We start from the raw sequence: 230,524 nt of genomic DNA, 5'->3' as shown, positions 1-230,524 counted from the left end.
TGCAGTGTAGATGGGAGTAGGTAAAAAGAATATCTGTTTTGCAGAATAGGGCCAGAAAAGACGGCATTCTTGGAGAAAAATTGTGTTTGGGGATTTTGGTTTGGTAAATTTGTTCATTTGTCATGCTATATTAACTCCATGACAATTGCTGTAATTAGTATTTACTTGCCCAGCAGTAATGATACCAGAATATAAACTGGGAGAAGACTGTAACTTATAAACAATTTTATATTTTTTTCTTGATGGAGGGAGGCACTGGGCAGCCTAGGTTTCTGTCAGGAAATGAGATAAGCAAGCAACACTGTTTTTCTCTGGGAGTCTGAAGGCAGATGTGAGACAATATTATTTCAGGTACAGGTACTTTAGCCACTATGGGTTCTGGTAAACCTCTCTAGCTATATCTAAACTGAGGTCTGTTTCAACACAATCACCCATTCTGAGAGGAAATTTGGCTGGCATGCACTGAAATTTCTCCCCAGATATGTACCAAAGTTTTCCTTTGTCTTACAAGAATCAAAATGGTTTGGAAAAGAATTGTCACATACTGATGTAAGGGTGGCTGGGGTTTAGGATGGACACAGAAGACTTGTTCCACAGGCTTAGATGGAGTCTTTGAGCTTTTATTTCTCACCTGTGATGCAGTAATTACATTGCTTTCCTACCTTCTGGGAGAGTTGTATTAATTGATTACTAGGCACATTCTGTAATTATATGCCAGGGTGTGGAATGCTTGCATGCTGACTGCAGGCCTCTCATAACATTAGGTAAATTGTTTTCCCTTGCACAGGTGGGAGCAAAACTGTATGTATTTCCTGCCATTTGTTAGGCCTGCCTACTACTCTTTTTGTTTTACATGTCATAAAAATTCATTGACACCATAGAAATTAATTCCTCCCATTACTTCCTCCATTCCTTCTACTTTTTTTTTTTTTTTTTTTTTTTTTTTTTTTTTACAAGCAAGTCAAGACAGATATTCTGGTTTTGGTTGGGATAGAGTTATCATATCTAGTAAGTGAGCTATTACTAAGTGTACTACTAGTAGTAAACTGAATACAAGTTCTTCGGGGTACTTGAGTTTTATATCAACAGTGCAAAAGAAGCCTGTCCTTTAATTTTATTCTTCACATACTTATTTGGAATGATTAGAGCCAATATTTAAACCAAAGAAGTCAATAAAAGTCATCAGCTGTTCACAGAGGCATCTGTATAAAAAAGCAAGGACAAAATGTGACTGATAATTTGCCATGATTAATAGTTTAATCAGTACTAATTACATTACATAATGCCAAACATATAGCAGTAGATCTTGCCTGAACTAATAATTTGCCTTAATTTCGTTAATATTTTCATCAAGCTGGCTGATACCTGTGTGAAACAGCTTGGAAAAATTCAGTCATTTGTAGTCCTGTGTCTCTGGAGCAGTGCAATCAATCATGCATGAGGTTATAGAATAAAATACAATCAACACCCACCTAATCTTCATATTGTGAGTGTAATTTCTGTGTCATTTGGTCTTTTACATGTAATTCTATTTTTTAACTGACTTCTCTTTGTCACTTGAATGTCAACAAAAACACTCTGTTGAACAAGGGCTATTGACATTATGGTACAGTAATTGGGATAAAAACATAGTATTTTACCTTCAGTTGCCTGCACTGAGAGACAAGGAAAGGGTTGTTTTTGGCCATATTACCTAGCTTATCTGGTTGGTTGCCTTTAAATAAGATGTGTGCTTCATCTTTCAAATAAAAAATAAAAGCTGTTTGGTTTTGGTGGGTTTTGTTTTTTCTTTCTCCTTTCTCTGCACTGGAGGTCTCAGGAATGAGGAAGAGAAATGTGTATCTTACAAAACAGGCTTTTACTACTCTCTCATCCTAAAGGCTGAAGTTTGGTCTGAATTTTTTTTTTTTTTTTTTTACCATTGCTGTTTGTTGCAACCAGTGGCTGCCCAGCCACTGGGTTCCTTTGCTAAATTATGTTTATCCACATGTCAGAACACTGGCTTCCAACAGCAGCTGGATTTAAGGAACTGGCTGGACACTGGAAATGCTACAGAAATTTTAATAGCCTCGTGATTTACACGAACTGGTGAAGTAGTTTAGCTTGTAAGACAACATTTCAGCTGCCTTTTTTTCTGATCCGTAATGGCTTTTGTATCTCTCTTCCTTCTAGACTGTTTCTTCTAATCTTTCCCATGTTAATCTCTCCTCTACTTCCTCTACACACCATTTTGCCTTATCTCCCTTCTATTTTCTTCATACCAGCTGTAATTCTTGTAATTCTTTAACAACTTTTCTTTTTGCCCTCTTTTTCTTTGTTTTTTTTTTTTTTGTTTTGTTTTGTTTTTTGTTTGTTTGTTTGTTTGTTTGTTTGGGGTTTTTTTCCTCCTGTATTTTTATTTTCTTTTCTTATGAATGTTATTTTTCTCCTGACCTCAGTTTAGGCCTTTCACTTTTTACCTTTTTTTAATATGATTTCTTTCCTTCATACTCACTTTCCTATTCTTCTGAGCTTTTTTCTCTCTGAAGTGAATGAGAGATTTTTCATGTTTCTACTTGTCAGCCAGTGGTGAGAAAGGGACCAGCAGCAGGTTCAGCCAGTTAGACCAGGGAAAGCTGCACATTCTTGCCTGAAGCAGAGGGATACTTTTAACTTACTCCATAGATACATTAGAAGTCAAATTCATAGCTGAAGGGATGGTCTGGGTGGCTGGAAAAGTGGATGTACGACACATGGACAATTTCCCTGTGCATATGAGGATGCAGAGCTGCTTGGAGACTGTGACTGAGCAGGTTTGCACACCGTGTTATCGATGTGCTTTCTTGATCTGGTGGGGGATGCACAGAGCACTTCCTCTGCTCCATGTAGTGTTTCCCAGAAGTCAAGGGGAAAATAAATCCCCATTGTACACAAATACCATGATCACAGCCAGAGCGTTGTGCTGGAGCAGCACAGGTGACTGAATGCTTTCATTTAACAGTGGGGTTTGAGGGAAATATCCCAAAGTACTGTGATAGTAACATACAAACAGTAGAGACCAAGGCAGGAATGGAAGGCTGGGGATATTTTGGAAAAGTGGTTCTATGGTCAAGTAAAACACTGGACAACAAAACATATACGCAAAAGCACGGAATTAATATTAATTGAAAGTTAGGTATGAGTTTACAGTCTACAAATGCATGCCTAGTTTTTGCCCACTGTGTGCCATTAGCTGTATGAGAGCACCATGAACAAAAGCTGAGATTATGTGATAGTATTAAGCCTGCCTGGGGCTTTGCTTCCTGCCAGGCATGATGACACACTCTTGTCTCCTGACCACAATTTTAACTGAGTGATACAGGCTTGAACTTGTAAAACATTCTCAGCATATAGGAGAGTTCTACTTGTACTCAAATGATGTAGCTGGAGAAATACATGTACTGTTGTAAAATATATCTCAGATACATGTATGCAAAACTATTAGTAGACAACCATAAATATACATTGGAAAATCCAGAAAAATAAACACTTATTTTTATTTAAGGCCAGTAAAACAATGGTGCAAAAAGTGAAGTAATGGAAGGATCCTTCTGTCCAGAAGACTGAGAGAAACCAGCCATGAAGAGGTCATGTCAAACAGTGACATTTGCTGGCAAACTCCTGGAGAGAGTCCCTGATGATTACAGGCAGAATTCTCCTTAACGAGGCCTGATGGTTTTGCACAGAGGATGGGATAGTCTTTCTCACCTGTAGTCTATGCAAGTAAATGATGGACTTGGAATACCATTTTCACATGGCTATCAGGTTACTTGTTCCCTACTTGCAGGCTTCTTGTTACCCATATTCTGGGCTATATCCATTTTATCTTTACTTCTGTCCTTTTGAAAAGTCTTTTGTGCTTTTCCGTTGTCAGGAAGTGGAGGGATACCATACTGTTAAGGCACTGAGTGACTGAGAGACTCTCTCATCATCTGCCTGTGACTGCAACACATAAAGCAGGAGCAAGCTGTAGTGAAAGTGCTACAGGTCTGCTGATTCCTTCCCTGACTTCTTTTGGTAAATCTCCATCTGCATAGACATCAGACTGAGAGAAATAGCTTTTCAATTGTCTCCCCTGCAAATATTTATTTTTTTCATCATTACATATGAGAATGGTAAATTCTTTGCCTTCATTTTGAGCACTCTGAAGAAGAGAGTTCAATACTCTAGTATTGAACCAGTGCAATGAGCACCCAGTGTGCTGTTGGCCAGCAAATTTGTGGCAAAAATAGGTAAATACTTACACAGCATCATTGCAAGTGTGAAGAGTAAGGCCAGGAGGAAGGACAGCCATTGACTGGGATTCAGATAAGCAAGATGGAATAGTTATTGAAATACTGGGGGGTTTATTATGATAAGGTTTCTTTCTTTGCTAGCTGTTTGCTCTTGCTTGTGTGTGGACATTTATTCCCCCAACACCTTTTCCCACATTCAGTAGCCGTGCCCTCCATTCTTCTCAGTACTCCCAAGCCATGTGCTAGGGAGGAAGCAGAAGTTCTTCCATGCAAGACCCTTACTTTCCATCCACAGAGACTCCACCTGATCTTTTCCATAAAGTCAGGGTCATTTTGATCTCTCATCAGCATAGAAAATGAGGCAATTATCTGTGTGGTGGTGATTAACTCTTACCATCTGCAGCACAACGTAGAGGCTGTGAGCATTTGAAGGAGGGGAGAGATGAGAGGATTTACTCAATCCACAGCAAACTGTTGCATCTCCAGCTGGGCATGGGTGGACTCTGCAGTAGGCACCACCCAGACATAAGCTGCACTAGGAAAGCATTTTTTTGTGTGTTTTAAATGGTTCTAAGACTGAAGTAGTGAAAGGCACTAGAAATTCCTAATTGTGTTTATGCTGATAACATATTGTTTTGTGTCAGTCTTAACTAAAAATCCTTATCATTCTTAGCTTATCTTGGTTAAAAAATGTACTTTTCCTGTACCACACTGAATAATATCTGCAGCTACAGAAATGTGACTGAAGATATGACTTGGAAACATAGATACCAAATTACATAGATGCTTAGAGTGATGAGTGACAATCAGACACTATTGTTAATAAACCCATGTTGATTGACACATTTAATTTTAAATAATTAAAATCTATTTAATTTGTATCAACCCTTTAAAGCAACAGCATTTATTGCATCTTCCATGGGGAGCAAAGTAGGAAAACTGAAACAAAAAGCATTCTATGACCTTTTGTAAACTGTTGCAGTAAATGCCCATTCTGCTCACACTCTTAAACAAGATAAATTCAGTCATCATGACTCATCCCATCCTCTGCACCTTCTAGAGTTCACTCCTGTGCATGAACTTCATCACATGCAGCCAGCTTCTTATTTTTGTGATGAGACATAGAATGGAAAAGACAACTATTACAGCAGACCTGGAAACACAGCTAATATGCATGTAGACTTAAATATACATCATGCTTATTCACTCATTACATGTTCAGCTGAAAATATTGATGTTTTCCACTGCCTTATTTGCTGCACAATTTCACAGCAATGACAGAAGACATGGCAATGCCCTTTTCTCTCTCTCTTCACATTCAAAAGGGCAAGCTTCTCTAGCAAAATAATGTAACCATACTTATGTATTTTTTGTTGACCTCAGTGCTGCTGTGTGGATTAAACATGAGGCCTTGTAATGGAGCAAGCTGTATTATGATCAAAGTATGTAACAGTTTCAGTCTCATTTATGTGCAGATTGTGTTGGAATTTATGTTGCAACTGAGTGTCTTTCTTACAAATGGCTTTAACTATGAATTGCAAAAATTAATGTTTGAACTGAGCTGTCCAAAACCTGGCCACTTTGATGGGGTTTTTTACAGATACATGAAGTTTGATACATGCTACCCTTTGTCAGTTTTCAAGATCCTACTACCAAGGACAGGAGTTCAAACCTTTCCAGTCTAGAGGCTTTGGATCTTTGATTTGGGACAGTTATTTCCCCCCTCCTGCCACCCCCCCCAACCCCCCCACCCCAATTAGTTTATTATTGAGAAATTGTTGAACAGGTCTTGTTGGCAGATTTTAGAGCTTTTGAACCTGAGGCAGACACCTGACATGGATAAGGTTTGCTTAGGTTTCAAGCAGGCTAAAGAACAATAATGGAGATTCCCAGTCTTCATTAGTGAGAAAGCTAGTAGCTCCTTCTGCAATACTGTATTTTCTTATCCTCGTTGCTCCTCTTTTCATGGTATTTGGACCATGGTTATAGCCCTGCTCTCAACCATACAAAAACCCAAACAAAACAAAACAAATAAACAAATAAAAAACCCCAAGCCAAACAAAATCAAAACCAAACCAAACCAACCAACCAACAAACAAACAAACAAAAAACCACACCAAAAAAAAAACAACAAAACCAAACCAAACCAACCAAAAAACAAACAAACAACCACACCAAAAAAAAAACAACAAAACCAAACCAAACCAACCAAAAAACAAACAAACAACCACACCAAAAAAAAAACAACAAAACCAAACCAAACCAACCAAAAAACAAACAAACAACCACACCAAAAAAAAAACAACAAAACCAAACCAAACCACCCAACCAACAAACAAACAAACAAAAAAACAAAAAAACCCCCCACAAACAAAAAAAAATCTGTCAGGCTCAATCTGTATCAAATTGTATTTGATATATAATAAATGAGAATGTTTTTGGCTAAACAAAACAGTGGGTTTTTTTCAGTCATCATTTCATAAGGAAAAATGTGGAAATAACATATTTGGAAGACAGTGTGTGGCTACTATGACTGTGTGAGAATGAAGCTGGGTTTAATGCCCAATCACTTTACCTGTATTTCAGACAAAAAGAATCTTTAGATTAATAATTTACTGAGTAAAACACTGGGGTTTTTACCGCTTTTTATTTTTGAATTGATTTGTAAGTAGGATTAGAATGCCATTGAAGCCATTTTCTTTCTTGAGTGTGTATTCCATCACGGTGTTCCAGTTCGTAACTTGCCCCTGGCTGTATGTGCCTTTTTTGCTGGATCCTTCCTGAGGAGCAGCACCACTCTGTCCACAAAGAGCTGGCAGTCAGGGAGTGGGGTCTGAGCACTTTTGCCAGCTGGCTGATCAGCTGAGGGACAAAGACAATAGCTTATCTATTCTTGCTCTGGTCAGCTCCCAAGACATTCTTGTCCTTCAGACTGGCATGACTCCTGGCTCAGTGCCAGTTTGCATCATTGTACTGCTGTTCTGCATACACACAGCTTCGTTTTGCTAGTTATTTATCATTTTTGCATAATTTTACTTTTTTTTTTTTTTTTGTGGTGGCCATCTAAAGAACTGCTGCCTGTTTTCTGCATTGTTAGCAACAGTCGTAAGCTGCTGTCAGTTGGATCTTGTTAAACAGCAGCTTTATTCCATCAGCCTCTATTCTATGAAGCCTACACACATCTAAACTGCCTGAACATAAAAGGAAATAAAGACCTCACTCCAGGCATAAATCCCAGCAGCTGAGCATCTGTGTTTAATGCTTTTGAAATGCTCTTCTAAAAGGTAGCTGCAGGTGGTTTTGTCAGTAAATAATTTTGCATTTGTCCATATGTTTCACTGGTTTTTGCATGGTTTTTTTAAATCCATTAGGCTCCATAGCTAGTTAGAGAGGTGAACTTATTAAAGAAAATAATGGGCCATACCCATATCAGATCAAGATATCTGGAAATTTTTTTGCAAGCTGAATAACAATCAAGCTGAAAATTAGAATGTAAATGTTGCTAATTCCAGGAGCAAGGAAAGGGGCATCTGGTTTAATGTCTGCTATCAAGATTATTATTAGATAGTTTTCAAAGTACTGCCAAAAGAGTATGTAAAACTGCCACTGAGTTGCATATTTAGGTTCAGTATTGTTCTTCCAACTGGAGTACTTGGAGCACAGTTACAACACTTTTTTCGCTTTCAATCTCATCATGGTAACATGAGTTATGTACCAAATATTTCTACTTCCAAGTACCTTATTTTGTGATCAGCCTGTTTATGTCAGAGATAATATTTTCAGGCTGTACTTTATATCATTCACAAGCAACTAATTCAGCACAGACATCTCGCAGTCCACCCATGATGAAAATTGTTGTAGCCTAAAATGAAGTGCTGATTTTCTATCAGTACCTATTTTTGTTTCTTTAATGTATCTTTTTTATTTTTTTTTCTCCTACTTTCTCCTTGTAAGACATTCTACTGAAGAAATGTAACTTCTCTAAACAACTTTTTAAGATACGCTTTAAGTTTACCAACAAGACACTATTTGTTAGTTTGTAATTTAATTTATAGAAACAAAAAGTCCCTAAATATTTCAGAAATTATGCAGTCTGCAGTTTGTTCCCTTGTTTGTTTAATCTAATCCTGTAATTAATGGTGATGATCTCAACAAATTTAAGGGTGTCTATTTGCTTTTGTCATAGAGATAGTTCTCAAATATTAACCCTGCCTCAATCATCCACACAGAAAATTCAGTGGGATGAAGTATGGTGGACCACAAAAGCAAAGCCACTCCTTTGCAAAGCTGTTGCCGCTCTGAGTCAGTGATTTTGTCTCTGTGAAAGACTTACTAAGTTCTTCATACATAACTTCCAGATGAAGGACATTTTCTTCCTAACCACAAGCTGGTTGGTCATAGAGCTCAGAACTCATCTCTTCTGAGCTACTTTTGCAGTTTCTTGCTGTCCTAGATGCAAAACACCAAAGAATCCAGTTCTCGTCAGAAGGAAAATCACTTACAGAACAGAGAGTTACAGATTGCATATACAGAAGTTCAATTTAGAACTGAAGGTGTTTATTTAAAATGTCCCAAAGCTACAGTTGACATTACTTCCTTTTGCTGGGCCTAGCAAACACTTTCTGTCTTGCATGTGATTGTATGTGTGCTAGAGATCAGAGAGCTTTTTTATCAAAATTGGTTCTCAGATGCATATAAACTTTTAACAACCATAAGCAGTCTTTTCAAAAAGCAGCTTGTCTCATGACATATGTGGATACCAACCAAGTTTTCTTTCTTTTTGTTCTTTTTCTCCTAAATGAAAAAATTTCTTCTGACAGCCTCCTATGAAATACTTCAAAGAAGTCTCAAGTCCTTTTTTTCCCCCCAGATGACCTACTATTCTGTGTCTTCTCAGAAAATGAGTCAAGATTTTTGAAATTTGAGGAGTGTGCAAAACAACAAATTTCATTTTTTTTTTAAACCAATAATGTATTTCAAGAGTCCTGATTTTATTTTAAATGTTTTTTAGTTTATATCTCTCAATTACAGTGAAGACATATCTATAAAGGGGTATGGCCTGCAGAAAATTCACTAGTTTTGGAAAACTACAAGGCTGACAAAAACCAGTCTCAATCCAACACAGTACTTCAGTTATGCTTAGTGTCAAATATATGAGTTAGTGTAGGAAAGCTGAGATTCATGCCTCAGAGCTAACATGTTCCGTGCTCTCAAATGACTGCTGAGAGCAAAGATTACAGGTTACCTGCACAGATTTGGCACATCCAGCAGTGGGAGTTTCTTCCATGCCCCTCCTTTGCTGGATTTAAACACACATCAGCCAGTCTCTTAACCTCTTTGTTTAATATGCCAGAAACCGCTGCCCATTCTAGATAGCGTGAATTCTAACCACGTGCTGTCACTTTGGTGGGTATTTTTCAGTGGACTTTTTTTGGACAGTACAAGTGACTGAAACCGTGTTTTTGCTTAGTTAGAAAATAAGTTCTACTTGAAAAGCCAAGCATTCAAAATTATGAAATTTCAGAAATGAGGCTGTCCATAGAACTTTAATTTGGCACCATATAAGTGCCAGTCCTTAATGGCACCACTATATTCTTTCCCTGTTTCTGGCTCCATTCATTGTAGTGCAGTATGCTTAGAGAATCCAACATCTGTTCACTATTTTTATCCTTGTTGCTTATCTGGTGGCCACACCTTGGAATGAGTACAGAATTATTTCTTTCCTTATGATCCTTTCCAGAGCATACTAGAGTGCAATGGTGTCCAAATGAATCATGAACTTTAATGATCATATGGCTGCTACGAGATGAAATGAATCATTTTCTCCATTTGATGTCCGTGAAAGTGGAACAAAATCCTCTCTGGAGGCCACACAGGGAGTCGATGGCAGAACTGGAATTTGGGACCCAATCCAGTGCTCATTCTCCTGGATGAAACCATTTTCCTCCGGGAAGTGCTGAGCAGCCTTGGTTCTCATTGACTTTGCAGTTTTGAGCATTCATCATGCCTGTTCACCATCACAGCACTGGTAATCTTAAAAAGCTCAACCAGAAGATAAAAGCCCAAATACATACAATGGCTCTATGCCTGAAGCAACAAATCCAAATGCCTTATTTAAAGAGGCTTTTCAGTGGAATGATGAAATGGAATGAAATTGCATATTTCTATTTTACTAATGTTTCCTTTTCCTCACTTTGAGACCCACATTTCTTCCTTGTGACTTCTTCAGTGTACTCACTGGGGAAAATACCACTCGTGCTAGGGATGGCACAGAGCTACACTCGGGACTGTCGTGCCAGAGCTGGTGTGACCACTCATGAACTGGAACACTGCTGCCCAGCTGAATGTGGGATGGACCCTTCCAAACGATTCCTGTGGTGGGGTTTGGGCATGTAGCATAAATCTGGTTCCTTACTTCTCTGAAAGTTATTAGGACTTAATTAAGGCTCAAAGCCTCCTACATATGACTGACATGAATGAACTTGTTCAATGCCAGGTATTTGAAGGATGGATGGGCAGATGAGCATGCAGTCCTTGTAAACACATAGACTATCCTTGGCAAATCACGAGCAATTTCTATTTCCTACAAAAGAAAAAACAATGCTCAACAAGAGACATGTTTCTAGTTCTGGGAAGGCAGAACAACTCACAGATATATATATATATATATATGAGGTTTTGCACTTCCAGTCTCTTTTAGATGAAGGCTGCTCAGATATTTGGAGGGATAATAGCAGGACAAAATGTTTGGATAGGTAAATCAAAATAATTTTCTTTCAACTGTCATATTCTTAAACTAGAAAATAGAGTCCTAATATATTTCAGACACAAAAAATTACATAAATTGGTTTGAAAAATCTGGAAACTAAAAGCTTTCATACCAGTGCCTGAGGTCGTTCAATTTCTTTAGATTTTCTGACAAAATATGCCTCTTGGATAATATAATTTAGCTCAGTTATACTTGTAAAAGAATAAAGGTAGTATATACTATGATAATTGTTGTATGAATGGATGCTGATTGTCCATTCTTTTGCTAAAATACCCTACTCAGTATGTTGTGGAGGGCATACTTTTTTAAGGAATTTCAGAAAATAGACCCATTTTCTGGGCTTGTCTAGAATGTGCAATTATCGCTAATTACCCAAACCTTCATCTTTTTGGAAGCAGTTAATTGGTCTTGATGTGGTATATGCCTCATAGAATTTTCAGATGAGTTTTAAAACTAGATCCTACAAGCTTTGATCTGTGGGCATTTTGGGTAATGTGGTTGCATGCAGAGAAATGGCATTTGGTGGAGGTTGGCAAACACAAGAACAAGTCCTTGTGAAACACTTGCAGTGAAGTCTGGTGGATCTCCTCCCACTTCAGCACTGACTAGCATGTGCATTTGCTGTCTGTCTCTATGTTCACTTCAAATAGTTCATGATGATCAAAACACACCACCAAATTATCCAGAGAATTTGGTGTTTTTTGTGCCATTTGAGACTGCTCAAAGTTTGGATGACAGCTCACCTTCTCTGCATGCCCTAAGTTATCACTGTATTACATCAGGGTTTTCCGTTTTGCATCCTCACTCCATGAGAACTCTGAACAGCTGTGAGAACGATCATCTGGGAGCTTCTGGTAACTGGTACAGTATTTTAAGGAGTCCCAAAATTAAATACTAAATAGCTGGATTTTAAGCTATTCATGCAGCCCATGTATAATGACTGAAAGCAGAGATGTTAGCATACGTGTGGCATATGATTAAACCTCTTTAATGACACCCACAGAGTTCACAGAGTGGAGAAGCACCTCACAGCAGTGGAAATATTTGCAGTTACAAGTGGAAATTACTGTAATTGTAAGCCCCAAGAACTTGCAGCCTACTTGCACATAGAGAAGACACCAAGGAAGGCAATTCTCCTATGCTATGAACTTCACAACATAAACAAGGCTAATGGGAAAGTTGAGCAGAATTATAAAATTATTCTAACCTGAAGAACATTGTCTATTAATCTGTTGTTTTGGTTTGTATTTCACAAATTAATAAAACCTCGCTTCCTTGAGTGAATTGGGCTCATGGATACATTAACAAGGCAAAAGACAAAATGTTCCCAAATAATATAAGGAGCATATTGTTTCAAGAAAAATCATGCAATAGGCATGGAAGCACTTGAGAACATTTCCACACAGCATGACATGCTCCTAGGTTGTTCCAGAGCAGCTCTCCCTATTTGCAGTGAAACAAATCCATTCTACAGATGATGAACAGGACGTGGCTGTCCTTTCTTTTTTGCTGCCCATTCTGCTAGGAAGGACAAGCATGACTAGGAATGACTTCTCTTGTTGAGCTGCAAACATTGCTTAATGTATTCTTAGCTGCTTGACAATCAGTTGAATTGTAGGGTTGCTGTGAAATGTAATGAGCAGACTGTGCAGATAAGGAACTTCACACCAGTGGATCTGGTTTCATTATGTAATCATTCATTTCTACTCTGCAAGCTCTTGCTTGTACACCATGTTCCTCAGCTTCGACACCCTTAAATTAAAAACAGGCCTGAAAGGACCTACTTATATTTAATAATGATCCCAATAAGATGAGTCTTATAAGGCACAAGAAGTATATAGAAGTGTAAATTTTTTTCTCACATTCCAATTCTTTGTAAACCAATCACACTTGCTCATTTAACTTGTTAGAATGTGTAGTTATTTGAAGGAATCAATTACTCTCTTAAATCCAAAGAGTGATAATCCTTATTATTAATTTAAAACTGCGTATCCTACAATTTTCACCAAGCATAAGGATACCATACCTAATTGCAGAGGCATCAATCATTAATTTTATGGCTCAAGGCCCCTATTCTCCAGGGGTTTTTTTCACCCTTTTTGAAGTTCACTGTAAGGCTATGGGTCATGGTATGTTTTCATTCACAATGTCACATTTCTTTCCAGTAATCTGACATCTTCTCACTATGACCTGACTCACAGAAGACTGAAGCACCAATGCCATACCTAATTATCATTTACATTATCACAGCACGTTGTCACTTCATTACTTGTGTTCTAAGTTTATGTGCACATGTCTAGCTGTTGAACTGTAGTCAAGAGACAGACGAGAAGAGCCATAATATTGTTAATTAGTTTTAATGTTAGAAATGTCAGGCAGTGATAATTTTTCAAAATTCTGAAAGAGGTGAAAGCAAACTTGTGCCTAAGAATTATGAAATGTAGGAAATTAGCTAGTATTTTGTAAACCTCTTATTCCTGTGATTTTTTCTTTTCCCAAAGAGGAAAATGATGTCACATAAAAAGAAATTGTAACTGTAATCACACTCCAGTTGTCTCCCATCTTTCCCATCCTTTCTCCTGAAAGTATTATGACAGTTTTATCTTTTTTAGACAATTCTGAGATATTTTAAGTACAAAGTTCAGATACTTTTCCCGATTTACTGACAATTTAGACAAAGAGATATCTCCACCCACACTAAAAAAGACTCAAGATCTCCAGAGAGGAAGAAGATTCTGCTTTTATGAACAACTGTAGCAAAACCAAATCATTAGCAAAACCAACACATTTATAATTTCCTATTGTACACGTTGGATAAAAAGTGTTTCTTGTCCTGTGTTTTCTTCCTATCACTATTTTGACTCTGTTTGCACAGCAGTTTTTCTGAGAAAGGGAAGACACCAACACTTCTGTTTGATTAATGCAGATCTTTCCTATTATTGTGCCTCCCTGACATTCTTGTCATTGACTAAAATGGGACAAGGATCTTCTGTTGATGCAATGTCAGCCTCCGCTGGGCTAAACAGCAACAGCTTCTCAGGTGGAAGTGCCTGAGCAGAGCATTTGAACAAACATTTGACTTCTTAAGGGATAAGACCTAATTTCACAGCTGTCGGGACAAATACTTCACAATTATTCTGAGAATGACTGATCAACTATGTTTGCTGTTTTTACAGGCTGACTTAACTTTTATAGTGCACTACTAAGGTTAAAGCTGGATCTGAATCCTGAGGATGTGTCCAGACTGAACACTGCTTCTTTGTGGGGTAGGTGTAGTGTGAGCTGAGCAGGGCAGCAGTGTCAGCTGGTGCTGCAGAGCTGTGTCACCTTACTGGGTAATGCTGTGCAACCAGGCTCCCTTGGCAGATGTAACTGTACAGAAGGAAGGCAGCTTTTGTCAGCTACACTTATTTGTGCAGCTGACACAACCAGACCCACAGAGAAGCTGTTCATATACGCTAAGTTTCCATTCAGGAACTTTGCAGAAAAAGCCTTGTTCACAATTCAAAAATTTTGGTATCGCTTCTGCCATCAAAATCTGGGGCTGTGAAACAATAAGGATTGTCACGTCCAATCATGTGTTCACAAAGTATTTTTGGTATGTATCCAGCCATCTGTTCTGATAAGCTTTTTCTCACCTGTTTGTCAATTCTGAGCAAAGCACTGTGATCATTCTTATTTATAATATTGCCCAGTTCTCCCTAGCCGGCTGACATCTACAATGTAAATTAGTTACAGCAGTAGAGTCTCCATAGTTAATGCAGGAGATTTTTGCCCCACCACTCCCAAAGGATAAGGGGTGTGCAAGAGCAGCTCAGCTGCCTGTGCCCTGCACACCTGGGGGGGATCTCTGAGGAGCTGAAGCAGTGGGAATGAGGCAGGAGCTGGAGTGAGTGCAGCAGGGAGCTCAGAACCTCAGGAAGGCATTTCTCCAGTGGGGCCGTGCCACACAAGATGAGAATCAGAGAGCTATATTGGACCACTCATTGCCTTTGGTTTCAACTCTAGGATTACTTCAACTTTTTGAATAAAATTGCATAATACTTACAGTGGGAATAAATATTTAGGCCTTTTTTAATTTTAAAATATCTCCTGGACTTGGAAAACACAAGAAGAACATTTTATTAAGAGAATAAGGAGACAACATGCCACAGGCACTTCAAAGCAAAAGGGGAGCTAAGATATGACAAGAAACAAGTGTCAGATAAATGAAGCTGAGATTGTCTGAAAGAGGGGAATGGCTGAAAGGATTTAATGGAGATGCAGACTATAATCTAAATCCTATGTAGACAGTATTTGCACTGAGCACTGAGCTAAATAAGCTTTGGATCATCACCAAAGACAAATTGTGTACCATGTAACCCTCATCAAAATTTTTACACAGGCATTTTGATCGACTTAATGATTAAGGTCACCCAGGAACATCCCTTCTATTTTTGGAGTTTATTTTGCAACATATTTATATGCATATCTTACTGAGAACTCACAAAATGCATTTTAGTCTAAAAATTATCAGGAAATTGCCATGAACATCTTGAAGAGCTGGAATTCAGAAATAGTCAACAAATAAAGCACTTACAGCTGAGATGTTATCAGTCTGACCCTTTCACGTAGAATGGATGAGTTTTCGAAAAGCTACAGTGATGTAACAAAGTTTGCAGTGCAGGTCTGAAGAAAATTTAGGAGCAGGACACAGCCATATGTTGTAGCCATGGGATGATCACAATGTTCAAGGTTAGGCAGCTCTCATGAATCTTCAGGTGAGTACCATGTATAAATGCATTCTGGTGCTTTTGGAATGTTGTCTTTATTTTTAAGAAGCTGAATGCTAAATCTTGCAGGCATGAATGATACTAAGAAACTGGATTTTTTTTTTTTTAATCACTGGAAAGAATCTTAAAATTATTAAATAATACAGCTCTGAGCAAAAAGAAGTCAGTTCAATATGGAAATATTTGCATGCCGTTTCATTCCTCTCTCCTAACCTAAGGGAATCACAGTTTAATAAAGTGAAGACTTAATTCAGTTTAATGAAAGTGAATATGACAAAACCTTAATGTAATTATGAAAATAAGGTCAAAATAAAGTAGTTTTAATCTAGAATGAGCCTCATAAGAGCAAAATGAAAGCTAGACTCAGTTTTAAACATATTGAGAAATGCTCTGATAATAATTGATCATGTATGTGAATATTAGGCAAGAGAAAGACTGTTTAGTTCCACCTCAGTGTTATTAAATTTATTATTAAGTCAAACAGCACTTGGAGGATGGACATTCCATGAGATCCCTGAGCACAGTGGAGTCTCTCCACCCAAGAGACAGAAAGAGAAATGGGATTATGAAGGATTCCTCTTCTCATTTGATAGAAGATAAACTGAACACCAGGTGATATTACTTGCACAAAGTCGGTTATCAACAGAGTAAGCAGTACTAAACTGGATTTTCAGTTCATTTCAGGTTGGATAAATTGAATTTTTTTTTCTGGAAAAATACTAATATAAAGAAAGATTCTAAAAATCCCATTTTGAGGGTTCGGAGTACTTAGAAAACTAAGTAGAAGGAAATTTAGGTAAAAGATCTTTTCATCAGGAAGTCAAACCATTTAACCATCAGAATGTTTAAAAATGTACTAGCACTCAGAGGATTAGGAGTTTCTGAAAAAGATAAAATGCTTTGGGGTTGGTTTGTTTGGGATCTTTTTCCCCTAAGTATTTCTTTTAGCTTTTCTTTCTTGGAACAAAAAGCAAAATAATTAAACCTGTATATGTGTATAACATGGATATGAACTCCAATCAAATATATTTGAAGAAAAGGCATGCTTTTTGTGAAGAGGATATAAACTTCAGAGCTAGGAGCTAAATGTAGTACCAGTTCCATACGGACCCTGGGCTCCTGGTTTTCCTGCAAATTTTAAGGCTTATACATGCATTATCTGAAACTTGGTAATATTAATTTTTATATAGGAATGACTGAGAAAGTATTTTAATTTTGGTTAGAAACAAACAAGTTAAAACTCTAAGGAATCAATATTTCTGTTTTGATGAAAATTTCATGAGAAAGTAGTAGCACCTACAATGTTTTTTCTGTTCATAATCAGTATAATACAATAATACTAATTGTCAGGCAGCATAAGTATAGGCAATATAATAGAATGGAGAACCTCTTGAATCAGAACAGCACCTTAAATGAAGGTTTTTTGTATTATTTTGTATTGGAAGATGAATCACAGCCAAGGACTCATCAGGAGACTAGTATTTTGTATTAAATAAACCGCAAATATTCACTTGCTAAGTGACTACAGTTAAGAAATAGAGAGATTTGTCTACCTATTGTTATTGAACTGGTCCTGCACTGAATCACATAGCCTGGTGCATCATATGGCTCAGAAGGAAGGAGGTAGCCAGACTTATGCAGTGGGTGCCACATTTTTCACCCACATACCTCATGAAGTTCATTCATGAAAACCTCTCTGGCAATGCTTTCTGTGAGCAGCTCCTAACACCCACTGAAGAGGAAGTCTTGAACACCCTGCAGTGTCTGCTTGCGTTTGGTCCTCTCCTTTTGGAAAAGTAATAGAGCACTCTGGAAAGTAGTACTAGTAGTTATTCTGTGGAAAGTAAAAACATTGCTGGCAGTGATCCTTCTAGCTGAAGATTCACAGCTACTTATGTAGAAGGGTATAAAAATCTCCAGTCTACCCCCTAGCCTCACCTGCTCACGGGAACAGGGCAGGGTGTGGATGGCAGTGCTTCCCAGGAAGGCAAAACACATTCCAATCCAATTCTTGATAATGCTGCCGTGTACCTGCCTCCAAGTGCAATCACAGGCATGGGCTAAAGTCTCACCATCACACCCAGCACAGAAGGTGGCTGTGATTTTGTGTGCAGACTGAAAACTACATCGTGCTGGTAGGAATCCTGGGGAGTTAAAGGGCAGGGGTGTAGATTCTTTTCTTCTTTCTTGCCAAGGTCAGAATTAAATGCATGAGATGATATTTCTTTTTTGGAGTCAGATGTTTATTAGTTCTTATCTATATTACAGGCTCACAAACCATGACTTCTACAGCACGTCACTCTAACAAACTAAAAATGGAGCTGTATCTCTCTCTCTACAAGGCCTTTTAAGGATAAACTGTCCAATTAAGAAATGACACCTAAATTATTTTTACTTTTAATCCAATAACCCATGGACTGCAATGCACACTTTTTTATCCAATTACACGATACCACCCAAAGCCATGAAGAAGGTGAAGAAGGACTAGCCACCACACTAAAACCTCCATCATGCTATATAAATATTACTATATTCCAAAACCTTAAACTCTAAGTTTTCCACAATGTGATAATACACACGTCTATACAAACTACACACCCATAATCCCAGTTCTGTCATTCCATTTTGGAAGCCTTCTCCACGGCCTCAGCTTAAAAGCAGTGTTCTCTTGGGGGTCAGCGCCCGACAGCACAGAAAGTCTAAAGTTCTCAGTAACCAGGGTTCCAGCACAGGGAGAAAACAGACAGAGAAGACTTGTTTTCTGCACAAACCCTAAGGAGGGCCATGATGAGCATTTCCACTAAGCCCAAGGGAAATAATGAATTTCTGAAAGCTGTTTTTCCTCGACAGCAGGTTGATGCAGGCTGGCCTGTGCATAGCCCATCCACAGCTGCTGGGTGCTGCTGCTCTCTTGGCACTGCCATTTTCTGTCCCTGCCACATGTGATGGATAATCTGTCATGCCAAGCTTTGCTTCCTGCACCTGCCTCCCTCTTTAATATCCAATGTCTCTTGAGTCCAGGAGCTTCGTATCAAACTGATCGCAATTTCCAGGACTTCAACCTCTTGGCAGACTTTGAATTCCTGTAGTGTCAACAAAAATAAATCAACATAATAGGCTCCATAAATAAAAATATTTTCATACTTTTCAGTGTAGAAGAGTGTATCTGATGAACAAGACTGGTCGTGTGTAGTGCAGGTCACAGCACCCATTGAGTACCAAGATCAGTAAACCAGTTCCTCCAGACTGAGAAAGTAATCAGCTTTGCTCTTGCCAACAGTGGTTTCAGAAGCATGGAAGTGCACTGAAATATATACCTCCTCTGGGGAGAGAAGAGAGTTTTAAACTGGAGAGGACTGGAAATCTGGAGCTTGAGTAAGCATAATCTATAGCACTTCCAGATTCTGTCTGTATTTTTCTCCAGATGTCTGCCACTATCCAGGTCATTCTGGCACCTTTGAGCTTGAAAATATTGTGAAATTTAAAGACTATTGTTTAAAATTAAAATGATGCAAATGAGATAAGGCATGGATAGTGCCTGAAACTAGGGCCAGTGCCTGGAAAGAGCAGGCACTGGGAAAACCACCATCTGCACAGCCTGAAGAATAATAACACTGAAATGCTGATTTATGGATTGGTGTTTCTATCTGCTGTGGCTTCCAGCAAGCTTTCATTGAATTTTTCACTGCAGCTGATACCTATTGTCCTGTGTGCTCTAAAAAAATGCCAGTGACTGAGCAGAATAAATTTTTGTTTTGTGCATGGCACTAAAATACACAGAAAATTAAAGAGAATCATGCTCCCACCACCATTCAAGCGCAGTTCTGTGTTTCTCTAGCATATAAATTTTTGCATTTCTTAAGTCTGTCAATTTCAAACTGACCAATTTCAAGAACTAAGGAACTTCATATCTGTTCATATCTTTTCTTGTAAAAGCAAAATTAAGGAAGATGCTATCTTTTTTGTTTTTTGGTATATGCCTCTGAGGAGCTCCCCAACCACGGTGACCTCAGTGTTGGTCAAATACCATCATGGGACAGGAGCTATCTCAAATGTAATCCAAGTATGACAAGCCTGTGTTGGAGAATAAGGAATTTTAACTGCAGATGTTTGAGCTGTGCTGTTCCAGTATGATTGCCTTTCAAAGAATACCATTAATGATACCATTAATAAAAATGGCAGTTCAAATGTCACTGTAATTGTATGCTTTGATTTGTGACCTTTGCTTATTAATACTGCAGTCTGCTGAGCTGACATCAGAAGGACAAAAGCTTTTGACAGCTTCTTTTTCAGCTTAGATTTAAATGATATTGTTCTTTATAAACAACCCAGTGAGATCTCTGCCTTTGTCCATCCTCCTGTGAAGAATTGTCTATCTAACAGAAGATAATTTCGTTTTTGTTTGTTTTGTCTTGTGGTTTTTCAGTTGTTTTGCTGAGGGGGTTTTTTTTCTTGTTTTAATCTAAACCAATTTAGAGGGGTGGCTGAATTAAAAACTGAATGATTTAATTGTGGTCCAAATTACAGCACATAATTAAAGCACACTTGCCTTCACTTATTCTAGCATTAAAATATATAGTGGTAATATTTTTTTTCTTTTGATAAAAATGTTTCTGAATTATTTAATCCAAATGACATAAATAATTTTAAAGTTCACTTTTTACTCTAAAAAGAGAATGAAAGTTTATTTCTTTCTATTGTGCAACCTTTAGGCACAATATCTCACCATCAGGTTCACACAGAATTTGGAAATACAATGAGCAGTAGCTGGGTGTTTCAGCAGTTCTAAGCTAATCTCCAAAAGCAGTAACATCTTCTCTCAATTTTGCAATACCCTTCTTTTCAGGGTAGGCTAGCCATTTGTCTTGTTCTCAACAGGTGTTTTAGATAATACCCTGTAAATCGTGTCAGTATAAATCCCAATTGCCAAATGTTTGCACAAAGATTATAAATATCCTACAGTTTCTCATGTCTCATAGTTTTTACTGGAATGTTTCCTGTGCAAAACCCACACCCTGACCTCAGCACCAGCAGTGCAATCATAAATGTATGAATTGCAAACTACTGCTGCAGATGGTGAGAGAGGTACATCAGATGCTGCCTTTGCTCTGACTGAAATGTGGAGGAAGGAAACCATGGCATAGTGGGAAGATACAGGGCTTGGTACAAGGCTTTCCCTACAGATGATAAAGGAAACTCAAAGCTTTCAAACTACAGCTTTCATCAGGCAGAGGCAGATGCAGATTAGCAGCCAAACCACTCTAAAATAAAACACTCCTGTGGTTTCTTCATGCAAAATTGTGGTAGCTCCCTCAGTACTGAGGAATAGTCCATATGGACAATTTAAAATGTGCTGAATGTTCATCTGCCTCAGATTAAGCAAGATGCACAGTTCTGAGCAGTTTTACCTGGAGAAACAAGGCTATGCACCTTTAGATTCTGGATAAATGTATGAAGCTTCACAATTAGACACTTTAATGGAGCAGCCAGTGCTCTACTTGGCCTGAAGGCATGGAGAATTCTCTAGCTTAGTTATCCTCTCATGTAGTTTTTTAAGTTATGATGTTTCCTGTGATATAAAAAAGTGGTGATGTATGTCTCTATGCAAGACACTTAACTAGTTATTACAGAAGTCCTCCCTATCTCATCCTGAATTACAACTGGCTGGCTGGCATGGAGCTTTTAATGAAATATTTATTCAGAAGAAAAACATATTGCTTTGTCAGTTCCAGTTCCCACCTACCTTCATTAAACCCCTGTTCTTGCTCCTAGGTTCAGAAGAGAGATATTTAATAAGCACTAAGGAGGTGTGAAGTTTATGGTCATGACCACGAGGCCACTTGCAAAACTCCTGGGCTTGTTGCATGTTGCTGCCAAAGACTGATTTTATTAGTTCCCACATTTACAGTCACACTTGCTATTTAGCTTCTTGTTTACCAAATGAAGAAACATTAGAACCATTTTCTAATTGATGGTGTCTTTAGAACTTTAGGGCTGTGCCTTTGGACAGTATTCTTTTGCTGGAAATTGATGGTATTCATTTCCTTTTTGGGAAAAGGGGGTTTTTCAGTGTTGTCATAGTAGAGTAGAATGGTACTGGAAACAGGGCAGTGGTAAAAGCAACAGTTGCCTTCAGGAAAAACTTAGCTAATAAATATTAATTAATACATGAACTCACAGCAAGTTTCCAGAATTATTAGTTTTTAATAATAGCTGAAAAACATGATCACCTGTGTTTGCAGTCTCCCTATTAGTGTGGGAGGCAATGTGTTGCATGGTACATTGTGCCCTAAATTTGGAAAGAAGCTGCAAGCCTTTTTGGAAGAGATGCCTCCTGTGCTGTGGCAGTAAGGCAGGAGATGTGCTTGGAGCTTGGATTTTTTATAGAATTTCTTTCTGGCAAATCTTCTGTGGACAAGGCAACAGTTACTGAAGGGATTGCCGTATTCTTAGCAGGCTTCTTCCTTGTACCAGTGTGAGTCATTTAATATTATTTGAATAGGTCTTTAGATCCATATTGAACGTGTTGTGTGTGTGTGTGTGTGTGTGTGTATGAGCAGATATTTTTCTCTTACTGGAGATTTAATACTTTGGCAGTCAGCTCTCAAGTGCTTGGAAGCAGAGCCAAGATAATGCTTTCTGAAGTCTTTTTGAAGTTTTTCTTGTTTGAACTGTGAAAATGTATCATTTTTATTTTTTTTTTCACCTCAGACTTTTTAAGAGGATACTGCCAGCTTTGTCAGCCTCGCATTGTGTATCACCAACCACACTTTGTGAATAACCCCAGATGAAAAGAGGTCTGGCATTCTACTGCATGTGTACCTTGGCATCCTATGGAAAGAATGTGCTCAAGGACTCCCTGTGGATGTCTGGAGTCTCACTGCATCACTAAAGAATAATAAAAACCTTCCTTCTTCATGATGTTATGAGACCACAGTGTCTGATCTATGACCTTCTATGAATTCCACTGACTATGAGTGATTTACCTGTATATCCCACTGACTCTGTAGGTGAGATACACCAGTCAAAATGGATTGATACAAAAGAATCTGGTTTTCTATCTTCCAATAACAGAAACCTTATTTATTCAGAAATAATGAGCTCTGCATTAATGGAATCAAAAAATGTGCCAGGTTCCCCATCTATAGAATAAAATTTGCAATTCAGAGAGAATCACAAAATGAGAGCAAAAGGGAAGATGTGTCCAAGCAAATAGATAAAACCATGTAGATAAAGCCACTGTTTCTTTCTGATAACCCCCAGTACCACTTGCTGTGTACTTGGGAATCACATAACATGCCATTTTATTTATTTATCTATTTATTTAACTTTCCTATTGGCTGATATATACATACCTTTTAAGTTCAGGTGAGTGAAAGGGTGAAGAGATGGACTCTTTTTAAACAGAAAATTGATTGAATGTTTAATTAAAATTTTAAAATTCCTGAGCTTTTTGTCCCTTACTTCTTACATGTTGTTAAAGCTATCAGGAAATTGCCTAACTAACCAGAGTTTATGTCATTTTCTCTTTTTTCTCTCACTGTTTTTCTTCACTGAGATGCTTGTCTGTCTTAATGAACATGGGATGTCTTCTATTCCATTTTGGACACACAGTAGTATTTGAATTTTCTTTCTTTTCAGATTACAGATTGGAAGGTTTTTTCCTTGCCATAGAGGAGTTCACTGACTTTTATTTTAGATGTAAGAAAAGAAGAAGCTGGCAAAACCAATTATTTTTTATTTGTAAATGATCCATTAGAGACTATTATATCATGTTACATCTACCTGCACTAGGCAAGTAACATTCTTACCAATACTGTAGATTATGAAGTAAAATGTTAGAACTTTTTGATGTTCTCATATATCTGTCATTTATTTCAACAAAACAGAGACACCAGAGACGTTATGACCCCTCTCTGGCTTCTTACATCATTCCCCAGCAGCTCATGCTCCCTTCCACTGAAAGTGTCTGATGAAATACCAGGGCCCCAGTGCACATACACAGAACTAAACCAAAGGGAAATGGGTGGGAATGCCATCAGGTGGAACAGGCTGGATGTGCCTGTGTCTGCACATGTAACTAGCTATGGGAAAAAAAGGAGCTTTATCAGTCTTTGTAGCATATTTTACCTCCTTCATTTTATGTCTTGTTCATTAAGCCTGAGCATGTGACACTATTAAAAGCTACTGCAGAATCCTTCTTGCTAAATTGATAAAAACTGGCTTCATAATGTCTTAGCAAAGGAAGTTACCAGATTTCTTAAATGAACTATAGAATTTTAAAAAAAAAAAAAAAAAAAAAAAAAAAAAAAAAAAAAAAAAAAAAAAAAAAAAAAAGCAAACTGATTGCCTCTCATTTGATTAATTGTAGTGGCAACAAAAGCTCAAAATAGCACCATTTATATTGTCAAGTGATTCCCAGATGAATAACTTTTCTTTCATCTTAATAGCACACTGTCACAATAAAAGTCAGGGGATAATGGATGCATCTAGATTTTCAACCAGAAAGACTGCTTGACAGTAGTTTGGGACTGACAAAAATATGTCACTGAACAGGAATTACAGCAGGAAAAGTGCTTTCCTTTACTTCTGAATTTGGCTGATGGTCTACTCTAACTTGTGCTTCTGAGGAATGCTATTTGGCATTACCTTAAAGCTTTAGAGCATCTCCTGCTGTAAGATTTTTCTTGAAGCTGCTCAAAACATTGTTAAATTATTTGGGCTGTGATTTTCCCAGAGTTCAACCAATCTCAAATTTTAAATGTTCAAATAAAATACTTCCTTTTGTCATTCTAAAAATGAAATAATACATCCAATATTTCTTTAACAAGCACTGAAATTCAGTCTGAATTTACTATGGGGATTAGGCCTGTGCTGTGTCTGCCAGAGGGATATGAGGTACTTGGCATGGAGACTAGGACCTTCTTGCTGGAGCAGAGAAGTTCTAAGAGATCAGTGGGGAAGCAGACACACCTGACACAAAGATCACTTCTCCCAGGGTGAGCCAGAGGTCCCAGTGCATGCTGTAAGCCCCCACCATCCTGTAAGACTGGGCTGTGGTGGGGGTGAGGATCCCTTGTCACCAGTCAGGTGCGGCAAGGACTGAGGAATGAATGAACACAGCCCAAACCATGAGCAGCAGCCGTGAGGCTGGAGCTGCTCTGCTGCTGAGTGCAAACCCAGGCCATGTCACAGCTTGAAAAATATGGTCAGTTCTCCCCATGTGAATAGTACCAACATGCTTAAAAAGCATAACCTTTTTTTGTTCCTTTTGTATAGACAAGTGAAGACAGCTTTTAGAGATGGGAGTAAACTCCATTTTCCTATGGGCTATTTTTCTATTCACTAACAGGATGAACTTGTTTTAGGAATGAATCAGGTTCATGTAGTAAATGAAAATTATGTGGTAAGTGAAAATCATGCAGTAAATGAAGAGGGGAATTGAAGGACATCAGACAACTGTCTTTCATCAAGTTAAAATGTTAAGCTTTATTTCCATCTCTGGGCAGCCATATGTGGTACCAAAGTAGCAAAGCTGTGATCTTATTCATGACTTCCTTATAATATTATAATATTATGTAAATTGCAGCAGCTTGGCCAAAATGAGGGCCCACAGTTAATGGTGTGACCCTTCTCTCTCTGTCTCAGTTTTATATGCATCTTTGTGTGACTAAGCCCCATGTCTCACGGGAGAGTTATAGCATAAAATTAGATTGATTAATTTGAAAGAATTTGAATAAAGAAAGCTTGCTCACCTTCTCATTGGTGGAAACCAAGAAAGCATTGGGAAGCTGATTGCTATCTGAGCACATTCCCTGCACTGCAAGAGAGGGAGAGTTCCTGTAATGTGGTGACAAAATTGAAGTCCTTGACCTGAGGAATGCCAAAAAAGAAATCTGAACTGCAGATGAATAATCAGTCTTACTTTGGGCATGCCTTATTTCAGAATTCTAGGTCTGGGGCTAGATCATACTAAGGGACATTATTGTAGGTTTTGGTGTTCAAGATGAGTACCGATAAATAATTATAGGGCTCAGTGCCACCAGCCCTCATTTGTGCTACAGGATCCTTGCCTTGGAGCAATTGTTTGAAACATTTTTGCAGAAGAGTACATAAAACCATTAGAAGTGAGATCAATAGCTCACATTTTATATATATATGTGCTTAATATCTGTAGCTGCCATTAATTTCAGGAGAAGACAAGAACTGAAACAGGCTATTTTTTTTTTTTAATGTCAAAAAAAGAACTTAGTGTTTAGCTTCAGGAAAATATTTGCAAATGTTGGTGTTAGTATACGATGTGTCAGCCTCCTCACCTGCCAAATGGGGAGGACAGTGCTGCATCCCACACAAACACGCTACATTACAGACAGGCTGAATCCATAACTATTTTTGCTCTGTAAAGCTCTAGGAAAGGAGTGCTCATAGCCTTCCAGATGCCTTTGAAGAGTTGGAGTGTCTTGTACTGGGATGACTAAAGACATGAATATCAAAGGCAGAAAGGACCTGGGGGGAAGCTGCTCAAGTGTAAAGACATATTCTGTAAGATGCCATGCCAACAGTTTAAAAAATCTCAGAGGCAATTGTGACAGAAAATGCAAAGGTTCATGAGGCTTAAATCTCTCTTGACTAACTTCAGTGTTTCAGTAGGCATGAGAAGGTAAATTTGTTTAGTCCCTGTGTTCCAATTAAAGTTCTGTTTATCAGCAATGGAAAGGTGGACTCATGTCTCTTAATTATTGGATTAAAACCAGTAAGTACCTTTTCACCATGGCTTGATGTGATTGTCAATGATGAAGACGAATGTAGTTCAGTTATTTTGCAAAGATATGGTGCAAAGTGTAACTTTTTTACGGTTTTATGCAGGGCTTTCCTCTCAAAATAAAGGAAGGCCCCAGCCTTCTGTTGAAGACTCTTTTTCTTTGTCTTAACCTTGATAACTGCATGTTAGCCACTCATGGCAGGTGTGAGTTCCCTGAGAGAACTCACAGAGTGAGAGAGAGAGAGAGAGCGCTTTTGGAATAGTTAGCAAAACTGGCCTGACTGGATGACTAAGCATCAGGCTTTAGCTGAACACATCATGTGTTAGGCAGCATGGAAAGCCTGCATACTGAATCTTTACATGTAGAGAAGAAAACATGACCAAGTGTGTTTGGAAAAATACTCCTCATTGGAGAATCCTCTCCCTTTTCTTCTTTAGAACAGGTAGGACATAACGTGCCCTGCAACTGTGAGGCAATTTCTATATATACTCAGTGGTTTGCAGGAGCTTATCTTTTGCACCATGGTAAACTAAATAATAAAATTAATATTTCATTGATTGAATGAACCTTTACTGGTAGGAAATAATACAAGTTTCCTTTGAATTATTCTACAGATGCAGTTATACTTTCAAATACGGATTAAAGAAGAAAAAATCTTTTTATCACTATATCCTGCAACTTTTATATTAGGAGCTGGATCCTTATTCCTCTGGCTTGGTCATTTGACATTAACCATCCTTGTGAAACTTGGATGTTAGAGTACCACTTAAATTTTTTTTTTAAAGGATTCAGATTTTCTCAGAAAAGCAGAAGATGGAGAAATTCTTATCATGGTGTTACTACAAGTACAAGTCTTTTCATTTCTTGATATTCTGCTAAGAATTACTCCTAGCCTTTGGCTGGACTGAGCCTAGCACAGTAGTAGAAGAATAACTTGTAATATCTCAGTTATGAAGTCCAGTAGCTCTTTTAAGAATTAGAACTTCTTGCTGACAGATGCACTTGTTGTCTAATTGCGCTCCTGTCCTTCTGTTGTCTTTGCCACTGTGACAATGAGTACAAACTCAGAGAGAATCCCCAGCTGACAGGGATGTCTGAGCTTGGGCCATAAGGAGCAAGACATAAAGGTCTAATGGACAGCATGCACCACTTCTCTCATCCAGCCCAGTCAGAACTCTGGATTTTCATGATTTGGCCAGGATTTCATGGACAAGAGAGTGAAACAACTGACAGAGGCCTTTCATGCAGTTCCTCTCCCTTTGTTTCTTTCATGTTCTGTGTGTGCAATACCTACATGGTTGGCTATTGGCACCATTGCTCTCGCTTCCCAGCCAGGACAGGGACAGCAGACCACCCTCTGCCTCCTGTGCCCACAGGGACAAACACTGGTTCCCATTTCAGCTTGCACTTTGCTTAGAAGCCAAGTGAAAATGCATCAGCAGAGACCTCTGGAGCAAGCAAACAAAACAGCCAGAGTCATGCAGTTCCCTGCAGGCATGTTCCCCTGTGGAAGGAGAATAACAAGTGTGAAGAGCCAGGGCTGGAGCTCAGCAAGGTCTGAAGCTGAAGAGACACTTGACTTCATGGTCTGAGCCTTGGTGGACTGTAGACTTTCCCAGATACAGCAGGAAGAAGTCCTACACTCATACAGACCCTATGACCTGAGTCTCATGGAGGAGGATGTCAAGGGGAAACTTCCCATCCTTACCCTTTTCAAAGCTCTCTGTCCCAAACTGGTCACACATAGATGTTGATTGTCTTGGTGAACAGCACTTGTGAACAGCACCTGAGAGGGCTCCATCTGCCCTGTCTCTCATCCTCAGCCAGTGTGACAATGTGGGCATCTTGTCTCCTGTGCACGTAGGGGACTCTCCCGTGGGATATGTCTAAATCAGTGTTCCCTACCTATATCACCAAGAGGCCTTTGCACGGAAAATGTTTGTCTCCCCTGTTTCTTCAGTCAGGCTTGCTCCTTTGTGTCACAGGTGACAAGCTGTTTGTGACAGGAAGATGGAGCACATAGGTAAGGGATAGTCCTAGCAACTGAGCAAGTAAATACTGCTTGCTGTGCTGTTTTTGCCAGATATGTGTTGTTCACGCTGCTAGGAGCAGAGGTGCTGAGGCTCAGAGAGCTCTAAATGCAGAAGGGAAACACAAACAACACAAATGTCTAAAAGCAGAACTCTGTGCAAGAAAGCTTTTGCTACCGGGGTCCTGATCCTGCTCCAGCACTGCCCCATGCCCAGCCTGCCATGGGCAGGGTATGCCTCACATTGAAGCTGATGATGCTTATCTTAAAAACAGCATTAAGGAGAGAAAGGTTTGGGATGTTTTATAAGTGCTGGGGAAAGGTCTGTGCACAGCAACCACTGAAGATGGTTATATATCTATCTTATCTATCTATCTTAAACAAACAACCAACCCAGCACTAAGGAAAAGGCTCGGAGTGTTTTGCAAATGGTGATATTGCAATCTGACAGCACAGCGTTATTCTGGAGCTGAGACTCAAAGCCTGGGTCTTGCTGGGAAAATTAGTTCTCCTTAGACCTTCCAGCATTTCTGTCCTCCTGAGGGTTAACTGTGTTGTGAACTCTGGTCTCATTTGATAATTTTTATGGCTGCAGCATCTAAGCTTGCCCCAGCTGATGTTGCTGTTGTGCCTTCTCATTGTGTGCTCTTTTTTATTCCATGAGCTTCCACAGACATCACAAATCTTCCTTTAACACTGATCATGAGGTAACTGTAAATAAGGAAAATGATGAAAGACAAAATTATTGAACTGTATGGTGCCACTTTCACAGCTATGCCATATATGCTATAAAAAGAGGCTGAGTAAGAATGAGCAGGAGTAAACTGGCATTGAGATCAAGGTGAGAAAGAGAGTAAAAGGCCTGTGAAAATTTTCTTTTATTTATACACCCTTGTCCTGTGTCCAGGCCTGAGTTGAAAGGAAAGACCAGCTCAGTTTTTAAACATATCTAAAGGATTTCTAAAGGATTTCTATGCCCAGTTTTCACTTGTGTCCATTGTAAATTGGAGTCCAGTTCCCTTACGCAGCTGTGAAATACCCTTGGGTAAATGAACATCCTGAAGTCATTGAAAGAATCAAGAGCTGAACTGGGATCAGAGCTGAGGGCCAGGCTGTGATGCACCAAGTTCATGCCCAACAGCATTTGTGCCAGATTGCCCCAGAAGAGCACTGGATAGACACATCTGGGTAAATCCTGATGTCAGGGACAACAGGAGGGCAAAACTTTCTCATTTTCTTGTTTTTAAAGTCCACAACCATATTAGCCAAGCACAAAAAGCACATTGAAGGGCATGCAGCATAGCCACTTCTCAAAAAGGGAAATAGAACTGAGAAGGAAAATCTCTTGGCACTGTTGGGGAGCTGCAGCCTCATGGGGTAATCCCCCTGTAATTGTGCCAAGGCTGGTTCAAAGGCATCACATCAAATGATAAGAACAATGAGCAACAGCAGCTTCAAAAATAGAGATAAGAACATCTTCACAATTGCAGAATGGAGCTTGGGGTGGGAAATGAATGTTGAAGAAACTCAAAAGTTAACAGCACAGGTACTCCGCCAGCTTCTCAAGGAAAATGACATAATTCAGGACTTAACGCTGATTCACACACATTGAGGATCTTGGCACTTAGAGGCTTCATTTTCTAAATTAGCATCACACAGATGCCCATGAAAATCCTGGCACAGTTAATAACCTTGCTAAGTATTCTAGGCATTATTTTTAAGCAGAAAAGAAAAAAAACCATCAATCCAACTCCTCCCCACCCAAAAAAAAAAAAACAAAAAAAAGAAAACCAAACCAACAAACCAGCAAAAAATCAGAATAATTACCAAGGCGCTTGCCAAATTAAAATACAGTTGAATTGTTCTGTTTAAGTGTTCAAACAAAACATGTGCAACACATCCCAGGAAAACACAATCATTCTTGCCTCCCTCCCCAAATAAAATGACATTGATTTGTCAGTGCATTTTCAAGTCTAAAAGATATATAAAAAACTCCTATACCATACATTTTTGAAAACATTGCTCAGATTCAGTTTCCATGAGAGACATTGCTCCCAGTCGTGGTATTTAAGCATTTTGTCTTGATAATTTTGCAGTTTGTCTATTGAAGTGTTACCTAACAAGACTAGCTAAAGAATGAAGAGCCAACTCATGTCTGTTGAGATGCAAATCACAGGAGCTGTCAGGACCTTGTCAGAAGCCATAAGGGACACACTGCTGGCTCCACGGCACAGTCCTGCCTGCCTTTCTTGCGGGAAAGATTAAGGCAAGTTGTTGCCTTTTTTTTGCTCCATCTCTTTCCCTGTGTCATTGAGAACAGTGAAGGTCACAGTGGGCCCTCAGTGCCACTCAGACCTCTGAGTGCCAGCAGCTCAGGAGCAACAGCGTGAAGCTCCCACCAAGCACCTGCTCGGGGCTGTACCTGCACGACTGATGTTGGGCAGCATGGGCTGCTGGCACCTGGAGAGTGATGGACCCTGACAGCCTGGATTATGGATGTATTTAGCTGTGGGAGACACCTCACCACGGGCTGTTGGAGGGCAGATTGGGAAACAGCAGACTATTGACTTATTTTTGAGGTATTCCAAGGCACTGAAATTCCCTGTCTCTAGGTGACGCTTGCAAGGAAAACACACTCAGTGCATTGCAAAGACACCCTGTGTTAGGAAAGCAGGGAGCTGACAAGACACTGGCCTGCCCTGAGCCAGTCCTCCAGGAACACCATCTTTCCAGGAGGGAGGTCTTGCAGATCTGTTCCTGGTTCAGCCTCAGAGCAGCACGGAGAGGTAGGAGTCCCACACACCATACCGCGGAGTAGGTGGGGGAATGGATCTCATGCCACCTACACATTGCACGGTGTGCAATAAATAAAGTGGGTGGATTAAATGTCATAGATACATACCACTCCTAAACTCTTATCTGTCTGCACTGGTATCTGTGCCAGCTGCTTCTCCACCTACCTAGAGGCCTTTTGGTTATGGAAACCCACAACTCACAATGAGATTTTACTTTTGTAGAGATACATTGCTTACGCCCACAGTGAAACCAAGCAGAAAACAAATGCTCTTACTTGGTACCAAAGAGTGACCTGCACTCTTGGGGGAGCAGTGCCATTTTGTGTGATCTGGAGGCTGAATTAAAGGCAAAGAATAGTCTGCTTTTTTTTTTTTTTTTTTTTTTTTTTAGTAGGATACAATTAACTGTAGCACGGGAAAGGACAACCAGTCACTCCTGCTCTCTTCTACCTGCTTGGGAGCTTGCAGGGTTTGCCAAAATTTGAGTCCAGATCTAGATATGGGGCCTGTGTTAGTACCATGCACTTGGCAGTGTGGCATTCCTTATCTTCTTTTTTTGCTAATATCCCTTTGGGAATCTTACACAGATAAAAATAGGCTACAGTGTCTGCTTCTCCTTCCCAATGATTTGCAGACAGATACTTGCCAAGTGTCTAGTGACTCATTTATTTGGGAATAAAACCACCACAACAATGCAATCTGCAAACCCACACTTTTCCCACTCCCATATAAGAAGCATTTTTAAGTCACTCAGACCTTGTGTAGAGCAGATATTAGCAAGCTGCTCCCCTTTTTTTGTCTAAAGAGTGATGAATACAAGCCCAGGGGCCAAATTTCCTTTTTCTGCCTTGTTTTTGGTAGCCACTTACTCCATGCAAAGTGTACCTGACACCAGTCTGGAGACCCAAGTTATTGAGCAGAGCTTGGGTGGAGAGGCATGGGATGGGCTGGTGGAGCTGCCAACACTCTGACAGAAGGATGGAGACTAAATGTCAAATGTGCTTTGCTGCTCTGTGGTTCTGGTCCAGCCATCCATTTAGCCAGTGAAAAATTGCTTTAGATGTTTTTGGGTTTTTTTCGGCAGCTTGTGCAACATTGCACTGGGTGATCTGGGGGTGAGTATTGTGTTTCTCTGAGGATGTTGTTGCAATTGAATACACTTGGTCAGCAGAACTTTTAGTAAGACATAGACAAAAAAAGATTTTGAAAACAAAAATAAAAAGGGATAAGGAAAAAGAAAAGCTCTATGAACAAAGAAACCAAACTTTTGATACTTACCACAGAATGAAATATCACTGTCTGTACTCCTGCATTGCAGTAGTTGTAGGTGGACTGGCTCCTCAGACATGGGTTCTTGCAAGGCCAGATCCAAACAAAGGAGCCACAAGCCTATTCACAAGTGTAAAGACAAAATTATCTAGATTTTCTATGTTTAGTGCCACTTGTTTCTAAAAATCCCAGCAGCACTCCAAAAAAGTGTCTTGCTGAGGTACAGAGCAGTTCAGGAGACACCAAAAAGCCACAGTGTTTGTGAGTTGCAGAGCAGGAGTCAGGAGTCCCAGTACTTTGCTGTATCCAGAAGCAGTAAAGGTAGGGCACAAAATGCCAGGGTGGGTCAATGCCTATCATTTACAGCTGTCAAGAAAGCACATTGCAATTTCCCTGATGGGAGAAGCAGACATCTCAAAGACAATTTTCAGAGAAGGGCTGGTGTTTTCCCATGTCCTTGGGAAGCAAAATTTCCTGTCATTTCCCATTGAATTCTACAACTTGTGTGCCTGAATGCATAGTTACAGTGCTTCTGAATTTTATTAGGAAGCCAAGAATCTGGTGGTTTTTACCTAAGAAAAATCCTCCAACCCTCCACCATTTCACTTTCATGACACAATTTAATCAATACCTACCTCCATTTAAATATCCCACCATCTCATATTCATGATGCTGGAAAGGCCTGGAACAGTTAATATACATGACTATTTTCTACACAAGAAACCAAAAATTAAAAATTGTGGCATTCTATTTTTAAATAATAAATAGAAAATATTTATTTTACAGCATTTTCAAGATCATTTTGACAAAAAGGCAGTTTTCATCAAGCATTTGACAGACCAAAAGAAAGAACTTCTACAGAAAGCTTTGTAGCTCATACAGCTGCATACACAAGGTGAGTTCTTGCTCTTTAGATATATTTATGCATGTGTATGTTTCCAGTTTTAACAATTACAAACTAAAAGCTAATATACTGAATTTCAAGAAAACTCCTACTCATGATATAATTACATTGCAGTAATAAAATCAGTGCTTAATATGTTCAAAACAGACAGATATGAAAACAGTATAGTACCTTGCCACATTGCCATCTCCTCGTCTATACAAATCTGCTGTATTTCTTTTTCTTATCTCTCTCACATCTTCAAAAACTGGCTTCTTAGTATCAGCTCTGTGCTACTGACAACGTATGTTTTTGGAAACAGCATAGCAGATCTTATACTACAATTATTAGAAGATAGAATTCATTGCCAGTGCAGTGATCAGCAAAGAAGATACGACATTTTTCTTGCTGCTTTAAGGAGTAATCAGCATTTTAAATAAAAGAAACAGCAACTGAAAATATGCCCCTAAAAGCCCCAAGCAGAACAAAAAATCAACCAACTAACCCTCAGGTGTCTTCAATTCATTATAGAGACATCAATATACTGACAAAAACTTGTCTTTGGGCAAAGTAATTTCATGCTTTCCACATCAGGACGATGATAGCAATTGCCCACAAATGATATTGAAAGGAGCAAACATTACGAAAAGAGGATGAGAAGAAAAGACTCTCTCTGGTTTTGAATATGAGCCAAACATTCCAAAACCAGTACTGCATAATTAGGGAAAAACTATGAGATTTGTATCTTCAGAGATGAATTGATAACAAGCAGGACTTCTTAAAATTCAAGTGAAAAGAAAAAAAAAATACTAGAATTATGATTAATTCAGAAAAAAATCTGGTAGAATATTCAAAAGAAGCATGGTAAAATCAAGGTTTGCAACTATATTAACAGGAAGACATTCCTTTAAAATATTTTTTGAAATAAAGTGTGGAACTGTGGGACAGATTGTTGTCCTCAGTTGAATTCAGCAGCACAAGCAAAGATAATAGCAGCTAAAATCCTGATCTGTGTATGTATAACAAGCACATTTATAAATAGGGTAATCATCACTATAATGAAGTTCAGGCCACAGCAATTTCACCTGGACTTTTATCACGCCAGTCATTAGGGAGCTTTGGATTAGGCCCATCTCTGGGAAACACATGAAAGATAGAGGAGGAAGAGGAATAAATGACAGAACTACAGCTGCCTGGAAGTGACCTTTAAGCTGTATTGTATATTAAACGCAAGAAGTGAAAGCATAAGGAAAGGACATGCAACTAAACATCATAGAGGGTTTAAAAGCACTGTCAATAACAAAACCTGCGAATTTATGCACACATTAAGCACTGATGAAATTTCCTGTCCTGACACGATTTTATTTTAAATTATCTGAAGCAGTGAAATAGTTGGATTACTTTTCCTGTCTCTCACCTGCAAGAGATCTAAAACAGACTTTTTTTTTTCTTTTTTTTTTTTTTTTCTGGTTAGCCACGCTTGCTGCAAAACATGTAAAATAGCAAGTTCTCAATGCACTAGTTATTAATATCATATGTCTACTTCATAAAATATCTGCAAAACAAAGCACCCTATTATAAGGGTAATGACTGTCTCAGCTTGTATATGAAAAAAAGGATGGGTCAGCACGGCATACAAACCTTCAAAGATCTATCGAATATTTGTACCAAGGCGATATAAAAACATGATTTAAACATAAAAATATTCATAGTATATAAGACAATCTTCCAGTGGTAGTTATTGGACATTACTCTTCACACACACCATACCCATGCATACAGATACACAAACGTACGCTCACTCTCTTGCCTGGAGGCTCCGTAACCCCCAGTGTGGAATTGCCCTTCTTCCAGACTAACAGTTGTTGCTCTAAGTAAACAGCTATTTCTCAATGCATTTGATTCCAAAGTAATACAAAGGAATGATGCAATGGCATGGCAAAATACGTTGTTTTATGAAAAGATAGTCAATAAATATTGTTCTGCTACAGGAAATGTTGTGTAACAGTTTAGCCACATGGTTTGCAACCTTATACAAAAGGGCAGTTTTTCTAAGTCCTTATCATATTACAAGTACTATGGCAAGGCTTTCTTCAGAAACCTCTTGAGTCTTAACTTGATCATATTTCTTGTTCTGTTCACAATCAGCATTGAAAGAAGCCCAAATCCCCCAAAAAGCAGTCTAGCATGAAGAATAAATCATTCAGATAGGAGTCAGTAAGAGCCATGTGCTTTCACATTATCTCATCTCCTCTCCCCAAAATAAAGTTCCACAGTTATACAACCTGTATAAAGTTCCACAGTTATACTACCTGTAGAAACCAGGAAAAAAATATTTATGCATATACGTCTCATATACAAGTAGCTTTGTTGCCCTGCACCACACTCTGCCCTTCCAGCTCCTAGGTGTGTTACTTCCATAGCAGACAGACAGCAGTCATGAGGTGTGCTAATGACTTCTCCAGGTCGCACTTCCCAGAGTCCTTTTCAAGCATTGCCAAGAAAGGGTGTGACTAAGTGTGATTATTTTTTTTTCCTGCATGTTTATTCTTTTATTTTTTATTTTTTGCTATAGAAGTTGTTCCTTTAGTTTGTGCTTTGTTATGGTTTCCTAACATTTTCCCAAAGTACTTTTATTTTTAACAGATAGAGAATCTTGAGCCCTCAGAATGGATTTTTATTTTCTTTTTGTTTGATTTTAGTTATTTAAGTGCAGGATGAAATTTTCGCCCTGTCATTTGTCACTTTGTTCTCTGCTCTCTCTCCCGCAGCCCTGGGAGTCTTGTCTCCACAAGTCCTCCCAATGGGCAGCTGCCAAAGTCCTTCCCATCTTGTCTCTTGCAGCATCTACAGGGTGGATGAGCTTTGCTTATAATCCCTCAGGATGACAGAGGCGTAGGTCACATCTGGGGGTGTGCAGAGCACAGACTCCGACACAGGGGAGCTGGGCACGGAGCTGCCCGAAGCCACCGAATCCCGGAAAGGGGACGGGGGTGTAAGCGCCGGTGAGTCTTCTAGAGTCAGTTTGCTGGTTGCCGGCTCCTCGTCCTCCTCCTCCTCTGTGTTCTTTTCATACACGTATCCCTGAATGAGCTTCACCTTCTCACTCTCGGCTTCCTCAGCCGGGGGAGACAGGGGCTCCTGGCTGAAGGCAGCCGCCTGGAAAGGCTGCAGGGGCAGCTGCTGCGGTGGCGGGGGTGGGCAGGGGGGCCGCATGCCATTCCCTGAGCCGGGAGGGGGAAGGACAGTGTTGAAGTCGGGGATGCCAGCCGCAAACTTGTTGACCACTCCTTGCAGCTGGTCCATGAGAGACTGTGGCTGCAGGGGCAAGGTCTTGGGGGACTGCTCAGGCAAGAAGAGTTGGGTTTCCTCCGCCGTGGCCTGCAGCGGGGGCGTCGTTGCCACCCGCCTGTGCACCACCATGGAAGGACTGCTGGACTGGTTGAGGTGAACGGGCTCTCTATCTTCTTCCTCCACATTGTACAGAGTCTTAGTGCTGATGTCAGTAAAAGTCAGACTTTGGCTGTGGTAGTCTTTAGTGAGGGGCTTGATCACCGCTGTTTGATTGCACCCTGTCTCCTGGTTCTTCACATGCACTGAGAGTCTGTGCCACATATGTTCCCCCTTTGGATCTTGTCTTCCACCTGGTTCAGACCATGACACAGACTTTCCATTAGAACTATGAATAAAATAAAGATGGTTTATTTGCATTTACATTACAAAGACACAGGCAGTATAACAAACAAGACTACAAAAATACTGATTGTTTGCCTCATTAGTAAGCCTCCCCCCTCCAGTTTTTCATGTCCTCCCAGAAATACTACATGAGAAAACGACACTATGATTTTCATGGAAAAGTGAGGTTGGTTATCCATCCTACAGCCAACCTGGAAAGGCTAGCCTGCGGGAAGGGCTCTGGGTGAGCCATCTGTGGTTTCAGGACTTGAGCTGTCATTTGGTATCTAGGTTTGCTCACCATTTGCAGGGGGAAAGAAAAAAAAAAACACAGGAAAAAAGTCACAGAAAAACATTTAATTAAGCCTGATTTGCAGCCTATAGGAAATATTTTCACGCTGTTGGAAGAAAACCAATCCACAGTCATAGCCTTTGGCAAACTGGGTACAGAGATAAATTGTTGCTAACCCCACCTTTCCCTTCTATTCCGTCTTTCCCTTAGAAACAGATTAGCTAACAGAGAAATAAAGGACTCCCAGGGCCTCTATCAGGTGGGAGGTAAACACACTTCTTCCCGGGTGACTGTTATTTACAAACCAGGCTAAAATTCTAGGACTGAAAACAGTTGGCTTGTGTGGGAGGAGGAACAAGCAGCAGCATGACCATGGTGCGTCAAACCCTCTGACTCCTCATACAGGCTGGGTCCCACCAAAACACTGGGCGGTTTGGCTGAGTGAGGATCTCAGGGTCTGGTCTGCTGAGGAGCTGTAGAGTTTTGCATTTCCCTGTACCCTTGAAGGGAGCAGCACTCAAAGCTGAGTGGCAGCTTGTGAGCAGCTGGTGGGACAGGGAGCTGAGCAGTGCTTTAGAGGACCAAGCAACTGTTTAATTGCAGGTCAGGCAGTAGGGATGGTTCACAAATTCTAAAATACATCATCTGGGTGGAAACCAGAGACAGAGAGAAATTCTGAGATTATTTATTCGAAGAAGCCTTATCTCAGTGTTTCATCCCTCAGGGACCAGAAGCAAACAAAGAATTACTTTTCAGACCTTGAGACTGCCATGCAGATGGGAGACAAAGGGAGGAGGAGGCTGGCACAGCAGCCTCACCTCCTGCTACTGCACACACCAGAGGAGATCGCTTCCCCTACAGTATTGCAGTATTGTTCTAAGCATTTTGCTTTCCTTGCTCAGACTCTCATGGTTCTCTTTTTTAAGAAGTATATAATTGCCACTTGAATTTTATAAAAAAACCCATATTGACTGACTTTGTCATAGCTGGAAGAGACTGGTACAAGACATATAGTGTTGTAAATCTGTCAAAACAGAAAAGAAATATACAATGAAAATGACAATGTGTCATTTTTCTGTCGAGCAGTAAGTACTCCTGGAGAAAAAAAAAAAGGATTTTAGGTGGATCCAAGCTGGGAAGCTCATCTCCAACTCCAGACTCCAAATGCTGGACCTGTGACACACCACCTCTGTGGGAACTGGGGCATATGAAAGGGCCAACCTAAAAAATTCATAACTCCCCAAAGCATATAGTTGGTAGGACCTGGAGCTGTTTTGATTTATAGCTTTAACCTAAGAGATAAGAAAGCCACATTCCCAACTGAAGAAGGAAATGTCTATATGTCTGTATTATAGTGATCAATGAAAATATAAGAATGAAGGTTTAGAACCATTCCTGTTTTGATCAAACAAGCTATGGTATGACTTTTTTTTTTTTTTTTTTTTTTTTGTGCTGTTAAGATAAGCAAATGAGTGTAACTCTTAGGTGTGAAAGTTTTTTAAAGTAATGTTTAACATGCCAAGAACTACAAACTCTTCACACAGAAACACATTTGGTCTACTTTAACTTCAAAACAAGTATATTCTTGTAGAGAGGAAAATAAGTCAAGTGCTCTTGTATTTTGCTGATGCTGTAGCTTACAGTTGCTGCAAAGGGCTTTTCTAAAAAGATGTTATGATTATCTCCTGCCTGTTGTGCTACGTCCACTTCTGCATCATTTATTTCTTCATATCTAGTTCTGGTGCATCACCTCACTTTTGAATCCCTCCTTACACCATCTGTTTCTTCTCTATCTCATTTTATTTCCAAGATTTTGTATTTTACATCAAAGGCAAGCACAGCTATTTTAAGGAGCTCACTAGCTCTGTTTTCAAGTCTTGCTCCTATTTAGTTCATTTCCCTCTCCCTCACTCTCAAATTCTGCTCTTACTTCTTTCTTCTGTAGCACTCTCAATAGTCTCAAGTCAATGGCCACAATTAAACTGTCATGGGACTGCAATGTCCAAATGTGAGCAAATTCTTTCATCTAGATTTGTCTGGTAGCAACTTGCTCCTCGGGAAGAGCTGGTCCTGCTTGCCTCAGCTTGCCAGACCTTACTGCTCATGGCTCAAATGGCCTCATGATAAAAAGCTTTAGGGCTGCAGTGGCTGTCTGTGGAATCCATTTAACAAGATCCATGGATTATTTGCCTCAGATTATTGTTCTAGCTCTTTCCCTCTACTTGCTGTTCTTGCTATGTCCAGGCACTGCTAGCCTGTTAATGAGTCACATTTTGAGATGGAGTCCCAAGGCTGCCATAGAAATACCTGGGCTCTGTCTTGCTGGATGACTGGCAGAGTGTCACACTGAGTTTGACACATTCAGGAAGAATTAATAATTAAAATGCAAGAAGAGCTGGAATAAAGAGCAGCCATCTTGAATATCATTAATTAACATTTAGACAAAAACAAATATGGGTCTGGAAAAGCTCAGACCTGAACTGAGTCTCAGTGAGAGAAGGAGTTGTCTCACTTGTGCAAAGCAACAATGACAATCCTGACTGCATGCTCACAGCTTGCTAAGTGATTGCCATTTCTCTTTTGAAGGAAACGTCCATTGGAGAAGGTCAAGATCAAAATAATCTAATTATTTTGGGATAATGGGAGAAGGGATGGTTTTCCACACAAAGGCAAGAGAGGGTACCAAGCCAGGTCACAGTTGCGGTTTTGAAAACCTGATGTTCAATTGCACAGTGACGAGATGGCACCAAGTGGTGGTTCTTCATTTCATCAGTAGGATGATTACCCAGTTCATGTCCACCATGTGTTTATTTATCTTTCCTAACTCTGTTCTTTCTCCTGTCAGTTTCTTACAGGGCTTCACACTTTCTGCACAGAAGAGAATTTCTTGGAGTCTCAAGGGATCTTAAGGTTTGTACTTGCGTATATCCAGTGCAACACTCCACTTACTATTTCTCCAAATCCTCCCATCTAGTCTACATATTCAGATTCCTGGATATCCTATCAGCACATAGGGTGGGTTTGTTTTTGTTTATGGGTAAGAACATACTTTGAATTTAGATGCTTTTTCTCAATTTTCACCACAGCTTTATCTATGTGTTTTGTATTTCAGGTGAAATGGAAGTAAATATATTTTTGGTGTGAGTTTTTATTAGTTTCATGAGCAGAGCTTTTACTATTTTTGGTAATTCAAAATTTTGCTTCTAATACATGCATTGATATTTGTAACATACTCTCTGCATGACTTTGGGGCACTTTCAGCTTTATTTCTTTATTATAGACACTAAAAAAGATAGAAAACAACTTCAGATCCTAATAGTTATTTCCTGAAATTCTTAAAAAGAACTGATGCACCCAAGTCTAAGACTATGGTTCCAGTTCAAAATGGTTCAAAATGCCTGCCCAACAGTAGGACATGCCTATAACTTGTTAGCTCACTGTTCATTGTTAAGTATCTCCATGTTACCAAAACTGTGTCCCTCCTTGTGACAGGAGTTCCCTGGACCCAAGTCCGGTTTCAGGTCAAGAACAGAGTCCTGCTCTTGCCATTTCCTGGAGGATCTGACTTCCTTGGAGCAGTGTCAAGTCTGAGTACTCCACAACAGTTGGCTTCTCTCCATACTTCAGGATTCTGAAGATGACTTATGTTTGATGTTGGATAGAAAATATTTCTTTACATCTCAGAGGCTGAATGCTTCTGAGGTGAAAAATTATTGTCATATTGCTGTAAGGTGAGTTAGACTGTGCAACTCTCTGATCCTTTTACCAGCAAAGTTATAACCTGAGATCAAGAGCATAGAGAATTAAATCTCCTTTGAGTCCTGTGGGCCTGAAACTTTGTCTCTTTTGTTGTTTGTTTGGGTTTTTTTTAGCCTTGAGTGTATTATGCATAACAATCCCTAACTGATAGCACATGAAATAGTTAAGCAGAGTATTATGTGCTCTATGAGGTTAACTCCAGGAACCCACAGATTGGAAAATGGCTTCAGATGCAGTCAGGCAAAATGCTTGAGAAAGAGCCCTTTCTGTTAAAACAGATCTGTTAAGAGTGCATCCCATTTTGTCCTTTCAGGATGCCAGAGTGGTGGAATGCTATCTTCTCCAAGTGGCCATGAGCTGAGGAGGAATATTAATTGATTAAGATTCTTAAACTTGCTGAGATGAGTCATGCAGTCATTTGAACCAGCTTGGTGGTGTTAGACAAGACACAGAGCACAGATTTAATATATAACGCTGTTTGTGGTTTTTTTAAGCAAAAATGGTAATTAACCAGAGGAAGAGGTTATGGAAGAAATAATAAGTAATACCTGTCTTTCATTGCCAGCCCAATGCTTTGGCCCAACCTACCTCCTTGTAGTCACTGTAGTAACTGAAATCCCACAGCCAGCAGGAAGCACTGGGATAACCTGGCAGTCCCTCTTATGACAATAAAATTTTAGGAATGAACATAAAATGTGAACTGAGCAGTCTATCAACTTTGTCAGGAAAAATTAAGTCTGAAACAAACCCTGAACTCTCTTACCAGCAGCCAGAAGAGGTCAGTGTCAGGCTCTGCCCAGTGACCAAATGCTGCTCCTCCCTTCAGAGACCCCAGTTACAGCCTTTGACAGCTGGCTCTGGAGCGTAGCACATGCAGAGCTGTCCCTGAGCACTGACACAGAGGTGACCAGCATTTGGGGCAGTGACATAGAGGAAAGGAAGTGCCCTGTTCAAAAGCTGTGCATTGGACAAAACTTTCTCATCCCCACACAGCACTTGCTGATGGATGCCATCCTAGGGAAGCCAGTGGAGGAATTTCTGCCCTGCCCACAGAGAGGTAGTCAGTAAACTACAAACTTCTCCAACCCTGCAGTCACGTAAGTGGTAATGAGCCTGCCTAAAGCTGTGTCCCGCTGCTGCCTCACGGTTCCCAGGGCCTAAGCTAACAAGCTGAAAATTTAAGGCTAATACCTGCACTGCAGCACACTGCAGGTGCTTTGTTGGTATCCCCAAAGTCTTTTCCTTTATTGTCTCCATTTCAGTAAGGCCACTGGGGCACGAAATGTGATTAAGGGAGTGAGTAGATTTTAATCCAGGGTAGTGATACCTCCCTGCACTGAGCAGCCGCTCCTCTCAGAGCTGCCACAGCCAGCCCTGGCACTCATTAGCAAAGCAAGCCATGCTGGTCTGTGTGTTCCTGCAAGCCTAACTTCTACAACACTGGTTCTAGGGACTAGTCATCGACCACAGTCCCTATCTGGTGTATGCTCAGGATTTTTGCCTCATAAAATCACCTAAATGAAAAAGGAATCACAAACTGATTTCAGCCTTAGCTCGTTTACACTATAATCTCTATCTTGGTGACATGAGGAACTTAAAACTGTTCTCACAGCATGGCTCCAATGCTTTTGTTAGTGCTGTAAATTAGTGCAATGTTTAACCTCCCACTTGTGTTTCTGGAAATTTAAACTACTTTAACTTTTCCTTGTTGCTCCCCTCCTCCCTTCCCCCCCCCCCCCCCCCTCTTTTTATAAAATTGCCTCGGGCATTGGATAAAATATTCTAAGTGAATTAGAGCACTGCTTTAAATGTATGATGCAAACTGCTACAAAAATTATAGGAAAACATAATGGTGTCATACTGTCTTGCCAGAGCAGAACCTGATGATACTCAGAGGTGTTGTGAGTGAGCTCAACTCCGGAGCTGCCTTTCCAACTCTCTGTCTGGCCACTGGTTTATGTAAAATAATTGTAACATAACAATTTCCTTCGTAAGCTACTCAAATGCAGAAGTTAAGCATTACTTTATCTGAGTTACAGATAGGATTTCTAATGTATATTGACCCTATTTATAATTGGGGTATTTTTCTCTCATTTTTAAGTTGAAATCTTAATATTATACAGTCTGTAATGTGGATGCAGTACCTATGATTAGGCTGAGTACCCTGTGATGAGATCCTGTTTTCCATCCACAGGGTCTCCAGGTTGGGATGAGACCCTTGGGCAGGATCAGAGATTGGCAAGCCCCCCTGACCTCTCTGCTCTGGTCACCCAGATGGGGCAAGCTGGAACCAGGGCTGGGGTCACTCACTTTGCATTTGTGCCTCCATAGAAACAGGTTGCTGCTAGGCTCATATCTGGCCCTAGGGTCAGGGAATTAGTTCCAAATACAACAGCTCCGCTATAGACAAGTGTCCCAAAATAAGCAGATTTATTCACTTTGAGACATAACAATAATTTTTATGTACATAAGTGCTTTTGTACAGCTGTGAATTTGGGGAGAGTGGGAGGTGGTGAGAGAAATGGTCAGTGCATTGCCTTAGTGTAGCTGAAGCCCCACAACTTCAAAATGTATCACAAATCTAACCTACCAAGCTCAACAGAGGTGTGAGAATACTACACTGATAATGTGTATGAAGGTCTGACTACTCATGATAATTACTACTAGAAATTTGTAGTCTCATCTGAAATACAGAAGCTGTGTCATATTTCAGTCATCCAATATTAGTGAAAAAATTTGCTTCACCTGTGTGTTCATTAGGTGTTTTGAAAAAATAACAAATAACTACTAAAGTGTTGCTTTGAGAAAACAATCTAATAGATAATACAAAGTTCAGGATAATAAACAATTTGTCAGAAACAGCAAGAAAATTCATCCAGTGCTCAAGAAATGAAGATGGGAAACCTGCAAATCAAAGTGAAATTAAAAAGTGCTCTTAGTAGTGAATAGCTTTTGAATCTGCTTATTTCATTCTTATTATCAAGTAAAGCCCGCTGAATATTCAGAATGAATTAATCCTACTGAATCATTTTGGTAATTTTTTTAAGGATAATAAAGTCAATGCATGGGAAAACATGGTGTAAATCATCACAGGTCCTCTGGTATCAATGGAGAAGCTCATTTGTGTTATCTGAAGGTGTGTTTCATGCTGCAAATTCAAATAAATGCTTATGACAGTGCAGCCAATCCCAATGCCTGAGCTGAAGCATTTATTCTTACTGGCTCAGAGGGGAGCACAGTTGATAGAACCTGAAAACTGAAAAGTACAATGTTTTGAGCAAAGGAACCTAGAAAGCTTAGGAACATACAAAGAAAACACTAGAATTAAGTTCATTTACAAAAAATGTAGGTGGGTGCAACTAAGGCAAAATAGTCTGTAGGACTGGGAGGCTGTGAAGATCAACAACCTTCAAAAAGCATTACATCAAAAGAAATGCCATGGAGCTGCTGTTGAATAAGAAATATTAATTAATGAACTTTGAATAGAATAAAACCACAAAGATTGCCCGTGAATTCTGTATTCCCCACTCAAAAGCACCGCAATATGGTGCAGAGATCAGTAGGTCTTTCCTATGAACACAGTTTAATAGTAATTAGGACAGTTAGAGGTTTTTCCTTGCTTTCTGTAATCCTCTGTGGTTCTGATGGAAAATTATTTTAGGCCACAATGTTTTTTTACCAAAAAGATATTGGCAAGCTGAAAGCTGTATAGTGAACAGCAATAATAAAACACTGGGGACATAGGACAGAATGCATGAGAAAACTAAAATATCCGAATATATTCTGTTTTTTTTCAAATATCTCAAAGGCATTAGCACCAAGGCTGAAAAGTATTTCACACGACATAGAGATGTCCAACTGAGACCTCTAAATGAAGCTAAAAAAGGGCCAAATTATATTGTATGGCCAGAATATTTCCTAATCAATAGCTGTATCACAAAAGGAGCAATTCCTTGTGAACAGAAAAGCCTGTTGTCCTCGGTATTTCCTGCCAAAAAGTGCACAACCCTTGCAGGGGTAGTGGTCAATGAGGTCGTTCTTCCACAATAACTTGTCAAATAACTTGAGAATATAATAAATTCCCAACAGTTTAAATGGGCTTAAAGAGCCATCAGACTTGCCTTAACATGCCAGCATTTTGAGTGCTTAACTCTGTGGCAAACTTAGTCAAGTTGCCACAGGAAGCTTAGTCATGAGGCCCCTTGTTTGTAATGTACAGCTCTCCCTAATATGCTGCGGTAGATAAAGCAGCCTGGAAAGGCTGTGGGTTTTTTGGGTGTATCTGAAAGTTGCCATGGTAACGAATGTGCAGCTTCAGAAGAAAAGAGCCCTGAAACTCCAAGCTGATGCTTCTGGGGTTTTTTTTTAAATATCATAATAAAATATTATGATTATATATTTTGATGATTCTGCATTTCTAACCATCTCCAGCATTGTACAGAGAATGGAGATGAAGATCATTGAAACAAATGGTGCTAGGTGTTATATGCATCAAAACACAAGACAGTTTCAAGGTTTACATCTACTTGCTTGTAGGTGGGAGCTGAGGGAAACCATAGCATGTGTGGTGATTTCTAGCATGTTGGGGTGATGAAGCAGGGCCTCCTAAGGAAATTCTGGACTTACAGACTGCTGGAGTTCTGGTGAATTAGACTGAGGCTTGAGACCAGATGGTGGTGATGGGCAGCTGGTGATATGAGGGACAACTGTCTACTGCTCAAGCTGTGTGACCACAGGGAGCTCAGGCTGCAGATGGAGGATGTGCCCTTTCCTGAGCCACAGTGCAGCTCTGCCAGGCCTCTGAACACATCAGCCCTGGCTGGCAGGAGAGGGAAGCCTGAGGGGCAGAGACAGGCAGAGAAGCCAAAATAGCAAGCTTCATGCGCAGCAGATCTGAAAAACTGCCCTGCTTCTTGAAGCTGTTCTTATCTGGACAACTACCACAAGCATTTGCAGACCCATTGACAGGTTGGAATCCCACCAGAAGTGTTTCTCAGGAGTTCAGGCGGATAAGGATTTTTTTTCAAAACTGAAAAAAAATATCCCAAGCGTGGTCATGCAAAAAGCAGGAGGTTCAGCTTTCCCTGTGCTCAGGAGTTTCACAGCTTGTGCTTGTGCTTTTTTGAATAGAATTTGTTGTTGCATTTGCTTTTGCCTCCTAATAGTATGCCTCTTTGGACTCCCATTTGAATTTCCAGACAGACAATTGGTGATCTGTACCCTGAGAATCTGCAGCACTTGTTCCAGTTCAGAAAAAAGAGGCATATTGTTCTAACTAGAATATAGAAACAAATAGTTTGTACTGCTCCTTTCACTGCCTGTGTATAGTTTGCCTTTCAGGGTGCCAAATCTGTTTGCTGCACAAGCCCCATAAAGCCATCACAACTGCTCTAAATGTATGATGCATTTTGTGGATTTCTTCTGATCTGCAAATCACAGAGGCAGGTTGGATTGAATTAACATCATTGCTACATGCCCACAAATTGCATAGACTGTCAGAGACATACACAGAGCTAGAATGCTTTGCACTACTCAGAGCAGTGCAACAGCATCTCTGGTTGCAGCGAGCACCACTGCCCAAAATGCTGTGTCAGTGGATCACAGGCATCTTTCCACCGAGTCACTGCACAATCTTCCCTGGGGCAGGGAGCAAGACTGTTACGCATCTGCTGCTTATCAGATGGAAATGAACACAGACCTGGAAGAAATGAGGCGAAGTCTTTCTGTTTTTGCAACAGCTTGCTTGTTTTCTGCACCGTGTTTGTGTTTGCTCAGAGAGGGCAGTATTTGCACTTCTTGCTGCTGAAGAGCTGAACTTCGCTATTGTTTGCTGAATGCAGAACTATGCAGAATCTGAACATCTTTCAGAAATTACAAAGAAAAAAGATTCACTGCTGTTATTTTGAGATGATGTTTGTTCTTACACCAAATCCTGCTGGTTTTATTTACACGTGCCTTTTTGTGATTTTCCTGTTTTCTGAAAATCCCACCAAATAAATATATTCTGTGCTCCTTAGCTGGATCTGCAGCTGCAGTTTGCTAACAAGCAAGAGCTGTGCACAGCAGAGGTGTCTTGCCACGTAAAGCACACAAGATAATGTCATCTCTATGCAAAACTACAAAAAGGAGAAAAATTTTGGCTGAATGGAAAAAGAAGATAAAATTAGTACAAGAAAGAGGACATATTTGCAAAGTTGTAAGCATTTAGAAATAAAAGAGTAAAAGCTTCAAAAAAATTATTCAGTGTCCTCTTCATCACATCTGGACAATGTTTAAAGTATTGTGTAAAACAAGGGGACATAAGCAAATTTCCCATCTTTAATGGCATGCACCACATTTGTCCCATCATTAGACATGATAAACCAATGAGAAAAAGAAAGCAAGGGGTAAAACCACTCTTTGTCATGCAGCTTCTCTTACACATTCACTGCAGGGATTTTTCAAAGCTGCACATGTGCCGACGGACACTGGCTGGTGGGCGAGAACTCTGGCTGCCTCTTCCTGAAGATTGAAAAGAAAAAGACACCCAGTGAGTGGCTATACACCTGTGCACACATGGTGGCTATACCACTCAATAGGTGCCTGTCCCTGACCTATGTCTATGGGCTTTCCTGTCTTTCATCCTCTTTTCACCTCAACTTCCACACAGATTTCTCCTTGGCTCCAGCACAATACTGGTTAAAATAGATTTTCATGATGTTCATTCTGCTTCCTGTGCTGAGCCTTGATGCACTTTACATACCAGATGGCAAGGGCTGCTGTGCATCTAGCTGTCAGAGGAACTTCGCCCCTGGTATTCTCAACATAGGATGAAATGATGAAAAAAGGAGCATCTGCCCCTCACATTTTATTTACAAAAGCCTCACCAGAAGTTTTTGCTGGTGGAGTTTTTTAATATATACTCAGCTGCTGCTTTTTCCTTTGTCTCTCCTCCCCTAATATGTTTGTCTAAATTTCTTTTACTTTTGGAGCTCTGGCTGAATAGTTACTAGCTTTCATTAGATGTGATTTCACTGCTGTTCTTCTTTTTTTAAAGGAATAATTGGATTTATTGAGGTAGACACAAAATGAATAGTCTCCTAAGCACTCTATCTGCAATGGTAATTCAATACAGAATTGCAGATTGCAGTTTGGGCTGTTAATATAGGATTATTTCCATTTCATTTTTCCTTTTCTTCCTTACCCTGTCAAGGAGATGCAAATTCTCATTTGTCTTTCCCAATATCAATAAAAATAATATACACACAAGCACGTGCTTTGACAAAAAATCTCGGGTATTTTTGCACATGGAATGTATCACTGAATTTCTGAAAAAAATTAAAATAAAATCATCATTGTATTGCAAATAAAATGCAAATAGAAATTCAGCATTTCTCCCCATCAAACAGTCATAGTGCATGCTTGCCAGACTTCTGTGTACCTCCAAATGACAGATTCATGGATGGTGTGTGCATGTACTACATACTCAGCACGTGAGCCAAACAAGCCATTCCTCTTACCATGTGCTAAAGCACAGGAGCACAGCATGATGTACACAGAACACATGCATACCCATTTGGGAGCAGTAGATTCCTTGAGATGACTTCTGAACTATTATGAATAAAACACAAATAAGACATTCTGCTGAGCAATTTTGCCAACCTGATAACTTTGAAGACTCTAGAAAAATTTAATTCCTTACCAGGTGTAACGGGATTGCTGAGATTTGAAAATTTAAAGTGATTATGACTAGGAACGTATCTAGCATGTTCTCTCCTCCACCCTATTAAAGTTACAGGGATTATTAGGCTTCTGATTAGACAGAATATTCTGCATTTCTACAGTCTTCCATTTTTCTTTATCAATTGAGAGAATATGAGCTTTTTACTTCCTGTGCTTTTTGTTCAGTCACAGGAGCTAATTTTACAAAACAAGTAGTGATGCACAGTTGATTTTCTGTGAGAAAATGTATTTCTGTGAGCTAAATGTATTTCACACACATGTATTTCTGTACACTCAGCGGAGGGCACACAGCCACAGACTGCCCTGCTTAGGACCATGGAAGAGGTAGAAGATGGCTTCAGAAGATGGCTTGGAATTTGGATCTTTCTGAGTCAACAGGCTTTGGCAGCCGTCATTCCTCAGCTGCTGCCATTTGCTGTCACTTATGGGTTACTTAGCTGCACCCCCTTTGTGTTTCTTCTTACTCATATGTATCCCTGTAGTGAGCTCAGAGCAGTTTGCTCTCCAAGCTTGGGGCATTTGTAGGTCTTGTCATGAAACTCTCCTAAGTGAAAGGAAGAAAGAAACCTGCTTCCTCAAGCAGCTCAAAATGCCTCAAAACATGTTCAAAATACAGCAAACTCCTCTTTTACTGTGATTCCAGTTGTGCTCCTCAGCCAAAATCAGACACAGAATTTGCATCTAATAGAGTATGCAACCCCCAAATGCCTAGCCAGGTTTGCATTGTGGAATTTGGTTTGCATTGTTGTTAAAATGCTGCCAAGCTCCATCAGAGCAGTGGTCTACCTTTTGATCAAGGTCAAGGGTGATCCCCACATGGTGATGCACAGCATATACCTAGCAGAAATCACCTAAATCTCAGGGTTCACGCTTCAGTAGAATTTGAATTTATAATGAAATTTAGATTTATAGTATGGGAAATGTGGTACATGTGTTGACAGTATTTCAGTGAATTATTTTCCAATTATCAAATCAATGTCAACTGTGTAAATAATAAACTTTTTTGATGCATTGAATATGAAGTATCCTTATAGGCTTTCTTTTGTCTTCCTAATAGTGTGTGCTAATCCTGCAGAGCTGTGGTTCAGAATTAATGCCCAGATGTCTGTACCTTTTTTTTTTTTCTTTTATTTTTTAATGATGGCAATGTATCCCTGCTTCTTTCTCCTAGCCTTGCGGGCAGTAAGAGCACTTCACATGCATCTGGTTATAAAAAATTAGATACTCTGCCTATCTTTACAATATGAGGATTAATGAGTCATTTTGGAGGCAGTCTTCTCAAGGGTAATTCCTGCCTAGTAGCTATTTGTATCCTGAGCCCAGAGGCAGGATGGATCTTCTGTGCATTGGAGCAAGGAGCTGGCATACCATCATGAAAGTGTCTGAGTCGCTTTATAAGGAACCCCTGGGTGCAATAACAGGGAGTCTGGCAGAGGAAGCAGGGTGGCAGTGTAGAGGGTTCCTGAAAGAAGTGGCTTAATTGCTTTACTTTATGTTCTTTGAAGCAGAAAAATGCTTCTGGCTAGTCATTCAGAACAGAGTAGGTAACAAGCCTGTTGAAATCTGCAGTGAGGAATATAAAGCATCAGAGGGAAGAGTCACTCTTGCTACTATTTTTCCTCTTAAGTGTAAATGAATCATCCCATGAGGCAAACAGCTGTGTCAGGATTATAGGAAGTGTAAATTCCTATCTGCAATGTTTTATATCTGCACAGCTGTGAAACTAGAAACATTCACCTTCTGCTCTGGAATTATTCTCTCTGCTCAATCACACCCTCAAAACAGAATGAATCTATCTGGTGCCCAAGAAAACTGAGATGCAGTACAAAGTGCTATTTATCATTTGAAGTCATGGTCAGAGATCCTCCTCCCTAGATGTACTCCAAGCTGTAAAAAATCTTTCTCATTCCCCAGGTGAAAAAAAGTACAGAATAGCACATCACCAGAATTTGTACAATCTCATTTGAAACAACTGACCATCAACAACATTAGAAAGAAAGTGGAGAGGATATTCAAGGAAAGTTAAGTGATAGCCCTGAATAAACTCCTCATTTTTAAGAACTTCTATATGACCCCTAGGTTTAGTACAGGAAAGGAGAAGCCTTGTACCATGTACCCTTGGCACGCTGCCTCACATTCAAGAGCAGTTCCTGCTCCAACACTGAGGCTGGCTGCCCTCTGCACTCCCAAGGAATATCTCAGCAACACCAGAAACGTTCTGGCCTGCATTTCACCTCCTCAGTGCTCCAGTGGTCTGCAAGGTGACTGGGAGGGTAAGCAAACCTCATGTGAAGAACCAGACAACTAAAGTGTTCAACTAAACTCATCCCAGAGCCTCATGCCTCTCCAGTTCTAGCATCTTCCTAGGAAGAAGCATGTTCCTCTTCAGGTGTTTGTGTCTTTGAAAGGTCAGGTTTTATGTACATTTGTCATGGCTGGATCAAAAGATATCTACATAAAAAGAAGCAAGGCCATGTCCTTTTCCTGTAGGATGGGAAGCTGAATTTTCAATACCTTTTATATGAGCTAGGACCTGATAAAAGATTTCTAAGGCAATAGATGAAGTTGGGAAGATGGACAGATTCTTGGTAAAATTTAATTTTTTTAACACAAGTCCTGAATTCCAGTCTAAGTGATGTCTGTAAATAATTGCTCTGAGTTTTAAATTAATTATGGTAATCAATGGCACAGCAACAAGTTTTGGAGAAAAATTAAGAGCTGTGGTGCAAAGAACAGTACAAGTCTATAGGGTTATTCACCCTCAGCCAGCAGAGTGAGGCATATGGGTAATTATCACCCACAGAGGACTGAGAAGCAGGAGGGATTTCATGGCACATGATGTCTGTTGAGGTGTGGACATCTGCTGAAGAGGTCAAGTTGACCAAGGAGAACATAATCCCAGAAGGATACCCAGAAAGACCTGACACTGAGCTGGATAGTGAAGATGGAGCAAAGGCTGTGTGTACTTTGGGTCACTCCAGGGCAGCAGGAGCCAGCTGTTCCCTGCTCCCTTCTGCTTCTTCACCTTCTCCCCTGTGTCAGCACAACTCTTGGTGCAATTATTCAATCATCTGGCAGGGAATGACAGGGACAACTAATCTGGGTCACAATAATGCCAGAAAAAGAAAGGAGAAAAAAACCCCTCTTATTTCCCAATTTAAGTTCACAGCATGGCTGTCTAGATTCTTGTCCCTGCATAGGCAAAGTGATGGCATGGGATAAAGGAAGGCTTTGAGTGTCAGTTCTGGCTTAGGGCAGCTTAAAGCATTTGAGGATTTACAGGCTATGATAGCCCAAAGTAGCTGGAAGAAAATCTCTTGGTTGTCTGGGACGGCAGCAGGAGAGATTTTTGAGATAACTTATATAACACTAAGGATTAAGAAATGTATACAGCCTTATGTTTCAGAGGATATGGGAAAGTAAAAGGGAAAGGACTGCTCACTGGCTGGGGAGCACAGAGATGCCTGGGGCCACACTTTGTGCTCCACCAGAACCTGCAGTGCCCAGGCACACGAGCTGTGGCCGCACACCCACGCAGTCCCTGCTGAGCCCACGCAGGAAGCTGCCAGCTGGGCACAAGAGCCCGCGGCTCAGCGGGACTGGTGCCACCCACACGCCTCGTCTGCTCGCTGGGCACTTGCTGCAGGTGGCTGCACTTTCAGGTGTAGCTCCCTGCCAGTCACTGTCAGTCTGCTCGAGGTAGATAATCCGTCTGTGGGGATTTCTACAGACTGTGGGATTTGCTTTCTTTGGTTTGATTGGTTGTTTGCTGGGTGTGTTGGCTATCTGGTTAGTCAGCTTGTCTGGGAGGCTTTGAGAGACAAAAACATGAGAAATGTGAAATAAATCCCAATTTCCAGACAATCATTTCTCTGGGAATGCAGGGCTTGCAAGCCAGTCAACGCAGGCTGAATGGAGCCATCTGAAGATTTGGGTTGTGCCAGGAAAATAAATTGCCAGAAGATAACATTTAAAAAAAAAGTCCATTCAAGTAGAAGGGAAGACTAACAAGAACTCTAAGTAAGAAAGTGTGAAGATTCCTGGCTTTAATACACCAAGGATGAGGAAAGATCAATAGTGTTGGGTAAAGAGAAGGAGGATCTACTAACTAGAAGGTGGCTTGTAGATGGTTATTTAAACTGAACCTGTGATTCTCTGGGGCTGATCAGACTGAAATTGCAAACAGCAGCAAACATTTCACGAGTGAGGAGTTGCTATAATCAGATCAAGGGGCACTTGTTTCGGTACAGTTTATGATCAGCTTTGACATCTCTGGCTGTGCTGCTGCACCGCAGCTGTGCTAAACTAATAGTTTGCCGCTGAAGGGGACAACTCTAACGCCTTTTCCCCAAACCATGGGCACTGGGGACAGTTTCTCTGGTGCTGACATTAGTGTTTATCTGACCTTGAAATCTGGCTCAAGGAAGCCAGCAGACAGTAATTAATTTTCTTTTCTTTTTTTCCTTTTATTAGGATAGTTTTATAGGGTGAAAGAAAGCCACATCCTGCACACCACAAAAGAAGAACCATAGAGAGCAGAGAAGGGAAAAGAGCTTAAGAAGAGATAAACTGAAGCAGTAAGCTAGAAATGGTGAATTATCTATAATGAACTAACAAGAAACCTGGAGTTTTTAGTTGTCAAGTGGGCTTGAAAGTGACAAATTGTGTGATTGCTTTCAGCCTGCACAATAGTTTGCTGTTTACAGTGATAATGACTTTTAACCTGTGTTGTCAGGTGTGGGAGGCTGAATGCCAGAGCGCATATTTGCTCTGAAGAATTAGTTGACTTGTTATTTCAAAATTAAATAGTCTCTTAACAACTTTAGTGTGGAGGCAGATGTTATATTGATACAATATACTTTCAACCCACACTGAAAGTGGTTTCTTAGAGTCCTTTGGCACAGGAGAGAACCTAGCTTCTCATGCTGGCCATGTTCATTAGTGACTCTTTGACAGTGTATGTCTTCTGTGTGGTGGAGTGTGTTCTACAGATACATCTTGGTCTGAAAACCCTAAAAGAGATCAGACAATAAAGAATTTACCCATTTAGAGTCCTTGAGGCACAGAGGTAAGAACACAGAGAACAGGGGAATGTGGTCATCTGCTCTGGGTGTTGAGTAGTTTTCAGTGTGTTTGGGACAGAGGAAAGACAGAATCAGAAGACAAGTAAAAAAAACTATCACTCCATACTAGCTAAAAAAACCCCAAGAAACAAAAACAAAAAAGAACTCGAGCAGAACCCCAAGAAAGAGATTTTTAAATTTGTCACTCTTCCCTTTACAAACTCTTAAAATGCCAAGAACAAAAATATAAGAAAGCAAGTTGCCCATTACACATGTCTGAGGGACAGACATTTAGCAATGTCTGTCCCTCAGACATCCAGATTTTGGACTGAGTAGTGCACCAGAAGTTAGCCTTTGCTTTGCATCATATCCAGATACAGGTATTTGTAAATGAACATGTCTGAATCTGCAGATTTTATTTCTATGAGGGTGTAGAGCCATACCCACCTACATTCCCTTAACAGAGACAGACCACCTTCTCTCTCTGGGGACAGGATTCATTTGTGAATTAGAGTCTGGCTAAAAAACAGATGCTTTGTCATCATGTGATCATAACATCTGCAGTTTGTCTTGTGGTGTTTGCTTTGTCAGGCATCTGAACTAAGGGGAGAGCTCATCACAAGAAGGGATAAACTCGGTGGACGAGCCAGAATGCAAAATGCCTTTCACATCAGTGAAAGAGAAGACATGAAAATGTTGTCCCCTTCTTGGGCTGCTATGTGCCTCTTATATGTCCCTAAGCAAGGAAAAGGATTAAATAAATAAGCAGTAGTTCTGCATTTCACATTAGTAACTTTGCACTGAATTACTGGGCTGAATCTAAAGTATTTTTCAGATGTTTTAATTTGAGGAAAAAAACAAACTCCAGTATTAACTGTATATAGATGTGTATAATACTTCTGCTGTTTTATAGTCTTGTTCTTATTTATAAAGAATATCAGGGATCCACATCATACCTTTCAGTACCCAAATTTTTCACCCCTAAATTAGCTCAAAGATGCATGAAATCACAAGGTGACTCAGAGACCCCTGCAGAATAAATGCTTGCAGAACACCCTGCACGTTTATTCTAGCAAGTATTTTTACATGAATTATCTCATGTTTGTGCAATGTCACAGCTCTCTTAGTTTCTGCTGAGGTGAGGTGAGCAAGAGCAGCATGGGCTGAAACATCACACTGAAAATAGAAAGGAGGCAAATTGCATTCTTGACTTAAAAAATGTTAGTGACCTCTAGAAGACTTGTATTTTAGTTCTTCATTCCATTTCCATTTTATATTTCAGTGCAACACTCACAACATGGGTGTGGGGATTGGTTTTTTCCCCTAAGGGTGTGCTTATGAGAGTTGGAATCTGATTTCCATATGAAATATAAAGAACTATCCAGGGGTTTAGGTGCTTAACTGGATGTAACCTTCAACACCTATTTATGTATCTGACACTCTTTAAAGGTGAAGTTTTCTTCCTTATTTCTCTCACAGAGAAAACTGAAGCCAAAACAATGTGTGAGTGTGGTGCTAAGTAGATAAACAACACTTGCTTATCCCTACATGGGAACACAATTGTTTGTATCACTCACTAATGAGTTGATGCACTTCTGCAGCGTCCTAACTGGATATGAATAATGTATACAAGTACCAAAATACAAGGAAATGTAATAAGTGATCCAGTCAAGCAAGAAATTAAATTACAAGTGGTGTCCTTATTCCTGTGGTTTATGCCAAGAAAGATACTAGCTTTCCCCAGGATTTCTGTAGTGCTGCTTTTGCTTCCCCTCAGTCAGGAAGTGGAGATTATGGTACATAACTACAAGGCTCCCCTCTGATGTAACCCTGTATCTTTCTGTCATTGTGCTTAAGTATTGAGATTCATCAAACAAAGCTGCTTGGTGCTACAGGAGTGCCCCCAAGCAGAAAAACATTTTGTGATTCAGCATCTTGAGAGCTGCAAAACAAGAGGAGTAGTAAAATGAGGTTCTCCAGCAGTCCTTCGGCAAGAACCAGGCTGGACTCAGAGACTATGTCCTGTCAAAATCTCCTGGGAAAACAAAGTTGTGCCCACCCCTGAAAAGAATGTGGTAAAACTGCCATAGACTGGGAACTTCTGAGAAAGGGAGGAAATTGCATAGAACCTTACACAACAGCCCTCTCATTTAAAGGGACCAGGCACATAAAATGTGGCTCTAACTGGTGATAAAGAAGCAGAAGTCTGGATGGGAGCTCAGGGTGCAGGCAAAGTATCCTGTAGACTTATTCAATATAACCGGGGGTTTGTCTGAGGGGGGTTTATCCCCACTATTCTTACTGGAAAGCCACTGTAGAACTTCATAGTTCTTCCAAGTTATTTCTCCCAAATGTAGTCTCAGGCAGCCTCTCTTTGGCTGGGGAAACAGGCCCAGAGGATTGAGATTAAATTGTCAGGCCTTTTGGTTTTGTTTGATCATAAACATCCCAATCACAGCATGTATTTTTTCCCCTTCTTCTCCTCATCTTGTTTTAGGAATGGCATGTGATCAGCTATGCATGAGCTGGGAGTCCCCTTGGCTGGTATAATTTGACAGGAAACCTTACAGTGCAGCTATGCCCCTTATTTTTCACTACAAAGATTAAAAAAACCCGCTATGACCAGACTGGTTATTTTGCACATATACACACAGATAGAAAATTTGGTATATAATTTGATATATGCATATGCCATGCCTGGTTTTAAAATAAATATGGGTTTTAGTACTTATTTAAATGAGAAAGTATCTAAGTCTGGAAGTGATATCTGAGGGTCTTTTATCCCTTATTCTGTATTTTATTTTTGGTCTATTGGCCAGAACTACAATATATGTGTATCATAATCAAATGCAAATTCAAGGCTATGGAGGACTATATTAGATATGATTACATAGATCAAATTTAACAGAGAAACCCTGTAGCAGGGCTGGAAGGGATTGTTATTGGAATGTTAAGTTTCACGCTCCCCCGTTATTTTTTGTTTCTTCCCAGTTTTTTAACATTGGTTCTAGGAGTCTCTTTGGAACCATGTAACTGTCTTCTGGGAGTTTTAAATATTCACTTAAATCAATATACTGACAAGGACAGAACAGCTTGACTGGGTTTGTTATATTTTCTTACATGAAATTCACATCACGTCCACAAGAGAACTGGGTAAGAGCTCTTACATGTCACAGTGCTATGTGTCTGCAAAACCTTTCATGGTTTAAGACCAATAAACAGTCCAGCAAAACCAGTCCAGCTGCTGAGAGAGAGCACTTTCAGCTATCCTTTGTGAGCATGCAAGAGGCTTTCTCAAAAAGGCACAGCAACTTCAGAAAAAGGTGAAGAACTACACTGAATACAGAAGCTGGGTAAATGTTAGGGAGGGCTGAAATCGGAAGATGAATCAGCCCAGGCTGGGGTGCAACCTGCCTTCCCTGTGACAGCTGTGTCACCAGGAGCCATTCTAGAGCTGCCAGATCTGCAACAACCTGGGAGGGAAGTGACTCCTCTTCCATGACATGCCCTGAGTGTGATGCAAGGGTGAACCAAACGTTCAGTGGTTTTGGAGCCCTGTGCCCTGGTGGGGCGCTGGGAGCCTCAAAGTCATGGACCAGCACAGCACCTTGTGCTCCATGGTGCCACTGCCTGACAGAGTCAGCCCCAAAAACAGGGTGTGGTGTCAGCATTTTATTGGAGTTAATGGAGAGATTAGATATACAGCCACAAATTGTTTGAATAAACAACTTTATCTGTCCTGCACAATTTTGCCCTTTTTTTTTTCTTTTCAATCTCTGAATAAATAATTTCCCACTGGCAGAAGTTCACATCCTTTCTGCTGTTCCAAAATTCTCTTTCATAATATGCCATTTCCCTCTGGGATAAGCTTCAGTACGATGGCTGTGCAGGCAAAGCAGGCTTAAGGGTCTTCTTGAAAGTCCCTTGGAATGTGGTATTTTCCAGGGTCTGTAATGGTAAAAATTAGGGTGTGGCTTATTATGTCTGCAATACTAGTGCAGGACATGAGAAGTTCACCCACTGCATCAGTTTTCTAAATTGTAAAGCCAGGTAGTCTACCATCTCCTGTCAGATTCAGAAATTGTCTCTATAAGTGGTTTGGCACTGTTGTATGAAGGTAAAACTACACGAGATGCTAATCTGTGTAAGAAGTATTTAAAGATAATTCCTGTGTGCTGCAGGCTAGATGACACACTTCAGGACCAAAGAAAATATTTCTTACATTGTGTGTCCTGAAGCACAGGATTTGATATCTCTTTTACAAGAGAAGGTATAATGGTGACCAGTTTTCATTAATCCTGCTTGCACTTTATACTAAACCTATTTGTTTCAGAAGTTTTACATTTTAGCCCGACCGAGGGAGAAATTCCCTACGGCTATTGCCAGGTAGAGGTAGATTGGTTCGCACTTTTCTCTCTCCCTCCTTGCCTTTATAACCCTTGCTTAAAGAATATTGACTGTGCAGAATAATAACATAATAGTGAGAAGATGGAGTACTCCTGAGCACCTATTTCTGTGACAGGGCTGTTAGGTTGGATTAAGTGACAGGCTGTGAAATATCTGCACTTGAGCAACTGCAGCAGAGCATGCAGAACATTTACTCTCTGTGTCTGGAAGCTCCAAGTCTTGCCATGCTTCATTGCACACTTGCCTCCTCCCACCACCATGAAAACCAGTGAAACAAAATCTTCTGGGCATACTTGTGCTAAGATTTCCCTCACCATGTGTCTGTGGGAGGCTTTGAAAATGAAGGAGGTGAAGAGCCCAAAAGCCTTTGTGAACTGTGAATGGCCAAGGGAAATGAGGCCAGAAAAGCATGGCTTGTCAGTACAGCTTGCTCAAGATGAAATGGCAGCTCAGTGAGTCACTTTAAAGAGAAACATTAACTTCAGAATACCTGGAGATAATTTTATAACTGGCAAGACAAAAAGCAGAAGGTTTCCCTAAGCCGTGTGTTACTAGAGGTTACTGAGAACCCTGATTCTCAGTTAAAAAAACTGTATGTAGGGAGCCAGCACACAGGGAGAAAGGATAAAGGGAGGCAGGAAGAAGTGAGTAGAGGATGTTGGGTTGCCTGCAAATTTTTATTGGAATAAAATAAATCACTTTGAGAGATCATGGCCCAGGTGACAGGATGCCCGTGACAGCAGTCTAGAGGCACGGACTGCTGAAATGTGTGAAAAAGATAAATTACATGTTTGGAAGTACTTTAAATCAGCTATTAATTTCTAAAGGCAGACAGATGGATGAAAAATAATTGAATGTAAATATACTAAAATTACAAGGGGAAAGCAGGTAGCCTTTACATTAATGTGGAGTCCTGGCCATTTAGTAAGTCTTGCTGGTTGGCTTCCTTTTAACTCACATTTTGCTACATAATGTATATTGACAATTAAATCTTTACTTGCTCTGATTCAAAATGCACTAAATTGGTGTCCAGACCTGGGGTCTCAATTATAAATTTAAAATAATTTTTGCATGAAGACTGAGGGAGCAGATATGCATCACTGCCAGACCTGGAACTTATTACCCAAAGAGACAAAATGAACTTTCTCACTGTGGCAACCCCTGCAGCACTCCTGGAGAAGGCATTTCCTGAATCCTCATCAGAATCAGCATCTGAAGTGTCACTGTTTGGGTTTTTTTGCCTTCATGTAGTCCAGAAAGGAACATTGCTTCCTCAGGGAAGGTATCATTCAGGCACTGTAAAAGTGTCCTTCTCTTCAAGCACATTGACCCCCATAGACCAAAATAACTTTTAAGACCAAGAAGAAGGCTAAAGATCACAGCAAGATCCATACACAAATGTTTCCATCTCACATCTGGAAAAAATAAAAAATAGATGAAAAAGGCTCTTCTAACAAATGCAGCTATGTCATCATCCTATAACTGCCAGGATCTTGTAATACCTTCAAGCAGCAAACGAACAATAAATGTACTCGCAAAGCTTCAACACAAGCAGCAGATATCCCTCTCACTTCATCTCTCCTGATGGAGCTGCTCCATTTTTTATACATATTTAAATATTCATTTGACAAGAGGGAAATAATGACAGTTGTTTGGTACTGAAGACACTCATGAGGGATCCCTCAGACCCAGATTCAAGCTCTCTCACAGAATTATGCCAAGTATTTCCCTAGGTTTTGCACTACAATATTTTTATCTCTGTTCCAAAATACTGCTGGACAAGAACATACAGAAAGAGACTTGCCCTGGACAGTGCACAATCCAGTTATAGATCATCCACCTGGAAAAGGAGATGCTCTTAGCCTAAGTGAGTGCTTTGACTGTTGGGGTAAGATTCTCTCATGATTTCCCAATGTCTTCCTCTTTCTGTAGGAAGAAGAATGTCCCCCTGGCTCCAGGTAAATACTTACCAGCAAAGCCCAATTCTATGAAGCATTTTGAAAGACCAGAATTTTCTGATGGAAAACGTATCTATTCCACTGGAAAATTACCCACCAGCTCTATGGGAAACAATGTTCGTTGTAATTGCTCATAGTTTAACTCAATCAAAATAAGAATAAGCTCAAACCCTCAAGACTGCCAATACCATGTTGAGAGTGCAACAGATCAGTAAAGGCAGTGTGCTTTATTATTTATGTGAAGACCAGTGTTATTAAGAAATGTATCTTCACTGAAACTCTGTTGGCAATGCAGCTGGGACAGATGTTTTTCAAGATGACTTTTCTGACCACTATGTCAGCACCAGAGGCAGCTGAAGGGTTTGAATTGATTAATTGATCCTGTGTTCGTATACTTCCCTGGTTAATTCTTTTGCTCTATTTAAGGAAGGAGAAAGGAAGAGTGTTCAGCTTGCTCTAGTCCCCAAGCTACACTAGTTAAACTAACAGCATAACATTGCATGAAAATGCTTTATGAAGGCTTATATAAGTTTGATCTGTCCTTGTAAATGTAAAACAGTTTCCATTTTTAAAACAAATTAAATTTAACCCTGTATCTCCACATCAATTTAATTTAGATGGATGCCACTTTTCTGTTTAAGAATTGGAATTCAATAGATTAAGCAGAGAAGAGATTTGATACAGACAGGAAAAGAGATGAAAATTGAAAAGCAGAAAAAGAAAACCAAACTAGGAAGAGGGATAAGGCATAACAAGAAGATAGATTAATACATCTAAAAGAGAAATCTTTTGAGTGCAGAACTGCTGGCCACCTATAGACAGAAAAATGTGGCCACAGGGAGAGACTACTGAAGAATCTAGAAACAGAGCAACATACTTACAGGGACTAGAATTAATGAAAACATCGCAAATAAATCCCGGATTTTGATGTTTGACAAACAAACCAACCAAACAAAATAAAAAAGAAACCCACCCAAAACCAAAAGAAAACCAAAACCATCAACAAAATAACCAAAACAAAACCATAAACAAAACCATTGAAAATCAGTCTGGAGATCATTCCTGTGGGCATTGAGCAAGTACCAGTAGCTTTGAGCCCTGGTTCAGGAAGGACCTAATTACACATTTGAGTTGTCTAGGTGCTTCCAAGGCTGCAGCAAATTCTACTTTTTCCTTCTTGATTTCCACAGTGACTCGCTTTTTTTTATCTGTGTTGTCACAATGTCCTCAGAAACTTTGCAATGGACTCAGCTAGGAGATAAAAAACCTCTTCAAAGCTGTGAAATTACTTTTCGTTTTGCCTTGTGACTTTATTTTGAAAGCTTTGTGTTTGTCTATTAAACTTCTCTCGGTTCTTCATGCCCATGAACAGAGCTGTCCTTTTCCATCAGCAATCCCAGGGTGCCTCTGCACCTGTGCTGGTTTGGGTGAAGAACATGCAGTAACTGCACAAGAGGTTTAGGTTAGAGGTGGGCATTTGGCTGCATAAAAGACACAGATGCTTAACCTGAGGGAAAAAATGCATATTAACTAGGTATTGAGCTTTTAGTTTAGAAAAACCACTTAAAGCTCTGTAGAACTTTTTTGCTTTGTAACATTCACACAGGCTTAACATAGAGTTCAAGAAAATTTTACTAAAATTACATAACAAATTGCTTAAAAACTCAGGTAAGCCCTGTTGAGTTTTAAAGGTGACAATGATGAGAGAGAAGCTTGACTTTTGAACAGGATGTAATATTCTCTTATACTATGAACTGTATTCTAAGTATATCACATTTGGATCTTTTAAATTACTTTTTTTTTTTTAAATAAAGGTAGAAGAAGAGTAAGCAGAACAGAGAATTAGTTATTAAGTCACTCATGACCTAAAATATTCAAAAGCCCTCTTTTTTTGACAGACATCAACTTAAAGAAACCAACACTGTTAGGCAGAAACCACACTGCAGGGACACCACACTAGTTTCTTGCAGATGTCTGAATCCCCATCTAACTACCATGAAGTCAGAGGAAGGTGGATCAGGCTCCATCTTTCTATTTGCATGGAATTCAAACTCTTGGGCTACAGAGATTTTGGCCACCTCCCTGGCCTCTGTGGCATACTGAGCTGTGTATTTGGTCATTCCCTTCCCTTCTGACCCCCTGTCTAGCAAAAAAATAAAATGTACTGAAGTAGCATAAAAAACAAAATTGATCACAGCATGGGTTTTCTACAGTATTACCTCCATCACCAGGACAGATGAAAACAGTTCTTATGCTAACTGAATCAAAATCAACCTGAGTGACTCAGAGAAATCTACAGATCCCAAAAAACTGGGAATTAACTGAATTTTAATTCTATTGGGAAGCTCAGAAATGTAGGTTTCACTGGCGCTTTTTTATTTTTATTTTTTTAAATTGTGACAAAAATCATCTAAGCTCATGTGTAGGTAGTCCTATGGTGCTATGGTGCTTCTTTAAAGATTAAAAAACAATAAGAGAATAAAGAATGCAAATTTTCAGACAGCTACTCACAGGGAGACACTGTTTGAAGTAACAGTTCTCTCTCCTGCTCAACTGCATCTGGGTTGCTTTTAATTACTAGCAAGGAAAATAATGAGTTCCACAGATGTGAATGCAAGTTCATTTTCACCATCAGTTGACTTCTGCAACTTTCATACCAACGCTGAGTTTGAGAACATGGAGAGGTTTACACATATGATGAGTAAGAGTATTGCTCATAATGCTGAGTATTAAATAGAGCACAGGGATAGCATGGAGGGTGCTTTTGAATCAGAGTCATGAGGACTGTCACAATACACTACCTTAAAAACTTATGTTCAGTCCTCAGCTTTCACACACATTCCAGTGACCTTGGGCAAGTACAATCATTCAGACAGAGATTTCTTTTCTAAAAGGCAGAGATTTCTTTTCTAAAAGGCTACAGTAGCACCTCAGTTTGAACATAATGCAGAGCAACTGCATGTCAAGGCATGAGATCCCTGTACAGACACCCATGGGACAGGGAGATGTTAGAAGCTGCAGTGGAGCTTGGTCACTCTGCCACTGGCTGACCTGCCCCAGTTGTAGAGGGAGCTGTGCATGGGGCTCCTTCAGAGCAGGAGAGAAGATAATGAGCAGCACACCAATATCCATCTGAGACTTAGAACTAAATGGTCATTTCCACCTTCTCTGCTACACATGAGATGAGACTATTACATACCTTACTATCCAGCAGACTACAGTCAACCAAGAGAGGATGGCAAAGAGAGGGACATATACAGATAGATGTGTACCTGATGTCAATCCACTTACTTTGGATTTCCAGCCCCTGGCTTCTTTCTCCGGAATATGTTGAGGAAAGTGTTGGACTTGCAAGGTGCCTTTCCGTCCCCGACATGCATACGCACCACATCTGAGGTGGTGAAGGCACTGCGGACATTCCTCTCAGGCTTGGCTATAATGATGTACATCTTAGGAGTGAACATGCATCCCAGAGCCACTGTCACACTCAGGCTCACTGCGAAACAGGTGGTGATGATCTTGTAGTTGCTCCCGAAATAGATGGGCACAAAGGCCAGCCAGATGATACAAGTGGTATACATGGTGAATGCAATGTACTTGGCCTCGTTGAAATTGGCAGGCACATTGCGAGTCTTGAAGGCGTAGTAGGTGCAGCTCATGATGAGGAGTCCATTGTAGCCCACGGGAGCCACGACGCCCAGGTTGCTGGTGTTACAGATAAGGTAAACTTCCTTAATGCTGGGGTAGGAGAGGATAGGCATGGGGGGCTCCAGGATGATCAGCGTGATCACCAGTGTCAGCTGCACGCTGATCAGAATGGAGGCGATGACCACCTGGGCCCAGGCACTCATGAAGCGGGGCTTGCGGGTGCAGATCTTCTTCTTGCTGCCCGCCAGGATGCGCGCGATGCGGTTGGTTTTGGTCACCAGGGCGGAATAGCACATGGCAGAGGAAAGGCCCACCAGAAGGCGCTGGAGGTAGCAGGATGTCGTGGTGGGTTTAGCTATAAGGGTGAAAGGGCAGACGTAACCTAGAAAGATGCCAGCCAGGATAATATAGCAGAGCTCGCGGCTGGAGGACTTGACAACAGGGGTGTCTCTGTAGAGCACAAAGATAAGGGTGACAAACATGGTGACCAGGATCCCCAGGCAGGAAAAGACCACAGCCACAATAGACTCTATATTGCTCCACTGGAGATACTTTACAGGGATGGGTTCGCAGCCTGCAGTGTACAGAAGAGAAACAGAGTGTTAGAAAGGCAGCTCCTGGAAGGACCTTTTTTGCTGGATCTCAGTATAATCCAAACATTAGAATATGTCTGTATGGCATGGATTATTAAAACCATTTTACAAAGGAGTGAACTGCATGATAGAAAAGTTTGGATTAATATTTTCAAAAAACAGCCATCAGTTTTGGGTGTCCCAAACATTTTCTCATTATGCTGCAACAGGACATTAGATTTGGAAATATCTGCTTTTAGAGATACCTGATTACAAGCCCAGCATACCAAAGGCACAGCTGGGAACAGAACCCAGACAAAGTCACCATCATCTCTTCGTTTCAGCAGGGAAAGTATTGTTGCAAATGGGTAGGTTTTTTACCTCCTCAGATTAATTTATTCAATCATTACCACAATCACTATAGTTTGATCTACTACAATTTTTTGAGACTGATTTTATGAATGTTATAAGTTAATCAGAGGTCTATGAACAGAAAAATGGTAATAAATCCAAAATTTTAATGGAACTATATCATAGATACTGTACCGTCTTAGTACATTTCTGCTTTTTTTCTCTTCACAGTATCTTATTTTGTCAAACCCTCTGCTCATTGTTTTGCCTCTAAATAATATAATTTAATTCTCTTGGAAGAGTCAAACCCACAGAATATGCATGCCTTCAGATAAAAACTGTAAAGACTCTCCTTTCTGACTAGTACAGACATGTAAACATAGGTATCTGTTAAGACAGTACTTAACTGCTCTCTCCCACACTCAACTTAAAGGAGTCTCTGGATATCTTCCTCACTGTGCTGAAATAATACCAGCAATAACCACTACAGAGAAAATAAAATCCTTTGTGTAAATAAGATGTTATGGTTGTGAAGCTGTTTTGGACATCTTTCATTATGGCATTTTCTAATTTCTGTTCTTCACTTAATAGTTCCAAAATGCTTTTAACATGTTTCTTTAACCCAAGTGAATTATCCACAGCCTCTTCTACTCGTTTCCATCCTCCTCCAGTTTCCCTTGGACATGACTCACTTTATCTGCCTTTCCCCCACCTCTCAAGTATCTTTCCTCCCAGTCCCTCACCATTGCTGTCTCAGTTCACCTTACAGTTCAGGTTTTTTAGCCACCTCTCCGCACAGATGTCTTCATTACAAACTGCTGCTCCATCTTTTCTGATCCTGGTCTGGCTGCTCATGAACTCTGCCTATCTGAGTTGTTGGACATGGCTGGAAAGAGCAGGGGAAAGATGGTAATGTCAGCAAGCTTGTGAGAGAGGCATTTTTCCTCTCATTTTTGCTGCTAGATCCTAACAAGGACCCTGCTGTTGTGATGGGCAAAAGTCATGCTCTGTCCCTTCCTCCTTAGTATGGAGGGTATTTGCAGGAACCATCTATGAACTAAAAGCTTCTGAGTCCCACAGTTTTGCCTAATTTATCTGCACCTCCCACATGATGATAAAAGCTACCAACAGATACCTCTGCTGTAATGTAGACACCAATACTGTAATGTAAAGTCCTTCCTTCCAAATAATTGAGAAGTAAGACAAGGTACAGATCATGGCTGAACAGTTTTACTGTAACCTCATTTTGAGAAAGAGGAGAAAAAATGGTTTTGGTTTAAATTAAAAAAAAAATCAGCCCAAGGCAAAGTCCTGACATGGAAAATTTCTGCTTGAACTTTTAATGTCTGCCAATGTCATGTGAACTGAAAGAAGGTCTTATAATTCTGTACAATTTTGTCTCCAAGATAACTTAACTACAGGTGCTGTTGTTACATATTCCTGTAACATGAAAAACAATAGAAATTATAACAGTGGCTACCAGAGGTCTTATTTTAGAAAGAAAATATTATAAAATGAAGAGAAAATTTTATAAAGAAAATTATTTTGCTGAATGAGGTCTGTTCAAGACTCATATAGGAAACCCATACTTCTAACCAATACTTTTGTGGTGAAATAGGAAGGAAAACCTCTTTATGAGCAGTGTGAACCTTTGGCCATTTGCCTCAGCAGCCCTGATTGGAAGCTGGCTCCTCTATGACTTAATAGAAGACTAAGGATCAGAAGCACCTGCTCATTGATTGATACAAGTGAAGCTCTTCTCATAAAAGAATCTGGTCAGTGGTTGTTGGAAGGGTTAAATTTCTATATGGACTTTAAACTTAACAACATCAAGACAAACTCACATTATTCCATTTTAAACTGTATTTTCAGGGGCTTAACCCAGATCCAACATGGTAGTTAAGCCTATCGTTTGTTTTAGGCTTATCCTGTGTAAGATTTGCTTAGAAATGTTTCATTAAACCAGTGTAATTCACCAGCAAACCCAAGAACCACATATTGCACAAACTGCAAAAAGTTCCCTACGCTGCTTATTACCAGCTAACAGTTGTTGGTTGTCAGCACCTGTGAAGGTGGGTCATTTCCCAGCTAGGAGAAAGTGGGCTCTGGAACCCCATTGAGACTGGGGGAGGATACTCAGGAAATTGTGCATGCATTTATAAAAACAAAACAAAATAAAACAACCCCCTCAACAACTAAACCAAACCTCAAAAAAATCAGAGCAAAAGCTTCACAGTTAAAATTTTCTGATAAAAGCTGTCTGGTAGTTTTCATGTACTATTTTCCCTGCATTTTAACTGTGAGTAATTTCCAAGATCAGAAGGCTAATCAGTTTTTTTATTACTATATTCATAGTGCAAGGACAATAAGAGAATCTATGATGTTTTCTGAGGTTATTAACACATCCCAGGTAACTGATGTCCCCAAAACCTTATGATTCTTTTCATAAGACTATAAAACTTCCTTTTCTATCTTGTTTTATTGCTTATTTAAGTTGGCTTATGTAAACTGTGTTTACTAGCTTGACATTTATCCATCTTATATTATATTCCAGTACTATAAAAGATTTCTCTTGGCACAAGGTCTAAGGTACTGGCTTTAGTGACTATTTCTCAGGTCAGATTTTCATCATCTGTGGTGAGAAATCCTTTGTGTCTGCTGAGTCCATTTCACTGAACTCACATTTAAGGGAAGAAATCTAAAAAAACTGTGTACATTTAAAAATAAAATTAAAATGTCAGGAAATGATTGCTGAGCCACAGAGACTGATTTCAAATGGAGAAAATGAGCACCTTGAAAAGGATGTCTTACGAAATAGGTTAGTATGTGCTTCACATTTCTTAAAAGGATTAAGGATTTTAGAGCCTCCATCTGTGATAGAAAATGAGTCTAAAACCACATACATGTTTAGCATTTAAGATTTAAGGAAAGGGAAAAACAATCTGCACTGTGAGATGTTACTGCCTGTGTCTAGATGCTATGGTGACTGTCAGGGTATGAATACAACATATAAAATCAAGCTATAAAAACACATTTGATAGGAGTCCTGGCAAGAAAAGAGAATTCCAAATTAAATCATACCAATGGTGACTCCCACAAAGTTCAAGAGAAAAGTTCATCTAGATAAATCCCCTTCTTCTAAAGATTAGGATAGCATCAGCTTCCTTTCACAGCTTTGTACTTTGTAGTATAGTTCAAGTAAATCAATTTTAGGGGTTAAAAAATAAGCTTTTTTCTTCAAGAAGAGAGACTGAAGAAGCAGTGCGGGAGCAGAGTGCCATTTCAGTGTTCTCTAGGAAATAAGTCAATGGCTATGCTGTCATTTGGCTGACGTTACTGTGATTTTAGAACACCAGCAGTCCGGTCTCCTTGCTGAGAAGAAACACAAATCAGCAGGTCATCTACTGATTTCATTAAAAGTTAATAGATTGCAACATGCCCTGGAGATTTTTTCCAGCACTGATTCTTTCCGCAACTCTTTTCAGCAGTGCCTGTCATTTTGACATGACCCCTTTTGAGCTCCTCTGAGCAGCTGGTAGCTCTGAACCATATTCTCTCAAGTGCATATTGATCTCTCACCAGGGTTTTTGTTCTGGCTTCTTTTTAATCAATAGGTCCCTTTTTCTTCCCTGAAAAGTAGATATAAGCAATTCTGTGAACCTCCAGGATGAGCAAAACTTGTTTGTGCATGGATATCTGTTTTAAGATTAGCAGACCCTGGTCTCCTAGGAGCAGGAATTAAATATGGGCTTTTCAAATAGTCAAGACATTTATGAGAGGTTCTGTGGATTTTTTGGTTTCTATTGATACCAGATATGTTGCCACTATTTGGGCCCTTACAGAATGTATTTTTCATTAACTCCTCTCCCTGCAACCCACTGACATGAAACTTGAAGCATCTGAATGATCACTGAGATTTCTGTATCCCGAGAAATCTGTTTGTCAGTTTAGCTGCAAACCAGAGCACGGGCAGGGTAGGGTGGTGGGAGTGGGAGTGGGAGGTGTCATGTCCCATACACATCTGGGACATGACCATAACTTATTTTCCATGGAAAATCAAGACAGACAATGGGTCACATTTCCCAGTCTCTTGTGATTAATAATGTATTTTTACCTGGAGAAGTGGCTAGCTTTCCCTCTCAAAATACATGCTCTGAGAGCTCATTTGGCTGCAGTTACTAGCTTGAAGTATTTTATAGAAGAAATTATTTTAAGTTTGAGTATTTTATCTATGTGCTAAAAGTTGCAGCAACATCTATCTGTCAGCCAGTCATGGTTAAGGACAAAGATGTGTTAAATTGCACATTTGGTCGTTGGCTAGGTGTTCAGATTTTTTCTGTGACTAGGAATAATGCCCTGCTGAATGCTGGCATCCAAAATTTGCAGAGGTGACATGGGGCAGAGGTACCTCTAGTCTTTCATAGTGATTCAAACCAAATGTTAAGGTCAGGTTGATGCTTCTCAATGCATTGTAGCTTTTTTGGGGGGGTAATGGTTGCTGTGAAACCCAGAGCAGAAGTGGAGGTTGACCTTGATAAGTAAAAAATAAACAGAAGGATGCTAAAGCATGCAACTCATCCAAGGCATATACACAAGAGAGACCAAGTCTAACTCCTTCCAGACAGCTTTTCTCAGGATTTTGTTAAAATTCTTCTTGCTGGTGGGTCCAGTGAGAATGATCTTTATACCAAACAAGAGTCCAGTATTCAGTTCTTGAAGGTCCTGAAGTCCCAGATAAAGTGCTAGCAATTGCATGGTAAAATGGTAACAAAAGAGTATTCAGTCAATATGACAAGAATGCACCGAACTCTTGTGATAGTCACTGCTAAATTGCAGCAAATGCTGCTGAGTTCATTAGCAGTCTTAACAGCTTTATTAATACTTGTGCTAAATGAAGGAAAGGAACAGACGGGCTATAACATTTCTTGGCAGAAATTTTGCTGTCTTTATTATCTCTGGTGTTGCACTAAGCTGAAAGACAGTCATCCTAAGCTGCACTGGAATGTGTGTCCAAATATGTACCTTTAATATCTCTGCATGCTGCCATCTTACTTTCCAGCACACAGCACTATCCTTGTGCCCTGTAGAAAAAGAATGTGTTTGGAGGGACACATGCCTACCTGTCAGGTCAGCATTTGGCCACCAGCCAAGCTCACAGGCTTTACAGGTGAATTCATCCTGAACAAATTCATTCTCCTTGCAAGCAGTGCAAATCCAGCAGCAGCTCACTTCTCCTTTCCTGATCACCTGCAACACAAAATACATCCTGGGTTCTGATCCTCTGTCAGAAAACAAAGAGGCACATATCACCACCCCCCAGCAAGCACATAACACAATACACTGTTTAAAACATGACAGGATTCCTGTGTATGGCACCTTTCAAACAGCTAGAAAACACCAATCATGATTTTGTACCGATCCCTGTATTACAATTTGTGCTTAGGATTTCAAGGATAACATCTGGGGACAATTTTATTTTGTTTTGAGGAGAGCTGTTCTGAGTTAAAAGTACAAAACCATTTTCCCTCTGGTACAGAGGCATGGTGAATGTCATATTTTCAATCAAACTTGAGGCTTAATCTGTGAGATGGCAGAGGTCAGGACAAGCAGTTCAGCCCACACTTAATATCTATTGCATAGTAAAAACCAGTAAACAAAGTCAAAGGTTAGAACCAAGAGTAATTAATGCATATAAATACATATATATATATACATATACACACAAGCACATTCACATAAACATGCATTCCAATTTATGTGGAAGTCTTTTTGGGGCTCACTACTCAAGTGTAAATAGAAAGTAAAATAGGAAAAAATTACAAAACATCCCGCTAAAAGGATCTATTGGGTTTTAGCAGAAAAAATAATTAAGCAGTGACCAACCTCATGCTTCGGAACAGCTCTTTTAGGGACAAATGCCCCTGAAAACTTTCTTTCTTTGCTGTGAGGGCTACTAAATGTGATGATCCAATGCTGAAAAGATTATTTCCTTGTCTTGATTCCTAGTTTCATTACCCTGAGGCTGAAAGAAATATTAAGGATATGTCTGGCTCCTAGGGCTCTGACAAAAACTCTGCCCTTGTTTGCCAGGAAGGAGGAATTCAGCCTTTTCTTCCAGGTCTTCCTATCCATCTATATGCAGAGATAAGTACAGCAGTGAAATACAAAATGTTTGTGTTATTGAATACTGGCTTTGTGGGCTTTTTTTTTTTGTTTAACATTTTCTCATGCAGTCTGTGGAGAGAGTCCAATAGGCTTCCATGAGAGCTGAAGCTGGCATTTTGTATGCATAGTGTTTACACGTACACACATACACAAACTGCACAATCTCAAAAACAGGGAAAAGATGTTTTGGAGGGTGGTAAATACCGATAATGTTTCTTCTCCAAGATGCTGGAGTGTGTCACTGTGCCTTTGCCAAATCATCAGTTGCTTATTGCTTAGAGTAGCAATCCAGAAATAAAAAGCCGCAAATGTGCTTATTAAATGAAAATAGAAAGGAAGGCCTACTCTAAGGAGATTTTGCTGAATGGGCTTCTTGCCATTTTAAACTTAATGCATCCATACCATTCTGATAGTGGTGAAACATGTCTTTATGTCATCCAGACAAAACTGGTAGGAAATGATTTGAAGCCTGATGCAAGTGCTACTGTTTGGGGAACACAAGTGATTTCATTTGTGTTACCATTTGTTCTGTTGTGAACATGAGATATAAATAGGCATGGGGTTTGTTGGGTTTTTTATCAACTTTTCCTTGCAGGTGTAACTGCTGGAACAAAATACTGGACTCCTGTGGGTCACGATATTTTCGAGATCCCCCAAGTGCATCACAGCCACTGAATGACTAAGTGAAAATCTTTCTCACATAACGTAAAACTCAAATTCTGCCACACTAGAAGATTCTGCATCCCTGCAAAGGGTAATTTTAGAAAATATGGGCCTGTATATGCTGTTGTTAAAGAAAGGTATTAGTCTAGGAGTCTTTCTATCATTTTGGCATTCCTGAAGGTAAGGAAGTCCTACCCATTGACTTGTGTCATGGTTTGACCCGGAAGTGAGGTTTTGGGAAGTTATGGCCAAACCAATCAGTGGCCAAATTTCAGATTGGCACCTGGTGTGGCCACTGGGGACTTGGATACGCCTCTGAGAACACACAGGGGTTAAAAGCAGAGCACTCCCAGAGAGGCTTCTTCTTTGGAGTCCGGCAGGTGAGCGGATCTGACCTCTTCCCTGCCCAGCTATGTCTGGGTAGGGGAGGGGAGACCATGCAGCCCGAGAGAAGGAAGCCGGAGCCGCTTGCCAGATGCAGAGGTGGAGAAGTCCTGGGATGGGGAGTACACTTTTCATGGGGGCACTGGCACTGTGCCGGAGTCAATCCATGACAACTTGAAAGGAGCTTGCTTGAGTTCAGGGAAAAACAAGTACTGGATATTCATATTTCTGTATCAGAAAGTAAGTGTCTGAGGCACACCTTAATCTGGCCCTTCAGGCAAGGCTCGCTGCACACCGATCGGACCATTCCGCTCTTATTCATCTGAATCCTGTAGTCATCAATGTTGAGCACGCCCTCGTGCCAGGTCCCAACCAGGACATAGTCATAGCGGTTGGGCTCTATGTACTGCAGGTTCATGATGTCATATCTGCAAGGAAAAAACAATGAGTCACTGTCCTGCAACATATAGGACAACAATTTATCTTGTTCTTCCTCTTCTACCTCTAAATATTCATGTTATCACTTTATACCAGGGACTCGGGTTTCACAAAAACCCAAAATGCTTCAGGATTTGCAGCAGAATCACAGGAAGTATCAGCTCTGATTGGCACACAATTGCTGATTGCCTGCCTTGCTTGCATAAAACTATGGGTCAAAAGTTGTGTGTCCGGGAAGAACAGCACGCCGAAGAGAGTAAACTCTGCTGAAGATGCAGGTGTAGGCAATGTCTGGATGCTGTGTTTTCAAATAATTTGTTAAAACTTCTTTAACCTTCACTTGGTGTCTCCATGCAGGCTGGTTGTAATATAGCCCTTGCTCGGGGCTCTTAAGCAGAAATGCTCAGACCAACCAAACTGGTTTGTCATAAGTTAGCTGTAAGCTCTAAGTTTGACCATTCATTTTATGCAGCCCAGTGATCCTGTCAGGAAAAGTTAGCACCTCAGTCACAACATTTACTTCCTCACCCTAGGCACGAAGGAGAGCACTTCCCTAGGCTAAGGTAAGGGAAGCATATAAAACTGCTACAATAAACATCCAGCCTGCTCCATTGCCTTCAATGTGTTGGTGTGTGCATCCCTTACTGATAATTATTATATTTATTCTTTTATCCACGGAATGCAGCTTGATTCTTAGTAGAAAATAAGCAAAAATGGAAGAATGAATGTTGGAATATGTACAGAGAGGAAGAACAACAAAAGAGGATAAACCCACATCCTGGTCTCTTAAAATGGGAAGAAGGAGGACTTTGTTTAATAAATGACAAGAGAAAGAGTATTGAGAACAAGGAATCAGCATTAGAGCTGAAGATAACAAAGCATCTTATATTTTCTAAGCCTGGGATTTACTGCCTTGCTCTTCTTACTGGATTGTCTCAGTCTCTGGAGAAAAAAAATCTTTTGTTTATAATGGGCCTTGCTAATCTGTACATGCTTTAAGAATGAAAGGTGAGGTAAGCAAAGTACAAGCCATAAATAAAATTGGGATGTTTGGTTGAGAACAAAGAGAGACATCCATTTGTCTCTTTTCCATTTTGAGTTTCAAACATGGAAAATTTCAACTCCCTCTGCTCTTCACAGAGGGAAGAGGTGCTAGAATTATTCTCTAGAGTAGAGCAGAATAATTTTCATAACTAAGTCTTAGTTAAAGAAGATTTAAAGAAATGCATATTTACAGCTGCAATTAGACCTCATTTTGGCAAATATGCATGCTCAGATAATGCCAGTGCCACTGCAGAGCTCCACTGAATCACGTGTGAAAAGGACCCCTGCCACTGAGTTCAATGGAGCTCCAAGCAGGAGGCAGCTCCATTGGTTGGGAATTGGCCACTAATCAAGGCATTGCTTAGGAAACGGGTAAATTTCAAATTCATTAGGGAAAAATTGCTTCTCATATCCCAGTTCTAACACTAAAAGAAGTGCCTAAAATAGAAATGCTGTTTCCAGGCTTGTGAAGAATGAGGATAACAAGAAGCACTGAAAGTCACGTATTTCATAATGGATACTTAACAGACAGGAGTGAAGTGTGGAAATGTGAATTCCTCTTCCTAACAAGGAAAAAGTACTTGGATTTTAGTTTATATTAGACTGACACAAAATCAGTTACTCTGGGCTGGAAAATTAATTCAGGAAGGAGAATAAAAGATTGCTAAAACCTCACATTCCCTTAATGGAATTTTTGAGCTCACACAATTTTTCATTTTCACACATATACATCACAAGGCACAGAGTGACACTAATGCAATACCAATTAAGAGGTTCTCCTGTGTTCTTGTAATACTATTCCCTTTCCTATAGGTTACCTGTCAAAGAATAAAGTATGTAGATTAAAAGCTCTTACACAGCCTTGCGTTATGACAAGGTGTAGTACAATGTTTGCAGCTTTGATATGCAGCTTGAATTTTGAGTGGAAAAATATGGTCTTGCAAATACACTTGGTATATGGAGATGTGCTTAAGTTTTTTATCCTTTCCTTCTTTTTCTTAATGAAAAATCTGTGCTTTGGGCAAAGACAAATTCAGTGCTGGAATACCTCCTCCCATCCTCTTGCTCATGTCTTGCTCAACTTTAACAATTTTGGGTTGTGTCCATGCTAAAAATTATGACCCCAAAAGAAGAGGGTTTGGCAAGAGTTGTGAAGCTCTCAGAGAGTGAGACTTATTGGAGACAGTTGTATTTCACACACATGGCAGCATTTAAAGAGCCCATTAAAACATTCAGTGGAAAAATTAATCCTTCTTTTAACATAAGAGCAAGATCTCTGGTATCTTGGGAAATGATGTGACCCAGTAAGTGGTGTCTTTTGAACAAGTTACTTGTAAGGCAAGCCAGAATATAAATCAGCTGGTCACAGGCACACTCTAAGTTAACTCTCAGTTAATCTGAGATAGCTGAAGTTACCTTTTTCCATATCCATAATACCTGACTGACACTGATGATTGCTATCCTGGAAGACAGGACGGAAAAGAGTGATGCTGAGCAATGCCAGGATGTAAATGGATGAAATAACCACCCATGAATCCAAACTCTGCAACAAAAAATGCACATTTGAAAAAAAAATTTACATGCAAATTTGAAGGCTTTGCATAAGGCAAAATTTGATTATTCACTCAAAGCACTGGAGTAGGTAGTGTTGTCATGACTGAAGCCTGAACAACTGTTGGAAATTTTGAACTAAATAGACTTACATGGTTCTAAGTCCAAGTCCAGTTAAAATGAAATGTTAGTTAAGTGCAATTTTTCTCTTAGATTGTGAACCTCAGCATTTCTCCACATTGGGGCTGAAAGTTCTCCTGCCTGCTGTCACAAAGAATTTTATGGTCAGAGGTCTATGCAAATTGTTTGTCCTAGAGAGGTAAGGTTCTTCATACTAACCACAAGGTAAAAGAAGGCAATTACCTAGAATAGATGGGAGCTAAAAAGATATGTCTGTATCCTAGAGAAGGATTGTGTTGACTATTGCATCCTTCACACCTTTTCCAGCCATTTCTGGAAATTTGAGTGATGTGATTGCTACAGAGGAAGAAAATGGGAGCTACTCAATGAAAGTAAAAATGGCAGCAAATTTACCAGCATGTTCTTAATGACAGTATAGTGAGCACATACAGCTGAGTTTCCAGAGTTATATCCGTGTCATTTTTTTCCCAGAGGCAGTGCAGTCAGCTAAATGACTGCATTTGTGCCCTTCCAATAAAAGTTTCCTTCATATTTCTGCATAAGAGATATTCAAAGAAAAGATTCTTCACAGAAGTAATACACCTTTGGCTACATGCTTTGTGTTTTACAATCTCATGTTGATAAAAACCTTGAAATCTTGAATTGAGCCTGAGATAGAAAAAGAGTAGTGTCTAAACAAATGGTTAAGGTTTCATGAAGCTGTACAGGTTTCAAAACAGGAGATTATGGGAGTGCCAGACAAACATAACTACAGGCAATTCTCTCTGCTCTACTCGTGATGATAACAATTAGGATTTTGCGGGAGTCAATTGCTCAAAGAACCTCGCAGATTTTGAAAATCATGAGAAACGTTGCTGCCTTCTAAGGAGGAATATTATTCCACCTTGTGAAGTTTGTTCACATGATTTGTTCACATGATTTGGGGACAAGATATCTAAAAACTTTCATTTGTGTAACATTCTTACATCTTACACATGTAAGTGCTAAAGATTGTAATTCTTACACTTGCATAGGAAAGCCAAAAAGATTAAGAAATTTCATAGCAGGCTGTCTTTGCTATATTTAGGTGTTGTATGTGGTGCTTATCTCTCATTTTGCTGAAGTACAAAAACTCTTGGGTATTGACAGTGCTTTGGTCTGTTCACTGATGCACAGAGACTTTCCACACAAAGCTCTGGAAGCACTACAGCCAGTCTGAAGCTACAGATGATTCTGTTAAACTGCTGCTGCCATACAAGGATCTGACATAGACTGTGCAGATCACAGTTCTCTGTATGTTCTGTGCAGTACACACAGCCATTCTCTGATACGATATTGCTCACGTCATAAATGCCACGGATTGATTTAAGGATTACAGAATGAATAACCAAAAGGGTAATTGAATTTCCTTGCCCAAACTTGTTAGCTCCAACTGTGAAAATATAAATGAGGATCAATAACAAAAAAATTCCCTACCTAAAATAACCTATCAAATTCTAAGTAGGCCAGGGAATCAAGAAAAATGAACCTTGCTATACCCCAAAATGATGGATGGAATAAATTCTACCATTCTGGCATACTCAGAGGAATATCCTGATATAAACTCACTTATGTTTTAAATTCAGCAACTGTTCAATCTAATTTTATGCTTGGTACTGATGAGAGTTGTGGAAATGCTCTTGGGCAACAAAATAATAAATAAGAATTAGGCTAAAATTGGAAAATTACATCTAAACATCAAATCAAATAGCTAACAGACAGAAAATGCAGCATATGCAAAGCTGGAGTAATGCTTTTATGGACACAAATAGTGTGCAAAAAGCATAAAGCTACACTAAGCAGTAATTTCTCTATATTATCTAAATTATATGTGCAAAGACTTGATTTATGCACGTGTCAATAAGTATGTGTTCAAATGTAAGGGAATTGCTTGCTTTACTTTCAAAGCCCAACCTCAACTGGTCTGTATCTTTGACTAAAAAAATTCTGAAGTCAGTGCTCAACAAGACCAAACCGACTAGCTTTTTTGTTACTAATTGAATGTAACAAACTGTTTAAATGTATATACTGTTTAAATATGACAATAGAAAAAAAACCATAACAATCTAGAAAATGGCAAAACATTGGCCAGTTTTGCTAATAAAACCTAGTAATAGAGATAAGAGTTGCTTTAAGACCACTGTGCCTTATGAATACTCATTGGAGGCATGAAAAGAAGTGAAAACTCTTGTTTGCTCCAGAGCCCTCCCTTTGTGTGGTGCTGGCACTCAGATGCACTTATGCAATAAGCCCAAAGATGGAGTGAGAGAGCCTTTTATAGCACTTCAACAACTCAGTAGGAAAACAAACTTCAGTGAAGCAATCCCTGGGTAGGTTTCAATTAATAATGGACTTTGTACTTCAGCAGCTGAATTAAATGTATTTATAAAAAAGAAAATAAAGAAAAAAATCCTTGTGCTAAAATAGAACGCACAAAACTTAATGAAAGGAAAGATCTCTGTGAATTTGCTCCCATAAGAGAAACAAAGGTGACATCCAAGTCCACAAAGGCGCTGCCTTACCCACTGCTTGGGTACATCCTGTGTCTGCTGCAGGCTAAACAGCAGCAGCTGCCAGAGCTGGGACCAGACCCCAAATGAGTGAAACAGAGACACTTCTGCCAAAAAACCTCTATTATTTGTCCTGCTCTACACAGACCTATGTTTAAATTCAGGGACTGCTCTGATTCTATTTAGAGTGAAACAAATTAAGGAGATCATAAAGGATCTTACCAATCAACACTAAATATTCTCTGGCAAGATTTCAGCAGAGCTCCAGTTGGAATAGGATGAGCACTACAGCCCTCTATTCAAAACCATGTCAGGTAAATTCTTCATTAAATTCCAATCATTTTATTAGACTTTATACATGCTAAAACCCTGGTACCCGAGACCAAATACTACCTTGCACATCAGAAGTCTGTGAGTTACAAGGTTTTTCATCTCCTGTAGCACCAGAAATTAATAAGCTCTACTGTGGTTCCTGTCCCAATATAAGATACCATGTGTTACCAGCGTTATTCCTGGCTGTTGGAAAGACTGGTTCTTGCTTTATTTTTCAGAAAAAAAAAGCCAAAGAAATCTACATCACCAAACACAGTAACATTCCCACTTCCCACCTTCTGGTTTAATAGTTGAGATGAAACCTCTTTACCTTCCAGGGGCATCTCCCTTTTCATCAAACCAAACTTCTTCTCCAGAAACACCAATGAATGAGGATTTGAGGAGGAACTCCAGGAGCTTGCTGCCATCAATTGGCTTCATAGCATCACACAGTCCAACATGCCCGGGGCAAAGGGAATGGTGCATGTTTTGTAGCCCATAAGCCATAGCATATATTGCATTGATGACAAATCCCATTTTACTGTCCTGCACATAATTTTCTTCTAAGCTCTCATTGCCTACAATAGTAAGAAAAAAAGGATTGTTATAAAGAAAGATGAAATTACATGAAAATATGAAAAAAACCAGCAATATATAAAAGGGATTTCCTTCTTTCTGTTATAAAGCTTTAGAGGCATAAACAAGGTGCCATCAGGGATAATTAATTAAAAAAAAACAAACAAAAAACAAACAAACAAACAAAAAAAAACTTGCCCACTATGACCCCAGAGATTCATTAAAAGTGAAGTGCTTCATGAGAAACCACCTGTTTAATCAAGTTGTCATATTTCATTTGTTGGGGGTTTTTTTAATTTTTCCTTTTCATTCCACAATATTATTTATTTTAGGGAAGGTTAATCAAGAAGATAGATTTTCACTGAAATAATTTTTGAAGTGATTTCCTTGAAAAATTTACTTTTTGTTACATGTGAAGTTTTTTTTCTTTAATCTCATGTTTTTGAAGGTCAAGATAGCAATATCTCTTTCAGCGTTGATAACTAAACAATATAAATCAGCATCACTTATCAAGTTATCAGAAACAGTCCTTTTAGTTAAAACTGGTACTAGGTATGCCAGTATGGGATTGCTACAGAAAGTCAGCCAAAGTTCGTAACACTAAGTTTTTGTGAAACTGCAGCAGGAACAGACACTGAAGTCTCCTTCCTCTCAGCAGAAACAACGTGGCAGAAGAGGTTTTCTTCACACAAAGGTTTTCCCACTGATTTGCAGCTGGGCCAGCACTGTCATAGGATGCTGCTTTTTGGCTGCACTCCACATCAGACCCTGCTGGGTCCTGGGCTGCTCCCTGCTTGCCTTCTGCCTGCTGAGCTGCTGCAGACACTTCCAGTGCCGACCCCAAGGCACTGCAGACCTGAGCTGTGGGGCCCCGAGGCAGCTAGAAGTAAGAAACCTCCTTGTTTGGTTCTTTCCCCATAAGCCATTCAATGACAATATGCTCCAAACTGCAAGTTGCTTTTATCTGCAGGCCTCCCACGTTCCTGGATGTTTAACAGGCAATGGCAATCCATTACTTTGTCTCAGGAACACCTTGTGTGCACCAGGAAAGTAGGATGTGACTAGCTGTTAACTGACACTTCTTGAATCCAGGTTGGAGAAGATGTTTGTCATTTTAATGTGATGAAAGGAGGTAAAAATCTGCAAGTTCACCAAAACTTTCAAGTTAAAAAATAGTTCCTTACCCTAATGTAGCTATGATATGGCTTTCAAATCAAGCTATGAACACTGTCCTTACATTTATCATTGGAAAAGGCTCTGATTTGGTAGGTCTTCTCAGTTTGCTTGCACTAAAACTCAGAAATTTCAGCTGGGAATTCATAGGACAGCAGAGATCCCAAATGCAGGGATATCTATCTTGCTTTCCTTGGGTTTCATTGCAGCTGGGCAAGAAAATTTTGCCTCAGTAACTATTTTGCAGATGAGCTTAGCATAGCAAACAGACGCGATGGTGAATTTAAAAAGCTTTGTGAATATAGCATAATCTGACTGAATGAGTTCATGTGCTCCTCACTACCATACATTCACCACCAGTACCACCAAGCAAGGAGCAGCTAGAAAGAAAGCACAAATAAATTCTTTCCAGAGGCAATGCACTTTCTTTGTGAGAGAAGGCTCACAGCTCCCATTCAAATCACATGAAAGAAACACCACTGAGATTCACGTTGAGAGACATGGGAAGAATAGAAAACCTTGTATGCAAGATGACAGAACATTCACCCAGGGAAGCAGAGAGCATGCCAGTGCTTGTGCACCCTCACTTATGCACAGCATAGCCTTGGCATCTCTATGCCTGTATATGCTAATATATAGCCTCAATAAATTACCTTTTGGGGCGTTTTATCAGCTGATTAGTCCCATCGGACTAGCACACTGTGAATTTATCACTGATTCTGCTTTCTTGTAGCTAGAAAATGAAATTGTTCTCAGTCACTAAGTCTCTGGAAGAACCTGGGCTTGGCACAGAATTTCTCTTGTGAAGCTTCTAAGCAGCAGGTTATGGAGGAGGTCACAAAAAGCAGATAGTGCACAGCACTCACTATCTACTACATGAAAGCTTACTTCAGATCTTTCTCAATTTTTTAAATCAGTTAAAAAAACCTGATAGCATAAACATCAGTAACTCTTGCAGGAGATAAGGACAGTATCCATGTATTTCCTGAGGCAAGCCTCCGTGTAGGTGATGGAGGTAGAAAACAAAATGTAAAAGGATTTGCCAATGTTTAAAAACAGGCCATTCCCTTAAGTATGTACGAACTCAGCAAACCATGCTTTGGATTATCATATTTCAATCTAACATGCACACCTCCAAAGAGAATAAATAGTTGGTGGCTGAATAATTTGCTTTTGACTATTTTGGAATGAACACCTAAATTAAGGTTGCAAGCATATAGTCCCACACTACAGAGATGACTTTCTTAATGACACCTATAGAAATAATTGTATTGTAGTAGAAAGCAACATGTGAATTTTCTGAATAAATTGTCTCCAGATCAGAAGTATAAAAATCCTTATATGTAAATAAGATATTTTTCAGTAAATCCAGAATGAGATTTACTATTACTATTTACCATTTACTCTTTTCCCTAAACTTAACTTCCCAGAGTCAAAATCCACTCTATTTCATTTTCATAATTATAAATATATAATTATAAATTATTTGTATATATACACTTATGCATTTGAATTTGTAAAATTCACTTAAAACAATCAGTTAGAAATCTGTGGGTTTTTAAAACAAAAGAAATCATGTAATTGTGTTCAGCCAGAGAAAAACAGTGTTCAATTAAGTTTCCATAGGGCAAGCTTTTAATAAATGCAAATGTATTACTATATTTGTCATGGGCCATCTCTATAAAGTTGTATTTTTCCTCAGTAAGTCTATGAAATGTAACAAAGAGCAAAGCAGAACCCTGAACAGTGAAACTTTTTTTTTTCTTTGTTTCTCAGCCCTCGGAAGAAAATGTCATTGATCTACAAAGACTAATAAAAAATATTTTGTTAGCTTTCTTCCTTTTTTTTCTTTTTTAATTTTAGAGACCTTAGTTTTCACTAAACAAAGAAAAACTGTAAGTCATAAGTCATGTGAATATTGGATTAATTGAAGTCACTCAAATTAGACCATTAATTTTTGGATGACCTTGAAGAATTCAGGTGTCCTAAATATCATACTTAATTTTCTATTGGATGTAATGCAAATCTTCCTTTAATAGTTTAACAGCTTCTCAGTAGTCTGGGTCATTTTTTTAATCACAGTTTTGATTTTAGTCTCTGTTTCTGTCAGTAAATCTTAGAGGATGAGGGCATGTGCACACATACAGTGCTAACCGGAAAGGAAAAGAAGAAAAAAAAACAACAAACAAAACCCAACCAAAAAACCAAACTCCACATCCTGGCTGCACACAACTGAAAAATGCTCCCAGTAATGCTAAAAAGTGATACTGAAGTACAAGTAGAAGGAAGGAAGAGAAAAGAGTCCAAATTTTCATGAAAATCACTCTTAATTTTTCCATTTACTGTAATGCACCTCGCAGCTAAATAATACCAGCTTCAGCTAAGTCCTCAGAAGGATGTGACTGTGAAGCAGCCATGAATTTAATTTAGTGCTTTTACTGTGAAGACAGTGTGGAGCTAGCAGTGCTCTTGAGAACAGAGAGTGTATTTTGCAAATCCCACTTGACAAGCTGGCAAATAAAGAAAAAAAGTGCTATTGGAATTATGGCAAGATATGAGTTAACTACCATGTAAAAGTAAAGATAGGAGATATCTCTTGATATTCAATATAAAACTCAGCACCAAATGTTACTCGTTTGTAGTCCTCAGAAAGGTTAGGGCAGGAGGGAATTTGTGATGGAAATAAATGTAAAAACATTTTGGTTGGGGAATATAGCCAGTTGGCAAATTTTGAGCAAACACAGACATTTGATAAAGAACACAGTCTGTTCATAGATGACTCTTGATTAGCTTAAAAAGCCAAAATCTGTTCAGCAAAATTGTCATAAAAGACAATATTTCATCTGGAGTAGGCAGACAGTTTTATTATTTGCTGTGGTCATCTGCTGAATGTTTAAGGTGAAATAAAAAGTTACCACCTGTCTTCATTTCTGGTGGTCCTAACAGAAGTATGAAGGTATTAAAAATTGAATATACTGCTTTCTCAATTTGCAGTTGTCCTTTTCAGGATGGCCATGCTTCATGGGAAGGCCAAATGAGATTTTTGCTTTGTTGTAAGTTACAAGATGAGTGATGGTTGCATTGAATGTGAGTGCTAATTTATGAAAAAAAAAATCTGGAAGGACAACTGGGGGCAAAATTTCACTGGGAAAATTAAGTGAAATTAAAAAAATCTCCCGTACTTAAGTTGCATATGCCAAGGAGTAAAGAGGGCTTCCCCCAAAAAATGCAGGGTATGAACTGCTAGAGCAGTACCCAGGTTCCTAGAAAATGTCCATATCCATTGGACAAATTGTGGAGGCAGGTTCCCTGTCCTCCCCTTCACTTCCAACAAACACTGGAAGAGGCTTCCTACAGAGATGGCCAATGCTTCAAGCCTGTCAGCAGTTGGAGCCATTTGAACAAAGCCCTTAATAATCTGCTTTAACTCTGGTCAGGTCCAGCAGAACTGAAATTTAAAAAACTCCAATGAAACAAAAGAACCGCCAGTGGCTCTAAGAAAATTTGCTCATCTTCCTCTGTACAGGTTTGTTTGTTTGCATGTCACAGCATGTCCTTGGAAAACACTGGATGTCACATATCTCACACTATCTCATGCTAAAGAAGACCTGACAAACTTCAACCACAACAAATTTGGGTCATAGGATATTGCAAGGAGCAGGGCAGAAGGTCAGCATTTTGACCTGGCCAGTCATTTTAAATCTGGGACTCTAAAGGTAACAACTAAAGGTTTTTTGGGAAACTAAATGACACATTAATGGTGATGAACAAACTTAGTTAATGGCGATTTTTGTAAAATTTTAGGATATTTGGCTACTTAGAAAGGTTGGAACTGTTTTAGTTAGATGATTAAATATTTAATTATGGTTTTATCTTTGTGCACATAGGATATAAAATGTAGCAAATTCTACATTTCTGTTTTGTCACCAATTCCTTGAAAAAAAAATTAATTTTTAATTTTAGTTAAAACTATAGAATAATTTATGTTCATAAATAATTTCAAGATCATTGAGTCCAACCCTTAACCTGACATTGCCAAGTCCACCAAAAACCCCTTTATTATCTTTTATGACAGTAGCCAGATTGTGCTCCAGCTGGACTTTGGCCTTCCTAAGTTTCTCCCTGCATAACCTCATGAAATCCTGGCACTCCTGCTGAGTTGGTTGCCCCTTCACTCAAATGCCATGAACTCTCCTTTTTTCGCCTTGAGTTGCAGCCAAAGTTATCTGTTCAGACAGGTCAGTCTTCTCCCCTGGCTTATCTTTCCACACATGGGAACATTCAATAATTGCTAATCCTCTAACCATTCCAAACTATGATTATATAAAATATTTTTTGCAAAGGGTTTAATTTATTTTAACTCATTTGCCATTATTGATTCAAATGTTTTAGAAACATTGCCAGCTCACTCTCTCTTATATTCTATTTGTAACATCTTTTTACATTATCTAACTTCAAAGATAACAACAAAATTATTTAATAAATTTCACTTCAAGGCACTGCAAAATGAGTAACAGAGGTTATAATTTCTCTAGATGTGATAAGTACAAGATGGTGTGGTTAAAACTTGTTCATCTTTTGTGTTTTTTTCTCTTCATATCACCTTTTTGATAAAAAATATGTTCTATTCATTAATATTGTATGGCTGAAGGAAATCTGCACCTGTGAAGAATAAAAAGTGAACTTTCTACTCACTATGTCAAAAAACAAGTCACAGGCAACAAGTCATTTATTCTGTATGCAAACATCCAAAAACTTCTTCCAGCACACAATCAAATATGCAGTAACAAGAATTCCTGAAGTTTTGTTTCCCTATGTAACTCCCTGCTTTCCAAGGCATTTCAAGCTGTAGCTCACTACCTATGAAGGAGAGGCCAAGATTTGGTGATTAGAACAAGCAATTGTGAATCAGAGGTACAGGTTCCACTTGTCGTGGGCTGTCTCAATGACTTTGCTGTTTCTATGTGCAAGCTATAAAGTGACCACGAATAATTTGTGGAAAAATTACCTGGGGGAGGCATATTTTCCAAGCCAAAAGATGTTCAGAAAAAAACAAGGCTTTGCTTCATTCTCAATTTAAAAAAAACTTTTTCAATTTTCATGAGAAAGAATTGATAGGCTGAAAAATTTCTCACAGACCATAATATGTGTTTCATTCAACCTGCAACAAATGATCCCATCATGGTAAATTATTGTTTCTTTTATGGCTTCTGTTCCCAGAAAACCAGTTACTATTCTGTTTTCAAACAGAACAGGATATGTGCAAATGTTACCACTTTACTTCTCACTTTGGTGTCTGTATCTTTGCAGCAGGGAGGCAAGTCCAAGAGGCAGCTGAATACAGTGAAAGAAAGGTGTCCCTTTCAGGGATCCCATACACAGAGGATAGAGCTATCAGAAAGGCACAAGATGAAACAGGTAACTCAATTCCCATTGTATGTGAACTATCTGTCTGGATGCAGCTCCTCTATTTGTAAGGTAAGGCTAAGGAAGGATTTAGTATTGTTATGTAGGAAAAGATCTTTCCCTAATGTCCCTCTGATCATCATGTTGCCACTCTATAGGAAGCAATGCATTTCTCTATCTAGAACTGCAAGTTCCTCCACCTTTTGGCAAGAGAGGTGTTCCTTTGATTTTTTAAGATTTTCTAAGCCTTCTGATGTTTGCATTCTTGTAGCAAACTTTCTCACACACTTTCTGTAAACAACTTATTGTTTTGCATTCTTTTTTAGAGGAAGAGAAATTTGATGGACTGTTAGTTTGTCCAGTGTCATTGGAGAGGTGGCGCTTTCATCCTCCAATCCACTGTCACCTTTGGAAATCTATAAATGTTGGAGTCAGAAAATAAACTCCCTTTTTTCCCTGCCTTGACAGCAGCAGCGTGTCTGTGTCATGTTGTCTCGTGTCCTACAGTAACAGAGAGGAAGAAGAGCTTTCGCAGGAGAAGCTAAAAGGAAAGAATATCTTTAAAAATGCACATTCTACACCAGATTTTGAAACATGCTGATAAACATTTTACACCTTACAGTACTCATGAAGCAATAAATGAAGTTCATGGGGTTTCAGACTTTGTTTTCAGGATGTCATTAAATCAGAAAGGTTTTGTTTCCATTCTTCAAATGTTTTTTATTTCCCTGAGCAAAGAGATTAAATTCATGCAATTACATTTGATGTATTTTTCCCTGAAAAGCTAGGATACAATTACAGTTACCAGTTGAGACACCCTGCTATTTTCTTTCTGAGCATGGTAAAATCTATGAGACTATCAGATACTACTGCTTTATTACATCTGGTGAATGTTGTTTTTTTAATTGGGATTACTGTATTTCTATTATTCTATATAAAACTAGAGAGAAGAGAATAGAAACACCCATTTGAAAGCTGGGTGTTCAGCAAAAGCTCCTCAAAAATTTGCACTGGAACTCACTAAGGCATTAAAAGGATGGTAATTGTAGCAGTATTTGTATGGAGGGGGTTATTTTTTATCACTAGCAAAGTTAGTCAAATCACTGATGAAATTTCTTCACTTGAAATAAAGTTGATATTGAATTTAAAAGGATTTGGTGTTTTAAAATTTATTTTTACCAGCATATCTTTTGCAGATGTCAACTCCATGAAATCAGAATGTGAATTCAGCCATCAAGGTACAGGTTCTCCTTCATTTCAGATATCTAACACCTTAACCTTTTAAGATGAGTACCCATTTTATATATACTATACACCACCAGTGGCTTCAATTTCTTTGCTGCTTTTGTGAGTATGCCACATTATTCCCCAGTGTTCAAAAATAAGTTCCTTTTGTTTCTCCCTGTGTGTCAGAAGGAGTGGGGAAAGATTTAATTAAATTTACTGTCTTGGTTCTCCATATCATGTTATGTAAGCACATTAGGGCTTTAAGAGCTTAGTGTCAAAGACTCTGGAACAAGTCTGGCATACACAAATACAAGAGTGCCACAGTGAAGCTGAAACATTGTGAGGAGAAATGACTGTACGAGTTGCTGACTCACTCATTAATCAGATGTAGAGCGAGTGTCAGAGTCTCTAAGCACAGGGCAGGAGAAAGGGGACCCAGCAGTGCTGCCAGCCCTATGCCAAGTCTGAATTCACCGCATGACTTGGGAGCTAAACAGAAGGAAACTGATCTAACTCCTCCTTCATTTACCAGTCTGCAGACTTTGCTAAACAGATACAAGAGTCTGAAGTTTGCTCCCCCCTCTGCTCTTCCTGCCTCTTCCCATGGACATTCAGACTCTCACACAACAATATGACTCCAGGAGGAGCAGCGAGTGACAATGCACATAGCTTGTAGAGGTATGATGAAGAGGTAGATGATGAAGATGTGTTCTAGTGTGCCTTTGTCCAGAAGAGTAGAAAGTGTCCTTTCTGTGTCCCAGAGAAGCCAAGCAGGGGATGAGAAGACTGTCACTTTCCTAGGGGTGCCTGCAACCACAAGTGAATGTGAAGACTGGGCACGCCTGATGCCGCAGGACAATGCAGGGCTGAGCAGAGAGGGCACGTCTGGGTGAGATATCACATATTCACAAGCACTTGTAGCTGACATGCAATGCCGCAGTGCCTGTCTGCCTTCAGGAGAGGCTGGAGGAAAGCTGGAGGCCTTTGCAGCAATTGCCAGCATGGCTTTGTCAGAACTTCATCACTGGAGTGGGAGGCTGTGTTGGAGAAAAAGATTCCTTTTCCCCTTCTCCATAAATCCACATTTCCTACTCTGTCTCTTGTGTTGTTTAGCAGTGATAGAAAGGACTTTAAGGGAAATATAATGCACCACGCTAACAGCACATCTGTCTGCATGCCAGGAGCCCCAGGAGAGTGCTGTCTCTTCCTTCATTTAGCTCCCCTGGCAAGGTCTAGCTCTCCAACACCACAGGTTTTGCAATCTACACAGATTCCCATGAGTTTATAACTGCTGTCACTGAGAGCTGAAGAAACTGATCACAGAGCTGAAAAGTTGCAAGTGTATAAGTCCACAAAAGCAACAGGGAAAGGAGCAAGAAACTAGGTAACAAGCAGAGAAATTCCACAAGTTCATGTACAGGGGGACATGCTGTTAAATGCAGGTCTAGAGAAACCCACCTAGAGCAGATGGCTTAACAGAAACTCATCAGCCTAATAAAGCTTCTGTAGGGGATGACATGGCCTGAAGCCTCTATGTTTCTTCCCATTAGGCTAAAATTCCTCATAAAATTTTTTACTTACCAAAAAAAAAGTAGGATTTATGGCCCTATGAGGATGATATGCTGAGACTCCTTCTTCTCTAAACAAGCCTGCAAGCTGGCATTTGAAACCCCTTCTGTACACATCCATTGCTATGAACTGTTAAAGGCTTGGCAGGACATTTTAGCATTGCTTCCCTTTGTTCCTAGCTTTCAGTGGAATGATCTTGATGAAATAGCTCTGCAGTCAGGACTGGGTTTTAATGAAATAGAAACGGAAGGATCTACAAAGTATATCTCAGTGCCAAGTGAAAAAAAAACCAGCCCATTTCAAAGAATAATTAAAAAAAAGACTCATACTTGTGAATATTTGTGTGTGCACTTCAATGAAATCAGCTTGAGAAGTACAATTCACAGAATGTTCAACAGTGAAGCAAGATAACAAAAACCTGCCACAAATGCAAAGTTTCAAAGTTATTGTTTGCCTCCTTTTGGCTGTTGTTTTAATTCCTGTTCTTTGGAATTAATGCACTGGGAAACAACAGAAGAAAATAACTGCCCCTATTTGAAATAAATCACTTCCTGTATCTTATACTCCCAAGTAAGCATCAGTACAAATGGTTTGAAAAGAAGCATGACTTTGTATTTTTGTGCCATTGTTTTCATGGCTGCAGTCATGTGCCAAATGAGAAGCATACTTAAAATGCCATAATGAAATAAAGTTATGAACATCCATTTTTATGCACACTCTAATGAAAATGCTTGGAATCAACTCCGTCATGAAGCAAGTAAGTTGTAAAGATATTTCATCTACTTGCAGATCATAAAAATAATCAATATTCAGCCATTCAAGCTTATGGAAGTTCATCCCTGATAAAAATACTGTGATCACGTATTGAAAGGCTCATGGAAATGAACAGGAAATCACATGGAAATACAGTGGCTTATTATGGTCAAATACTCAAACATGATACTCAAGACTTTAAACTGGAAATCAATAAAATATTGATTCTGAACTTGGGAATCCATCAAGTCAGAAGCAGTTTAGGCTTAAAAGAAATCTACACTAATTCAGATAGTTAGGACATAACATTAAATTACATATTCATTCTAGGAAAAAAAAAAAAAAAAAAAAAACATAGAAGAGAACATGAGGTGATTCCAGCATCCTTTTTTTGAAACAGAGAGCAATTATGATGAGATCTTTATGAATAATTATTATTATTACTTTGTTTTCCTCAAATGCTGGACTGTGTACAGTCTGACTGCAAAATGACCACAATATGTTCTTTTACTTATTTGAAATTATTATTTACCTTCTGCAGAAACATATAATTTCTCAGTTCCTATTTAAATTAGAAATTAATATTTCATCCTATAATCAGCAATAAAATATGCCAGATGATCTTTTTCATTGATTGAATGGTTTGTATATATAATCAACAAAGACGCTGATTTCAAATCCTAATATAGCATTTAAAATCCATCTTATTATTCATTAGCTGACTAAAATTTAATGCCAACAAAGTCATTTGAATAGTCAGGTTCAGCCTTTGCAATTAAAGGACATAGGCAGCAGCACAGTTATTTTAATGGAAGATTCACAAGCAGCTGGAATGGAATGGAATGGAATGGAATGGCTTTTCATCTGTCTTAGCCTGTTCAGAGGCCGTATTCTCATCTGGTGTCATGGGTTTTGTTGGGCATTTATTTTGCAGTGGTGGTGGTGGTGGTGGTATTCTTCATATTATGATTTTCTCTTCTTTTCTTCTGTCCCCTTGGGAATACGAAAGCAGAGGATTTAATTTAACCTCTGTCAGTTACAGTTCAGCAATAAACTATCTCTGAGCCTCTCTCAAACTCAGCAGGGTCCCACAAATGTCCATGCTCCCAAGGCCTCAGGCACCAGTTTAATCCTAATATTATTTAATGTAGTTATTATCACAGAGACCTTGGATCTGCCTTCTCTTGCTTTCTTCACAGCCTTCTCCCAGTGCCATGTGGATCCTGACCAAGATTCTCTAAGAACAGGATTCCACAGAGACCATTTTCTACATGACCTGAACTCCTGGAGAGAAACAAAAAGAAAGAAATCCCAATCTTGAGTTTTCCCCTCTCCCTTAGGTAGCTATGTAACCTTGCTGCCTTATTCGCACACTCAATTAAAGACATATTTAGAACTACTATTCTTAACAGATCAGTTATTTGGAACAAGCCTAGCAGATAATAAGTTGCTGCTACTCTTACATGAGACAGGAATGAAGACACTTAAAATCAAATTCATTTACAAATGTAAAAGAATGTATCCAGATTTTTATGCTATTTGGCTAGTTTTAATCAAGTTTTCACTCTTAATAAAAAGAAAAAAAAAAGTCAAGTCCGATACCCTTGTAGATGTTCCATTGTGACACACTACAATAGAAAAATGGAAAGTTCAGGAAATAGGACAAATTATATTTCAGGTGTCATGCTTTTTATATGAAGTCTGAGACCTTATCTGAAAGAAAGAGATGGAACTCAGTAATTGTACTGCAGCTTTCAGAACATTATCCACCATACAATACTTAAATTAGGAACCTAAATACATATTCAGGTACCTAATTAATTGCCTTGATTAATGCCTGAAATTCTCTAGCTGCTGTTGACTTTCATGGAAATAATGGGAGATCAGTACTCTTAAAAATCAGGCCAATTTATCTAGGTCTCAGAACATGCACTTGAAGATCCTAATTTTGAGCATCTTCATCAGAAAATGTTTCAGAGTTGAAAATAAGCAATTTTCATATTAACCACAGAATGTAATGAGGCAAAGGAATTTACAAGAGATCTATTCTCAGTATATGTTAAATATATGGCACCAGCAAAAAACCCAAAATGAAGGTCAGGGTCTTTAGAGTGGAAAAATATGATGACTGTAATAAAATACACATATTCATCTTTGTTCCTATGTGTCATGGAGACAGAAAATGGAACAAATCACAAACTTTCTTCCCTCCATTGATCTAGATTTGAAAATGTCTAAGTCAGTGTATGGGCATGAGATTCTGAGGTCTTCAGAAGTGTGAGTCAAAATCTCATGTTAATAGACCAAGTACTTGCCTCATGGTAAGACACAAACTAACTGGCATAACTGGTCTTTTCCTGTCTTAAATTCCAGTAGTTCTACCTGAGTACAAAGAGCAACCAGGAAAGATATTCACTATTTACTGTGCTTTAAATCACTATTGATTTTAGAAGGGTTTCAGAATTCTTGTCTGTACCACCTATCAGCCAGTACTACTGGTTTTTCCTTTCTTTTAATGTTTTTGTTATTATTATTCTAAGAGAACAAACTTTCTTCCTCACTTCTGTTCTCAATGCTAAGGTGCTATTAAAAACTACCAGCATTAGCTGTCAGAATATAAATCAGCACGAACACCAATGTGCCTTACTTCTGCAGAAATATAGCTTACTCCAAATTTCTCTTTTGGCAAGATTGCTGTTGATTTTGGGTTTGTTTTTGTTTTTAATAGTCCATATCCTCACAGAAGACAGCCTCTGTGTGAAGGGCTGGCTTCCTGGAGTCACATGTCTGGAGCCACATGGCTATCCAATGAGCAAGGCTCAGGCTACGCAGCAGTCCTGTGAACATGCAGCTTCTTACAGAAAAACCCGTGGCTTCCCAGGACCAAAGCCAGATGCTGCAGCTGCTCTGGAACTGCAGAGTGGTCTTGGCCACCCTAACCAGCTGGGCTATGTTACAAATTAGCAGAGTAAACTCGCGGTTTTTGGTGAAATTAAGCATACTTTTCAAATGATTGTTAAGAGCACCCATGTGTTCCCTTTAACCCTTGCATTAAGCAATAATTTAACCACAAATACACAGATCACAAAGACCCACTTTATTGTCCCCTCACCTGGACACCTGCCCAGGGCTGTGTTCAGTAACACAGAGATGATCCTTCTTAAAGCTTAGCTAAGATTAGGAGTTTCTGAAAATGTCTGAACAAGCACAATGCATCAGTGACTAGAAGCAAAGTACAGCTAAGCAAATCAGAAGAAAAAATAAGTGGCCCTAATCTGTAGTCACATTTCAAATTCAACAATAAAACAGAAGCAGAATTCTTTGTGATCTGAAAGAATTTTAAAAGCATCAATTTTAGCCCACCTCTTGTTTTCCTGGGTGTAGCCAAATGTGACAATGAAGAAAACAAGAGATCTTGAGATCTCTCAAGAAAACAGGCTCCCGTGGTATGAATTTTTAGACAAAATAAGCCTAGAAAAAGCAGCAGACTAAGCTGGCCTCTGCAGAAAGTAGACAGCCCTGCTTTTTCATTCCTATGGGGCTGAGCCTGAATCCAGAGTTAAATGGAAGATTTGAACTTGTGGGCTCCTCCAAAGCTACTTTCTACCTTATGAATCTCAAAAATCTCAGCTGGAGGAAACATTTTGAAAACATCTGGTCTAGTGCCTTGCTGTGCTGCAGTGGATTTCTGGCTCAGCCAGAAACCCAGTGTCGATGCAGTGTCTTATCATTATTCCCTAACTCTCTCCATACAAGCAGACTTCTGCACTTCCTCAGATATCCCAGTATGAATGGGAAAACAGAGATTGATTCTAGCAGCTACTTTTCAGACCACACACCTTCCATCAGATTATTCTCCCTGTGGATACCAATACAGCATGTTCTGAATAGGAAATTCTGTGGTTTTCATGGTTTAGGTTTTATCACTCAGGCTCATAATTTATTGTTCTTTATGTCACTGCATGCCCACAATCTTTTAAGAGGAACCCATTTATTTTAAGAACGCTACTGGCTATTTTTCAGAAAATATCCTTGTGTGCAAAGAGCATCTAGTCTGCAGCTAGACAGGTGTGAGAATGTAGGACTGTGCCTACATGTGTTAGCCTCCACTTCTTCTCCTTTGCACCTGTATTTATGGAGTAATGCTGCCAGTAATGACAACCTGTAAAATTGCAAGCTGAGTTTAAAACTTTCCACCTACCAGTAAATGACGAAATGGAAGATATCATTTAATAAAAGTCATGGGGTCTGACAGAAAGCAGTTTGTCTTGTGTTCAGATCAGTTACTTGTGTTATTTCATCTGAATGACTTCCTGGTTTGGTTAAATGTTTATATCCCTGCTAATTGTTCTGATGCACAACCTGCACAAACAATTGATTTCTAGGAACAAGTCAATTTTTGTTTTAATTGTGTGCTTTTGTCCTCACTGTAGTCCTGATAAAAGTTTAAATCATCTGTGGCAATCTGAGCAGTCAGGAGTGGCCCCGTCTCTCTCAAGGCACAGGAGACAGAAGCCTGAAGGAGGCACAAGAGAGCATGATTCAGGTGTCCTCTTCCTTAGTAGCACCACTAGTTTATCCATGTAATGGAGAAGGGTGAACGTCACAAGCCTACTTGAGGATTTTTAAGCCCAGAAATGCAAGCTTTTATTGTTAAAATCCAGAATGGAAAATGTAGGTGTAGATTCAGAAAACTTTTTTGAAATGCTGCTGTAATATGCATCTTCTGTAAACTGTGTTATATGCTGTTTACAGAGGCACATGAATATCGCTCTTCTCCTTTATTTCACGATAATGTCATTTTTTTTGTTATAGGCCCCAAAAAAAGAAAGATATTTCTTTTTATTGTATACTTGTAGACAGACAGGTTTAAAAGTACTTTTGGAAATAAAAATATAAGATAAATATAACTGCTTTTTTCCAAACATGGACACAAAAAGCTAGAATGAAATGAGCAAAAACCTGGCCATTACATATTTTCCAAATAATTTACATGATTTATCACAGATAAGCACATTATTAATCCTTCTCATCTTTAAGACTTAAAAGCTGCCTGTAACATAGGGAAATAAAATGAAACTACAACTCTCCTATCTTATCTCCTGTAGAAAAGACTTGACTAAGAAAGATGGCAACTAGAATATTTTCAGAGAAGTTGTCCCCAGTAGTCTTCTATCTAGGTGCCAATGAAATTGCAATCAGTCTTGAGCCCTCCTGGGATCACTAGGATCTCCTGCCTCATACTGAGGAAGAAAGAGTGTGATACAGGACCTAAGTATGTAATGAAAATGCACGGCAGAGGTGAGCATGGACAAATCACAGCATACTAAAGGTAAAATATATTTTGAAGAAATTATGGCATGTCAATAGCTTGATTCCTTCTTCAAAAGCTTAAAAATATGTCTCCTATACATCACAAAGGTGATTTACCAGCAGTGGCTGACTTGGCAGAGGGCACACCCAGGTGTTGTCTTATAATTACTTTTTCTGAATTATTGTAGTGGCAGTAATTCCTACTGTAGGTGCTTCTGCTGATGAAAAATCTCATGGGACAGGTGTTCCATGGAGGAGCCCAGCAGATGTTGAGACAAGAAGAATGTTCTCAGAGAAACACCTGCACACTTGTCTGACACAGCGGGATGAGCCCTAGTGATGTCTGCTGGATCTAATTTGTCCAACTCTGGAAACAACTCAGATTCCAGCTTTCACTGGAAATGCATTCACTCCTTCAGAAAAGTGTGGAAAAATCAAGTAGACATCCTGAGTGAGTTGTCCACTGAGATGAGAAAAGGAGAACCCCATGTCATCTCATGTAGATATATTAGAAGTAGGGTGAGTATTAAGAAAAAAGTTCTTGATTAAGAGAAGCTCTGAACTACATTACTGGTGCCTGGATGTAATCTGAAAGATGCACTGGCCAAGTACAACTGTGTCTCAGGATGGCAATAGGCAGCCATCAGTCTTTTGTCTTCCCATCTGGTGCAATAAATGCAATCAAGGAGAACTTCACAAACAAAAACAGAAAAACAAACATCATGACAGGCATGAGTAGAGGCCCTGTAGATCTCCTAAAAAAGATGTTATTATCCTTTTCCTTGTTTCAGCCAAAATCATTGGGAGGGGCTGTAGCCAAGACTGTAAATTATTTGATATCATCTTACATCATTGCCAAGGTGAGGGAAAGGGACCTTCTCTTATGTTCCCCTCCTGTGGGAGAAAAGGTGGTGTGGTGGGGAAGAGTTGGTTAGTATTTGTTGTAGTTTTTCATGTAAATCATCTCTTTGTTCCTTTGTCTTATACCTTCTATTGCTACCACTGTACTGCCGTTTTTCACTTTCTTATTTCATTTTTGTTTCCAGTAAATTTTTCTTATCTTAAACCATGACTTTCACCTTTTGTTTCTCTAATTCTCAACTCCATTCCTGGACCAGGAAGTGAGTAAGCGAGTGGCATCTAGTTTGGGAGAGTCTTGGCAGGGGCACTGAATTGGGGAGTACGATTTCTAAACCACAGATATCCTATGTCAGAAAAATACCCAAACTTTTCACTAAAATTATAAGAACTGTGAGTCTGGATGGGATAAAACTAGTAATTTTTTAATGAGTGGGTGATAATGGTGGCAAACACTTAGGGATGCTTTTCAGAGAAATATTAACTAGAGGCTAACAACCCCACCTGACTTCAGAACCAATTGTTGAAATGATTGGATAATATTCCACAGATACAAATACACTATTTGAGCTGGTATGTTCATGTAACACTGCAGTGCTTTTTGTATTGCTGTGTGCTTCTCTAATACCTAAACCACCTCTGCCCTGTGCTCCACATCTCTTTCAGATTATGGCCATACCAAATGTAGCCCAAGGTCTTTACAGCCACAATATAATCTATATTCATGACATTTTCATCTCAAGAAGTATGACTCTGCTTTTTTCATACCAAAGCATAAATGACTCTTCCGGAATATTTAGCCTTCTTCCCAAGCTTCTTCTTCTATCATTATCTTCTGTTCATGATTTAATGTTATGACAATTTGTGGTGGTCTTGCAGAACTGGCCAGGTATGGTGAAAGTTTATATCTGCTGCAGAGAGGAGATGGGAAAAGATACACCTTCTTAGGAACAAATTTGACACAAGAATAGGGTGGACATACAGATCCTTGGCAAGAGTGACGGCAAACACCATCCTGTAAGCAGGATGGTAACAACAGCACAACCAGTGACTGAGGCACGGCATTATCTAACCACTACCACCATCCTTTACTTGGCACTCATCAGGCTGCACCTAGAACACTGCATGTGGTTTGTGAATCCCTAATACAGAAATACACTGCTAACCTGGAGTACCTGCAGCAGAAGGCAGTCAGGATGATCTGGAGCTGCAATCCTTGCCTTTGAGGGCAGACTGAAGGGCCTGGGCTTGCTCAGCCTGGAGAAGAGATGGTTGCAGGGGAACCTTACAACAGCACCTCATACCTATGGGGTGGTTATGAAGAAGAGAGGGGCAGGTTTTCATAGTGAGGTCTGGTGGAAGAATAAGACATGATAGGCATATATTGAAACAAGAGAGATTTAAACTCTCTCTTTAGCTATGAGGCCAAACTTTTTCACATTCGAATAGCGGAACAGGTTGCCCAGACACACTGTGCTACCTTGGCGGTTTTCAAGGCCTGATCAACCTGATCTGAACTGATGACTTACCATGCTTTGACAGGGAGTTGGACTACAGTCTTCCTGAGCTACCTTCTAGACTGAGTGGTCCTATGATCCTTGTGGCTCTGGATGCACTCAGACTGATTGCTTGCAGTTTTCTTGGGCCAAGACAAGAATTAGCAGATAAAGAAATCCTTATGGCATGACCAAAGTATTAGTAAGTATCGTAAAGGGAACTCGGACTATGACTTCCTTTGGAACAAAAAATATCTACATTTCTTGTTCTTATCTGCAAAAAATACATTCACTGACAAATAAACCTTAGTCACAAAGATCAATTGAATCGATGAATGAATCATGAATTGCCCACTTTGTTCCACTTTGCTCTATTGAAAAATGTTTGTGCTGATTGCCTGCCAATGTATTTTGTTGTCCCAGCAGATGAACTGCTGTGAGCATAATCTGTTATTTGCATCAGTTCCATTACCAATTTCATAACTGTCTCTTGTGGTGCAGAGAAGGACTCAGCCCACCTGGTTGACATAAACTCCAGCCATTGTATTATCTGCCAGGAGGAGAATAAGGCACTTAGTAAAAGAGCTTTTAGGCATACCTACAAGTGTTTGCACTGCATCATTTCTGTGTGAGTATGATTTGCATTTAATTTTGATCTATGTGGGTTCACCACATGCAACAGAGAAAGATAAGCCAGTGTATTTTTGTGTGGAAAAAAAACCCCCAGACTTCCATTTGGGCTATGAGATCAGGAAGGAGAAAACATCCTAAGAAAACATTCCTAAGTCTGTTGGAAAAAATCTCTGAACTATGTTGCCTGACGTACACATCTATCATTTAACCTTGCTGTCAGTGTACAATCTGCAAAACGGAGAAAAGGCTGAGTTTTCTAATGAACAGAGATAAGTAGGGACTGTTTCTTGGGGCAACGCCTGAGGCTGTGTGCTAAGGGAACTTTCTGTCAGGTCCATCCTAAGTCAGATACTTAGTACCTCAAATTCAGAAACAGCATTTTTTGTTACTATTAGAACACTATGTTCTGTTCTGACTTTTCCTCTGAAGCCCATGAAGAATGTTGTGAATTTCTGAATTCTGCTATGTGTCAGGGGTCCATGCAGAGCTGTAAGGCATGCTTTGTTTCCTACAGACTATAGCAGCTACTTACAGGTACCTTAGTGGCACAGATAACTTAAAAGTAACTTTGTACTGGAAGTGGTTTTGGCCAGCTAGATATCCAGGAAACTCTAGGAGAATAACTTCTAGGAGAACAAATGTGTTTCTACTGTGGTACATTGACAGGTGCCCACCAAGACACATTCTCACTCCTCCTCCTCAGCAGGACAGGGGAGAAAAATACATAAAATAAAAATTAAAACCCCATGTGTCAAAATAAAGGTAGATTGATAAAAAAAAAAAAAAAAACCAAAGACCACGGAAAAAAAGGAGAATATATTCTCTAACTCTGTCAGCAGATGATGTCCAGTTTCTTCCTGGGAAATAGGGTCTCAGTGTATTGCTTTGCAAGCAAAATGCCTTAATAACAAAAGCTCTCTCATCTTTCTCTCATCCTTTATTGCTGACCATGACCTCATATGGTGTGGAAATTTTAGTCAGTTTGGGTCAACTGGTTTTGCCCCCTCCTGCTGTCTTGCTCACTCCCAGCCTACCAGCCCTTGAGGGTGGGAGTGTGTGGTGGGAGAGAGCTTCAATGCTGTGTGAACGCTGCTCAGCAGTGCCCTAAAACTGGTGTGTTACCAACGCTTTTCTAGCTACCAATAGAGAGTACAGCACTGTGAGAGCTGCTGTGGGGAAAGTTAAGCCAATCTCAGCCAGATCCAATATATGTGCATGTAATAAAATTTCTATACTTGAATCCTATTGGGGAAGAATAAGTCCTATAGCAGCTGGAGAAAGAGGGAAGGAGAGAGGAATAGGGAAAGGCATTCTGTTACAAGAGGCATTTGGCTGAAGCATTGCAAAGAATGAGTCAAAAAGAGCTCCCACTCATTTGGCTACCACCCAAGTGGGAAAAGTAAGTTGTTTAATTTTTGCAGGAAGGGATGACCTAAATGAGCAGTAACTGCAACAGTCTTGATGGATTTCTTCTCTTCCCAAGAATTTTTTGCTACTACAACTTAGTTCTAGTAATCCAAATGATCTATTCTGAAATTGTGGAAAACTGTTTAGGCATCCTACAGCCTTCATGGAGTAGAGCACACTTGGACTTGCTTCCTTCCAATAGTGCTTAGAGCAGATATACTTTTTTATTTTTCCCCAAAATATGCATGTACATTCAGGGCTCAGTATAATATGAGAATTTCTGAAGGACAACATCAGTCTTCTCAGAGACTGAACGAGGGAATTCCAGTAGTAATTCCTATCATCAGAGAAGGGAGATTTCTAGGAACTAGCTTTCCCTTTCTTTGTAGGAAGTATGCAATCCTGAGCTAATGCTGACTCAACAGTAACAGGGTGTGAGAAATTGCAGATGCAGCAGCTGTAATTGCTCGAGGACAAGCCCTTGCCTATCCATGAATGATAAAAATTGAACCTCACATGCCAGTGGCAATTTTGAATAAATTACTCAGTAAACTGATTAGATTGTATGTGAGTAAATTATAACGGGTAGGCAGTAATTGAAAATTCTCAACAGATACAAACTTTGCTATTAATCTCCTTTTTAAAACATAGATAGGTGGAAATATTGTGAATATGTTTTAATAAGGCATTCAAAGAACATGTCTCTTCTATTCTTCTATTTTTTTTTTTTTCTTGCTTCTGTCTGCTCCTAGGAAACCCCTTGCTGTGTAAATACAATTACACTATGCTTGCCTATCACAAGAACTTTTGTACATGGTTCTATTTTTCATCATATACTTTCCTGAGATGTTAGCTCTCCAGATACGGAAAACAAACTTGAGCAGTATTGCCTTCAAGAATTGCTGTCTGTGTTAAAGTGTGGATGTGTTTTGTTCTCAGTAAGGACTAACAGAGCACTTCTGTAATACAAAAAAGGTCATGACCCAGAGATATTCACAACACCTGTTAAAATGCCATGGACTCCTGGGACCACAGGAGATTCAGCTTTTTCCATGATGCATGGCCCTATGTGCCTTTTCATAGGAATATTGAGGTAGGAGAAAAAGCTCTTAGATATACTGGAGATAAGGTGCTTGATAACCATACTGGTTACTGATTATTTTCCTAGGGTGATATAGGAGTGACAGCAGTACTTAAATTTGTAGTACCACAAAAAGTCACATCATCTATTGGCGCTTTTAATGGGTTTCAAATATCTGTGCTTATTGTTTATTGAGCATTATGGATTTTCTCCTTGAAATTTGTGTGTGGAGATACTTTGTGAAGGAGGGAAGAGGCAAGAGACTCCTTTTTTTAACAGAGAGTTTGTGAAGAGTCCTGCCTCCAAATCTGTGAGAGATGAAGAAGGAGGTTTCTTGGCACTGTCATACTAGACCTCCTAGAGTGTCTCCACCAAACAGCTTTGAAGCTGCTAGTATGTAAAGTGACATTCTTAACCGTCCAGAAATGTCAGATAAAGATATGTTCACAGAAAGCTTTGGTGGTGCCAGACAGTCAGCAGTCAGATCTGTGTAGTTAAGCAAAAATAAGTATTATATTGCCCACAGATTTGCTGGGGACATGGAGATCTCTTGATTCTGTAGATATGTCATTATTGGGAAAGATACCTTGTGATACTTCCCTTTGGTGACTTGAGACATTTATGGTTTTTTTTAATTGTGTGTGATAAGCCTGAGGGTACACCACCAAATTAAAGAGCTGATTGCTTTTCAGCAAAGCCTAAGAAGTATCACACATTTTGAGGTTTCATGCAAAAATCTACAGCTTTCTAGAAGAGGGAAAGATGTTTGAATGCCTGACTTAACTCTATTAACTGTCAGAGTCTACCAATGTAGACAATTGATTTTGTGTTTCACTAGTATTATTAGAATTTAGTGGTCCCTGACACCTTGAGAACGCTGGGCAGACATATGATGATACCTCTTCAGAACTCCTCCAATATCCAGTGACTTCAAACCTGGGAAATCCTGAAAAGTTTGGGGTGAGATATTTTCTTAACAAAATAGCCTCCACTAATTTTCTTCCATGATTTTCCTAACTTTTTTTTTTTTTTTTTGGCTTAAGTACAATTTTAGAGTCTACAGCAATCACTGTCTGAAAACTCACCTACACATTCTGTGCAGAAATACCCCACATTTTGAAGTCACTGGTGGGGAGTTCCCTTGCCTTTGATCCCCTAGATAAAAGGTGACTATGATGGCTCAGAATCAGTTTTAGTTTCATAACCAAAGAGAGGCTGGATAACAAAATACCCATGTTTATAACAGCTGCTGAGATATCTCAAAATTGAACCTTTGTTCGCCAGCATGAAATCTATTTGTGTAAATGGAATGAACAAAACCATGCAATTTTAAGTTTCTTTTCTTACAAAAGAAGGCTGTGCATTTGCACTGTGCATAAATCACTCAACTCTCCTTAGCAATTTTTGCCCCTGTTGGCCTATATCAACTTCTTTGTCTGAGCTGAAGCATTTCTAAAGCAGATTAAATATTTACATGAAAAAGTTCAACATTTTGGTAAAGTCCAAAATTAATAACTCATTTGAGGAAAAATTATCAATATAAACTCAATATGGATTTAGCCTGTCTGGCCTGCTATTAGTCCCTCGGCACCCAGACAGGCCAGCCTGGCTGCCAGTCAGCACATCAGGCCAGTTTAAATTCAGTGACAGTATTTGGTGATGAGCCTCAATGGTGAATAGCAGAACAGGGGAGAAACAAGAGGTACTGTGGAAGTCTTTATTAGAAAGTGTTACTGATGGAAAAGGGAAGAACTAGAAAATATGGAAAGGCAGCTCAGAGAGCATGAGAAGATCAACTGAGATTACTGCTAAGGGATACACGAGATCAAAATGTAAACAATATGAAATAAATGGATGAAAAGTAAGGCTTCATTAGTTTTGTTTCTAAGGAAATAACTTCCTTACTACAAGTTTACATTTTTTACTACAAATTAAATAATTGCAAACTACAAACAAAATATTTCCAAAAATCATTCAGGAAATATATCATAGAAATGTAATTATCTCTCACTTAATTTACTAATAAATTTAATATTACAGAAATATTTTAGTTTATTTTCTCAGATTTTGAATGGAAGAGGAAAATTGTCTATGCAGAGGTATACTTCCCTTGCTATGAGGTAAGAGTTACTTCCATGTGTAAGACATGTTTTTTATGTGAATGCTATATAGTAGAAATAAACTGTACACATTTTAATCGGTTAAGGGGGAAAAAAAAAGGTAAAGCAGATGACTGGCCATATTTAAAATTCATCAATTTTCCTTAAAATTTGTTTTCTGCTGTAATATTGTCTGTGAATTTCCTGATTCCTCAGTTATCAGAAAAGCTGACTTTGTGGAAAGAAAGTATAAATTTGTTCATATTTTTGTTGAAATTTCATGTCTATTTTTTACAAGCCATATTACAAAATTGGGCACTCAGCATAGCCCTAAAGCATAAAATGGTAGCAAGTCACTCTATAACAGAGCAGCACTAAATTGGGAGAAGGCTGTGCAACAAGCACCAGATATACTCCCACCAGAGCTGGGATCATTATCTGCACAATTTGAGGTCACCATCTTTGGTTTCACAAAATAAAAAATCTCAACACCAAACATTTAATGAAAAACCAAACAAAAACCCAACAAAACAAGACGAAAAACTCAAACCAGAAGCAAGGAAAATTTTTTTGCCAGAGTACAGATTCAAAAACTGGAAAAAAAATATTTGAAATGTTTGACAAGTTACCAGTGCAATTCTTCTGGAAGTTAGGATTCTCTAGCGGGTGCCCTGGAATGCGGCACTGAAATCGGTGCTGCCAGAACTCGGGGAACCAGGGGTTGCGGGTGTTGGTGTCCAGCCGCAGCTTCAGGTAATAGTCATCAAACGCCAGCACCTCAGGAGACTGCAGCTTGATAGTGATGCCTCCATTTGCTTCAGGTTCATAGCCTTCAATGACTTCATCTCTGTCTGCCCAACCATCACTGCAAAGAGGCAAAAAACCACTTATTACACAAAGACAGAAAGCTGGTTTTGGAAAAGCTACCAGCCAAAGGCAGGCCGGCACCCTTGGAAGGAAGTGATTAATGGGGAATCTAAAGATGTAAAATTCAGGCAGAAAAAGCAGAGTGATGGTGGCTTGTAATGAGCAGTCTGACTGATTTCATGCAGAGTCCTCATTAACTCATCCAGAATAATGAGGTTTTATCCTTGTCCTTCTGGAAAGGTTATTTAGGCATAGCTTGTGCTGTGATATCCCTGTGACTGAAGGGATTCTGCTTAATTTCTGCTGTCCTGTAAGAGGCGGAAACTGAGAAAATTATTGTTGTTGAAAAGGAAAATGAGCCAGAATCCTGGATTTTTTTTGCAAAATAGACCTCAGCATGCATGGTTCATACAGCTAGAAGAGCAATTCAAATCAAACATAATGTGAGAATTGCATTCTGTTGGAAGAGAATGTAGTAAGACTACTCGACCAGACCAGAAAGAAAACCATATGCTATTCTCCCACTGCATGACATCTGTGATAAAATGTTTCCCCCCCCATCCTTCTTATTTTTATTCTTTTTTTTCTTTTTTATTAAGAAAGAATGGCTTTCTGCTTTACTTCCCTGTTTGTTCATGTATGAGTTGCTTTTGAATACGTGAAGATAAAGCTCTTTCTTGACAAAATTATTTCATGAAAAGTCTAATTTAACAGGTTTGAATAAAGTCCATTGGGCTTAGCATCTGAGCTCTAGTTCAGTTCTTTAGTTCTTTTTCCCCTTAAGTGTCCATTGATTTAGTGTGATTCTCCAGTTCTTATTAGTGTCCCCCAAGAACAATGCTTTTACAGTCTAATTTAAGTGCAAATATAAGTCAGCCATTGCTTAATCTTAAAATGCTGGGCATGTAATGAGAGAAATAGATTATTCTGGCACCTCAGATCAAGGTCTATTGCATTCAGAATCAAATCAGCTGCACTGCCTCTGTGAATAGCAGACAGATGAAGCACTTCCAGCAGCAAAGAGCTCAAGAGGAAAAATGCAATTCACCACTGAGAGAAGTCTCAGATTCACCCAAAAGAGGGTTGCATCCTGAATTCCAGACAGACTGAAAGAAGGTCCTTGTTAGAAGCCTTTTACACACAGTCTTGTGAAGAGTGTTGTGGTGCAGACCATGACCAGCTGAGGGCATTTATGAGACACTCAGCACAGGCGTGCCTGGATCTCCACAAAAGAAAATATAGATTATTTTAAGTGGGAATCTCTGTCACAATCCTGGTCAAACAGCTGTAAATTGACTGTGTACTGGGCACATGTGAGCTTTTGGTCCTCAGCCACACGACTGAACAGCTGCATGGTGCAGTTGGCATTCACATTAACTGCTGCATCTCTGCTCTAAGCACCCAGAAAGAAAATGGCAGTTTCCCATGAAAATACAGAAAAATCCATGTAGTAAATTCTTTCCACATCTGAAACACAACACATGCCTCTGTTATGGAAGTTATTTGAGACATGGGTCATCTGGTAGTGCAGAGTAATCAATACATTCCTTTCAACCTAATCTCAGGATCTCACAAATCTATATTTTAAGATGGCACTCCATGACACCTTCGAGGCAGGATTTCTCCTCTATTTTCCCCTTTGCCAAGGCCTTGCAGTAGAACCACCCAAAATTTCTGAGTTTACAAACTGCTGACAAATATCTTCATAGGGCATGAGATACATGTGTGCCTGTTGCGTTTCAGACACAGTATAAAAGCAAAGAGCTAGAGGAGATGCAGGGTGTAGGTCACAGGAGGGAGACAGAGATTTTGGAAGTGTCCCAAAGGGGCTCTCTCTGTCAGAAACTGCTGGTCACTTCTTCCCACAGCCTGGGGTGTAGGTTGCTCAGTGTCTTGTACCAATATAGCCCAGTGCTACCCACCTGGCTTAGTTTTGGGCTGACAGCTGCACTTGCATTGCCACAGGGGTGCACAGAGTTAAAAACATACAATTTGTCCATCCCTGCTCCCTGTCCCAGCAGACTGCCTGAAATTCTGAAGAGGGGAAGATGCCAGGGTTCAAAATCTCTGCATCCCTCCACTCTTGACTTGTCCATATGCTGAGGACAAATAATAAAATGTACCACGCTCCCCTGACTACTTCTTGACAGACCATGGTAATCTTGACAGGCCTAGGTAATCCTGGTCTAGTTAACCTATACAAAGGTAAAACCATGAAAATTAACTTTCTGGATTTCACATAATTCAAGACGGAAATTTTCACTAGACAGGAGAAAAATACACTTTTTTTTTTCTTATGTGGGGGAAAAGTAAGGAAGAGATCACCCTTACAGTATGAGTAATTAACTCCTAATTACATAATTACCTCATTACTTGTCACAATGTTTTTGGCTTTCAAGCAGTAGACTCAAGCAGAAACATTAGCAAGACACAAGAATTAAGTAAATTGAGCCATTTTTTACAAGACCTTGTTGAAATGAGGTAGTTTCACTGCTGCTTGGATTCCTACCAGCCAAAAAATAGCTATTTATTTTTCCTCTCCCATTCCCCAATATGTTTAGCTTGGAAAATGGCCACATAAATTCTGAAGGCAAAACTGAGCATATCTGCAAAACAAGATTTTGAGGGCAGCTCATTGAAAAGTTCCCCTAAACAGGAACACAGATTGTCACTTAATGTTTCTTTGTCTTGTTCTGGCCCCAAATATTTTTTATTCTCTTTTCAACTTCATCATATTTTTAAATCTGTCTGATAAGTCTCATCTTCAGCAAAGTGTGAAGAAAAATCACAGGAATCAGCGAAAAAATGGTTCATTAGGTATTGAAGCTCATATGGGAGCTTAGCTCTACTTTCAGTAAAATCAAGGAAGCAAAGAGTCCTCTGGTTTCTTAGGGGATGCATGCCATCCTGGCAGCTGCAGGCTGACTGAGGTGAAATTTGCCCTAAATGGGATGTGCAGCCCTACCTGCAGCTGTGGGAGGATTATCAGAGACCCAAGATCCTGTTATGACACCTTTCTGATTCCTTTTTTGCTGTTTATACACATGTTAAAAAATTATTGTCTGGAAGCACTGCACCCCTGGTGTCATATGAATAAATGGATAGTGGTCCAGAAGATGGTGGGGAAAAAAAATTACTTTTTTATTGCTGGGCAACAGCATGATACTTGTGGTCAGATGACAGTGATAGAATCACAAGACCAACAGCTGAGTCAACATAAAAATTAAATTTCATTTTAAATAGGAAGCACATACTATTCTTTTGTTGTCAGAACAAGTACATTCCACCTACTATCCTCCTTTCATCCTGCTGAATAGCAAGTAGCACTACACGTAACACTTTTTGCTAGCCTGTCTTTCTGTGCCTATGCTACAGATTTCAGGAGGTGGCCCAAAATCCATTACCCAAACTGCCATCCCTGGTAAGTGTCCATGTGTGTGACAATCTAGCCTTGAAAGATGCTGGGTACCTTGTGCAACTGTTGATCTGAAGCTCTGTGAGGGAGTTTCAAGTGTGATGACAGAAACAGTGAGGGAGGGAAAAGCATGTGGGTGTCAAACTAGCAACCACTCTTTTTGCTGTTAGGAGAGAAAGAACAGCTTTTGTTATGGTTTTTTGGCATTTATCACAGTCAAAACGGTCGCTGATATTCTGCAAGCTGCTCTTGGTCCAAGTTCCAGTCTGGTGGCTGACACTAATGGTACCAAATCCAAGTTTCAATGTTCATTCACAAACAAAAATCAGGTGGAAAGGGAAAAAAGTTCAAAGCTACCCCAGAGGATGAGAAGTCCTAGTTACCACTATCACAGACAAAGTTGATGAAACAAAGCTATTTTTTTCCACTTGGTTTACTGTGGTGTTAATATGTGACAATGGACATCACTGAATTGTGGCTTAAGCATCTTAGTCTCTCTATATTTTCTGAACTGCAGTCACCTGTATTCTTGTGACTGAAACACTGGGAGAAATGAAATGGATTTCCAATTTCCTCTCCTCTTCCAAACATGAATACTGTCAGCTGCTTTTCACAAGGGCTGATGAGACAACCAGCAATCAGCCTTTCTATTTTCATCTCTTCAGTGCTTAACTCTTAAGTGATGCAGCAGCAGCTCTGCTCTGCTTCTCAGCACAGTGCTCAGAGAGTTACTCATCCAGATGCTTTTTCCAAACAGACAAACCTACAAAAGTAAACACACTATTGTTTATGAGGACTGCTTTCCCTGTGATTATTGTTAGCATCCTTGCAAAGGTAAAGAAAATGAAACACATTTGTTAGTCACAGACACTGACTGGCAATTTGATCCCTGCAACCTTGAATTGTTTGATCAGACTGACCAAAGCTATAGAGGGCAATTGATTTAGAATCCTCTGACTGGAGAGCTGCAACTCCCTTTTTAATTAGCTGAGGTTATGTTTTCTTAAGAAGTTTTCATTCATTATGAGATATTTTCTTTCTCTGTGGACAAGTTATAAAAGAGAAGAAATTAAGAGCAGGAAGCCCTTTGAAATGCTAAATGAATTATTTCTGCAATAATCCTTCTGCCTACAGCAGATATTCTTGTCATTATAAAACCAAACAAATCAATCATATTAACATGATTTCTATCTCTAGTTTCAAGTATTCAACCTTCACAGTGGCTCCCTGCAGATATCCCATTCAAACAGGGTGGCAGGGAACTAGGTGACCGTAACCGTCACACAAAAGGCTCAGAATCTACATTCCTGCCTTGCCTCCTTTCCACAAAACTGAAGTCCATGTCAGTACACCTCCCCTGTCATGTTGATATATATCCCTGCAGAGCCCAGTGCTGAATGCCTTCTTGCCACACTCTCAAGTCTGCCAGCTGGCCTGCTGCTTTGTCAAACTTCTAATGCATTTAAGTATGAGGACAGCACCACTCAGAGAATTCAACGTTCAATAAAGTGCCATGACATTTTGTTGATATGTTAGTAGCTGTATTTTTAAAAACAATTATTATATGCTGGATTATATACATATTTTTTTTTTAAAGGCTGGACATTTTAATTGGAAAATGCTTTTTGCAAAACTGTCTTTCTGTGTAATAGTCAGGCACTGCTTATGTAGATGTATTTCAAAATGCTACAAAACCCAAAATAGTGATAAGTAGCATTTAAATAATTTGTTATTTGATTCTGGCAAATACCAGTGGTTTCAATTTCTAGAGCTGATCAGACATAGAAGCCTGAAAATTTCACTTTCTCATTTTATAGAAGTCTTTTCTGACAGCATCCCACTGGAAAAGCCTGCATACATTCTCCTGTCTGCATGCAAGAGTTGTATAATTCCTTTTCTTTACTAGCAGAATGGATGAAAAACAGAGCTTAGCATAAGGCCAGCCCAAAAAAGTAGCAGTATTGCAAGTGGAATAATTTCATAGGAAAAAAAAATCAGTGTTGCCACTTGCTATGATCATAGGTGGCAGAATCAGGCCCAGAGTTACTCATGAACAGCTCTGTAGCTGACTGCTCAGCTGCCTTCTTCTGCGAATAGATTTTTTTAAAGAATCCGTTATTTCACCAGCATGATGTGAAGAAAAAAACCCACAATTACCTTATTATGAAGGAGGATGGGCCTATTCTCTGGCAATAAGGAGCACTACCAAAGATACTCAGTGTCTGTGTAATACATGCCTTAAACAGAAGATGCCATGTAAAGAAAATTGATATTTGTCCAATACTCACAAGTCAGCAACTCACAAAGTGACTTTCCTCCTTAGGCGTATGCACTGTAGTCAATCCCAGCAGTCAGCAACGTTAGCTAAAGGGTGCTGATCATTATTGCTAATGAGTATTGTTTCAAACATGGGAAACAAAAGGCCATTTTTTGCACTTACTCATTTAGCTAATTCACCAGAATTATACACTTGCATTGAAGGGCGGGAGACCTTTCTTTAGTTGCCAATCAGGAATTTTTAAAAAGCGTAGTTTTACTTTCACCTATGTTATAATCCTAACAATATTTGGAAATTAACCTCATGGCTACAGATAAACCTGTATGTCACTGCTGGCAAGAGCAGGCTGAAAGGCTGTGTATTGTCAGTCTAACCTGAGCCCTGCTGACAACTGACTGCCCTCCTCAAAACCAGAAGAATCAAGTTCACTAAATTTTCTCAGCTGAAAGGAAGATAAACAGGTGATAACACACAATCATAGAAGAGCTTGGATTGTAAAGGACCATAAAAGTCATCTAGTTCCAGTCCCCCTGCCATGGGCAGGGACACCTTTCACTAGGCTAGGTTACTCCAGCCTAGCCTGGAACACTTCCAGGGATGGGGCATCCCCAGGTTCTCTGGGAAACCTGTGTCAGTGTCTTACCACTATAAAAATAAAAAAGTTCTTCCTAATGTCCTGTCTAAACCCACCCTTTTTCAGTTTAAAACCTTTCCTTCCTGCCCTATCACTACAAGACCTTGTAAAAATTTTCTCTACATTTTCTTGTATGTGCTGAAAGGTGCTGTAGGCTCTGAAGTCTTCTCTTCTCCAGGTTTAATACCTCTTAACCTGTCTTCACAGGGGTAGAGCTCCATCCCTCTGATCATCTTGGTGGCCTCCTTTGAACTTGCTCCAACAGGTCCAAAACCTTCTGCGTGCCCAGAGTTGGACACAGTACTCCAGGTGAGGTCTCACAAAAGCAGAAAGCTGGAAAAGCCTCCTCTGATGCAGGCTTCAATATAGTCCAGTAGTTTGGCTCTTGCATGTACATGTGGAGGTAGGTAGGAGTCATCACCTTCCCAAGCTCCCTGTCTTTCTCAACCAGCATCACAAGGTACTTTGGGACTCATGCCTGTTTCCTTTTCCCACAGACTCTGCTGGGGTCAAATGTATCCTGAATTCCAGCCTTTAGTTTTCTCCAGTTTGCTCACCACCACAGGTCACTCTTGACTAAAATGAGCTGAAAGCATAGGAATATCAGTTCTGCACACTGGAAGGATGAGAAGAAAACAACTGAAACTCCTTCTGAGAAAGCTTTAGAAAGTAAAAGGTAAACAGAAGACTGCTGCCTTGACGAAGTCATGCACACACAAAAGAAGGTACAAGAGGAGCATTTGGTGCCAGACTGCACAGATTTTAGACTGAGAACTCACACAGCACTATTATGGCACTGTGGGCTGTAAACCTCCCACGGACCATAGACTGAAGAGCATTTCAAGGGTCAGAGCGACTGAGGAAGAGATTGGTATGATTTACCAGTTAACCCTGCTCCATTTGAGACTGCTCTGTGTACCCATTATGGTTTCAGTTCTAATGTCCTACAGAAGGTGCTATTTCCTGAGAGAAATTGTGATATGAAGCTTTAGAAGTTTAAAAATAATTCCAAGGCCACTTCCTGGAAGTAACTTGTCACATTTCTTAGTAAAATTTCTGTTCTTGTCAGCTTCTGCTTCATGACATTGCATACAGCATTTTGCACTTCCCATTCATGATTGCTGAAAGCTGACAGTCACAGTAGCACATTAGTTATTATATTTCACACAAACAAACAAAATGTTTGTAAGGGCTTGAATCTTTTATTTAGTCAATCTGAGAATTTTTTTGAATGAATGAATGACACTTTGTAAAGAACCTAAAGTTGGTAAATGACAATTCACAATGTTTCAAATTATCATCATTCACTTCCTTGTGAATGTTCAAAATTTTTGCACTGTTCATTTAAAAATGTAGATTATAACCTTGTGGACCATGATGGATTGTATTTTGCAAATATGTATTTACAAAGGTTTTAATTATCATATGTGGTGCATATATTTGCATGCAATTTGCATAATGTAATTTCATTGCCTGTCATGCAGGCAATATCTTGGACAGTCTTTACTGTGAAAACTCTTGATACATTTGGCATTTTTAAATGTAGTTGCTGCTTTTGTGCAGGAAAGGTTTTACCATTTTCAAGCATGCACAATGCTGTATATCTCGGAAAATCAGCAACCATTCATGTATTCTCTAAGGCAATGGCTGATTTTTCAAAAGGGATGCACATGCTTTCACCACAGACTGACAAGTGGATTAAATCCTTGCTCTGCATGTTTGAAATTCATAACATGAGGCATCATGAAAGCACAGAATCTTTTCCAAATGGAAGCATGTGTGTAGAGGAGAATATCTAATTTTAAATAAACACACACAAATTGGAAACTTTAATTTTAGCACTGTGCCTCATCTAAGGTGCTCCTGGGCTCCAATATCACAGAAATACAGAATCACAGAATAAGCTGAATTGGAAGGGCCCCACAAGGGTCATCAAAATCCAACTCCTGGCCCTTCACAGGACACCCCAAGAGCCACACCATGTGCCTGAGAGCATTGTCCAAAGACTTGTTGAATTCTGTCAGGCTTGGAGCAATGACCACTTCCCAGAGGAGCCTGTTCCAGTGCCCAACCACTCTCTGGTGTGCCCAAACACACCTTTTCCTGATATCAAACCTAAACCTCCCCTGATACAACTTCAGCCACATCCAGTGAAATCCAAGATTTTTATCATTTTATTAATACACATAAATATAAAAACAGAGGTGTTTAGCCTTGCATCTCTGTACCAGTTCCTGGGATTTTTTTTGCATCCCCTTGCTGCTGCTTTGCTTTGAAATATGTGCAAGAAGACTACACCAAAAAAATGAAAATGGATTGCAAGGATCTGGTCATTCCTGCTATAAAGAGCCCAACTGTAATCCCTTTTAAGGATGGACAATTAGGAACAAATATTCCTGCTGGTTTTTCCAGCATCTCTGAAGTTTAGAGACTGAGGTCTTTTCTGTGCTAGCATGTAAAGGCATCAAGGGGAATGGAATCATTCCTGCCTCTGCTCTGGCCAACTACAGTCTTGGGGCTGGATCTGAAGGACTGGAAAGAGAGATAACATGTGGAGGGGAAACAGACTGGAAATACATGGAAATATACACACACACACACACACACACACACACACACACACATATATATATATATCTATATATATATACATGTATATATATGCATGTATAAATACAGGAAAGAGATCAGGTAAACACAAGCCCCTTTTTGCTCCATGTCACTCCATCAGATACTGCTGGATGCTTGGATATTAATTTTTTGCACTTATTAAAATAATAAATCATAGATGTCTTCCCTAACCACAAGCAGAAAAAGTGGAAGCATAGTTTCTTTCTTCCCTCCTTGCTTTGTTTTTTGAGGTCCTGCCAAGGAACAGGAAAATAGAGAAATATCTTAGAATTCCATTTCCATTTCCATACAAACCATACTTTCAAAATAGCATAAATTGCAGCCTTTAGTTTCTCCAAGACAGTTGTTTACTTTCACGGGATAATCGAAAGTTTCCCTTGAGGGTTTCTATTTTTAGCTGATTCCCTCAAGCCATTACTTACTGTAATATTGCAAGACTTATATCTCATTACATTACTTACATCTCATATTACAAGAGTTAAGAGAATTACCCAGAATTTATAGGCCTTTTCTCAATATAAATCAAATTTCAAATATGAAGACCTAAAGCGTGCATCCCATATCTTGCATTAACTTGCCATTACTGGTTTGCATATAAACTATTTTTTGTGCCTGCACAAGGTTTCTGGAATGCCTTTTCCACATTAATTCTTTGTTTAGGAATTGCTTTTTTGCTTTGCTAGCCCTTTAATTAAGCTGTGTCTGCAGAGGCACTGGCAGCTGGAGGTGAGAGCCCATTATCCATTCTATATCAACATGTACTAAAATGGGCTTTGAAAATCAGATTGAATAAAATGAAGAACAAAAGAAGAAGTATGATTGAACCCATGATAAAATCACAAAGCTCATGAAGATATTAATCAAAGTTATCATATATTAGAATATCTCCCTAAATGACTGTTTCTACCAAAACTATTTTAAATTTGTCCTCATCTGTCATTCTCTCTTTTTCACGTTCTGTGCATAATTGAACATCCAGATTACTATGAATGTTTATGAATAATGTAATTTCCACTCAAATATTTATAAGTCATTCATTTGAAATAACATGTTGATATGGGAAATATCAAATTCATATTATGCTAGTGAGTCTCCTAAGCACCTAAACCATTCCAGTGAGAGAATCAAGGCTTGAATAAATAAACACAGAATAAATAAAATTATTAAACTTCAATAACTTACAAGCACAGCATTGTATTGTGTCAGTAAAGAAAAGCTCATGAACTACTAGGAAACCAAGAAGCCAATGAATAATTTGAATAATAAATTCACCTGAAAATTAACCAATTGTTTACTGAACAATTGCTGAACATTAAACACATGTAATACCTTGAATTTTTTTATAATCCACTTTGTTCAGATAATTTTATTATACTTGACTTGAAGCAAATGTTAGAGAGCATTTAAAAATATATAAAATATTATTGATTTACCTTTCAATTACTGATGTCTTAAAGTTGTAAGTGTCTATTCCCTGTAGCTATACACTTATGAAATAAGAAATTTAAGAACAGTCCTACTCTTGTCTAAACCAAATTTAGTCCAGCACCACCTGGCTAACCTCTATACCTTAGAGTTCCTGCTGCAGCAAGCAGAGCTACAGTAGGACAGTAGTAGTCTTTTAGGCACTTAGGTCTCAGGTATCCAGTCCCTATTAAAAACCAAAAGGTCCTGAATGTAACTGGAAACTACCAGATATCTTTCTCAGAGGAACCACTGAAATATGCCCTCTTGTTTAAATGCACTTATTAAAGAGTAAATCACAAGTTTATAATTCAGATTGTTCAAGTGGTATTCCTTCCACCAAGTGATGAGTTCATGCTGGCATCACTGACAAAACTAGGATTGCAGATACTCACTGGCATAAGGAAAAGTTTCACACAGGCTCCTGTTAGCATGCAGAAGTATGTTATAAAATTGCATCCCACAGTAACCTCGTTTTGTAGCATGTGGGACATGGAATAGCTATAGTGAGGTGCATATTTAAATGCCAAGTTTGCATGCAGCAATACTTGCCTAATCTCCTGACTATCTAGGGATCAGAAAAGCAGCTATTAAAGCCTTTTTCTTTTAAAAAATTATTCATATGCAGACTTACTCAAGTGTAAACACAACTGAAGATTTACTAAAAGTGATAGGTTTCATTTTAAGTTATGCTAATCAGAAATTTATATTGAAGATTTTATAAAAAAATATTTAAAACCCACTTATTGGTTTTAAAAGTTAATAAAAATTGTGAACAGATGTACATTTAGAAAGAGCAGAATGATTCGCCAGAATCTTGCTCTCACTAAATGCATCCACACAGGTACTTGAAACATGCTTAAAACTACAGAAGTAAGAGAGTTTCATATACTTTTTATATGGTCAAACCAAACTGAAATTAAGTAAATGTATATTGAGGAAACTACTGACATTTCATTAGACTAAATAAAATACAGAAATGCATCAAAATCACAACTGAGAAGGCCTCCTTTCTTCAAAGTGCCTAATTTACCAAATCACCAAATTAATGCACAATATAATCAGACTAATTTCAAAATGGACAAAACAAATATTAATCCTTGTTAGTTCTGTGCTGGAGATTGAGGAGGCATCTTTTTTCCTTCTAAATCCCAAGCTGTACATGAGTGAATTGGAAGATTTCTTCCAAGCAATATGTCTGGATATCTTTTCTGATATCAGATATTTTCTGATGTAGAAGCTATGTTTGTACCCTTTATATATGCAGTCATGGAATAGTTTATGTTGGAAGAGATCCCTGGAGACCTTATAGCTTAGGAAGATATACAGTCAATGCAATCTCCCTTTAAGTAATTTGTCTCATTCCTGACATTTTCTTTGGATCATTAGAGTCATGTAACTTGGGAGACAACAAATCTGCTACTATAAATTAAGTTCTACACTTTTACTTAGGAAGATAAAACTTCTTTTCTATTTCATTAATCTATTGACCCCAGAGTAATCAAAGTGTTCAAATGCTATTAATTAGTGATGATGTTACAACTTTCTAATGGAAAACTGAAGCAGCCTTTTTAAAAATAGTACCTGATTTTGTCTGGCTTTTGAACAAAGGCACAGCTGTGAAAGATTAACTTGACTTTCCTCCTACAAGATACAGTGAGAACTCTGTCCTTTTCCTTTCATGAATCTAGCCAGAGAAGAATGTGCATGGAGCAACAGAAAACACACGCTTGTCAATTGCTTCATGCAGTATTGGGATATGCAAAGAAAATCTGAAAAGCAATGTGCAGAAACTTGTCTTGAGTAAAAAAGCTGCATTTATGGACAACAAAAGGTGTAAGAGTAAAAAGCCAAATGGAATCAAGTAAAGCCTGCTGTCAGGATGCTGCATGGGCCAGCTGCTCCTTGAGGGCTGCGAGCTGGGAGCTGAGGGGGAGCGCTGGGCAGGGCTGTGCCAGCCAGGGCTCAGTCAAGTTGTTCCCAGGCCAGGAGTGCCAGGGACACCCAGGTGCCATGGCCAGGTTCAGCATCCATTCTTCTTTCAGCCTTTTGAATGATTTTTAAAATCTCTTAAATAGAGATAGGAAACATTGCCTGCTTAATGTTTCTGTCCCACAAGTAGAACTGCTACAGTCATCATAAATATGCAACATGTCCAGGCAGAAGAGAGAATGACCCTCCTGACAACAAACTGGACCATTGCCATTTCCTGAAGGTAAGAATGAAAGGAAATCCAAAACCACGGAGAAGGTGACAAGACCCCAGTGTTGTTATTTCCTTTTACTCTATGGCTGAATGATATGCAAGAGGTTTAGAATCAATCTCAAAGAAACCACTCACAGAAATCTACTCCACTCTATCAACAAGCTCCGAAAGCAAATTGTTAAATCCATGTTTATACATGAAAATCAGAGAAAAAGCAGTTACTTCTAGGGAAGCATTCAAAATAAAAAATGCTTGTATTCATCCATTGAAATACCAAAAACCCTACAGAATTTAAGCTTACGTCACATGCAAGTTAAGAGAAAAGAAACAAAAAAAAAAACCAAAAAACCTAAGCAGAACAACAACAAGAAAAACAAAATCCCAAACACAACAATGTGGGGGCAGAAGGAAAATAGCCTTTTCAATAAAATTACTCTTGTGAGACAAATGTAAGAATAGCAGTCTGAAACTTTGAATACAAGAACTGCTCCTCACAAAAAGGTAGATGGAGAAGAAATTGATGAAAGTGGAGATAGCAAGATAAAGAGCTGTAGATTTCCTGTATTATGTCCTATGAGCTGTAAGTAAAGGAAGATTGCACAGTTGGTACTACCTCAGGAGAAACCTGGGATGTGATTAAAAGTCAAACAGGCAGTGCTTTCATCTGCTTCCTGCTGTCTTAGAAAGGACAAATGTTTGAGTTTCCCAAGTCCCCTTTGACCTTCTACTGGTGGTCATCTGTGTTTAGTCCTATGCCTTCCTCTCTACTTGATTTCTGGTGCATCAAAACTCCTTCTTTCCCATTTCAGTGAGAACGAAAACATGGGGAATTTTAATGTGCCCAGTCAGGAGGAATGGACACAAAGCACAGTCCTACAGAAACCTGAGCCTTGACGGACCAGCAATTCTACATGGAGCTAATTACGTATCCCTTGTGAATACCATGGGGTTGATTCTGGATCCTCTAACTGTGGTCTGGTTACACCTACTTTTCTGAGGGATACAAAAGGAAATAAATGAGATTGCTCAGGATTAGTAAACTTCAGTCAGTTAGAGAAATGAAGGAATATGAGGGTAGTATCAAGGTCACTTCTATCATGGTGCTTTTCAGAAAGTCCATGACAGGCAGAGGACACAACAGTAGGGAAAGAATGTCAGTATTTTGAGGGTTTTAAAGAAGAGTGTATAAATACAGATATATAAAAACATTGGCAAGAAAATAATTTTCTGAGTGAATTAAAACTAAGAGAGAAAGCAGAGAAGGAAAAGAAATGTAGTAAATTCCTACATTGCAGTCAATGTAATTTGAAATATAAATACTTCATAACCTATCCAATACATATTAATCATATTTCCAGTTGTAGGAAAGGAAAAATATTTAACCTAATGCCCCATTTGACAATATTTAGGAAACAATTCTAATGGAAAAAAGAGGAAAAATGATTGATACAGTATCTTTATGAAATAAAATGCTGTTTTTACTTGAGGGAATAAAAATATAAATATTCACCAAATTAGCCATTACTTAAAATCAAAAACTGTTTATTAATTAATTAGAGTCATATTTTTAAAAAAAAAAAAATTTGCACAGTGAACTTCCCTCTGCAGTTGTTATTGAGAGAAGAAGAAGGAGATGGAACAACTGTGCAGATGTGAGACCTATGTATCATCTATATAGCAACCACAGATAAAAGCTAAAAGGGAATTTACATTAAGGGGAATGAACTCTATTTGCCAATCAGTTTTCATCTGTCCTCTAAGTCTTTGTTGTGATATAGCACCACACACTCTATCCTGGACAGTGACCCCCACTAAGGGCAAGCAATCCTTTGCCACCCCACCCTTTTCTCTTTCTCATCTGCTGGTCTGTTATTTCCCCAGTTATTCTTCCTTTCTACACTACACAACCTTCACCCTTTCACACTGTTGAGATAATAGAACTTCATTCCATGAAAGCCTCCAGATATTGCCATGATTTAAGTGACAGAGGAACATTAAACTTCTCAGCCACTATTTTGTGCATGAGAGACAGTGTCTCTGCATGGACAGCCAGTGATAGCAAGCTGAAAACTACATTTTAATTCGTGCTGAAATGCTACTAAGTAGAAGGATGCTACATCAGTTAAAACGAATTAGCTGTAAAAGACTGGCATTGTATTAGTGGGAACCACACAGTTTTGGCAGAGGAAGAACAGAACTATCCCTGGAAGTCTGACTCAGTACAAAAAATGAAATGACAACAAAAATGTTATTTATTTCCATCAGCATCAAGTTTAACTGTGCTACAAGACAATAAACACCATTAAAATATAAATGCATGTTTGTATTCTGAATAACAAAAAAATACATCCGTTTAACAAAATTAGAGCTTGAGCCAGTATTTGTCACAGAGCTGCTTGAACTGTCTAAAATGTAAGTGGTAGAACACAATAACACTCTTACTGTGAATTCAGTTATGACTTGGAAACTATATTTTTGCATAGAAAAAAGAAGGGAAACAGAAACTATATTTTTATGATAGAAGCAAAATATCACTCCCAGAAAAGATATCATTCTGTCATATCCTAGTCATATATATATTTATATATATATATGTTATGTATGTGTGCCATATAATTCTGCCAGCCAAGAAAACAGGAAGACAATAAAGAATTTTGAGGAAAATAAAATGTAATTAACAGACAATGAAAGTAATATTTACTAGGTCAGCTTTTACTACCTTGTCAGAGAAGTTTCTACCTTAGGTTTCTACCTTAGGACTCAAAATCTTAATAAATGAATAAATGAATTCCAGCTTAGGACTGTGTTGTCTAACAGCCAAAGAGAGCAGAGGAATGACTTTTTTATTTGTTTGTCTAATGAATGTCCAGAAATAGCAAAGATTATTTTTCAGGGCAGGTTTGACAGAGAAGTATGTGATGGGAATTGGTTTGATAAGACAAACTTTTAAAATGCTATATTCAGGAAATCCTTAGAGAAACTCATACGTGTATTCATTTGACAGCTTGCTCTGTATAAAATCTTTTTTCTCTTTAAAGAAAATAAAAATAAAAGTCATGAAGCTCTGTAAGGACAGATTCCATTCCCTTCTTCTTTTTTTTTTTCCTTTTTTTCTTTTTTTGCATGAAATCACAAGTTTAATTTACCAAGCCTGGAGGTTTTTGTTGTATTGAAACTGAAGCTCATTTAAAACCAATGAGCCCATTCAACAATAATGGGAATAGATTCTGCTGCTCCACTGTCCTTTCTGACACCACCTTGACCACATACTGTCTCATCATCATATACCAACTAACATCAGCCCACATTGGTCATTAGCTGTTCATTTGCAAAGAACCTTCTGTTTAATCATTTATAAAGTGAAAAAACAATACCAAGAAAAATTACCTCTTTTTACTGCCTCAGAAAAAGAGGTGAGAAAAACTGCCTATCATATAACAGTAATTTATTCTGTGTCCCAACTAAAACACAGTACCCAAAACCGAAGTACTTCATCCTCAGAAGTGTTGCTGTGTTGAAGCATTTATTATTGACTGTTCACATCTTCTTCAAGTAAGCTTTCCCTGTGATTTTTATATTACCAATAAACCAAATACCTGATGATCACAGGCTATACAATTGTAAGAAGTGTAAAAATTATGATGTATTAACATACACAGTATTTTCAGAGGCTATTAGAGCTTTCATTGCTTATGTATTTCATTCGTTGAGGCTTTCTTTGAAATCATAAAAGTTAAACAATTGCTTCATATTAAATGAAAATGAAGATTCTTGTGTTGATGCATGCCTCCAGTGACTAAAATGGAGTAGTAATACAAAAGAATTCAAAAAAATTTAAAAAAAAAAAGAAAAAAAGAAATGCTGCTTGTCCCTCCAAGGATAGTGAAGCATAGTTAGTAAGCTAAGTGCACACATAACACTAGGGCTAGGAGAAAGCACAGTGTTTCATTCCACAGTTTGCTCAAGTTAATTTCCCAGAAAATCTATTCACAAATACCAGAAAATATTCATGATGCAAGATATACCTGATGCACAGTACTGCACTGACAATATAAAGTGATTCAAAATCCATCTTAACTTTTCATCTTCATAGTACAAAGCTCCTAGAGTCCTTTGACTGGTCCTGCAGACAGGTTTGTAGCCCAGAAAGATGGACACCAGCTGTTCCTAGGTGTGTTAGTAAATTCCTAACTTTTTAACTTCTTAATGTCTTCTCTTCTGGGATCTGAAACAGCCACTGCTGTTTCCTGGCATTACAGAAAAAAACCAGCTTACAACATCCTGAGAATACCTTGGATAATTTTGGGTATCATGTCTGAGTTAAAAAAGAGTCAAGAGTAAAATTAAATAATTTTCCCAAGTTGAAAAGAAAACAAAGGGTTTATTTAATCTTGATTCAAAAAACCTTTGGAACAAGGAGTGCATCTGAGATATGATATCTAAAATAAGATAGAAGAAAATAAAAGGAGACTGAAATATTATTAGTGATTGGGTTTATGCTTCAGACTACAGGGACTTGCTTACTGCTGCATGATGGAAAGTTTGAAAATTTACTTCTAGTTTCAAACTTCACATCTACCTAGCAATACACCCAGAATTCTTTTCATCCCCCCTTTTTACATGTACTTGTCAGAATTTTATACATATAACAATCCTCTTCAGCAAGCTTTTACACTAATTTCTTTACATGCAAAACATAAATTTGAATCTTTCTTCTGCCTGTTTACATCCTTGGCATTATTTGCCTCATTTCTATATTTGATTTCCTTCTCTTATATCAGCAGCTATATATGCAATGCCCTTAAATACTTTTGTCTGTGTGTCTCATCTTCATTTGTCTTGAGAAAGATTTAAGCAGCAGCTAGTTTAGTCATTTTAAGCTCGTTATTTCCTATCTTTATTCATGAGTTTACTCTCTTTCTGCTATTTATTTTTTCTTGTTGTAGTTGCAAATCAGCTATCTCCTTTTATATAGGTTGTAATTTCTTTTCTTCACATATGGCTCTGTTTGGTTTACTATTATATGCCTCCACTTGGCAGAAAACAGAAATGTTCAAATAGCCAGGCTGAAAAAATCATATTCTTCTTTATGCACAGCACCTTATTGATATATATTCCTTATATACCTTTTGAAAAAGTTGTGCTTGTAATTGATACTGCAAGTTCCAAGAAGAGAAAGAAAAAGAGATCTGCCTTTGGAATTTCAGTATATAATTTGAAATAATTCAAATCAGAAGCAGCGCTTTTAATGCATATCTGATTTACCGTTCAGGCATATGTATACTACTTACTACTTGAGGGGATAAGAATCCTGAGCATATAACGGTTGTAGAAGTATTGCTTTCTTTCAGTAAGCAATTTTTAAACCCCTTTTAGCCTTTAGAGAATCTAATAATTTTCATATTGCTATTTCTCTGTATGGTTATGTGTTTTAACACATATTCCTATACACCTGTACTTAATGAAAAATATCAAAAACTGGTTACCTATTTGCTGTAGTAATTTCTTTCTTTACAGACCCTCTGCTCCTAAGCTACACAGAGATCTCACTGCTCAGCTCAGTTCTGCTCCTGTTAGCTTTCCCAGTACCTGTCTTGGACTTGGCAGGAAAATCACCATGCTCAACATGCCTCTCCTGTGCTCAAATGGATTTGCTCTCATATGGGAGCTGGAAAGAGGAGCTACAGGACATTACCTCTGGCAGTGCATCTCCTACACACTACATGCCACCCCCAAAGCTGCAAACTTTAACCCAGCTCAGTTCCCATCTCTGTCAACTCAAAATGTACATTAAACTCGCCATGAGTGCAGAAAAGTCTGGGTTCTTAAAGGAAAGGGTATGGGAAGACAAAAAAGATCTGAACATTTGCATCTTAGAACTTTTGCATACCTGGTTGAAGAGGTATTGCACATGGGAACTGGGAGATCACTACCTTAAATTCCTGGGGTTTCTGAATCCAGGTCTTTGCCAGGGTTAATGGCCTCAAAAAATTATTTGCTGCTTCAAAACTTTGAGCAAAGAGATGAAAAGAACCCATTAGGATAGTGCTTTGCTCAGGAGGAAGCCCAAACCCTCTCACTCACAGTCAATTTCTCTTTCCTGAGAGAGACAGAAAGCAAGCTGTGGGGTTTTGTGGAGTTGTTGGCTACTTGGCATTTTCACAGCATTTAGGCAGTGTGATTCAGAGATTAAGAGAAACTGAGAGATCAGAAGGTAGTGGCAAGGGAGACAATCTTGGGCAAAGTGATGACCCAAATAAAGTCCATTTTTATTTACCTTATCTCTAACTAAGAGATTGTGCCCTTGTGCATGCCTAGTTGTGGACAACACAGTCCCTTTATAAATGACAACAAAAATGGAGTACATCTGGCTTTTCTGGCTTCTGTCACGAGTCTGGCAAGGCATGTCAGACCAAGCAAGCAACAGCCACCAGTGGAAGCTGCCAAAGACATGTTATTAGGACATGGAAGCACAGGACATTGGTTACGTTGGCCTCCTACAACTGAGCACCAGCATCTGCAGCTCTGATGATGTTGGCTGCTAGGCAGAGGTGTGTGTAGCATAAAGTTAAATCAGTGGAACTCAAATATATTATAGTGTATAATTTGCAGTGTCTTGTCAGTGTGTCTAATGGAACATGTGTTGGTTATCTGATATGGCTTTTGTCTGGGCTATCTTTACATGTGTGTTTCCAAGACTTGTCTGTGCATGCCAAGTCGTGCTGCTTTCCAAATTTGCATCTGTTCCCAAGGTCTGGGTAAGTAACTTTGAAGGTGCTTGTGTGGACTTTGTAATGGGACAGAATCTTTGGGTCAGTTTGTAACAGCAGAATACGAGGGGACTCCAAAGAACTGAATCAGAAACAAAAATACCTAATGGAAAATTCAGTACAATTGAGACCTTATCATGTGAAGCTAAAATAGAAGACTTCAACTGAAAACAAAAATTAAAACAATTCAATTAAAATCAATAGGAACAGATATTTTTGCCCAAACTCAATTTAAAACATTCTGTAGCCAGCATGAGAAGCAGACATTGTATGTCATGAAAGAGTCCAGAAAGGGTAATGTAGGAGACCAGCTGTCCTTAATGGTATTTGTATACAGGCCATAGATCCTGTTGGTTTACAGATCTCTAAGCTGGAAACATAAATTCAACCATTTAGCTAACAACTGACAAGAGATATTAGAAATAGACTCTCAATAGGTACCACTAACATGGAAATAAAATCTGCTGTATCTGTTTGTGTTTAGATCTAAGAGAACTAAATAGATTGAAAAAAGTTCCATGAACTGAGGCATTATTCTTTCACTAACTTAAATATATACCTGCTTTGCTTTTACAAATCTCCCCAAATAAGAGGAATTCAAGGCAAGCCACATTTGATGTACTATACAGGAGGTAGTAGTTTCATGGGCTTCCTTTGGCTTAAAATGTATTCCCAAGAATTTTCACTAAGCGCTACATATTTCTTGAAGGAACTGAATCTATTGAAATGCACAGAGATGATGTTCTGACTTTTGAAAGTACAGCCACAGAACATCACAAAAGACTAAAAAGTGCATTTGACAGGGCTATGAAATAGGACCCAAATTATACAATAAATGTAAAGCTTCAGGCTCCAGAGATATTTGAAAGAAGGCCTAAAGAAGGCAGTCAATTCCTAGGTATTTTAGACTTCAAAGAAGAAAAGACAAATGAGTGTGCAAAGTGGGAGGGATGGTAAAATCTGTGGGAAAATTCATGCCATGCTTGACAGTCTTTATTAGTAGCTGTCAAGCACTTAGAAAGAAGAGCATAATGGCATTCAAGCTTGGACAGAGACTTCCAAAGTTACAGGGTTAATAAAGTTCCTATTTTTAAGTATTTTGATAACAGTACACAGACCTAGGCATTTTCAGATGTTTTGGAAAATTGCTGAAGGATAGAATGCTTACAGAATAGGCTGAATACAGGGCACCTTTGATATCAAAACCCCCCTATGCTTTAGCAGAGGAAGAGGATAGGTGAAGGAAGTTTTACATATTCACTTACAGAAAGCTGCCAATAGCAAGAACTAGTCACATAGCTTTGGTGCTCAGCAAAGGTGTCACTGGTTAAATATAACTGCAAAATAGAGTGGGGTTTTACTGATTGCAATTATACTGTTTGAAAATATATAATGAACCTGGAATAATACAGACACAGACAAGATGAAAAAAAGTTTCTGGAACTATATTGCTGGACAATTATTTGTGTTACAATAAAGCTAAGTGGAGAAATTTGTTCCAATTTTTTCATGGGAAGAATTAAATCTACATTTGTTCGATATGCCCTAGAAACTGCTAGATCTTGTCCTGGTCTACCACCTGATAGGCAGCAATCTCCCCAGCACCTATGTACAGCAAAGCTTCATGGGTTAAATTTACCATGCTTTGTGGATTTGTCATAATTGACAGGGATCAGGCAGCTGTGGAAATGTGAATCTGGTTGGATTCAAACAACTCTGCAATTATTATACAGCCAGTTCTCATTCAAAAATACTGGAATATTAAAAATTCCCATGATCTGTGCAACCATTTTAACTTTGTACCCAATGTGTAAGCTGATTTCTCACTTTGCTGAGATTAGAGTCAACTTGCAGCAGCTGAAACTAGTAGAGTTATAGTACCATGCACCAGAGAAAATTGTATCAGGATTTATATCTATGTACAAAATTGGATTTGTTTTAACTTCAGAGTTCCAAAAGCTTTTTGACACGAGGCTTTACATGAAAAAATACACCAGGATGGTATTAGCTCCCAGCACACAGCTGCACTCAGCATTAACCTGCTGTTTGGTCTGTCTCTGCTCAGGTTAACCCAGAGCCCAGGGGTAGCACAATGCAGGAAATTGGTCCTGGAAGGCACTAAAGAGACACAGGGCCAGATTATGAGGGCTACTGATAGTCTGCTCCTTGGGCCCCATCAAGCGTTTAAAACTCCTTTCTTTACCATATGCATAAAATTTCCTTTGTGGAGAATACATGCTTAGGTTATCTAGAGGATACTGTGCTGATGCAAATATGTGTAGAAGAAGAGAGTATTGCATCTCAGATATCATACCGTACTATCTTAAGATACGACATCAGTTGAAGAAGAACGACATCAGTTCTTGAAGTAGAAAAGGATAAAACTGAGATGATAAAACCAGCAAGAACTTGGAATTTAAAAGAATGTGTTGTCTTAAAAAAACCAAAAGAATCTAGGTCAGTGTTACTTGCAGCATAATGAAAAATAGCAGCCAGACACACAAAAAGGGAAAGAGGGGAATAAAGGTTTATTGGGCAGTGTCAGGACAGTTAAATCTCAGAAAAACACCCAGTCTTCATAAAAGATCAGTGATAAAAATACCATCCCATAAAAGTTAAAAATAGCAGAATAACCTTACACGAATAAATGTCCCATTTTTATGAATGTGACCTATAGGATGAATTACTAAAATCCTAGCATGGGTAACTGAAGATTAGAAGGACAGCATGTAGCTATAAGTGAGTATGTACTGGATTAATAACCTTAAAATACATGACTGAGGAAACTCACAGAATAAGCCATAATCCATTTAAAAAGATTTAGATGTTAAAGGACAGCAGCAACAGGTAGAATATCCATGAAGTGATGCTATATACAAAGATAGATGACATATACAGCAAATTAAGAGAAAGCAACTCTTCCAACTTTTTTTCCCCTTATGAAATAACATTCAAATACAGTTTGTAACACTTAAAGATATCCAGTGAAGGTTGTAACGAAGCCTACCAAAGGAAGCTTACTAAAAAAAAAGACAGCTGAAGTAGTGGATCAAAACCAAATTAACTTAATTTAATTAATTCATAATTTCAGCCATTCCATAGCTGTACTTCCATACCTTTCAGAGATTCTAATCCAAGGTTTTTATATTTCTCTAGAATGAGACAACCTAATCATCTCCATTCTCTCTTTCAACTGAATCTTTGAAAGCTTATTTATACATGAAAGACCCTGCCTCATTTACTTCTGCTGCTTTTCAGGGGATGGTGCTGAGTTCACTGTCTTAGAGGTATCTATGGTCCTATTAGAAAACCAAAAGTTTTTCCTGCAGACTGTCGGGAGTATGAAAAGACTAACCAGACCTCTAATTATTGTGTTAAGGAGGCAAAGCCTTGTGCTTTTAATCTGGAGATGAACACAGATTACAGATTCTAAATCCAGAATTAAGGAATTTAAACCTCAGTTTATTTTTGTTTTCTCAGCAGGGACAGGAAGATAAAATGCACTCTGAGAAGAGAAAAAATTACAGCATGTAAGGATCTACTGTGCTCTGACCCGAACTAGGAAGCATTACCTTAGGTTAAAAGGTACTGCCTAGGTACATAAATCTAGTCAATGAAATGTGAGATCAAAGAGAAAACATGCTTGAGAAGAAGAGATTCCTGAAGGAAACATTAAAACACTCTGGAGTAATACAAAATGTGTGCATGTTAGCAGTTACATATGTTTAGTGAAATGAATTTAAAACACATAGATCACCCACACAAGTTTATCCAAGATGCTGGGGCACCATATGATTATTCATTTACTCATCTTTAAATGGAACTAACTTCCCAGAAAGCAAAAGTGTGAGGTCTTGTCAGAGACAGTTTTAGAGTTCCTTCTATCCCCTTCCTTCATTTATTCTCAGATAAAGTCTCGTGCTGAATCCTCTTCTGAACAGTAGCAATCACTTTGCTGAGTGGTGCAGGGAATCACTGTGAGCTTCAAGACTGCACTAATTTACTGTTAAGGCTAAAGCCCTGTCTGGTGCACCAAGGACCAAGGAGCAAATAGCTGATATAAATGGCAGTTCACTAAAACCTCTGTTAGCTATATAAAAAAAGCCCCCAAATTTTGGAAATATGATAGCAGCAGAGTTTGAGGGTACAGTTGTACAGTACTTCCTTGGATTAAAGTCTACCAAAATAATGTAAATGTTATTATTAATGTAAATATTATTAAAGCCTTACTGAAGGAAAATAAACTTTCCAGAATCTATTCACACTTTTGATTGCAAATATAGCAAAAGGAGTGCTCTTTTCTGACAGATTATAAGCAGATTTGCAGAGACATGTAAATAATACTTCAGTTAAATTTACTAACCACTTCCAATTTGAGCATGACGAAAATATGTAACAGTCATTTAAACTGAACTCCTTCACCATCTACTACTAAAAAATCAACTGCAAATGCATCTTTGAAATGCTTGTGTAGAAAAAAACCCTGTCTGTATCTAAGACGCTAGCACAGCACGGCTGAGAAACTGTTATTTTGCAAAAAAACACCCTAGAAAAAACATATAATGGTCTAAGGTGATGAAGGCCAGTCAGCAACTTGGAGCACAACCATGCAAGGCCTGTTTCTAGTACCTAGAACTTTTTAAGGGGAATATGAGGTTCATATCTAGCCAAGGTGGAGATTTTAAAATTTTACTAATCTGTTGAGACAGTCAAGTGTCACTGAGATTTTTCAGATATTGTCATTTTGTATAAAGAGGGTTTTGTAAACAAAATAATCACAAAGACCACACCAAGACAAAATTGCCTGGATCTTTCCTTGAAAAAAACCAGTGGTGTTAACTGACTCACAGTGTCATTTTTAACCACCAGGAATCTTGCATTTCAATTCTACTTATCACAGAGATTAGTAAAATAGGACTGGTAGACCCAAGACTATCAAATATTGTTAGACTAATAATACGTGAAAAAGAAATCTTGCATAGACAGAGATATTGGAGGAAAAGCCTCACATATACTTAGAAATTAGTTAGCTTATTTTTGTTTTAATATTATAAAACTATGGGACACCTACAGCTTAACACAATGAAAGCTTGCCATCTGAATCTATCATAATAAACACACGATGTGACAGAGTTAGAGAAATTGTGACAATAATGGTATTTTTAATGCTGCATAACTGAACCTGATGGCATCATCAAGAAGCAAAGGAGAGGGACATAACTTAATATAATGTTCTTGGCAAGCTGCAAATTAGAACAGGGATCTCAGAACCTGAGACTCATCCAATCTATTTCAATGAAACACAATGAATGCAAATAAGCCATAATAATAATGGTTTATAAAAATAATGGTCTATAGACATATCAAAATTATATGACCTGTGAACAGTGGAAAACAAGTGATTTAAGTAATTTTCCATCACATTAAGTACTAAAGGAAAAAAAAGAATGCAAAGAAAAAACATATTGTCCTTTCCAGACCATAAAAATGCATTTTCAATTTACAGAAAAAACTCCAACATCATTTATACTGTGGTGCTTTTGTTTGTCTTTGATGGTCATTTCAACAAGGGTTTATGAAAAATGTCTTCCTTGTTCACCATGCTTGCCTGGATATGAGTGCCTGGGGTTTTCATGCACTGTGGTACATGCATAGATATGCAGTAGTTGCTATGTATGAAGATAGCATTTATAGAAGCATTTACTGAATTTATCAAGCTGTAATCACAGCAAAATTTACAGCACAGTAAATGTGATTGCACATTTCAAGTGGCTTCCTGACTGCACCAAGTAAAAATTCAACAGATCATGTGTGCCTTAGTACTAAGAACCACACTTTACTAAACCCTTTGCTTTTTATGCAGACTGATTTTTGACACTTAAAGACCAAGTTCATTTTCTCTCTGAATCAGCCACTGGTAATCTCCCCAGTCATCAAGGTCTGACTTTGCGCAAGCTTAAATCAAAAATATGGCAAACTGTACGGATTAATAAATTTAATTAAAAATTAATAAATAAACCAAACATAAAAAACTAGGCTTGACATAAGAAAATCCTACTGAATTGGTCACCACTGAAGAATACAGATTGTTTGAATTATCTCAAACTTTTGAAACCCAATGGTAACAACTTCCAATAAACATTTTTGCCTAGCTGGCACATCCCAAACATTTACTAAAAATTGGGCTGATATTGCTGTTTATTACTAAAATTGCCTGTGACTTCCTAGGGTAAGATTTTGTTTACAGTAATCTGTAACTTGGAAAAATACCTGTCTCTTTGCCTACTGTTTACCTCAGGCTTTCTTTTTTTATTGATATCTTTTTAAAATATCTAGAACAATTTTGTAATTTCTATTATCACAGCTGCAGCAAAAGATTGTTTTGCCTTTGCAAAAATTCTCTTGTAACCTTCTTTTGAAAAGTTACTGCAGACTCCATCATGAAATTTGTGAAATCGTACAGAATTTTTATTAGACTGTCTTTTGAAAGTACACATTTGGTCAATGCTCATCCCTCTTTTAAGTGTTCAGTGCCCAGGGAAGGGTTCTTGACCTCCTTTTGAGCCTCCTGCTCAAAAGAGGATAAGCTCTGAGGTTAGACCAGGCTGAGATCCATGGTAAAAAGTGTTGGAATCAGGGTCAGAGCAAGGAGATCAAACAGATCAAACAGGAGACTCCCACGCCAGCTTGAAAAACTCCTTAGCCCCAAGAGCCACTTCCAAACATTTTTGCTTAGATGGTATTGTTGCTTCTAGAGATTGCTGATATAGATACCTGAGACCTACGCTTCATTTTCCCAGAAAAATTATTATAACAAGAACAGTAAAATCAAGGCATCTAAAGACAGAATTGGGGATTTTCCAATGGTTAGGCACAGGCAACAATATTCATTTCTCCTTTGTGTCTAAAACTCAAAACTATTCCATCCTCCCCTCTCACATCTATGATTGTTTTAGGCTGGCAAAAAGATCAAAATTCTTATACCAAGTAAACTTAAAATACTGTTAAAATTAAAATAATTTGTTTCAGTATTAGGTTAACATTTTCATTCTTTTTCCTTTCTAACATGGTTCATTTTTAAATGCAAATTCCTCTCAGATAGAAGACAGAATTTTCATTTACAAGAATCTGAATTAAAATATTTCAGGTTTTCATAGAGAAAATATTTCAGCTAGGAAAGTAAAAAAAAAATCCTTTTATGTCTTCAAAACAAACAGTATCTAATAGTGTTCACTCTCAATTTCTGTATATTATTGGTTCATTCAAAATGCCAGTTACATTATTAAAAATTAGATAAACATTTTCACCACCACGTATGCATTTTCTTGCACAGCTTCAGAGTATGGATTTCTTAACAATGAACTTAACTTCAGAACACACTTGCAAGATGAGAGAAGAGGGTTAGTTATTTCTTTTTAATAGAAGATGAACTGAGACATGAGAGAAAGCTAATAATTATAAACTAATTTGGAAATCCAATAAGGACACCTACTAACCAGTCTTTCAGACTACTATTACAGAAATATTTTTAATCGATTCTGTATGTATTTTTCATTAATTTTTATGATAGATTAATACACTCTGCATAAAGTGTATTTATGTAATACACTCAGCAGTTTTGCAAAGGCTCTAAATGCTCTAAAGCCTGGCCAGCCTCTAAAACCTTGTGCTACATGACTTTGTCAGCATTACACAGAAATGCGGTGTAAGGAGGGTGCTGTGGCAGAGACAGGTTCTTTTTTAAAAAAAAAATATCATAAATGGGGATATTGAATATTTAAAAAACAACACTTTCTCCTTAGAAAGGGACCCATCAGGATCACAGAACTCCTGGCTCCATACAGTGCCATCCCCAAGAGTGACACAATGTGTCCGAGACCGCTGTCCAAACACTCCTTGAACTCAGGTTCAAGAACTCAGGACAGTTTGGTGCCATGACCACTTCCCTGGAGAACCTGTTCTAGTGCCCAAACACCTTCTGGGTGAAGAACTTTTCCTGATATTCATCCTAAACCTCCTCCCCATGACACAACTTCAGGCCATTCCCTCAGGTCACTGGTCATCACAGAGAAGAGATCAGTGCCTGCCCCTCCTCTTCCCCTCATGAGGAGATTGCAGACTGCAGTAAGCTCTCTCCCCAGTCTCCTCTTCTCCAGGCTGAGCAGACCAAGTGACATCAGCAGCTCCTCTCATGGCTTCACCTCCAATCCTTCAACATCTTGTGGACCTCCTTTGACATTCTTTAATAGCTTAATATCTTTTTTATGTTTTGGCATCCAAAACTGGCCCTGGCGCTCAAGGTGAGGCTGCCCCAGTGCAGAGCAGAGTGGGACAATCGTTCCCTTGCCTGGATGTGATGCTGTGCCTGATGTGCCCCAGAACAAGCTTGGCCCTCCTGGCTGCCAGGGCAGAGCTGACTCAGATTCAACTTGCCATAGACCAGGACCACCAGGTCCCTTTATGAGGCACTGCTCTTCAGTCTCTCATTCTCCAGTCTGTACGCACAACCAGGGTTGCTCCATCCCAGGCGCAGAATCTGGCACCCACCCTTGTTAAACTACATATAACCGGTAATTGCCCAGCCCTCCAAGTTTTTGAGGCGCCTGCCTTTAAGGGAGTTAACAACTCCCAATTTAGTGTCATTGGCAAACTTACTTAGTATTCCTTCAAGTCCTGCATCCAAGTCATGAAAATAGCTGAAAAAACCTAAGAGACCTTGAAGCACACAGGGCCAATCATGGAGCCCTGTACAATGCCACTGGTGACAGGTCACCAGTCTGATGTCACCCCATTCACTGTAACCCTTTGCACCTGACACATGAGCCTGTGTAACTTGGTTATCCATCTGTGTGCTGGAAATTTTGTCCAGAAGGAGAGAGATTGAGAGATTGTATCAAAAGCTTTACTGAAATCCAAATGGGTTATATCAACTGGCTTCCTTTGGTTAACCAGGTGGGTCACCCTTTTGTAGGAAGAAATCATGTTCAACAAGCAAGATTTTCTCCTCGCAAAGCCATGCTGTCTGTGACCCTTGACTGGGCTGTTTTCCTCCAGGTGTTTTTCAGTACTTCCCACAATAATCCTTTCCATGACTTTAATAGATGTGACTGATGTGAGACTGACAGGCCTGTAGTTTCTGGGGTCCTCCTTCTTGTCCTTCTTGAAAACTGGGACAACATTCACAAACTTCCAGTCAACTAGAACTTCTCCGGGTTCCCAAGATCATTCAAAAATCATTGAGAGAGGCTTTGCAATGGCATTACCTAGGTCCTTGAGGATTGGGTGATGAATCTTATCAGGCTCCATCAATTTGTAGGGATCCAGCTGGAGTAGCAGATCCCAAAAAATTCAGTTGACTGCGAGTTGATCATTCTTGCAGTCATGGTCCTCCAGCTTGATCCTCCTTGTCCCCTTGCCCTCTGATTTGTTTATTACATGTGTGATATTTCAGTATTCCCTGAGGTAGAGTTACTCCAAATGGCAGTTGCCTTCTGACACAGCCTTGCCTGTACCCAGAGAAGATCTGCAGCACGTACTGAATAATGCAGTATCTTATGGAGAAGGAAGCTTGCAGTTAATTGATTAAGGAGTGCTTCATGGCATTCTTAAATGCCAAGTGATTTACTTCATAACTTTAGGAATAAAGTCAAGAAGTAGTTCTCTGTATGTGTATGCATATCCTCGTCAGAAATGTCTTCTTCCTCCAACTCTTTCTTCTCTTTTTAAGAATGTATTTTCCCAGGAACCTCTTGCAAAAGAATAAAAGCTGTATCTTATCTCCTCTTGTGAAAGAAATAAATTAAGCATCTGAAGGCAGGTTTGATGATACATGCATCACTCCATTCCTCCACAGTTATGTTCCAGAACCTTTTCATGCTATCATTATTTTTACACCAATAAGTAAGGGCCCTCCTAACAAGTAATTAGGCCAAGAACATGCATGCCGACATAAATAAGTATACAACATTGAAGATCTAGATTTTGTCCCATATTTCATGGTGAAATCATTTTATCTGTACATATAACAATTTGGTGAACAACATGAATTTTGAGAGATCAGAAAAATAAAATTGAAAGCCTGTGTACAATTAAAATGTATATCAGAACAAAATAATGATGATATCTGTTATTTTCTCAAGCTTTTCTTCAATGAAATGTCTCCAGAAGTGTCAACAGGTACTGATATGGGGAAAAAGAATATAAACCTTTCCCTATTGGGGAAAGGTGTAGGGCATAGCTAATCCCTACCCTTGAGAGATAGCATCTGCCCACTGACTAGCAAGTGGCCTTGGGTTTGGTTTCACTTTATTTTGGTATTTTTTAGGCAGACAGATGGCTCCATGCTAGTATTATTAAGTATTCTTACGTGCAAGTGCTTTGATTCGGTCTTGTGTAACATGTTGTCATATGCTGCCTCATAAAGGTTCTTTCCAGCCTTGAACACACAGCCTGCCTCCAGGTCCCCACAGGAAGAGAGATCCTACGCAAATGCAGGTTCCCCTAGTGCCCTCTGCAGTGTTTCACCTCACTGGAGGCCATCTATTATTTTTAGTTCAGTTCATCTTTTTTAATTCTTTCCCTATACATGAGACATTTTCAAAGCTTTCAACACTACAGTGTGGAAGAAAAGTTCAGTGCTGACTGCCACAGTTGACAAGAATAAGCTTGCAAGTATAAGGGAAATTAAATGGGCAAACAGTACTGTGCAAAACCAAAATGGAGGTCTTAATGTCAGGAGATTTAGTTTTGTGTTCTGAGTTAGACATCAAAATCCTCCAGGAAGCTTCTTTTTTCCTGAAAATCCACCTAGTTTAGGAAAATGTTGGTTCTTACAATCCATATGAGAAATACATTGTAAAGAAAGTATTGCTTAGGGTAGAGCAATTACAAAAAGAATTGCATTGGGTTTTATTTGTTTTCTTCTTTTGACTTCCTTTTTCATTGTTGAGATTTCACAATCATTTTAAAAAATAAGCAAATGTTTTATTTAAAATGCAGTAAGGGAGAAAAAAGGAAACACTATTTTTATCATTATGTAGCTTACAGGGGTTTTTTAATCATCTTAGAGCTGACAGTGCAATTGGGCCTATCTCATTCAGATCAAATCTCACTACTGCAGATGTTATTGAACAGATTCTTTTTTTTTTTTTTTTTTTTTTTTTTTTTTTTTTTTTAATAGGACATATCTATTGGAATAGTCCATGAGATTAGGAAGTTCGCTTTCAGATTTTTCTGTACAGCATCTGCTGACAAGCTACCGCTATCTTCTGCTGCTTTGTTTGTCCTTAATGTGTAATTTTTTTATATGAATGAGCAAAATAGTTGCTTTAGTAAATGACCGCAAAATTGATATCGTGCCTAGGCAGATATAAATTTGTATGATAATTTGGAAAACTCATACCGAATAATTAATAATTAGCAGTGTCCAGAAATACAATTCTGTTTCTTGTATTGACTCCTACAGGCTGTTAGCATGACATTGTTGCTATGTACTTCCACCTCCTCAGCACAAATATAAAGCTGCTAGGCTTGACTCAGTCATATTGTGAAAAGAATATCAAATTCCACAGCTGCTTTCCTCAATAGGGGGATATTAGGGAAAGGATCTAACAGGAAATTACAACTGATAAATACACACCTAGGACTTGCTTCTGCTTATGCTAAAGAAACAGATTCTCAGGTGAGATGTGTAAGTGAAATAATAAAAAACCCACGGAATTTATTGTGCTTTTTTTCTGTTTGCTATCAGTTGAAAAAATCCAAGGACCTGCTGCAAGTTAAATGGTGACTATGACAGTTTCCAGTCATGATATTCAGCTTCAGAACTTTTTTCCCTAAGCAAAAGTATTGACACTATCCAACAGTACATTGAATACCTTACACTGACAATGTTCATATATTTTTTTAATATGTTTAGGAAACACTTGAGGTGGATAAAAGTCAGGGAAGGATATGATTATCAGGCTAAAATGCTTATGTTTCACTCAGAACAGAGTTTAAGTTCTTGTTCTTTCACAGTGACCTTTTCTTTTTCACAAGGTAATGACCACAAACCCGCTCCTGCTAACAAAAGTAACAATATACAGTACTTTGAGTAGCCTATTATCTGGCAAATAGGGTTCATCCTATATTTACCATTCAGTCTACAGGGGTGGATTTTCAAAAACCACATAGAAAGTAAAGAGAAATTAAGCAATTGTACTTCAGTTAAATTCAGCAGGAGTCAAGGAGCTAATGCCTTGGGCACAGCTTTAAAAATGTTGAGATGAGCACCAATTGACTGGGCAGCACTGGTATCTGGCAGAGGATCTGGATTTCAAGGGTTTTTAGACAGCATGAGTTCTCACAGCACTAAATTGGAATGGGGAAAATTAGAGTTAAGCCAGTGCAATAGCCATCCCACAAAATTTGTTCTCAGGATGACCCCCAATATAGGAACTCTTTCCTCTGTGACCTGCCCTTGCCACTCAGCAATCAAATTACTAAATCATGTAACACTGTTGTAGTCTCTGCAGTGGTCTTGGTGAGCCAGAATAAATTTATCAAATGGGATAAATGTACAGAATTGTCTAGCAGATTAAAATGATTTTACCAGTACAGAGAAATTTATTGCTAGCCATTCTTTCTTTATCTGGGAAAAGAATAAACTAAAATCCCAGGAACACTTACAGAGTGATTTCCAAGGAGAAAATCTTGAGATCTGTTGTTACATGAAAAACTGGAGATCACTTCTTTTTGTGCAGGAGAGAGAAGCCTGAAGCATCTGCTTCTGCTTGAATTTGGACATGTCAAAAACTGATCTGGTTCTACAGCTGTGGGGATATTGCTCCTCCCTTGGAATACTCTCACTGTATATGCTGGCAAACACTCTAATGCACAAGGAATAAAAATTAGTGAGCAATAATGAAATTCTAGAGCAGGAACAACATACACCTTACACAAGGTTTGAAAATGCTATATACCAAAAAATAAGTCATTCATCTGGGTGAAGTCCGGCAATATAATTATAATATAGAGAATAATTTTGCCTAACCTACCTGCAACAAAAAGAACTTAATCTATTAACTGATTTAAAATATTCATCATAGAAATGCTAGAATTTATGAAATATTGGGCTTAAATAGCCAGTTTCTAGACAAATCTCATGGATAGAAATTTAGATATCTCTTTTGGACAGATGTTCTCCCCTACTTTATACAAGTCATGATTCTTTTAAAGTGACCAGCAATAACCCACAGTAGAGGAAATCTGAACTGGACAGTAACATTTAATCATGAGCAAATGTTAAAGAGCATGACTGTTTGATTTCACATGACTTTTTCTATTCACTTGAGAGAGGTTTGGATCAGCCTGAGAAGCAACCTAAAGCTAATGAATAGAAAGTGACATTCAGATTACATAGCTATTGGCAAAGTGCATGGAATGAAGTAAAAGAAAACAAAACCAAGGAAAGCTGGAAATTATGATAAAAATATCTACCAAAAACTGTCGCTTAAAAAATGGATGTATTTATGTCATGTTCCATCTTTTAAGAACTGTTGAATGCAAAAAAATAAAAGCTGAATACTAAACCCAAAAGGAGACTTGCTGAATGATCATGTGCCATGGCTGCAACTGGAATCCAACCCTATATCAACAAATTTAAGAGGTAAAAATAATTAGAATATGTGTATATTTCTAAGGAATCCAGTTGCAGAATTTTGTCGAAGTCTAGTTTTAATTATTACAGGAAATTTTCAACATATTGCAAAGTATGAGTATTAAAACATCTTTGAATTTAATTTGAGGCCGAATACTTGCATTGGTCCCTGGTATTGGTCTAGTCTCACAAATAACCTCCACAGAGACAGGCTTTTACAGCCCTTCAGAAACTCGCTGATTTCAGTGGTTTCTCTGCTGCCTAGTCAATAGATCACTATTACGTTCCAAGTTCAGGTCTGTGCTCAGCAGAATATTTAAGAGCACACTTAAATCCATACTTACTCATCGGAACACTCAACTATAAGCACATACTCAAACCCCTCCAGTATCAATATCACTTAAATATTTTACTGACTATGAGTAGATATTTCAACTGGGACACTGGCTGGGTGTGCCAGCACATATACTCCTCTTTTCTTTTCTCAGCAAAGAATATGGAATATTTGTTGTGATTTACACTACTATTAAATTGCTGGATGTGGTTAAAAAATTGGCAAATTGCATTTGACCTAACACATTTATATTTTTACCTTTAAAAATGTTTGTTGCAAACATAAGTCTTATGCACCAGTCTGTGGTATTTTTAAGAAGACTCAAGTTTGATAATGTTTGTTATTGCATTGCTGTGTTGGACAAATTTGATAGAAACATATGGAAAGTTAACCCACCTATTTTCACTGCCCACTTCAAAACAAACACTAGCTCTCAAAAAATTTTGAGACAAATGTACATGGAAATAATTAATTAAAAATTAATAAAAACCCGGATGTTTTAAGCTGATTTAATAGTAATTTACACTTTTTTAAGCTAGAGTAATTGTTCTGAAAACGGCAGAATATCTGGGCCTGTAAATAAAGTACAGTTAAGATTGTTAGCCTGAAAGTGTTTCCTATGTCTTGATAGTTACTGAATTAATAAAAGGTGAAATATTTCATTTTAATTTTTCACATGACCTCTTTTAAACAGACCGCTAGATAAAAAAATTACCCACAAATTTTCTTTAAAAAAGCTTTCGGCCTCCAAATCTAGGGTTTGAAAGAGGACTGCATTATTTCTCTTTGTAAGGGAAGTGGAAGATACATAACATACTGCAAAATTTTCAAAACAAATAATCCACAAATCACTAAAAATGAAAGGTATTGTAATTCTGTTATAAATTAAAACCAACTGTTGAAGAAAGTAAAATAACCATCCTTTGTGCAAATGTCAAAAGTAATTATTCTCTTGTATGCAATCAGCTGAAGTCTCTAGAAAAATTAGCTGCGTCAGTCACAGCCCAAACTAAATGCCAATTTTGTCTCTCTTTAATCTAAAACCTTTCCAGTGAAAGAGTTGTCATTCCTAAAATCCAATTCAGCATCTCAATGTTTTTTTTTAAATTCTGTACATTTAGAATTGGTAGTGTTTGGATTGAATTATGTTTTGACAATCTGACAGCTGCAGTAGTATTTGCAGCAGTAAAATTATATTATATTATATTTGTAGCAGTAAATTATACATAGAACTACAAGTTGCCTGATACTGTTACAACCCCCTAATGTGAATATCTGGGACAGTTGAAACAGCTAGGAAGAAAACCATTTTGAAATAACTAAGGCCTATAAGTAGTTAAAATAGTTTGAAGTCCTCATATTCTTGTGTTTACTGTTAGTGGTGTAACAAGCTGGTGTGACAGTCACATGTGAGTGAGACACACAGGGTCTGTACTGAAGGCACTTAGCGGCAGCCAGAAGAAAACCCCACCAGCATCTCAGTGTATGTTCCTCTGTGGGTACCTGCAATTGCTGTTTCACATTCCACAGAACAAAAGGGTAACTTTGGGTGAAATATTTACAAAATATTGTGATGTTGGAAAAAGTCTTTTCCATTTTCTTTTTTTTTTTTTTTTTTTTAGGTTAGTAAATTGCATTTACGCATAAGGGCAGCAGACTTTGCACAGTGTTTTCAAAACAAAAAGCATTATGCAGACTGCAAAGGATAAAATCCCTATGATCAGCCTCTTACCTCTGCAAGCTTAAATGGAGTTAATAATCAGCATTGCAGTCTGCACGTATAGTTGAAAAGCATGAAGAAATCTGTATTCTAGCCGATATTTTACTCATAGAAGAGCTGGAAACCTAAGTTTACCTTAACTAATGTTAATAGCAAAAGCAGTTTGAAGTTCAGGCTCTGTTCTCTGAAGCAGTAGCCAGGTGGTTATGAACACCACCAAGACTGACAGGAATACACTCCAGTGCTCATGGCACCCTTACCAGACTTGTAGAAAAATTAATCACAATTACAAAGAGTCTCAATGGTTGAGTATTTGATAATAACATTTGGTTTAATGCTCAAAAAGACAGAGTCTATCTTCAAGTTATTTTTGGTGTCAAACTGGCAACACTGAAGACCTTTAAAAAAAAAAAACCCAAAACACTATTCAAATTTACTTTGAGCTTTTTGTAAATGCATCATTATAAAAAAAGTAACAGCAACAGAGGAAATACATTTTTATAAAATTAATACTAATTTATTTGTCTTAACTATGTCATGTAACTTCCCAGAAGACACTTCCTAATTTTTTTGTAAATATTGTTATAAAGTATAGGAAGAAAATGAGCATTTGATAAAGGAAATTCTGAGAGGCTGTCTTTAATTCCAAGCCTTTGCACTAGCATGGTTGCATAGTTGTTAAAGGTGCCATTCAAAAGTTGTTAATCACTACATTGTCCTCTTCACCACTGAGTTCAACCAGCACTAACACAGGTTGCCTGGAGTTTCCATTGTTGCATAACTTCCCAAATCCGTACTTCCGGGTCAAACCATGACATTGCAGATATTCAAAAGCCATCTGGATGCTCCTGAGTAATCAATCTTAGGTGGCCCTGCTTGAGTAAGGCATTTGGACCAAATGACCTGCAGTGGTCTGACCTTCCAACCTCAGGCACTCTGCAATTCTGTGCTAACTCTGAATTTATCATCTTCCTTATTCTCTTCCTTAACTATGAATATTCCACTAAACTCTCCTGAAAAGTTCTTGGACAAAACCCTAGTCATGCAATACAAATTCACTGTTTGGTTACTATTTTATGTCCTCCTTCTTCCCCTGAGAAGAAGGCAACCTAAGCCTACAGATACTACGAAGAATGTGGGACACTCAAACCCCTAAATGGCTTTTGTGCTGCTGACATTGGGAGGCAGGCAAGCACAGTGCTTTTGGGTGTTCGAAAGGAGCTCACTGACAGACTGCCAGGCAAGCTCAAATATTTTATCAGGCCCATGTCTCAGTCCATCCCATTGGTATTTATTGTGAATAGAAACAGTCATTTGGAGAAGGCATCAATGACAGACTTTAAAGCTGTGTGAAAAACGCGGTTCAACTGGAAGTGACGGCAAAACCAGCAATCTTCATGGTTGCTGACACAAACACAAGGAGACACCAATGCAGAAATGTGTTTTTTCTTCTTGTATTCTACAGATAAAAACCTGTCTCAAAAAAAAAAAAAAAAAAGCATTCAATGAGCTATGTCCATCTGGTCCCTCTTGCCCAGGGTATTGTTAATCTTAAAATTCGCCAAATGGAGGCCATGAGCCTCTCAGCTTCAATGCTGAGCCACATGGTAAAAGTGATCCAACAGAGCACTAAAATCTCTGCAGTTCTGTGTGCCTTTCTCTGGTGGAAAAGGGAGCAAAGTGAATTGATAATAAAATGAAATTAAGAGATTGGCACTCAGCAGCCAAAGTCCCCTACAATCTTTGTATTTAATTGTCTTTTTCCTGGTAGTACAAAGGCACTCAAAAGGCATTCAAAATCATTACCTTTAGAGAGCTCACTTCTCAGTAAGCCCTGAATGGCTAAGAATCTGTCAGGAGCTGTAATAAACTCCTACCCAACTGAAATGTACCTCTAGAATGCAACAGATAGTTTTGTACACACAAGCACTATAAAGCCATTTAAAAGAGAAAACTAAGAAGGAAAATTACAATTAATGACAAAATTCCAAAGGAGGATAGAGCTACACAAAATGTTGTGATTCACACAGAGGTTCAAAGAAGATTTTGTGGGCTCTGTACAGGCTTATTCCACTCTGCGTGGAATAGCAGAGGAATGGAAGATCAGGTTCATAAATCTATGAACCTTAAAGTTCTACCTGAACCCAAAGCTCTATCCTGAAACACCTTCACATTCCAGGGCTCAGGTGAGTGTTCTCCTTGTGGCTGACTCCGAAGTGGAGACAATGCCTACAACTGACCTTAACAACTCTCCTTAGTCCTTATGATCTTCCTCTTGGAAAAGAAAAATCCTACATACTAACATTTGTTGCTCAGATTGTGATGTCTCTGCAATGCTCAGATTTGAATCACTAGAATTACAGGAGTGGATACAGGAATTTTATGTGTACACACATCTCTATCTTAACAATTTCTGTGTTAGAGCACATGGGTTCATTGGCAATTCCACAGTCTGACACTCTACTCACATTATTCACATATCTGTTTGTATTTCCATCTAAAACTTCACCAAAAAAATTTCACATGCCAAAAAAGCACATGAAGCAGTGGGAGAAGCTGTTCCCTACCACAGCCATCTCCCTGGTAGCAGCCTAGAACATAAAAGGTGTTTAGATTCTCTTTCGGGGAAAAATGTGTGCACCTATACCTTACAGAAACAGTCATGATTCACACCATTCCTTGAGGATCAGGGTGAAATTTTCTTCTCAGTGTTTGACTGGAAAATTATCAACAATTTTTTTCTGCATTCCCTCTCAAACTTGTGGTAAACAAGTGCAATTTGGAAGAAAAAAAAATCTTCCTTATTGACCTGACTGCATTGTTCCACAACACTAGCAGGTTGCTCCATTCTGAATATCACTGTAAAAAAGACATTTTGTGTACCAAAAACATTTTGAGCACCAGAATAGTGGGTCTTCTGTATGTCTGTTATTTCAACTTTATTTTATTTTGGGGGCTGGAAAGGGAAGCTTCTTTGCCGTTCAGAGTTTAGTGCAAAACTGTAAATGTAGGTTGCCTGGCAACTGCTTTTAAAGAGTGTTATTTGCTCTCCAAGAGACAAGCTGTTACTTCTTGCTTTTTAAAACAAAAACATAAAAGAAGAAAAAATGGAACAAAAAGGAAAAAAAAGAAAAAAGGTAATTACTTCACCAGCTATTAATGTAATGGCTCCTTTATATGCATACAGTGGTGACATGCAAGGTCTTCGTCCTCCCCACCACATGACTTCCACCATGTAGCAAAGAAGAACCTGTGGCAAAGAAATGGTTTTCTACAAGTGCAGTCAAGTGGAACTGACATCTCATACCAACTCAGAAAAATAAATTACATGCAAGACAATGCATCTCACAGAGGGGAAAAAAGCTATTAGAGGCCAAGGTCAAAGCAGCTCAAAATTTTCTTTTTTATGAGTTCTTGCCAGCAGCTTCTTGGGGAAAAACTGTAAGGACCCTTGTGCATATGCCCCCACCCAGCTGTTTAATCCTCTGTTAATCCTGTTTAGAGGAGGCTGTGAAGGGGCAGAGGCTGAGCAACACCAAGCCCACAGAGCTCACAGAGCAGAATTAGGGAAACCCAGCTGAAAGAGACAGGATCACTGGGCTCCCTGAGGAGGACACCCCCCCATCTAGAAAGGTTTCACACCTTTTCAAGAATTGAAGCCCAGAAAAACAAACTAGCAATGGCTGCTCAAGACAAAAATGCAGTCGGTCCATAAATTCCACCACTTCCATCAGCCTCCTTTTCTTCCTTATTGAATATGCAATATCTTAAAACTCCTTTTGCTGAATTTTGCATGTTTTGGTTCTGTGAAGACAATGAACATTATGTTGCTTCATTGATATCAGATATTATTTAGCTGCAAAAAGACAGCTTACAAAAACCAGGCACACTGAAGAATCCAGAAAGTGATTCAAATTTATTTGGTATGTGCAGTTAGGGCTGCAACTTCGCATGACAGAATGTGTGTTTGTAAAACAAGCATACTTACTTCTCTTGGAGGAAAATTTATACAGGGCAGAGATCCAATTCAGACTACAGAGGCTAAACGTTTCAGAAGAAAGCATTTAAGGTACACATATGTCCTCAACAGTCCTCTGGCTCAAGGAATATATTCCCTCTAAGGAAGTAAGTCAACTATCTTAGAGGTAAGAGGCAACTACATGAATGTCTCTGCAGAACAAATAGAAAAGAGAGGAATTGGTAATAAAAATTAATCTGAGTAAATACAGCAGAAAACTTTAAAATTGCAGGCCACAAATCAAATATACTATCAAGAAGATTAACTATGCAGCAGTTTCATGTTCTTCTAATACTGACAGATGAAGAGAGGTTAATAATAATCTGGTTTCCATCAAGAATACCTTGCAGATGGTGAAAGTTCCCAAGGCAAAACAACAGCTAGCTAGTCTTCAGAAAGATTAATTCCCCTGAAACCATTCTATGACAAGAGTTAGCAGATTTCATTTAATTTGCCTGGAAACTTTTGTGCCCAGTGCATTTCAATATCTGCTAGCTGGCCAAAAGGAAAAAAAAAAAAAAAAAAAAAGACTTGTGTATAAGTCTCTAAAGAGGTCAAAACTCACCAATTAGCCCTGATTAGTTTTCATCTTCAAGTATACCTGTTGTGTTGCACCAGAAAAAATTTGTATTCAAATGATGCACCTCTATCTCTTTCAAGTCCTAACCTGAGCTACAGCATCACAAAACTCTTTGACTACATGTGGATTTAACTTTTCTTATCTTTTTAGATATTTTATTTTTAAAGTAATTTTCCTGTGTAAAAATACAGTTCTAGCTATAATTGCTTAAGCATTTTGCAGTTACTTTGATGGTCACCAAAACAGAGCCTGATTTTAATATCTTATATTCTCATTTTCAGATGACATTTTAGGATAAAATTTGCTTCTGCAGAAGGGAACTAACATGCATTTACCTCAGAAAATGGATTAAGTGGAATCCCTTTGCTGGTGTGCTTCCAACACTGAACGAAGGAACAACTTTTCTGATATAAAAACAGTTTTTAAATGAATGGCCCTAGGAATCTGTATCTACATTTTGTTTGAAAAAATATAAAGAATGCTTAATAGCACTACCAAATAGACACACATGTAAAACATACAAATTTATTCCAAAAGGGTGGAAATTATTTTTTCCTTTGCTTTTCATTCAGAAATTACTTTTGGTAACTCACTCTACAGTCAAATGTCTTGTGACTACAAGAGAGATCAACGAAGGTAAATGCCTGGACTTCTATAGCTGTGATCCTATACAATTTTGTCATTGCCCCAACAGTGGAACCAGCAGTAGCAGTACTACAGAACTCTTTTCACGGACACTGTTAATAGAGCAGAACCTGTAATCATCTCTGCCAACTTTTAATTTGTTGGGGTGTTGTGCAAGACCTTAATGATTTTAGCAGACATTAGGAAAATGGGGTGGCAGGTACATTTTAGATGGGCAACTGAGGAGATGGGCTCTGCCAGGCCTCTCAACACAGCGAAGGAAAAGTTGCAACCATGTCTCAATTCAATTTTATTTTAATCTAAAACAATATACAGGGGAATATGGTGAGAAGTAATGAGCTTGTTTTGCTTCCACAGAAGTCATAATTGACTCAAATAAAGGCCAAAATGTTTCTCCAGTGTGGTCATAGTGTCAGTCAACCCGGTACCAAGCACCTTAGTCCCCAGATATGCATTTTCCCCAGGAAACTGTCAATATCATTCATAAGCGTGTAACATGTGCAGTGGTTACTTTTTCAGGAAGCAATCTATTGACTCATTTCAGGCTGGAATTATTGCCAGAGTCAGCTTGAACAAGTTAAAGTTTTTTTCCCAGAGCTGGAATTAGAGTAAATATGCATCTCTTTAGACTGCTCAGCCCTTTATAGCCCATGTGCAATATAATAAGGGCCAGATTCAGAGTAATGATAGTGGTCATTCAAATTCTGCACTGCAGAAGAAACAACAAAAGGAATGAAAACCATCAACAGACTGATTTTGAGTTCTAAAGTTAGTATATGAGAATTGTCAACTGTGGTGTAACCATCTCTGTTGGTGGTTGTAGGTCCTTGGTTCCCATGCCATTAGACCAGGAATGGACAATCTGTTCTTCTCAGAGGGCACCTCCTTTGGGCCTCTCAAGGCAGGCAGCAGGCACTTGGTTGGCAGAACCTGATTAAGTAGGGGCATTGCTCACCTTGCACATTATTCAGTGCTAAAGCTGTTAACACAGAAACTTGGGTCCACATTCTTTGTCTAAGCAATTTGAAAGGCCCATATTCCTTCCCAGGTGTCTCAAGGCATTGGTCAATCTAAAGGGAACTCTTAATTTTTGTTGGATCGATTAGGCTGAATTGTAGAAAAGAAGCTAAAAGAAGAGCATGCAACGGAGTCCATTTCTGTAGCATGGAAGCAGGCTACAAGGTCAGGAGGAAGATTGTAGCTTTCACTCACTGTTTCCTGGATGGCTTACATATTTGCAAGACTCTTTTTTCTTTCTTTTTCTATTTTTTTTTTACCAAAAAAAAAGAATGAAACAAGCCAGGAAGTTCTTAGAACTATTCAGCATGGTACATTCCAATCAGGAAAATTATGGAACTCTCCATATCATGAGACACTTTTTTAGGAGGTAGAAAATATATCTGGATGTAAGATTTATTTTTTTGTCAGAACTTTAACCAAAAAATATACAGAATGGTTCTAGCCTGATGTTCCTTAACATAGGTGTGAAGTCTGGTTTGGTGCTTTTTGCGTTCTCATTGAGGGAGTGTTTTTTTTCTGCTTAAAAAAACTATAATCACCTCTCAAATAGCATCCCAATTCAACATTTTGGTCTTCCATTGTACTAAGCATTGCAGCTAAATTGTAGCAATAAAATTACAAAAGATAATTTTTGACATTATAATGTGACATCAATATGCACTGCATGTGGAAACGTTAACATTTATATAAAAATATTAATTACTTTCATTTAAGTTTGCCTTCTTACAATCAGAGGCACATCTATTAGCAAAAAGACTCTGCATTAGCTCAGCAATTCCATCTGATAAATAAAGAACTTGTGTTTTGATACTCTTTTGATATTTGAATAGCACTCAGACTTTATATTAGATTTTTTTTAAGTAAGTGCCATTGTAAGAGCTGCATGCCGTTCCTTGCCTGTAAGCTAACAGTTAAATTTATCTTTCCAGTAACAACCTATACTAAACACAGGTTTGTACTTCAGTACAAACTGAAAGGTAGGAATTAGCATTATTTCTTGATAATGAAAAACTACATGTGCTGAAAAAAGATGCTTGAGCCAATACATTGAATGAGTAATGCAGTGGGGAGGGAGAGGCCTGAGCTGATCTGACCCATGGGTCAGAAATGGGCCAGCTCTGTTTCTCTTGAGAATATAAGCCAAAATAAGCTGTTTCCAGCCTGCCAGGCTAGTGTTTCATCAGACCACAGAAGGATACTGGCACAGGAACACTGCCTCCACAACAGATAGGACTTCTAAGTGCTGGACCAGACTGGGCAACACCCCTAGAGGAAATTTTTTCCTTCTGCCTTTCTCTTTTATGAATGTTGTTTTTCTTTTCTGCAGTCCTCCTTTCTACATCAGAAACTTCCACTGGTTTTCTAACAGAAATAAGCTGTGTGAATCCTCTCCAGCCTTCCTATAGTAAAGTGGACAACAGTGTGATTGAGTAAAAGCACCTAGATTTGGAAGGTATATTTAAAGAAATTTAAATCAAAATTAAAAACTTAGCAAACTACAAACCTTCGATCAGCCTGAAGCATCCTTCACAGAAAACAGTTCACGCAATTTTTCTGTCTCTGCCTGGAAAAGGTTGCTGAAGTGCTCAGAGAAAGAATTTCTCCTGTTTCAGGCCCCCACTGTAAAGCTAATTGCCTGAAATACTGTTGGATGACACAGCAAAAGGACCATACTAGTTTTTCTTTACTGTACTTTTTGTCTTTTCAGAATGAGCCATTAGAAAATGTTGTACTTCTCTTCCTCTTTTCAAGGATTTCTCCTGATGACAGGAACATTTACATGAAAATACAGAACAGGCACTGACTGACACTGTGTTGAAGCTCATAAAACTATCAAATTATGTTAGGTTAGAATAAATGTCATTGGCATACAGGAAATTAATTAATTAATTAATTAATTAGTGTGTGAAACTAATTAAAGATAGTATAACAGTCTGTTCAAAATTAGGGAGTTCGGTTTGGGGTTTTTGTGTAGAGAAAGGGAAACTACAATTTAATTAAACTACTGTGACAGGTGATGCCTGATTAGTTTTGCCACACCTCACATTTCTAATGAAGACAGGTTTGAGACTAAGCTGAAAAATGTATTCCAGTAATGAGGGAGTTAGTTCCCATTCTGTGTTATTACATCATGTAAACAAATACACCTATGCATATGGACATTGTGATGTGAGTCAAACATAAAAATAATGAATCAAATGCTAATAAAAATCTCAACTTTTTTTAAACTACTTATAGTTCAAGATGTAGCATGTCTGAATCTCAAAAGCTCTTACAGGAATGATCTGCAAGTCTCACAACAAACAATTACTGTTTCAGACCAGACTGAGAATGGTATGTAAAATTCAGGATGCAGTAAGAGAAAGCCTTGTCCAATATTTTGCATAGATGTAAAAGGAATTGGAACAATACAGATACAGCCTGCTGACCACAAACCATTTGAATCAGACTCAGTTGAAGAGTGGCTGAGGCACTCTTGGAGGGTGAAGGCACAGGTACCAGTAATATTCTTGCCTTGGGAAGGTGGATGAAGTCACCTTTAAATGGCATCTTAAAGTTGCTTCCAGCTAAAATTTTTTTGAAGAATTTTTTTGAGAATGCAAGGATATAAATTTGGGACCAAGCATTCATGAACTGATACAGAGCACTCTAATAACAAAAAAGAAGGAATGAGAGTTGCCTCTCTCATCCAGTGAGCTCCAGTCAGTTCAGGGAACAGGTGGGTATACCAGTAAGGGGATGTAATGCACAGATGTGTGTGAAAAGTGCCATTTACTGATTATCAAACACTGAATGGCACTAACTCCTGGCACTGTGGAAACTGGTAAAAACCAGACAAATGGCAGGTGTCTAATATGGAAATATAAAGAGGAGTGCAGATGTGAAGGGAAAAAAAAAGAAATTTGAAAAAATCATTTGGGAACTTTTGGGAAATGCCACATATTATGGACATTTAATGTGCATGGTTCTTCATTATTTTAGATCATTACAATAGAGCAAAATCAGAAAGTTTACCTGAAAAAAAACCAAAACCTTCACACAATACAGACCATAAGAATAAAATAACATACCAATATTGCTGTAAGTGTTTTAACTCAAAATTCTGAAAAATTCATAAGCTGAAGCAATTAACATTGGTATAATAATTCTCAATTTACCAACTGGGTTAACTCTGCTCCAAGTTAGAACAACACTGATGTATCTGACTGCACAGAGAAAATTCTGGCACAGGTCAACAAGTCCAATCTCTAGATGATCCATTTTTCTTCAGAGCAGAGCAGACTTGTAAGATAGAAATGTGTCAATTAACATTTCCAAGTACAAAAAACTTACATAACTTGAATTTTTGTTCCAATTCATTAAACCTTTGAACTGGGATTTCTAGTATAACACGCCACTTGAAGAAAGACAAAGGTTCAGCATCCTAATAGATATCCACAGTGAGGGAGAACATACATGAGTATCTCCCCTTGTATCTCATGGAGACAAATGCACAAAGCCTCTGCTAAAAGGCAATATCTTGAGCTGAAACTGTGAAAATGATACAGATAATTCATGCTTTGACTATCTAATACTGAAGACACGTTTAGCTCTAGCCTCAAAATCACATTTCTCCTAACAACTGGCTCTGGTGCTTAGGCAGAGAAATGTTTGTTTAGCTTGCTGAAGCAATGATGAGGACGAAATTAAAATAACAGTACTAGGAATAATATGCTTCTTACCTATTTTCTTCTTAAGGTAAGAGCAGATGCACTGGATTTTATCTAGGGAAAACACCCAGTTTCAAATAAAAACTATGTGGAAGAAAGTAGAAGGCATGAAATGTACTGTAAGGGGTGAAATACTAATAGCGTTTGAGCAGCCTAGTCTAGTGGAAGGTTTTGGGAGAAAGCAGGAGGAGAGACTGGACGAGATAATCTTTAGGGTTCCCTTCTAGCCCAAATCATTCTGTTATTCTATGATTACATTTTATTCTGTAGTTTGGTCAGGAATGTGTTGTATGCAGCAGATTTTGGGACTTTGAGAGGCCAAAGCAATGCTATAATTCAGACTTTGAGAACAAAAGGAATTTCAACATTTCTTTGCCACCCTAGTCCCCAGTCTATGTTTATTTTCAACCCTCACTTTTATTTTTCTATTCACACACCTAATTCCTAAGGATTCACTTCATATCTGCTCACAAAGCTAAAGTTTTGATCCACCTGCTGCTTAACTTTTTTATTTAGGTCTGTTTTCACAAAAGCCCTTGGCTTGGCAACTGCACAGGTCAAATCACAGCATTCTCAGGATACAGAAAATAAGGCAGCTCTCTCCCTATGCTGTGAGATAGATAAACAAAATAATTTTGCAGATATCTTTGTAATTTTACAGAACATCTTCTCAGTGTGTCATCCCCTTTCTTCTAGGTACCTGTGAAATAATGGCTGGGGGTTTTGTAATAAGCCCTTTCTACTGAAGATCATGCCATTATATTTGCACTTTGCCATTCCTGCTTGTATTTTTTTTCTTCAGACTTATACAATAATGGGAACGCTGAGATGATGATGATAATAATAAAGAAAAGTTCTGAATCATAATGGCAGGTATAGAGGGTATTAGTTCCTGCATTCAATATTAAGAGAAAGAAACCAAGGCAGAACCAGGCAGCTGGAGAGCCAAGGCAAGGCTAGAGAAAGATAGTGAAAAGCCAAGCTGGAGGAAACTGCTGACTTAGACCCAGGATTCGAGCAGAAGAAGAGACCTGAGGAAATGAGACAAATGCAAAGCAGAGACCAAAGGCACAACAGGCAATATCAGGAAATTAAAGCCAAAAGTGGAAGCAAGGAAGGAGGGCAGATATACCGCAGCAGTCAGAGGAAGATATGTGTACCACCTGGCATCAGAGGTGTTCAAATCTCCTTCTTTGGGACAGTCAACAGAAATACAAAAACACAGTGAAGATTTCACACTCCTTCTCTTCCCACCATGAAAGAAAATGGAATTCTTTGAATGACAGGGACAGAAAATCTGTCCAAATAGGGGCCAAACATCACTTAGAATTACCAAGAAAGCCAAGAGTACCACTGATTAATTAGCAAATTAATTTTCTAGAAATGAGTATACAAATAAAGGAGTGGATCTGGAAGGGTCAAGCAGACATTGATCATAAACACCAAGATTTTTCATAATAGATTTATGGAAAGATCTGATAAAAAGATAGTAATTTTTCAGATCCAAAAGTGTAGGCATACAGCAGTGAGCATCTGCTACCAGAAGGACTGAAACTTTGTCCTAGACTCTGCTTGAAAATGAGGACCTGCAGATATCCAGTCCAGTGGAAGCTGTATCAGGCAGCAAGGTAAAATGGTGAAACCCATGACTTGGGGAGAGAAGGTAGAATTTCTAGCAGAAGTATTACTCAGCTCTTCTATACATATTCAGCAGAAAAATATTCAGTCAACTTGATGATAAATTAATAAAGCAAGATAAAATTTGGTTGAAATTTTGATTGGCTCATTTCATTTGTCCATTGACTTTTGGAGAAAAATTATAATTCCTTCCATAATTTAGAGATGCACCAAGTCCTTTCTTTCAAGCCTAGCCAGATGAGAAGAATATCAAGCAGTAACTATTGTATCCTGTGTTTGGCTTGCACATCATTCAAGAATTCCACTCTACTGTGTCAGACAGGTACAGGTATGCCAATGACTCAGTTTGATTAATTATTTTTAGCAAAAGATGTACCAGTATCTCCCAAAGTTCACAACTAATATCACAAAGTTTTATAAGTTGACTACAAACACAAAAAAATATTTTCAGTCATTTTCTACATTGTACATGCTTGAAAAGAACAGAGTTTGGCAACAAAGTCTTTTCTTTATTCCTTCCCCCTCTTTCAAATTATTGAGTGTGGTTCCTGTTTTGACCAGTCAGGTATGAGTTCTTTTCATCTTTGTAGCAAATCGTTAAAGAAGGTGGCAAAATTATTCATACTAGCAATTAGATGACTCAATGTTTATCTTTATCCAGTATTTGCAATAAGGTAATATGGATTTTAGCTGGTTGCTGGATGATGACATCATTGCTGTCCCATTGCTGTTGCTATAGAAACACAACTGGGCTTTTTACAGTCCAGGCAACAGAAAAGCTGTAGAGATTTGTTTGTTTCTAGTTTGGATACATGACTTGTCAGCCAAAGTATAAGATCCTGTCACTGTGTACCTGATGGAAAACAGAAGTATCAAAGGTCATCTATGTCCTAAGAAGAGCGGATTTAGTAAGGTCACTACTAAGTGATCTGTTTTTCCTGCAATTTAATCCATATTAAACAGATCATGATGGCACCTAAGGAAGGCTGTACTCTGAAGTGAACTCAGTACATGTGGGTATCCTCACACTGGCATAAAAAAGCAAGTCCAAGTTGTGGTGTTTATACCTCTCCATCACATGTATATTTAGATGCTACCAGCTACATGCATATCTTCAAATTGCTTACAAAAGGCTAAGCAAGCATTAAAGGGCAGATAGACTCCTGTTTAAATCTCACATGAAAGTGAAAATACTGAAGAGGTCTTTGTGGATTTGAGTCTGCACTAGAACCTACATTTCTATAAAACACACATTGCATAATCCCTGGGGTTGTATTCCCTAAGCATGCCACATTTTCTGAATGTGCAACTTTTGCTGTTTGCAGTTAGAAGACTCAAAGATACAAGACCAGGGTTGATCCCTTCCTAAATATGATCATAAATGAAATCACACTTTATATTTTCATGGATTGTGGTAGAAACTTTCATCACAGTTGTAAAAGAAGGCAGTTGTACAGATTTCAGAATTTAGTTTTGACTTTTGTAGGTTTCAAATTTAGAAACACAAAAGTTCTCTTTCAAGGAAAGCAATGCTGTACAAAATGAGTTGTGTGGCTTTTCATTTGGCATTTCATAGGAAGCAGTTATTTCAAAGTTGTTTTGAAAGGAGAAACTAAGACTCCACGCTTTCCTAGAAGGTCTGAAAGTATGACTTCACCATTGTGAGTCTCAAAAAAAATCTTTCAGAAACACTTTTATTCAAATCAATGCAACCTATATTCCATGCATTGTACAAGATGCTACACAATCTTTAAAGAGATGCACTGGTTGCAATTCAGTCTCACAGCACAAAACCTTAATTTATGTGTGTACATGGAGGCATGTTTACTCACATGCCTATAAGCAAGTTAGGTGCCAAAGTTGCAACTATAAAGAAAATTTAATCAAATGCAGGCAACAGAGACTAGACGATGTTTCAGGTAGCATGTGTCTGTTTTGGGAGACTGGACTGGTTTGAAGAGTGTCTTGACTTGCTCTGCATAACTGTAGTAAGAACTCAGTCATATGATACACTTGGACACCTAACTGAGACACTTCCATTTAGACGTCTAAATTTGTAGATAAATTTCAACCATGTATCCGAAAAACAGAATAAAATCATTACATGTTAGAATAACACAATAAAGGGGGCAGTTGTAAAGGCAGTAGGAGCAAAAACAGGTGCTGTGTTTGGGTGCTATTCCTCTCTTCCATAGTAATGCAATATGCTTTCTTCTGGAAAACCAAAACTTGGCTTTGAGTACATGAAACTCCAGGCTCATAAAGAAAAGGAGGCTAAAGGGTCTTGGTGTGATCTCCTACAAAGGCATGAACATTTTCTCAGGGGTGACTTTACTTGGCAAAGTACCTAACTCAACTATGCCACTAAAGAATTTTTGTCATGTGATAAATGAGCTAGGAGGGACTTCCTGCCCTTACAGCACTTTCTTCTCTAACAGCACTGACCAGCTTCGTTCAACCTCAATGTATTCATAGAAACACAGGCTCATAGAATATGGTGATTTGGAAGGCACCGATCAGGATCATGGAAGTCCAACTCCTGGCCCTATGTAAGACACCCAAGAATTATACCCAATGCCCAAGAACAGTGTCCAGATACTTCTTGAACTCTGTCAGGCTTGGTTCTGTGGCCACTTCCCTGGGGAGCCTGTTCCAGTGCCCAAATGCTCTCTGGGTTAAAAGCCTTTTCCTGATAGCCAACCTAAACCTCCCCTGACAGCGTCATGCCATTTCCTTGGGTCCTGTCACTGGTCCCTACAAAGAAGAGATCAGTGCCTACCCCTCCTCTTCCCCTCACAAGGAAGTTGCAGACTGCAGTGAGCTCTCCCCTCAGTCTCCTCCAGGCTGAGCAGACCAAGTGACATCAGCTGCTCCTCACATGGCTTCACCTCCAACCATTCACCATCCTCATGGACTTCCTTTGGATGCTCTCTAATTGTTTAATGTCTTCTTTATATTGTGACGCCCAAAACTGCCCCTGGCACTCGAGGTGAGGCTGCCCCAGTGCAGAGCAGAGCGGGACAATCCCTCCTTTGCCTGGCTGTGATGCTGTGCCTGATGTGTCCCAGGACCAGTTTGGCCCTGAGCTGGCCCAGATTCAACTTGCCATAGGCCTGGACACCCTGGCCCCTTTCCGCAGTGCTCTCTCCAGCCTCTCATTCCCTGGTCTATACACGCAACCAGGGTTGCTCCATCCCAAGTGCAGAATCAGGCACTTGCCCTTGTTAAATTTCATGCACCTCCGCAGCTTAATTCAGTTTAACAAGAAACAACAGTGGAAAACCAAACACAGTGAATTTTAAACTTTACCATAGCTATATTCAAATTCACTTTTTCCTAGAACAAATATTAAGTGGATTTTCCAAGAGAATTTTGTGGTTTTGAAGAAGAAACACAATTCCAAAGCAGACATTGCTTTTTATCTGTGTTTTTATATCTTTTTATCAGAAATGGATCCAAAACCCACAGGAAATATTCATTAATTACAAACAACAACCAGTCTGCAACCAATAGCACATCTGCACTATCTTTTTTTAGTTCAGCAGTGTTGAAAGGCTATATTTCCTTTTGTAGTACTTTTTATCCACTCCACTTTGAGACAGAATTTTTTGTCATTTAATTTTTCTTCCTCTTTTACATTAATACAAGTAAAACCTGTTGGCTAATTGTCTAGCAAACACTCTTATGATAAAAATTAACAATATAAGTAGCTTTGATTAAACACCAAAAGTGATAAATTTTGTCAAATTAAAACATTTTTGGAAATCCTAAGTGACTACCAAAGGAGGATTTAGAGAAAATACCAACTCACATGTAATTGCAGTTGTACCATCTCTGTGCAACCATGCATTTATTATGGCATTTAAGCAATGCTGTCTCCCAAAATGAATAGCACTGAATGGCTTACAGGACAGTGAAAAATAATTCATTCTGCTTTAAAAACCTTTTGCAAAACATATTTCCTCTCTGGTTTAATTAAAGCCGTATAAATGTCAGTCTTTCCTTTTTATTTGGTCACATTATTTATTTAATGCTGAAATCTTTTATTTATATGGGGTTGTGCAGGTAATTTATTTATAACAGATGTCATTTAAGTGAACTAGCAGTGAATTGTGCATGAGATCACCTGTGTCCCTAGAGAATTCAACTGCAGTGATTCAGATCCCATCAAAAGGCAATCAGCCTTTGAGGTGTGACCTTAATCATGGCACTTAGATTTTCCATTTTATAAAGGGTTAAGAGGGTTCCAGTACAGAGGATGCCACCAGTTATACCATGTTTTCTAGATGTGTTCGCCCATTTGTTGTTTGCAAGTTACAGGTGTTAATTCTTATCACTTACACTAAAAATTTTGTCAAGGGCAAAAGGGACACATTTAAATGCAAACACAAGAATTTATTGGCAGCTAGTTAGTCTTAAAAACCTAATCCATTATTTTTAAAATAGTTGCAAAGATACTAAAATTTTATCACACATATAATATGGTAAAAAATGTAGTATGATGTGTTGCATATATATAATTATACACAATTCCAATTATATATATTTAAACTTTCATGTTTTTGATTTTTTTTTTACCTTTTTAAGGTTGTAAGCTTGGTGGGGGGCAGAACGGGACAGAAGGGGAAATGAAGGGATGCAGGGGAGAGAAGAAGGGGAACCTGAAGTATCCTGAGAATTTTTTCCAGAAGGACAGCAATGTGGATGGTTCCCTCCCCCTCACTTAGAGTAAATTTTAGGTTTGATAACATATTCTACAGACCTTTTTTTCCTTCATTGTTCAGCAAGACCACAGAGCAAGTCAATTTGCTGTGGCTTTTACTTTTTCTTTTTCTTTTCCTTTTCCTTTTCTTTTTTCTTCTTCCTACTCTTGGTAAATCTGTTTCTGGTATAACAAACTTGCCAAGGTTTCATTCCTTTGCTGGCACTGGAGAGCTGCTTACAGCCCAGAGTCTCCAGTATAAGTCTGCCAGTGTTTTTAAGTCCTGTGTCTGTCACCCTGTGCCTTTACTTCTCTGTGCTGCAGTTCATTGTAGCCTTACAGGCCACTCATTCCACACACAATTAACACTTTTTATTGTGAACTATTTGCAGAAAAGCAATTATCATCACAACCACGCAATCACAGAGGGCTAAACAAACACCAAAAAAAAGTAGGTGGTAGTCACCTGGTCATTAGACAAGTAGTGCTGCAAGCTAAAACAAATCTCCAGATAGGCCAAAATAGAGCCTAAGGGAAAATCTGTGGCCTATTACAAGCAAAAATGTCCTCAAATTTACTAGGCTACAAGGTTACATATGTCATTTGAAAAGACAAAAATAAACTTAGCTGGTGGTTTCTAGGACAGAAAAAAAAAAAAATCAGTGACAGATTTCTACAGCAAAAGTGCTTCTGGAATCTACCTCTGAACACCATATGTGAGAGAAAGCTGACAGTAACATGCTTGAAGTTAAGTCCATTGTGGTTGAATTATGCACCCATGTAAGATCCAGGAAATTATGTAAGTCACCTACACACTGATACACATAAGGATGTATTTGTATGTCTAGGCGACTATATTATACTTCAGTGTAACAAGATGCACATGTATAATATTTTCAAGCCCATCCCAATCATTCCCCAGTGCTTTTGACCCATCTGCTTAGCTGAAAAATACAACAGACCAAATTCCAAAGGAAAAACCTGAAAAAGGATTTTGAACCTTGGGTTCAGAAATCTCAAAAACAACCTGCTCTTCTAGTCTTTTATTTGGTCCCCTACAGTCACCACAAACCCAGAGCTTTTCATTTCACGGCCACTTGATTTCATTGCGATGGTGCTGTGCAGGCCCACAGGTCAAACTCAGTAATCCTTATGGGTCTTTTCCAGTTCAGCTGAGTCTGTGATTTTGAGATTCTACAGTATGACAGGCAAAATTTTTCATGCAAAGCTTATCTTTATTGCTGCACATTGACACCATCATGTGATTTCTTCCATATACAAGTACTTCCTGCTGTTTTAACTGCCTTGCATCTTGCATCCATATCTATTTTCATTGTTTACTTATAAAATTTTAACACAAGCCCATACTATTCTGGGTCTGTGATTAAAATATTTATGGATGTTGCACAGGTGTCCTGGGAACCAAAAAAGGAAGCTGTGATTTGTATATCCACCAGGTTGCTAAGCAAAGAAGCATCTTTTCCTTTACAGACTGGATGACTGCAGGAGATTTAGGGAAGATGCAATCCTTATAGAAAGGAAACCCACAGGTCATCAATTAAGAATAACTTAAAATAAGTTTCCTGAAAGCTTTCTGTTTGAAAACAGGGGAGGTCTGGGTAAAAAAATAAAAAAGTGTCCACTGCAAAACCCCCAATTCATTAGATCATATTGTTCCTTTATTTATTCACACCACATGAAATAATCAGTTTATTTTCATATGTGGTATTGCCCTTTATAATATAGGATTTCACCAGACTTGATCTTATAAAAAGTGAATAGGGAGCCAAAATTATTGAAAGGAAAAGTCCTTCATATCCAAGACACCAAGACAGACATGTCTAGCAGGTTTCAGCTTCCAACCAAACTGTTGGTATGGCAACAAAAGACATTCATAGTTCAAAGACAGAATTGATATATATATGTATATGATATGTGTGAGATATATTGTATATTCACTTTCAAAAGTACATTTTGAAGCCTCTTATTTGATTAGTTTTAAAGGCAGATCCTCCTTAGTATATAGTTCCCAAGTCAAACAGATCTGATAAAAGTCTTCCAAAAATTACTATAAATAATTACCACTCCCTCAAAAGCAGTAGGAAAAAACATAGTTTACTGATCAGTCCCACATAATTTAAGTTGCTCATATTTGTGAACAGAATTTATATCTTTTTCTTCTTCTCTGTCTGGCACAGTTTCTGAAATTTCACTGCGGGGGATTCTGACATTAAAGTAACAACGTATCAGGTACAACAAAAACACTGATACCTTATAAGTGCAAGTATATAATTTCAAGTAATTTCAAGAATATAATTTTCTATAATTTCAAAAACAAGAATTATATTAATGAAAACCAGCCCTTACCTCAAAATAGTATATGTTATAGTCTGATATGCAAAATTATTTTTATATAATAAAGCAAGAGGCTCATGTAGATGTTCTGAGAGAAATGATACATAGGGCAGTCATCTTCAGGCTCCATTCATCTATCTAGCTTAGTCACTCTGACTTAAACATGCTGAACAAGAAGATGTCAAAAATGTTCATCGAGGCATCCTTTAGGCCTCTGACACTGAAGAGCACTGAGGATTTTATTACTTGCAGCTATACCAAGAGCACATACTGACAGATGCTAGGAAGATGGGCTCATTTTCACCATACAGAATTAAAAGATACATCTCTTATGCGCTCCACACGTTGATCTTAGCCCACAGCACCTATCAGTCCTGAGCAGAGGGCATCCATCACCCTGCTTGGCTGGAATTATACTGTCCCATTTTTAATAATTTTCCAAAAGACTGGTGCTACAAAGGTCTCTATCTTGTCTTGTTAATATATGAAAGCAGTTGGAAATAGAAAATACCAAATACAATGTCTGAGCTCTGCTGACAGAATGGCCAGACATTTAAATCTATGAGGTGTATCTATCATGTATGCTGGTTTAAAAGAATCCCAGAATTGTTGACTACACCCTTTACTGAAGCAGCTAAATACTCTTACATGGGTTTTTTTTTTCCTTACTGGAAACTACTTTTACTTTTTACTTTTGTATTATTAGAGCCATAAATTGTAACCTCATGGAAATCACTCATTACACTATGCCCTCTCCAGCTCGCATTTGTGCAGTGTGAAGATGTCTTCACAGCTAAGTCACTAAAGCATATTAGATCAAACAGGAAGCGTGAATTCACTTCATAGGTTAGTCTACTAATGGAAATACTCCAAGAAAACTGGAAAAAGATGTCATTTGTTGGCAAGATAACACCGTGTGTGAAGGCAATGCATCTTCAGAGAAAACAAGCAAATCAACAACACATCACTTTCAGAATTCGTTAGCTCAAAGGAATTTAATTTTAATTCTTGTACAGGCTCAGTATAGCAGAATGTGTGCATGTATGTATGTGTTCAACCAGCTTTCTGGTAAATTCACTTGGCACTACATTCTGCAATTCAGCCAAAATCTTAACTAAAATTCTCTGATACAAGATCTCTTTTCTTAAATCACATTTTAACTTTTTTTATGCCATGGTGTGTGGATGCAATTTCTGAGCAACCAACAAAGGTAATATTTTTTATTTTGAACCAAATTTACTTTGTCCAAGGTTATTACTTTATTTGACTTCACTTTATATCAGTCTGTATATAAAGCAACCAATCTTCAGATTTCAGAGGTCTTACTAAGGTCTTTAAATACTAACTATAAAAAAGAAAGAAATAGTTAACTTTTTGTAAGAGTTAAAAGTGTTTGCAACAGCATTCATGTTTGAGTGCAAATACAAAGCTGGAAAACTGAAGGAATAGTAAACTTCATGTGAAATGCTAATTGTCTAACATTAAAGGACAATATAATTTTCATCTTTTCTTACATCCTCTTTACACCAGAACTCATTGTATTTTTCAGATCACGGAAATGAATATTTTTCCTAATGGATATTCAGCACTAAGTTATTTATACCAATTTCTTTCAATAACAAATGAATTCCAGAAGCACCACAACTAACAAAGCACTTATTCAGTGTCTAGTTGGTTTCTGCATTTCTACACAAACTCCCAGTGAACAACCACGGACCCTCAACTTGGCACTTCCTTTCTTTGACCTCAGACTCAGCGGAAGTCCCTCTGGCCCCATCCATCCTGACTGCCTGGCCAAGGAGCAGAAGAGGTAACTTTTCTTGTGGAGTTAAAGAGCACTGCTTTGGGGTTTCTCCTCTGCACACATGTCAGTTGTGGTAAGACTGATAAAACTCTAATTCTGAAGGACTTTACTTGTCTGCCAAATCTGTTTGAAATTGGTTAAAAGTCTTAATACTTATTCTTTTTAAAACTTTTTTTTTTCTCGTAGAAACCAAGGTAAGGGAAAGTGAATTTTGACCAGATTCCTTCCCTTTCATAATCATTTTCAGAACTAAAATTTTAATAGCTAAGAATTCGGATGTTCAGCTCTTCCAGATTTAGCCTTGCAGTAGAAAGTGTGATTGTCCATAAAGTAGAAGTTATACTACATTATTAAAGAGTGCACTCAGAAGTTTTCTTCTTTTTCCCCCCCTCTTATTTTTTTTTCCTTGTGAAAGAGAATTGTGTGTTAAATTTAAAAGCATTCCAGCAAGACTGTGAAATAAGAAATTCAGTAAGCTTAAAAATGTAATCATTCTTGCTAATGAAATGTCCCAGATTCCTAAGCTTCCCCAGGACACAGCCAACTCCTATTAATATTATTATTAGTAATAATATTTAAAGACAACTGGATGATAGACATCTTTTCTTTTTGCATCTCTCACCATCATCCAGAATTGTAGCCTTTATTAAATTTTTTACATGGCATTTCTTATTACTGACTGATGATACATTTCTTGCCAATACCAGATACTTCCATTCAGAACTAAGTTTTATATCTATACTTTTTTCCTTTGATGAGAGGGAGTTTTTAATTAAAACAAATGAACAAAAATACCCATACAATAGCTAAGAAACACTTAAACATTTATGTTAGAGACAGTCATCTCAGTGCTTTTAAATAACTGCTTTTTAAAAAAATCAATATCCAGAAGAACTGGATAGTTTATAGAAAAAGCAATGAGATGTGAATACTTCTACCAGTATTTAGGTCCAGCCATACAACTTAAAATAAAAAATTTCTGAGATCACCTTATCAATGAGTGTCTGTTACTGAATGTTTACTGATGAGAATCCAGTTTCTCATGGAAAAAGCAGTACTGTTGAAATAAAAATGTAGCTAACATATCATTTGGTATCACTGTTCAGGAGACAAAAACAGTTGTCCTCTTTCATTTGGAGCATTGTGGTTTGGATGTTGCACTAGATCAGCTCAGCCTGTAAAGGATGTAATTTCTGCCAACTTCGCTATAGTGTATTATACAGAAACTAAATCCCTTTTTTTTTTCCCTCAGAAATAATTTTAAAAATTAGTGATATATTCCAGTTAGATAGCACACATTTGTCCCTTGTGATCTCCCTTATGTAACCTTATGTAACTGAGAGACGTGGGACCGTTTGACTTTCAGCGTATTTTTACTTCAGGACAATGGAAGGAAATATACAGTCCCAATCAGTATTCCTAGATAATACCTGGATACATAGATCTCATCTATACAACAACAGCAAAGCATCAACACATTAATTCTCAAAACCCTCCTGCAGAGAAACAAAGACAAGAAAGCATTACAGTGTCCATTTCTCAGACTACAAAAAGACCAGCTATTTGAAAGGGTCATCTGTTCAGGGCAACAAAGTAGAAACAATAGTGATCAGCCAGCATTTTGTTGCTATCAAGCTTTAGATAAAGATTGCATTTTCCCTTCTTCAAGCTGAAAAAAACATACACTCCCCAGTTTGCACTAAGAAAAATTAGTCAAAGAGAAGTAGAAGCACAATCTGTACAACTCTGAGTTTCAAATAGGCTAATAATGTAGTCCATGGCCTGATGCAACTAGAGCCATTGAAAAGTATTGTTTCAAAGCATGTTGGAAAAAAACCAAAGAACAGGTATTTGTGCTGATGGGAATAAGGATGAAATACAACACTTCTTTCTGTACTCGTAATAACTCCTACTTCATGATTTTGGTGATCAATCTTAAGTGACTCTAGATCTTCCAAAATTCAGCTGTATTAGAAATGTCAAGCAGTGACTCAAAAACTTTTAGTACTAATTCAGCAGCAGCTGACCACATACACAAAATACTGCATTCAGATGGTTTGTCTCAGTTCTCAGTCTGATCTGAAATAATAGAAATCATGGGTGCCACAGACTTTTAACCTTTTAAGCAAGTACAAGCCAAAGTGTGAACATACCCCAAAAAATAGTCTCTAAAGAATATGTATTCTGGTACATAAAAAGGTTAAAAAAAAGTCATTGGATTGCATATGTTGTCCACTATCTAAGTGCTCTACCCTGCCATGAACAAAACACTTGCCTCACTGCAAGATATAAATATACTTTCTTTATGAATTTAAAGTGCATTTAGGCAGGACTGATCATTGCCAGCAGCTGTTCCTGAAATTTGGTCAGCAAAGCATGCTAAATATTCATTACCTCACCATAGCCTACTATGATGAGTCTGTGTCTGTATCTCCAGCACAGCATTGCAGTTCTTCCCTCACCACATATGCTGAGACACCAAACAGATTCTCTAGGCTCAGCAAGCCCTGCATCACATCCTGCTTTTACCTGACGGTCTGGTGAAAAGGGAAAGCTAGGGAACAACTGATGCAGAATAATTGCAGCTGCAAAAGAAACTGATAGTTATGTAAACCTCTGCGCTTGAGACTCTGACAGACTCATTCCATTATTAGAACATGTTAATTAGCATATGCTCTCTGATTTTCTCTCTGCTGCTCTTCTTGGCACATAGGAAAAAGAACATGAAAATAAGTGTTAATTCACCTCATAAATTAACATGTACTCAGTGGGAAAGGCATTGTTTGAATATTTTTGGGTTGAGTAACTTCACAATACATAAACCTTAATCTAGACTCATAGCTATGTTAAATAATCAACAATAAGGATCTTGTATCAAATATCAATTGTAAGGTGTTGATGAACAGAGTTTTTAATTTTGATATAACTGTGGAGCATGTCAATTGATAATCAAGAAAGTGCTTCTTATTCGCCTTGAATTCCAAGAAAGACAGAAGATATCTGATGAGACACCAAGAAGGACGAAGATGGAAGAAAGGAAATTTAGTAGATGAGAACCTAGAGAAAAAACTTGTCCCTAGGGATGCTGAGCAGTTCAGAAAACTCTCCTGCACCACTAAAATCCAGACTAGGGTGACACTGATTAATGGCAAAAGAAGGAATGAGAAGTGCTGGCTTCCCTTCTCAAGGTAGAAGAGAGTTATACAGAAGTATTTGTAAGAGAGCCATATGTACCTACCAAATGTATCTTTTGGCTAGCAGTGCAAAGGGGACTGCACATTGTATCCTGCAGAGAAACTCAAAACAGGTATAGCAGACCTTGTCTGAGAGATGTGGGACCTGGAAAGACTCTACCTGGCACTTCAACCACTGACAAAATGACAATAGCAAATTTTATGCAGATGGCAGCCTGGAATATACAATTGACCATTGAGAGAATTTTTTCTATTAAAAATAGGAAAACAAAAGCCAATGTTCAGTGTTCTACAGATCTTAAATGGCAAAATTGGTAGCACTGAGAGACCCTTCAGAAACAGGTGCTGTGAACTACAGAGAGATGATGACAATGATAACATGCTGTCTTTGTTGGAAATATCATCCTTTGTTCCTCAAAACACAGGGCTGTTATTTAAATGTTAGTTGCAGCCAAGGCTCCATTTCTCCCATATGTCAGAGCAGAAGATTACTTAATTACATACTTCTATGAAAGAAAATCACTGCTTCACATCTGCCTTTGCTTTAAAATATCTCCCATTTTCAGCCAGCTGTATCAATTGCATTAAGTATGCCTAGTCTGAGTGCTGGTGTAAATTAAATGTACACAATCTAATTTTGCAATACAAACAATAGATTCAGTAAATTAGTCTTATTTGAAGTTGAAAAGTTAGAATGTCTTCTGCTTAATTTGCAGTATGTATTTATACTAAACTGGTTGTGGATGTAATGACAAATTGCTGTTCTATTATCACAAATATGATACAGTCCTTAACTTCAGCATAGACAAAACCCCAATCATAAATCTAAGTCCTGTTTTCTCTCTAAAATAGCCCAAAAATTCCCTCTGACATTCATACCCTTTGAGAAACTTCAAGTACTAATTTTTAGATTTTTTTTTTTTATTTTTCAGTATAAAATACCTAACACTTAAAAGTACAAAAATTTTAGTTGAAGACAAGTTCAATACACTCCATCAGTGACAGGTTCTGTCTCTACAGGCTGTCAAGCTTCAGGAGAAATTTCTGATGTTTGCAACATCAGAGAAATCAGCGGTTTTGTGCCACTCAACCGAAACCACAAAACAAAACGGAGTTCAGAGGTATCAAAGCACTTGCCCAAGGACCCAGAGACAGACGAAGCTCTCAAGAGATTTCCTCTCTTGAGGTTGTGTGACAACAAAAGAGCCTCCAGCACTGCTGGCCCCAGCTATGAACCAGCATCCAGAATCACCATCATGAGGTCAAGTAGTTCCCACACCAACAGTACCACAAAAGACTGGAGACAATTTCAGGCCTTTCTCCCCCTAAAAAGGGAAGTCACAAGGACTCTTCAAGCTTAGTTGAAGAGCCCCATCTTCAACTAGTTTTCCAGGGATTGTCAAGTACAGCTCCACATCCTAGTGACACTAGTCACATCTCACAACTGAATGGAAAGTTACTCAGAATAAAAATGCCTCAACATCACAAATCTACATTCTTTTTAAGTACAAGTAAGGAATCTGGATGCTACTTCTGATGCAGAAATGCATGTAAATTATATAAGCACATATTTCCCAACCTTAAATTTATTTTGTGAAGGGGCATGAAAAGCTAGACAATAAGCATACAACTCAAGAAATGGCAAGGAAGCACCTACTAAATGACCCTTTCTCACTTCTGTAAGTTTGGTTGAGTGTTTTATTGACACAAATTTATCTGTTGATTAACAAATATTTTGGTGTACAAACAAGCCTTTGTCTTCTCAAAACATCATGAGATTTTTTGGCTACCAGATATGCTCCAGAAATCATAGGAGAAACAAGGAGGTTCAATTAAAGATTAGTTCTTTGAGCATGAGACAAAACAAATAAAGAATTTAAGGAAAACATTAAATATAGCATAGAGTGAGTAAATGAATAATAAGATACAGCAGACTCTTATAACAAGGAAATCACATATGTCAGCTGTATGAAATATGTGGCTATAAAGACAATATAAAAATAAAGATTAGACCAAAACCATATTCTGTCTTGAAAAATCACAAATAAGTGACTTACTTATTAGGACAAACTGTTATCTCAATCACACTGAATTCAGAAACAAAATTACAAATAACATCTTACTGCACTCCTAGACAAGGATCAAGGTACAAATGCAAGTAAAAGAAGTACAAAAAATGCTGGTTTTCAATGTCTTCAACACTTTATCACTGCTATAAAATTATATCACTTTCTTCCATGACTACAGCTAACATAATTTTATTCCTTATAAATACATCTATTGGCTTTTTTAATCAAGTTACTTTTTTGATCTTTATGAGTGCAAGTCTCAGCTTGTTTCTGAATCTTCTTCCCTTCTGTGCTGTAGTCATCTTAATTAGCATGATTAGAGTCAAGCTAAAGATATATTGACAATAACTTTGCTTGTTCTTTGCTACCCCACTATTTGTTACTCTGTGACACATTTCAAACTGTAGTAGAATCTTACTGCTTACATTTTATACCAGTAAATTGCTATTTAGTAGTCCAGAATAAAATGCTAAATTATAAGTGCATATTGTTGGAGTAATAATTTAAAACCAGAGCCTAATTCATATTTGCTGCTTTTTTTAAGCAAATCTGTGCAGAACAAGAAGGTTCTCACTGCCCTTGCCCATACAATCTCAGTAAGAAATGTGAGGACAAAAGTGGGAACCCTACATGGGAGGAACCACTACATATCCCAGAGGACCAAAGTGTCCAAGATACAAAAAACCCTACACCAGAAGGTGACCTACAGCTCTCATTTACTTTTACAGTGACCCCTCTAGTAAGCAGGGTAAGAGAAATCAGGTTATTTTCTCTTTACTGACAAAATTCCCTCCTTTCTCAGAAACAGAAGGGATGGTGACAGAACAGGATCATTTTCTGTCCTGAAAGGCAGAAGTATTTAATGAAAAAACTGTTTGTTTCTTTCTGTACAGATGCTTTCTAACCTCCTTACCTGATGCTGGGATTCCTGGACTTTTGCATGACTTTGCATATGTCTTATCCCTGCAGCCAATGGGGTAGGGAAGCAGGGAGAGAGGGGGATGGACAGACAGAAAGGTGCCTTTAGAGTTCAACTTGGCCATGTGTAGAGAGCTCAGCATGACTGCTCTCCTTACTCTGGTACTGCAGGAAGATCCCAACCTTTAAAAGGAGGACTGTGAAGCTGGACAAGCTCCTCTTTGGATGTCTCCTCCTTTTGCTGGTAGAGCGTTGCATACATCATGGAGTTCCTGTGCTGTTTGCAGCTATTTTCTAGGGAGATGTTTAGGGAGTGTTCATTCTGTGCTGTCATGCATATATTTTTATGAGTGTTGATAAGAGAAGCCAGCAGCTAAGCTGCATATCTTACACCCTATCTCCTAAGGCCAGTCTCAGACAGAAGCTTTGTATTTTCACAGTACTGCTTCATGTTATTACAGAACACTCCCTTTTGGCATTTTGGACAAAGACATCTTCTAGATAGCTTTGCCAAAGATCAACTCTTTCCTTAAGGATAAAAAGAAAGCTGACATTACATAAGGATTTTGAAGCTAAGTAATTCTGTGCGGAGCCAGAAAAACCAGATGATGGTTATCAGGAACAGCATATTCCATTATGCTGAGAATGCATATAGCACTGTCCCATGCTCCTAAGGATGTGAGTCTACATAACTTACATTGCTTTTGTGTAGGTCACAGAAGAAAAAAAAAAAAAAATGGAGGCTTGTATTATTATCATTATCCATAAGAACAGGATAGAGTCTCAGACTAGTGAAAATAGCGGTAGATTTTGGTCTGTGGAGTTACTATCAGCCAGGATTTCAAAAGCATAAGTAAAAGTAAAAAAATGGATGAATAATACATCTGCTGAAAATTACACTTGTGGGGAGATCAAAATTATTTACCACTTTGGAAATGATGGAGGGTTAAATGTTATGACAATTTATTTTGACATTTTCTAGAAGAAATAGCTTCAACATTTTCAAAATAGGAGCATTCTGACTTTCTATTTTGAAATAGCATATTTGTTTTGAAATTGACACAAGATTGCTCTGGATTTAAGAAAAAATGTTTGGGTTGACAAAGAATAAAATTCTTCCTACTGAAAAAAAGAAAAACTATTAAACTCATTGAAAGTTGTTTCAGGTTTTATAAGCATTGCCTCCAGAATGCTTAGTTCAGCCACTAAACTTTCAAAAAGATGATAAAATCAATCATTTGTACAAATCTTTGAAAAACCAGCAGGGAGAAAAGCAACTGGAGATGCATACCTTTCAAAGAGCAAGGCTCTGATGTTTCTTTTTCCTTGGCTACCACCCACTGCAGCACAAATTGGTTTTGTATGTAATAAAGCCAAGAAAACACATACATATAATTTGGAGCACTGCACAGCTGCTTTTCTGTCTGTACATCTGCCCCTATCATTTAGGTCTCCATATACTCCATAATGATCAGTAGACCTGACTTCTTCAAAAGGGATGCAAATCACTCCCTACCTCAAGGGGAGACTTAGTTACACAGCAGGGCTCCTTCTGCTTCTCAGTCTGAAAATTTCTGGCAGTTTCATTTAAATGGATCCCAGAGCTCCATATTAAGTTACATACAACATGTAATAACACAGATAATACAACAGTTGATGTCTCATTTTTATGTTAAATTCAATTTTTACTTGGAGTGTCTTCACTATATCAGCTTTTACTGTACTGCAGATTTAGGCATTAACAATATATGAAGTCTATTTTAGAGGCTGCCAGGAGCAGAGAGTTGGAGAATTTGGATAAGTAAGGAGCAGGTATATGAAGGTCTGTTTGTCTAGGGACTCAAAGGGATTTGAGGTTAACAGGAAAAGTAAATTTTAACCTGGTAGAAGACCTTGCAAGGAAACAGCCATTTTTTAGTGGAAGCTGCAATCTCAAAATCCTTGATTACAAGGAACTCAGAATATTACAAGAGGATCACAAATCCAGTTTTCTCTAATCCAAGGACTCTGGCTTAAGGAAAGCTTCAATTTTTAAAAGATTAAGAACTAGATTTGATAGCACAACTTTCATTCCCTTAAGCCAGGAAAAGGAAAATTTAGGTAGGTTTCCATCACCTTGCAGAATCTGTTTCTGGAGCTCTGTTGGAGAAATGGAAGCTTTTATCAGTGTTCCTATACAGTCTGGAAGAACTGCACCATTGTAATAAAAACTTTCTTCCCCAGGCTCCCAGTCAACTTCTTTCCATGGTTATCAGGACTTCAGGAACAGCTGCTCCTGCTGATGCTAAGCACTCCCACTTTAGCAGTGGGACCATGACCTTCATGCAACATCAAAATAACATTTTTGTAAGAACACATAATTTATCTCCCTCTTCTGCTTGGTGTTTGGTCTTTTCTGTACGTTCTTTCCTAAAATATTTTTATTCAGCTTTAAATATTACTATTTGCATGAGTTGCGTGAGTGATTAGCAAATTCAGTTATGAGCCAAGGTTACACCTCTTTGTATGGCATTTTACTGACCCAAAATATTGTCCTTTCCCCAAAGCATTTGTAGCATGCAAGACTTTAAAAACAGTGTATTTAGTCAGAAAATGACATGAGGACAAACATGACACTATGTCTAACATAAATGATGAAAATTAATCCAGGTAGACTCATATTCCGTCTTCCATTAGAAAGACTTGATTTAATTAAAAGCCAGCAGGTGTAAAGTACAAAGACATTCTCTTATATTCAGACTAATATTGGGAACTCACAGGCACCACTTAGTTTTTCTCAAGGTCAATAGCTTAGGAAGTTCTAAACAAGAACAACATCTGGAATTTCTATAACAAGGATGAAAATTACGAGGAAAGTCAATCACCTGGTTTGAAAACAAAATAGCCAGACAACATTCTAGGATACACATTGCTTCATAGAGGAAAAAAAAAAGAGTGGAAGTAAAAGATCTTAATTTGATTAAGGCACTGAATGTTCACCATTGACAGACACAATCCTAGATTGTATGGATATTTCTCTTTTTTTACAGGTAAGATCTTCATATCAGGAAGATATTCTTATTTCACACTTGCTTTAAGACCCCAGAGTGTCATTCATGATTCACAGCAGCATGAAAACAGAATTCAGTCCCTGATATTTTAGTGGAGAGGTTCAGTTCAGAAAAGCATTCTTGTGTGGAAGGCTGATGGGTTAGCAGTCCATCACTTTTTCAGTTTGGAATCATGATTCTGCTTTTTCATGTATCTTAACGTACCTCAGTCTAGATCAGAAAAAATAGTCATTGCCTGTAACCAAACCTCTATCACTCTTCATCGCTGTCTTACATACAGACTTTTATAACATACTCTTCCATTTTCGCATTCTATTTACCTTCCTATAATAGATGTTTTTCTTTCTCCCATGTTAGTGCTACTTCTTCTCCTTTCTTAGCCTTTTATCTTTCCTCCTTCTTAATTCTGCCTATATCTCTATAAAACATCAATTGTTACCCTGCTGGTTGTACAATTACTTATGTCTCTTCATCTAAGAAGTTTTCCCATAAACATAATGGCAAACAGATAAAAGAAATCAGTCATACCTGGACATAGACCTCTCGAGAAACATTGAGCTCTATCATCTTCTGTTTTTATTAAACTTAGAGACAATAGACAGTGTCTTGTAATGCTGCAAACTCCCCATTGGCATTCAAGGTTCATTTAAAATACAGTGTAATCACCCTGCTGAGACAATTCCTTTGAGATGCAAGCAGATTAACACCTCTAGTCTTGTGCTCTAGGTGTTCCACTGGAAACCAGTCTGGGCACTGGCCTTAGCAGTGGTGCTTTCAACAGACTTCGGCATTTGGTGTGTTTGCTACATTATGCTACCTCTTAGTGAGTCCCCACATGCACTCAGCTTGCAACTCTGAGAATGATCAGCTCTCAACCTCCAAAGTCAGGACACTGGCCTAGTTTCTCTCTCTTATACCATTGTCCCTCCTCAGAACTTAGTTTTAAAATACCAGGGATAGCATATGAGTCCAGATTCAAGTTGATTACAGTATTTCAGGCCTGTAAAGGCAACAGTGGTTAATATGATAACAAATACTCCATCTTGTATTTTTAATGGCAATAATAATGCAAAGTCCTGTCAAGAACAGTTGAAAACAACAAAAGGACCAGTCTTACACAGCTGCATAGCTACTTTTGAGCAGGAGGACCTCTTTTTTTTGACTGCTTGTTGCACATCCACAAACAAAAAGAGGCTACATCACTCCTAAATTGATAGGTTTATTTAATTATGGCTTTAGGTGTAGGGTGCTCATCTGCCTAACACAAAAGAAACAAACAGATGACGTAAAAGAGCCATGAAATTAACCTGTTTCTCAAGCATCTCCTTTATAGGAGCAAGATTTTCAAGAACAAGTTTTGCTTATCTCCATTTCTGATTAGGGAAATGCTAAAACTCTTCATGACTTAACAGAAAGGAAATTACACCAGCACTACAGACTTTTTACTGCACAAAATAGCAGGTGCTGGAGGGCTCAAGAAAGTTCAGACTCAGGTAAATGGGGCAGAAAGACCAAGAAAGGATGGATGAAGATGCAAGGAACAAAATGCAGTATGCAAGGAACTGAAGAATGCATGTAATATATAACAGTAATAAAGCAGCTAAAAGCTTATATTCAGAGATACACCAAAGGAAGAGTAGAGAAAATTTATAGATTATAAATGGCACCTCATAATGATTCACCCTGCTGTGAGAAATAAGCAGAAATCATAACTGGAGTCACATTCACATTCTTATTTCTGCATACAGAATTACTTAAATCTGACATATTATGCAGCTTTCCTGATCCTCATGTTGACATGCAAGAGATGATTTTAAGCCTCATCTTAGCAATAAAAAGAAGGAATTGAGTTTGATTCTGCAAAGCAGAAGAAAAGAGCTCACTCCATTTCTATTTACTGTTAAAACAACAGCAGTGTGTTCTTCTTTCTAGCTCTGACTTGCATTACATCACTTCAGTATTATCCTCAAAGAGGGCCAGGAGGAAAAAACCCCTTAAAACTGCCTCCCCACAGAATGAATAAATACAACCAAATCACCAGCATGGAAAATAACTGTATGAGCCCTAGGTATCAAAGCTTACCCACAAATAGCTCATAGTGAATAATGCATGTGGTTTAAAGTCGGTTAAAATAAGTGCCAGGTCACTTATCAAGTAGCAGTGAATTTGCAAGATTTTGAAGCAAAATTCTTCTTGTGATTCTCCCTCTCTGAGGGACAAATAACTGAACTAAGATGCAGGTAAGTAAAGGCTGGAGTGAAATGTGGTCAAGAGCTGGACAGTCTTTAAGTCCACAGTCTTTTATCCTATAACAGAACAGGCTGGTGGTGCTGAAAAGGCAATAGTGAGGCATGAAAGAGCCAGCTTTGACTTTGTGAAACACGATCTTGACATCATTGAGCCCTACTATGCCTCAGAAACTGAAAGGATTTTTCTTGGCTGAAAAATTCAGTAGAAAACAAACAGACTAAGAAACTATCAACGTGGGCAAATTGCCTTTAGTCCACTTTAATTTCTGTTTCTGAGACATTATGTATTTTGCTGCCAGATCACAGCATTTGCATGACCTAAAATTTTCACAGTGCATGTTCATGAGGATGCTTCAGGGCTAGCATCCCTTCAGATGAATTCAGCTCCTCAGACTGCTGAAAGTTGTGCACATTTTCCAGCCTTGGAAATGTACTTTGCTGGAAATGGCCTTCCAGCAAAGGCCATTAGGTTAAGGGCATTTGTAAAAGGAAGGAAAAAAAGTAAGGAAAACCAGGCAATATATAAAAATATATGGCCTTTCTCCACAGCATCATACCCTGCTCTTTATTTTATCTTCTCTGCTTAATGAGCCAAAGGTTTAAACAAGCACTAAGTTTCTGCACTGAAAGTGCAGCCAACTGATTATTCAAAGGAGCTCTGAAGCTTTTCATTACCTCCTTTCCAGGATGCAGGAGAAAGGTGCTTAAATTGCAACATAAATTATTTTCCCCTTGGTGTGCTTGTGCCTGTCAAAATAAGTGTTGTTTGTATGGGTACAGCTCAGGCAATTATCATCATCTTCAGTCAATAACTTAACCTTATTATCAATGTTCTTCTAGTGATCCAAAGACTGGAACTGTTACTAAGAGTTGATGATATATATTCCAATATTGCAAGAGGAAAATCTATTTTTGTACCAAGACATGTCAAGAAACAAGAAAATAATTATTCTTAAATAATAATTCATAATAATTATTATGGTTATTCCAGGTAAGATTAATCTTCAATTTCTGTTTTTCCTCTTTAAAAAAATGTGATTAATTTGCTGCTAGGATTTAAGAAAATAAACCTTACAAAAAATTATAGAGTTTGAGTGAGGGTTTTGCTCATGTTTTTTACCAGAACTTCTTTGAGTTTCATTTTTATTTGGACACTAAAAGGAACTGAAAATAAACTGTAGAAATTTGAAAGGTCACAGTATTAGGGTCTTATTTTAACTGTTGTGAGGAAAACAAACTTTGCTTTGGTTCTTAACCATTTATAAAGAACCTCAGCCTCACAAAGACATGCCTGACAAAGTCTGGCCCTACATAAGTTATGCAAAGACCCTTGAAATTCAATATGATTCCTTCACATAAAAGAACATAATTTTCCAGGTGAGCAGCAGTCATCCAGCTCCTGTTTTCTGCAGGGGCATGATAAAACATCTACTGCCCAATAAATAAACACTTAACACACAGCATTACTTAATAACTCAATTATTTCAAACCCATATTTGTTCATAGACAACAAGCAGATCGTGAACTTTTGCACATTTTCAGGGTTGGAAAACTTTGCAGAAAACCTCAAGGTAAATTATTTCTGTCAAGGCTGGTCCTTCCTTGCATTCACTTGGACATTACTAGCTCAGGTAACTCTTCCTGCAGAACCCATGCCAAGACAATTTGAAAACACTGAACCAAGTCTCAAGTTTCCTTTGCTAAGAAGCATAAACTGCACTAGAATCCCAGAAGTTTTAAGAAATCTAGAAATGTGAGGGGTTTTTCCCCACAAGTTTTACCATCACAAAATTTACCATTACCAAAACATTTGGTAATTTTATTAAGACGCTTAGTTGTGTTGTTTTGTTTCCTCTCTTATTCTAGTGACTTAAGCAATCAAAAAACAGTATTCCTTTGCTTTGATAATCAATTGCATTACATCTTCAGAAGCAAAAAAGCACTAGTCCTTTAGTTTCTCTCATTTATGGAAAAGGTACATTAATTGCTACCCTTAAACAGTGTATATTGCTTCAAAACCTGTTTTCAAGTCCTGTTTGCCAAGCCAGCAAGCTTTCATCACTTTAAAAAACTGACTAAATATTTACTTTATTAAAATGTCTTAACTTATAAATTGGTATTTTAATAATCATTTACAAAAGACCAGTATCTCATCTACAACTTCTGTATATTTCATCCTCATTTAAAGCACTGAATGCATAAAAGAAATAGGCAAGTGTTAATACATGTTTTTAAAACTAATTCTGGATGCCCATATGAAAGAAATTTAATTACATACAAAATCTAGTTTAACTCACGTCGCATAGAAGTCAGAAGTGAAAAGACAAAAGAACACACCCATATTTTAAAAAATTGCCCACTGCAATATATAAATCCCACTTACCATAAAAAATATGTATCCTTCTTCTATTTTCTTGTCTCTGTAAAGGTGAGCATTGCTTTTTTTTATTAAGACTCAAAATGCAGTTCTGCTCAAACATACTGCTATTTAATTGGCACTTAATAAGCAATCCCATTTTAACGTGGATTGATGTTATTGTAGTTTAGAGGGTAAACAAAATATGCTTGCTCAGTCTTCTTGCATCATGTAATTCTGTTTTCATCCACACAGATTATAAATTCTTGTCATAGTAAACAAGTGATAGACTGCAACTACTAAATGAACCATGAACAAGGTATAAAATTTTCTAGGGATATGTTCTGAGGTTTCAGAATTTAAAGTTAGCAGTGTATCCCATTACAAACCTTGATAATGTTCAAGAAATGGCCGGATGTTGCCAGGTGGGACTATGTTAATTGACAATACTTTGCTTAAATGTCAACTTCATGTTATACTCTGAAAGGATTTGAAAAATGATAATGACTTATTTCAGCATTTCACAGAATCTATCTCAATTTTAATCCAGGAATTTGAATCCAAACCCAACCAAACCTCTGAGTATATCTAAACATTTATTTAACACAGTCTTCTATTAACTTAGAGTGTCAACAACAACAGGAACATTAAAAGTAGTCATTCTAAACATCTTTGGTCATGGAGGTACCAGGAAGAAAAAACAGTCCTCTTTCTGCAGCAAAATGCATGGAAAGTAAACCTTTGGGTATTAAATTACTATTTTTATTTTCAGCATGCCAATTGTCTTGTCATCTTTACTTTGTACTTTCAAACCACTGAGTTTTACCACTCAGACTGCCCTCTCAAAGAACAGTACATGGAATATGAATGGTTTGGGTTCAATCATATACATTTGGCAGTGCTGGATTACTACCAGTTTTCTTAACACATTCCCATTCATAACAGGTTGGCATAAAACAGTATCATGAGCAACACTCTACCAACTATTTTTGTCAGTTTTATAAGGCCCAAAGCCATCCTAGAAAATCTGTACTAGCACAAGGCAAGGTTGTTCCCCTCATTGCCGACATATTGTTGCTTCTTACTGATTTCTTCGTAATCTCTTAAGTACCTAAAAATAGAAATTTTTTTTCTCAATGGAATTAAACACATTGGCCCTACAAAACATTTCAGCAGCTTTGGGAAAATGTGGACATTTGTCATTGATTTTTCATAAATATGGGGCAGCCCATGTGACGACGACATGGTGCATTGGAGAGTGGAGTGCAACATCTTTCTTTTAGCTAGTCAAACTTAAAAGGACAGTCGTATCCTTTCATGGTCATCTCCCTTATGAAGAATATTCCACCAACAGTAAAATATTCTCAGTCATTTTATAAGCAATGTATGAGCCACTGGCACCAGGGACTCTTCAGGGAGCAAGAAGCAGGCAGTCTTCTTAGCCACATATGTGAGGAGGTATTTGTGATTCTCTTAAGTTATTTGTAATGCCAGAACTGACTGAAAGAGAAATACATGACATCGTGCTTTTTGCAGTGCAAGCTATGTCATCTGTAACCTTGGTGAGCAGCCAAATGCTCACCCAGCCACTTGCCAGCTACCCTACTGAACAGAACCAAGGTAGAAAACAGAGAGAAAAAAATCAGAATTACAGATCAAAATAAAAAAAATCAAAATACAGAAAGGGAGATTACCATTAAAGGCAAGAGACTCAACTTGGGGCAAATTAAAACAATTTCTTGTCAATTATAATAGATTCAAACAGAGAGAAACTTCGGTCACTTCCTTCTCCTGCTTCCTTGCAGAAAGGCAGCTCCCTGACCAGATTCTTCCTCCTCCCTCACTAAATGATGTTATGGACCTGTCAATCTCTGCTACCACTTTTTGACAGCTGGGATGATTATTGTGCATAGGATTTGGGTGCCTGCCTTAGCCATGGTGTCCTCAAGTGCGGAGACTCTCCTTCCTCTGCTGTGATGGAGCTGAAAAAGGCTCAATAGTCTCAGTGCTAAGGAACCGAGGGGTCTCATTGGGGTAGGCAAAGCATTCCTCTGTCAAATGCTGTACCAATTCAGTGGGATTACATGTGTGTTCTGCCATAAAATCCCAGGCCTTGGAAGGTGATATCTGCCCTAAGCATCTGCCAAAATCCTTCCACATCCCTGATGCCCAGGGATTGACCACATCAGGTCACATTTCTCTGTCAACTCACCAACAAGTTGTTTACTCTTGCACTTGGACGCAGTCAAGTTCCATCTATCCAGAAATATCAGGTAATAGGACTTTACAGAGATAATGCCTTGTCAATATTTAAGAAAGTGTGAATTTAAATGCCAAAACCACTATTTATATTGGCTTCTGAAGGGGGAGCCGTCAGAAAAAAATTCGCCACAGTAGGTATTCTGAAAGTTCCATCATCCTATGCTGATTGAGTTTTATTAGATACATAGAAAGAACAGACTTGCCCTTCAAAATGGGTTGACAGCAAAGAATCCAACCACAACTTCACTGCTAAGCATTCAAACTTTGAGAGACCACTCTACTGACACTTAAAATTTATAGTTCTACAACAGCCTATACAGCAGCATTAATGGGGACTGCAAAGCATCAGAAAGCCTACAGAAGTAAAGCAGTACCTATCCTTTACAAAGGACTGTACTGAAAAACAGCATTTGCACTAATATAACCCTTCCTTTGTAAAGTTCCTCATACTTTTACACAAACCATTGAGTGTAGGAGTTGGAGAACAAATCGTGAAAGAGCATTTTAATTTCCAACTATTCATCTAAAAATTTCTCTTCTCCAATGACCTCAGAGCATCTCCTAAAGCTGGTTATTTCGTTGTTTTTTCATCTGCTTTGCATTATCCATACAGATACTGAAAAGTCTGTTACATGCCTTTTCTTGATGCATGATCTCAGGGGATATATAGGAGACTCAATAATCTTGCAAAATTCTCAGAAAATCTAATTGATGCTTATAAAGTAATATAAAACCCAGTGGCCTGCATAAACATGATTAGATACATGAGGTTGAGCATCTTCCTACATAATCTCTTCACATCAAAACTAATTTCTGCTAAAAGAGCTATCACCTGAACTCCCTTAAGAGTAAATTTTTTGCATAATTTTTGCCTTTACTTACTCCAATTCTATTATTTCTTTTTATACAAAAAGCCATAACCAAGTTTTGCCTTCTTTCCCTTTCATTAACAGTCCCTTTTAAAATTTGTCATCATCAATTCTTAGTTTAATAAATTTTCTCACTCATTCTCTGCTACATTTCTACAGTATTGATTTCAGAATATCTGCCATTCTGCCTCAGGCAGGATTGTAACCTCATCTATTGTACTGTCTTAATTCCAGCTCCCTTCAGATTCAGAAAGAGGAATTCCCTTCTCACTAAAATTACAGACTCCCACTTCCAGTAGTAAAGGACACTGAACTTAGGACTAAACTGAAGTCAAATTTAGGTCCCAGCTCTCTTTCTGATAGCATGAATTTAGTTAAGCTAAGCTGTTCCTGTCTGCTTTGACAAATAGCAATATTGAAGATGTAGCAGGAGTAGAACTATTTAGCCAGGTGTTCCTTTGCAAAGGCTCCCTCTTTACAGTGAGTCAGAGCAGAGTATGGGGTTGATAAAATGCAGCTGATAATAAACCTGTGGGTAAACTAAAGACTTTGTTTAGCTTATTATTGAAAAAAAAAAAAATCTTGATTTCACATTCACTTCCACTTCCCTCAATTAAAAGCATGTTCTTAAAAGGCTCTTAGTTTTTTGCTTAGCTGGGTACTTGAATAAAAAAGACTGAATAGCACATCAAAGTAACGTTAATGTGTGCCTTGGTTCCTGTTTGTATATAGATGACCAAATTCATAGCACTGCAGTTCTACTGCAACTTACTTATTCACAAGTTCGCTAATTTGCCATTTTTTAAAATCACTTAATTAGGACAATTCAAAGAAAATTTCTTTTCTTTTAGTTCTGCAAGCACATAAGAACATGTGCAAGCTCCATAATACTTTTTTTATTTCAACCAGCTGATATGCACAATCCAGACTATGCAAAGCAATAACCAGCCTGTTTTACAACTGACAGAACCCACTCAGCCCTAAAAAGGAGTCTCCCATACTCAACTACCAGCATGAAGGAAGGGTATGTGACAATCTACCTGAAAAATACATTGTGATTTCCAAAGAAATTCCATTTAATAGGTGGGCATTTCTGACAAAAAAAAAAAAAAAAAAAAAAAAAAAAAAAAAGCTCAGAACTACACTGTTGGACAAATTCTAAGAAAAACAACTAAAATTTATGGACCAGTGTTATGTTTGATAAGGGCTCAAAGTCAAAATTTAAAGCTTAAATATTCCACATATTCACAGAGGAGGGGATTGAGTGGCCTAATAGGAAACCAAGGTTTGTGGCTTAATGTAGGATGTTTAATTTATTTGGTTCTCAGTATGATCAGCATCAAGAGGGAGCACCAAAATCAGTGAACAATGAGACATTGCTGCAGTGGCAATACATGAAGAAAGCACAGTGTTGCCCAAAGCTTCAGGATGTTTACTAAAAGACCAGGGATGCTGTCACTCAGACTAATTTTATTATATTCAGTTTCTTCTATTCACTGAAAACCTGTACATAAAATGTGTCACTCCCAAAGCCTTCCATTTTTCATTTCAACTGATGCAAACTAAATGATGCACTTGAAGCACACATGCACAATCTGGAACATATAATTTTCAATACACCCTTACTCTTTGTTTCATTTTAGTGCTGATGGTTGTCCAAATGTGCTACATCTTACCTTCACAATCTTCTAGAGATATTCTAGAACCTCAGCTTCAAATAGATAGCAAACAAGGACTGCAACAAAAAATTTATGAGAGTGACTTAATGCTTTTAGTCTATTCCTTAGGCCAGAGTAGGTATCTGACTTGTAGAAATCATAACTGTGGGTTTTGAGGAGCAATACAGTCAGGGGAAGACAATACCACAGCAGAGAGAAAAAGGAGAGGATCTCAGTCACAAACGCAGACACAAAGACTTTAGGGAAAGAATGGGACAAAAAGAAGTCAGGATCAAATGACAGCAGAAGCTAGGTAGACAGGGAAACAAATGACAAAGGACTTGAAAAAAATAATTTAAATATTCCTTCAGTGAATGTTAAAATTACAAATAAAGAAACAGAGAGTAAATAGAAGGATTAAAGCAGACATTATCAACCAAACATGGAAGACAGAAAATATGCATCCTCATCATTTGAGCAATGTTCAAGACAGAAAAATGGACAAAGACATTGCAGAAATCAAGGCGAAAGTCAAAGAAGCCTCAAAATAAGAATTGTCATAAATATGGAATGGTGAATAACATATGTGATGGAACTATACACACACCATATTTCAGAGAATACCTACAAAGATAAACTCTAGTAGAGCAAAGCAACCATTCTCATTTTGATAAAAACAGCCATTTTCTGTCCAACACACATCTGCACTGTTACTCTGGTTATATAAAAACACACATATATACTCATTTAGCCATCAGCAAGTCTGACATTTTAAAAGCCAAACTAGCCTGCATAATATAAGTGCCTCAGCTTTCAACAGCAAAGATCAGAGTAAAGTGTACAACTGAGAATGCAAGGTTGTAATCATGACACTGGAAATAAGTTCCAGAAATCAAAATCACTTTGTAATTGGAGTTACAAATTATGAGGGGTCATCCTTACTTAAACACATAAAATTTGTCACATGCCACAAATCACATACTGAAACCAGAATACTTCACTCCCTACTTCAGGTCTAAAAAATCTGTCCATGAAACATCCCTCTAGAGTGTGCAAAAACACAAAAACAATAATGTCACATATCCATGTAAAAGAGTTAGTAATTAACATTTAGTTCAGGAAAAGCTATCACCACTGATCAAGCTGGCATACATCTTCATATCTCCTTCCTGAGAATCTTCCCTACCACCTTGACACTTCTTTTCATGCTGTCGAAAATTAAATATGGAAATCACCAGTAGCCTAAGCTGAACAGTTCTGAAATCAAAAGCCTGCCTGCAGGATGAGAGGGAGAGGACAGGCAGAGAAAGCACGCTGAAAGCCTTACCTTCCAATGAGCAGGAACTCCCCGAGCACGCCCAGGCGCCGCATGGCGATGAGGATCCCCCTGACTGTCATTCCCTCGCAGAAGCACACCACCACCCTAGCCTTGGGTAACCTCTCTCGCAGCTTGCGCAGCAGGCGATCAAAGCTCTTCTCGCCAGCGTTGCTGTAGATCTTGTCAGAGTGAGCAATGCAGAGACCTTCTTGGGCAGCCAACTCTTTGAAGGCTTCCATTCCACTTTCCCCATAATTTCCTATTTAAAAAAAAATATTATATAATGCATTTAACTAATTGAACTGTGATGGGAAAGTGATAGTTTCCCCCTCCAAAATCAAGCAACATTAGCAGAAGGAAGAGCAAAAGAGATCCATCAAAGTGAATCTGCTCAGAGTTCAGTGGAGCAACAGGATATCCATGTATCAGTAGGTATTAACAGAACAGGAGACTGCAAGTTTCTTTTCTTAGGTTCACTTAACAACGAAGAGTAAAGAGGATATTAAACAAGGAATGGATAGGTAGAAAAGGAGACAGATCAGACAGTAAGAGTGAAGTTTTATTAACATTTCTACAGCAAAACCCACAGCCGAGCTAATTTAGGAAAACAGTAATAGGAAAGGGAAAAAAGGATTTACTTCCAAGCTGTCTGTATAACATGCAGTCCATGTTCACAAAAGTGAATGAAAGATGGATGCACATTTAAAATACGCTGTGTTTTTACACACGGTAACATTTTCAAAGTCACACTAATTTGACCAAGCAATGTTCATGACAGCTAAAATTTAGGCTTGATGATGCCTCTCTTAGAATAGGAGACTTTCTAACTGAAAGAACTTCAGAAATAACCCTTTCCAAGACAGAAATATTTGAAGTGTGGTTCAAAGTATATATAAAAGCTGATTCTCAAATTCACTTCTATTTATACATTCAGCAAGCCAAAACAACAGTTTTACAAAACTTAGAGTGCCTTCTGCTATGGAAACAGGTGAAACCCCAAGTTTTTTTTGTAATATTTTCTGCCTGACATGAGCACAGGACTCATGATGAACACCCATCACATAAGAGGAAGAGATGGATTAAAAAAACCCCATATCTATTAACTGTAACAAGAAATTATTCAAAAAGAGAATCATTAATTTAATGCTATCCATATCCATAATGTTTCTTTCACTTAATGAGGGAGTAATTTCAGATATTCTGATCACTTCTAGACCCAGACCTTTTCAAGCAAGGGATGATTGAAGAGGTCTCACTTCTCTGTTTTCAGCAACTGTTTGAAATGGCAAATTGCAAAGAGGAGGACTTCTGAATAAGCTGAAATTTCTTCACAAAAAAAAAAAAAAAATTAAAAGTCCTCAAAAGTATAGCCATCAGAAAGGAAATGCAGCAAGAAACAGTTCAGGCACTCTGTATAAACCCAGTAGAAATATGTACATTTTTCCAAAAACATGGATCATTTGCCACAGATCAGCACCATGCAGACACACTATGACAGTCATTGTCATACTAAGTTGCAGACAAACCTGACAGGTCTAGTGTCAAACACAAAGCTGAAGTTCCCCAACCCTTTGCACTGAGCTGCTCCAGTTTCTCATAAATTTGAAGCGTGGAAGAATGACCTGTTTTCTAGCCTGTGACTCAACATCATATTCAGCAATCAGGTCAATTCTGCTTTTTTTTTTCTGTGAGCCAGAGGTACTCCAGTGCAGCAGTCCTGCCTGGGTATGGGGAGGAGAAGATCTGTGCCTGGTGGGAATTCACCACAAGAAGCCCAATCCCACAGCCCTGTACTTGGATAAACACTGTGGCCTTGTCATGTGCTGAGAATGACACAGATGGAGGCATTTCCAGGTATTTATAGGCCAGGACCTGCAGTCACCAAGGGACTTGCTCCAAGGCAGTACAGTTTGAGCCTTGCTGCTTTGATGACTTGCCTCAAGTCCCAGAATGAGGTAGGACAACCTCACTCCTAACTTGCCATTAGCAAGAACTTTATGCTTCAGAATGATATATTTCCCAATTTCATGTGGGACTTTTTTCAGCAGAGATTCCTTTGAAATCAGTAAGGTTATTCTTAAAGTCTTATCTAAGGAGGGACAGGAGACTAAACTGAATCCTATTAGATGTTTAGGCAGTGCATATTAAAAAAAACATATAGCAAGTTTCCTACCCAAACTTTAAGGAAGGGCTTTGTTATACATCAGTAAAGCACTATTTCTGCAGTAGTTCAAGTTAATGGTTGCAAGAAATGAAAAATTAAATCCTTTTGGAATGATTTTTCTCAGCTTTAATTTTGATAAAATAACAATTGTCTCAAACATAGTCAAACCCATACTAACAGTACAGAAGCCTACCAAAACATATGCTAAGAGAAAGATTGATGTCTATAAATTCAGTAAGTGTGACAGAGAGTCTAGAAGGGAAAAAGCTCATTAAGATCAAGAGCAACATGAACACAAGATGGAATAGGGAAAAAACAAGGCAGAAAATATGCAGCTCCAAAGGAAAGATTTCCAATCCTTATATGAAAGTAGCATAACAGCTGTCCCAGTCCAGCAGCAGCACAAAGAATTCTGATGTTTGACTGGAGCTTGCTCAGCTCACAAGAGCATTATGTAAAGTAGGTTTCTGCAACAGCCAGAGATGAGACTTGGTGACCCTGGAGGTCCTCTTAAAATCTGTTTGCCATGCTCCCAGAGCAAGACAACGTGCTGCACATCTTTCCCCTCCAGGGAAAAAGATCAGAGAGAAAAAGAACGTGTAACATATGCTACATAGATTGCTCAATGCACCCAGTTACCGAGGTATGGACAATATAAGGGCATATATGGAATAGAAAACACCAATTAATTCTGTGCAACAGCCAAGAACACAGCCATCTGTACCAGCTTGGTGGGTACATCCATTTCAATCCACACTCAGACAGCTGAGAGGAGAAACCTGTAATCTCTTCCTGATTGTAGTCAGTGAAGAGTTACATCAGGGCCCCAGGCTAAGACCTTTCTTCCTTTGAAAGAGCCACTGAATAAAAGATCTAATCTTATCTGAAACTGCCTTTTGCTACCAGGATCAGCTGTGAAAGGCAAAATAATTATTATTGTGATTTCCTTTCTGACCTCTACCCAAAACTAGGTGAGACAGTAACATACTTTGAGCCCTACAATTGGGGCTCAAACAGCCCTTGCCGTTTTTTAACCTTTTTAATGGTCTGTTCTACTTGTACCCTAATCAAAAGAACACATATTTTGCTTATATGCTTCATTCAGACTTTGTAGAGCAGTTTAAAGGTGAATTCTAAACCTATCATGACTGTAATTTTACCAAGAGAGTTTTTATAACACTTTTCTTTCAGTGCCAAAGGAAGCTTTGCTTCACCACTGAGAAAATTCAAGATAAGGCCATTTCTGAGAGGGATCCACATATCTTAAGATGCTGCTGAGATTTACATATAGTGGTAATCATTCTCACTCATTGCATTACATGCCTTAAATATCTTAATAAAAACATTAAGACGCTGTAGTTAAAATCAGAGATGCTGTCTTGATCAACAGAGACATACAAAAGAAAAACTAACAAAAATTCAACTTCCTAAATTGTTCCTGTGAGCTGGTAAGTATTATCTTTGTGCCACAGCTATATTGAAACTAGCACTTTTTTGTTGTATTAACACTTTAGTAGTGTGGGGAGTAGAACCCATGAGCTCCATCTAAAAGGTTTATGTTCTTTTTTTTTTATTACAGCTGTTTGGCAAATTTGTCCCCATTCTCTTTATGAAGAGAACCATTTGTTTTTCATTTATGAAATGGAGCAGAAACAGCTCAGCAGTGAGGTGCTTATGAGAATCCTGGAGACTGTTTTCTTAAGGGATGCATAGAATATTTGTGTGGGTCTTCCCAAGCCATATAACAGTGTGTTGTGTTTTCAGGAGGCTTAAAAACAAAGCGATGTGTCCCACATAATCTCTATCTTTGAATGAAATCAGCCATTGATTTATTTGAGCAATAACATAAGGAAATATGAATCATTCATATTTGAGCTGAACAGAACATTTCCTTGAAATATAGGCTAATCACCATTTTAAAAAAAATCTTGAAGACCATAATGCTGAAGAGAAAGACTGAGATTCTTCTTTCTTGCTCTGCTTTAAGTGTCATTAGGAAATACCAACTACATTTTAAGGCACGTTTAGAGAAACACCTACAAAACCAACAAAACCCCCAGAAGATAACTCTGCCTGGAAAAATGCTCCAATGCACTTAAAATGACAAAAGGTAGGGAACAAGAGTAATCTCTTCAGGTGAGGTCACCTGTAGCTCACCACTAGGGGTTTATTTGCTGCATTTATTGCTCTAAACCATGGCAACCACAACCAGGATCAAAAGTGAACACACAAAAACTCCCATATACCCTTCAAGCACACAACAAAGGTAATGCACCAAATAAGAAAACCACAAATTCCAGTTTCACTGCAGGGTGCTACTTGCAGAGGCAAGTCATATTGCAAGAAAGTTCCCCTTTTCAAATTAACAAGTGAGAAACTATTTTTTGTCCTCTTCTTTCCTCTCTTAAGGTTATGATCTGTTTTTTTCACCTCTCCCAAGCTTGTAAATACCTTGCTGGAGGTATGAAATCTGTTTCATTGTTCAGTATTGATTCGCTACAAGACATCTCTTTTACTCAACTAATTAACTACCTTTTGGCAGAGAAAATAAGATGAGAACAAGAGGACTGTATGACATACCAGCAAGTAATAACTTTTTAAAATCTTCGCTGCTGCAAATTATTTGGGAAGAGCAGAGCAAGGACATGATCTGATTGTCAAGTTAGTCCCTGATATCTTGCAATAAGTAATTTGTAAAAACTAATGATATTATGAGATAAGATAGTAACTATACAGTTGTCAAATACAAGTCTGAAAAGACAGGAAAGTTTGGGACCACTGAACAGAAAAAAAATTAGGCAGAAAGAGCATCAGTTTTCTCTCCTATAATATGGTATGCCTCCCTATGCCACAGAAGCATCTTTGAGTAGGGTCAGTAAATAAGGAAAAAATGGAGTTCTCTACTTTTAATGTATTTGTTACAAGTACCATATGAAATAATCATGTGTATTCTGTTAGTTGATTACAAACTAAAAAACTTCAGCCACCAGATTTAAGCTAGTACATTAGTAGCAAGTTGGGAGCACATACAGAATCAGCTAATGAATCTGAAATTACAAGTAGTCACTTTCTAAGCTCTAATAATTCAACCACTCACATCAGTTTGTCCACACTTTCAATTGGGAGAGTTACAAATAAAAGTCAAAGTCCATATTTATTCCCTGAAGGTACCAGACAGACAAAAAAACCAGAAAAGTTGTAGAAATTGATCTACAGTCAGTGCATGTTATTGTGTTCTATCCCAAACATAAATGTTGTGCTCATAGAAAGCAGCCCTGCTGGCACACAGCTTCCCGGGCCATCAAACTGACACCATGCAGCCTCTGCCAGACTTCTTTGTCACTGGGAAAAAGGCAAGGATCCAACACTTCCATGTTTCCCCGAAATATCTTTTTCAAGACTATCCCACTGATGTCAGGAGGGGCTACATTTTACCAGTTATAAGTTATTCCAAGTAGGATTTGTTTTTATCTTTTTCAGTGAACTCTCTACATCTAATGTTGACTTTGCTACCTAAAGCCCTTTACCACATAATTTCTTTTCAGAATTCAGATAGAAAATTATGTTGAGAAAACTTCCTTTGCTCAGTAAATTTCACCTCAGGTATTTTTAAGGGACAACTTCAAAGAAGGTAGCCTATGAGAGTCCTTCACAAACCCTAAAGTACTGGGTATTTTACAACAAGTAAAATTATGTGTGGATGTGGGCTCTGATTCTGTTACCAGTCAGGACAAAACAGTGGAGAAAACATCAAAATTACAAACTTCACTCTACCTAAAATCTCAGTCAAACTGCAAAGGAAAAACTTAAAAGGAAAACCTCTACCACTTCCTTCATTCTAAGCTGTTTATAGAGGAAGAAACAACCCAAAACTTGCTTTATAAAGAATGCTGAAGTGTCTATTTCAATTTCTCTAGGTACAGTGGCTCTGAAGAGAGAATCAAGTCCTGCAAACATTGGCCCCTAAGGACAGTTTAATACAGGTTGAACATCAAGGTTACTCACTAGAGGTTTTCCCCTCTCCTGAAGACCAGCAGGATGGGTTACTTCTTCCTACCCCTCAGACTGCGTCCAACTACACATCTCCTCAGTTCTAAAGTTGCTTTTAGCCTGCTACCATGCATCAGTATCAAAGTCCTCCTTACCACCATCATCTTGCCTTCCAGACCAACCCATGGTGCTCTGGAAGTCAGTGTTTCCCTTACATTTCCCTAGGTTCTTCTTTGACATTGTCAAAAGGACTTTGCATTGGATGGAGGCCTTACCATCTTTTAGCTATGAAGAAGAAAACTCATTATTAGAAATTGAAACTACACTGTAAGCACTCTGCCTTCATTTAAGCTTAGGAAAGTTTTCTGGATTCTTTCCAAGCAACTGCACTCTAGCCTTACAAAGGCCAGAAGGATGTGTTAAATGAATGAACTGAATCATCTTTAGTACACTACAGATCTCAGCCATCTGTGCTTACAGCCTGTTTTCTTCAGGCCCTTCTAGAAATCCAGAAAGTGAGCTGTTAAGGCCAGACTGTTTTTTTTTTCATTTCCTATTTTTTCCTAACCAAAATTGAGTACAAGGGATTAAAAAAAAAAAAAAAAAAAAAAAAACAAAAAAACACCAAAAACAAACCTGAAATGCTGAATTATTATTACATCCATTAAACAATACACTATGCCTAACATAATTAGAGAAATGAGATTACATTTCAAATAAGAAAACTCACATAATTTCATTAAATGCTAGGTTACTTCTGGTCATTAATTACAAAGTGAGAACATTTTGCCAATAGCTCACCACAGTCATGTGTTACCTCGGCAAAGAAGATACAGAAAAAGGTACAATTCTGCCACTCAGTAAAGTGCTTATATTTAAGCCTTCATCCTGAAAGCAGCAGGTGCACTATCTTGAACAACTACTTGATATTCTTGTCAGAAGTACAGCCACAGGTGAAGTCAGCCTGAAGTAATGAGACTACTAATGCTAAATGACACTTCCCTAATAAGACAAATGCCAAATTGTGCTATCATGCCGTTTTTTCCCTAAATGTATTCAAAGCATACACCCAGTGATTATTTATTATGTATCTATCAAGGAGTTTGAGAGGTTTATATTCTAATGAAGTTATTTCAGCTCCAAACCTAGCTGACACACACTACTTGTAACAAATTTTCTTGCTGAACTTCATCTTTCTGTTCACGACTTATCAGCAAGGGGCTTCCAGCTTTCTTCAGAAAATATTAAAATTAATCTAGTAATTCCTAGCATTAACTGTTGGTTGGTTTTCTTGGTTGACATTGGTAGAAAAAATCTCACACTTTTTTGTGTGTGTTTCTTGATTAGTCTGGGGAAAGTAAACATAAGAATAAATCTTCAACTCCTATAATAAACTCTTTTTGGTTTAAGCTTTCTGTGAATACTACACTTTGTAAAATCGTTTCCAAAAGTAGTTACAGCAAGGTACCCAAGAGTGACATCAAAGTATTAGAACAATATTCCCCTTTTTTTTTTTAATATGAGCAGAAATTTCAAGAAGAAGGAAAGAAGCATATCTGCAGTTCTGCTCATCTTTTGACAGTTTTTCAGTTAGGTTAGCTCACATTCAAGCACAAGATTTAAAATCTTGAGCAATCAAAAATCATGCATACACGTACCCTACCATGAGGGTTTGAACATAATGAAATTAATGAAAATTTTAAATCATATTTCTACATATTTCATTTTTCTGCTTTCTGATCATGAGGATACATAGCAATCAGTTTCAGACCGTTCCTTATAATTTTGAGAGTTAAAGATGGTTATTTTATTTTAGTGACACAAGATACTCACAAACTATATGTTTTAATGGCCTGGCACTTAGAAGGCCAAATGTCATTAAATGCTCCATAAAGAGTCAGCAATACTATGACCACTTCCCAATAACCTACACTATCAATGACTTCAGGAGGTATCTGGAAAGGATGTTAGAAATTAGGCCATTTTTTGAGGAGTATTTTATTCTCATTTTCTTATGAATGAGAAGTTAGTGTTTGGACCTATTCCCACTGAAGCGAAATTTCATTTCAGATGTTTATTAAGTTTTAAGAGAGACAAATGAACTATTAAATTTTTTTCTTCACTGGCTGTTAACACACATATTGAAAAAAAAAGTCCAAAAAGCTACTGAACTACGACCCCAGAGTTCAAAGTTCATTATCTTTAAGGCAATTTTAGCTTAGATACAATTGTTAGACAGTGATACATTCTGTTTATGTGAGTCACAGCTCTAGATGTGAATTATATTGCTTCTGGAATAATATATAGCTAATAAATCTTAGTCTTTTGTCTAAAAAACGATACCTAATCCTGTTTTATCCATCACAAGAGAAACTATGTTATCTAATTGGAATAGACTCCTGCAGTTTTTTACAAACCAGAAGATAAACTTTTTGATGTATGCTTTATCAAATCCCTGAATACTGTAGGCTTATTATTCAGAAGAATATGATGTCATTTTAGAAATAATTGTGGCTTAAATTAAATATGTTTAAGAAAAATAGTGATTGCCTTGGTGTACATGTCTATTAAAGGTTTTGATGAAAATGAATATAATTTCATAACATTATGTGAAATAAATTCAAAACAAAAAGCAAATTCAAATCCTGAGTGTGAAAGGTACTCTCAGTTATAAAGCTGAGAAGGGATACTCATACCAGCATTTCCAATTGAGTTCATAACTGCAAGGATTGACACAATATAAATGTTTGAGTTACACAGCGTTAAATGTCATGTCTGTTGCTGAATGGTGAAACATTTGAAATACCTTTTCCCAAAGGCTATTGTAGTATCTGCATATGAAAAGGTGATTTAATGTTGGGAATAGAGGCAGAGCTAGTACAGGAAAATAATGTAAAAGCTGAATTATCACAAGTAAAGAACAAATTAGTAGTTCACTTTACACAGCTCCCACAGAGGTAATATAAAAGAATGAACTCTGGAAGGGCAGTCTTGAGAGCTAGAAAAAAATGGCCAAATGCAAGTAGGAGAAAGGGACAAGCCTGAACACAAAAGACAGTGAGATAGATACTGCATGCAGCTCTGCACCTGTGCAGCTCTGCGAGGCTGCACTCCAGGGATGACACCTTAGACAGGTTGAGTCCTCCCATACCCCACCCATGACCATAGTCAGGAATGCTCTCAGTCACCTCCTGTGCTCCAGGCCCTAATGGGGAGGCCTTAGGATTGGCAGGAGGCCCCTGCAGCATCCCTGATGCAGTTCTTAAAGCATCCTTGAGGAGATGAGGGCAGTGCTGCTACACAGGCCTGTAAAAATCCTCGAAGGAGGGAAAACAGAAGGACCTTTTGCTGGGCTAAGAAATACCAAAAAAAAAAAAAAAAAAAAAAAAAGACAAATCATGGAGAAAGATTAATATGTTGGGGTTTTTTCCCAAACATTGCAGAATTTGGAGTTTTGCTTCCTCTACATCCAGAGCTTAAGATAGATCCCGAGGAATGGTTTCTGGGTACTCACAAGTTGTACTGTCATCCAGAAGGTCCCAGCACCCTTCTGTTCCCAGCTCAAATCAACCTGAACCCAGGCATGTCATTCCATCATGGCTTCAGCTGCTCTGTCCTCAAATAAATGTTCCTGGTAAAATGCACTGAGGGCAAGGAGTGGCCCTCAGTCAAAGGCCCACAAAATGCCGGCAGGCCCCTGCATGAACCAGGGAAGCTGGACAAGCCCTGCTTGCTCCCACCACCTTGTCTGTTCCCAAATGGTCCCTCTGAGGGCCAAAGCCCACATAGAAATTGGGCAGCAGCAAAGTGGCCAAGGGGAGCCGGTGTTGGTGCCATGCCCTGGGACAGGAGCAGCCATGCTGGCCTTGAATGGGGCTGTGGCAGCCTGGCAGCTGATCCATCCTTGCTCCCAGGGGAGGCTGATGGCAGGGCAGGCTCCTACAGCACACCAGGTCCTGGGTATTGGGAGGGGAAGCCAGGATGAGGAGGAGAAGGAGAGCAAGGGGAGGCATGACCACAGATGCAGCAGTGGCAGGTGCGACATGGAGGAGAGAGGCCGAGGCTGTGCATGCACAGAGCAGCAGCTGCTGAGTGAAAGGCAGCCGTGCTTGCACAGCTGGCTGTGTACAAGCTCTCTAGGAACACTGTGTCAGCCACTGCCAAAGCAGGCTGTGAGGTGGCAGAGTGCGAGGCAGATTTGGATGGCCCGCTGGCCTCAGATTTGGCACCCCGCTGACAGTGAAGAAATAAAGCTTTTGGCCTTGACAGTGGCCAAAGGGCAGCACTGACATGGCTGTCTCTGATCTCACATCTCAGAGCCAGGAAAAGTACATCTGCAGCTCTGCAGATGTAATCTTCTTGGCAAAAATATTGTGGGGGACTCCTCAACCATTCCATGTGGTTGCTCCAGCATTGGGAAACAGCACAGCCTCCTGTGTGTCAGGAATTTTGATGAAGGTATTCATCAAGGAGTGATTTTCAGTGTGTTCAATATTTCTGCCATGACTGAATGAATAAGTGATTGACATAGACGCCTCTTGATCTTATGACAACATGTGCTAGGTCTGATCTGCACACCAAAGTATTCCACATATTTCTCAACAGCAACAAATCTGTCTTTGACAACAAAATATATAGCCATTCAACGGATGTACTTCTACCACCAGGAGCATCAGAAAATCCATCCCCAAAGCTCTGACTAGGCACCATGAGGATATATAAGAGACTTAAAAATCATAATTGCCTTAAACACTATTAAGACCACCAAAGGACTTTGGGCAAACTGTATTAAGAGGCTGCTACCATCAAAGCCCACCCTCTCACTGTCACTGTCACCACCATCCCACCCCAAATATGCCTCCTGGATTCGGTCAATTTGGACTGTGATCTTACCTGATGGGAACTCGAGATATAATAAAGGCAGCATTATTGTTCAATTATCTCAGGTCTGGGGAGAAGTAAACAAGGCTGAAGGAGAAGAATGTGTCCACAAGAGAAGCCAAACCCAGCAGCTGTGCTGAAAATCAGCTCTGGTTGGGTTTGGGGCAGGCAGGCCATAGTCCACAGGCTCATTTGCTGAGGCCAGGTTTGCACACTCTGCCTGCCAGCCAAGGGGGAGGAGGAGAGTTTTTGTGTGTGTGATGGCAAAGCCTCTGGAACAGAGGGGTTGAACACCTGTTACCAGAGGCTACAAGCCAGTAAAGAAGCAGACCCTGCAGAGAGTCTTCCCTCATACAAACTGACTCAACTGTAAAACTCCTCCAGCCTCTGGGAATGTCACATTCACACAGGACATTCACATGAGAGGCAGGTGTCTTGGTTTAAAAAAGGTCATAAACCATCAAAGACCCCAGAAGAACTCCCCAGATTCATTCCTAGGCATTTCACAGATCCAGAGTGTTTTGCAAAAGACAGTGTAAAACTCCCCAGTTCAGATGAGGTGCTTGGCACCTTCCCATGGATATCTGAATGTACTGTATGTTTAGTGGGACCCCTACCACCAAGAGGACCAGAAGAGGACAAATGGGACACTGCTGGATCCACAAAGATGGCGAATATCTTTCTACTTAAAGATTTGTCACGTTTTTTCATTCTCTTCCCCACCTCCCTTCTGCTTTTCCTATTTCTTTCTCTCTCTCTCTGATCCAAAAGCACAAGACACTACAAATTCCATTTTGGCATTGTATAACCTCACATCACTAACATGTCTCTAGTATGAAATAGCATAATGTTCTGTGACAAGATGTAAGCAAGAATGAGTGAGAAGATACTGAATCTTTCAGATGTATAGAATGTTTTCAGGCCAAACATCATCAGCTTGTATCTAATCCAAATATAAAGGAGTGAATTGGTGATGGCAGAAAACATATGTGAGATAAAAATTAAACAATTTTTCAGTTTCTATTACACTGGACACTTTATAATTGCTTTTCTTTGTTCCTTTCTTTTCTTTATTTTTCAGGGAAAAAAAAAAAGTACACATTCTTTTCAAATTAAAGTAATTACCAGTAACCTTCAGTAACACAAATTAAGCAGAGGTGTTAGGTTGGCCAAGTGTTAAAAGAAAAAAAAAAAAACAGAATAACAGAAAGGGTCTTTATGACAGCAAGCTCATAAAAGTTTCATAAAAATGTTAAATAGTTGGAGAGGGAAAATAGGTCTTCTCAGAGAAAAAAAAAACTAAGCAGTGCAAAGGCCAATGCAAATTCTGTATACCACTGAGGTTTCACACAAGCCCTTTCTCTCTCCAACAAAGCATTTCTGGAACTTAAAATAAGATCTGTTAGTGTTTTATAGAAGGCTCGTATAATCTCGTTTCCTCCATAATATTTGTTATATTTGATGACTGTTAGTACGGAACAAAGATTTTATCAAAATAGCCTAGAAAATACTGATGCTTCCCTTATTATTGTGGAAAGAAAATAATGATTCTTCTAAAGATGCAACTAAAATTATACAAATCACATGGTACTTTGGATGGTACTGATATGTCCCTTTTATTAATTGTAAATGTTTTCCTTTTTTTCACACAATTGAATAGTTTGTTTGTACAGTTTGCATGCACTTGTCCTTTGAGGAGTTGATAATGATACTGTGATTTTACAGGACACCTTTAATGAAATGAGATTTGTCTTACTCTGTTTTGAAGACCATTCTCCTGTTAGACTCTTTGATTAAATTTGATTAAAAGAGTGATGTTTCTGTATGTAATTGTATAAAGAAACAAACCCACTTAAGCTTGGAATAGGGAATTTTGGGGCATTTGTGAGTGTGCAATACAAGAGAGCAGAGATGCCCAAAAACTGGGTAGATCCTACTTACATGACAGGGATTCCCTCAGAAGGTGCAGAATGCATTAAGCAGTTTCCTTTTCAGTAGTGTTTCTCTGTTTCTAAAATGCTGGCATGTTTTCGCCATCTATGTGTTCAAAAAATAGTGATCAGTGTTTTTGTTTAAAATATGGTCTGAATGCAAATTTTTCTCTGTCTCCTTTGAGAGTGTTTGAGCCTCAGAAGGTAATATTGAAATTTGCCACTGTTCATTTCCTTTGGTATCATCAACATCCAGCTCAAGACTTCCTGATTGCGCAGATAAAACATCAGTGGGGAAGGGATAGAGAAAAGACTGTCAGTCTAAAACCATACACAGATTGTTGTCACAGATTTTAACCTATTTCCTTCATGGATTCAGTTTACCCAGATAAGGAGATAACAAACCCCTTCACGTATGGAACATGAACCAATTCCATGAGCAATGCATTACAACTCATTCCAAGCTGTTGCTCTCCCACATGGAGAGCAAAGGATGCCCCCAAAGGCTGTTTGGGCTGACTATCTGAGTAACACAATGACCTCTCTCCCACTGTCACTGTCCCCCATTCCCAGGTGTGGGGCTGAGGGGAGGGTGTGAAGGTGCTTTTGATGTGTCTGGGAAGGGGAATACAAATGCAGAAGGCTGCTCTTGAAATGTCAGCCTGATGACAGGAATTACTGGCACAACAATGAGCAAGCCCTTTCCAACAAAATCGTTGACAACAACAAACTTCAAAATTATGGAATTTGTATTAGCTTAAAGTACATTTGTTAGACTTTCCTCCAGTCCTCCCTCCTACATAACAACAATTTGGTTTCATATTTTATTAGTACAAGATCTTGTGTCTAAGATTAGCTTTTCCTCAAAAACATATCTCACATCGCTATGGTATTTCCAAATGAACTACAATCTTATCCAATACATCTGTCCAGGTTTCGATATAATCAGAAAAGCATATGGTTATGCATATTAACATACTATGAGAAGTAGATGAGTTAGGCAGACCTCAATTTTCAGCTTTGATAACCTGACTATTTATAAGCTGTTGGAAAGCATGTTAAATGACAGAGTGAGGACAAAAAAAACTACTGTTTTGAGGATGCAGATTTAACTTATTGAATCTGAAACAAAAGGAGTTGGGGCTAATATTTCTGACGGTTTAAAAAATGCTGTTGCAACTTGATGCAGAGGGAGGCCAAAAGATGAAGGTTGTGTAAGTTTGGAGATTTTAATAAATATCAGCAGCACTTATCTTCTAACTTTTGCCTCTCTTGGTTCCAACTCTATCTATTCCTTGGGTGCCTGTTGCCTGTACAGATGCAAGGGGACTGTATTTCCAGCAGATACAGCAGTACAGCAGGGCCATGTTTTAAAGCACAAAGGCATAGTTGACAAAACCCACTCATAGGCTTTTGAGAATATAAGAGATAAACCAATTAACTTTTGAGATTAACTAAAAGAACCCTCAGTGTACAGAGTGTAAAATCTAACAATATAAGAAATACCCAGAAATTGTTACTGAACTCTGGAAAACCATCAAATATATCTTATTTATGAGCAAAAGAGCCAAGACAAGATTACCAAAGAATCAAAAAAAGACAAATGGCCCTGTAAAAAAGCTTTTGAAGTCTGCTAAAGGTCAGCTGAAGTGAAAGATATATCTTTCACTTCATCAAGATATATCTAAAAATGAAATGTGTTCATTTTTCTGACACCTGTATGGGTCATTCACTTAAGAGCTGGACACAATCCTTGTGGATGCCTTCCAACTCTGAATATTCTGTGAAAAGGCTTTACTCTATAACAATAATAAAGGCTGATGACTACTGGCTTTTTGCATAAGGATTTCCATTTTTACTTAAATAGTTTTTCTGTCTTAATCTTAGGTTAGTGCTTTCTGAGAAATTTCAAGCTCTTATTAAATAGAAAACATATATTTCCAGGGTCCCCCTTTAAAAGAAGTCTAAATTTATCTGGACTAAATTTATCAGTAGGAATACTTACTGATTTTTTTTTTCAAAAACAAAGGCTCAAGCAAATGACTGCTGAAAAAATGAGGGTTTCAGGCTTATACAATGCCTCTGAGAATTCTCACAGTATAGAATGACAGTATTTCCAAACTTTCTTATTGCATCTTCCTTAGCTAACAAAGTGGGCATATCAAAACTAATAAGATATGCTAAAAACAAAATGAAGATATTAGAGAGGAAACAAAATAGGATCTGATTTAAAAAATGTGAATCACTAGACTCTGCTAGGGGTAAATTTAACTTCTTATTTAAAAATGGTATTTGAAGATAGTACTTTTAATGCATTGCCTGACACTTTACTGCAATTATAAAAAAAGGAAAAACAGGCAAACTTTATATACCAAATTAACATACAGGAATCTTATGAAATAATCTATTGCATACCAGTTTGCAGCCAAAGGAACTGTATGTGATTATCCTTTTTGTTCACTAAGATTTTTTCAGTTGTGGGGGGAAAATAATCACTCTCAGAAAGACAACTGAGTAGCAGCTAGGTTCTCAGCGGTGCTGGACCAAGTTTGGTAGCACACTCCAAGTACACCTGCTCAGGGAGAATGACCTCTCTTCATGTAAGCCTTAACTGACCTCTGAAGTATTGCTGTGGTCTGGCAGCTTTTTGCCCTGTACCGCTTCCTAAAATAGTTGTGGTTGATGCTTTCCTTGTAACCACTTCCACTCAGTGAGCATTAGAGAAGCCTCATTCTAACATCTAAAGAAAAGCTCAGGAATGGCAGAGCTTTTATCTGGACTAAAACCCTGGTGTGATGATTTTCACACAGCACTTCTCAGCCAAAGATTGGAGTTTATCTCAATAACCAGTAAACAATCAAGAGTACAAATGACACCTGAAAAAGCTCTGCAATACTTTGTTGGAACACTCACTACCAGCCTTGCCGTCAACCCTACAACCCAAAGAGAGCTGTAACTGAAGGTTTATAGGAAAGTGACTTGCAGGAGTTCCCCCCACAGCACTCAATTTCCTGTTAAGTCTCAGCAGCATCTATAATAATGTTTGCATTTCCAATGAAAAAATCCAACCTGAGACAGAAAAGGCTGTTAACAACATCATACTTTAAAATGTTATCACACACATTTCCTTGGAATAGAGGTTAGACGGGACAGTTTTCCTTGGCAATATTAATCAGACTAATTGCTTCATTTTTCTTACAATCTAAGAAGGTAATGATTTTGCTATTTTTGTAAGTATGTGTCTGCCTATAACAAAAAGTATTGATGATCAAAGATAAATGGATTTAAGAAAAAAGAAATCCAAATCTGAATTATCTATTACAGTGACATCACAGTGCTAGGAAAAAAAAAAAGATGAAACATCACTTCCTGAATTCCATCCACTTTAGTCACATTTTGTTATAGATGTCAGTTCTGTCAGAATATCATCTGTCTGAATGAATTAGTGCAAAATTTAGTACTTCACTTTTAACAAAAAATAAGATTGTAATGGCATTTCAATTTTCCTTCATCCTCTTGTTAGCACTTGATAAATGCAGTCTCACAAGCACTGCTGCTCATCTGACATGATGCCTGCAATGTTAATTTAACAAACCTGAAGATAATTCAAAGGCAGAAAACTTTCTGGTTTTCTTAACATTTCTTGAGATTTCTGCAAACTATTTTTTTCTTGACAATTTGAGTGGATCAACAGGGGCTTTTTCTCCCCCCCCCACCCCCTCACTCCTCTTGACACCATCTGTACCCAGGGGGCTCCTCTCTGCTCTTGCTGCCAGGCCAGACTTCTTACCCCACCCCATCTGCCCCCCCAGCCCTTCTAGCCCTCTCCTTTCACAGCTGCCTGCACTGGGAGGCCCACAGGGGCCCTGTGCCCAGGGAGGCTGCCAGGGACAGGGCAGCCCCGTGGCTCCGTGGGGACAGGCTGACAGAAGCAGACATGCAGACATGGACAGGGACATGCCGAGGAAGAGGCCGACACCACGTCTCCAGCACTGGCATTCCCCCCCCCTCCAAGCAATGTTTCATTCTGAGTGGGTATTCATATTGACAGAGGTTGATGAACATAAAACACAATGTCAATGAAAAACATCTGAAGCACTTCTGTATATTCATGTATGTATACAGACCAAGAGACAGACAAGCTGGTTTTGTCTCTTACCAGTGGGGTACTGTGAAGTCATTTTTTTAACCACAAATGAGCATTTTCCTTTCTTTTCTCATAGAGTTATGTCAGAACATGACACTTGGAATAGACACTGCCCTGAGAAAAATGCTGTGCTTACCATCCTTGAGAAAAAAAATACCATTGCTCCTTCAATGCAAAACCCAACTGCAAGCACAACTAAAGGCACAACAATGACACAAGCACCAAATGTTGGCTGAGCAATCTTTCTGAGCAACACCATTAGAGGTTTTCCATCTTCTGAGCACACAGCACCACCAGCCATCTGCTACACAGGGAGCTCTGTAACTGGAGTTGACTCAAAGTTAGTCAAAAGCATTAGCAGATGGCAGGAGGGGCCCTGGGATTCAGGGACAGGTGAAGGCTTTGGGGCAGCAGGTTGGTTGCTCTTGGCAGATCCTAAAATATGGATCCTAACACTGGGCAGCAAAGTTGGACTTTCCTTTGCCTCTCCCAGTTGTGGAGATTCTCAATTCAGTCAAAGAGAATTCTCCCAGGCTTCAGGCCTGGGAAACTTGAAGAATGAAAACAATTATTATCTCTCTTTCTGTTCATGTTGTTTATAAATATGGGCCTTCAAAGTGTACTATTCACAGTTCACCAATAGTGTGAAAAGTTTTTGCTTTGAGACCAATCAGATTTCACCTTAACAATCCTAGTTATAAAAAGACACTACCTCTTAATAAAGTCTCTCTTTTTCGCCTTCTGAACCATAGAATCATTTTGTTCATCCCTGACTCAACAGTGTCATCCCAGTAATCCCTCTCAGCCACTTTCTTTGTTTGATCTTTCCTCTTACAGAAAATAATGAAATTATGCCATTTTTCTGGTGATATTGCAGTCCAAAAGGTAAGAGAGAAGATTCAGAAGCCAGAAACTTTGGAAAAGAAAGAAAAAAAGGGACAATGATGATGGGTCAGTGCCAGAAGGGATTTTGCAGAAGAGAAAGAATTTTTTAATACATTTTTATTTTGGGAAAGAAACAGATAATGTATACATACCAGAAGATGGTGATGGTGTTCATGGTGATGATGAATGGTAATGTCCCTTCCCAAATGTCCCTCAGAAGGAAATCAAGTGGCAGCTCCAAAAGGTTAGGCATTTTTAAAGGGATGTGTTCAGATAACTTCTGACAGAACTTGCTGACGAGCCTCTAAACTACTAGAAACTATTTTTGATATATGTTGAAGGTTGTGAAGTGCCAGAGGTCTGCAACACAGGCAATGTTGTGCAATATTTAAAAGGATAAGTGTGTTAACCTGAGTAATTACAAGTCTGTGAGCCTGATATCCATTTTGGAAAAAATAATAGGTTATTTTGTCAGCTGACATGGAATTTGTGTACAAAAAAAATTAAGGGAACAGGGAATGTAAGGGTTGCCAATTATTATGTGCATGTGGAAACTAGGTGTTTCCAATTTAGTTATCCAAATCATCTCTTATAATTGAATTTATAATCTTGGTTATCAAGAGTAATATAGTCAATGCAATGCTATTCAATTTCCACAGGACATCTACCTTAATTTTGCATGACATTTTGGCTATGAACCTGGAATGATAAGAATCAGTACTGAAGACATAAAATAGATTAAAGTCTGGCTGGTATGTTTCAATGTACACTTGCAGTAAAGGAACTCTAATTGATTTGGTGTCTTTTTATTGTGTCCCATAAGGATCTGTCCTTAGATTTTACAAGTTAACATTAAGCAGTGACCTGGAAAAACAAAAATACAAAAGCATTACAAATAATATTTGCAAATGACAGAAAGATTGGGAGACAATTTACCAATGCAGTCTGATCTAGGTTAGTCAGTAAACTGGACATAGACAAAGAAATATGCAGTAAAATACACACATAAATTTAAACTTTCAAGAACTAAGAACTCAGCTCTTAAGGGATATTGGAGTCCATCATGGGATGCAATTACTGGCGTAATAATTATAAGATCCTGAAGATAATGCTGTGGCTAAAAAAAATAGAATTGGGGTTTAGTTACGCAAATCAGTGTGGTACTGTGGTAACACAGATTATACTACCTTACCTCTAATTCACAGTATTATACCTGCTTCTGCACTGATATCCAGCATTACAAGATAATGGAAAAATGGTGAAATCTCAAAGAATAGCCATCAAGATCATGAAAGAGAGAAAGATGTGACTTTGAGTGAGATATACAAAGGCAGAGTCTCCTTCTCAGATCAAAAACAAATAAACAAACAAACAAATTCCAAAGCAACATCCAAAAGTAAAGCGTTCAGCGGGTTTTAATTGTAGAAGGAATTATATTCTAGAACAACATTTCAAGACAGCTACTGGTATTAAGGAACTTACCAGGCTGGATTTCAAAGTGAGTTAAGTGCACACATACAATTATACAATGTAAGGCATCCTTCAAGAAAGTGTCTGGAGAATTGTGTGATTTTTAAGTTGAATTTTGTCTTGTGAAACTTCTTCTCAAGTGGTTCTAAGGCTAGCCCTCTGTCTCTACTATGTATTCCTAAAATATATCTCCTATTTCAAAACAGTTAAAGTTCTCTAACACCACAACTTCTACAACCCTTGGGAACATCTTAAAAATGGAAAAACTTTCTAACTGAAGTGCATGAAATGTCATTTATCTGTAATATATTCCTGTATCTCATAAGTACAGTTGGTCACACAGGTATGCAGGCTACTTAAGCAGAAAGCATGCAATGTAGGAATTGTCCATAAGAGTGCTCTAGGCTGTAAATCAAGATTAAATAATTTTACACTTCTAAGTCCTTGTGTGGCTAGAGTTTGAAATGCTAATGCCATTATCTCTAAGGTATTAGCTGTGAAAGTTTCAGTGTGATGTTACAAACTCAATGAGACCTCTGCAGACATGAAAGTTCAAATCAAGCAGTTCAGCATTTAGAGCACTCATCAGAGAAGTGGGCAATATAGCTTCAGTTTCAACCTGAGAGGGTAAGAAAATACATCTTTCACACAGGAGAGTGGTTTAATCACTGAATAAGGTGTTTCTTGACCTGGATTCTACTGGATCTGGCTGCAATGGAGTGAACTTTCCTCATAGTGGCCAGTATGTGCCATGTTTTGGATCTGCAGATGTTTGAATTCACTCTTGTTCTGCCTATTTTCTCTCCTTGTCCTCTGGGTACTGAGTGGGGAGGAGTGAGCGAGTGGCTGTGTGGGGTGTTGGCTGCTGGTCAGGGTCAACCCTCCACAGGGAATAACAAACACATAAATAGTTCTTGTAAAATACAGCAGTGTCACATTTGACAGCAGTGCTTCAAAAAATGGTCTTCTCCTCATCTCAGGGAAAAGCTGCTCCATAACCTCCTCAGTGTTAGTGTGATGAGATAACATTTATAACAAGAACTCCTATCATGTGTCCTTTCTTGGCTCTTAAGAGTGTCCGAGGATAAAACATTTTCTTAATGTTGAAATAATTTCAGTTGTCCTAAGAACTTTTCCATAATAAATACATTAATTAATCACTTACCTCTAAAGCCAAGATGTAACCAATTATTTCAAGGTGTGTTAGTCTTAAGCTAAAGCATTTCTTGTTTTGTTGTGTTGTCTTCATTTAACTGTGACACATATTTAGATCCCTCTTTTCTACTGGTTCTATTCCTAATTGGCAGTGAGCAGAACTTGCTACATAGAGAACATAAATGCTCTGAGTAAAATCAAAGTTGCAGAAATTAAGGATAAAATATCTGTGTCTGCAGGCGTGCTCTACCCCATCCCTCTTTTTATTAAAATGTATGCTTTTGCCAATTGGTGCTCCTGACTGCTGCATAGAGAAAAACATTTTACCTTTATTCTAAGTAAAAATGGACTTTGTCGCCACAAAGATCATTAGTAGCAGCATAAAGTTTCCCCAAGATTGAAATTCAAATTTACATTATCAAGGAACAATTCTTTATCGAGATTAACACTTTTAGAATATCCCTAAAATCTTCCTATATAAAAATAAGGCAAAGTGAAGAAATATTGTTTTTATATGTAAGATGTGCAGGCTTTCCCTCAGGTTCTGTGTTTTATAACCCTCTTTCCTCATATACATGGACAGTTTGCTTATATGAATGTATATTTGCCTTGAAATTATAATATATAATATAAAAATATTATATTATATAGTATAATAATTAAAATCACACTTCTTCCTACACATATTAGTGGCAAATCTTCAATGGCATCAATGAAATCAAATTGAAAGTTATTCTTACATTAAAATAATCTAGATAGGGAAAAAGCTAATGATGATCTAATTGTAATGACAAGAAAGCTTTTTCTCAAATTCTTTGCCTGTCTGAAAACTAAGCTAGCAGCTCAGCTCAGGCATTTAGTTTTTTCAGTCTAAATAAAATGCACTTGCTATTGATTGAGGGCATGATCATACATTTTGTGTGGTTCAGAGATGCTTATGCCTTGTTTTCCAAACTACAAAAATCTGGTGGGTTATGTAAAAAAACATGAAAAGAGCAGCACTGAAAATGAATGATTTTGCAGTACTTGTGTGCTTTTCCAGAAGGCACTATCTCCTGAAAACAATACAAAGCCAACTGAGCTTTTTAGAGATTGTTCTAAGTATCAATATAGATTCTGAGATACAAGCCTGGGAGAGGGAGTTGTAGGAAAGAATAGGAGACAACATACAGAAAGCTACTGACTATGATTATTATGGGATGGGATGATGAAACCTGGAGTCAGAGGCAGAGACAGTTAGAAGATTTCTATAGGACACTTCCCCTTTTCTAAGGTGCTGATTCAGCAAAAGCAAACGAGTCAACAAAAATCCTATCACACCAACAAATTTCCCGCCAGAACAAGGCAGCTCAGTGCCCTTTTCATGGTCACTTCCAGATGTCTTCTTCATGCTGCTGTTAGAAAATGAATCCTGCCTACTAAGAAATGCAGCACAGATAGGGCTTATTCTAAATATGATCTATATATTTTTTTAAATTTCTGTTTCACAAAACATTGTGTGTTCCAAATTTTAAATTAGTATTTGTTAGAGGCTAGACAATTTAAGATAGCATCCTTGGGAATTAAAGTTTGTAGAAGTATAAGAAGTCTGAAAAAAAACCAAAAAAGCCTTTTACATCAGAAATCTTTGTGTGACAAAGACACAGAAGCAGTTTCTTTTTCTGCTTTGTGTGTTATTTTCCTCCATGTATTATGACAAAAAGGCTGCCTAAGCTTGAGAATTTAAGCACACACAAATTAGCACTCTAACATTATTCATTATAACAGAGAGGAAGAAAAATCCAGGTAACATTTACCATAGTGTAACCCAGTACAGCAAATGAGCAATTAAAGCAAAATAAACAAAATACTTAAAAATAAATCATAGCTTTTACACGGGTAAATACAATTAAGTTTCAACGTTCAGTTAGCTGCCTAATTACCTTGATCTTCTATTCATAAAATTAGAAAATAATTAGAAATTAGAAAGCCAACCTAATCAGTTATTCTAGCACTCCACTTTAAATTAAGAAAGACAGCAACAACTAACTTTTCTTGTCATTTCAAAACAGCACATTCAAAATCCTGCCTTTTTTTCCCAGTGGGTTGCAGCCAGTCTCCATTTAACCCACTAATCAATTTCCATAACCCCCTGATATGCACAGTTCTAAGGCTCTTTGGTTTCCCCCTAGACTAACCCACTGCAGAGTCCCGTACAAGGCTTATAAATGTCTGCTTTATCAGTAGAAAGCCTGTCTTTAATGTGAGAAAAGCACACCCAGCATCATCCTGTAAGGCACTGGGCACTGTTGTGATGCCATCTACCCCCAGAAACTGTATTGTCTAAGTATGTGGTTAGTTCTTGTCCTCCATAATCCAAGTGCTTAAAGTTAAGATTCACTTGCCATTTGGGATCAAGCAAGAGCATTCTGCACCTTACAGGATCATCACACAGCATCATCATGGCTAAATTTCAGTCAATATTTGCTATTGACTTCATTACAGACAAACATATCTCTGAATACAGATGTTTTACCGCAACTGTGAAGACAATGTTATTATTCATATGTCCTAAGGATATGAACTATAAAAAGCAGTTTTGTGACTCTGGATATGGTGCCAGTGCATTCCTGTTTCTCACTTGACAGACAACAAGACATCTATGACAAAGGTGGAATGCATTATTTCACATATATTTGGACTCAGTAGAAAAGTCAGAAGTAGATGTGACAAGGACAAAGGATTTTACAAACATGACTGAAGTCTAAGTTGCCTTGTAAAAGGACATTAAGATATCCATTTCATGCAGGGATTGTGTTATAATGTGTTAGTTGGGATCTGAAACAACCAGAAAATATTGATGTCCATATTACATCTGTTAAAATTAAAACAGATAATCAGAAGTTCAGCACTGAATTAATTTGTAGAAAAACTGCTGCGTAAGAATGTTAATTAACCTAGCTATCAAGTTCTAGCTTTCTTTCATAGTGTTTTTCAATTCATTTACTTTGCATGGGTTGTCACATGAATTAAATCATTTTAGGTACAAAGCAGTATTCTAATTGGTGAGACCTATGGAAAATGTCATTGCATCTTTTTAGAAAACTTGTGGTTTTCTTCAGTCACAGGGACCAACATCTGTGTCACAAGTAAGAGAATAAGTGAAATAAAAATTCCACATGCAAATGGATATTCCCCCAAGCAAACAACACCAGTAGGAAATGGGGCTGTATAGTCTAAGGTCAAGATGCATTACAGGCACCAACTGCTGATGAGAGGACAAACACTGACTTAGAATACTGCATGTAAACTGAAACAGTGGGCTGAATTTGACTGATGGGATTATTTTGTCCTGAGTTTCTCTTCCTCTACTACCAGTATCCACAGCACAGGATACTTTAGATGTTCCTAGGCAGCTGAATAAACAAAATATTAAGGCATTCTTTACATAAAATATTTTTTCACCTCCTTACATAATTAAAACTATTCACAAATGAACAAGATTAATGACAAAAGATTTTTCAGCTCTTATTATCTGTCCATACCACCTATCAAATTCCAGCCCGTACATTTGTTCCAGATGCAGCTCTGCTGTGCCCAGAGACATGCATTTCAAATAAAACTGTTCTGGAATATCTGCAGCTAATTTTGATTAGACAACATCAAAAGTTAGAACTTTCCTCAGTCATTTATCTCAGTGATTAATCACCAGCACAAGTGAAAACATTGGTCTTTTTTTCTAATTGGAATTTGTTGCTTTACAAGCAATCAGTGCTTGTTTTGCATTTAACCATTAGGATGCAGAGACCCATAGTTCCCAGTGGCTTTGTTTGCTTGGAGGAAAAGAAGCATTTTTGACACATAAAACTGCATCTCCTTTTGAAAAACCAGACAGATTAAACTGGTTTGGATTCCTGCTATTAAGAGCTTTTTTCCTGCCTCCAAATCATTCAGAGGTTTATCCCCATCTCTTTTCAATATTTTAACATTGATTTTTAAAAGTTGACAACAGAACTGAACAAATATCAAAATTAAATGTATTAATCCTTAGATTGAGGTGAAGTTTCCCCTTTCTCAAGGATGACATTAGCTTTTGGGTTGGGGCTTTTTTATACATAGTTCCTGTATAATTATAAAGTGTATTAGGACTTCTTTCAAGGACACAATTCTCCTGTGTAAGCTGCACTTGATGGTCACCCTTGACTTGCTGAGATCAGTGTGCTGAGTTTAAATTTATGGGACATCTGTTTTTCTGACACTGCACAGTGCTTTTTCAATAAAAATATTCTGTAATACTGACTCAGTGCCTGAAAAGAAATCTAAGATCGTTGATCTGCACTTCCAATCTGTAACTACCAAGTTTGCATTTTCATCAGGGAATAAAATCAGGTTTGTTTGAGAAGAGCTATTCTTCATAGCATCACACTGATTTGTTTTAATTTAATTACAGTTTTTTGTCAGCTGAAGTCAGCATCACCATCTTACTATTATTCTGGGGATTGCTGCCTGGCATAGCTCATTTGTCTTTTGTGTTTGGATTTTTGATATAACTCAATACCGTTCATTTTTGACTGCTCTATAATATATTGAAATCATTATTTGTTGACTCATTCAACTTCAGAGCATCAGTTTTGGACATTAGTGTTGCAATGTCACTTCTACTACATCCTCATCCTAACCTTTTTCAGGATGCCAACGCTGAAGGACACGACTAGGGAATGGTTAGGGGTGTATGTTTAATAGACTATTGTTTATCTCTTTCTGAGTTTGGTGACAAATCCATAAGGAACTCCTGGAGAACCTTCCTGTCCTAATGACATTTCCAGGTTGGCACTATGTAGGAATGGAAGGAATTCTGCCTCTAGGTGACACACTGACACCATGTCACTAAGTGTGCCCATACTGAGATGTCAGATGATGGTGTCCTGGTCTAACCAAAGAATGGTTTAAGTTGTGCAGGAATCCACCTGAAAGAGGAAGGTTAAGCCTATTTAACTGGAAATGCAGTGACACGTGACAGCCACAATTGTAGTGCCTTGAGGGTGGAAGGGTCTGCCAGGGCTGCTGTCTAGCTCATTCCCCCTTCTCAAAATTTTCAACACTTCTGTTCCAGTGGAGTAGCTGTCCCAGCTCAGCACTATGCTTCATATAGCTGACAGCTGTAGAGTTTTTAATTCAGTGCTGAAGGGTTTATCCTCCCAGGAAATATGGCCTGGAAAATAAGGGCATCCTCCAAAAGAATGCTGTCAGCCTGACACTGTAATCCTTTATGAATAGTTCAATAGGAGTGGGTTTTTACTTTCCAGTCTCTCAAATAATCCTACAGTTTTCCAGTGCTCATAATACAGCATTTCTTAACAGTACTACCAATATTCAGTTTCACATATTTGCTCTTTTGGCAAGAGACTGAGATCTATTCATATGGAACTCGCACTTAGGGAGATATATTCTCACTAGGAGGATCACCAATTTCAATAACCAGCACGAACTTCTACATGTCAAATTTTCATTTGCTGAAGCCATTCCACACCACCACATGGGCAAGAAAGGCTCATAAACAAGCTTCAAACGTTTTCTCACTTCCTGACAATTAATTGCAAGTTTATCTTTTATATTCTACTCCACCTAGAAAAAGATATTCAATGTTCAGTGAAGCGTGGCCGAGCATTTTAAGAGAGTATTTATGAACACTTATTCAGATTCCCAATAGTTGTCATTTGAGCAATAATCATGTCTGGTTCTTATTGCTGTTTTCCAGGATGAGTTTTGTTTGAATAAATGTCTGGGAAATTACTAGCTTGTGCAAACCCATCTGTACCTGCAGACTAATAAGGATGAACATTGCTGGTTAAACAACTGCGTTTAAGAAAATGAAGGCTTGTTCATCAAACATTTTGCAAAGAGAATCAAGTGTTAAATTCACTAGGGAGCTTGAATGGGAATAACTAGATTCAGCCTCCTTCTAGTTGGAAGGAAAATGTTATGTATCTGAATGTCCTCTAATATCTATGCAAATCCAACAAACACAGCTTTGTTTTCACGCAATCTTACACTACTCCCAGTTAACTAGGGCATAGACCTGGATGTGGGATTCACAAACCCTGCAGATTTTTATGGCTTTCTGAGTATTGTCAGCTCAATACCCTGAAAAGAAAACATCTGATGGCTGTGCTGAGCTCCATTCAGGATCCACTGGTCTCAACAGAGGGACACCAATTAACTTCAATGAGCATCTGATAGGTGCCTTATTGCTACACTTGCTCTCTGCACCAGCACAGGACATGATCTTCTCTGCTTTGCCTACCAGAACTGCCAAATACCCATGCTTAAAATAATACTGTCAAATTTTCAAGGGACTTATAAATCATTTATAGCTGTTAACATAATTCAAATATCCTTTAAGAATTCATTTGTCTATAAAAATATTCAAGAGAGATTATTAATTAAAATTGTTTGAACAAAGGGCCATGATACTACAGAACAAACAATATGAGTTGTCAGTAAAATGAAATATCTGCCACATTGGTTTTTGATAGACACACACCACTTAGGCAGTGGCTCAGCAGAAGAGGAAACAGCTTGTGATGCACAATGCCCAAGTCACAAAATGCTGTTAAGACACTCTGGCTCCGTAGGTAGCAGTGCCAGACTGTAGGTTAAAATGAGGGCAAACCTTACATACTGTGTATTGATTTATTTTTTTTATGTGTTTCTTGTGTTACTCAATTGCTCATTGAACACACACAGGAAGAAGCAACTCTTGATTTAGTCTTAAGCCATATACAAATTGTTAAGACCTAACTATCCAAATTGCAGTCTGCAATTGTACTACACTTTAGTGATAAGACAAAAGAAAGCTCTGTATGAAATAAAAAATCAATAAAAGTAATGTTTAATTCAAAGTAAAATAAATTATATCAAGATGAGAAAGCTAATTTCAAGGACATTAAAAGGAGTAGCCAAAAGATTGAAATACTAAAAAATTACATAAAGACTAGTCAGGAATAGTCAGAGCTAAAGTTCCAAAAGGATTTAAAAAGCTGGCATGATAAAGCAAAAAAGTAAATTTCTTAATGCTATTCAAATAAACAAAACAAAATAAATAAAATTAAAACAAATACTTTGAAAAGTCTAAGTTGTGTCCTAATGAGGGAAAGAAAACAGTGTATACCTTGACAATTGAAATACAAAACCACAAAAAAACAAGATTAAACAATTCTGAGACATAAAGGCATAGGATCTAATAACCCACCATTCTTCAAATATTCAAGAAATGGGAAACTAGCCTGATATTCAATGATAACCAATTATATAAAGAGAGCACTCAGGGAAGATAAAACCACAACAGAAAAGTTAAATTAATTCTCTCAGTCTGCACTGGCAGGGAAGGCAGATAGGACAGTTCTCACACAATGGTCATTCCTTATGTAGGATAGAAATGAACCATTGTCTCTGAGTGTCAATAGAAGGTGTTTTAGAACAAATCCAAATTCATCAGGTGGACTTCTACAAATTTCCAATACCAGCTAATTTTCTATTGGGGCATGTTAATACCAGTTACAGGGGCCTTAGCAGAAAAAAAAAAAAACAAACAAGCAGTAAAAAGCAATTTTATATATTCACATATCAGTTTTCATTTTTAACTGAATTTATGGAGAGTAGAGAGGCACAGAGGGCAATCCAGTGAACAACAGACATGATATTTCTGCAGACTTCAGATATTTCTTCACAAAGATAATTGGTAGGAACAATGACAAAATAGTATTAAGGTACAACTAAATAAATATCTCATATCAGGAAAAAACTAACATAAATTTTCAGGAAAAAATCCCCACATATCTCAGAAGTTAATTAGACTTTTTTTTTGGGAGGTGGTAACCACATGAGTAATACAATCACTATAGAGTACTTAGGATTTAAGAAAGCTTTTGATGAGGTCTCTTATTAAAGTCTCTGACAGAAATAGAGGTAATATAGGATACAACAGAAGGTCCTAGGTTAATAATTGGCTAACAGATAGGAACAAAATTGTAGGAAAAAAAATTTGTGTTAATAAAGTAAAGGTAACACACAAGGATTACCCCGTGCATAATGACCTCTGAAGTAAGTCTTACCATTTACAAAGATTTTGTGGGAATTTTAAGGTCTTTTCTGACAACATTCATTCAGTGCATGGTGGTAATTAAAAAAGTAATGGACAACTGGAAGTTTATCAGGAAAGGACTGAGAGCAATACTGAAATTGTTACCTGATAAGGGAGCTTAACCATGGTCTATCCCCACCTGGAATACTGAATATAGGCCTGCTTGCCCACATCTCACATTGGAATTAGAAGTACAGAATAATGATCAGGATTAACAAATGATGAATAGTTTTGTATGAACTTCTGAAGGTAATGCAGTTATCAAAGAATAGTTTTAAGGAAACATTTCTTCACACAAGATATAATTAATTTACAAGACTGAGGGAGAACTTCTTTACTGGGAGTGTTACTGAGCTCTGGAACAGGCTGACCAGAAAGATTGTGGACTCTCCTCCCCAGGACATACACAAAAGCCATCTGGACAAAATCCTGAATAACATGCTTTAGTCACTCTGCTTGAGCAGGAGACTGGATTAGATGACCTCCAGTGGTCTGCTCCAACTTTAACCATTCTGTGATTCTGTGATACTCTAGACACCAAAGTATTAATGATACAAAACGGGATTGGACAAACTCCTAAAGGAAATGTTCATGGCTGGCTGATAGCCCTAGGACTTGGGAACATGCTACAGACTGGAACTGTGGAGATGTGCTCTGTCCTGCTCGTTTCTTTTAATATTCAGCCTCTCTCTCAACAGCCAACTTTCTGCTGGCAAACCAGATTTAGAAATTGTTCTTTAAGATGTGTAATAATAGCAATAAGAGTGTTTGAGAAAAAACTATTGGAAAATTAGACTGCAAACCTGAGCTGGTTACCCACTGGCTGGCATTTGTCCCTTGCACGCCTCTCTCCAACCATGTCTGGTGATAACCCTCAGCATTCCTTAGATACCCATGGGTGAAAGGACAGTTATTTCAGGTGCAATCATGTCAAATCGATTCCTGGCTCTCCAGTTCAGACTGCAGGCACATGTTAATTACTGCCATCTGTGACAGTGGCTTATGCAGTAAGCACTCCTGCCACCCAGAAGATAAACTGAAATCCCTGTATTGCTTCATGTGGGTCAGGGAGCCCCAGTTAGTAATGACTTTGATCAGCATTTTTCTGGGCTGCATGTGGCAGGTGCAATGCTTCTGGTCTCTCACTACTGTTACCAGCTCACTGATTTATTAGGCTGCTAAAGAATCTTTCTCAGTGGGTGACACTGCTTTAATTATATGATTTCACTCCATTTTACTCCATATTTTTAGCTTTTTGTTTTCTGTCTAAGAATCCTCAGTGCAAGAACCTCCATGTTATAAACCTAAGTTTCAAAGGTGTATTTTAGAGGCATTTGGACACAGCTTTTTTGAGAAAGCTAAGGTCATTTAACATTTTTAAAAGTCTTCAGTGAGACAAGAAACCTGCAAAAGTTAACAAGGATTGTAGGACATAAAAATCAGATAGCAAGGACATAATGTAGAAAAAAATAAAGCACAAATGAATGCATTGTGCTGACTGATAAATATGAACTCGAGCAGTATTGCTGAGAAGGCAGGCACAGGAGTTCAATGAACCTTTTGAGATGATATAACTCATGCAGCTGCCAGTTGTGTACTTGAAAAGCTATACTACTTGTGAATTTAGGAGTAATGCAAAGCAATATATTTTCAAGAAGGAATTTCTCTTGATCTCTACAGCATTTGTCACCAATCATAATTTTTCCAATGTTAATCTATGAAAATTATTCTCCCAGCACCTTCTAATTAATACAATTAATGGGATTCATCCAATATAGGGATACTTGTTTTGAAACTAATTTCTATTTTCCTTGGGATATATGCCTTTCCCTTTTTTTGTGTCACAAACCTCTGAAGATGATTAGTGAAGCAAGTTTAAACACAAAAAATAAAAATAGACTGAAATATGCACTTATGAACACACATCTTAGCCCAATTCATATCACTACATGAGCTTAACCTATGACCATTTTTGTAATTGTTGGTATCTATAGAAACATTTGCACTCTCTAGAATTCCAAACATTTGAACTGGAATTCCTTATTCTGTTGCCTAACAATAATTTTATCAAAAATTATTTATCATTGAGTGACACCATAGAATTAATAATAAAACTTTGTCAGAAACACCTTCGAGAAATTAAACACAATTTTATGGAAATCATTCCTTTGAGCTATTTGATCAATATCTTCTACCATATCTAAAGCTACTTTAGTTCTACTGAACTGAATTTGTGAAAGTTCACAATTTTCTTGGGAAATTTGCAATAAAGTGCAAGACTCACTCCTTTCCATCCTCTTTCCAACACATATAACCATGTTTATGAGTTTAATGTACAATGGATAGTGTGCAGCAGTCAGGTTATCAAAAATCATTGTGAAGATAATATATTTACCATCTACTTTGATCTGAAAATCTTTACAATTGTGCCATCTGCTTCGTCATAGTTCATTTTAACCCTTATACTCAAGAAAAAGGAATTGCCTGGCAATACAAATCTGACAAAATTTAATCAAGACCAGAAACATCCCACTGTTCTCTAAAATTAATTTCTAAACAGTCCAAATTTGGTGCAATTATCTTAATCATTCTATTTCCAAAGTTGCTTCTGCAAAGTCTGCATGTTAATCTGTTGGAATGAAAATCTTGTTTTTAAAGGGGTATTTGTACAATAAAGCATAAACATGGTCCATAAACTGCAAGCAGCATTCGAATGAATGCTCACATACATTTTATAAGGCTAACATGTAGGCAAGATTGAAATGGAATCCAGGCACAGGCGCTAGGTATTTCTATTAGCTTATTCAGAAGTGGGGTGCTGAGGTGATAAAAGATGAAGTGATAAAAGGGCTACTTACACCATCATCTCTCCTGCTCCATGTACAAGAGGAACAGGTAGAAGTGAGGGATTTGGTGGAGACTTCATGCTGATCACTAGCCAGGGTGCAGTTGTCTTCTGGGTTTTGCCAGTCAGTTTAACCTACAGCGATCTCATAACCACTCTGCTTTTTCTGATGGCAACCCCAGAAATTAATTTTCTCAGCCTTCAGCATGGAAGTAGCACAGCAGTGGTGCTCACTATCTCTTGCCTTGGGCAGCCTGGGGGCTTTTCCCCAGGAAAGGAAGTGTCCCCTGTAATTCTTCACAGTGTTACCAAAGCACCAGTGGCTGTCTGGTCTAAGTTAAGAATAACTGACTCTGAGGTTATCTTGCTAAAGACTAGAATATCTCACTTGGAAAGTTACCCTTGGCAAGTGTCGCTCCTTCTGCCCTTATCACACAAGGATTGTGCCCAGTTTTAACCAATGTGCTTTTTGATGCCTTTGATTTCCACAGGAAGCTTTGGCTCAAAGTTAAGCATACACTTATGTGCATTTCAAGATAAGAATGGCTTTCAAGCCTAAAATTTGAGATTTAGACATGCCAAGAACTCCAATATTGAATTATCTTTGAAGAAAATTTAAAAAAATAATAGCCTTGAAAATGCTTTGCAATTACTATATGGTCAGACAGCCTTACACTGACAGATGCACGGATTTGTTACAGCATTTAATGACTGTTGCCCACTCTGGGAAAAAATTTACTCTCATGATGGGCAACTATGCTTAACTGAGATTTAGTGTGAAGTTTTTATAAGCAGATTTTAATCTAAAAGGAGCAATGTGTTATGTGAACCTTTGAAAACAGATTTTATTGACTGAGAAGTTTTTACCCAGATAGTGTTTATTCTTCTTAATAAATGACAGTGTAAAAAACCCCAACAGCTCTGGCACATCTCCATGCAGCTTCATGTACCAGAGTGTGGAGACTGAGTGTAGTTAAAAGTCATCATCACTAATTAATTATCATATTGGCACATGAAGGATAAAGTTCCATGTCAAATGCAAACCACTTAAAGACATCATCCTATGTGGATGACCTCTTTATGTTAATTCTTATGGCATGTAGAGGCTTCATGTTAAGAAACTTGGGCAGCAAATTGTGTGCTATTTATTTCTATTATCATTAAAGCTATAATTGTGTAGCCAGGTACTGGTTTGGATATTCAGCCAACTTCAGGTAGGCTGCAGGAGCAGAGGAAGGGTAAGCAGAGGAGCTGGCTGATTCAGGCTGGGAAAGGGCCCATCTGCCCTGGGTCAGTGAGGACTGAGGAGCGCGGCTTGCTGCCACAGGCAGTCTCAGTGGTCTCACTGCATCCCCTTGTGGCTGGGCGCCTACAAGAGCTAAAGCTTGTCCATTCCCATGAGAACCAGAGGTCAGGTAGGAAGAAAGCAGCTTTCCTGCTCTGGAAAGGGGGCCAAACTGGATCTTGGAAGGGAAAGGAATTAACTTCTTCACAATGTCAACCTGTGCATTTCCTAGAAACATGCCCCTTCCTCACAGTCTCTGTTGAAAAGATTCTCCCTCCAACCAGTCATACCCTAGAATTCCTCCCAGCACATTTTGCAGCCCACCATAAAGACTGTGTAGAGGCCTATGAGTAATTGTGGGGGAGGAATGCTTCTGACTACACTTTGTCCCCCTATTTCCAAACATAGCATGGATGGAGCTGCACTACTCAGACTATTATTCAGAGTGGTTTTGTGTTGTCTTTGAAGAACGATTTCACTTTTAACAATACAGTGAATTCATGGGATTTGAAACAACAGAAATGCAACCATTTACACTGATTTTCATGAATACTAACTTCACTTTAAATAGAAGGAAAAAAGGTCTTTGGAATCTACTCAACAGCAATTGAGTGGGGTAAATAACTTGTCTGTCTGAAAAGAAATGAGAAAGTTAAAGCTTGTTACATAATTTCAGTGACATTTTTTTTCCTTTAATTTAACAATAAATGAATGGCAGACACAGATTAATAATAATAAAAAAAGCAAATCTGAATGTCAAGCTGCATGATCTGTGAAATTGTTGTGACCTTTCCTAAGAGGAGTGTTGCCCTGTGGGCTACCCTTATTTTCAAAAGTATCACTTCAGAAGTCTAAAAATATCTAGCAACAATTATTTTTCATCAATCACTAACATTCATAAAAATAGGCATCTAATTAAAATTTCTCACAAGCAATGACTGAAGTTGCTGCTTATAATGATATTTTTCAAAAATGAACCTTCAGAGGGTGTTGTCTTTTCCAAAAGTGGTAAGGTCCACTAATGTTAACACGAGTGGGACAGAGAGGCAGCCAGTCCCTTGAGGCAACTCCTCAGGCGCAGTAAGTTAGCAGAGCACCCCAGAGTGCATTGAAGGGAGAGGTGGCTATTTAGATCAACAAAGAATTTACTCCTTTCACGCTTATTTGTCATCCTGGCCTTCCACAGGATCTAATCATATCTGTCAACAATGGAGAATCTTAATAGCTCATTTTGGAGTCTTGCTAGCAGCTCATTTTCTCATCTGAACGGGGCATAAATGAACTGCAAATGTCAGGTCATTTCTTCATGCTCTCACTTGTCCCCCAGTCCCTCAAATTGCAGCATTTTCTGGTTTTGGTGTCCAGATCAATCCACTTCCCTTCTAAATGTTGTAAATATGTAACCCTTCCTGGAGATTTTTTTTGTTGTTGTTGTTTTTGTCACAATATATGTTCTTACCTCATTTTACTTAGTCATCTCTGTGAGAATGAAAGGTGTGGAGTCAGCTCAGTAAGCACAAGGAATCATAAATCAAATCCATACAAGAGATACACTCAGATAAACAGAATAGTTGCAAAGCTATAGCAATAACGAGGTCAGATTTGCAATTTTATGCTTAGAAATCCCATTTTGAGGACCACAACTGGACTACAGAAATATCACAACAATATATCACAAGTTTATGTTCTATCAAATGCAATTACTCATGCAATTTATGTTGGTCCACCTAGCCTGACTATAAATCAATGTCTCCTCTTTAAAACGTTATTATTGCTATTTTTTCTTTTGATATTTAAAATTAAGAAGACCTGTTGACAGAGCAATAGCTTTGACTGCTGCTCAAGCTGCAGACAAGATGCAGGAGCCTCTGCCTGCCCTTTCCCACGGCACCTGGCTTTGCAGGAACTACCTGGACAGGGGAGGGATTTTCAGGTTCCTTTCCTCACTATTCGCAGAGCCAGGAAATCGGTTCACACGCAGCAAAGCCAGCAGCTAATCCTGGAGTCCCTGCCGAGCCCTGATCCGGTTTTGTCAAACTCCCGGCGATGGCAGCGCCCGAGAGCACCAGCCCCACGGACCTGCCCCGGCCCAGCCGGAGGGGCGAGGCTGCCCGTCCCACATCCAGCAGCTCACATCTGTTAACTTTTATTTACAAGCACGCGAACCACTCCGTGTGCGAACGGGGACAGCGCCGGGACCGCCGGGGAGGCGCCGGATCCCTTGCGGGCGTTCCTGCGCCGCTGACCCCAGCTCCCTCTGCCCGCAGCCGGGGGGCTCCTCCGCCCCCCGGAAAGGCANNNCCCCCGCTTCTCCCCGTTCGCCCCACGGTCCCCGCGGGCGGCAGCGGCCGGCGCTCTCCCGGGGAGGAGCCGCACCCCGGCCCGGCGCCGGCGGGTGACCCGGTACCGGCGCGTCCTTGCGGAGCCGCGGCGGAGGGCACAGCGCCCCGGGGCCGGCCCGGGAAGGCGGGGACTGCCCCATACCCACCTTCCGTGTGCACGGCGGAGACGTAGGTCCAGTTGTAACGCTTGACGATGTCAAGCATGGCCCTGGCCTGCAGCGTGTCGGAGGGGACCACCCTGAGGAAGTACTTGTACAGCGTTTTGTCGCTCAGGTCGATGCTGGTGGCAGAGTAGGCGATCTGAGGGATGTCAAAGAGCTGGAGCAGATTTTGAACTTGGATAGCAACTGAGCTGGAGCCGGGGCCGATGACCCCTGCGATGGGCTTTTTCACTCTGGTCTGGGGCTGGGTCTGCGAGTCAGAAATGCAGCGAGTGCCTCCATCCCTGTCGTCCCTGATGGAGATGAGAGAGTCCCGTATGAACTCGATGCTCTGCTCCAGGGCCACGGAGGAGTGCCAGCAGGAGTCTCGGATCTCACTGCCCAGGGTGATGTTAGGTAGCAGGACCGGGTCTGCATTAATTTTATCCAAAGTGTGAAACATGGCTTCGACTCTCTGGATGCCGTATTGTTCCCGGATTTCCCCGCACTTCCTCTCAGGCACTTTCTCAGCTGGTGGCTGGTGATGCACAGAGAAGAGGGCCCCGATGATGACATCCCCATCCATCCGAGCCACCGACCGCTGTGAGGAGGCTGCAGAGAGGAGAACCTTCCGACCACCACTCTTGGGCAACACGTCCATCTCCAGCAGCAGAGCAGGGAAAAAGACCAGCAGCACACCAATCATTTTGTTGCACGATGTCATCCAGACCCAGGTTACAAATTTCATGGGCTCCCCTTGCCTGCACATGGTTTAAGGACGTGTAGGAAATGGCATCTGCTTCTCCCTGACAATGGCCAGGTTGCTCCAAATACCATCACAGCAAAGCCTCACAGCATCACTCTTGAAGGTGCCAAGACAGCCGTCATCCTAGTGACTTTTAACCTGGTGGCATAGAAAGAGGGGATAAAATGGGCTAACCAGGAAATCTATGTCAAACCTGAGCTCAATAAAGCAACCCTGCACAGTTAGAGATGTCTGCTTTCTCAAAAGCCCAGGGCAATGTGCTTTGATAAGATGCTCAACAAGAAGTTTCAAGAAGGATTAAATAATGTACTTTTTTGCCTTGCCATACGATCATGCATACTCACATATGTTGAGTTTCTACAATCTTTTTTTGCACCTGCATTTCAAGCCAAGGCAACTACTTCCACATCTCCAGCCAGCAAACACACACACCCTCTGCCCCCGGGAAGTTGTAAAAGTTTCTGTGGGTAGGCGGCTTGTCAGAGAAGAGCCCTAGCCCGGCCCCAGCGGCCCCGGCCCTGAGAGCAGAGTGACAAGTGCTTCTTTCTTTGCGTTCTGATTACCTGAAGGCATCTTTCTCAGTTTAGACATTTCCGTTCTCCATCCATAATGTAAGCAAAAAGAGAAAGCGAGCAGTCTGCCCTGCCAGCCACGGGAAATGTCATTTAAAGGTCAGCAAAGAGAAGAAGAAAAAAACCACTCTACAGTTTAGATTAACTTTTCCGTGTGTAGGGGGCAAAACTGTAATCCAGTCAGGGACACACATATGAAAGCAGGGAAAAATACATATTAGTTACTAAGGCAACCGCGGGCAAAGCCCCGATGTGCCTTACCAGCACGCCTGCCGTGCAGAGATGCTTCGGGCGGGGAGCGGCGGCGAGCCCGGTGGCAGGGCTTGGCGGCTTGAAACGCCGTGCTGGAGGGAAGATGCCCCCGCCGCCGCGGCCCCGGAGCGCGGCCGGGCCGCGTCCCTGTTGCACGAGGAGCCGTCAGCACCCGAGACAGCGCCCGGCAGCCGGGGCAGCCGCCGGACCGCGGGCCCCAGCCCCGCTGCATCCCTTCCGTGGCTCCCTGTCCCGGGGTCCCCTGCCCGCAGCCTCCCGTCTCGCTGTCCTGACACTCCGCTGCCCCGGCGCTCCAGTGTCCCAGTGTCCCGCTGTTCCGGCCCCGCCACCGCCGGCTCGGCCGCCCGCCAGCACTGCGGGGCGCTTCCCCAAAACTTCTGCCCCCCGCCAGGCGCTGCTGCCGCACTGTCCCCGGATGCACACGCACCGCGGCTGGCACACACACACGTACTGCTCGCACACACGCTCTCACACACCCGCACACCCTCCCGGCGCTCGGAGCCCGCCGCGGCACGCACCGCCCCGCGCTGGCCGCCGCTCCGTCCCTCCCCGCCGGCGGGCAGGGGTGCCGGGCTCGGCGGGGCTGCGCGTCCGCCGAGCGGCGCGGGGGGCTGCAGACGGTCCCGAGGAAGGCGACGCTCCGAGGGGAGCCGCCGTCCTGGCTGCGCGTCCGCACCCGCAGGCGGGCAGAGCCGCCCGGAGCGGGCTCCCGCCGGGGGCAGTCCCGCAGCCCCGTCTCCCCGCTGCCATCTGCCCGCCCTGCCTGCCCCGCGGGCCGTCCCACGGCTGAGCCCCGCGGTTCGCTCGGAGGGTCACCCCTGAGACGTACCTGGCCGGGTGAGGCAGTGGCTCCCTGCCTGCTGGGAGCGGGCATTGGCGGCTCTCCGGCCGCCCCGAGCTGGCGCGCTGGCGGCGGGGCGACGGCTGTGGGCTGGGCGCGGGTGCCCTCTGTCTTCAGCACCGCTCCACCGCAAGGAAAAAAACAGGTCATCCCGGGCTCATCCATTATCTCATACAGAAGGTTCAGTCATTTTCTCTCCCTCCTTAATTTTTTTCCGCTATTTTCTTGTAAACGAGTAAGGAAACATCACCCGGAGCACGCTGCGGCTGCAGGGGAGGTGTTGGCTCTCACCTCCCGTGGCTCCTAATTCATTATCTCCCTGCCTCAATTAGCAAGAGAGAGAGTTAAAGCAAGAGACTGCTGCTAGAAGGGGACCCAGACCACGCTCGGGAGACCCGAGACAATGAAATGTGCCGTTCTGCCTCACGGGCAGGGCTGAGCTATTTAAATAAATATTTATATTTAGGGGGGAAAAAACAAACAGAAAAAATACACTGCAACAAGGTAAATCACCTGTAAAGATAAAGGCATAAAAGGCATTGAGATTGCAGTTTTCAGGTCAAGATGAACCTAAATGAAGCACGTGAGAGGCATGCCAGATTAAAATAATACCAGATTGAATAATCATAATTCAGACGACCTGCTTGCATCCCTAACACAGGTCTCGGGTGTTTTACTTGGCTGTATGAAAGTTAAAGTTAGATTACCTCCCCGCTGGGAACTCTATAGATATTTGCCCTACTTTTGAAAGAAAGAGGCAAGGACAAACATTTAACTATTGCTCATTCAGAGATGGGTTTGCAGTGAGTGCTGCCTCAGGGGTGTCTTTGCCTTGTGTCAATATCTGAGCTGATTTTATTGTCACACAGCTAGTTGTCTGCACTGTGTTTATCCACGAGCTCTGTTTATTATGAAGGAGCCAGTCCAGGTGCCCGCTTTCCCTGCAGGTAATGCTTCCCAAGGAGGGAACCAAGGTCAGAGGGGCTGCCTCTCCTCTGCCTGTGGGCATGAAGCCTCCCCAAGGCCAGCCTAGGGCAGTTCTGCCAGGGCCAGATCTGGAGAGACATTCAGATGTGCACAAAAGAGGAAACAAATTCCCCTTCACCCATGTTTTAATGATTAAACTTTAATTTCTGCCCTTGACACAACAAGCCTGCAGCATGCCAGCAAATTATTCCAATGGTTAAGTTTGGTTTGCTTCTCTGGCTTTGGCAAGAGAAGCATTTGCAATGGTCCCACTGGCTCTTCCCAGCATATAGCATCCTGTAGCCTTCATCCCCTCTACCTCCTACCAAGAGAGACAAGCCAGACTGACTGTCTAGCTTTACAGACCTTCCAACTAAATTATTGGGGAGATTTAAAGCTATTCTGCAAGGATCAATGCTGCTGAAGTTATACAATTTTATTCTGCCTTGGAAACAAGCAGAAAGCTCATGTGTTCATGTCTGAAATAAGCTGAAACATATATCAGCTATCTGATAAATTGTCTCCAGTCCTTTTTATTCTGCTCACTTAGCTGCTTTCTTTTCATGATTTAAAAATGTCACCTGCTATATATAAATAGTATGCATGCAAAACATGCATAGGTAGCCCACTGTTGTAGATATTAAATTGTTTGCTTGTGACCAAAGATTTGGAATCATCGTCTAACAGGCTCATTCAGATAAAACAGGGATTTAATCTTACTAATATAATCAATATTTCTTAAATTTTCTCCTTTTCTCTTAGCAAAATAAACATTTCTCATAGGTTTTTGTCTAAAATATGTGCCAGCTACAGCATCATTTTTTACCTCTTCTTATATTTAGGTTTTCAAGTTGCCCTATCTGTAAGAAATAAAGCAACAGCATTTTTAAGTTTTGATTGCTTAAACTTATTTGCTGCAACAGCTAAGAAATGAACATAAATGGATCAATGTCTGTATATATGGAGCTTTGTAAAGGTCTGATTGCTCAGCCGTTCCTTGTACTAGTAAATCCATTAAAATTAAATAGGATTAACCCATGAAATTTAGGACTCACTTCTGAGATACGTAAAAACTCACAATAGCTTCTACACAAACTTATAATGTATGGGGTTAGTCTCCATCTCTCCTTTTTTTTTTTTTTTTTTTTTTTGGCAGGAATAGACACCCCTTGAAACCCAATGATTCCCAGAAATTTGAAAGCTAACATTGGTAGTCATCCAACACCCTCTTGCCCACTGTCTCAAGTCACAGTATTGTCAGTATATTTTACAGATTGAGGTGATTTTACGTCCTTTACAAAAGTTCTTCTGCTGGGGCTTTCTCAGGAGGAAAGTGTCTGCCTGGTTATGATTTCAGATGTCTTTCAAACAAATGTGAGATCCAAATCAATGCAAAATTCAGTATTCTGGGATGTCTTGTAAATTTTTTACACTCTCTGAGGATTATAGACTCCATGAAGTGATAAATAGGGCAGATTTATTCAGACATTCAGCAGTTTTCTTCTCTGGCTAAGAGAGCTGTTAATAAGTTAAAAGTAATTCTTTCTATATTTAAAAACAAGTAACTGATCGCTTTTATAACCCAATATTAAAGACCTTTCAGCAGAAGTGCTTCATGCCAGATGCTAAGGAGAGAGACTGGAAGAACGTGGTCCAGAAAACGAAAGGCCTGATCTGTCCTCAGCAGAAACTCACCTCACAAGTGGTTCCCTTACCACAAGCCTGTGCCCTCCAAGCAGTGGTATGCAACAGTCAAAGGCAGCTGGTTTCCATTCCTTACAGAGAGGGCAAATCTTGAACGTTTCTTCAAGAAACCTTCCTCTCTTGCAAACCCCAAAGACAAATTTTGGTCTCATGGCAATGGGGATGCTCCCAAACAGTGAATAAGAAGTCAGCTGAATGTCTTCTTTGCTAGACAACATGACTGTTCAGTCCCAGATAATGTTTAAAATCATTCCTGTATTTATTTTCTAACTGCAAAAATGTACTTAGGGTGCCCCCTAGGCCAAAACGCTCCACAATGTTTACAACATCCACTTACATCAACTCTATCCAGTTCAATTAATTTTGATAAAACTCCCTTGCCCTGAAATCCCCTGATTTCCCTGAAATTATCCCCTGAAAACCAACATGAGTAAATAGATAAATTTCTGCTGGGACTTGCATTCCAACAAGCTTACACTACATCAGGCCAAAAATGAAAAGTGCATTTCAAAGTCAAAGGTTCACAGTTCCTGAGCATCAGACTGTCCATTTAAAATCCACAGACTTCTAATTTAATTTGGAAATGTCAGTCTGAATCATTCTGGCTGAACTCACCAGACAGGGACTTATATAAGTGTGAAAGGAGAGACAGTACACCTTGGATATATGGGATTTAATACAAATTAACAAGACAGGTCTACTTAATTAGATTGTAACTAACAGGACAAGTAATTTAACAAGAAGTCACCATCCCTTATGGAGACAGATTTGGTACTCTGTGGGATATATGGCAGCTGAAGCATCAGCTAGCCAAATTTTCTAGTGATTTTCAAGGACAGCTTCTTGCAAAGCCATCTGCAGGAATTCAGTCTGGTACCAGTGAAAACTGGTAACATCTACCTATGGAAAGGAAGTCCTTGCTGTGTGAATGAGGGAAAGGTGTTCCTGCTCTCTCCTGCCATCTCGGCTTTCAGGCTGCAGCCGAGGGTAAGAAAGACTTTATGCTGCAGATTGCAGCTACAAAAGGCACCAGTAACTTGTGAAGATCCAAAGTTTACTCCAACTGTACAATGCAGCAACACATCTCTGCACTGCTCCAAGAGAAACTGCACACAGCCAGTAATTTCTGAAATTTTCCCCATGGCTACAGTGAGCACTGAAGGAAACAGCTCTGTGTTTACTGGCTGTGGTGCCCTTCATTTCTCCACACAGAACCCTTATAAATATTTTGTAAAACAAAAAGAAGGAAAAATATTAAAAATCACAAATATCAGAGATGGAAAAGGCTAGCAGTCTTTTCAAAATGAGAATCTTTTACACATGACTAAAGAATCAGAGGAAGTTTTACAAATATCAGTTTAGCAAGTAAACAATGTGTGATACATACTTGACATACTTTAAAGAACCTTCCTAGTGCTTAAAAAAATTGTTTAAAAAAAAAGGGGAAAAAAAAAGCCCAAATTAACACGTTGAATACCTCTGGATACTAATTGTTCCGTTTGCAGTCTGTTACTGTTTATGTAACACTGTATACAGGATACTTTATCACCTTCCATAAACATCTATTTTTAAAGTCTGCAATAGCAAATAAAATAAGGAAGAATGGAGTACCTTAAAGATTAGTAGGATTTTGTGGTGACCTTTAAATGAAATGATCTCATTTTCTACACTGCACCTCCTTTATGCATTTGCAATTGTTCAGGACAGATGGAAAGGATGCCTTAAAATCACTGCCAGCAGACTGCTCAGCTTTATTCACCTTTTTCTTGCTATACCTGGTTGTAAATGAACTCAGAGATGTCAGCTAGAACTATTGTTCTAGTTTCACAATCATTATTTTCATTGTTTTTCCAAATGCAGGTAATGTGACAGAATAGCACATCACTGTGTAGTGACTCAATAAAATAACGTAATTCTGTGCTTGTTTTAGCTGGGATAGAGTTAATTTTCTTCACAGTAGCTGGTGCAGGGCTGTGGCTTGGATTTGTGCTGGAAACAATGCAGGGATAACAGAGAGGTAACACAGAGATGTCTTTGTTACTGCTGCGCTCACACAGAGCCAAGGCCTTTTCTGTCTCTCACCCCACTCCACCAGCAAGGACTCTGGGGGTGCACAAGGATTTTGGAGGGGACACAGCTGGGACAGCCAACCCCAACTGACCAAAGGGATAATTCAAACCATGCAACATCATGCTCAGCATATACAGCCAGAGGAAAAGGGAGGAAGGAGCGGTCATTTGGAGCAATGGTGTTTTTCTTCCCAAGTGATTGCTACATGTCATGGAGCTCTGCTTTCTTGGGAATGGCTGGACAACTATCTGCCCATTGGAAGTAGGGAATTAATTCCTTATTTTGTTTTGCTTCTGTGAATGGTTTTTGCTTCCCCTTTTAAATTGTCTTCATCTTAACCCACGAGTTTTCTCATAAAATACCATGTAACACTGTATTTATTTATAGTATATAGCTATTACTTAAAACAAGACATACACAACAAGAATCTGATACCCAGAAATAGAATGAGGATATGGTGTACAAACTACACTCCTCCAACTATTTGCAAATTACTTGATACATTGGTTCAAAACATTGATGCAGAAAAGCACCATTCCTACAAAATGAGAGGATAGTTCACAGCACTGTAAAAATAGTTCTCACTAAGTGCTTACACATTTTCTGACATCTTCTGTGCTATAACAAAAAAAGAGAACAGTATCAGATGACATATGTTTCTTTAAATACTTATTTATAGTCATCATAAGGAGTTGCCTTGATGACAGAAATTGCACAGATTTATCATTTTGACTTTCCATCCAAGCAATGCATTTCTGGAAGCATTTCATTACTTCAGGATCTATTAGAATCATTGTTGTAGCTCTCTTTCCCCTCATTTCCCTGACAGTATGCTGCTGTGGCTTTGATGACACGTTAATTGCTTTTCCTCTGTGACTTCCTTCTGGTGAAGAGGCTGCACTGTCTGACTGGACACCTGCCACTGCAGGGATGTCAAGACCATGATCCTCACTGGGTTGACTGGCTCCTCAGCTTGTTGCTATGACTGGTTGGTCTTGAGGTGCTTCAAATCCCAGCATCCCAGTTCCTCCAGAATCAGACATTCTCAGTCTTGTCCACCAATGCAACTCAATTTGACCTAACATTGGATTTATCAGAAAAATTGCATTTATTAAGGCAGGAAAACAAACATCAAGTGTAACGTGACCATGGGTGATTAAATGGCTGAAGTCCAGCTGATCCAGCAGCTTGAATTCATTGGCTGTGAATGCTTGTCCTCAGTAAGTACATTCAAATGCTTTTTACCATGAATTTCCATCAGCTAGTTGCCTTTTGTCATGCCTTCTCAAAGTAAGCAACATTTCATTTATATCTCTCATTCACTTATGATTAATAGCTCACATTTGGTTCACGGATTAGATCACATAGCTTCAAACACCATACTTGGATGTTTGCTCTCCTGATTATCTTCCCTAAACATTATTATAATTTTTTGGCTCTACCTGAGCAAAACATGCTTACAAGGCATTAACAGGTTCTGATTTTCTATAAACATTGAAGCAACAATGTTCTGAAATACCAGACCCTCTCATAGACTTTGAATTGGACATTAAGATTGTGCCTAAAACCATTAGTTTCTTTGAAAAAAATCTTACTATTTGTAAACATGGGGCTGAATTGAAAATTGTCAAAAAGGAAGGCCAGGAGCAGTAAAGAGAAGAGTCTCACTCAATTAAAGAACACTTTTATCCTCTTTGTCTAAGGAAATATAGCCAGCATGTTAACTGTGCCTATTGCCTCCACAGCCCTTCCTGACAAAATACCAAAAATATTCAGAAGGCGATTGAGGAAAAAAATTCGCTGAAATTTGGAAAGGTCTCAAAGGTAAATACATCTGTCCAAATGTTTGAATGGCAGTTGTCAGCTAAAAGAAGTAGACCAACATAAATACCCGCACTGGGAGAGAGACAGGTAAAATTCTTCACTCCGAGGGAAGTGAGGCACAGATGTAGATCGTCCAGAGAAGCTGTAGATGCGCCATCCCAGGAAATGTTTAAGAATAAGTTGAATGGGACTTTGAGAAACCTGGCCTAATGGAAGATGTCCTGGCCTAGGGCAGAGGGCTTGGAACTAGAAGGCCTTTAAGGTCCCTTCCAACCCAAACCATACTATGATTCTATGAAATAACCAGCAGCTGCAAGCAGGTGCCCAGACAGCACAGCTTTGGGCCAGCTGCAGAATGGGGTGTCTCTGTCCTGGGGAGGTACAACTGAGTCCTCACAAGAGATGACTTTCAAGGATGGAGGACGGAGCAATCATTAGGCAGGCTGATGATACATGCCTGATTACAAGGTTTGTGTAGGAAAGTGGGGTCCATGAGACCCCTATTCCCCTCATATGTGTAAATCATGTGTGGATTATTACATGTAACTCAAAAGGTGATTCTTGAAACTTGTTTAGCAATGAGCAGATGAAGGGACAGAAATAATACATGTCTGAGTAGCTGCATTGCCATACTGTAAATAATAATCATAGGTAATCAACTTTTGCTTTAATAAATTAGAGAATTCAATAAAGAGAAAATGTCTAAATAGCAGTTAGTTGCATTGTTTAGAGAATGTCCACATATATGGACATTCATATATGGATGATTCTATGTAAACAGTGTGTCCTTGTGGTTTTCAAGTTTTCTGTAAAATTCTGTTGTGAAAGCACATACTAATTTCATAGCATAGTCTTTATTTTTATTCTAGAGGATGTTTTCTCAATAAATATACTATAATATGTGCTTGTTTTCATAGCATATGCTTGGTTTTGTTTCCTCTTTTCTTAGCAACAGCTTCTAAAAAGACTCCTTTCATCACCACTGCATTTTTATTTAGCTGCAAACCATAAGTCCCCAATAAATTAACCCAAACCAGCTCAACCAATTTGGCAGCTGCTGTCACTACAGTAATAGACAGCTATTGATTTCCATGTCTTTATTTAAATTCAACTAATGCTTGTGCTGCAGCTTGTGCTGCATCTCAGTTCCTATTGTGTTTTTGATTTCTAAATGATACCTGCACTTAGTTTATCTTTTCTTTAGCTGGCTTTTACTTTTCTCTAAATTCCAACCACTGTCAACAGGGAATACAAATTTGTACATCATTCTTTCTTCTTGCTCCCCTTTACCAGACAATGTAATATGCACCACACAAATAACACATTTTCAATCCATTTTCTAAATCATCCTAAAATTTGATTCTTCAGCCCAAACCCAGGCGAAAAGTCTTTGTGTGCTTTCATTTTGTGACTCCATGTACCTAGACTGATGACACACGTATAGGACTCAATCCCAAAGAATATTTGGACATATGCTTAACTCCACCCTCATTTAAGATAGCTTTTAAGTTTTTGCCCTCATTTTTCTTTTTAGAAATTGAGGAGGAGGGCAAGGAGAGGAATCCAGGGATATGTGGTGAGAAGACTGCTTTCAGCTTTGGTTATGTACTCCATTCTTATTTTGGCTCATTCATTTCTAATATAGTAAAATTAAAAATTACAGTAAAACTAAAACAAGTCTACCCAGTAAAAATTCAGAGGAAGTACTATTCTGCAAAGTGAGGACCACACCTGTTTTCAGCTATGCCTTCCACCTCTGCATATACTTTCTAGTTCAAAACCCACACAGCTGAAGAAACAGAAATCTTGGCCCATTAGGTATCAAAGGAAGAACTGATGCTGCAAGACCAGACTTCACAGTGGCTCCTTGAGGCTGCAGCGTATGTGCGGAAGATTTCTAAGGAGTGTTAAAAAAAGTCTCTTAACATTTCACAGTTGTAAATTGTACTTTTTAGAATGCTGAGATTAAACTGCATTATCTCTTTTTCTAATTTAACTATCTTGGTTGAAGATATGAAATGTGGGTGAGAGGAAGATGTTATTCAGTTGGATGCTATTTTTAATTTCATAGTGTAGATAATGTATTCAGAAACCTTTGCTTTGAAGGCAATCTGCATTCAGTGCTGGTAAAGAGTATCAAATCTTTACACAGTTTATGGGATAATTCTGATTAGATGCAGTTCTTACTCTGTGGCCAGTAAGTGTACAATACCTAAAATAATTATGGTAATTGTGTATTGGAAGTCAGCTATTCAGGAGAAAGCTATTTGTTTAGCACATAATAGTTCAGGCCTGTGAGATAGGGGAGTATCTGCAGCTGAAGGACAAACAATAAAGACTGCTTGGGAGCAGGTTGTTCTTATGTTACTTCATTTTATATGTATTCTAAAGGTCACTTAAATTGAAGTTTTCTTGCTCCAAACAACACTAACGTCACCCTCAGAAATGCAAGGCATATATGGGAAACAATCAGCTTGGCTCCTCAGGAAACAACCTTGCCTGTGCAGAAAGCTGATGTGAAAGGGACATATTGCCTGGGAAAGGTGGCACAAAAACACCCAACCACACCAAACTCTCATCAGGCAAACTCAACCCAAAGATAAATTTTGGCTGAGTCCAATCAGGCCAAACTGCACAAGCTCTCAAGTCACAAGAGGCTGAAACAAAAAATCTGAGGATTTACTTGGTGCAGATGCTATCTCTGTTTCCCTTCTCAAATGATGCTGGGTTTTTGACTTGAGAGCAAGGAGCAAAAATTTTGAAACAAGACCAGCAGCTGCAATAATTCTTCTGGAGTTACCAGGGTAGCAAAGCAGAATAAAACTTGGCATCCAGGGTTACTTTTGGTGGATAACTCATAAATAATGGTGAGTGGCTGGTTCTCTGCAAATAACCTAACCTTTCTGCACTACCAGGGATGTGTCTTCAGGTCTTCTGACACCACACTCCTCAACAACACCCTGATATGTGCCCAGAGCAGGACCAACCCCAGGGCAGCAGCAAGTGCAGGGAGCTCACCTGACCCTTCTCCTTCCTAGGATCCCATCAGCAGCAGCACATGGCACTGCCATGCCTCTAATCACTTGAGTTAAAACTGGATAATGCAAGTATTTCCCACCAGGTTAATCTTTTCTGGAAGGCTTCCTGAAAAATGTGGTTTCCAAGCAGAAGCGAAAGGAAAAACCACCCTTGGCCTTGGTACCCTCATTGCTCTCCTTGTGGATCAGATATTGTAGGGCTCCTGGGGTGCTGGTGGTGGTGGGAGACCTCAGCAGGTGTCTGCCAGGGCAGAGCCTGGAAGCCAGGACACATCCCATGTCCCCAGCCCAGCAGGGATGACCAAGAAGGGTCAGTCTGGGCTGGCAGCAACACACCAACTTGTGCTTTGGGCAGGAGTCAGAACTGTAGCAAAAATTGATCAGCCATAAACAAGATGCTTACCAAGCCAGCAGATAAGCATTACTTGTTTTGCTGATATTTCTACACACAACATTGTAGTATTGTTATTTATATCCTATAACCTCTTAATCATTTATCTCTTTCCATCTGTGCTCCAGACCCAGGATTTCATCAACTAGGAACATCTGCAGGTCCATAAGCATCCCAGGAGAATATTTTTGCAAAATTTTTGTATTATGTTCCTATTGCCTAGAGAAACAAACCATAGTTAATGAAAAGTAATACTTTGTTGGAAAAAAGGGAAAATATTTATTTTGTTCTGACCTCATTACTTTCTCTTGCAATCATTTTTCAAATAAAAGCCTGTTCTTTCATCTCTCGATAGCTTCCAATTACCTTCTCAATTAAAAAGGTTTATTTTTACTCAAGCAGGGTCATGAGATGTAATATTTTATTGTTCCATTGTGTGACGAGGTGGGGTTTTTTCTCCCCTGAGACTGTGCTCAGTGATGCACAGAAATTTCTGCTGACTCATTTCCCCAGTCAGAGAATGTGGATTCTACCAAGCCCAGCTAGGAGACATGAACTGTCCTGTGCTACACAGATGGGGCACCATGTAGGACAATGCCTTGGAACAAAACCAGTCAAAAACAAAACCCCTCAGAGCGCTGAATGCAGGAAGGAGATTGGATTGAAGCATGGTTTATTATTGACATTTGTGCACAAACTTTGGAACTGTAGGGCTACATAATAGGTTATGCATCTACCCTAGTGAGAGCACAGCAGAAAAAGAATTATTTTTTGTTGTTTTACACCTAGGACAAAATCCATACATCTGGGTTAGCCTGGACGGGAAAGGCAAAGTAGAGAGTAATAATCAGAAAATATCTACAGTGGCTGGAGGTTAAAGAAAATATCAAAATTTGATTACAAGTTTCCGCAATTTGAAGTGGTAAATATGTACAGAAGTACTAAAATGTATACTAATATGTATAGAAGTACGAAAATGCTTAAATTGCCTGCACCACTTGTGCTGGTGACAAAAGCACAAACCAGAGCTGTACATTTACATGGGCCATTCCATCAGCCCCCATTAGGTTGGGCTCCCTGTGGTACTATGTAGGAAAACAAACTAAAATACACACTTGGAGTCCCAGACTAACTTCTCATCGCTCATTGCATTTCTAAATTTTAGGCCAAAGACAGACAACAAAAATATAGTTTGATTAATAAGCCTCGGTGTACACATATTTAGAAATACAATGACATTTATATCCAGAGAAAACACCCTCTCTCATTAGTTAAGGTTGTTGCCTTAGTGAGTTAATGCCCCAGGCCAAAGTAAAATAATCACTTGGGGATGATTCAGGTGCGTTTCCACTACAGAGCTGCTCTAGGGACCCACATGACAGGGGATCTAAAGGCTTCTGCTGTCTCACCATTTCTCCCTGAACAGCAGCATCAACTCAGTGCCACTACACTCAGGCCTCTCTGTTGCAGATTTACTGCAACTTTCAGGGAATAGTTACAAGGGAGCAGGTGGCAGTAGCAGCAGAAAGCAGCCAGTTCTGCTGCCCAGCTGAGATCTGCCCCTCTGTAATTCCCCTGTGGCTCAGTGTCACATCGTATCCAGCTCCCTGGGATACTGCGGAGAGGAATATCCCTCTGTGTCCCACCAGAACTGCCGCCTGGCACTAGCAGCATCCAGGTGAGGCGGAGCTCCCTCGAAGCACGGGGCAGTTTGCAGCTTTGGGGCATCTCCTCGGCTCTCCCATGCCCTGTGCAGCCCGTGAGTCAGCACTGCCTGCTCCTGCAGCCCAGAGGCACAGCAAATGCACAGCCTGCCCTCTCTGAAACCTGCTGCTTTTTCTCACTCGGGTAGTCACCCAAGTGGGCTCAAAGGTGAATTTTGGACAGACAATTTCATATAATACTCCTCTGAAGAGAATGATTATTAACCTTCTGCAATAAAGCTACAGCAATCTTTATGTACTTGTTCTAACATCAAACCTCAAAGAAAACATCTGTGGAGGCAGATTTCCATCAGTGTTAAATACATTGATTTCTGGCTTGAAAACTGCAGATCTTTCTATACTTCTAAGTTGATAAATCAAAGAAATAACAACCCTGATAATGTTCACATTTTCTTTGACAGAAACTACCAAGACTGCTTATCACTTCTTTATGACAAAAGAGGCAAAAATAAAATAGTTTCAGAAGACTGTACATTTTCATTTCAAATTCGATTTTATTTGCCTTTTTTCCATAGTATAAAACATAGGTAAGAATTTTGCAAGCAGTTTTGGTTTGCTTGTTTTTTATATTTCAGAGCAACACATGAATTCAAATCTTCTCTTGCCAGAGTGTGCAAATCAGCATTTTTCACTGCCAAGAAATATATCTCTAATACATAATGTTTGAAATATCTTTGTTGTGAGCATCCTTCGGCTCTCTTTCAAACCATTGTGCCCTGTATTATGTTACAAATATCTGTGTATTGAGCCTAAATTTCCAAATGCTGTTACTGATTTTATTATAAAGGTTTTTTTATTTATTTAATTCCAGTTTTATTAGAAGGTTTGTTTTTCCTCAGAAACTGCAAACTTTTCCTTTATGCATTTTTGTTACGCTAAAAAAAAAAAAAAAAAAAAAAGAAAAAAAAAGAGGCTTATAAAAGGATTATTAAAGCAATGAAAACATAGCTTTAATATGTACCTTATTTAGGTACATATTTAAATAACTCCAAGAACTGGATTCCAAATCCTACATAGTAACTCTAGATGATGTCCTAGATGCAATGACATGGTTATTTTTTTTTTTCTGCTCTATATTTAGACAGTCTTTTTAACTGTCCTTTTCTCTTGGAAAAAGGGAGATGGGCTTAACTCCCACCAGCGACAGATCAGCTGCTGCTGTCAGTCCTGAGGTCAGGTGTATCACCTGGGTTTCACAAAACCAGCACGCAGCTCAGCTGAGAGGCAGATGGGCAAGGGTGTACAAGAATTGTGCACACACGTGAGCTGAGACAGATGGCCTGCAGCACGCTGTTCTGTGGGGTGCAGGTAGATTCCTCCAGGAGATGCTACGCTAAGAGGCAGAAGGGCGCAAGTGATATGTGGAACTTCTCTGTTTTGAGGAAACAGAAAAGAGTGGAGGCCCTGAAGGAGTGAAAACGGGGAAGTTTGCCATCACAGCTCCATGGTGTTTTTCTCATGCTGGGTTCTTAGCTTACTGGCTTACATGACGGTTTCTGGCACACAATAACACTCTGCTCTTTGTAGCTCTCCAAAAAATATTGAAATTCTCCACTCTTTTGTCCCAAGTAGCATTAGGCACTGTGGATGGTGGCAATTATATGATAACACTTTCAAAGTCCCACTGTGACAGTTATAGTATTTTCTATTATATATACACCAAACACTCTGGAAGTTGGATAGAGATTAACCTACAAAAATAATTTCCTACAAGGCCACAGAATACTGCTCACAATTTTATTATTCTGGAATAGACTGGAACAATATTTTGCCTCCACTGGGGTCCATCTATCCATTTCTGCCACATGGTGACTTTTATCAAAGGAGCTGAATAGATTTCTCCTGCTAGTTAGCCACTCAAGTGACACATGGGTTTGCTGAGGCACAGCATAGCATACCGCCATTGTAGTGCAGGCAATAGAGTCTATCTGCCCTCAGTTTCATTCATTTGCTACAAACATTCACATTTCCTGCCAGAACCAATTTGGAGACTTACTTACAATTTTTATTTTCTTTAGAAGATTTCTGCTTGCCTTTGCAACTAAAAAAGTACTTTAAAATACCATAACAACTAGCATGCTGTTTTCTCCAGCCTCCCTCAAAAAATAAACCCTTTGCAAAGGAGCAAGTCTCCTGATTTTATTTGCTTACTCTTTCTGGGCTTTAAGAGTTGCTACTGAAAGCATAAGGGAATTTTTATTCATAGGCAAGGGAGATTATGTTCTCAAGTGTGGTAAAAAAATCACATGGTCTTATTTTATGTCATATTCTCTTCTCTTTATACTGCTCATTTTAATTTTGTTAGATTAAATGGCAATTATCTTCTTTCATGCACTGAAGTTCTTTAGAATAGGAGAAAAATTACTGGGTGCTAATCCCCTGGAACCTTAGTCATTAGCTGCTGAATAGAAACAGGGATTTTTCCACCTGCTTTCAACCCTTAGTTCAAAAGATAAGTTTGTAAGTGACTAGACAGAAAAGCAAAACTCCTTCAGACAAATGATGGATGCAGTGGGTGAAGACCCCTTTGTATCCTCCTAAGAAGGAGGATAAGAAATGCTTCAAACACTCCTGTGGAGCCATAAGATAACAGTGAAGTGTTCCATGAGATACGCCACAAGATATATAGCTAAGATTTCCATGAGATGTGTGAATGCTGTGCTGAGGGGGGATGATCCTTATCCTTGCAGCCAAGTGGAAGAAGGAGCGCTGCTAAGGTGCCATGGCTCTGCTCTGCCCTTCACTAGACCTGCAGTCTTTGTAATCCTTCTCTTTGTTCCTCTACATATAAACTGTTACTTTTACATATAAATTGGCTGCCCTGCCCCC

The 230,524-nt window shown here is 38.8% G+C and overlaps 1 protein-coding gene across 3 annotated transcripts; it reads right to left on the bottom strand.

The window, feature by feature from the left end:
- Window positions 1-36,094: 36,094 nt before the first annotated feature.
- Window positions 36,095-214,295, bottom strand: GRM1 (glutamate metabotropic receptor 1). 3 transcript variants are annotated; one of them, XM_041423472.1, is made up of 9 exons: window positions 213,533-214,232; window positions 178,179-178,428; window positions 102,427-102,662; window positions 78,538-78,784; window positions 72,452-72,620; window positions 70,101-70,227; window positions 63,701-64,631; window positions 48,811-48,849; window positions 47,644-47,760 (listed from the first exon to the last, which is right to left on the bottom strand). In XM_041423472.1, exons 1-9 carry the CDS (start codon window positions 214,230-214,232, stop codon window positions 47,700-47,702), a joined length of 2,760 nt encoding a protein of 919 aa, XP_041279406.1. In that variant the 3' UTR covers window positions 47,644-47,699. The 3 variants fall into 3 exon arrangements, with proteins under 3 accessions (XP_041279405.1, XP_041279406.1, XP_041279407.1); XM_041423471.1 differs by lacking the exons at window positions 47,644-47,760; window positions 48,811-48,849 and adding an exon at window positions 36,095-37,212 and having other exon boundaries at window positions 213,533-214,295; XM_041423473.1 differs by lacking the exon at window positions 48,811-48,849 and having other exon boundaries at window positions 47,700-47,760.
- Window positions 214,296-230,524: the final 16,229 nt, after the last annotated feature.

The sequence above is a fragment of the Onychostruthus taczanowskii genome, unplaced genomic scaffold, assembly GCF_017590055.1.
Source record: "Onychostruthus taczanowskii isolate IOZ18803 unplaced genomic scaffold, ASM1759005v1 scaffold78, whole genome shotgun sequence".
In the NCBI taxonomy this organism is placed as follows: Eukaryota; Metazoa; Chordata; class Aves; order Passeriformes; family Passeridae; genus Onychostruthus; species Onychostruthus taczanowskii.
Note: the sequence above shows the minus strand (reverse complement) of the source record. Positions and strands in the feature narration are given on the sequence as shown.

What these genes read in the sequence shown, in the direction of transcription:
- GRM1 (XM_041423471.1), bottom strand. Translation starts at nt 214,295, where the DNA reads ATGTGCAGGCAAGGGGAGCCCATGAAATTTGTAACCTGGGTCTGGATG. An exon ending in CTTCCAGAAGAATTGCACTG is followed by an intron (nt 78,785 to 102,426) that starts GTAACTTGTCAA and finishes TTACTATTGTAG; the next exon opens with GCAATGAGAGCTTAGAAGAA. An exon ending in CCAGGGGCTGGAAATCCAAA is followed by an intron (nt 37,213 to 63,700) that starts GTAAGTGGATTG and finishes TTTTATTCATAG; the next exon opens with TTCTAATGGAAAGTCTGTGT.